We start from the raw sequence: 288,358 nt of genomic DNA, 5'->3' as shown, positions 1-288,358 counted from the left end.
TGTGCAGGGGCCACTATGGGGGATAATACTGTGTGCAGGGGCCGCTATGGGGGATAATACTGTGTGCAGGGGCCACTATGGGGGATAATACTGTGTGCAGGGCCCACTATGGGGGATAATAGAACGCGCAGGAATGTGTAGGAGGGGGTCGGTGTCGGTCGGGAAGGGGGGGGGGGGCATGTCAAAAGTTTGCCATGGGGCCCCGCCATTCCTAGTTACGCCACTGAGTATACATGGACGGTACAAGTGAGGAGGCTGTGGAACGCACAGCTACAGAATGTTACCATGGCTGTTAACTTGTAATCATTCAAGAGAAGATTAGATGGCTTTCTAGAAAGTAAAAATATGGGAACTATTATTTTAGGATGGAATGTTGATTTATTGTGTTTGCTATTTTTTCAGTTGGGAAGGAATTTTTCCTATAAATTGGGGACATTGTTGTCCATGTCAGAATAAAATCAAAGAAATATTCAAGGTAAATGTCAAGTGCATTTTAAGTTCCTTTTATGAGAGTTAAATGCTGTGAAAGATAATTATAAAACATCCATTGACTGTAAAAGGGCACATACAACTATGCTTCACCTGGAGCCATTGAGGCATCACTTTGTGTGTAGTGTAGTTGAAATAAAAAATAAATGCGAGTGAACAGGGGAATATTATATTTTCTCTAGAAGTGGCAAACCAGTGTCATACATGAGAATATTCTGTTCATGTGGTTGCTCGTCTCTGAGCCTTCCACAAGGGATGCTAGGCATACTACATTCACAGTACGATACTCATCTCAACGAGCCTATCTATAAAATAAACTAAATTGATTTTTTACAGATATGTCCTAATTTAATTGATCTCTAGTTAAATTTTCCAATTTGTCTTGAAGCCAATTCAATACAATATTTAAGCACAATAATAAATCCCTTGAATGACTGCAGTTCACCCTCTCAATTGGATGGTTACATATAGGCACAAAAAGGATAGCATATCGCTTTGTTATAATCTATCATAAATTTGTGTTTCATTAAGACAGGATACTTACCATGTGACCGAAGGATACTACTAAACAAAAAAAAAGAGTTCTTGGCTCAGATTTAAAGGGATTCTATCATTAAATTGTTATTTTTTCTCACTAACATGTAGGAATAGCCTTAAGAAAGGCTATTCTTCTCCTACCTTTAGATGTCTTCTCCGCGCCGCCGTTTGGTAGAAATTCCTTTTTTCCTCGGTTTGCAAATGAGTTCTCTCGCAGCACCGTGGTCGTTCCCCAGCGCTCATACAGCACTGGGGGTGTCGCCAATGCTGCGAGAGAAATATGCAGTGCCACCTCCATCTTCGTCTGGAACGGCCTCTCTCCGCATCTTCTTCCGGCGCTGGTTTCAAACTTCTATGCATGCGCAGTCAGCTCTGCCATCGGGCCTCAAACAGAGCCGACTGCACATGCTCCCGGCCATTTTTGTGGCCACGAGTGTAAGAAGACGCGGAGAGAGGCCATTCCAGATGGCGCTCCAGATTTCTCTCTCAGCATTGGGGATGCCCCCAGTGCTGTGAGAGAACTCATTTGCATACCAAGGAAAACCAGGATTTCTACCGAATGGCGGCACGGAGAAGACATCTAAAAGTAGGAGAAGAATAGCCTTTCTTAAGGCTATTCCTAAGTGTTAGTGAGAAACAATAGCAATTTAATGATAGAATCCCTTTAAAGAGGACCTTTCATATCTTCAGGCACATGCGGTTGTTTTGGTCTATCTGTCGGCTGATCTCCAGTTGTGATCTGGCTTGTTCTGATAAAACTTGTATTCTCTGATTCTAGACCTGTTATCTCACATGCAAATGTATTATGCTTGACCTGTGTTTTACATATTCACAACTCACAGTTCATAACTCACAATTATGTACATTAGCACATATAGCAAATAACAATTGCCCCATTTCCTAACCCCATAGAGGCTCCCTGAGTCATTTACTATGTACTATAATGAGTGTGTTTCTTTCTGGGATAAGAGATTCTGATCAGAATGCAGATAGTGAGGGAAATGAGCAATAATACAGTACTTCCTCCCGCCACTATAGAAAGCATATGTTGATTGGTGAAACAGCCATCAGCAGGGGATTCTAGCTGCTGCTCCACTAATCTGCATACAGACAGAGCCAGACACATCACTGAGGAAGTAATTGTTTCCTAACCCAATTCCACTGCAGGGAGCCATCTAACTTTGCAGGTATATTGCAAAAGCCATTTCTTTTGGTTGCTATTTTATCATTAAACGAGTTGTGTGCTCTGAATGTTTAATGCTTAGAAAGCCTTATGGGAACAAGAAAGCAGGTGCTGACAAATGATGGGAATACATTTTTTATGTTGGAATAAAAGGGCAAAGGTCATCACAAATCAGCATTAAATAATAGTAAGACATCTATGTGCACTGAAGGAGACAATGCCCTCTAATATATAAAGGAACGGAACAGCACTCCAATATCATAAGCTCACTGACGTAATGTTCATTTAATTCATGTAACTGCTGGCCTAGAAGAAGACATAAGGAGTTGTGATGCTCAGTGGGAAAGGGGAGGTGGCGAGAACAAGAGACCCCAAGGATCCACAGGACTGTCTACATTGTCACAACCAGATTGTAAATAACAGTCAAAGCAACGTTGCATCCCAAAATTATTCCTGGAATAACAAAGTCTTTGGATTGTCTCAGTAAACCTGTTAGTAAGATAATTCTAAGGTCACTAACCTTTGAGACAACTTAGTTTCATTCCATACACCATATGATTCTGGACTACTTTAATGCACTTTAATTAAAAAATGTTTTTGCCTGAAAAACCTCTCTAAAGTTCCAGTCACTAGATTTCTAATTGCTGTTTTCCTGTGTCATGTCTGTATGGTAGATTCTAGAATGAAGTGCGTACCTGCATATATCTGCCCTATATTTGCACTTCAGTGTTTCTGGATGTCATATATTATGGTCACTTGGGCTTTTCTCAGCTATTTCCTCTAGTACAATTACTCCTGACAGAATTACATACAAGCAAACCAAACTAGTTATAATGGGTATGGTAGGGGGCAGACTGCTCCCTATTGTAGACACCCACGGTCTCAAACACAAATGCAAAATGTGTCACAGCCCTAATATGATTAATAGCAGCAAAAACCGATAGAACTTCATGTATAAAGGCTAATACAGTCATAGAATAGACTGTCCAGCAAGACCCAGAACATTTTTCAACTTTTCATGAAAATTCTAGTATTACAGCTAATGCTGTTTTGCTGCTGTTTACTCAATAATTGTTTTTATTGACTACATACAAGAACACTACAATATCCACTATATCTCCCATATCTCCAGCCTACAGTAGTTGCTGAATTAACAGTTATCCAGTTTAGTTCTAAGGAGAACATGCAGGAATTTGTGTATGTGTAAAAAAACCAGCTTCACCGCGGAGAGGCTGCATACTGACACAGCTGAATGGGTTTTAAAACTGATTGCCGGCAAGCCATCCCCTATGCAGTTTCTCCAGGGCTTAGGACGGAAACCCCATGGGCAGACATGGGCACAAGTGTGAATGCTCCCTTAGCCTGTTCACATCTGTTTGAGAAGCACCAATAGGAGCATCTGTCACAGAGTGTGTGAATTACACAGACAAAAAAGAGCCGTAAATTGATTGTAAGCCCTCGCGGGCAGGGCCCTCTACCCCACCGTGCCAGTTGGTCATTGTTAGTATTATATCTACCTGTATATTTTGTGTACTGTATGTAACCCCCAAATGTAAAGCACCATGGAATTAATGGTGCTATATAAATAAACAATAATAATAAGAATAATAATAAAATAATAAAGACCAGACTCAAAACTGACAGATCTCATTACAGTCAACAGGTCTACAACAAAACCCAGAAAAATCAATGGTGGTGTGAACTCATCCTAAATCTGAAAATCCATTGGGTTGAATGGAGATACTCAATCACTTGCAATCAGAGACATTAGCTAACTTATGGCATTATTTGCCATTGATGGAGCTCTTTCACTCCGAAAGTCACAGATATCATCCCCAATTCCTCTTCCAAATTGGTGCCTTGTTTTCCTTATATAGGCTTAACAATGAGGCATGAGATGGTATGTGCTACTCTTGAGAGCAGTGGTGGTGTTATTTATTTACAGTATGGTGGAGGTCTCTATCCATGCTAAAGTAGAGAGATTCAGTTATGGCACAGTGTTCTTATACAGTCATTGTACTCTAGTTATCTAGTCACTGTAAGGTGTTATTATATACTATGTAAATGCAGTATTGTGTTGTTGTCCAGTCTGGGTATGATGGTTTTAACCAATTATAGTATTGTGATTATCTAGTCATAGTATGGTGGGGCAATACAGTAACTGTATTGTAGTGTAAGGGGGCTTTCACACTTTGCGCTCATTCCTGGTTTGTGCATTCCGTTTCTGTCTTCAGCCCCGGCGAAACTGGACAGGGGATGAAACCTGGCGGTCAGTTTTAAAACCCATTCACTTGAATGGGTTTGTAAAGGTGACCGCCTGTGTGCGCCTGCGGCCTTACCGCGGGGAAACTGTTTTTTTTAGCCAGACGCAAAGTCGGACAAGCCATCTTACACATTTATAGTACTGTGCTATTATTAAGTCACTGGTATTTTTTCTTTACTGTATATATTACAGTGAGTGGGTTTTTGGTATGACACAGTAATTTGGCCCCTCTTTTAATTTTGCTCAGGCCACACTTTGCCTAAAACCAGCTCTGATGTATAATGTCTCATTAATAGTCCACCAACTACATAGACTATATGGAAAAGTGCCAATATTTGGAATTATTAACTGTATCTAAAAATCACAGTCTCAAAGCAGGAATAGTTTGCAAAATCTTAATAAAAAGTGATTTGAGAAAAAAAAGGTAATTAGGGAAAAATGATGCAGTAAAATGCTGTGAAGTTATACTTTCTAGATGTATCTACAACATGATACCATTTGTAAATTGGTCTAAAATGAGAATAAACAGCTTGGTATATGCTTGATGCGCAATTCTTTTAACACTCAATATGACTACTAGGTAAACAGACATTTATATATTAAAAGTAGCAGAAGCACATGAAATGTAATTACACAGAATGATGAGATGATATAAAAAGAAACAACAAACAAATAATTGCTTTCATTAACTAAAAGGAGTCAGAGATTTAAAGGAAATGTCCCAAGATTAATGTCCTATAAAAATCCACCTTGACTTTGGCTAAACAAATGAGGCAACAAAAAGCACAGTTTTTCCTCAGTGTTGCCTATGTCTAAACATGACATATTTATTACAAACCACATAATGTATATTAATATTTTAATATTTATCACAAACCAAAAAATAGATCCTATTAAACATAGTTTTGAACTATTGGATGGGAAGTAGCTATGTTTGAAGTTATTGGAGGGTAGGAGAGCTGAGTCAACCGTGGGGACTATAGGAGTTCCATGGGTGCCTAACTAGTGACAGGAATCTAAACATGAAAAGCTGCATGTGAGTTAGATACCAGAGCCTGGCAGATCCTATGGAGGGGCTGTAACTGACAGTGAGTGCAAATGCCACTACACTTTGCAGACCATAAAAAGGCACTGGGCAGAAAGATAGACTCGTGCTGGCTGATTTTTATAGCTATAAAAAAAGATAATTGTCTTAGCATTTTAGAATTGTTTTGTGACTACAAAGTGTCCATGACATATCTCTGGAGCAAATATCAGAAATTGCAGGAACTGGCTGACAATATATAGCAGTAGAACTAGTTGTTTAAATTACCAGGAAGGCAGACCAAAACTTGGAGAATGAGAGTGGATGTGTCCCAGACTAAAATCAGTCTGAGAGGTAATGTCAGAGTCGGAATCAGGAGACAAACAAATTTCCAGTAACAAACCAGAGGTAAGTCTGAGCTCATATCAGAGTCAAAATCCGAAAACAAGTGGATTTTCAGTAGAAAGTCAATGATCAATATAGAGCAGTATAGCACAAATGATTACGATATGGAAGCCACACCAGGTACAACCAAATAGCTGGTAGTTGGATAAGCAGGAGAAGGGATAAAATATTCCTCCTGAGCTGCAGGGGAGACCTGAAGACTGTAGAAGCTTCACAAGTTGGCACGATAACCTTAAAGCAACAGCAGCTAAACTGAGATACCTGGCACAAAAGTACATTTTTACTCCTATTAAAGAATCATACATGGTTCTATAATTGATTTCAGAAGTATTTTGGACCTGACAGAGTACCTTTAAATGTATATCTTCCTGACTAAAATTGGCTAAACTTGTTGCTTTAAAATGCCATGCCATGATTTTATTGACCTTTCTGAATAATAGTCAACTGAACATGTTTAAACTTGAAACCACAAGATCATTGTGGTACCTTGTGTATCTAAAACCTTAGAACTACAGTAACTTAGTGTTTTTATTCTAAGTCTGTTCTACCTATGTATATTTAATCTGTCTATCAATTTATAGTGTCTATAATTTAGCAATTCATAGTATATACACTCACCGGCCACTTTATTAGGTACACCTGTCCAACTGCTTGTTAACACTTAATTTCTAATCAGCCAATCACATGGCGGCAACTCAGTGCATTTAGGCATGTAGACATGGTCAAGACAATCTCCTGCAGTTCAAACCGAGCATCAGTATGGGGAAGAAAGGTGATTTGAGTGCCTTTGAACGTGGCATGGTTGTTGGTGCCAGAAGGGCTGGTCTGAGTATTTCAGAAACTGCTGATCTACTGGGATTTTCACGCACAACCATCTCTAGGGTTTACAGAGAATGGTCCGAAAAAGAAAAAACATCCAGTGAGCGGCAGTTCTGTGGGCGGAAATGCGTTGTTGATGCCAGAGGTCAGAGGAGAATGGCCAGACTGGTTCGAGCTGATAGAAAGGCAACAGTGACTCAAATAGCCACCCGTTACAACCAAGGTAGCCAGAAGAGCATCTCTGAACGCACAGTACATCGAACTTTGAGGCAGATGGGCTACAACAGCAGAAGACCACACCGGGTGCCACTCCTTTCAGCTAAGAACAGGAAACTGAGGCTACAATTTGCACAAGCTCATCGAAATTGGACAATTGAAGATTGGAAAAACGTTGCCTGGTCTGATGAGTCTCGATTTCTGCTGCGACATTCGGATGGTAGGGTCAGAACTTGGCGTCAACAACATGAAAGCATGGATCCATCCTGCCTTGTATCAACGGTTCAGGCTGGTGGTGGTGGTGTCATGGTGTGGGGAATATTTTCTTGGCACTCTTTGGGCCCCTTGGTACCAATTGAGCATCGTTGCAACGTCAAAGCCTACCTGAGTATTGTTGCTGATCATGTCCATCCCTTTATGACCACAATGTACCCAACATCTGATGGCTACTTTCAGCAGGATAATGCGCCATGTCATAAAGCTGGAATCATCTCAGACTGGTTTCTTGAACATGACAATGAGTTCACTGTACTCCAATGGCCTCCACAGTCACCAGATTTCAATCCAATAGAGCATCTTTGGGATGTGGTGGAACGGGAGATTCGCATCATGGATGTGCAGCCGACAAATCTGCGGCAACTGTGTGATGCCATCATGTCAATATGGACCAAAATCTCTGAGGAATGCTTCCAGCACCTTGTTGAATCTATGCCACAAAGAATTGAGGCAGTTCTGAAGGCAAAAGGGGGTCCAACCCGTTACTAGCATGGTGTACCTAATAAAGTGGCCGGTGAGTGTATATATATATATATATATATATATATATATATATGTATATATATTGAAGGTGACAGGCAGGGTGCTGGAGGGTTGTTACATATCCCCCTGGTTTCTCGCATATGTAGGGTCCCCACCTCCCCATACAGCAGTCACCAACTAAGAGGCAGATGAGACTCTACGGACTGTTATACCCCAAACCACCTGCCCCACCCCACCCCACCTCCCCATATAGCAGTCACCAACTAAGAGGAAGTTGAGACTCCATGGACTGTTATACCCCAGATCAGCCCCACCCCCCACCCCTCATACTCTCCTCCTCGACTCCAACTCCTCCCCCACTTTACTAGCTTTGGCAATGCCAAATATCCATTCGGATGTGCCAATAAAGCCTATTTGATTTGATTTGATTTGGGTCCAGGATGGCTTTTGGCAATGCCTCAGCACAGCTGGGAGTGCTTGAGCATATCACAGGCCCATAAGAGACTGCAGTGCATATACGTTAGGGCAGATCCTGGAAGAGAGTGGAGGTGCCTAGATCTGTCTGGAGTACTGTATTCTGGAGAGACGTTGATATATTTTTATTGCTGTCTATTTTTGTTCATGAGGCTGGAAGTAAGCCACACGTATAGTTAGTTGTGTTTTGCTTAGTTAGAGCTCAGATGAGCAGGATTTTGTTTTTCTTTTGTACCACAAGTAAGGTTTATTTTATTATGCTTTTTTTCTTAATAAACGGAATAGGCTAAAACCTGGTTTCACCATACTTTGTGTCCTTGTCTCTGACTGTTTAGGGCCACACTGCTGCTCCTACCAAGCTATTCTCCCACAGAATATATTATACTTATATTGTAGGCATACATAGAAGATAGATATAGATAGATAGATATTATACTTATATTGTAGGCATACATAGAAGATAGATAGATAGATAGATAGATAGGTAGATAGATAGATAATATACTTATATTGTAGGCATACATTCTTTTTAATTTGACTTGTATTTGACACTATGTAATTCCAATGATGTGGATATGTGCTTAGGTTTTGAGATAAAAGATTTCCCTATATGTGTGAAAAGATGCAGCAGACAGCAGGTTTTTAATATTGGCATGCTGCCTTTTCTGCAATTTTCGAAGTTATGTCTGTGTATTTATGGCTCACACACAAAAGTAATGGTAGGAAAAAAAAGAAGACGCTTGCAGTTTTATGACAGAAACACTGACAAAAGTAATTTCTGATGTGTTCTATATGTATACTGTAATTGTCTACCTATGCTGAAGTGACACAGTTTGTACCCTACTATTCTATACAAAACATCAGTTTGTTTTAGACATATCTATAAAGCATTAAAAATAATGTAAGAAAACCTCGTAAGGGCATCATCTGTACAAGTATGTACAGAAATGTTATTTATTTTCCAATTATCTATTAAATTGTTCCTATATCAAAAATTCTAGAGCATATACAAATGTATATTATGTGTTTTTTGTTTCTTCTCATTATTTTTTTATTATATTTCCATATTAATATTTTCATTAATGTGAAAAACTTTTCTTTTGAAAAAACAAAACAGCAATCAAGAAAATACAAACAAACTCAGCATTAAATAAAATGTATCACCAATTATCAGACTGAGCTGCTTTTTCTATAGAAATCTATGAAGAGAGGAGATGGAAAAGAGTCGGCTGAAAACAACACACATATAACTGCAACTTCTTCACTCTGCTACACTGTGGCCAGGGAGCTCTTTTTAAATTGCTCTGTTTTATGATAAGGTCATTGAACAAAGTGATATAATAAGTCAATTACCAGTCTTCTCCTTACCTCTCCATAGGCTTGTGTAAAATATTGATGAGATATCGCAGTAATCAAATGTTTTACAAATGACACATGGGAGCTAAAAACTAATCCAACAAAAAATGCTTTAGGGGGGGTTCACATGCCTATGTGAAGTGAAGCAAGGTATACTATCCGGCTCTGGTGCCCAACTCTGGAAAATGAAAGCCTAAAAATTTGGAATGATTAACATCACCAGGTTTGGGGATGTAAACCATAGCATCATATGGACATGCTGCAGGTTTAGTAGGTTACCTAGCTTAGTAAAAGATCCCTATAGGTAAATGACAATGTCTACTTAAATTCAGGTTACTCATATAACACAATGCCCTTTTATATAGATTTGTATACTTTACATGTTTAACATACTTTACACTGAAATTACCAGCCATTCACAAACATGATATTTACAAGGTGGGACTATTAAAGGATTATTTTATTTTATCTTATCTTATTTAGCAATGTGTACTTCTATTTTAATTTAAGACAGACAGCCACTTCAGTATATATAAAGTACTATCTTGAATTCACCCAAGCCAGAGCCCTCTCCTCCAACATCATTCAATTTTGTCATCTTCATATGACCAGGGCTTATTTTTAGTGCCTAAAATAAAAAAATAGAGGCATCATAAATTTTCATTATACAATGAATAACCTTTATTAGGTGAAACAGGAACCCCTTTGACACTGTAGGCGTGAGCCTTAAATTCTGTATTAACTTTCACTGAAATCAATAATTTAAGACTTATTTTTCCTTCAAAAAAGAAAAACTTTTTCTTATTGTATAAAAAAATGAGAAGTCCTTTGAATGCAAAAAAAAAAATGAAGTCCAGTATAATACAACCAAAATGAGTGCCTGTGACCCTTATGTCTTGGTGCAGCTGCTTTAGTGTAGTACTTGAATAAGATAAACAAATTCTATAAATGTATTGAACATGTCATTTTTTTCTTTGAAGAACACAAGGAACAATTGCTTTTCTGTTGTATTTTTACAGAAAAATTATGTTACAAGAACAAACTAACATCTACAATCCCTTTTTAGATGTGCTCTTGATACAAGTCAAATAGTTTATATATTACCAATAGAGTTTCTTTAAATGTTTTTGATGATAATAAAGTTACCAACAAGTTATAACTAGAGATGAGCGAACAGTGTTCTATCGAACTCATGTTCGATCGGATATTAGGCTGTTCGGCATGTTCGAATCGAATCGAACACCGCGTGGTAAAGTGCGCCATTACTCGATTCCCCTCCCACCTTCCCTGGCGCCTTTTTTGCTCCAATAACAGCGCAGGGTAGGTGGGACAGGAACTACGACACCGGTGACGTTGAAAAAAGTAGGCAAAACCCATTGGCTGCCGAAAACATGTGACCTCTAATTTAAAAGAACAGCGACGCCCAGCTTCGCGTCATTCTGAGCTTGCAATTCACCGGGGACGGAGGTTTCCGTCCAGCTAGCTAGGGCTTAGATTCTGGGTAGGCAGGGACAGGCTAGGATAGGAAGGAGAAGACAACCAACAGCTCTTATAAGAGCTAAATTCCAGGGAGAAGCTTGTCAGTGTAACGTGGCACTGACGGCCTCAATCGCCGCAACCCAGCTTTCCGCGGATCCTGAATGGAATACACTGACAGTGTATTCCCGTATACCCGATATATACCCCCGATACCCGTTCCAACGGTGTGCCCCCCCACCTTCACCCCAGAAATACCCTGCAAGTCCCCTAGCAATAGAATTGGGGCTATATACACCCACTATTTTTGCTACTGCTATATAGTGCCATTGTCTGACTGGGAATTCAAAGAATATATTGGGCTTACATATAACTTCAATTCCAGGGAGAAGCTTGTCAGTGTAACGTGGCACTGACGGGCTCAATCGCCGCAACCCAGCTTTCCCAGGATCCTGAATGGAACACACTGACAGTGTATTCCCGTATACCCCATATATACACCCCAAATCCCCGTTCCAACGGTGTGCCCCCCTACCTTCACCTCAGAAATAACCTGCAAGTCCCCTAGCAATAGAATTGGGGCTATATACACCCACTATTTTTGCTACTGGTATATAGTGCCATTGTCTGACTGGGAATTCAAAGAATATATTGGGGTTACGTGCACCCACAATTTTTGCTACTGGTATATAGTGCCATTGTCTGACTGGGAATTCAAAGAATATATTGGGGTTACAAAAACCCTCATTTCTTGCTACTGGTATATAGTGCCATTGTCTGACTGGTAATTCAAAGAATATATTGGGGTTACAAATACCCTCATTTCTTGCTACTGCCATATAGTGCCAGTTTCTGACTGGGAATTCAAAGAATATATTGGGGTTACATGCACCCACAATTTTTGCTACTGGTATATAGTGCCATTGTCTGACTGGGAATTCAAAGAATATATTGGGGTTACAAATACCCTCATTTCTTGCTACTGCCATATAGTGCCAGTTTCTGACTGGTAATTCAAAGAATATATTGGGGTTATAAATACCCTCATTTCTTGCTACTGGTATATAGTGCCATTGTCTGACTGGGAATTCAAAGAATATATTGGGGTTACAAATACCCTCATTTCTTGCTACTGCCATATAGTGCCAGTTTCTGACTGGTAATTCAAAGAATATATTGGGGTTACGTGCACCCACAATTTTTGCTACTGGTATATAGTGCCATTGTCTGACTGGGAATTCAAAGAATATATTGGGGTTACAAATACCCTCATTTCTTGCTACTACCATATAGTGCCAGTTTCTGACTGGTAATTCAAAGAATATATTGGGGTTACGTGCACCCACAATTTTTGCTACTGGTATATAGTGCCATTGTCTGACTGGGAATTCAAAGAATATATTGGGGTTACAAATACCCTCATTTCTTGCTACTGCCATATAGTGCCAGTTTCTGACTGGTAATTCAAAGAATATATTGGGGTTACGTGCACCCACAATTTTTGCTACTGGTATATAGTGCCATTGTCTGACTGGGAATTCAAAGAATATATTGGGGTTACAAATACCCTCATTTCTTGCTACTGCCATATAGTGCCAGTTTCTGACTGGTAATTCAAAGAATATATTGGGGTTATAAATACCCTCATTTCTTGCTACTGGTATATAGTGCCATTGTCCGACTGGGAATTCAAAGAATATATTGGGGTTATAAATACCCTCATTTCTTGCTACTGGTATATAGTGCCATTGTCTGACTGGGAATTCAAAGAATATATTGGGGTTATAAATACCCTCATTTCTTGCTACTGGTATATAGTGCCATTGTCTGATTGGGAATTCAAAGAATATATTGGGGTTACAAAGACCCTCATTTCTTGCTACTGGTATATAGTGCCATTGTCTGACTGGGAATTCAAAGAATATATTGGGGTTATAAATACCCTCATTTCTTGCTACTGGTATATAGTGCCATTGTCTGACTGGGAATTCAAAGAATATATTGGGGTTACAAATACCCTCATTTCTTGCTACTGCCATATAGTGCCAGTTTCTGACTGGTAATTCAAAGAATATATTGGGGTTACGTGCACCCACAATTTTTGCTACTGGTATATAGTGCCATTGTCTGACTGGGAATTCAAAGAATATATTGGGGTTACAAATACCCTCATTTCTTGCTACTGGTATATAGTGCCATTGTCTGACTGGGAATTCAAAGAATATATTGGGGTTATAAATACCCTCATTTCTTGCTACTGGTATATAGTGCCATTGTCTGACTGGGAATTCAAAGAATATATTGGGGTTACAAATACCCTCATTTCTTGCTACTGCCATATAGTGCCAGTTTCTGACTGGTAATTCAAAGAATATTTTGGGGTTACGTGCACCCACAATTTTTGCTACTGGTATATAGTGCCATTGTCTGACTGGGAATTCAAAGAATATATTGGGGTTACAAATACCCTCATTTCTTGCTACTGGTATATAGTGCCATTGTCTGACTGGGAATTCAAAGAATATATTGGGGTTATAAATACCCTCATTTCTTGCTACTGGTATATAGTGCCATTGTCTGACTGGGAATTCAAAGAATATATTGGGGTTACAAATACCCTCATTTCTTGCTACTGCCATATAGTGCCAGTTTCTGACTGGTAATTCAAAGAATATATTGGGGTTACGTGCACCCACAATTTTTGCTACTGGTATATAGTGCCATTGTCTGACTGGGAATTCAAAGAATATATTGGGGTTACAAATACCCTCATTTCTTGCTACTGCCATATAGTGCCAGTTTCTGACTGGTAATTCAAAGAATATATTGGGGTTACGTGCACCCACAATTTTTGCTACTGGTATATAGTGCCATTGTCTGACTGGTAATTCAAAGAATATATTGGGGTTACAAATACCCTCATTTCTTGCTACTGCCATATAAAGCCAGTTTCTGACTGGTAATTCAAAGAATATATTGGGGTTATAAATACCCTCATTTCTTGCTACTGGTATATAGTGCCATTGTCTGACTGGGAATTCAAAGAATATATTGGGATTATAAATACCCTCATTTCTTGCTACTGGTATATAGTGCCATTGTCTGACTGGGAATTCAAAGAATATATTGGGGTTACAAATACCCTCATTTCTTGCTACTGCCATATAGTGCCAGTTTCTGACTGGTAATTCAAAGAATATATTGGGGTTACGTGCACCCACAATTTTTGCTACTGGTATATAGTGCCATTGTCTGACTGGGAATTCAAAGAATATATTGGGGTTACAAATACCCTCATTTCTTGCTACTGGTATATAGTGCCATTGTCTGACTGGGAATTCAAAGAATATATTGGGGTTACAAATACCCTCATTTCTTGCTACTGCCATATAGTGCCAGTTTCTGACTGGTAATTCAAAGAATATATTGGGGTTACGTGCACCCACAATTTTTTCTACTGGTATATAGTGCCATTGTCTGACTGGGAATTCAAAGAATATACTGGGGTTACAAATACCCTCATTTCTTGCTACTGCGATATAGTGCCAGTTTCTGACTGGTAATTCAAAGAATATATTGGGGTTACGTGCACCGACAATTTTTGCTACTGGTATATAGTGCCATTGTTTGACTGGGAATTCAAAGAATATATTGGGGTTACAAATACCCTCATTTCTTGCTACTGCCATATAGTGCCAGTTTCTGACTGGTAATTCAAAGAATATATTGGGGTTACGTGCACCCACAATTTTTGCTACTGGTATATAGTGCCATTGTCTGACTGGGAATTCAAAGAATATATTGGGGTTACAAATACCCTCATTTCTTGCTACTGCCATATAGTGCCAGTGTCTGACTGGGAATTCAAAGAATATATTGGGGTTATAAATACCCTCATTTCTTGCTACTGGTATATAGTGCCATTGTCTGACTGGGAATTCAAAGAATATATTGGGGTTACAAATACCCTCATTTCTTGCTACTGCCATATAGTGCCAGTTTCTGACTGGTAATTCAAAGAATATATTGGGGTTACGTGCACCCACAATTTTTGCTACTGGTATATAGTGCCATTGTCTGACTGGGAATTCAAAGAATATATTGTGGTTAAAAATACCCTCATTTCTTGCTACTGCCATATAGTGCCAGTTTCTGACTGCTAATTCAAAGAATATATTGGGGTTACGTGCACCCACAATTTTTGCTACTGGTATATAGTGCCATTGTCTGACTGGGAATTCAAAGAATATATTGGGGTTACAAATACCCTCATTTCTTGCTACTGCCATATAGTGCCAGTTTCTGACTGGTAATTCAAAGAATATATTGGGGTTATAAATACCCTCATTTCTTGCTACTGGTATATAGTGCCATTGTCTGACTGGGAATTCAAAGAATATATTGGGGTTATAAATACCCTCATTTCTTGCTACTGGTATATAGTGCCATTGTCTGACTGGGAATTCAAAGAATATATTGGGGTTACGTGCACCCACAATTTTTGCTACTGGTATATAGTGCCATTGTCTGACTGGGAATTCAAAGAATATATTGGGGTTACAAATACCCTCATTTCTTGCTACTGCCATATAGTGCCAGTTTCTGACTGGTAATTCAAAGAATATATTGGGGTTATAAATACCCTCATTTCTTGCTACTGGTATATAGTGCCATTGTCTGACTGGGAATTCAAAGAATATATTGGGGTTACAAATACCCTCATTTCTTGCTACTGCCATATAGTGCCAGTTTCTGACTGGTAATTCAAAGAATATATTGGGGTTACGTGCACCCACAATTTTTGCTACTGGTATATAGTGCCATTGTCTGACTGGGAATTCAAAGAATATATTGGGGTTTCAAATACCCTCATTTCTTGCTACTGCCATATAGTGCCAGTTTCTGACTGGTAATTCAAAGAATATATTGGGGTTATAAATACCCTCATTTCTTGCTACTGGTATATAGTGCCATTGTCTGACTGGGAATTCAAAGAATATATTGGGGTTATAAATACCCTCATTTCTTGCTACTGGTATATAGTGCCATTGTCTGACTGGGAATTCAAAGAATATATTGGGGTTACGTGCACCCACAATTTTTGCTACTGGTATATAGTGCCAATTTCTAACTGGGAATTCAAAATGCGCAAGGCTCCCGGAAAGGGACGTGGACGAGGCCGTGGGCGAGGTCGGGGGAATGGTTCTGGGGAGCAAGGTAGCAGTGAAGCCACAGGGCGTCCCGTGCCTACTCCTGTGGGGCAGCAAGCATTGCGCCACTCCACAGTGCCAGGGTTGCTTGCCACATTAACTAAACTGCAGGGTACAAACCTTAGTAGGCCCGAGAACCAGGAACAGGTCTTGCAATGGCTGTCAGAGAACGCTTACAGCACATTGTCCAGCAGCCAGTCAGACTCTGCCTCCTCTCCTCCTATTACCCAACAGTCTTGTCCTCCTTCCTCCCAAAATTCCCAAGCTTCACAGAACAATAACCCCAACTGTCCCTGCTCCCCAGAGCTGTTCTCCGCTCCTTTCATTGTCCCTCAACCTGCCTCTCCACGTCACGATTCCACGAACCTAACAGAGGAGCATCTGTGTCCAGATGCTCAAACACTAGAGTCTCCTCCATCTCCGTTCGATTTGGTGGTGGATGACCAGCAACCCACCCTCATCGACGATGATGTGACGCAGTTGCCGTCAGGGCATCCAGTTGACCGGCGCATTGTGCGGGAGGAGGAGATGAGACAGGAGTTGGAAGAGGAAGTGGTGGATGATGAGGACACTGACCCGACCTGGACAGGGGGGATGTCAAGCGGGGAAAGTAGTGTGGATGTTGAGGCAGGTGCAGCACCAAAAAGGGTAGCTAGAGGCAGAGGTTAGCAGCTTAGGCGAAGCCAGGCCACACCCGGAATCTCCCAAGATGTTCCAGTTCGTACCCAGCCCCGAAAAACTCCCACCTCGAGGGCATGTTTCTCGAAGGTGTGGAGTTTTTTCAAGGAATGCGCCGAGGACAGATATAGTGTTGTCTGCACAATTTGCCTCTCGAAATTGATTAGGGGCTCTGAGAAGAGCAACCTGTCCACCACTTCAATGCGCCGTCAATTGGAATCCAAGCACTGGAATCAGTGGCAGGCAGCAACGGCAGGACAAAGGCCGCCTGCCGTTCACGCCACTGCCACTGCCTCTGCCACTGCCTCTGCCTCTGCCACTGCCACTGCTGACTGTGCTGGCGATGCACTCCAGAGGACGAGCCAGGACACCACTTCATCTGCCTCCGCCACTTTGTTGACTTCTCCCTCATCCTCCCCTGTTCCTGTCTTATCTCCTTCTCCTGCACCATCAAAGGCACCATCAGGCGCTTCTTTACAACAACCCACCATCTCTCAGACATTGGAGCGGCGGCAGAAATACACTGCTAACCACCCACACGCGCAAGCCTTGAACGCCAACATCGCTAAACTGCTGGCCCAGGAGATGTTGGCGTTCCGGCTTGTTGAAACTCCCGCCTTCCTGGACCTGATGGCAACTGCGGCACCTCGCTATGCCGTCCCTAGCCGTCACTACTTCTCCCGGTGTGCCGTCCCCGCCTTGCACCAGCACGTGTCACTCAACATCAGGCGGGCCCTTAGTTCCGCGCTTTGCACAAAGGTCCACTTGACCACCGACGCGTGGACAAGTGCATGCGGACAGGGACGCTACATTTCACTGACGGCACACTGGGTGAATGTAGTTGAGGCTGGGACTGCTTCCCAAACTGGCCCGGTGTACCTCGTCTCCCCGCCTAACATTCCTGGCAGGGACACGAGAAGAACACCCCCCTCCTCCTCCTCCTCTACCGCCTCCTCCTCCGCCACCGCCTCCTCCTCCGCCACCGCCTCCTCCTCCGCTGTTAGATTGACCCCAGCTACGAGTTGGAAACGTTGCAGCACTGGCGTTGGTAGACGTCAGCAGGCTGTGCTGAAGCTGATCAGCTTGGGGGACAGACAGCACACTGCCTCCGAGGTGAGGGATGCCCTCCTCAATGAGACGGCAATATGGTTTGAGCCGCTGCACCTGGGCCCAGGCATGGTCGTTTGTGATAACGGCCGGAACCTGGTAGCAGCTCTGGAGCTTGCCGGACTCCAACATGTTCCATGCCTGGCCCACGTCTTCAACCTAGTGGTGCAACGTTTCCTAAAGAGCTACCCCAATGTTCCAGAGCTACTGGTGAAAGTGCGGTGCATGTGCGCCCACTTTCGCAAGTCGACAGTAGCCGCTGCTAGCTTAAAATCTCTCCAGCAACGCCTGCATGTGCCACAACACCGGCTTTTGTGCGACGTCCCCACACGCTGGAACTCAACGTTTCAGATGTTGAATAGAGTGGTTGAGCAGCAGAGACCTTTGATGGAATACCAGCTACAAAACCCTAGGGTGCCACAAAGTCAGCTGCCTCAGTTTCACATCCATGAGTGGCCATGGATGAGAGACCTTTGTGACATCCTACGGGTCTTTGAGGAGTCCACAAGGAGGGTGAGCTCTGAGGATGCGATGGTGAGCCTTACAATCCCTCTCTTGTGTGTTCTGAGAGAATCCCTGATTGACATCAGGGATAACTCAGATCACACAGAGGAGTTTGGGATAGCATCCGATCCGTCACAGCTGGAGAGTAGGTCCACACATCTGTCCGCTTCACTGCGTTTAATGGAGGAGGAGGAGGAGGAAGAAGAGTTGTCCGATGATGTGATGGTGATACAGGAGGCTTCCGGGCAACTTCGAATCATCCCATTGTTGCAGCGCGGATGGGTAGACATGGAGGATGAGGAGGAAATGGAGATTGAACTTTCCGGTGGGGCCAGAGGAGTCATGCCAACTAACACTGTGGCAGACATGGCTGAGTTCATGTTGGGGTGCTTTACAACCGACAAGCGTATTGTCAAAATCATGGAGGACAACCAGTACTGGATCTTTGCTATCCTTGACCCCCGGTATAAAAACAACATCTCGTCTTTTATTCCGGTAGAGGGGAGGGCCAATCGCATCAATGCTTGCCACAGGCAATTGGTGCAGAATATGATGGAGATGTTTCCAGCATGTGACGTTGGCGGCAGGGAGGGCAGTTCCTCCAGTAGGCAACCAAGTTCTCACCGGTCCACACAAACGAGGGGCACACTGTCTAAGGTCTGGGACACCTTGATGGCACCCCCTCGCCAAAGTGCCGCCACGGAGGGTCCTAGTGTCACCAGGCGTGAGAAGTATAGGCGCATGTTGCGGGAATACCTTTCCGACCACAGCCCTGTCCTCTCCGACCCCTCTGCGCCCTACACGTATTGGGTGTCGAAGTTGGACCTGTGGCTTGAACTTGCCCTATATGCCTTGGAGGTGCTGTCCTGTCCTGCCGCCAGCGTCCTATCTGAGAGGGTGTTCAGTGCAGCCGGTGGCATCATCACTGACAAGCGCACCCGTCTGTCAGCTGAGAGTGCCGACCGGCTCACTTTGATAAAAATGAACCACCACTGGATAGAGCCTTCATTTTTGTGCCCACCTGTGTAAAGCACCCCAACATGAAACTCCATGTCTGTACTCAACCTCTCCAATTCCTCCGCATCCTCATACTCATCCACCATAAGCGTTGCACAATTCTGCTAATACTAGGCTCCCTCCACCCTGATTTCCATCAACTCTGCTGGTTAGAGGCTCCCTCCACCCTGATTTCCACCAACTCTGCTGGTTAGAGGCTCCCTCCACCATGAATTGGTCCAAACTGGGCTGTTTAGAGGCTCCCTCCACCATGAATTGGTCCAAACTGGGGTTTTTAGAGGCTCCCTCCACCATGAATTGGTCCAAACTGGGCTGTTTAGAGGCTCCCTCCACCATGAATTGGTCCAAACTGGGGTTTTTAGAGGCTCCCTCCACCATGAATTTGCCCAAACTGGGCTGTTTAGAGGCTCCCTCCACCATGAATTGGTCCAAACTGGGGTTTTTAGAGGCTCCCTCCACCATGAATTGGTCCAAACTGGGCTGTTTAGAGGCTCCCTCCACCATGAATTGGTCCAAACTGGGGGTTTTTAGAGGCTCCCTCCACCATGAATTGGTCCAAACTGGGGTTTTTAGAGGCTCCCTCCACCATGAATTTGCCCAAACTGGGCTGTTTAGAGGCTCCCTCCACCATGAATTTGCCCAAACTGAGCTGTTTAGAGGCTCCCTCCACCATGAATTGGTCCAAACTGGGGTTTTTAGAGGCTCCCTCCACCATGAATTGGTCCAAACTGTGGGTTTTTAGAGGCTCCCTCCACCATGAATTTGCCCAAACTGGGCTGTTTAGAGGCTCCCTCCACCATGAATTTGCCCAAACTGGACTGTTTAGAGGCTCCCTCCACCATGAATTGGTCCAAACTGGGGTTTTTAGAGGCTCCCTCCACCATGAATTGGTCCAAACTGGGGTTTTTTAGAGGCTCCCTCCACCATGAATTTGCCCAAACTGGGCTGTTTAGAGGCTCCCTCCACCATGAATTGGTCCAAACTGGGGTTTTTAGAGGCTCCCTCCACCATGAATTGGTCCAAACTGGGCTGTTTAGAGGCTCCCTCCACCATGAATCGGTCCAAACTGGGGTTTTTAGAGGCTCCCTCCACCATGAATTGGTCCAAACTGGGCTGTTTAGAGGCTCCCTCCACCATGAATTGGTCCAAACTGGGGTTTTTAGAGGCTCCCTCCACCATGAATTTGCCCAATCTGGGCTGTTTAGAGGCTCCTTCCACCATGAATTTGCCCAAACTGAGCTGTTTAGAGGCTCCCTCCACCATGAATTGGTCCAAACTGGGGTTTTTAGAGGCTCCCTCCACCATGAAATGGTCCAAACTGGGGGTTTTTAGAGGCTCCCTCCACCATGAATTTGCCCAAACTGGGCTGTTTAGAGGCTCCCTCCACCATGAATTGGTCCAAACTGGGGTTTTTAGAGGCTCCCTCCACCATGAATTGGTCCAAACTGGGCTGTTTAGAGGCTCCCTCCACCATGAATTGGTCCAAACTGGGGGTTTTTAGAGGCTCCCTCCACCATGAATTGGTCCAAACTGGGGTTTTTAGAGGCTCCCTCCACCATGAATTTGCCCAAACTGGGCTGTTTAGAGGCTCCCTCCACCATGAATTTGCCCAAACTGAGCTGTTTAGAGGCTCCCTCCACCATGAATTGGTCCAAACTGGGGTTTTTAGAGGCTCCCTCCACCATGAATTGGTCCAAACTGTGGGTTTTTAGAGGCTCCCTCCACCATGAATTTGCCCAAACTGGGCTGTTTAGAGGCTCCCTCCACCATGAATTTGCCCAAACTGGACTGTTTAGAGGCTCCCTCCACCATGAATTGGTCCAAACTGGGGTTTTTAGAGGCTCCCTCCACCATGAATTGGTCCAAACTGGGGTTTTTTCGAGTCTCCCTCCACCATGAATTTGCCCAAACTGGGCTGTTTAGAGGCTCCCTCCACCATGAATTGGTCCAAACTGGGGTTTTTAGAGGCTCCCTCCACCATGAATTGGTCCAAACTGGGCTGTTTAGAGGCTCCCTCCACCATGAATTGGTCCAAACTGGGGTTTTTAGAGGCTCCCTCCACCATGAATTGGTCCAAACTGGGCTGTTTAGAGGCTCCCTCCACCATGAATTGGTCCAAACTGGGGTTTTTAGAGGCTCCCTCCACCATGAATTTGCCCAATCTGGGCTGTTTAGAGGCTCCTTCCACCATGAATTTGCCCAAACTGAGCTGTTTAGAGGCTCCCTCCACCATGAATTGGTCCAAACTGGGGTTTTTAGAGGCTCCCTCCACCATGAAATGGTCCAAACTGGGGGTTTTTAGAGGCTCCCTCCACCATGAATTTGCCCAAACTGGGCTGTTTAGAGGCTCCCTCCACCATGAATTTGGCCAAACTGGGCTGTTTAGAGGCTCCCTCCACCATGAATTGGTCCAAACTAGGGTTTTTAGAGGCTCCCTCCACCATGAATTGGTCCAAACTGGGGGTTTTTAGAGGCTCCCTCCACCATGAATTTGCCCAAACTGGGCTGTTTAGAGGCTCCCTCCACCATGAATTTGCCCAAACTGGGCTGTTTAGAGGCTCCCTCCACCATGAATTGGTCCAAACTGGGGTTTTTAGAGGCTCCCTCCACCATGAATTGGTCCAAACTGGGCTGGTTAGAGGCTCCCTCCACCATGAATTTGCCCAAACTGGGCTGTTTAGAGGATCCCTTCACCATGAATTTGCCCAAACTGGGCTGTTTAGAGGCTCCCTCCACCATGAATTGGTCCAAACTGGGGTTTTTAGAGGCTCCCTCCACCATGAATTGGTCCAAACTGGGGTTTTTAGAGGCTCCCTCCACCATGAATTGGTCCAAACTGGGCTGGTTAGAGGCTCCCTCCACCATGAATTTGCCCAAACTGGGCTGTTTAGAGGCTCCCTCCACCATGAATTTGCCCAAACTGGGCTGTTTAGAGGCTCCCCCCACCATGAATTGGTCCAAACTGGGGGTTTTTAGAGGCTCCCTCCACCATGAATTTGCCCAAACTGGGCTGTTTAGAGGCTCCCTCCACCATGAATTTGCCCAAACTGGGCTGTTTAGAGGCTCCCTCCACCATGAATTGGTCCAAACTGGGGTTTTTAGAGGCTCCCTCCACCATGAATTTGCCCAAACTGGGCTGTTTAGAGGCTCCCTCCACCATGAATTTGCCCAAACTGAGCTGTTTAGAGGCTCCCTCCACCATGAATTGGTCCAAACTGGGGTTTTTAGAGGCTCCCTCCACCATGAATTGGTCCAAACTGTGGGTTTTTAGAGGCTCCCTCCACCATGAATTTGCCCAAACTGGGCTGTTTAGAGGCTCCCTCCACCATGAATTTGCCCAAACTGGACTGTTTAGAGGCTCCCTCCACCATGAATTGGTCCAAACTGGGGTTTTTAGAGGCTCCATCCACCATGAATTTGCCCAAACTGGGCTGTTTAGAGGCTCCCTCCACCATGAATTTGCCCAAACTGAGCTGTTTAGAGGCTCCCTCCACCATGAATTGGTCCAAACTGGGGTTTTTAGAGGCTCCCTCCACCATGAATTGGTCCAAACTGTGGGTTTTTAGAGGCTCCCTCCACCATGAATTTGCCCAAACTGGGCTGTTTAGAGGCTCCCTCCACCATGAATTTGCCCAAACTGGACTGTTTAGAGGCTCCCTCCACCATGAATTGGTCCAAACTGGGGTTTTTAGAGGCTCCCTCCACCATGAATTGGTCCAAACTGGGGTTTTTTAGAGGCTCCCTCCACCATGAATTTGCCCAAACTGGGCTGTTTAGAGGCTCCCTCCATCATGAATTGGTCCAAACTGGGGTTTTTAGAGGCTCCCTCCACCATGAATTGGTCCAAACTGAGGTTTTTAGAGGCTCCCTCCACCATGAATTGGTCCAAACTGGGGTTTTTAGAGGCTCCCTCCACCATGAATTTGCCCAAACTGGGCTGTTTAGAGGCTCCCTCCACCATGAATTTGCCCAAACTGGGGTTTTTAGAGGCTCCCTCCACCATGAATTGGTCCAAACTGGGGTTTTTAGAGGCTCCCTCCACCATGAATTGGTCCAAACTGGGGGGTTTTAGAGGCTCCCTCCACCATGAATTTGCCCAAACTGGACTGTTTAGAGGCTCCCTCCACCATGAATTTGCCCAAACTGGACTGTTTAGAGGCTCCCTCCACCATGAATTTGCCCAAACTGGGCTGTTTAGAGGCTCCCTCCACCATGAATTGGTCCAAACTGGGGGTTTTTAGAGGCTCCCTTCACCATGAATTTGCCCAAACTGGGCTGTTTAGAGGCTCCCTCCACCATGAATTTGCCCAAACTGGGCTGTTTAGAGGCTCCCTCCACCATGAATTGGTCCAAACTGGGGTTTTTAGAGGCTCCCTCCACCATGAATTGGTCCAAACTGGGGGGTTTTAGAGGCTCCCTCCACCATGAATTTGCCCAAACTGGGCTGTTTAGAGGCTCCCTCCACCATGAATTTGCCCAAACTGGGCTGTTTAGAGGCTCCCTCCACCATGAATTGGTCCAAACTGGGGTTTTTAGAGGCTCCCTCCACCATGAATTGGTCCAAACTGGGGTTTTTAGAGGCTCCCTCCACCATGAATTTGCCCAAACTGGGCTGTTTAGAGGCTCCCTCCACCATGAATTTGCCCAAACTGGGCTGTTTAGAGGCTCCCTCCACCATGAATTGGTCCAAACTGGGGTTTTTAGAGGCTCCCTCCACCATGAATTGGTCCAAACTGGGGGTTTTTAGAGGCTCCCTCCACCATGAATTTCCCCAAACTGGACTGTTTAGAGGCTCCCTCCACCATGAATTTGCCCAAACTGGACTGTTTAGAGGCTCCCTCCACCATGAATTGGTCCAAACTGGGGTTTTTAGAGGCTCCCTCCACCATGAATTGGCTGGGGTTTTTTAGAGGCTCCCTCCACCATGAATTTGCCCAAACTGGGCTGTTTAGAGGCTCCCTCCACCATGAATTGGTCCAAACTGGGGTTTTTAGAGGCTCCCTCCACCATGAATTGGTCCAAACTGGGCTGTTTAGAGGCTCCCTCCACCATGAATTTGCCCAAACTGGACTGTTTAGAGGCTCCCTCCACCATGAATTGGTCCAAACTGGGGTTTTTAGAGGCTCCCTCCACCATGAATTTGCCCAAACTGGGCTGTTTAGAGGCTCCCTCCACCATGAATTTGCCCAAACTGAGCTGTTTAGAGGCTCCCTCCACCATGAATTGGTCCAAACTGGGGTTTTTTAGAGGCTCCCTGCACCATGAATTTGCCCAAACTCTGCTGGTTAGAGGCTCAATCCACCCTGATTTTCAAAACAAATGTTGGTGCCAACCTCAACTTACTACAAGGGCCAAATTCACTGCTGGTGACAAGCTCTCCTCACTGCAAGTGCCAAATACACATGTTTCAAGGTGTTTTCCTACTGTCAGAGAGGTGGTATTGAGTGTGTAAAGTGTGTAGTTGTTAGGCTGTGATGTTGGGGTAATAGAGGGTCTTTGGTGTGTTAGATGCCCCCAGACATGCTTCCCCTGCTGTCCCAGTGTCATTCCAGAGGTGTTGGCATCATTTCCTGGGGTGTCATAGTGGACTTGGTGACCCTCCAGACACGGATTTGGGTTTCCCCCTTAACGAGTATCTGTTCCCCATAGACTATAATGGGGTTCGAAACCCGTTCGAACACACGAACATTGAGCGGCTGTTCGAATCGAATTTCGAACCTCGAACATTTTAGTGTTCGCTCATCTCTAGTTATAACTAAACACTGCAAATGGATAGGAAAAGGAAGAGTGAAGATTGGGGGTGGCGCTCAAATAAGGGTCATTTTGTGATGGTATAGTAAGTCAAAGATCCAGACAGTTCCTGCACTCAGTTTTTGAGATTCTGAGTCCTTACGAGAGCCACATCACACGGTGTGGTCATGATTGGCCAAGAGATAGAAAGTCCAATTTTATTTTTAAGTCTACAAAACAGTATTATACTTTGAGATTGGCCACAATATATCTTCACTTCTCCTGCTGTGTTATACAGAGTTTTTTTGCAGGTGGATTTTTAAGGCAGAATCTGCTTCCTCACATAGAATATGGTCCCTAATAGTCCCCCAATAGATAATATTGCCCTATTATATACTCCCTATATAGTAAATAGTGCAGTAATTGCATCCCCTCATAAGTAATAATCCACCTATGGTTATTAATGTTCTAATAGTGCTCCCCCACAAGCAATAGCTGCCCACCCCCCATGTATTGTCCAGGCCATACTAATGAATTAAATACTTGCCTTCTCTTCCTACACAATACTGATGCACCCCCTGAATGTGCATTTCTTTCATTGTTCTCCTGGCTACCCAACTTTTGATCTTTGATACTGCTGAGAGCAAGAGATAGGCAGCAGGGAGGACAATAGAAAATACACACCCAATAACGTTATAGTGTGGTGAGCCTGAGAGGTAACCAATGTAAACCCTATAACTACACCATTGCTCCAGACACCTGTCTTATTAAAGATCTAACTTCATTAGTTACACTCCATGGCAGCCAGGAGAGGGGACAAAGAGTCAAAAAAGACTACTAGATAGAATCTATATTAAAGCATTATATCTCACTTTATTCAATAAATCATTCAAGATTTCAACTTGTGTATTGATCTGAGGAGGAGGATTATTCATCCCCAAATAAATAGTAAACATAAATAAATAAATAAATAAATAAATAAATAAATAAATAAATAAAGGGAGCTACAAGCTGATATATATTCCTAATATTCATGTCTGCATATAAATTCCTTGGAGCCATACGCTTTCAATATCACTGGATGGTTATCCACATCAGACGACTGGAAACCCTAACAGAAACCATCAAAGAACCTTCCATTAAACACATTATTGAGTTGTACCAACCAATACCATAACCATACAATGTAGGGAGGTCCCTACCTATAAGAGAGCAGTGTTAGCATTCATTGCTCACATCAGATTTTACCATAGTACTCTATGGGAGTACCATCTCATTGTGTTCCTCTGCCCTTGCCTAGTAAGACACTTAACTCCATTAGCCATACCACTGCATAGAAATCAGGACAAGGTAGAGAGGGACTACGACTATTATTAGATAAAATACATATTAAAGCAATATATCCCACATTATTCCATAAAACTTATAAGGTTTTCACATTGCACATAAGTAAAACAACCATATCTGACCAGGTATCACTTTTATGACTTCATCAGGAACTGAACTCCAAGGCACTCCTTACAACCTGTACTGATTCACTCAGATAAGTACAGAACATGAAAATCCAAACATCCATTCCCCAATTTCAATAAAACAATTCATATAAAACAAGATGAGATTGAGGTCCAAATTTAACCCCTAGGTGCCATGTTGCCTAGGCTACATATAACTTTTTATATGAAAGGTCTATCAAAATCTCCTCTCCTATGTTTCTGAACCATATATATCCCAAACATATATAACCACTTATGAACATCAGAAAAGTTTGCTGTTAAATTCTGCTTCATAAAGTTTGTTTTAATATACTTGATCCTAAAATGCTTTACCCCATGCATCTTTAACCCCTTGATGGCATGTTCTATAACAGTATGGGGTTGTCAGCAAGGGTTTAGCCCAGTCCACCATACTATTACAGCACCCACTAAGCGGACACTATGAAGAACAGGTTTCTACTGTAATGTACAGCTGACACTCTGCTATATCCCTTTATGCTTTAAAATATTAAAAAGTAGGGCCTTAATTGATATATCCCATAGAAAAGTTAATAAAATTTAGTCAATATAAACACCTCAAAATGGTGTAGTACAACTCACCCTGCAAAAAACAAGCACTCATGTTGGTACATCAAGAGAGAAAATAAATTATAGCTTGTATAATGTGACAGGAAGGGAATGTATACATTGTGCTAACATATATCAGCTTTACAAGGCAAATTACATCAAAATTTGCCCCCCCGAATACCCCTCATCCTAGGATTTAATAGGAAAATAGTGGGGAATTTGGTATACCCAATGCTCTTCACAGATCTTACATATTCACTTTTCACCACCTGATGTGCATACATCGGAAAAATTATTCCTCCCATTTTCCCTTAATAAACTTTAGGAGATTTAGTTTCAAAAGGGGTCACCACTCAGGGAATTCCACCTCAGTGGCACCTTAGCGACTCTGCAAATGGGACATGAAGTCCTAAAATCCATCCTAATGTCAAATCTAAATTTTTGCTGCAGAAGCCAAATAGTGCTGCTCCCCTTCTGCACCCTGTTGTGTACCAAAACAGCAGTTTACGTCCATATCCAGAATACCCCACTTAATGTGATATAAGAGGGTAAGAATTACTGTTTGGGCACAAAGTAGAACAGAAAAACTGCTACGTGGCATTTGGAGCAAACATTTATACAATCAGGGTTTTCAATGTCATACCTCTTTTGCAGAGCTCCTGAAGTGCCAGTAAAGTGCAGCCCTCTGACATGTGACCCCATTTTAGAGACTACACTTTTCAAGGATTTTATCAACAAGCATTGCAATTATGCTGCAAAATAAATGCAGGGTCTTTTCCAAAATGGGTAACTGACTTTTCGTGGTGCTATAAGTAGGGCATGACACATTGAGCACGAAATGGCATATGCCTGAAAAAAATAATAATTTTCATTTCGCGCAGTCCTCTGCACATTTATTTTTGGAAAACCTCTTTGTGGTCAAAATGCTCACAACACCTCTTAATAAATTTCTTTAGGGTGTAGTTTCTAAAGTGAGTTCACTCTTGGTAATTTCCACTGCACTGGCACTGTAGAGGCTCCGTAAATGCGCCATTGCTGCTAAAATAGAACCCAACAATATCTGCCTTACAAAAGCCTAATAGCACTTCTCTCCTTCTGTGCCCTGTCATGTACCCAAACAGCAAACTGACCTAACTGACCTTCAAAAGCCAAATTGTGCTAGTCCCTTCCAAGCCCTACCATGTGCCCTTACAGTAGTTTACAACTACATATGGTGAGATGTGGAAATTAAACATTTGTGACTAAAGTAACATTTTATTGCAAAAAATACACATTTTCATTTCCATTGCCAAATATTAATAAAATCTCTCAAACAACTGAGAATTCAAAATGCTTTTCAGAGCCCTTGATAAATTCATTGAGAGGTGTAGTTTCCAGGAGCTCTGCAGAATAGACATGGCTCCTGAAAACTATTCCTTCCCTTCCAAGCCCGACTATGCGCCAATGCAGCAGTTTACAACCACATATTTCATATTTTTGTATTCAGGAGAGATTGCATAACAGATTTTCTCCATTAACCCACTATGAAAATTAAAAATTGGGAGCTAAAGTAACATTTTATTACAAAAAAGTTAATCTTTCATTTTTTCTTGTTAATTAATGTGCACAATATTCCTTGATAAGTTTCTTCAGGGGTGCAGTTTCCACTCTTCGGGTAACTCAGGTACTCTGAAAAATGTGGCAGGCACAAAACAATTCAAAAATGTCCTACCTATGGGTCATCCTCAATTGAATTTGTAGCTATGCATGTTTGCTATAATGCTGTCTTGGTTGGTGATCAAACACTGGGTCTCTAACTTACATTGTTTTGTTCCCATTGTTCTATCTCAGTCACCCTGCGATTTTGGGTGTGTTCCTTGGAACACTTATTTACATTTCCTTGTGTATTTCCCCTTGATTTAGAAGACAGAGTTTGTGAGTGTTTGTACTCATTCAACATGTTTTAACTAGCTTTTTCTTTACAGTTTTTCTCTTATGTCCTCTTTCTCCCCCTTTTTTCTCTTCTCCACTACCCCCTTTTCTCTCCCCACCTCTTCTTTCTCACTCCCACCTCTCAGGTGGCCACAGGTTGATATTGTACCTCCAGTACCTTTTCTACCTGCCAATATGCCCACCTTTAAGTGCTTCTCCCTGAGCGTGAGGGGCTTCAACAAACCTGAGACGCAGTCCCAGATCCTGGTCATGCATAAGCAGAGTCCACCTGCTTCTACCGCAACAGATGTACTTTAAAACCGACCATGTGTGACAGGTACTTTACTTTGGTTTCATAGCTCCAACCCATCAGCACGCTCCAAGGGGTAAGCATAGCGATACTAAAATCTATGGCATCTACATTGTTAGACTCTAAGGTTACCCTTGGGTAGTTACATGTTTCTCACACTTTGTATTATGAGCAATGTGTTGAATATTGCCAACCTTTACTTTCCCAGTCAGGACCAGGTCCACGTCTGTGACAGGTACTTAACTATCCTCTCTGGTTTTGCCGATGTGATGGTTACTGTAGGCAGAAATTTTAACCTGGATTCCTCGCCTGGAAAATTGACCCTCTCAGACTCCCAAACCTCTGCTCTTCAGTGTGACTTTTTGATATGTGTCTGGTGGTTGTGTGGAAGCTTCAACACCCATGCTGGCTGAACCTTTCTTTTTACTCCTCAATTCATGACAAATACAGTTGACTGGATTTCTTTTTTCTTTCCTACTCACTCTTGCAATGGGAAGCAGTAAGTGATATTTGCAGGATGACTTGGTCTGATCATACCCCTATCTTTGTTTCCCTTGCCCTACTGCAAACTGATAGGGGTGAGTGGAACTGAAAACTGAACCCTAACTTGCTTAATGATGTGGGCTACAGGAGGAGGCGGAGTCTAAGATCGGACCACAGCAGTCTCCATTGTGGTCCAGTTTTAGACTCTGGCCAATCAACGCTGGTCAATTCATTCCTATAAGAAAGAGAGTCAGCTGCCTCATAACAGCAAGCTGCCAGCTCTCTTGACTAGCAAGGACGAGCCTGCAGCAAATTAACGCTGGTTCTGCAGCAGGCTCGTCCTTGCTAGTCAGGAGAGCTGGCAGCTTGCTGTTACGAGGGAGCTGACTTTTTATCAGTGCAACTGCAAGCGCTGTGCATTTAAAGCACACGGTCCCCATAGACTATAATGGGGTCTGTGCACTTTAACTGCACAGCGCTCCTCCTAAACACTCTCTTCCTGCTATTCGTAGACTTGGTGACTCTCCTTTAGTCCAATAGTGGTTTCCCCTGAAATGAGCATTTTTTCCCATAGACTATAATGGGATTTGATATTCGATCGAGTAATCGAATATTGAGGCTCTACTCGAAATGAATCTCGAATCTCGAATAGTTCACTGTTCGCTCATCTCTAGTCATTAGGGGTACATTTATTCAATCAGGGACTAGATTGAAAAAGGATAAGGCTTTCTTAGTGGTAAAACTCTTATGAGAACTTCATGACCTAGAACAGACTCATATATCGAACACAGGCCTTTGCTCGTGTACAAGCTGTTATACTATAGATACTCTTATTGACTAAAACCATAAGCAGTTCCACAAGTCGGTAATTCAAACACGGTCAAGCACTGATGTTTCAGTAAGCTCCCCATTCATCTGACACAACTGTGGATCGTGGAGCAATGTACCACTGAATAATTGGGCTCAACGTAGCTTCATTGCGGCGAAAAATGTGGAACATACTGGCCGAACTTTATTGATAGATTAATGTGGATACATTTTGTCAAGGTGGAGACATGCTAGAGTAAAGGGGCTTCACTTTTGCCAAGGTAGATACATGCTAGAGTAATACCCTTTTGTGTGCAGATCTGGGATTGTGACTTGGGCTATTCGCTCTCTGAAAAGTATTGGCAAAAAATATTTACTGTCTCTCATAAGCTGCCTGTGGCATGCTCAACGTAGGAGAAAAACTCCAAAATCTTGTCATGGTGGTATGGCTACCATGACTAGCTCTACAAAATCTGAAACTGGCAAAAGTACAATGCCCAACACTGCAGACCTTCTGGTATGCTGTTTTCGACTTATATGCCCATGTCACTGGCTCGTGAAAAAGCTGGACTATTTTCCAAAACAAAAACTGGTCATCATGTTTCATGACTAAACGTAGAAATTCTTCTTCTTTTTTCTCCTCCTTCTTCTTCATCTTCTTCTTCTTCATCTTCCCTGATGTTGAAACTGTGCCTGCCCTGCACCCATGAGGTGATGTCAGTAAGTAGTACTAGAAAACACCAGGCCTCTGACTCTCAAAACATTGACTGAGCGGGTCTTCACAGCTAATGTATTCTCCCTACTCAATTACCCATAAGTGCTGCTCCTCATCTTGACAATGGCATGCATCTTTCCCCACATGGATATATACAATGAGATATCAAATCAAAGACAAGTTTCCTTTAGAAATAATGGTGGCTACTAATGGTATTGTCCATTGAGACTTGCATCAGTTGGATTCCATTAAGTAGCATGACAGCGACTATACCACTTGTAACTTGGACAGTTGAGAGTTAAAGTTGCAAACCAGTTGAATGCAGACTGCTGTTTACTTGAACAAACATTCTTTTATGGATGATGACGGATGTTGGCATAGAGGAGTAGGAGGAAAAGCATATGGAAGTGATGATACATGATAATGATGATGACCATGCACTAGATGTGGACATTGTCTGCCAAAAAAACAATCATGGGAAGAAGGAATAAAACAGTCTTGGTAACTTGGTGCCACTGGCATTTCCATTTTACCAAATGAGCTAGTGATACCATGTCATGTGAGTATGGAGAGGCTTAGTTCCTACATGTGTGCCTGCACACCAATGGCTAATGTGCTTGCAGATCTTACACCTTGCCACTGAGTTTTAATTTGGTAGTGTACAAAAAAATTTTCATACGGAGATGACCACAGGTAGCCAGCAGCAGTGAAAATGTACCAGTGCCACCACCATCTAAGCTTACATAGTTACATAGTTGATGAGGTTGGATAAAGACATCAGTCCATCAAGTCCACCCTATAACCCTACAATCCCTACAGTGTTGATCCAGGGGAAGGCAAAAAACCCTATGAGGCTCATGCCAATTGCCCTATTTCAGGGGAAAAAATTCCTTCCCGACTCCAAATCTGGCAGTCAGTATAAAAACCCTGGATCAACGTGTCTTTAAAATCTAGAGTCCATAACCTGTTATATTTTTCTCTTCAAGAAAGGCATCCAGGCCCTCTTTGAACTTGTTTAATGAATCCACCATCACCACATCCTGGGGCAGAGAGTTCCAGAGCCTCGCTGTTCTTACTGTGACATTACATCTTCCCAAGAAAAGTCTTTTGAATGTTGTGACTGCATGTTGGGTGGAATTCTTACTATTGCAGCAGCCACCTTCATCTTCCTGTGATGTCATGCAGTTACCCTGACCCAGTTATCTGTAATAGAAACATCATCAGATTCAATAATGTCATCATCTTCCCCATTTTTTTGTGACTCCTCATGGCAATGGGATTCCTCTATGCCCTAACAATTCATATCAGATTTGCCCCTAGTGCCCTTACCAGCACTACCTCCAGTAGCACACCCCCTTATTCCACCAATATTTACATCTTCTACCTTAACATCCTCTACTCAAAACACATGGCATTTCTCATCCAGCTCATCAAAAATAGGAGGAAGAAAAGGAAGTCTTGGCCTATGAGGAATATCTCTCTCAGCAAATGCCACATGACCACTGACCACATGACCAATGTTTGACAGTCTATAAAGACAGCATGGTACATTATATGTTGAGGAGGAACACACAAAATCCTCATTCCTTTATTTTCATTAAGTATGACAACACTGGTTGGGCAGTCATGACCTGAAGAAGTAGTGTTGACGTGTCTACTACCATCCACATTCTTATTGTTAGTACATGCCTGTCCCCTGCTTTATTTAACTGTGAACTTGGTGGTGGTTGAGCAAAGTAGAAAAAAACATTAAATAAGCAGAGTGTTTTTTTATGATTAGCACAGACTATACTGTATATTAGGTGAACTGAACACAACAACCATAAAATTAGATTAGTGGAGGCTATAATATTATATGTATGCTCATGTAAACTGCTTCCCAAAAAAATCAGTTTCACTAGTAATAGTACAGCGAATGACAGGTATTTAAAGATGGTGGCCGTTCTACCACAGTGCAGCCACCATAGCAATTGAAGAATACAGCGGAGACCTGGAACTAATGCCCACAATCAGAGTTAACTCTAATCTCAGGCTTTAAAGGCCAAGACCCCCCAAGGTTAAAAAATGGCCTCCGGATACCTTTAAGGTTGCAGGCCAGCTCCTTCATGGCGAGATCGCAGAAGCTGGCCTGTTCTCCAACACCAGGGAGTGTTATGAAGTCTCCCAGGCTTGTCATAGCATTATAGCTACTGAGGCTACAGATATGACCAGCTTCAATAGCTATATTGTGAAATCTCCCTTAAGGGAGCCTTCACACGGAGTAAACGCTCGCTCATTTTGGCAAAATACACATGCAAAAAATACACGTGTAAAAATAAGACTCCCATTGACTTCAATGACATTTTACATGTGTATTGTACATGTGTATTTTACACGTATAAAATACATGTGTAAAATGTCATTGAAGTCAATGGGAGTCTTATTTTTGCACGTGTATTTTTTACATGTGTATTTTGCCAAAATGAGCGAGAGTTTACTCCATGTGAAGGCTCCCACCGACTGAATATGTTGTATCTGAATTTTTTTTCAGCTTCCCAGAAAATTGTACAAAATAATGAATGGTAGCATCCTGAAGAACAATTTTCCCTGCAAGCATTGAGCCCCATATAGCTCGGAAAACAAAATAATAAAAAAGTTGTCATGTTTGGAAGGTGGAGAGTCAAAAAAGAAAATCTTAAAATTGAAAAATGCCACCAAGGGGAAGGGGTTAAAGACTGTGTGTACAGATAAAAGTACTCTGTTGTACAACAGACTTAGACAAAATTAGATAATCGGCAATGCCAAGGTTAACAGTCCTGTCGGTGTGTCTGTAATTCTGTATTAGAGTAGGAATGCAGCAGACTCAAACTAAAATAACAGTTTATTCCTCCATTTTGAATGTGGTGGTTGGGATGGATGTGCACTCTTCCATTCATTTTAATGGCTAACTCCAGTGCTCTCATTAAAATGTTCTGAATAGAGGACAGATGTGTACAGCTCTATGCACTACAGATCTATGTTCTTCTGATTGGTGGGAGGGGCCAGCTCTTAAGGATAGGGGCTCATTTTTTAAGTTAAGACCCTAGTAAGTTGCAATTCTAAGGTGAACAGACTACCTGTGCTAAAGAGTTGATTGGAGAACATTAAAAAAAAATGGCATGTAACCTTTAGTCGTTTTCTGTATAAACAAAGAACAAATGCAGTAAGCAGGTGAGGATTAAGACAAATAGCAACATGATTAATCCTTAGCAAAGGAAATTAGAAGAATCAATGACTAAATATCTTTCACTTGTTTTGTCTTAAAAGCAGGCGTCAGGTGACAGATGTATTTATTCAGCTTGATGTACAGCTTTCCCTTTCTTTTCAAAAAGTGCAAAAGGTGCAGAGGAGCAACACATTGTAAATCGTAACTATAAATTATAGTGTGGATGTCTCTAAACCTTATTTTATTTAATTTTAGGTTTTTGTCTAGAAAAAAAGATCTTCTATATTAGTGTTCGAGATTAGAAAGTTCCAAATCTCTGTATAGTCAGAGAGTTAAAGGGGCTTTCTAACACCCCATGTGGTGTGCAAAGGCAAAATTCAAAATGTTCTAAGTATTCTTTAAATTTCTGAACTTCCCTGATGGCCCCATTTCTGTCACTGTCGCATGGTCCCCAGAGTGGATCATTTGTTATAAATGATGATGATATTTCAACACAGGAAGAGAGCTTTCTTTCTTTCCTCTATGTTCACTTGATGAAGTGGCTGGTTGTTGGACTCAGTTTGTAAGTTAAACCAGCACACAAATCTGCTATGAGGAAAAGGGGGCTTATTAGAGATGAGCGAACACTAAAATGTTCGAGGTTCGAAATTCGATTCGAACAGCCGCTCAATGTTCGTGTGTTCGAACGGGTTTCGAACCCCATTATAGTCTATGGGGAACAGATACTCGTTAAGGGGGAAACCCAAATCCGTGTCTGGAGGGTCACCAAGTCCACTATGACACCCCAGGAAATGATGCCAACACCTCTGGAATGACACTGGGACAGCAGGGGAAGCATGTCTGGGGGCATCTAACACACCAAAGACCCTCTATTACCCCAACATCACAGCCTAACAACTACACACTTTACACACTCAATACCACCTCTCTGACAGTAGGAAAACACCTTGAAACATGTGTATTTGGCACTTGCAGTGAGGAGAGCTTGTCACCAGCAGTGAATTTGGCCCTTGTAGTAAGTTGAGGTTGGCACCAACATTTGTTTTGAAAATCAGGGTGGATTGAGCCTCTAACCAGCAGAGTTTGGGCAAATTCATGGTGGAGGGAGCCTCTAAAAACCCCAGTTTGGACCAATTCATGGTGGAGGGAGACTCTAAAAACCCCAGTTTGGACCAATTCATGGTGGAGGGAGACTCTAAAAACCCCAGTTTGGACCAATTCATGGTGGAGGGAGCCTCTAAAAACCCCAGTTTGGACCAATTCATGGTGGAGGGAGCCTCTAACCAGCCCAGTTTGGACCAATTAATGGTGGAGGGAGCCTCTAAACAGCCAAGTTTTGGGAAATTCATGGTGGAGGGAGCCTCTAACCAGCCCAGTTTGGACCAATTCATGGTGGAGGGAGCCTCTAACCAGCCCAGTTTGGACCAATTCATGGTGGAGGGAGCCTCTAAACAGCCCAGTTTGGGCAAATTCATGGTGGAGGGAGCCTCTAAAAAACCCAGTTTGGACCAATTCATGGTGGAGGGAGCCTCTAATTAGCCCAGTTTGGACCAATTAATGGTGGAGGGAGCCTCTAACCAGCCCAGTTTGGACCAATTAATGGTGGAGGGAGCCTCTAACCACCCCAGTTTGGGCAAATTCATGGTGGAGGGAGCCTCTAACCAGCCCAGTTTGGACCAATTAATGGTGGAGGGAGCCTCTAAACAGCCAAGTTTTGGGAAATTCATGGTGGAGGGAGCCTCTAACCAGCCCAGTTTGGACCAATTCATGGTGGAGGGAGCCTCTAAACAGCCCAGTTTGGGCAAATTCATGGTGGAGGGAGCCTCTAAACAGCCCAGTTTGGGCAAATTCATGGTGGAGGGAGCCTCTAACCAGCCCAGTTTGGACCAATTAATGGTGGAGGGAGCCTCTAAACAGCCAAGTTTTGGGAAATTCAAGGTGGAGGGAGCCTCTAACCAGCCCAGTTTGGACCAATTAATGGTGGAGGGAGCCTCTAACCACCCCAGTTTGGACCAATTCATGGTGGAGGGAGCCTCTAACCACCCCAGTTTGGACCAATTCATGGTGGAGGGAGCCTCTAAACAGCCCAGTTTGGGCAAATTCATGGTGGAGGGAGCCTCTAACCAGCCCAGTTTGGACCAATTAATGGTGGAGGGAGCCTCTAAACAGCCCAGTTTGGGCAAATTCATGGTGGAGGGAGCCTCTAACCAGCCCAGTTTGGACCAATTAATGGTGGAGGGAGCCTCTAAACAGCCAAGTTTTGGGAAATTCATGGTGGAGGGAGCCTCTAACCAGCCCAGTTTGGACCAATTAATGGTGGAGGGAGCCTCTAACCACCCCAGTTTGGGCAAATTCATGGTGGAGGGAGCCTCTAACCAGCCCAGTTTGGACCAATTAATGGTGGAGGGAGCCTCTAAACAGCCCAGTTTGGGCAAATTCATGGTGGAGGGAGCCTCTAAACAGCCAAGTTTTGGGAAATTCATGGTGGAGGGAGCCTCTAACCAGCCCAGTTTGGACCAATTCATGGTGGAGGGAGCCTCTAAACAGCCCAGTTTGGGCAAATTCATGGTGGAGGGAGCCTCTAAAAAACCCAGTTTGGACCAATTCATGGTGGAGGGAGCCTCTAATTAGCCCAGTTTGGACCAATTAATTGTGGAGGGAGCCTCTAACCAGCCCAGTTTGGACCAATTAATGGTGGAGGGAGCCTCTAACCACCCCAGTTTGGGCAAATTCATGGTGGAGGGAGCCTCTAACCAGCCCAGTTTGGACCAATTAATGGTGGAGGGAGCCTCTAACCAGCCCAGTTTGGACCAATTAATGGTGGAGGGAGCCTCTAACCACCCCAGTTTGGACCAATTCATGGTGGAGGGAGCCTCTAACCAGCCCAGTTTGGACCAATTCATGGTGGAGGGAGCCTCTAAACAGCCCAGTTTGGGCAAATTCATGGTGGAGGGAGCCTCTAAAAAACCCAGTTTGGACCAATTCATGGTGGAGGGAGCCTCTAATTAGCCCAGTTTGGACCAATTAATTGTGGAGGGAGCCTCTAACCAGCCCAGTTTGGACCAATTAATGGTGGAGGGAGCCTCTAAAAAACCCAGTTTGGACCAATTCATGGTGGAGGGAGCCTCTAAACAGCCCAGTTTGGGCAAATTCATGGTGGAGGGAGCCTCTAACCAGCCCAGTTTGGACCAATTAATGGTGGAGGGAACCTCTAAACAGCCAAGTTTTGGGAAATTCATGGTGGAGGGAGCCTCTAACCAGCCCAGTTTGGACCAATTAATGGTGGAGGGAGCCTCTAACCAGCCCAGTTTGGACCAATTAATGGTGGAGGGAGCCTCTAACCAGCCCAGTTTGGACCAATTAATGGTGGAGGGAGCCTCTAAACAGCCAAGTTTTGGGAAATTCATGGTGGAGGGAGCCTCTAACCAGCCCAGTTTGGACCAATTCATGGTGGAGGGAGCCTCTAAACAGCCCAGTTTGGGCAAATTCATGGTGGAGGGAGCCTCTAAAAAACCCAGTTTGGACCAATTCATGGTGGAGGGAGCCTCTAATTAGCCCAGTTTGGACCAATTAATTGTGGAGGGAGCCTCTAACCAGCCCAGTTTGGACCAATTAATGGTGGAGGGAGCCTCTAACCACCCCAGTTTGGGCAAATTCATGGTGGAGGGAGCCTCTAACCAGCCCAGTTTGGACCAATTCATGGTGGAGGGAGCCTCTAACCAGCCCAGTTTGGACCAATTCATGGTGGAGGGAGCCTCTAAACAGCCCAGTTTGGGCAAATTCATGGTGGAGGGAGCCTCTAAAAAACCCAGTTTGGACCAATTCATGGTGGAGGGAGCCTCTAATTAGCCCAGTTTGGACCAATTAATTGTGGAGGGAGCCTCTAACCAGCCCAGTTTGGACCAATTAATGGTGGAGGGAGCCTCTAACCACCCCAGTTTGGGCAAATTCATGGTGGAGGGAGCCTCTAACCAGCCCAGTTTGGACCAATTAATGGTGGAGGGAGCCTCTAACCAGCCCAGTTTGGACCAATTAATGGTGGAGGGAGCCTCTAACCACCCCAGTTTGGACCAATTCATGGTGGAGGGAGCCTCTAACCACCCCAGTTTGGACCAATTCATGGTGGAGGGAGCCTCTAAACAGCCCAGTTTGGGCAAATTCATGGTGGAGGGAGCCTCTAACCAGCCCAGTTTGGACCAATTAATGGTGGAGGGAGCCTCTAAACAGCCCAGTTTGGGCAAATTCATGGTGGAGGGAGCCTCTAACCAGCCCAGTTTGGACCAATTAATGGTGGAGGGAGCCTCTAACCACCCCAGTTTGGACCAATTCATGGTGGAGGGAGCCTCTAACCACCCCAGTTTGGACCAATTCATGGTGGAGGGAGCCTCTAAACAGCCCAGTTTGGGCAAATTCATGGTGGAGGGAGCCTCTAACCAGCCCAGTTTGGACCAATTAATGGTGGAGGGAGCCTCTAAACAGCCCAGTTTGGGCAAATTCATGGTGGAGGGAGCCTCTAACCAGCCCAGTTTGGACCAATTAATGGTGGAGGGAGCCTCTAAACAGCCAAGTTTTGGGAAATTCATGGTGGAGGGAGCCTCTAACCAGCCCAGTTTGGACCAATTCATGGTGGAGGGAGCCTCTAATAAACCCAGTTTGGACCAATTCATGGTGGAGGGAGCCTCTAACCAGCCCAGTTTGGACCAATTAATGGTGGAGGGAGCCTCTAACCAGCCCAGTTTGGACCAATTAATGGTGGAGGGAGCCTCTAACCACCCCAGTTTGGACCAATTCATGGTGGAGGGAGCCTCTAACCACCCCAGTTTGGACCAATTCATGGTGGAGGGAGCCTCTAAACAGCCCAGTTTGGGCAAATTCATGGTGGAGGGAGCCTCTAACCAGCCCAGTTTGGACCAATTAATGGTGGAGGGAGCCTCTAAACAGCCCAGTTTGGGCAAATTCATGGTGGAGGGAGCCTCTAACCAGCCCAGTTTGGACCAATTAATGGTGGAGGGAGCCTCTAACCACCCCAGTTTGGACCAATTCATGGTGGAGGGAGCCTCTAACCACCCCAGTTTGGACCAATTCATGGTGGAGGGAGCCTCTAAACAGCCCAGTTTGGGCAAATTCATGGTGGAGGGAGCCTCTAACCAGCCCAGTTTGGACCAATTAATGGTGGAGGGAGCCTCTAAACAGCCCAGTTTGGGCAAATTCATGGTGGAGGGAGCCTCTAACCAGCCCAGTTTGGACCAATTAATGGTGGAGGGAGCCTCTAAACAGCCAAGTTTTGGGAAATTCATGGTGGAGGGAGCCTCTAACCAGCCCAGTTTGGACCAATTAATGGTGGAGGGAGCCTCTAACCACCCCAGTTTGGGCAAATTCATGGTGGAGGGAGCCTCTAACCAGCCCAGTTTGGACCAATTAATGGTGGAGGGAGCCTCTAAACAGCCCAGTTTGGGCAAATTCATGGTGGAGGGAGCCTCTAAACAGCCAAGTTTTGGGAAATTCATGGTGGAGGGAGCCTCTAACCAGCCCAGTTTGGACCAATTCATGGTGGAGGGAGCCTCTAAACAGCCCAGTTTGGGCAAATTCATGGTGGAGGGAGCCTCTAAAAAACCCAGTTTGGACCAATTCATGGTGGAGGGAGCCTCTAAACAGCCCAGTTTGGGCAAATTCATGGTGGAGGGAGCCTCTAACCAGCAGAGTTGGGGGAAATCAGGGTGGAGGGAGCCTAGTATTAGCAGAATTGTGCAACGCTTATGGTGGATGAGTATGAGGATGCGGAGGAATTGGAGAGGTTGAGTACAGACATGGAGTTTCATGTTGGGGTGCTTTACACAGGTGGGCACAAAAATGACGGCTCTACCCAGTGGTGGTTCATTTTTATCAAAGTGAGCCGGTCGGCACTCTCAGCTGACAGACGGGTGCGCTTGTCAGTGATGATGCCACCGGCTGCACTGAACACCCTCTCAGATAGGACGCTGGCGGCAGGACAGGACAGCACCTCCAAGGCATATAGGGCAAGTTCAAGCCACAGGTCCAACTTCGACACCCAATACGTGTAGGGCGCAGAGGGGTCGGAGAGGACAGGGCTGTGGTCGGAAAGGTATTCCCGCAACATGCGCCTATACTTCTCACGCCTGGTGACACTAGGACCCTCCGTGGCGGCACTTTGGCGAGGGGGTGCCATCAAGGTGTCCCAGACCTTAGACAGTGTGCCCCTCGTTTGTGTGGACCGGTGAGAACTTGGTTGCCTACTGGAGGAACTGCCCTCCCTGCCGCCAACGTCACATGCTGGAAACATCTCCATCATATTCTGCACCAATTGCCTGTGGCAAGCATTGATGCGATTGGCCCTCCCCTCTACCGGAATAAAAGACGAGATGTTGTTTTTATACCGGGGGTCAAGGATAGCAAAGATCCAGTACTGGTTGTCCTCCATGATTTTGACAATACGCTTGTCGGTTGTAAAGCACCCCAACATGAACTCAGCCATGTCTGCCACAGTGTTAGTTGGCATGACTCCTCTGGCCCCACCGGAAAGTTCAATCTCCATTTCCTCCTCATCCTCCATGTCTACCCATCCGCGCTGCAACAATGGGACGATTCGAAGTTGCCCGGAAGCCTCCTGTATCACCATCACATCATCGGACAACTCTTCTTCCTCCTCCTCCTCCTCCTCCTCCTCCATTAAACGCAGTGAAGCGGACAGATGTGTGGACCTACTCTCCAGCTGTGACGGATCGGATGCTATCCCTAACTCCTCTGTGTGATCTGAGTTATCCCTGATGTCAATCAGGGATTCTCTCAGAACACACAAGAGCGGGATTGTAAGGCTCACCATCGCATCCTCAGAGCTCACCCTCCTTGTGGACTCCTCAAAGACCCGTAGGATGTCACAAAGGTCTCTCATCCATGGCCACTCATGGATGTGAAACTGAGGCAGCTGACTTTGTGGCACCCTAGGGTTTTGTAGCTGGTATTCCATCAAAGGTCTCTGCTGCTCAACCACTCTATTCAACATCTGAAACGTTGAGTTCCAGCGTGTGGGGACGTCGCACAAAAGCCGGTGTTGTGGCACATGCAGGCGTTGCTGGAGAGATTTTAAGCTAGCAGCGGCTACTGTCGACTTGCGAAAGTGGGCGCACATGCGCCGCACTTTCACCAGTAGCTCTGGAACATTGGGGTAGCTCTTTAGGAAACGTTGCACCACTAGGTTGAAGACGTGGGCCAGGCATGGAACATGTTGGAGTCCGGCAAGCTCCAGAGCTGCTACCAGGTTCCGGCCGTTATCACAAACGACCATGCCTGGGCCCAGGTGCAGCGGCTCAAACCATATTGCCGTCTCATCGAGGAGGGCATCCCTCACCTCGGAGGCAGTGTGCTGTCTGTCCCCCAAGCTGATCAGCTTCAGCACAGCCTGCTGACGTCTACCAACGCCAGTGCTGCAACGTTTCCAACTCGTAGCTGGGGTCAATCTAACAGCGGAGGAGGAGGCGGTGGCGGAGGAGGAGGCGGTGGCGGAGGAGGAGGCGGTAGAGGAGGAGGAGGAGGAGGGGGGTGTTCTTCTCGTGTCCCTGCCAGGAATGTTAGGCGGGGAGACGAGGTACACCGGGCCAGTTTGGGAAGCAGTCCCAGCCTCAACTACATTCACCCAGTGTGCCGTCAGTGAAATGTAGCGTCCCTGTCCGCATGCACTTGTCCACGCGTCGGTGGTCAAGTGGACCTTTGTGCAAAGCGCGGAACTAAGGGCCCGCCTGATGTTGAGTGACACGTGCTGGTGCAAGGCGGGGACGGCACACCGGGAGAAGTAGTGACGGCTAGGGACGGCATAGCGAGGTGCCGCAGTTGCCATCAGGTCCAGGAAGGCGGGAGTTTCAACAAGCCGGAACGCCAACATCTCCTGGGCCAGCAGTTTAGCGATGTTGGCGTTCAAGGCTTGCGCGTGTGGGTGGTTAGCAGTGTATTTCTGCCGCCGCTCCAATGTCTGAGAGATGGTGGGTTGTTGTAAAGAAACGCCTGATGGTGCCTTTGATGGTGCAGGAGAAGGAGATAAGACAGGACCAGGGGAGGATGAGGTAGAAGTCAACAAAGTGGCGGAGGCAGATGAAGTGGTGTCCTGGCTCGTCCTCTGGAGTGCATCGCCAGCACAGTCAGCAGTGGCAGTGGCAGAGGCAGAGGCAGAGGCAGTGGCAGTGGCGTGAACGGCAGTCGGCCTTTGTCCTGCCGTTGCTGCCTGCCACTGATTCCAGTGCTTGGATTCCAAATGACGGCGCATTGAAGTGGTGGACAGGTTGCTCTTCTCAGAGCCCCTAATCAATTTCGAGAGGCAAATTGTGCAGACAACACTATATCTGTCCTCGGCGCATTCCTTGAAAAAACTCCACACCTTCGAGAAACGTGCCCTCGAGGTGGGAGTTTTTCGGGGCTGGGTACGAACTGGAACATCTTGGGAGATTCCGGGTGTGGCCTGGCTTCGCCTAAGCTGCTGACCTCTGCCTCTGCCTCTAGCTACCCTTTTTGGTGCTGCACCTGCCTCAACATCCACACTACTTTCCCCGCTTGACATCCCCCCTGTCCAGGTCGGGTCAGTGTCCTCATCATCCACCACTTCCTCTTCCAACTCCTGTCTCATCTCCTCCTCCCGCACAATGCGCCGGTCAACTGGATGCCCTGACGGCAACTGCGTCACATCATCGTCGATGAGGGTGGGTTGCTGGTCATCCACCACCAAATCGAACGGAGATGGAGGAGACTCTAGTGTTTGAGCATCTGGATACAGATGCTCCTCTGTTAGGTTCGTGGAATCGTGACGTGGAGAGGCAGGTTGAGGGACAATGAAAGGAGCGGAGAACAGCTCTGGGGAGCAGGGACAGTTTGGGTTATTGTTCTGTAAAGCTTCGGAATTTTGGGAGGAAGGAAGACAAGACTGTTGGGTAATAGGAGGAGAGGAGGCAGAGTCTGACTGGCTGCTGGACAATGTGCTGTAAGCGTTCTCTGACAGCCATTGCAAGACCTGTTCCTGGTTCTCGGGCCTACTAAGGTTTGTACCCTGCAGTTTAGTTAATGTGGCAAGCAACCCTGGCACTGTGGAGTGGCGCAATGCTTGCTGCCCCACAGGAGTAGGCACGGGACGCCCTGTGGCTTCACTGCTACCTTGCTCCCCAGAACCATTCCCCCGACCTCGCCCACGGCCTCGTCCACGTCCCTTTCCGGGAGCCTTGCGCATTTTGAATTCCTAGTTAGAAATTGGCACTGTATACCAGTAGTAAAAATTGTGGGTGCACGTAACCCCAATATATTCTTTGAATTCCCAGTCAGACACTGGCACTATATGGCAGTAGCAAGAAATGAGGGTATTTGTATTCCCAATATACTCTTTGAATTCCCAGTCAGACAATGGCACTGTATACCAGTAGTAAAAATTGTGGGTGCACGTAACCCCAATATATTCTTTGAATTCCCAGTCAGAAACTGGCACTATATGGCAGTAGCAAGAAATGAGGGTATTTGTATTCCCAATATACTCTTTGAATTCCCAGTCAGACAATGGCACTGTATACCAGTAGTAAAAATTGTGGGTGCACGTAACCCCAATATATTCTTTGAATTCCCAGTCAGACACTGGCACTATATGGCAGTAGCAAGAAATGAGGGTATTTGTATTCCCAATATACTCTTTGAATTCCCAGTCAGACAATGGCACTGTATACCAGTAGTAAAAATTGTGGGTGCACGTAACCCCAATATATTCTTTGAATTCCCAGTCAGAAACTGGCACTATATGGCAGTAGCAAGAAATGAGGGTATTTGTATTCCCAATATACTCTTTGAATTCCCAGTCAGACAATGGCACTGTATACCAGTAGTAAAAATTGTGGGTGCACGTAACCCCAATATATTCTTTGAATTCCCAGTCAGACACTGGCACTATATGGCAGTAGCAAGAAATGAGGGTATTTGTATTCCCAATATACTCTTTGAATTCCCAGTCAGACAATGGCACTGTATACCAGTAGTAAAAATTGTGGGTGCACGTAACCCCAATATATTCTTTGAATTCCCAGTCAGAAACTGGCACTATATGGCAGTAGCAAGAAATGAGGGTATTTGTATTCCCAATATACTCTTTGAATTCCCAGTCAGACAATGGCACTGTATACCAGTAGTAAAAATTGTGGGTGCACGTAACCCCAATATATTCTTTGAATTCCCAGTCAGACACTGGCACTATATGGCAGTAGCAAGAAATGAGGGTATTTGTATTCCCAATATACTCTTTGAATTCCCAGTCAGACAATGGCACTGTATACCAGTAGTAAAAATTGTGGGTGCACGTAACCCCAATATATTCTTTGAATTCCCAGTCAGAAACTGGCACTATATGGCAGTAGCAAGAAATGAGGGTATTTGTATTCCCAATATACTCTTTGAATTCCCAGTCAGACAATGGCACTGTATACCAGTAGTAAAAATTGTGGGTGCACGTAACCCCAATATATTCTTTGAATTCCCAGTCAGACACTGGCACTATATGGCAGTAGCAAGAAATGAGGGTATTTGTATTCCCAATATACTCTTTGAATTCCCAGTCAGACAATGGCACTGTATACCAGTAGTAAAAATTGTGGGTGCACGTAACCCCAATATATTCTTTGAATTACCAGTCAGAAACTGGCACTATATGGCAGTAGCAAGAAATGAGGGTATTTATAACCCCAATATATTCTTTGAATTCCCAGTCAGACAATGGCACTGTATACCAGTAGTAAAAATTGTGGGTGCACGTAACCCCAATATATTCTTTGAATTACCAGTCAGAAACTGGCACTATATGGCAGTAGCAAGAAATGAGGGTATTTATAACCCCAATATATTCTTTGAATTCCCAGTCAGACAATGGCACTGTATACCAGTAGTAAAAATTGTGGGTGCACGTAACCCCAATATATTCTTTGAATTCCCAGTCAGAAACTGGCACTATATGGCAGTAGCAAGAAATGAGGGTATTTATAACCCCAATATATTCTTTGAATTCCCAGTCAGACAATGGCACTGTATACCAGTAGTAAAAATTGTGGGTGCACGTAACCCCAATATATTCTTTGAATTCCCAGTCAGAAACTGGCACTATATGGCAGTAGCAAGAAATGAGGGTATTTGTATTCCCAATATACTCTTTGAATTCCCAGTCAGACAATGGCACTGTATACCAGTAGTAAAAATTGTGGGTGCACGTAACCCCAATATATTCTTTGAATTCCCAGTCAGAAACTGGCACTATATGGCAGTAGCAAGAAATGAGGGTATTTGTATTCCCAATATACTCTTTGAATTCCCAGTCAGACAATGGCACTGTATACCAGTAGTAAAAATTGTGGGTGCACGTAACCCCAATATATTCTTTGAATTCCCAGTCAGACACTGGCACTATATGGCAGTAGCAAGAAATGAGGGTATTTGTATTCCCAATATACTCTTTGAATTCCCAGTCAGACAATGGCACTGTATACCAGTAGTAAAAATTGTGGGTGCACGTAACCCCAATATATTCTTTGAATTCCCAGTCAGAAACTGGCACTATATGGCAGTAGCAAGAAATGAGGGTATTTGTATTCCCAATATACTCTTTGAATTCCCAGTCAGACAATGGCACTGTATACCAGTAGTAAAAATTGTGGGTGCACGTAACCCCAATATATTCTTTGAATTCCCAGTCAGACACTGGCACTATATGGCAGTAGCAAGAAATGAGGGTATTTGTATTCCCAATATACTCTTTGAATTCCCAGTCAGACAATGGCACTGTATACCAGTAGTAAAAATTGTGGGTGCACGTAACCCCAATATATTCTTTGAATTCCCAGTCAGAAACTGGCACTATATGGCAGTAGCAAGAAATGAGGGTATTTGTATTCCCAATATACTCTTTGAATTCCCAGTCAGACAATGGCACTGTATACCAGTAGTAAAAATTGTGGGTGCACGTAACCCCAATATATTCTTTGAATTCCCAGTCAGACACTGGCACTATATGGCAGTAGCAAGAAATGAGGGTATTTGTATTCCCAATATACTCTTTGAATTCCCAGTCAGACAATGGCACTGTATACCAGTAGTAAAAATTGTGGGTGCACGTAACCCCAATATATTCTTTGAATTCCCAGTCAGAAACTGGCACTATATGGCAGTAGCAAGAAATGAGGGTATTTGTATTCCCAATATACTCTTTGAATTCCCAGTCAGACAATGGCACTGTATACCAGTAGTAAAAATTGTGGGTGCACGTAACCCCAATATATTCTTTGAATTCCCAGTCAGACACTGGCACTATATGGCAGTAGCAAGAAATGAGGGTATTTGTATTCCCAATATACTCTTTGAATTCCCAGTCAGACAATGGCACTGTATACCAGTAGTAAAAATTGTGGGTGCACGTAACCCCAATATATTCTTTGAATTACCAGTCAGAAACTGGCACTATATGGCAGTAGCAAGAAATGAGGGTATTTATAACCCCAATATATTCTTTGAATTCCCAGTCAGACAATGGCACTGTATACCAGTAGTAAAAATTGTGGGTGCACGTAACCTCAATATATTCTTTGAATTACCAGTCAGAAACTGGCACTATATGGCAGTAGCAAGAAATGAGGGTATTTATAACCCCAATATATTCTTTGAATTCCCAGTCAGACAATGGCACTGTATACCAGTAGTAAAAATTGTGGGTGCACGTAACCCCAATATATTCTTTGAATTCCCAGTCAGAAACTGGCACTATATGGCAGTAGCAAGAAATGAGGGTATTTATAACCCCAATATATTCTTTGAATTCCCAGTCAGACAATGGCACTGTATACCAGTAGTAAAAATTGTGGGTGCACGTAACCCCAATATATTCTTTGAATTCCCAGTCAGAAACTGGCACTATATGGCAGTAGCAAGAAATGAGGGTATTTGTATTCCCAATATACTCTTTGAATTCCCAGTCAGACAATGGCACTGTATACCAGTAGTAAAAATTGTGGGTGCACGTAACCCCAATATATTCTTTGAATTCCCAGTCAGACACTGGCACTATATGGCAGTAGCAAGAAATGAGGGTATTTGTATTCCCAATATACTCTTTGAATTCCCAGTCAGACAATGGCACTGTATACCAGTAGTAAAAATTGTGGGTGCACGTAACCCCAATATATTCTTTGAATTCCCAGTCAGAAACTGGCACTATATGGCAGTAGCAAGAAATGAGGGTATTTGTATTCCCAATATACTCTTTGAATTCCCAGTCAGACAATGGCACTGTATACCAGTAGAAAAAATTGTGGGTGCACGTAACCCCAATATATTCTTTGAATTCCCAGTCAGACACTGGCACTATATGGCAGTAGCAAGAAATGAGGGTATTTGTATTCCCAATATACTCTTTGAATTCCCAGTCAGACAATGGCACTGTATACCAGTAGTAAAAATTGTGGGTGCACGTAACCCCAATATATTCTTTGAATTACCAGTCAGAAACTGGCACTATATGGCAGTAGCAAGAAATGAGGGTATTTATAACCCCAATATATTCTTTGAATTCCCAGTCAGACAATGGCACTGTATACCAGTAGTAAAAATTGTGGGTGCACGTAACCCCAATATATTCTTTGAATTCCCAGTCAGAAACTGGCACTATATGGCAGTAGCAAGAAATGAGGGTATTTATAACCCCAATATATTCTTTGAATTCCCAGTCAGACAATGGCACTGTATACCAGTAGTAAAAATTGTGGGTGCACGTAACCCCAATATATTCTTTGAATTCCCAGTCAGAAACTGGCACTATATGGCAGTAGCAAGAAATGAGGGTATTTGTATTCCCAATATACTCTTTGAATTCCCAGTCAGACAATGGCACTGTATACCAGTAGTAAAAATTGTGGGTGCACGTAACCCCAATATATTCTTTGAATTCCCAGTCAGACACTGGCACTATATGGCAGTAGCAAGAAATGAGGGTATTTGTATTCCCAATATACTCTTTGAATTCCCAGTCAGACAATGGCACTGTATACCAGTAGTAAAAATTGTGGGTGCACGTAACCCCAATATATTCTTTGAATTCCCAGTCAGAAACTGGCACTATATGGCAGTAGCAAGAAATGAGGGTATTTGTATTCCCAATATACTCTTTGAATTCCCAGTCAGACAATGGCACTGTATACCAGTAGTAAAAATTGTGGGTGCACGTAACCCCAATATATTCTTTGAATTCCCAGTCAGACACTGGCACTATATGGCAGTAGCAAGAAATGAGGGTATTTGTATTCCCAATATATTCTTTGAATTCCCAGTCAGACAATGGCACTGTATACCAGTAGTAAAAATTGTGGGTGCACGTAACCCCAATATATTCTTTGAATTACCAGTCAGAAACTGGCACTATATGGCAGTAGCAAGAAATGAGGGTATTTGTATTCCCAATATATTCTTTGAATTCCCAGTCAGACAATGGCACTGTATACCAGTAGTAAAAATTGTGGGTGTATATAGCCCCAATTCTATTGCTAGGGGACTTGCAGGGTATTTCTGGGGTGAAGGTGGGGGGGCACACCGTTGGAACGGGTATCGGGGTATATATCGGGTATACGGGAATACACTGACAGTGTATTCCATTCAGGATCCTGGGAAAGCTGGGTTGCGGCGATTGAGCCCGTCAGTGCCACGTTACACTGACAAGCTTCTCCCTGGAATTTAGCTCTTACAAGAGCTGTTGGTTGTCTTCTCCTTCCTATCCTAGCCTGTCCCTGCCTACCCAGAATCTAAGCCCTAGCTAGCTGGACGGAAACCTCCGTCCTCGGTGAATTGCAAGCTCAGAATGACGCGAAGCTGGGCGTCGCTGTTCTTTTAAATTAGAGGTCACATGTTTTCGGCAGCCAATGGGTTTTGCCTACTTTTTTCAACGTCACCGGTGTCGTAGTTCCTGTCCCACCTACCCAGCGCTGTTATTGGAGCAAAAAAGGCGCCAGGGAAGGTGGGAGGGGAATCGAGTAATGGCGCACTTTACCACGCGGTGTTCGATTCGATTCGAACATGCCGAACAGCCTAATATCCGATCGAACATGAGTTCGATAGAACACTGTTCGCTCATCTCTAGGGCTTATCTAATGAAATATGGCCATGTCTGAAATTCATTTATCAACATTCAGTAGGTTTCAAGGCCAGAGCTATGCTTAGATTTAGTAGGTTTGCCAGATCAGAACATATGTTTAGATTTTTTCTGAAACAATGGTATACTGTGTATATTCAAGGGTAGACCAATGTTAACAATTACAGAAAATATTAATATATCCCACTATTAATTATATGTTTAAGACAACAGTCAAATATGGTAGAGATTCAGAGATGTTTTGGGGTTGTTTTGCTGCCTCTGGCTCTGGGTGCCTTGACTGTGTGAACGTCATCATGAAATCTGAAGATTACCAAAGGATTTTGGGTGCCAATGCAGAGCCCAGTGTAGAAAGCTGGGTTTGCTTCTTAGATCATGGGTCTTCCAGTAGGACAATGACCCCAAACACACTTCAAAAAGCACCCAGAAATGTATGGGAAAAAAAGTGCTGGAGAGTTCTGAAGTGGTCAGCAATGAGTCTGGATCTAAATCCCATTGAACACCTGTAGAGAAATCTTAAAATTGCTATTGGGAGAAGGTATTCTTAAAATATGAGAGACCTGGAGCAGTTTGCAGAAGAAGTGGTCCAAAATTTAATTTGAGAGATGTAAGAATCTTGATGATGGTTATAAGAAGTGATTGATTTCAATTATTTTTTTCCAAAGAGTGCAAAAACAAATATTAAATTGAGGGTAATAGTAATTTTGCCCATCCATTTTTGGATTGCTTATGTAAAAAAAGTATGTCCAATTTGCTTTTTTCTCAGTTTTTTTGTATTCCTCCAATACAAACAAAGGAGATAAACGTGTATAACAACGTGTAATTGCAATAATTTTCTGGGAGAAATAATTCATTTTCTGGAAAAAATTTCACAGTACCAACACTTACAACCATGACTGTATAGAGATCAGTTTTATTTTATTAATATTACTAATATTTGAGACTGAGCTTATTCACCAGAATATCACTTTTTGTACAAAAATTACAATTGTGTTTCCCCTATCTATCATATAATATCCTAAGACCCTATGGTAGCCAGTTTTAGCCAAGTATCCACAGAAGGCAGAAATCCCACCATAAGCAGAACTCACTTGAAGCAGCGATTGTATGCACATGAATGCATTCAATAACATCTCAGATGACATTTAGGAGGCAGTCGCCAGTACCCTTAAGCTGTTTCTAGGTGGTTATCCTTTCCCTAGAGAAAATGTAGTTTTTAGATCATATATTCTTCCAAACTCTGTTATAGTGTCTATGACATCAACAGAGACCTCTCCACCCTTAGTTTCTCATGATTGGCTGAGAAGCTGATGCAAGGGATTATGGGAACGTGTACTTAGGTCACATATTATGTTTCTCATGATGGCAGCCATTGTTGTCGATTCACCCAAAGCAAAGTGTATAAGTTTTGGTTTGTTAGAAACTGAAATGTTTGAGAAATCCAGGTCAAGTCCTGTTCCACCAACTGGCTTGGTGAACAAACAATACATCCATCTCTACATCAGACTAGACCAGACTGTTAAATGAATTCAGACCCCAAACCAGGTAGGAAATGACTGAAACAGACCATACCACAGGCATAGTATCGGGTTAGCAAATGTGCTTCTACATGGTTAGGTACAACACTAAGGAAATAAAGATGAGAAGTTCGGTTTGACAAATCTAAAATAATTGGAGACAGATCTGATAGAGAGAGAAAATGTTTTCTCAGCAGTATAAGTTATGATGTATAATAAACTCAATTCTCCATTTGTCTTTATCTATACTCTGTTAGTTCTATATTAATAACTTACCTAAAGAAACCTTGTTCAGCATGACTTTACAGACAATGTTGGTCCATGTCCCAGTGGAACAGACAGACAAGTATATGCAATTAAAGAGAAGAAATGAAGAGCTGCTCTTGCAAAATGCAGTCACCTTAGTAGCACCATTACCATGGCAACTCCATCTTGCAGAATATGACGGCTATCCAGGTTTGTGTAGAATGATGAAAATAGTAATGTTTTAATATGTATTTTTGAAAAGCTGCCAGATGAAAATTTCTTTTGACTTCCAAACTACATGTAAAGGTCTAATTCACAAGCCACATATATACTTCTTAATTACAAAAACAGGAAAAGTTCTATATGTATGTGCATTGGTTTTTCATACAAGACTGTACATGCAAAGTTCCTCAGAAACTCCACATGGATGGATACATATGACTTTTTTGTTCTATTGTAACATATTTTCATATTTATTTTTGAAACATTGTTTACTATGGAGGAGACAAATAAACATAAGAGGATAAAGGGACGTCACTTACATATGTCACCAGTGTCTTACCAGAGACCCCCTGAGACCTCTGATTGGTCTCGGCAGTCATGTCAGCCTCTTGACTTCCAGCACAGCAAGTTCAAGCTCTGCAGAGAAAGGAGACTGAGACTAGATAAGATACAACCCATGGCACTGTAGCTAATCTTCCTGGACATGGACGGAAGAGAAAAATTGATGAAAGGTTGCAACGGAGGATAGTCCAGATGGTGGCTAAACTGCCTGATCAAGTTCCGAAGAATTTCAAGCTGTCCTGCAGGCTCAGGGTGTATTAGTGTCAGCGTGAACTATCCGTTCACTGATGTGAATGCGATGACCGTGCGACATGCATTACTCAAGTCTGGAATGGTTGCCAGAAAAAGGTGAAGAAGCCTCGACTTAGGCTCCATTCCCATGGAGTAACGCGTCGCTCATTCTGACACGTGTTACGCTTCAAAACAGATCCCAGTGATTTCAATGGGCGCCGGCTTACGTGCGCTACATATTGAAATCAATGGGAGGCTTTTTTATCTATTGCTTTCAATTTGATACGTGCGTAACACATTGAAAGCAATAGGTAAAAAAGCCTCCCGTTGATTTCAATGGGTAGCGCGCGTAAGCCGGCACCCATTGAAATCAATGTGTTCTGTTTTGAAGCGCCTCACTCTGACACGTAACACGTGTCAGAATGAGTGGTGCGTTACTCCGTGGGAACAGAGCCTTAAATAGCATCATAAGAAGAATCTGATACTAAATCATAAACATTTGAAATTATAATTGAGAAGGTATAAGCTGCAGCTGGCAAATTAGTGGGAGTTCACACTACTGTTATAAATGTTTGTTGGTGTCTTCTGTCATGCACAACTTTATCTTCCACTACTAAGGAAAACAAACATGATGGAAGATAGCTTTGTTATTTACATTAGTGTCAATGGGAACAGACACAGAATACATCTGTCATCCTATGATAGAAAACAGCAACAGACATTAGCAATGGTGTGAATGCCCCCCCTTACAGAAATTATGAAGATGAGAAACCTTCAATAAGATGTTTGGGACTGAGACTTTCAAGAATAGGGAGTGGGGAGAGTAGAGATGGGAGACTCGTACTGAGCCTGGTTCAACATGAATATTCCAAATTGTTTCATTTTTAACAATAACAAACAATTTGGATTTTGTCTCAGACAAACCAAATAATAATAATATTTTATGGTGGTAAAGTAGTATGATCTGGGGTCTATTCAGAGACCCCTGGTAATCTGGCTGCTGACTCGTGTGCACTAGGTATAGGCATGCTTTGATATGCTTCCAGATTAGGTGTGTGCTGGCTGCCTTTTCTTTGACCAGAGTCATGTGTGCACTCTGTGGATGGTTACAACTCGGCAGTTATTACTCATAATATTGGCATCTCATGGGATAAATATGTATATAGGTAGGTTTCTCCTTACATTTGTATCATTTGACTATGTATAAATTTTTCAATTGGTGGCATTATCAGTTAAACATGTGTAGTTATCCTGAGAATTATACTCCCTTGACAAAGCCATGGTAACGTCTCTGCCTGTTTGGGTCTCTGTGCCACCCTCCACTTGCACGCTTTGCCGCAGGAGGCGTGTTCAGTTATGATTCTTTGCTTTTGGTTCTTGTTGCTATATCCATCACACATATCTCCTTCTCCTTGGTTTCCCTCTGCTCCTGTAAAACTCTGGGGCGGGTTCTGGACTTCCTATAAACAAGTGATCAGCCCACACAGGTTTCCTGGCTATTGTGACTCTGTCCTGTCACTTTGTCCTTGCTAAGCTGTTCTCTTGTTATTGTATTTTATTACTGAATTCTGACCTTTGGCTCCCCTTATGACTTCTCTTTTGGATTGCAATTTGGTACTGCTTTGACCCTTGGCTTGCTGACTCCTCTTTTGTGCTGTTTGTCGTGTCCCATTCTTAGTAACATTTATGAAGAGAAGGGACTGTTGCCCACTTCCCTGCCACCGCCTAGGGAAGCTGAGGAATGTAGGTAGGGACAGGGGCTAAGTCAAGTTTAGGACTCACTGTCTCTGTCTTTCCCTTCCTCCCTGGTTTCAGCAGCAGCACTAGGCTAAACGCGCGTCGGGTGTGATTTCCTGCTGTGGTCTGTATGGATCCCCTTTGTACTTTTGCTTGGTTATGATATATTTTTGCTACTGATACTATTACTAGGTGAGTCCTAATTACTCCATCGTGTATTTTACATAATACTTATCTAATCAGCAGCTGTAGTATTATCTTGTTTGAAATTATGACATCTATAATGTGTATATAGGATTTCTAGTTTTTCACACTTCAGGTTTTGCCCCTTTTGTTGTTCATGGTTTTGATTTTTTTTTTTAATAAAGATGGTATATATTTTTATATCATTCTTGTGAATGCTTCTTTGATCAGTATATTGCTTAAAACATATTGTAGAAGACTCTCAGGGCTATTTCGAGCTTTCTAAGGCAAACATAAATGAAGTTATGTCAAAGGGAAAGTGACATTATTATACTTTGGGGTCTCTTGTGCTTGCTCATGTTTTCTTTTTATACACACATGATAGTTATATTGCAAAAAGCAATGGTTTTATATCTTAAAAATAGCATTGTAATAGGCTTGCTAGTCAACAGGGTTGTTATTTTACAGAAATATTTGTGGCTGTGCGCCTAGTTGAAAAATGATGAAAAAGAAGTGGCTTTCCAAAACTAAAGCCTGAAATGTAAAATGAAAATGGCATGTTTTTCAATATGATTTTTTTTAAAAATCTACCCCATTTTAATGTACTCCTCCAGCTGCTCCCAGTTTAATGCTCCCATTCATCTTCCCCAAGTTTAATGTCCCGGACCCCATTATAGGCTATGTGGTCTGCGTGTTTTCTTAGGTAACCACTTTTTTAATACGGACTCTCCAAACGGAAACCTGAATTGAGATGTGAATCAGGCCTGAACATCTTATTATAAATACATATAAATTACAATTCTAATATGTATAATGGTACACATGTATAGAAGAAAACATAGATAGACATTGATATGCTGTATAGACTTACACATATACCCATCTATTCACAAATAAATAGTTGCAATTTAAATTTATGTGTGAGATAGCCAAGATGATTGTTTATAAAATGATGGCAGTCTTGAAGCTGTAGTATGGTGAGATATGGAGCATGAAAGTCACAAGTTCAAAACATTATTATCCTTTAGCTCATCATTGTATTTTTGTAAATATTTTGTAGTCTTGATCTAATAGAGAAATTGGCCTATGTGATTTGATACTTCTCCAATCGATTTGGTTTTAGAAATAGAGTGACCCTTGATTCATTGTAACAGTGATGCCCTGAATGGATAACCTTGCCGTGAATGGTGGTGAAGTATTGATCAACACCTTGGACCATGGAGGAAGCATCTGTCATGTTCTTTTTTGTATACCTTTCTAGGATTTATCCCCAGGCAGCATAACATTTGACATAGTGGCAACTGATGAATTTTGACTTTTTTTAAAAATATTTTGCTGAACAATGTATGTCCACCTTATTAGAATAGTTTCCTATTAGCCAGAGGACCTTTCACCATTTTGCCCACAGGCAGGTCTATATACTGCCGGAAAGCTGACAGTGCGCTGAGTTCAGCACACTGTCGGCTTTCCCAATGTGGGCCCAGTGTGAAGAGCTTACGGTCCCGGTACAGTAGCTCTTCTATGGTCAGAAGGGCGTTTCTGACACTCAGTCAGAGACGTCCTTCTTCACAGCACAGCCAATCGCGCTGAACTCAGAGCACTGTCAGCTTTCCGGCAGTATATAGAACTGCCTGTGGGCAAAATGGTGAAAGGTCCTCTTTAAGCAAACACGTACTTGGCAGTTAGGTCATCACAACATTGTCCTCACCCAGTTAGTCCATCCTGGCAAAGATAACATACTGGTGTACTGATCAATATCTTGGAGATAGCAGGGTATAGTTGGCAGAGTTCTGTTTAAATAACGGCAGAAGAAACGCCAGTGTCAGATGGCTTAGAACAAAAGAGTAGCTAATGCCATTTTACCCTTTCGTTTAGGGCTTATGGAATTTACATACAAACAAGGCATCTATGAAATAAACAGGCCCTCAACAAAGGAGGCGCTCAGGTTAAATGAGAAAGCAAAAAAAAAAGAAACATTAATATGAAGGGATGGAAGACACAAGACAAGAATAAAAGGCAAGGGTAGGGAAGGGAGAGAGGATCCTGTATCCAAGTCACAGTTATTTCAAAGACAGACCTAAAAAAAAAGTAGACACAGGGCCCCACTCCTTGGTCATGAAGTGCCCAAATCATATCCCATGGCATCCTAATATTCTCCTCATTATGAAGAAGTACACAGTACACTTGTGTAAGTGGCCACAAGAAAATAGCCACAGACATGCAAAGCCGACTGTGCATGCGTGACATTTAAATCCAGAAGAAACCATCGGAAGAAGACATCACTTGCCAGAAGAAGACAGAGGCCATTGCTGGAGAGTTCTCTTGCAGCACAGGGGATGCCCCCAGTGTGTTTGAGTGCTGGGGACTGTCCCCAGTGCAGCGAGAAAACTCATTTGCATACTGAAGTAAACCAGGATATCTACTGAATGGCGGCACGGAGATGACATCTAAGGTGGGAGAAGATTAGCCTTTCTTAAGGCTATTCCTACATGTTAGTCTTATTAAATGCAATTTTAATGATAGAATCCCTTTAAGTGATTGGGAGCAGGGCTGCAGCTACAGGCGCCACCGCTACAGTGTATGGAGGGCCACACACTGAATACAGATTTGTACACTGTAGCGGTGACACCTGGAGCTGCAGCTCCGATCCCAGTCCCTTAAATAGGAGCAGGGCTGCTTTCGGCAGCCACATCAGCTGATCAATGTCGTGTTTAGTTTAGGAGCTGTCACCTGACCTATCTCATGATTATGACCTATCCTGTGGACAGTGGATCCTATAAAATATCAGCAGATCTTTACAATCCCCTTAATAAAAGGGGTTATAGAGTTGATAAAGTATTTAACCCCTTCCTGTTTTGTGGCATACATGTATGGTACAGAGAAAGTCTTTAAAGGGGTTGTGCCACTATACATGCTTGTCCCCCTATTCTGTTGATATGGGATAAGTGTCATATGGCAGTAAGACCGACCATTGAGACCCCAGTAATCAGGAGAAGGGGAGGCAGAAAGTCCCCCTGAGTTTCCTTGTGAATGGAGTTCTAATGCGCTTATGTGGTTGACACTCCATTCACTTCTATGGGGATGCTGGAGATTGCATTTTTGGCAAGTCCCATAGAAATACATGGAACGTCAGCCAAACAAGCGCATCAGTACTCTAATCACAAGGAAGATTCAGGGGGACTTTCTGCTAGAAGATAAAATCAGCACTTCATAAATGAGGTGTAGGGTCTCATCCCGATGCTAATTAATGACTTTTATTAGATGTTTGACATGTGATGTTTTGGTCCTGAACCTTTTTTTAAGAGGTTAAAACATAATTAAAACTATATCAACTTTGTATTCCCAGAATTGTACTGACCCATAGAATACGAGTGACATGTCATTTTGGCTGCACATTGAAGGTATGTGAGAAAGTTGCACAAATGCAGTTAAACTCCAATTCCCCATTCTGATTTTTTTTCCAGCTTCTCACTTCATTGTACAGAATAATAAATGGTGCCATTACAAAGTACAATTTGTCCATTAAACCGTCATGTGGCTCTGTGAATGGAAAAATAAAAAAGTCTATGAGCAATAAACTGTCAAAAACAACAGTCTATGTTCACATCTATACAAGACTTCCATTGTTCTGCACCATTACAGGAGCAGAGTAAGAGAAGTGGTAGATGATAGATGCCAACAGAGCCCAAAAAAACATTGAAAATAACAGTCCATTATTTTGCTAGCCAAAAAAGACCTGCGTGTAGATGTGAACATTACCTAAAGTTATGCTCAACTTTTATATGTCCATATCCTCAAGCACCGCCAGTCCAGACCCAACCATCCAGAAGTGATGTCTTCCTATATGTCTTCATGTGACCTCAGCAGTGACGTGTGTATAAAGGGTACATTAATAGTTTTCGTCACTTATGGAAGGTGAGGACTGGAAACAATGGGTACTGGACCACTGGTGCTGGAGTGGCAGGAAATTTAAGAGGTGAATGTAGTTTAGCTTTTTTTCAGAAGGTTTCCTGCTCATTAATTCTATTTAAAAATATCTCAATCTCAGACAATAAGGACAGAATAGATGTGCTTAGATTATTATTACGTGGGTTAATGGGGTTGTCCAGACAGAGTAGAACAATTGCCGAAGCAACAGTCTAATGCCCCTTAAATTTTGTGGACAAGTTATATTCTAATCAATAGAATTCATGGATTTAATTTGTTGCAGGACTTTAAGGTGAAGGCCTCACGGGCCATAAACGCAGCGCTAAAGCGCTGCAGGAAGAACCGTGGCGTTAGTGCATTGTAGTTCTTCCCGCAGCGCTTTCAACAGAAAGCTCACAGAGTTTTCCTCCGCGGACTTTCTGTTACAATTATATCTACGGGGAAGTCGCCGGCGTTTCCGTAGATATAATTGACATGCTGCGATCTTCAAAACTGCAATGATTTTGGAAATCGCAGCGTGTCCGCGCTGCTATTTTTTCCACAAAGTGGAGATGGAATTCGCATGAATCACATCCACTTTGCAAGTACTGTAAAACGCCGCATTTTTTCCCCCGGTGTTTCCACCACGGGCAAATTGCGGCGTTTCCAGCCCGTAGGACCCCAGCCTAAAGGGGTTTTCCAGGAATTTGTACAAATTACAGAGGACACTGGGGAAGGTGTAACAAAAAAATTCATACTCACCTGTCCCCAGCACTCAGGTGTTCACCACTGCTGTCTGTTCAAGCGTGTGCCGTGCTGAAAGTTCTTCATTGCACCTGTTCCTAACTGCTGAGGCAAATCAGTGGCTGCAGGTGAGGACCCAGTGACATATCATGAGGTCCTTTCCAGCCACCACTATTTGTCCTCAGTAGTCATGTGTGGCAGTTACACCTTCCCTGGCCTCCTCTGTGATTTCTCTAATTCCTGGACAACCCCTTTAAATGGTTTCACCTGCAGCCTCCCTATTCAGCATGTACTAGTGTCTCTGTACATCTCATATTAGTATAGGTGGTAGAAACGGCCTGGACATCTAATAAACATAACATTTTTGTTTACAATGTGTTCATAATTCAAGCCTAATTGTGAAAGCTATTATAACATGCTTTACTCCAGAGTTTGGTAGACTTTGCTAAGGTCTATGTCATAGGTTAGAGACCATGTTTTCCCTTCCTCGTGTTTGACTAGTCTACTGCTGTGAAATATCAAATTATTTTGGATTAGGAGTGGCTGGAGCGACGGGGACAGCATTCCCTGAGCAGAAGCCAGCTGGCTATTGTAAGCATGTGCAGGGCGGAGGGAAAGTACTTTATTTTCCTTCCCTGGCTCTGGAGCGGCGTCATCCATGACGGCGTGTCCCAGCGGTGGAAGTTGGTGGGGCTTAGTAAGACTTCTGGCAGTTGCGTCGGAGAGCCTCACTTCATGGGCAGATGGCCACGTGGAAGGTCGCTGCCACTACACTCCCCCCCACTATGCATGTGTTACTGGCCAGCAGGCAGCTTTTCCAACATGGCCAGCATAGAGGACCTCCTGGGGCAGTTGCACGTTGCTGCCGGAGATAGAGGGGTGCATGGCTGTAGTCCCAAGCTTAGCCCAGACTCAGCCCCTACCACGTCACCATAGGAGCACCACAAGGGACCCTCCAGGTCATGACCTTCATCCCTCAGCCTTGGGGCGCAGGTCCAGGTCTGAGAGGAATCTACCCAGGTGGCCACGTTCAGTGGAGTGCCTGGCTCCACACCAGAAATCTTTTTTCATCAACGATTGTGGCAGCGTGTCCCCCTGGCGATGATCGATTCAGGGAGCTCCCCAGACTTCATCCTTCTGCGGATATGGTGGTTCAAGGGCGCAGACGAGCACTGAAGAGGTCACTCTCCCGATGTACCCATCTGCGGCCTCTTCTTCTGTGGTTCAATGATGCTCTTCATGCTGTAGCTGCAGTGGGAACTTGACATCGCCTTCTGACAGGGACTTGGACCAGGATCAGTTGGTTCCTATTTGTCAAGATTCTGGAATTCTGGCTGGTGGGCTCACAGCACCTGTGCAGCCTGGTGAGTATGTCTTTTTGTCTTGTTCACTCCCCCTCATCCTGATGTCATAGGCGCTAGAAGAGGTAGATGTTAGGCCCCCATCTGGGGAATAGGGGAGGATCTCATGGGGGGAGGAGGCAGAGAATTATTTGGTAGCATCAGGGAGCTGTTGGCGCATTGTGTTCAAGAGCCCCTTGGGGTGGGTTCCCCATTGCCTGGGTGTTTCCCAGGATTCACATCAGGGATTCCTGGTAATGTAATGAGTTTGGTGGGAGGGGGTAATCCTGGGAGTAAGGAGACCGGCGTCATGGTCTCGGTCCAGACCAAGTCAGAGTCGGGGGATGGTATTAGGTTGGACGATACGGCGCACTGGGAGGTCTATGTGTGTTTTGAGAGCCCCTTGGGTGCGCACTTGAAGAAAGAAGTCAAAGAGAAGATCTGGAAGGACGAATACGTTGAGATCTTCTCCTTGCTTCCTCTGGAGAAGATTCATTTAGATGAAGGGAAGCGCGATGACAGTAAAAAAGAAGAAAAGAATTTAGTTTGGGCAGGATTGGACCTTTTCTGGTCCCTCCTTTTGGGGGTCTGGTTGATTATCCTCTTGGGGTGGTATCAAAGAAGAAGCACTCCAAATTTAGGTTAATCCACCATCTATCTCATCCCAAGGATCTTTCTGTAAATGATGGCATATATGCAGACAACTATGTGGTTGTTCACAAGTTTTTTGTACTTATTTACTGCATTTATACTTGGCTATAGATACTTTATGTTATGCAGATGTCTTTTTATGCTGCTCTAAAACACATATTTATTACAAATAATTTACAAACATACGCAGCACTATAATTCATTTAGAATGCATTATAACTACTGTGGTTAAGATGTGCCTCTGAAGTTGTCAACATGCACTGGATTGGGGGCCTATTCCATCCGCCTGCAAAAATGTCTCACATTCATTTCAATGGGAGTCTCTCACTTTTTTTTTTCTCCACTAGCGATTTTTTTCAACTAGCAAAAAAAGAAGCAACATTCCCTATCTTCCCACGGATACCATGGCTGAGTCAGCCACGTCATCTGAGGTTCAAGACTCTCTCTTGATTAGACCCATTCATTTGGGCCTAATTAGAAGTGAGATGCCACCATGGGATGCCGATGCCGATCACATTGCGGTTAGCTGTGCTGAAAAGTCACACGGCGTATCACATTGAAAGCAATAGTTAAAAAAAGCCTCCCATTGATTTCAATGGGTAGCGGGCGTAAGCCGGCACCCATTGAAGTCAATGGATCTGTTTTTTACGCCACTCACTCTGAACGAGTTTACGTTCAGAATGAGCGGAGCGTAAACTCTGTGTGAAGGAAGCCTAAGGCAAGGGCCCACGGGCCATAAATGCCACGCTAAAGCGCTGTGGGAACAACCGCGGCGAGAACGCATTGCGGTACTTTCCACAGTGCTTTGAACACAAAGTTCACTGAGTTTTCCTCTGCAGACTTTCTGTTACCATTATATCTATGGGAATGCCGCTGGCGTTTCCGTAGATATAATTGACATGCTGCGATTTTCAAAACCGCAACAGTTTTGGAAATCGCAGCGTGTCTGTGCTGCAATTTTTTCTGCAAAATGGGCATGGCATTCGCATGAATCCCATCCACTTTGAAAGTACTATATAACACCGTCATTTCAGCGGCGGCCAAATAGGCGGCGTTTCTGGCCCGTGGGGCCCAGGCCTAAATCTCATATAGCGCTAAGAGATAGATCCTGGACACATAAAAGTCTTCACCAGCGCCAGTCGTGAAGCCAGATGGACTTGTGCTGAATTAGGGCCCAAGTTATCAGCACAGAAACTGGAATAAAAAATAAATGTTCCACAAACTGAAGTCTAACCTGAACCTGTGATAAACTCACAAGGCAGATCAACACTATGGGGATTAAACAAAAGAGTGAATGTTTCCAAGTGAAAAGTCATTCTAAGAGGTAAAGTACAACCAATTAAAAGGGACTTTGTATGTCTTCACCTGATGTGAAGGAACAGGGTTTAAATATCGGTGGTGCTAATTGGATCAGTATAGAAGAGCCTTGAAAACTGCAGAAGCTTCACAGATTGGCACGGTAACCTTAAAGCAACAAAAGCTAAACTTAGATTCCTAACATTCGGCATTACTACCGGATGCGGAGAATGGAACCTACTGCTATTTTGCAAGCCAGTGGCGTAACGATCACAGGGGGCCATGACCTGGAGGGACCCGGACCTTCATGATAGTGGTTGGAGAAAGCCTGGGGAAAGCTCCAGACTGGGGCCACTCCACTGCTGGGGCCTCCAAAGCAGAGGGACGAACATCATATATATTTGTTGAATTTTGTGGGGTTCACCTGCAGTGACTCTAAAGGGGCTCTTGGGAGTGTATTATACTGTGCTGTGGCCACTATGGAGCATACCACTATGGAGCTGGTACCCGCGACTTCGTCTGCGGTGATTGTAGAAGTGGGTAAATACAGACGCGAGTAAGGTTTTCGTACTGTGTATAAGGTATGGGATATGAAATGTAACTTTGTATCTTGTTGTTGCCGTAATTCTGAGAATACGTGAGACTTTTGTGTTGAATGTAATTTGTATTTCAGCTGGTACCCGCTGGAGCTGGTACCCGCGACTTCGTCTGCGGTGATTGTAGAAGTGGGTAAATACAGACGCGAGTAAGGTTTTCGTACTGTGTATAAGGTATGGGATATGAAATGTAACTTTGTATCTTGTTGTTGCTGTAATTCTGAGAATACGTGAGACTTTTCTGTTGAATGTAATTTGTATTTGAGCTGCTATACGGTGTTCTGAGAAACTGTACATAGTGTCTTTGGGACAGAGGTATTTCAAGTTAATATACTTCGATATACGACATTGTATGATTTGTTATTTTCCGCCACTACATGTAAGTTTTGGGCACAGGATACTCTTGAGCAAGCAGCATAAAGTCTGGCCCTGTACATGACAGTTTAGTAACTCCATGTGCCTCTTATTAATAGCAATTAACCCCATCATGTCCCTCACATTAACACCCCTGTGTAAGAGTTACTGATATGTGAGAGACTTGGAGGTAATAATTAAGTATCTTCATTATTGAGGTCTTTTATTAGTACCTCCATGTCTCGCATATTAGTAACCTTTATATGAGGCACACAGGGGTTAATATGAGGGACATGATGGGGTTTATTCCTATTAATGTGAGGCACATGGAGTTACTAACACTAAACTAATAACCCCAAATGCCTGACATTAATGAGAATAGTAATCCTATGTACCTGTGTGTTTTTCAGTTTCATTTTGCTAGCAGCTTCCTCTGCTCCTCGGGGAATGTTTGCAGGATGCAGACCACTATAGCAGGCACAGACCTGAGCGATGAAGCTCCACCCCCTGGGTTTCCTGCACCCCTCTCAAAGGGTAGTGTCCTTATGCCTCAGCTGTAGCAGAGCACTGAAGGGACGCTTGGACTTCATTTAACTCTTGCAGGTCCTGTGCTGCTGGTGTGCCAGTGAAATATGGCAGGAGTGCCACTCTTGGCACATGTGGCAGGGGTTGCTGACCTCTGCTGTAGAGGGTAATATGAATTTTGTGGCTTGCTATGGTCCAAAGTGTGTGAGATTGCAGAGATAGAGATGTGAGTTTGGGTTTTGTGGGGGTCCTGGGAAAAACGTATGTGCGTTATTGTGACAAAAAGTAGCCTATTGCGCAATCGAGTGTAGGGACTATGTTTGTGGAAACAAATCGGTGGAGCGGGTTTTGCGTGATCGAGGAACAAACATCCAAACATCCAAACACACAAACCCACAAACATCCAAACTCACAAACTTTCACCTTTATAATATAATATTAATAGGATTATACTGTGCAATGTACATAGTGAAGGAGTCATGATGCCCACAAAAGAACTACAGTTCCTTCAAACAGTTGATCAGCAAGGGCCTGGGTGTTATACCCCCACTGATATCTTACATCCCTTAGATTGCTAGGACACTGATAACTTCATTTGTGGGTATTAAAGGTGTATCCCTTTCAAGTATTTGAGATTCTGCTGCAACATTAGTAACCATCACTATGAAGAATATGCTCTAGGGAGGATGTAGGGGGCCCTAGACAAAAGTTTGTACCAAGGCCCACAAGACTTTGTTTATGCATCTTCTGAAAGTCCATGATTCTTAAGCCATATTGTGGATCTGTAACATCTTGCCAACAACTTAGTGATTTTCTTGCAATTTAACAGAGGTAGAGGCACCAAAGGAGCTGGAGAGGACAGTTCTTGATCAGTTAAAATGATGCTCTTTTTCCTTACTTGTTATGTTAAAAGGATTGCTTGCTGTTTTAGGCAGATAAAAGTTCTTTAAAAAGGAAAGGTTGTCCTGGCTGATAGGTGCCTAATTGTAATTAGTTCTTTATATTCAGAGTAAGGCCTGTCCCAGTGGTATAATGAGGAGAAGAGCATTTGGCAGTTATCATAGTGCGTAAAGTGTAAAAATTTATGGCTGAGAGTCTGTGCAGTAGGCAAGGCCTGATCAATTTGCCCTGGGATCCACAAGTCTCTTATAAGGTTAGGCCCATGAGTTGCCATTGCTAATTGCTGTTTTATGGAGCTGTGAGGTGAAGCCACAGTTGAAGTTGTACAGCTTTATAGTATCTCTGGTTCTCAGGTAAGTTAATACTGCCTGCCATCTTGGGTGGAGACCAGAGATTTGAAAAATGATGTAATGAAAAAAAAACAAAAAAAAAAACATGTGTAGTTTTTATAAAATGTTGTGATTTGGGAGGTGATTAGAAGTGGTGTCTAATAGGTGGTTAAGGACTACGTTAAGAGAAAGATCAAGAAAAAGGTCTCCCTCTTCAAAAAAGTAAAGTTCTTCAAGTGTTTTAAGAGATCAAGATTAGAGATGAGCGAACAGTGTTCTATCGAACACATGTTCGATCGGATATCAGGCTGTTCGATGTGTTCGATTCGAATCGAACATCACGTGGCAAACTCCAAAAAAATTCGATTCCCCTCCCACCTTCCCTGGCGCTTTTTTTGCACCAATAACAGCGCAGGGGAGGTGGGACAGGAACTACGACAACAGGGGCATTGAAAACAATCGGAAAAAGTCATTGGCTGCCGAAATCAGGTGACCTCCATTTTAGACGAATAGTGGATTTCAAATCCGGGTCATATGAGAATGTGAACTTTGTGACTATGAGACAGGGACAGCTGTAGAGGCAGGGATAGCTAGGGATAACCTTTATTTAGGTAGGAATGTTATTAAAAATAACTTTTTGGGGCTCTATCGGGTGTGTAATTGTGATTTTTGTGAGATAAACTTTTTCCCATAGGAATGCATTGGACAGCGCTGATTGGCCAGAGTACGGAATTCGACCAATCAGCGCTGGCTCTGCTGGAGGAGGCGGAGTCTAAGATTGCTCCACACCAGTCTCCATTCTGGTCCGACCTTAGACTCCGCCTCCTCCAGCAGAGCCAGCGCTGATTGGTCGAATTCTGTACTCTGGCCAATCAGCGCTGGCCAATGCATTCTATTAGCATGATGAAGTAGAGCTGAATGTGTGTGCTTAGCTCAACTACGCCGGTGGAGTAGTTGAGCTAAGCACACACATTCAGCTCTGCTTCATTCAGCAGAGCCGAGTGTGCACAAGGGTTCTAGCGCACCCTCGGCTCTGCTACATCTGATGTAGCAGAGCCGAGTGTGCACAAGGGTTCTAGTGCACCCTCGGCTCTGATGTAGCAGAGCCGAGTGTGCACAAGGGTTCTAGCGCACCCTTGGCTCAGATGTAGCAGAGCCGAGGGTGCACAAGGGTTCTGCTGATTCTGTATACTGATTCTGTATGCTGGCCAATCAATGCTGGCCAATGCCAGCGGTGATGCAGAGCTGAGTGTGTGCCGAGCTCGCACAGCAGGGCTGACCGGCACACGGTGTTGTTGAGCAGAACTGGCTCAACACTGCTGAGTCTCTGCATACCCATAGGAATGCATTGGCCAGCCTTCATCCAATTAGCGCAGGCTCTGCCGGAGGAGGCGGAGTCTAAGGTCGGACCTGAATGGAGACTGGTGTGGAACTATCTTAGACCCCGCCTCCTCCAGCAGAGCCAGCGCTGATTGGTCAAATTCCGTACTCTGGCCAATCAGCGCTGTCCAATGCATTCCTATGGGAAAAAGTTAGCTTGCGAAAATCGCAAGCTGACAGGGATTTCCATGAAATAAAGTGACTTTTATGCCCCCAGACATGCTTCCCCTGCTGTCTCAGTGTCATTTCAGGGTGTTGGCATCATTTCCTGGGGTGTCATAGTGGACTTGGTGACCCTCCTGAGACGGATTTGGGTTTCCCCCTTAACGAGTATATGTTCCCCATAGACTATAATGAGGTTCGAAACCCGTTCGAACACTCGAACAGTGAGCGGCTGTTCGAATCGGATTTCGAACCTCGAACATTTTAGTGTTCGCTCATCTCTAATCAAGATATTTGTCTAGATGTATGCGCATACAGGTTGGCAGGTTTAGTACTGGCAATTTTGCCCTTTAAGAATAAGGTTCTAACCTCAGCATTTCTATACTGCTGTTCTGAAATGGAATAGAATGATGAATGGCGGAAGATTGTCTCTAGGAAGCTGAGGATTTGCTAGTGCTATGAAACCACTGGCAGAAGTAGTTAGGCAATTTATGAATCTTGTGCTTCATGAAGTGGATTTCATGGAGAAAAAGGATCTTAGTTTGTGGATTTCTCAAAAACAAAAGAACACTATTGCTTCTGTGGTGAGGTGAAATCATGTGCATTGAAGGAGGTTTCTACTACAGACGACATTTCAAAGGCCTAGACAAGGCTCAAGATTAGAAAATACAAGAATAAAACATGCTATAATGGAAGGCAAGGACTGTGAGGGAAGGAAAGGTATTGGAGGGGTATGAAGTAGAAGAGGAACTATTATCAGCTAACTGAAACTTATTGAATGTGAGCAAATTTAAGCTAATGTAACCTCCTAGCTTACCCTGCCTGTGGGTGAACCCGCTCCATATATAAGGAAACCCCTAGTATAAAGGTAGCTGGAACACCAGAGGGAATCAAGACTCCAGACCAACCTCTGAGTCGGAAAGTATATCCATAGTGTCATTGTTAAATATACTTGTGGAAAAGAAAAAATGGGGTAGAGAGAAGGGTAAGCAGAATAAAAGTCCTCTAAACAGTACTAGCATATAAACTGTAACAAAATGTTATCACATAATACAACAAAGCAATCTCCAATACCACAGATCAGAAACTGGAAACACAGAAACACAGATCACCCAGGATATATCCCAGGCTACACCATTGGAGATTGCCAGTAGCAATAACAGTAAAGATATACACCGCTAATCCAAGAATGTCACATATGAACCAATAACTTGTATTAAACAGTCACATAGCCTACTTAAAGAGGACCTTTCATCAGATTGGGCACAGGCAGTACTATATACTGCTGGAAAGTTGACAGTGCACTGAATTCAGCACACTGTCGGCTTTCCCGATCTGTGATCCGGGTAAAGCGCTATCGGTCCCGGTACCGTAGCGCTTTACAGTCAGAAGGGCGCTTCTGACACTTAGCCAGGGACGTCCTTCTGCCCAGCAGCGCCTATCGCGCTGTACAGTGTGAGCGGGGAGGAACGCCCCCTCCCTCTGCTCACAGTGCTCGTCTATAGAAGAGTGTTATCCGGAGAGGGAGAGGGCGTTCCTCCCTGCTCCACAGTACAGCGCGATAGGTGCTGCTGGGCAGAAGGACGTCCCTGGCTAAGTGTCAGAAGCGCCCTTCTGACTGTAAAGCGCTACGGTACCGGGACCGATAGCGCTTTACCCGGGGCACAGATCAGGAAAGCAGACAGTGCACTGAGTTCAGCACACTGTCAACTTTCCAGCAGTATATAGAACTGCCTGTGCCCAATCTGATGAAAGGTCCTCTTTAGGTAGAACAGCCAAATAAAACATTAGATGAAGGGGATTGAGATTTCCTGCATTATCCTAGAACATTATCTAAGGGCTGGTGGTCATTTGCAACATCTTTTCTTAGAAAATATTTTGAAATATCTACCAGACTTGTAGAACCACCTCAAGAAGTGCTCCTTGTAGTTGCAAATGGAAGTCTCCCAAAATCAGTTAAACATGCATGTGGATAGAAAATTGTCAAGCACAGAGATTTACAGAGCAGTAGAGCTTAGTTCAGATGACCATGTCCTAGGAAACCTACTGTGACAAAGCAGCCATCTTTTCAAGGGAGTGCTTCATTTTAGGAGATTTGAAGCACTGCTGTGACTTTCTTGGGATCGGTGGTTGTGGTGGTTGTTTCAACCCTGGTGTACACAGCCTGGACAAGAACTCTAAGGGGGATGATATTAGTAGGTCCCACACATTATATAGATTAGCGGGACTATGAGCAGTGACTGCCCTTATTCAGCATGGATAACCCAAAGGGATAGAGCCAGGGATATTGAGACTGATATGAATGAAATTTAGAATGAATTATGGGTGTGAAACTTTGTAACTAAATACCAGGAACAGGAGTTAGAGAAACTGGGCGCACAATGGTCGAGCAAGTTCTCTAGTGAGGCAGAGGGTGAGAGGAAAATAAACCAGAAACATGAGACCAGTGCATATCATACACCAACAGTAAGGCAATTCTAAGTGGGTAGTACAAACTGTCATTGATGTGTGGTGGCTGAGAAGAACATTAATGTTTGCCAATGTAATTATTTCTGACCTGAGAGCTACATAAGGGTAAGTTCAGATGGAGTATTTTGGACCGGAACCTGAAGCGGAGGCGCATGCAGTCGCACACTCCTCTCCGGGTGAATAGGCCTAGTCAGGAGGAGGGAGTGTCTTCAGGCCGAATCGCGAGGCAAAACAGCCTGAAGAATGAGCATCTCGCTTCTTTTTCCGGGAGCCGGAACAAACCAGCTCCTGGAAAATAGAACTGACCGGCTCCCATTGATTTCAATGGGAGCCATCTTTTTCGTCAGGATTTTGAGGTGGATATGGCCTTAAAATCCTGACCAAAAAACTCTGACTGAACTTACCCTTAGTCAGGAACTGGCATAGATCTGTAGTATAATGCACGTCAATTTTCCGGCACATGTTATAGTAAATCCTGTAAGCCTAGCCTGCCTAGATTCCATGGTGGCTCATGGATTAGCATCTGCAAGAGATTTGTACTGATATGGGCAGTGAATGTCTGTAAAGCACTAATATGTTGGTCCTATACAAGTAAAAGAAATAACCAAGCAGGAGATAAGATGTGCCAAGGTGCAACGGAAATGCACCAAGTGGAGGTGCAATTTTTGCCTTCTGTTAAGGCACATCTCAAATCGTAAATCTGGGCCAATGTCTACTATACTGTTAGCCAAGTCTCTGTATTCCCTTCTGTTTAACCCACACACATACACACAAGCAGCACCTCTCCAACATACGCAAGCTTCAAACTCATTTAAATGGTCTTCATTGCAAACATAAAGATTAACATGTTGCTTGGTAACACTGTAGCAGTGCCAGATATCTAAAGCTAAAGTCATAAAAACAAATCATTATACTTGTGGAGTCATTTGTGAGTATATCTGTATCCATTAGCTTCAATATGTGCTGAGGACAGAATACATTGACTTGTCTGCTTTTAAGTGATAATTATCAATAAAAAAGAAACATCATTGAAATAACAATATGTATATAGAAAGAGGTAGAATATTCTTACATAACAAAATTTTATTCCATAAATGTATCTGGCCCATCATACAATTTACATGTTTTTGTGCAATGACAGATGCATAATGTTATTTTAGATTAGGGTAGTCCCCCAGCAATAGTCCATACATCAAATATATTCTGGCCTAGACACCACCTGCATTTCTACCCCTTCAGTTTTATCTCTGAGGGTGCCGGCATATCTTCCTGAACTTCGATCCCTGTTAAAAAAAACAAAAAAAAAAACAATAAGTGTAAATTCTGAATAAATTGAAATTTTAATCTTTTTGTTCAGTAATATGTGCATATAAGCAATACAGTATCATATATTTAATAACCATTCAACAGGTTGTGCAGGATTAGAAAACTCGTCTGATTTTCATTTTTCAGGAAGTGACATCACGTTACTTTTGGTCCCTTCAGCTATCTGACACTTAGGGGGTGTTCACACTACAGCCGCTGTCTGCCCTAAGGTTTTTAAAGGTAGTCGGCGGTGTCCGTAAGCGGCCTCTCTGCCTGGAATCAGTTTTTTTTGCACAAACACAAAGTTATACATGTAGGACTGGGAAAGACAAACAAACAGACGGTTTCCAGGCAGAGAGGCTGCATACGGACACCGGCGGTTACTAGAGATGAGCGAACACTAAAATGTTCGGAGTTCGAAATCCGATTTGAACAGCCGCACACTGTTCGACTGTTCGAACGGGTTTCGAACCCCATTATAGTCTATGGGGGGAAATGCTCGTTTCAGGGGTAGGCAAAATTCGATCAAATTCTACTTACCAAGTTCATGAGTAAGGGTCGGGCTGGATTCTTCTCCCTGCGCAGCGTCCCCGCGTCCTCTTCTGGCCTTGAATTCACTCTGCTAGGCATTGGGCCTGGGCAGAACCGACTGTGCATGCCCGCACTACAAGTGGACATGCGAAGTCGGCTCTTCCCAGGCCTGATGCCTGGCAGAGTGAATACAGAGCTGGAAGAGGACGCGGGAGCGCTGTGCAGAGAGAAGACTTCTAAAGGTAAGAGAAGAACCAGCGTTGATTGGCAATGTATAGCATTCTGCCAATCAACGCTGGTTCTGCATCGAATCTTAACTTCGAACAGCTAGTAGTGTTCGATCGAGTACAAGTATTTCGAATACCGTAGTATTCGATCGAACACATACTCGATCGAGTACTACTCGCTCATCTCTAGCGGTTACCTTTAAAAGCCCATTCAAATGAATGGGTTTTAAAACTGACCACCAGGAAACTGTCCCTTGTCCAGTTTCTCCGGGGTTTAGGACAGAAACCCCAGGGAGGACAGCAGCAATAGTGTGAACACCCCCTTATTCCCTATCCTGAAAGGAATATACAGTCCTATGAAAAAGTTTGGGCACCCCTATTAATCTTAATCATTTTTAGTTCTAAATATTTTGGTGTTTGCAGCAGCCATTTCAGTTTTATATATCTAATAACTGATGGACACAGTAATATTTCAGGATTGAAATGAGGTTTATTGTATTAACAGAAAATGTGCAATATGCATTAAACCAAAATTTGACCAGTGCAAAAGTATGGACACCTCAACAGAAAAGTGACATTAATATTTAGTAGATCCTCCTTTTGCAAAGATAACAGCCTCTAGTCGCTTCCTGTAGCTTTTAATCAGTTCCTGGATCCTGGATGAAGGTATTTTGGACCATTCCTCTTTACAAAACAATTCAAGTTCAGTTAAGTTAGATGGTCGCCGAGCATAGACAGCCCGCTTCAAATCATCCCACAGATGTTCAATGATATTCAGGTCTGGGGACTGGGATGGCCATTCCAGAACATTGTAATTGTTCCTCTGCATGAATGCCTGAGTCGATTTGGAGCGGTGTTTTGGATCATTGTCTTGCTGAAATATCTATCCCCGGCGTAACTTCAACTTCGTCACTGATTCTTGAACATTATTCTCAAGAATCTGCTGATACTGAGTGGAATCCATGCAGCCCTCAACTTTAACAAGATTCCCGGTGCCGGCATTGGCCACACAGCCCCAAAGCATGATGGAACTTCCACCAAATTTTACAGTGGGTAGCAAGTGTTTTTCTTGGAATGCTGGTTTTTTTTGGACGCCATGCATAACGCCTTTTTGTATGACCAAACAACTCAGTCTTTGTTTCAACATTCCACAGGCTTGTCCAAATGTGCTTTTACATACCTAAGGGGGCTCTGTTTGTGGCGTGGTTGCAGAAACAGCTTCTTTCTCATCAATCTCCCATACAGCTTCTCCTTGTGCAAAGTGTGCTGTATTGTTGACTGATGCACAGTGACACCATCTGCAGCAAGATGATGCTGCAGCTCTTTGGAGGTGGTCTGTGGATTGTCCTTGACTGTTCTCACCATTCTTCTTCTCTGCCTTTCTGATATTTTTCTTGGGCTGCCACTTCTGGGCTTAACAAGAACTGTCCCTGTGGTCTTCCATTTCCTTACTATGTTCCTCACAGTTGAAACTGACAGGTTAAATCTCTGAGACAACTTTTTGTATCCTTCCCCTGAACAACTATGTTGAACAATCTTTGTTTTCAGATCATTTGAGAGCGGGCTGCCCATGCTCGGTGACCATCAAAATTAACTGAACTTGAATTGTTTTGTAAAGAGGAATGGTCCAAAATAACTTCATCCAGGATCCAGGAACTGATTAAAAGCTACAGGAAGCGACTAGAGGCTGTTATCTCTGCAAAAGGAGGCTGTACTAAATATTAATGTCACTTTTCTGTTGAGGTGCCCATACTTTTGCACCGGTCAAATTTTGGTTTAATGCATATTGCACATTTTCTGTTAGTACAATAAACCTCATTTCAATCCTGAAATATTACTGTGTCCATCAGTTATTAGATATATCAAACTGAAATGGCTGCTGCAAACACCAAAATATTTAGAACTAAAAATGATTAAAATGAATAGAGGTGCCCAAACTTTTTCATAGGACTGTATACTCTTAACAGCACAATTCCTTTAACTTTATCCAAATTAGTAAGACATGTGGATTATGAAAGTTAATAAATAGAGAAATACTGACAGTATTGGCATACAGATGTAGTGAACCATAACTTACTAATTGACAGTGAAAATATGCTGCATTGTGATATCTTATCACAGAAAACAACAAGAGCCCTTGAAAAGCCATCTGTTACGTCTGTTCTGTGAATGTTGAAGTTCTACATATTTTCACACTACAATTTCTACAGTATTCTTAGAAACATATAAAAATAATGGAAGGGCATTATAATAATTAACAAGACACAAAAACGCGCTGCTCCTAATTCAACAAGGTAGTTCCCATTAATAATACGCACCTGGATAATCGACAATGTCTGTTACTGAACACGCAGTAAATGATTGGATTCACAGCACTGTTCAGAACTGGCAAATTCTGAATGATCACAGATGCATAGATGCGTTCTTTGGTCATTGGTAACATTTCATAATTGTCCAAAATGTCAAAAAGAAAGTATGGACTCCAACATAATATAAATGCTGCGGAACAAAAGACACTTTATTAGGTAAATAACATTGGCATAAAATATGGACGTATCATAAGTTATTCTTGATGAAGCAAAGTCTAAGGGATTATATAACATTTTCATCCTCTGTCATGCATGGATAACTCATATAACCATATAAACATTCATGATTTGCTACCTCCGAATGATATTTCTAAATCTAATGTCAGGGGACTGTCAGATTGTCTCCCATACCTAAGTGTATTGAAACTGATGGATTCTGTCAATTCTGTCGATGTGTATAGCTAGCGTGAATAATGAAGGTTTGTATTTCATTCAATCTTATTTTTAGACGTCTTAATAAATCTGACACGCCTGTCCTAAAATGTTACCCCACTTTTTACTCCATCTACTGGGGTGCTTTTATTAAGCAACTTGGGCCATTATTTGTTGTAAATTGTTCCTTTTTGGGGGTTTGAACTTAATTTATGATACATTTGCACCTTTTTTTTTAAAGAAATTGGTGAGGAAAACGGGGAAGAAAATATCCACTCCTTTCCCAGGTTGGTTGCCATTTGACTTTAGACTTCCTTGAAAGGTTGGCACATTTTTCTCCCTTTATGGGGGCGTACAGCTTATCTTCCCTGTTTCAGGGCTGTAGCTGGACTGCTGTGCAAGTTGGATTCTTTCTTTCATAGGCTGCAGTGAATACACTGAACAGGTGATGACCTCTTAGCTACTTGCACACTACCACTAACTATCTCTGGAGACTTCCAGTCTCCTTCATATTGTCATAGTACAGGTATAAATCATAGTGGGACCACTGCTGCTATTCAGAGGAACCGCTGTCGCTTTGAAATTCAGTAGCGGCTATGCTATACATGGTCCATTTAAATTTAGTGCCAGAGCTCCTGCTTTGGCCCATGGGAATTTCGTGACAATCACAGATGAGGCGTCGGCTGTTATTGATTTCAAGATCCTGCTTTGGCGCTCAATTCAAATAGCCAAAGTGCCAATTCATAGCACGGCCATTGCCAGTAGTAGCGAAGGTAGCTCTGCTATCATTTGCTTTTATTTTTTCAACCACTGACAGTGCCACCAATGTTATTATCCTTTTAGACAGATTCAACTTGAAGTCTGAATTTAAATCAAAGGGAGAACACAGAAAGAATTCTACACCAAAGCTTCAATGGCAGGTCCCACGACATAATCTGCTATATGATTTTTCCTTTTGGCTTTCAGCAGTCATAATAAGACCATGTTTTCCTAACTGTATTGAGATTACAAATTCCAGTTCAGACCTTGGGTTTTATTACTCAAACTTAAAGGGTTTTTCTAGTCCCTTTTTATTGATGATCACAAATTTGCAATTAGTTCTGAATTAAAATATCCAATTGATTTTTGTTAATGTGCAAACCTATGCATCACCATAACAGACTGCAAATAAACTATCTGTTTACTCTTTTTCATCTGCTCCTTTGTTTTTGCTAACTTAGGACTTCTTTACACGTCTCCAGGTCCAGAAAATGAAGATTGTATAGAAAGTAGAGATGAGCGAACACTAAAATGTTCGAGGTTCGAAATTCGATTAGAACAGCCGCTCAATGTTCGTGTGTTCGAATGGGTTTCGAACCCCATTATAGTCTATGGGGAACAGATACTCGTTAAGGGGGAAACCCAAATCCGTGTCTGGAGGGTCACCAAGTCCACTATGACACCCCAGGAAATGATGCCAACACCTCTGGAATGACACTGGGACAGCAGGGGAAGCATGTCTGGGGGCATCTAACACACCAAAGACCCTCTATTACCCCAACATCACAGCCTAACAACTACACACTTTACACACTCAATACCACCTCTCTGACAGTAGGAAAACACCTTGAAACATGTGTATTTGGCACTTGCAGTGAGGAGAGCTTGTCACCAGCAGTGAATTTGGCCCTTGTAGTAAGTTGAGGTTGGCACCAACATTTGTTTTGAAAATCAGGGTGGATTGAGCCTCTAACCAGCAGAGTTTGGGCAAATTCATGGTGGAGGGAGCCTCTAAACACCCCAGTTTGGGCAAATTCATGGTGGAGGGAGCCTCTAAAAACCCCAGTTTGGACCAATTCATGGTGGAGGGAGCCTCTAACCAGCCCAGTGTGGGCAAATTCATGGTGGAGGGAGCCTCTAAACAGCCCAGTTTGGACCAATTCATGGTGGAGGGAGCCTCTAACCAGCCCAGTTTGGGCAAATTCATGGTGGAGGGAGCCTCTAAAAAACCCAGTTTGGACCAATTCATGGTGGAGGGAGCCTCTAACCAGCCCAGTTTGGGCAAATTCATGGTGGAGGGAGCCTCTAAACAGCCCAGTTTGGGCAAATTCATGGTGGAGGGAGCCTCTAAACAGCCCAGTTTGGGCAAATTCATGGTGGAGGGAGCCTCTAACCAGTCCAGTTTGGACCAATTAATGGTGGAGGGAGCCTCTAACCAGCCCAGTTTGGGCAAATTCATGGTGGAGGGAGCCTCTAAACAGCCCAGTTTGGACCAATTCATGGTGGAGGGAGCCTCTAAAAAACCCAGTTTGGACCAATTCATGGTGGAGGGAGCCTCTAAACAGCCCAGTTTGGGCAAATTCATGGTGGAGGGAGCCTCTAACCAGCCCAGTTTGGACCAATTCATGGTGGAGGGAGCCTCTAACCAGCCCAGTTTGGGCAAAATCATGGTGGAGGGAGACTCTAAACAGCCCAGTTTGGACCAATTCATGGTGGAGGGAGCCTCTAAAAAACCCAGTTTGGACCAATTCATGGTGGAGGGAGCCTCTAAACAGCCCAGTTTGGGCAAATTCATGGTGGAGGGAGCCTCTAACCAGCCCAGTTTGGACCAATTCATGGTGGAGGGAGCCTCTAAACAGCCAAGTTTTGGGAAATTCATGGTGGAGGGAGCCTCTAACCAGCCCAGTTTGGACCAATTCATGGTGGAGGGAGCCTCTAAACAGCCCAGTTTGGGCAAATTCATGGTGGAGGGAGCCTCTAAAAAACCCAGTTTGGACCAATTCATGGTGGAGGGAGCCTCTAACCAGCCCAGTTTGGACCAATTAATGGTGGAGGGAGCCTCTAAACAGCCAAGTTTGGACCAATTCATGGTGGAGGGAGCCTCTAAAAACCCCAGTTTGGACCAATTCATGGTGGAGGGAGCCTCTAACCAGCCCAGTTTGGGCAAATTCATGGTGGAGGGAGCCTCTAAACAGCCCAGTTTGGGCACATTCATGGTGGAGGGAGCCTCTAACCAGCCCAGTTTGGACCAATTAATGGTGGAGGGAGCCGCTAAACAGCCCAGTTTGGACCAATTCATGGTGGAGGGAGCCTCTAAAAACCCCAGTTTGGACCAATTCATGGTGGAGGGAGCCTCTAAAAAACCCAGTTTGGACCAATTCATGGTGGAGGGAGCCTCTAACCAGCCCAGTTTGGACCAATTAATGGTGGAGGGAGCCTCTAAACAGCCAAGTTTGGACCAATTCATGGTGGAGGGAGCCTCTAAAAACCCCAGTTTGGACCAATTCATGGTGGAAGGAGCCTCTAACCAGCCCAGTTTGGGCAAATTCATGGTGGAGGGAGCCTCTAAACAGCCCAGTTTGGGCAAATTCATGGTGGAGGGAGCCTCTAAACAGCCCAGTTTGGACCAATTCATGGTGGAGGGAGCCTCTAACCAGCCCAGTTTGGGCAAATTCATGGTGGAGGGAGCCTCTAAAAAACCCAGTTTGGACCAATTCATGGTGGAGGGAGCCTCTACCCAGCCCAGTTTGGGCAAATTCATGGTGGAGGGAGCCTCTAAACAGCCCAGTTTGGGCAAATTCATGGTGGAGGGAGCCTCTAACCAGCCCAGTTTGGACCAATTAATGGTGGAGGGAGCCTCTAACCAGCCCAGTTTGGGCAAATTCATGGTGGAGGGAGCCTCTAAACAGCCCAGTTTGGACCAATTCATGGTGGAGGGAGCCTCTAAAAAACCCAGTTTGGACCAATTCATGGTGGAGGGAGCCTCTAAACAGCCCAGTTTGGGCAAATTCATGGTGGAGGGAGCCTCTAACCAGCCCAGTTTGGACCAATTCATGGTGGAGGGAGCCTCTAACCAGCCCAGTTTGGGCAAATTCATGGTGGAGGGAGCCTCTAAACAGCCCAGTTTGGACCAATTCATGGTGGAGGGAGCCTCTAAAAAACCCAGTTTGGACCAATTCATGGTGGAGGGAGCCTCTAAACAGCCCAGTTTGGGCAAATTCATGGTGGAGGGAGCCTCTAAACAGCCCAGTTTGGGCAAATTCATGGTGGAGGGAGCCTCTAAACAGCCCAGTTTGGGCAAATTCATGGTGGAGGGAGCCTCTAACCAGCCCAGTTTGGACCAATTAATGGTGGAGGGAGCCTCTAACCAGCCCAGTTTGGGCAAATTCATGGTGGAGGGAGCCTCTAAACAGCCCAGTTTGGACCAATTCATGGTGGAGGGAGCCTCTAAAAAACCCAGTTTGGACCAATTCATGGTGGAGGGAGCCTCTAAACAGCCCAGTTTGGACCAATTCATGGTGGAGGGAGCCTCTAAAAAACCCAGTTTGGACCAATTCATGGTGGAGGGAGCCTCTAAACAGCCCAGTTTGGGCAAATTCATGGTGGAGGGAGCCTCTAACCAGCCCAGTTTGGACCAATTCATGGTGGAGGGAGCCTCTAAACAGCCAAGTTTTGGGAAATTCATGGTGGAGGGAGCCTCTAACCAGCCCAGTTTGGACCAATTCATGGTGGAGGGAGCCTCTAAACAGCCCAGTTTGGGCAAATTCATGGTGGAGGGAGCCTCTAAAAAACCCAGTTTGGACCAATTCATGGTGGAGGGAGCCTCTAACCAGCCCAGTTTGGACCAATTAATGGTGGAGGGAGCCTCTAAACAGCCAAGTTTGGACCAATTCATGGTGGAGGGAGCCTCTAAAAACCCCAGTTTGGACCAATTCATGGTGGAGGGAGCCTCTAACCAGCCCAGTTTGGGCAAATTCATGGTGGAGGGAGCCTCTAACCAGCCCAGTTTGGACCAATTAATGGTGGAGGGAGCCTCTAAACAGCCAAGTTTGGACCAATTCATGGTGGAGGGAGCCTCTAAAAACCCCAGTTTGGACCAATTCATGGTGGAGGGAGCCTCTAACCAGCCCAGTTTGGGCAAATTCATGGTGGAGGGAGCCTCTAAACAGCCCAGTTTGGGCACATTCATGGTGGAGGGAGCCTCTAACCAGCCCAGTTTGGACCAATTAATGGTGGAGGGAGCCGCTAAACAGCCCAGTTTGGACCAATTCATGGTGGAGGGAGCCTCTAAAAACCCCAGTTTGGACCAATTCATGGTGGAGGGAGCCTCTAAAAAACCCAGTTTGGACCAATTCATGGTGGAGGGAGCCTCTAACCAGCCCAGTTTGGACCAATTAATGGTGGAGGGAGCCTCTAAACAGCCAAGTTTGGACCAATTCATGGTGGAGGGAGCCTCTAAAAACCCCAGTTTGGACCAATTCATGGTGGAGGGAGCCTCTAAACAGCCCAGTTTGGGCAAATTCCTGGTGGAGGGAGCCTCTAAACAGCCCAGTTTGGGCAAATTCATGGTGGAGGGAGCCTCTAAACAGCCCAGTTTGGACCAATTAATGGTGGAGGGAGCCTCTAACCAGCCCAGTTTGGGCAAATTCATGGTGGAGGGAGCCTCTAAACAGCCCAGTTTGGACCAATTCATGGTGGAGGGAGCCTCTAAAAAACCCAGTTTGGACCAATTCATGGTGGAGGGAGCCTCTAAACAGCCCAGTTTGGGCAAATTCATGGTGGAGGGAGCCTCTAACCAGCCCAGTTTGGACCAATTCATGGTGGAGGGAGCCTCTAAACAGCCAAGTTTTGGGAAATTCATGGTGGAGGGAGCCTCTAACCAGCCCAGTTTGGACCAATTCATGGTGGAGGGAGCCTCTAAACAGCCCAGTTTGGGCAAATTCATGGTGGAGGGAGCCTCTAAAAAACCCAGTTTGGACCAATTCATGGTGGAGGGAGCCTCTAACCAGCCCAGTTTGGACCAATTAATGGTGGAGGGAGCCTCTAAACAGCCAAGTTTGGACCAATTCATGGTGGAGGGAGCCTCTAAAATCCCCAGTTTGGACCAATTCATGGTGGAGGGAGCCTCTAACCAGCCCAGTTTGGGCAAATTCATGGTGGAGGGAGCCTCTAACCAGCCCAGTTTGGACCAATTAATGGTGGAGGGAGCCTCTAAACAGCCAAGTTTGGACCAATTCATGGTGGAGGGAGCCTCTAAACAGCCAAGTTTGGACCAATTCATGGTGGAGGGAGCCTCTAAAAACCCCAGTTTGGACCAATTCATGGTGGAGGGAGCCTCTAACCAGCCCAGTTTGGGCAAATTCATGGTGGAGGGAGCCTCTAAACAGCCCAGTTTGGGCACATTCATGGTGGAGGGAGCCTCTAACCAGCCCAGTTTGGACCAATTAATGGTGGAGGGAGCCGCTAAACAGCCCAGTTTGGACCAATTCATGGTGGAGGGAGCCTCTAAAAACCCCAGTTTGGACCAATTCATGGTGGAGGGAGCCTCTAAAAAACCCAGTTTGGACCAATTCATGGTGGAGGGAGCCTCTAACCAGCCCAGTTTGGACCAATTAATGGTGGAGGGAGCCTCTAAACAGCCAAGTTTGGACCAATTCATGGTGGAGGGAGCCTCTAAAAACCCCAGTTTGGACCAATTCATGGTGGAGGGAGCCTCTAACCAGCCCAGTTTGGGCAAATTCATGGTGGAGGGAGCCTCTAAACAGCCCAGTTTGGGCAAATTCATGGTGGAGGGAGCCTCTAACCAGCCCAGTTTGGACCAATTAATGGTGGAGGGAGCCGCTAAACAGCCCAGTTTGGACCAATTCATGGTGGAGGGAGCCTCTAAAAACCCCAGTTTGGACCAATTCATGGTGGAGGGAGCCTCTAAAAAACCCAGTTTGGACCAATTCATGGTGGAGGGAGCCTCTAACCAGCCCAGTTTGGACCAATTAATGGTGGAGGAAGCCTCTAAACAGCCAAGTTTGGACCAATTCATGGTGGAGGGAGCCTCTAAAAACCCCAGTTTGGACCAATTCATGGTGGAGGGAGCCTCTAACCAGCCCAGTTTGGGCAAATTCATGGTGGAGGGAGCCTCTAAACAGCCCAGTTTGGGCAAATTCATGGTGGAGGGAGCCTCTAACCAGCCCAGTTTGGACCAATTAATGGTGGAGAGAGCCGCTAAACAGCCCAGTTTGGACCAATTCATGGTGGAGGGAGCCTCTAAAAACCCCAGTTTGGACCAATTCATGGTGGAGGGAGCCTCTAAACAGCCCAGTTTGGGCAAATTCATGGTGGAGGGAGCCTCTAAACAGCCCAGTTTGGGCAAATTCATGGTGGAGGGAGCCTCTAAACAGCCCAGTTTGGGCAAATTCATGGTGGAGGAAGCCTCTAACCAGCAGAGTTGGTGGAAATCATGGTGGAGGGAGCCTCTAACCAGCAGAGTTGGGGGAAATCAGGGTGAAGGGAGCCTAGTATTAGCAGAATTGTGCAACGCTTATGGTGGATGAGTATGAGGATGCGGAGGAATTGGAGAGGTTTGGTACAGACATGGAGTTTCATGTTGGGGTGCTTTACACAGGTGGGCACAAAAATGACGGCTCTACCCAGTGGTGGTTCATTTTTATCAAAGTGAGCCGGTCGGCACTCTCAGCTGACAGACGGGTGCGCTTGTCAGTGATGATGCCACCGGCTGCACTGAACACCCTCTCAGATAGGACGCTGGCGGCAGGACAGGACAGCACCTCCAAGGCATATAGGGCAAGTTCAAGCCACAGGTCCAACTTCGACACCCAATACGTGTAAGGCGCAGAGGGGTCGGAGAGGACAGGGCTGTGGTCGGAAAGGTATTCCCGCAACATGCGCCTATACTTCTCACGCCTGGTGACACTAGGACCCTCCGTGGCGGCACTTTGGCGAGGGGGTGCCATCAAGGTGTCCCAGACCTTAGACAGTGTGCCCCTCGTTTGTGTGGACCGGTGAGAACTTGGTTGCCTACTGGAGGAACTGCCCTCCCTGCCGCCAACGTCACATGCTGGAAACATCTCCATCATATTCTGCACCAATTGCCTGTGGCAAGCATTGATGCGATTGGCCCTCCCCTCTACCGGAATAAAAGACGAGATGTTGTTTTTATACCGGGGGTCAAGGATAGCAAAGATCCAGTACTGGTTGTCCTCCATGATTTTGACAATACGCTTGTCGGTTGTAAAGCACCCCAACATGAACTCAGCCATGTCTGCCACAGTGTTAGTTGGCATGACTCCTCTGGCCCCACCGGAAAGTTCAATCTCCATTTCCTCCTCATCCTCCATGTCTACCCATCCGCGCTGCAACAATGGGACGATTCGAAGTTGCCCGGAAGCCTCCTGTATCACCATCACATCATCGGACAACTCTTCTTCCTCCTCCTCCTCCTCCTCCTCCTCCTCCATTAAACGCAGTGAAGCGGACAAATGTGTGGACCTACTCTCCAGCTGTGACGGATCGGATGCTATCCCTAACTCCTCTGTGTGATCTGAGTTATCCCTGATGTCAATCAGGGATTCTCTCAGAACACACAAGAGCGGGATTGTAAGGCTCACCATCGCATCCTCAGAGCTCACCCTCCTTGTGGACTCCTCAAAGACCCGTAGGATGTCACAAAGGTCTCTCATCCATGGCCACTCATGGATGTGAAACTGAGGCAGCTGACTTTGTGGCACCCTAGGGTTTTGTAGCTGGTATTCCATCAAAGGTCTCTGCTGCTCAACCACTCTATTCAACATCTGAAACGTTGAGTTCCAGCGTGTGGGGACGTCGCACAAAAGCCGGTGTTGTGGCACATGCAGGCGTTGCTGGAGAGATTTTAAGCTAGCAGCGGCTACTGTCGACTTGCGAAAGTGGGCGCACATGCGCCGCACTTTCACCAGTAGCTCTGGAACATTGGGGTAGCTCTTTAGGAAACGTTGCACCACTAGGTTGAAGACGTGGGCCAGGCATGGAACATGTTGGAGTCCGGCAAGCTCCAGAGCTGCTACCAGGTTCCGGCCGTTATCACAAACGACCATGCCTGGGCCCAGGTGCAGCGGCTCAAACCATATTGCCGTCTCATCGAGGAGGGCATCCCTCACCTCGGAGGCAGTGTGCTGTCTGTCCCCCAAGCTGATCAGCTTCAGCACAGCCTGCTGACGTCTACCAACGCCAGTGCTGCAACGTTTCCAACTCGTAGCTGGGGTCAATCTAACAGCGGAGGAGGAGGCGGTGGCGGAGGAGGAGGCGGTGGCGGAGGAGGAGGCGGTAGAGGAGGAGGAGGAGGGGGGTGTTCTTCTCGTGTCCCTGCCAGGAATGTTAGGCGGGGAGACGAGGTACACCGGGCCAGTTTGGGAAGCAGTCCCAGCCTCAACTACATTCACCCAGTGTGCCATCAGTGAAATGTAGCGTCCCTGTCCGCATGCACTTGTCCACGCGTCGGTGGTCAAGTGGACCTTTGTGCAAAGCGCGGAACTAAGGGCCCGCCTGATGTTGAGTGACACGTGCTGGTGCAAGGCGGGGACGGCACACCGGGAGAAGTAGTGACGGCTAGGGACGGCATAGCGAGGTGCCGCAGTTGCCATCAGGTCCAGGAAGGCGGGAGTTTCAACAAGCCGGAACGCCAACATCTCCTGGGCCAGCAGTTTAGCGATGTTGGCGTTCAAGGCTTGCGCGTGTGGGTGGTTAGCAGTGTATTTCTGCCGCCGCTCCAATGTCTGAGAGATGGTGGGTTGTTGTAAAGAAACACCTGATGGTGCCTTTGATGGTGCAGGAGAAGGAGATAAGACAGGACCAGGGGAGGATGAGGTAGAAGTCAACAAAGTGGCGGAGGCAGATGAAGTGGTGTCCTGGCTCGTCCTCTGGAGTGCATCGCCAGCACAGTCAGCAGTGGCAGAGGCAGTGGCAGAGGCAGTGGCAGTGGCGTGAACGGCAGGCGGCCTTTGTCCTGCCGTTGCTGCCTGCCACTGATTCCAGTGCTTGGATTCCAAATGACGGCGCATTGAAGTGGTGGAAAGGTTGCTCTTCTCAGAGCCCCTAATCAATTTCGAGAGGCAAATTGTGCAGACAACACTATATCTGTCCTCGGCGCATTCCTTGAAAAAACTCCACACCTTCGAGAAACGTGCCCTCGAGGTGGGAGTTTTTCGGGGCTGGGTACGAACTGGAACATCTTGGGAGATTCCGGGTGTGGCCTGGCTTCGCCTAAGCTGCTGACCTCTGCCTCTGCCTCTAGCTACCCTTTTTGGTGCTGCACCTGCCTCAACATCCACACTACTTTCCCCGCTTGACATCCCCCCTGTCCAGGTCGGGTCAGTGTCCTCATCATCCACCACTTCCTCTTCCAACTCCTGTCTCATCTCCTCCTCCCGCACAATAAGCCGGTCAACTGGATGCCCTGACGGCAACTGTGTCACATCATCGTCGATGAGGGTGGGTTGCTGGTCATCCACCACCAAATCGAACGGAGATGGAGGAGACTCTAGTGTTTGAGCATATGGACACAGATGCTCCTCTGTTAGGTTCGTGGAATCGTGACGTGGAGAGGCAGGTTGAGGGACAATGAAAGGAGTGGAGAACAGCTCTGGGGAGCAGGGACAGTTTGGGTTATTGTTCTGTAAAGCTTCGGAATTTTGGGAGGAAGGAAGACAAGACTGTTGGGTAATAGGAGGAGAGGAGGCAGAGTCTGACTGGCTGCTGGACAATGTGCTGTAAGCGTTCTCTGACAGCCATTGCAAGACCTGTTCCTGGTTCTCGGGCCTACTAAGGTTTGTACCCTGCAGTTCAGTTAATGTGGCAAGCAACCCTGGCACTGTGGAGTGGCGCAATGCTTGCTGCCCCACAGGAGTAGGCACGGGACGCCCTGTGGCTTCACTGCTACCTTGCTCCCCAGAACCATTCCCCCGACCTCGCCCACGGCCTCGTCCACGTCCCTTTCCGGGAGCCTTGCGCATTTTGAATTCCTAGTTAGAAATTGGCACTGTATACCAGTAGTAAAAATTGTGGGTGCACGTAACCCCAATATATTCTTTGAATTACTTGTCAGAAACTGGCACTATATGGCAGTAGCAAGAAATGAGGGTATTTGTATTCCCAATATATTCTTTGAATTCCCAGTCAGACAATGGCACTGTATACCAGTAGTAAAAATTGTGGGTGCACGTAACCCCAATATATTCTTTGAATTCCCAGTCAGACACTGGCACTATATGGCAGTAGCAAGAAATGAGGGTATTTGTATTCCCAATATATTCTTTGAATTCCCAGTCAGACAATGGCACTGTATACCAGTAGTAAAAATTGTGGGTGCACGTAACCCCAATATATTCTTTGAATTACCAGTCAGAAACTGGCACTATATGGCAGTAGCAAGAAATGAGGGTATTTGTATTCCCAATATATTCTTTGAATTCCCAGTCAGACAATGGCACTGTATACCAGTAGTAAAAATTGTGGGTGCACGTAACCACAATATATTCTTTGAATTACCAGTCAGAAACTGGCACTATATGGCAGTAGCAAGAAATGAGGGTATTTATAACCCCAATATATTCTTTGAATTCCCAGTCAGACAATGGCACTGTATACCAGTAGTAAAAATTGTGGGTGCACGTAACCCCAATATATTCTTTGAATTCCCAGTCAGACACTGGCACTATATGGCAGTAGCAAGAAATGAGGGTATTTGTATTCCCAATATATTCTTTGAATTCCCAGTCAGACAATGGCACTGTATACCAGTAGTAAAAATTGTGGGTGCACGTAACCCCAATATATTCTTTGAATTACCAGTCAGAAACTGGCACTATATGGCAGTAGCAAGAAATGAGGGTATTTGTATTCCCAATATATTCTTTGAATTCCCAGTCAGACAATGGCACTGTATACCAGTAGTAAAAATTGTGGGTGCACGTAACCCCAATATATTCTTTGAATTCCCAGTCAGACACTGGCACTATATGGCAGTAGCAAGAAATGAGGGTATTTGTATTCCCAATATATTCTTTGAATTCCCAGTCAGACAATGGCACTGTATACCAGTAGTAAAAATTGTGGGTGCACGTAACCCCAATATATTCTTTGAATTCCCAGTCAGACACTGGCACTATATGGCAGTAGCAAGAAATGAGGGTATTTGTATTCCCAATATATTCTTTGAATTCCCAGTCAGACAATGGCACTGTATACCAGTAGTAAAAATTGTGGGTGCACGTAACCCCAATATATTCTTTGAATTACCAGTCAGAAACTGGCACTATATGGCAGTAGCAAGAAATGAGGGTATTTGTATTCCCAATATATTCTTTGAATTCCCAGTCAGACAATGGCACTGTATACCAGTAGTAAAAATTGTGGGTGCACGTAACCACAATATATTCTTTGAATTACCAGTCAGAAACTGGCACTATATGGCAGTAGCAAGAAATGAGGGTATTTATAACCCCAATATATTCTTTGAATTCCCAGTCAGACAATGGCACTGTATACCAGTAGTAAAAATTGTGGGTGCACGTAACCCCAATATATTCTTTGAATTCCCAGTCAGACACTGGCACTATATGGCAGTAGCAAGAAATGAGGGTATTTGTATTCCCAATATATTCTTTGAATTCCCAGTCAGACAATGGCACTGTATACCAGTAGTAAAAATTGTGGGTGCACGTAACCCCAATATATTCTTTGAATTACCAGTCAGAAACTGGCACTATATGGCAGTAGCAAGAAATGAGGGTATTTGTATTCCCAATATATTCTTTGAATTCCCAGTCAGACAATGGCACTGTATACCAGTAGTAAAAATTGTGGGTGCACGTAACCACAATATATTCTTTGAATTACCAGTCAGAAACTGGCACTATATGGCAGTAGCAAGAAATGAGGGTATTTATAACCCCAATATATTCTTTGAATTCCCAGTCAGACAATGGCACTGTATACCAGTAGTAAAAATTGTGGGTGCACGTAACCCCAATATATTCTTTGAATTCCCAGTCAGACACTGGCACTATATGGCAGTAGCAAGAAATGAGGGTATTTGTATTCCCAATATATTCTTTGAATTCCCAGTCAGACAATGGCACTGTATACCAGTAGTAAAAATTGTGGGTGCACGTAACCCCAATATATTCTTTGAATTACCAGTCAGAAACCGGCACTATATGGCAGTAGCAAGAAATGAGGGTATTTGTATTCCCAATATATTCTTTGAATTCCCAGTCAGACAATGGCACTGTATACCAGTAGTAAAAATTGTGGGTGCACGTAACCCCAATATATTCTTTGAATTCCCAGTCAGACACTGGCACTATATGGCAGTAGCAAGAAATGAGGGTATTTGTATTCCCAATATATTCTTTGAATTCCCAGTCAGACAATGGCACTGTATACCAGTAGTAAAAATTGTGGGTGCACGTAACCCCAATATATTCTTTGAATTACCAGTCAGAAACTGGCACTATATGGCAGTAGCAAGAAATGAGGGTATTTGTATTCCCAATATATTCTTTGAATTGCCAGTCAGACAATGGCACTGTATACCAGTAGTAAAAATTGTGGGTGCACGTAACCACAATATATTCTTTGAATTACCAGTCAGAAACTGGCACTATATGGCAGTAGCAAGAAATGAGGGTATTTATAACCCCAATATATTCTTTGAATTCCCAGTCAGACAATGGCACTGTATACCAGTAGTAAAAATTGTGGGTGCACGTAACCCCAATATATTCTTTGAATTCCCAGTCAGACACTGGCACTTTATGGCAGTAGCAAGAAATGAGGGTATTTGTATTCCCAATATATTCTTTGAATTTCCAGTCAGACAATGGCACTGTATACCAGTAGTAAAAATTGTGGGTGCACGTAACCCCAATATATTCTTTGAATTACCAGTCAGAAACTGGCACTATATGGCAGTAGCAAGAAATGAGGGTATTTGTATTCCCAATATATTCTTTGAATTCCCAGTCAGACAATGGCACTGTATACCAGTAGTAAAAATTGTGGGTGCACGTAACCCCAATATATTCTTTGAATTCCCAGTCAGACACTGGCACTATATGGCAGTAGCAAGAAATGAGGGTATTTGTATTCCCAATATATTCTTTGAATTCCCAGTCAGACAATGGCACTGTATACCAGTAGTAAAAATTGTGGGTGCACGTAACCCCAATATATTCTTTGAATTCCCAGTCAGACACTGGCACTATATGGCAGTAGCAAGAAATGAGGGTATTTGTATTCCCAATATATTCTTTGAATTCCCAGTCAGACAATGGCACTGTATACCAGTAGTAAAAATTGTGGGTGCACGTAACCCCAATATATTCTTTGAATTCCCAGTCAGACACTGGCACTATATGGCAGTAGCAAGAAATGAGGGTATTTGTATTCCCAATATATTCTTTGAATTCCCAGTCAGACAATGGCACTGTATACCAGTAGTAAAAATTGTGGGTGCACGTAACCACAATATATTCTTTGAATTACCAGTCAGAAACTGGCACTATATGGCAGTAGCAAGAAATGAGGGTATTTGTATTCCCAATATATTCTTTGAATTCCCAGTCAGACAATGGCACTGTATACCAGTAGTAAAAATTGTGGGTGCACGTAACCACAATATATTCTTTGAATTACCAGTCAGAAACTGGCACTATATGGCAGTAGCAAGAAATGAGGGTATTTATAACCCCAATATATTCTTTGAATTCCCAGTCAGACAATGGCACTGTATACCAGTAGTAAAAATTGTGGGTGCACGTAACCCCAATATATTCTTTGAATTCCCAGTCAGACACTGGCACTATATGGCAGTAGCAAGAAATGAGGGTATTTGTATTCCCAATATATTCTTTGAATTCCCAGTCAGACAATGGCACTGTATACCAGTAGTAAAAATTGTGGGTGCACGTAACCCCAATATATTCTTTGAATTACCAGTCAGAAACTGGCACTATATGGCAGTAGCAAGAAATGAGGGTATTTGTATTCCCAATATATTCTTTGAATTCCCAGTCAGACAATGGCACTGTATACCAGTAGTAAAAATTGTGGGTGCACGTAACCCCAATATATTCTTTGAATTACCAGTCAGAAACTGGCACTATATGGCAGTAGCAAGAAATGAGGGTATTTGTATTCCCAATATATTCTTTGAATTCCCAGTCAGACAATGACACTGTATACCAGTAGTAAAAATTGTGGGTGCACGTAACCACAATATATTCTTTGAATTACCAGTCAGAAACTGGCACTATATGGCAGTAGCAAGAAATGGGGGTATTTGTATTCCCAATATATTCTTTGAATTCCCAGTCAGACAATGGCACTGTATACCAGTAGTAAAAATTGTGGGTGCACGTAACCCCAATATATTCTTTGAATTACCAGTCAGAAACTGGCACTATATGGCAGTAGCAAGAAATGAGGGTATTTGTATTCCCAATATATTCTTTGAATTCCCAGTCAGACAATGGCACTGTATACCAGTAGTAAAAATTGTGGGTGCACGTAACCACAATATATTCTTTGAATTACCAGTCAGAAACTGGCACTATATGGCAGTAGCAAGAAATGAGGGTATTTATAACCCCAATATATTCTTTGAATTCCCAGTCAGACAATGGCACTGTATACCAGTAGTAAAAATTGTGGGTGCACGTAACCCCAATATATTCTTTGAATTACCAGTCAGAAACTGGCACTATATGGCAGTAGCAAGAAATGAGGGTATTTGTATTCCCAATATATTCTTTGAATTCCCAGTCAGACAATGGCACTGTATACCAGTAGTAAAAATTGTGGGTGCACGTAACCACAATATATTCTTTGAATTACCAGTCAGAAACTGGCACTATATGGCAGTAGCAAGAAATGAGGGTATTTATAACCCCAATATATTCTTTGAATTCCCAGTCAGACAATGGCACTGTATACCAGTAGTAAAAATTGTGGGTGTATATAGCCCCAATTCTATTGCTAGGGGACTTGCAGGGTATTTCTGGGGTGAAGGTGGGGGGGCACACCGTTGGAATGGGTATCGGGGTATATATCGGGTATACGGGAATACACTGACAGTGTATTCCATTCAGGATCCTGGGAAAGCTGGGTTGCGGCGATTGAGCCCGTCAGTGCCACGTTACACTGACAAGCTTCTCCCTGGAATTTAGCTCTTACAAGAGCTGTTGTGGTTGTCTTCTCCTTCCTATCCTAGCCTGTCCCTGCCTACCCAGAATCTAAGCCCTAGCTAGCTGGACGGAAACCTCCGTCCTCGGTGAATTGCAAGCTCAGAATGACGCGAACCTGGGCGGCGCTGTTCTTTTAAATTAGAGGTCACATGTTTTCGGCAGCCAATGGGTTTTGCCTACTTTTCTCAACGTCACCGGTGTCGTAGTTCCTGTCCCACCTACCCTGCGCTGTTATTGGAGCAAAAAAGGCGCCAGGGAAGGTGGGAGGGGAATCGAGTAATGGCGCACTTTACCACGCGGTGTTCGATTCGATTCGAACATGCCGAACAGCCTAATATCCGATCGAACATGAGTTCGATAGAACACTGTTCGCTCATCTCTAATAGAAAGCAAACTGTACAGTGTTTAGATCCTTAACTTATTACTTAAGTACCTGTGATTTCCAGATATCCCCTATCCACAAGTTATTGAGATTGGTGGAGGTACCAGTGATCAAACCCGCACAAGTTATCCCCTGTGGATAGAGGATAACTTGTACTTACCAAATTAATCCTTTAATATACTTATAAAATTATGCATTTCTAGCTTGTTTCATTTATATGAGAAATAAGTGGTACAGTTCTGAGGCAGCTTTTCTTTCAGTAGAGTGAGTCATGATCTTGTCAAAAACTTGTCAGTCTTGATTTCAAACAAGACATTTTAATATAACAAATGTTATGTTGTCTCAAAGCACAACTGCACTGGAAGCCATATGGTGCATAGCAGTATCTTGTTGAAGACAAAAAAAGTTACATCATTTCATACCAAGAAATACCAAGAAGATTGACAGCTACTGGCTATTTTTCAGTTTGTAAAGCAGCCAATTTTTCTGCAAAGTCAAGTTCCCTGTTTTGAAAACTATAGTTCTTCTTGACTGATGGCATCTGCCATCATTGAGCCGCACTGCTATTACATGCCATGGATGCTGTGCTTCAGTACGTTCCTGTCGGATGCTCTCGCCCTTAAAGAAGCTGTAATCCTTGCTGTCTAATCCCAGCCAGTCTTCTGCACCTATGGCCTACTTAAGGTAGCTTCAAAAAGTTACTCAGCTAACAATGCTTTAACCTGGGCTGACAAATCCACCTCCTGCACTTCACACTGGGAGCAATATCACAAAATTCTCTTTCAGTGATATTACACTCCATTAAAACTCTCAAAGTTTTATCCAACTGCGTTTCCTCTTTGCTAGAGGGGTTGTGGACAAATTGGATCGCTATATCATATATTTTGGAGTTGCCCTCACATTGTTCCACTGTGGCATGCAACCTTTAACACTCTCAACTAGTATAGTCAACGCACGATACCTCCATCTGCCCCTTTAGCTCTCCTCCTGCTGGGAATCCACAAAATTTCTTCACACCGTCAGACTCTTATCTGCCACTTTCTCCACGCCACGTGTCTACTAATAGCCAGACATTGGAAGTCCCTACAAATTCCATATCTAGCCGAAAACCCTTTCAATTATCTCAAACAATTGCACACAGGAACATATGTTGGCCTGCCATGAGGGAAGACTTAAAAAATTCTCCTCACAGTGGTCGATATGGTTGTTGCGACGCCCTCTTCTTTTTGACTAGTAAAGTCTCTCTTAAGATCTCCCATCGTCCTCTTCAATATAAGCACAACCTTTAGACAAACCGCGAACAACCGCTTCTGGTAGCCATCAATGAGTTTCTTACAATGCTCTGCTGGAATTTTAGACCATTCTTCTTTGGCAAATTGCTCCAGGTCCCTGAGATTTGAAGGATGCCTTCTCCAAACTGCCATTTTGAGATCTCTCCACAGGTGTTCTATGGGATTCAGTTCTGGACTCATTGCTGGCCACTTTAGAGGTCTCCAGTGCTTTCTCTCAAACCATGTTCTAGTGCTGACCTGAATGTTCCCGTGTCTATCGTGCGCAGTGTCATCAAGAAGTTTAAAGCCCATGGCACTGTGGCTAACCTCCCTAGATGTGGACGGAAAAGAAAAATTGATGAGAGATTTCAATGCAAGATTGTGCGGATGGTGGATAAAGAACCTTGACTAACATCCACACAAGTTCCAGCTGCCCTGCAGTCCGAGGGTACAACAGTGTCAACCCGTACTATCCGTCGGCGTCTGAATGAAAAGGGACTGTATGGTAGGATACCCAGGAAGACCCCACTTCTTACCCAGAGACATAAAAAAGTCAGGCTGGAGTTTGCCAAAACTTACCTGAGAAAGCCAAAAATGTTTTGGAAGAATGTTCTCTGGTCAGATGAGACAAAATTAGAGCTTTTTGGGAAAAGGCATCAACATAGAGTTTACAGGAAAAAAAAGAGGCCTTCATAGAAAAGAACACGGTCCCTACAGTCAAACATGGTGGAGGTTCCCTGATGTTTTGGAGTTGCTTTGCTGCCTCTGGCACTGGACTGCTTGACCGTGTGCATGGTATTATGAAGTCTGAAGACTACCAACAAATTTTGCAGGATAATGTAGGGCCCAGAGTGAGAAAGCTGGGTCTCCCTCAGAGGTCATGGGTCTTCCAACAGAACAATGACCCAAAACACACTTCAAAAAGCAATAGAAAATGGTTTGAGAGAAAGCACTGGAGACTTCTAAAGTGGCCAGCAATGAGTCCAGACCTGAATCCCATAGAACACCTGTGGAGAGATCTCTTGATGGCAGTTTGGAGAAGGCACCCTTCAAATCTCAGGGACCTGGAGCAGTTTGTCAAAGAACGGTCTAAAATTCCAGCAGAGCATTGTAAGAAACTCATTGACGGTTACCGGAAGCGGTTGTTCGCAGTTATTTTGTCTAAAGGTTGTGCTACCAAGTATTAGACTGAGGGTGCCAATACTTTTGTCTGGCCCATTTTTGGAGTTTTGTGTAAAATGATCAATGATTTGACTTTGTTTCATTCTCTTTTGTGTTTTTTCATTGGAAGCAAAATAAATGAAGATATTAATACCAAAGGGTTTGTGCTTGCAATCATTTTCTGGAAGAACACGAGTATTATCTGACAGAATTGCAGGGGTGCCAATACTTTTGGCCAACACTGTATAGTTGTGATTGTGCTATGGCATTGAATTTATGGAAGTTCTAAAGTTTATATATCCTTCAATAACTAGATGAGAGAAATTGATATTTGAAATGTATCATACTGTAGCCATCATAGGCATAAACATAAATATTTTTCTAATGTAAAGTACATCAACCAGGTGCGGTCACATCTATTGTATTCATTTATTTAAGTGACATGTATTCATGCAAATAGATAAAAGTTAAAGAACACACTGTAGATATTCTAAAATTACCTCGTCAAGAATACAAGTTGGCAATTTCCATGGTAACAATCACAGTATGGTGCCAAAATTATACATGCTTGAAAGAAAGGTTATATAAGTATATAGCTCTTACCATGAAATGTGGTGATAAGACAAATATATTATTAAGGCTGCAAATTACATGTGTGGAGTATCACTGGCACCTGTCTCTTTGCCATCTAGCAGCCACTATAAGGGGAAAAAAACTTCAAAAATTTACACATAACCTGAGTCTATGCACAAATAGCTACCATACAGTTCAGTAAAATATGTTGTGGAAATGTTGGAACGTGTGCCTTTTCTGGTCTACATTTTTCAGAGAATTCAATAACCTGTTTTATGCCGTTCCAGTATCTATACAAGGGAACTATCCAAATTTAAATCTACTGGCTGATGTTACAAGAGTAGCTTTGATGACATTTATATACACTCACCGGCCACTTTATTAGGTACACCATGCTAGTAACGGGTTGGACCCCCTTTTGCCTTCAGAACTGCCTCAATTCTTCGTGGCATAGATTCAACAAGGTGCTGGAAGCATTCCTCAGAGATTTTGGTCCATATTGACATGATGGCATCACACAGTTGCCGCAGATTTGTCGGCTGCACATCCATGATGCGAATCTCCCGTTCCACCACATCCCAAAGATGCTCTATTGGATTGAGATCTGGTGACTGTGGAGGCCATTGGAGTACAGTGAACTCATTGTCATGTTCAAGAAACCAGTCTGAGATGATTCCAGCTTTATGACATGGCGCATTATCCTGCTGAAAGTAGCCATCAGATGTTGGGTACATTGTGGTCATAAAGGGATGGACATGGTCAGCAACAATACTCAGGTAGGCTTTGGCATTGCAACGATGCTCAATTGGTAGCAAGGGGCCCAAAGAGTGCCAAGAAAATATTCCCCACACCATGACACCACCACCACCAGCCTGAACAGTTGATACAAGGCAGGATGGATCCATGCTTTCATGTTGTTGACGCCAAATTCTGACCCTACCATCCGAATGTCGCAGCAGAAATTGAGACTCATCAGACTAGGCAATGTTTTTCCAATCTTCAATTGTCCAATTTCGATGAGCTTGTGCAAATTGTAGCCTCAGTTTCCTGTTCTTAGCTGAAAGGAGTGGCACCCGGTGTGGTCTTCTGCTGCTGTAGCCCATCTGCCTCAAAGTTCGACGTACTGTGCGTTCAGAGATGCTCTTCTGGCTACCTTGGTTGTAACGGGTGGCTATTTGAGTCACTGTTGCCTTTCTATCAGCTCGAACCAGTCTGGCCATTCTCCTCTGACCTCTGGCATCAACAACGCATTTCCGCCCACAGAACTGCCGCTCACTGGATGTTTTTTCTTTTTCGGACCATTCTCTGTAAACCCTAGAGATGGTTGTGCGTGAAAATCCCAGTAGATCAGCAGTTTCTGAAATACTCAGACCAGCCCTTCTGGCACCAACAACCATGCCACGTTCAAAGGCACTCAAATCACCTTTCTTCCCCATACTGATGCTCGGTTTGAACTGCAGGAGATTGTCTTGACCATGTCTACATGCCTAAATGCACTGAGTTGCCGCCATGTGATTGGCTGATTAGAAATTAAGTGTTAACGAGCAGTTGGACAGGTGTACCTAATAAAGTGGCCAGTGAGTGTACATTCATATGCTATTTAGATGCTACTTATTGGCCAGTACATTAGTGCTTGACGTAATGCATTAGGGATGTTAAATTGTAGCTAGATGCTATTCTGAGGCATTGGGCTGAAAAGGCTGTGCGTTGGACACAGGCGTGCTTTTACAGTAGGGCAAAAAAGTATTTAGTCAGTCACCAATAGTGCAAGTTCCACCACTTAAAAAGATGAGAGGCGTCTGTAATTTACATCATAGGTAGACCTCAACTATGAGAGACAAAATGAGAAAACAAATCCAGAAAATCACATTGTCTGATTTTGTAAGAATTTATTTGTAAATTATGGTGGAAAATAAGTATTTGGTCAGTAACAAAATTTCTTTCTTTCTTTCAAATTCTTATTTTATTGAAAGTTTGTACAGGTGAACAAATGCACAAAAATACAAGCAGAATCATGCATCAGCACATTGCACATAAATATGAGCATAGAACAAAAACAATAAAATAAGTTAACCATATAGTGAATTGGGTTGGAGGGGGGGGGGGGGGGGAGGGAAGGGAAGGGGGGGGGAGGGGAAGGGGGTCGGAGCGGAAGGATAGAGGTGGTAAGGGAGGGATAGGTCCATAGCGACTAAGTCAGTGCTAAAAACAAAAAAGAGCATGAGAGACAAGGCTGGATGCACATGTAGCTACTGGATAGAAACGGTTGGGTAATATTAAATATCAAATATCAGCTGATGCTAACAGAAGTATGTGGCCTGGTACAGTTTCGGTACTTGAACCATGGTTTCCAAAGGTTGACAAAGGACTGGTGTTTCCTCAACTCCCAGCTATACAGTTCTTCTAGCCTAGCTACTTCATCTATTCTACTCAACCATTCAGACACTTGAGGTGACTCTTTTTCCAACCAATGTAATGGAATTAGTATTTTGGCCGACTGAACTAAGATTGTGGCTAAATCATTCTTGGAAGGTGACCAAGAGTTGGCCGGTAACCAAAGTAAAACCGAAACTGGTGAGAGCCTGATCCTACATTTTGTTATTTGATGTATAATAGATTCGACTTGTAACCAGAAAGGCTGGATTTTATTACAAAACCAAAACATGTGGGCTAACGATCCACCTCGCTCCCCACATCTCCAACAAGTGTCATCCTGTCTCAACTTCATAAGTTGTAGGTCAGCGGGTGCCTTATACCATCTTGTAAGGATCTTAAAGGAATTCTCTTGGATCCTAATACATGGGGAAAACCCATGGGATTTACTGTGAATATGAGAGATTTCTGGCTCTGAAAATGTGCGACCAAGATCTTTTTCCCACTTACTAATATAGGCTGGTTTCGGAGAGAGGGGATGCGTTAACAGGTAGGTATAGAGCAAAGAGATCATACCCTTAGAAGTGTCAGAACGAGAAAGTAAGGATTCAAACCACGGCGTGTGGGGGGGATGCGGAAAGGATTTTTTAAGGAGAGCATGTGTATTCTGGAGGTCGGATAATTGGAGGAAAGTGTGAGCTCTCTCCAGAAGTGGACTAGGCAATACATCCCATTCTAACAGGTCTTTGAGTTTGTATACACTCAGGAGTTTCCAAGCCTCTGAAATGTCTGTTGCTTTCGGGCGAAGTAGGAAGGGAGTTAAATCACCCGGTACAGAGGGAGGTGGATGGCCAATAAGGGGGACGTCTGCATGGGTTTCCTTAAAAATCTTCACCACAGCAGCAGATATTTTAAAAGGAATTTCATTACAAGGGGTAAGACCCCATAAACTAGCCCTGAGGCGAGGGCCAAGAGAGCTGAGTTCTAGGGAGACATCTAGCGCGTTAACACCGATGGAGTGTAAGCGGATCCATCTTTTTAGCAGAATCGCCCTATAGTAGGTCAATACGTCCGGCATGCCAAACCCACCAAATTTTTTCGGACGGATGAGTCGATCATAAGATAGCCTAACCGGTTTAGAACCCCAGAGGAAGGAGGAAAACAAAGATCTAATTTTCCTGAAGTATGAGCGTGGGACGTGGATGGGTATCATATTCATAAGGTATATGAATTTAGGGAGGACATAGGTGCGAAGCAGATTCTTCCGCCCCATCCAAGATATGTACGGGGTTGAAAGGGCTGAAAGGTAATTTTGTACAGATTTCAATAGCATAACATAATTAGCCTGATATAAAGAGTTGGGATCCTTAGTGATATAGACACCTAGATACTTTAGTTTAGATGGTTGCCAGGTAAATGGCGATTGTCGTTGAATTACTCTAAGTTCTGAAATAGATAATGAAATATTCATTGCTTCGGATTTTGAGTAGTTAATCTTAAAGTTGGATAATTGTCCAAAAGTGTCTAACAATTCTATTATGTGCGGGAAAGAGCGAACAGGGTCTGATACAAAAAGCAAGAGATCGTCAGCAAAAGCCGCACTATAGTGGGTTTCGGCACCAACTGTGTAGCCTCTGATATCTGGATGGTCTCTAATGGCTTGTAACAAGGTTTCCATAATTAATATAAAAAGGGTAGGGGATAAAGGGCAACCCTGCCTTGTGCCGTTTTTGATAGTGAACGGGTCCGACAGAGTGCCATTGATTCTAATCCTAGCGCTAGGGGTAGAATATAAAGAAAACACAGCTGTAATAAAATCCTGAGGTATGTCAAATCTAGCTAATACTTGGCGCAGGAAGAGCCAGTTAATTCTATCAAATGCCTTCTCGGCATCCGTGCCGAGAAGGACTAATGGCAGTTTGTCACGCTGAGCACATTGGACAATTTGTATTACCCTACAAGAGTTATGGTTACCCTCTCTGCCAGGTATGAACCCACACTGTTCGGGATTTATAAGTTTTGGAAGAAGAGACTGCAAACGGGAGGACAAAATTTTTGCCCAAAGTTTCAAATCTACATTTAACAAAGAGATAGGGCGATAGTTTCCGCACTTCGTAGAGTCTCTACCTTCCTTGGGTATAATCGTAATGGTTGCCATTAGTGCTTGAGGTGGTAACCTACCCCCCTGTCTAATCTCTTCACACCAAAGAGACAGATAGGGCAACAAAATACAGTCAAATTTTTTATAGTACCCTACTGGGATTCCGTCTGGGCCTGGGGATTTACCTAGCGGTAAGGAAGCTAAGGTTTTTTGGACTTCTTGTCGGGAGATGGGTTGCGACAGCGCAGACTTCTGATCCTCAGATAGTGAAGGCAGATGCAGTTTCTTCAGGAAACTATCTATCTTATGAACTGTCTCCGGGTTTTCTGGGTCTAATGGAGGGGATAAATTGTACAGGGATTGATAGAACTCCTGAAATTGTGAAGCTATATCTTCCGTGGAAGAGACAGTCTGACCTCGGCCTAACAAAATTTCATCTCAATACTTTGTTATATATCCTTTGTTGGCAATGACAGAGGTCAAACGTTTTCTGTAAGTCTTCACAAGGTTGGCACACACTGTTGTTGGTATGTTGGCCCATTCCTCCATGCAGATCTCTTCTAGAGCAGTGATGTTTTGGGGCTGTCGCTTGGCAACACGGACTTTCAACTCCCTCCAAAGGTTTTCTATAGGGTTGAGATCTGGAGACTGGCTAGGCCACTCCAGGACCTTGAAATGCTTCTTACAAAGCCACTCCTTCGTTGCCCTGGCGGTGTGCTTTGGATCATTGTCATGTTGAAAGACCCAGCCACGTTTCATCTTCAATGCCCTTGCTGATGGAAGGAGGTTTGCACTCAAAATCTCACGATACATGGCCCCATTCATTCTTTCATGTACCCGGATCAGTCGTCCTGGCCCCTTTGCAGAGAAACAGCCCCAAAGCATGATGTTTCCACCCCCATGCTTTACAGTAGGTATGGTGTTTGATGGATGCAACTCAGTATTCTTTTTCCCCCAAACACATAAAGTGGTGTTTCTACCAAACAGTTCCAGTTTGGTTTCATCAGACCATAGGACATTCTCCCAATACTCTTCTGGATCATCCAAATGCTCTCTAGCAAACTTCAGACGGGCCTGGACATGTACTGGCTTAAGCAGTGGGACACGTCTGGCACTGCAGGATCTGAGTCCCTGGCGGCGTAGTGTGTTACTGATGGTAGGCTTTGTTACATTGGTCCCAGCTCTCTGCAGTTCATTCACTAGGTCCCCCCGCGTTGTTCTGGGATTTTTGCTCACCGCTCTTGTGATCATTTTGACCCCACGGGGTGAGATTTTGCGTGGAGCCCCAGATCAAGGGAGATTATCAGTGGTCTTGTATGTCTTCCATTTTCTAATTATTGCTCCCACAGTTGATTTCTTCAATCCAAGCTGGTTGTCTATTGAAGATTCAGTCTTCCCAGCCTGCTGCAGGGCTACAATTTTGTTTCTGGTGTCCTTTGACAGCTCTTTGGTCTTCACCATAGTGGAGTTTGGAGTCTGACTGTTTGAGGGTGTGCACAGGTGTCTTTTTATAGTGATAAGAAGTTTAAACAGGTGCCATTACTACAGGTAATGAGTGGAGGAAAGAGGAGACTCTTAAAGAAGAAGTTACAGATCTGTGAGAGCCAGAAATCTTGATTGCTTGTAGGTGACCAAATACTTATTTTCCACCATAATTTGCAAATAAATTCTTACAAAATCAAACAATGTGATTTTCAGGATTTGTTTTCTCATTTTGTCTCTCATAGTTGAGGTCTACCTATGATGTAAATTACAGACGCCTCTCATCTTTTTAAGTGGTGGAACTTGCACTATTGGTGACTGACTAAATACTTTTTTGCCCCACTGTATATATGTGATAATAAACCTGACAAGCTACTGGCCTCTAATCTGAGGGCTTGTCTGAGACATAACATCATCTACCAGATACAGGAGCCAGGAGGTACTCTGACCTCTAACCCAAATTTAATTTATGTTCAATTCTACCAGTTTTATGAGAAACTTTACCCTGCCCCAACTGCAGCTCTTTTTTTGGAGACCGCTTCCTTTCACCACTTCCTCAACTCTTCTTCAATTTCCCCCTCTCAGGCTTCTTTCCTGAATGGCCCCAAAACTAAGGAGAAATTTGATACTGCTATCAATGCCCTGAAAAATAAGAAGGCCTCGGAACCTAATGACTTCTCCCTACACCTGCTCCTAATGTTCAACCATATCCTCCAGGGTGGGAAATTCCCCCGAGATATTATTAGAGCGTCTATTACACTTATCCCCAAACCTGAGAAAGATGCTACCAGCCCTGCTAATTGTAGATTGATCTCACTTTTAGATGTAAAATTTATCTCCTCTATCCTCACCACGTGTCTAAATAGAGTTCTACCATCCTTTATATACAGTACTCTGACCAGGAAAGGTTTATCTCAGGCAGATAGGCCTCTGATAATGTTAGAAAACTCTGTAATATTACCCACTGGGCCATCATAACCCTATCTCATTACTGTCTTTAGACTATCAAAGGCCTTCTTGATCTCTGTCCTGGACCTACCTTGCCCAAGTTTGAATTTTATGGGAATCACTGGTTACTTTAAGAGAGCCTATTGTTACCCCATTGTAAATCTAAAACTCCCTGTAGATTCCCCTATGCCCATTTGAATATGTGGTGGCTTCTGGCAATGTTGCCCCTTTTCTCCTGCTTTATTTGACCTCTCCATAGAGACATTGGTGGTCACTCTTACCCTGATAATAAGGGTATGTGAATCAGAGATTACGAATACAAATCTAACCTCTTTGCAGAAGATATGCTGTTAACTATCAGAAATCCTTTAGTTTCACTCCCAAACTTGAGTAATACCCTCTGCCGTTTTACGCAACTGTCAAGCCTTAAGCTTAATACATCCAAATTTAAAGTTTTTCCACTGTAATGTCTCTTCGGCTACTGCTAAGTTGATTGTCATAAAGTTTGGCTTCAAGTCTAGAGATAACCTTTGTAACTCATTAGAAACTCATTTCAAATAGAACCACGCCATGTTAATCCCAAAACTCTTAAAGTATCTGTTTGCATGGCATTGCCCCACCTTTTTCTGGATAGGAAGAGTCCATATGATTTAGAAGTTTACCCTACCCCACATTCTCTACTTTTTCTTCACCCTCCCAACTCTGGGTATCCTCTTTAGCCTCCCTTCAAAAAGAAGTCTTTAACTTCATTTGGGCTTACAAATGGATTGGGAAGGTTATTGGTCCTTCACCTTCATAAATATTATGTTGCCGCAGAGCTCTCCAAAGTTAGCACTATCCATAATAAGGACAACTGTTCCCAATTGTTAACATTGGAATCAACACTGGTGGCCTTGGCCTCTTTGCAGGCCTTGCTTTGGGCCCTGAGGTCAGTGGCCCACCCTCTTTCGGCTGATGCCAAAGTGACTGATTATATTTTGCAATTGTGGCAGAGTGTTTGTTTTCAGTATGGATTGCAAAACCCGATTTCACCTTTAATACCAATATACTTTAATCTCCTCTTCACTCCTGGAATATCCCCTGGTGCGTTGGTGGAGGCATGCTTGGTTTTTCTGCCTCAATTTCTTCTACAACCGGCAGATCTTCACCAAAGAGTATTTTGCTACTATATACTCTGTCACCCTCAGGCATTCTGGACTGCACAGGTCTTCTATTTTCTCCATTATCTTACCCCACAATCCAGAGATTTCCTCTACTAGTTTGTTTAGAGCTGCGGACAGGGTTCTCTCTCTTTCACATATAGTTTGCTTAATGCCCCATCTCCTGACAACAAGCTTGACTTTGGGAGTCAGACCTTATTACTACCCTGAGCTCAGTGGATTGACTGTTGTACATCTATCAGGAAAGGCAGTTGACAGGTCAAGCTTATGGAAACTTCTTTAACAGTCCTTCATAGGACCTATCTGGTCCCTCATTGACTGCTTAGCTTTTTCATTACAGTCTCACCCTCTTTTTTAGGGGTTGCTATGTCTAGGGCATTACTTTCCATTTATGGTGGTCCTGACCTCATTCCCATCGCTTCTGGCTCGCTATTCATAGAATGGCAATGTCTTTTTAGACACTCTTCCTCATTATTGGCCCAATATTTCTTTCTTAACCCTAAGCCCGCCAGCTTTAAATACATGCAATTTAAATTATTTTAATACATTTTGATGGCTGCCTGGATCCACATCGCCTTCAACTGGAAAAGAACTGTTCTGTACAAGACTGATGTTGTTCGATGGGTTGACACCATTATGGTGCACAAATAGATTAATGCCACTATCGCTGGGTTCACACCAGCGTCTGGTCTCTGTTCTGAAATTTCCGTCTTCTGCAGGCAGAAGATGGAAACCTGTCAGACTGTGTCCAGCTGTGAGCGCCGGTGAGCATTTATGCTCTCCGTGGCTAAACTGTTTTTTTTTTAAAACAGACACAAAGTCCTGCATGTCCAACTTTGTGTCCGGTTAAAAAAAAAAATCGGTTTTGCCGTGGAGAGCACAAAACGCTCACCGGCACTCACGGCCGGACTCTTTTCAAACTTATTCATTTGAATGGGTTTGAAAAATGCCTGCAGGTTTCCGTGTCCTGCCCAGTTTCGGGCAGGATAGGGAAACATGAAAGCGGAGACCCTGGATGCAGATGTGAACGAGCCCTATCTCTGACGCTCTCCCATTCTTTGATAAGGTCTGGGCAGCTTGGGTCCACAGGTCTAGCTTCCCAGGTCTGCCATACTGTCTTCAGCTCTGATTGCAAAGTTGGATTTAGTATCTCTCTTTTACATCTTCTCTCAGATGAGATTTTATGTTGCCCTCTTCCTATCCATATGCTACGTCCACCTTCCATGTCCTTCCCTAGGTTAGTTTTAGGTTTTTAATGCCTCTTTTCCCCCCTCCCTTGTTTTTCTGTTTACGCTAAAAATGAATATATAGCAGCTTATGCTGGGTTCACACCAGCGTTCAGGTCTCCGTATCAGGTCCTGTCAGACAGTGTCCGGCCGTGAGCGCCGGTGAGCATTTTATGCTCTCCGTGGTGAAACCATTTTTATTAAACCGGACACAAAGTCCTGCATGTCGACTCTGTGTCCGGTTAAAAAAAAAAAAACAGTTTCGCCACGGAGAGCATAAAACGCTCACCGGCGCTCACGGCCGAACACTTTTCAAACCCATTCAAATGAATGGTTTTGAAACATGACTGCAGGTTTCCTTCTCCTGCTAAGTTTCGTGTAGGAAATGGAAATCCGCAGAATGGAGATCCCAGGCGCAGATGTGAACGAGCCCTTCTCTGTTTTGTACTATGTTTTGTACTGTAATAATAATAATAATACATTTTATTTGTATAGCACCAACATATTCCGCCGCACTGTACAAATTGTAGGGTTCAAGTACAGACAAAAAAGATAGATTACAAAGGAATAGTCAATTCACATAATGGAGCTGAGGGCCCTGTTCGCAAGAGCTTACAATCTATGAGGTAGAGGTGACACAAGAAGTAGCAGGGACAGCAGTGGAGGTAGAATTGCTTATACAGTGGGTCAGACATTGTTGTGATAGAGGTTTCTTAATAATTTTGTACCTGTATTAAAATTGCCTTGAGGTTTACTTTGTTTTCTATTACTGCAGTATTTCAATAAATACTTTTGAAGTTAAAAAAAATATATAGAGAGAGCAATGAGCAAATTAATGTGGTTTGACCACCTCCCCTCTCCTCCAAAAAGCAATTAAAAGTTGTCATAAGCCTTAGAAACTAGAAAATGGTACCAATAAAAACTATTAGTAAAAACGCTTTGGGAAAAAAAAAGCTACCACTATATGTTGACCCCTAGCACATCTTTTGCTTTTTTAACAAAATGTTGCTTTGTCAATATTTAATGCAAAAAATTAAACTAAAAATAATGACAGAACTGTACACTTTTCCTCATGGATCCCCCAAAAACTTTAATAAAAGTGAATCAAAACATTACAGTATATGTACCCCTAAATGGTGGCACCAAAAATTATAGTCGTGCAGTTTTGTTGTACAAAGAATAAGCCTTTATTATGGTTACATTTTTGTCATCCTGATGTCTGTCTTATCTTACTACCTTATTATTTATTTTGTTAGACATTGGGGTGGTGCAGTGCGGTTGACTTAATTGCAGGCATCAACGCATATCCTTATGTCAAGTTAAGACATCAATCTCCTCTTCTGTACCACCTGTTTTCGATGTCCCTTGCCCTATTTTATCAATGAACTGTATTACAGTTCTATAGTTGTAGATGACTCTATTTAAAGGAATCCTACCATTAAAACTAAATTTTTTGCCATTGACATGTGCACTCACCGGCCACTTTATTAGGTACACCTGTCCAACTGCTCGTTAACACTTAATTTCTAATCAGCCAATCACATGGCGGCAACTCAGTGCATTTAGGCATGTAGACATGGTCAAGACAATCTCCTGCAGTTCAAACCGAGCATCAGTATGGGGAAGAAAGGTGATTTGAGTGCCTTTGAACGTGGCATGGTTGTTGGTGCCAGAAGGGCTGGTCTGAGTATTTCAGAAACTGCTGATCTACTGGGATTTTCACGCACAACCATCTCTAGGGTTTACAGAGAATGGTCCGAAAAAGAAAAAACATCCAGTGAGCGGCAGTTCTGTGGGCGGAAATGCGTTGTTGATGCCAGAGGTCAGAGGAGAATGGCCAGACTGGTTCGAGCTGATAGAAAGGCAACAGTGACTCAAATAGCCACCCGTTACAACCAAGGTAGCCAGAAGAGCATCTCTGAACGCACAGTACGTCGAACTTTGAGGCAGATGGGCTACTCCTTTCAGCTAAGAACAGGAAACTGAGGCTACAATTTGCACAAGCTCATCGAAATTGGACAATTGAAGATTGGAAAAACGTTGCCTGGTCTGATGAGTCTCGATTTCTGCTGCGACATTCGGATGGTAGGGTCAGAATTTGGCGTCAACAACATGAAAGCATGGATCCATCCTGCCTTGTATCAACAGTTCAGGCTGGTGGTGGTGGTGTCATGGTGTGGGGAATATTTTCTTGGCACTCTTTGGGCCCCTTGGTACCAATTGAGCATCATTGCAACGCCAAAGCCTACCTGAGTATTGTTGCTGACCATGTCCATCCCTTTATGACCACAATGTACCCAACATCTGATGGCTACTTTCAGCAGGATAATGCGCCAAGTCATAAAGCTGGAATCATCTCAGACTGGTTTCTTGAACATGACAATGAGTTCACTGTACTCCAATGGCCTCCACAGTCACCAGATCTCAATCCAATAGAGCATCTTTGGGATGTGGTGGAACGGGAGTTTCGCATCATGGATGTGCAGCCGACAAATCTGCGGCAACTGTGTGATGCCATCATGTCAATATGGACCAAAATCTCTGAGGAATGCTTCCAGCACCTTGTTGAATCTATGCCACGAAGAATTAAGGCAGTTCTGAAGACAAAAGGGGGTCCAACCCGTTACTAGAATGGTGTACCTAATAAAGTGGTCGGTGAGTGTAGGAATAGCCTTAAGAAAGGCTATTCTCCTACCTTTAGACGTCTTCTCCGCACCGCTGTTCTGTAGAAATCCCGGTTTTCGTTGGTGTTCAAATTAGTTCTCTCGCAGCACTGGGGGCGTCCCCAATGCTGCGAGAGAACTCTCCAGCGCCGCATCCATCTTCTTCAGGAACAGGCTCTCTTCGCGTCAAACTTCTAGGCCTCGGGCAGCCGACTGCACATGCCCGCCAGCTACAAGAAAATGGCCACTTACAATACTGTGTAAGCGCCCATTTTCTTGTGGCTGGTGGGCATGCGCAGTCGGCTTTGCCCTAAGCCCGAGGCCTAGAAATTTAAACCACCTCCGGAAGAAGATGCGAAGAGAGCTCATTCCTGAAGAAGATGGAGGCGGCGCTGGAGAGCTCTCTCGCAGCATTGGGGACACCCCCAGTGCTGTTTCAGCGCTGGGGCCCACCCCCAGTGCTGCGAGAGAACTCATTTACATACTGACGAAATCCAGAACGGCGGCGTGGAGAAGACATCTAAAGGTAGGAGAAGAATAGCCTTTCTTAAGGCTATTCCTACGTGTCAACGACAAAAAAATTGAGTTTTAATGATAGGATCCATTTAGGATCCACTTAGAAAAGAGGAAAGGAGCACTAAAGTAATGCTGTCCCCACCAACAGTTAAACCCACCTGTCCTACTTTTTTTTCATACCCTCATAAGAGTAAATAGAAGTTACCCAAACAGGCTAATCCAGTAAACTGGGCTGTTTCGTGAATCGGGAAATAGCACAGTACACTGTGCTCACTATTAATCTCTATAGGACATCCGGAAACAGTATACCGATTGTTAGTCATGAAAAGCAGAGATAAGAATATCCCTTTAAAATGGAAAATAAGAGCTTACCTCTTATTAAAATTAAAATTAGGTATTTATGTTGCTTAATAATACACAGAAATAGTTTTTGACAAAATAAATAGTAGGATGTTTTGGTAAATTTCCTTTTTTACAGTATATGGACCTATCTAAACTTGCAACTGCTGTGTTCTGTTGACTTCCCATCATCTACTGCTAATGACATTTGCTAAGATTTCCCGGATACCCTGTGTGAAGTTGAAGAATATCTGTAGTTCTTTGTATAAAAAATAACATAAAATAACCTCCTGACTAGGAACATCAATTGTTTGCCTGCTCAGCTGCTGTAAATGCTTGCAGTGCAGATCCCAGTTTATACAGTACATGGAGTGAGACACACTAAGAAAACCACATGGGAACACCACACACTAGTTATAGGCTATTTCTAATAACATCCCCCAAAGAGAACATGACAGTAATGAAAACATTAGGGCTCCTCTCCATATTCAAAGGACCCCTATAGCACTTCTTTAGATTTTAGCTTATGTACTTTGTATTAAAGACATTGTCCAGGATAATTTTTTATTTATTTATTTTTTTAAATCAGGCCAGGGAAGGTGAAGAAAAAAAATAAACATATATACTCATCTTTCACCTGTGCTCTGGTTTCCTCCCAGTCTGGTCCTGATACGTCTTCTTGTCCTTGCCAGCTGGGATGTTACGGATTCCTTCGAGTTACGGGTCACGTGTTGTTGGGATGTCCGTTAGAAGAAAACATCACAGCAGAAAGACTATGATGTGAGGACCGGAGCAGGACGGGTTGAATTTTTTTTTTTTCACCTCCACTGCCTAATTTTTAAATAAAATTTTATTCTGGACAACCCCTTTAACTCTTTGCATACTAAGAACAGTTGAGATTCAACTAGACAGGCCAAGTGCAGTTTCTTCAGAGCTTTTCCTTTGTCATATTGGTATACTCAACTACTATTTAAGTAATCTGCCTCCTTGAAGGTGTTTATGTCATAAAAATGAGATTGTTATTTACTTACCAAGAATGACTACAAGACTATATTTTATCGCTTTCATTTTGGCTTTTGATATGAGACCTCGATGACTGTAATTGGCACAAAAATTCCCATCTAGGAGAAAGACAAAGAAGCATTAAAATGAAGGATGAGTTGAAACAGTTACATGAATAATTGGTATATTTTTGATTCTATAACGGTAATATAAATTACAACATCTGTGGCAGGTTGACCTGAGAAAATGGGACCAATGTTATATGCTGATTAACCCTTTAAGGATGCATGGTAATGCACTAATGCTCAACGCTTTTTTTCATATTTTGCTTCCACACCTTCATAAGTTTATTAATTTTTCTGTCAACTTAGCTATGTGAGGGCTTATTTTTTGTGTGTTGAGTTGTACTGGTCCCATATTAGGGTATAATTTTGGGGGGAGTGAACAAACCACAATTCTATCATAATTTTTGCATTTTGAACAGCGCTGTAATATTACGGTAAGCGTATGCTGAAGAGCATTGTCTTCATGCATGCACTCAGAGAAAAGGCTGCTAATCACTATGAGACCACCCTCTAGACTTCTAAGCCCAAAATGAACAGATATGAGCGGTGTTCAATAAATTATCTACCTCCCTATGGAAACAAAATTTGCTGAGAAAATTGATATTTCTACTTTTAAATGTCTTTCATTTGACTTTACCACATTCATTCCACTTCGCCTCTAGTGACTGAATGCCTTCACAATCCAATCAAACGAGACTTCTTGCTGCTGCAGGAGCCATGTTACTGTCTCTTTAACAGCATTATTATCAGGAAATCTTTGTCCATCATAAATTTGTTCAGGTTGAATAAGAAAGTAATCACTAGGGCTCAGGTCTGACTGTAGACCATTGATTGGAGGAAGGATCTTTAATCTCCATGAAGCCGCATTCCCTGACAGCCGCTTGTAATTTGTGAGACTTGTGAGCCAGTGCATTGTCATGTAGCAGCAACACTCGCCGACAACTTCCCATTGGCATTTCTCTATGATTTCCTCATGTAATGCCTTCGTAGTTAACACATAGGTGTCTCCAGTAATTCTTGTATAGTGTGGCAAGAATTCCAGTAAAAAAAACCAAAACTGTTGCCATGACCTTTTAGGGCCCGTTCACACGGGGATTACTGGCGCAAAATCTGGCACGTATAGACGTATATATTAGATTCCATTCATTTCAATGTTGGGTTACGGCGTATAACGTGGGTGCAAAACTACGCGCGCAAAATTACACGCGTTACACGCCCATAACCCGACATTGAAATGAATGGAATCTGATTTCAGCGCGCAAACTCTGACATGTGTATACGTGCCAGATTGTGCACCCATAATCTCCATATGAACAGGCCCTAAAGGTGACTGCTGCGCACAAAATTTCTTTGGAGTTGGTGACCCCATCATAGAGATGGACCCAAGTTTTATCACTTGTAACACCCCAACAATAGAAGTCTCCTGAATTTTCGCTTAGCATGTCTAAATTGCTGAAAAATGTTTTTTTTTGCTCAGACGTCAACATTTGTGGCAGCTGAACTTTGATGTCAACAATGCATCATTAGCGATACTTGAAACCATGCCAGCTCATGCCAGCCTGTCTGAAAAGATGTGTCTTTAGTTTGCGCTTGGAGCTGTAGAAATTGGGAGTTAATCTGATTGCTCTGGATAGAGCATTCCAGAGAAGTGGTGCAACTCGGAAGAAGTCTTGTATACGAGCATGGGAAGTTCTGATAATAGAGGATGTAAGTGTTAGGTCATTGAGTGAACAGAGAGCACGGGCAATAGACAGAGATGAGGTAGCAAATGTAGGGAGGGGCAGCATTATAGAGAGCCTTGTGAATGAGAGATACATATATATTATATTCTGTATTGAATAGGCAGCCAATGTAGTGACTGGCACAGACTGGAGGCATCGCTGTAGCGTCTAGACTGATGGATGAGCCTGGCCGCTGCATTCAGAATAGATTGTAGAGGGGAGAGTTTAGTAAGGGGAAGACCAATTAGTAAGAAGTTACAGTGGTAAAGGTGAGTGTGAATTAGAGCAACAATAAGTGTCTTTAATGTATCTTTGGTAAGGAAAGGATGTATTCTGGAGATGTTTTGGAGGTGGAGGTGACATGAAAGCTACAATAAAAACAGTATTTTTTGCTTTAAAACATGATCAAAATCATATCTTTACTAGAGATGAGCGAACACTAAAATGTTCGAGGTTCGAAATCCGATTCGAACAGCCGCACACTGTTTGACTGTTGGAATGGGTTTCGAACCCCATTATAGTCTATGGGGGGAAATGCTCGTTTCAGGGGTACGCAACATTCGATCAAATTCTACTTACCAAGTCCATGAGTGAGGGTCGGGCTGGATTCTTCTCCCTGCGCAGCGTCCCCGCGTCCTCTTCCGGCCTTGAATTCACTCTACTAGCCCGATGCCTAAGCAGAGTAAATGCAGAACCGGAAGAGGACGCGGGGACGCTGCGCAGGGAGAAGACTTCTAAAGGTAAGAGAAGAACCAACGTTGATTGGCAATGTATAGCATTCTGCCAATCAACGTTGGCTCTGCATCGAATCTTAACTTCGAACAGCTAGTAGTATTTGATCAAGTACGAGTATTTCGAATACCGTAGTATTCGATCGAACACCTACTCGATCGAGTACTACTCGCTCTTCTCTAATCTTTACCTAATTGTAATGTGCACCTCCCCCCGCAGTAACAAACCCTGCAGAGCTGGGGGGAAACTAATCTTATTAAATCCTACAAAACTGTACATAAATCTGAATAGAGATTTAAAAAGTCTGCAGCACTCACTGAAAAAAAAACACATGTTCTTTATTGTGTGATATGAATGGCTACTGCTGTTTCATTTGTCCTCATGCTTTTTCCACATCATATATATTAATCTGTGCACTTACTTCTTTTCTACATCATGTTCAGCCTGGATCAGACTGCATGTACAATGTGGTAGGTTCACTTTGAAATTGACTCTATTCACACATAATAGTATGTTTACAGTGCATTTATTTAAAAAAAAAAATCTCAAAATATTATTTAATCCATGAATAACCATATTCTTGTCAGTTTTACTAATTAGTATTACTTTATGACAATCAACTGTTTATGATGTGTATTAGAAGCTTAGTTATACAGTATTTGATGACCTTCAGTTGTTACTGTAATGGTGTAATGGATACAGATGCACTGAAATAGATCTCTGTGTTCTATGCACTATTATATAGCATAATAATTATCCCAATGAGTTCACAGAGACAGTTCTCAAGAAAATTATTTAGTGGTTAAATGTCACTTTTTAATAGCACAGCCTTAACTCACAAGGTTGACTGACAGCAACTCCTTTGTGTGATATTCTTTTCATACTTTTTTCCTCAACCTCAATGCAAAATAAGGTAACAAAAGTACTTTCTTTTCTGTGCTAGTTTATATTATATATATATATATTAGCATAGAATCCCCAAAAGGGGTCATATACTGAGTTTATGAAAAGAGTTAGTAACAAGTGAACTAAGATAAACTTCCAGTGTACATACAGTATATGTAACCACTTTTCACTTACAATGGCACAGAATTACCATTGTTGCTACGACTGTAAATTTTTGGGCCATCTTGGCCTAACTTGGAGCATCTTGGTAATGTTTGGTTTAAAGGGGCTTTATCATCGGTGAAATGTGATTTGAGCTAGTGATATGCCCGAATAACCTTTAAAAAGGCTATTCAGGTGCTGTTACTCGTTTTTTGGAAAAAAAAAAAAGTTTTTATTACATATCGGTAAAATCGATTAAAACCATTTTCTTGTGGACAATGGAAGAAAGCGCACAAGAAAATGGTGCTCGGGCTCAGAAGGGAGCATTAATGTGCATGCCCAAGATTTCAATGCGCAGGGATCGAGGCTACAAGAATGGAGGTGGTTACAACAATTGAGGAGGAGGGCAATTATGGAGCAAAAGCAAAGGAGGGGGCGTTATCAAGGTATGATGCAGGGGGGTGCACGGTGGCTTGGGGGAATGCCCAGGGTGCACAGAGAGGCTCATTTATATATCAGTTTTACCAATATGTAATAAAAACGAGGGGGGGGGGGGGTCTTTTCAAAAATGATTAGCAGCTCCTGAATAGCCTTTTTAAAGGCTATTCAGGCATATCACTAGCTCAAATCACGTTTCACCAAACATAGAGCCCCTTTAAGGGTGAAGCCCCACATTGTGGAAACGCAGCTTCTTTTGTTGCAGATTTTGTTGTGGTTTTTTGAGCCAAAGCTAGGAGTGGATTGAGCTGAAGGTAGAAGTAGAAGAGCTTTATATATACTTCACATTCTTTTTGTAGCCATTCTTGGCTTTGTCTCAAAAAAAATACTCAGCAAAATCTGTAACAAAAAAACCTGCGTTTCTGCAACGTGGGGCCTTAGTCTCAGTTTAATTTTTTTTCTGACAAATGGGTTTGGCTTCTCAAGAAAAGGTGGCATGTCTTAAATGTATCAAAGTGCAAAAGAATGTACCAAAATGCTGGCTCCACTAAAAGGTGGTATAAGCTTAGGCATCCTAAAGATATGCCACATTTATTATCCAGAATCCACTATGATAAATCTGGCACATTTCCAGACTGTCTGAAGGATCAGAATGGCCCACCAGAGAACCAGTGAGTTCTCCGGTGGGCCCCAAGTCCCGACAGTTAATGCGCATTTTGAAAATGGAGATGCATTGGTCAAGGGCCCCAATCGGGATGGTCAGGGGCCCTGCCCCTGGAATGATAAAAGTATACTCACCTGTCCCCAACACCCCATTTTCCCTTGCCTGTGTCTATTCGGTCTCATAGCTTTGCCTCATTTCTGGACATCCTGTACCTAATTGTTTTTTACAGTTACACGAGGTGCAGGACTACCAGCAAGAAGGTGCTGGCACAAGACTGAATGAGCACTGGCAGCGGACAACAGTGTGCCGGGGACAGATGAGTATGTCCTCCCACGTGGCACATGGGTTACTCTGCAGATCAGCTTTTCCAGGACAGAGCAGCTACAGGTAATGGTAACATTTCTAGGAGCCATGTTGTTCATCCAGTGTGTAGCAGTAGGTTTAGGTAGTGCTTTTTTGCCCATGGTATAATGGCTGAGCAGCATGGCTCCCAACATGTTATTACCTTTAACTGCCCTGTCTCGGTACCGCTGTGAGGCAGTCATTCGAAAGCAGGAGGAGGGACTTGCATAGAAGAACCACAGAGGAGGGCGTGAACAGAGCATGACATGAGGGGTGCATGGGAACGCCCATGATGCACAGAAGGGCTCATTTACATATACGTTTAAAAGGTAATTCATTAAAATGGGGGGTCTTTTAACAAACGATTAGCAGGACTTGAATAGCCTTTTTAAAGGCTATTCAGGCATATGTTTATCTAAAATACCGTAGTGAAAATCCAGTGATAGAGCCCCTTTAACATCTACTTGAATAAAGAAAACATTTTACATGATTTTACTGTTCTGGAATGCATTTTTGATAGGAGGGATTTTATGTTTAAGGCACCAGGAAATCTTATTTGCTTGTTCCAAGTCATGCTATATTGGAGTAAATTTTTAGAGTTTGGTATAACATAACAAAATGTAGCAAAAAGGAAAGGCTCTAAAAAGCATTTAAGTGTTAAGTTATAGGACATTAGAAAAACATGGCTGCTGTCGTCCAAGTTCAGCACCGCAGTTATCCATTATTCGTGTCTGATACTGCTGCTCAGTCCTTTTGGTGCTGAGCTGTAATAAAGAACACAGCCTGTTAACTAAAGGATCTGTTTCTGGAGGAAAGAATTAGAGTTTTCCTAATATTACACAGCCCCTATTATCAGGGCTAAGCTGAGCTTTCAGTTATGTAACACAAATGTAATGACAGGGATTTGTGTATTAAAACCATTTAAAGAAAGGAAATGTAAGATTTTAGACAGAGAACTTACCAGTACAGTTGGAAATGATAACTGAGTGTGCCTTGCTCTTTGTCCATATCGTTCTTATCACAATGAAATAAATTACACTGTTAAAAAATAATGTGAAAAAGTTAAAATGAAAGCCCAAAGAGCTGCAATAACATAGCTTGAACTTTTAAGCACTACCTTTTGTAGTATAAATCCTTTAATACAAAGTCTGTATGGGAAGAACTCACCAGACATCCATGAACTGAATTCAATTACCAAAGATATCACACAGCGATTTTCTCCTATGTTTTATATGGATTTTTTACATGTAACAAAATTCTAAATATCAAGAATTGATCCCAAGTTCATACTTAATCAGCCTAATAACAAAAGAATGTCCCACCAGAGTAATACCTCCCTCCTTCCAATGTATTCTACAATACTAATGAACAAGTACCCCCCATTCCTGTGTCTTAGAATACCCTTTGCTGACACTTCCTGACACATTTGAAACATACATTTTCATTTGTGGGGAGATTAAAATCACACACACTTTGGTGGCAGATTAAATGAATTCTATTATATCGAAAATAATGCAAATATAAACTGGAGACATACAGCATAGAGTGGATTTCCGCCTAAACATACAAATTACAATATCTTAATAAATAAGAAGTTAGAGAAGCAATCACAGTTTGATAGTTATGTTTCTTTCACCTACAGTATATAATTTCCCTTCTTATGCCTGCCATTTTTGCAGGTACGGCTATATTGGTTATTAACTTTGAATTACTTTCGCAACAACTTCCACTAAATGTGTCATTTTGCTACTGACCAAATTGACAAAATTAAAATGAACTATTCAATCACATTTTGATCAATAGTTTAACTGATCAGATTCAAAAAATGTACAGAAACTGATTCATTTAGATTTAATAATGACCAGTGCATAACTAGGAATGGCGGGGCCCCGTGGCGAACTTTTGACATGCCCCCCCCCCCCCCCGACCGACACCCTCGACCGACCCCCTCCTACGCATTCCTGCGCGTTCTATTATGCCCAGTAGTGGCCCCTTCACACAGTATTATCCCCCATAGTGGCCCCTGCACACAGTATTAACCCCCATAGTTGCCCCTGCACACAGTATTATCCCCCATAGTGGCCCCTGCACACAGTATTATCCCCCATAGTAGCCCCTGCACACAGTATTATAGCCCATAGTGGCCCCTGCACATAGTATTATCCCCCACAGTGGCCCCTGCACACAGTATTATCCCCCATAGTGGCCCCTGCACACAGTATTATCCCCAATAGTGGTCCCTGCACACAGTATTATCCCCAATAGTGGTCCCTGCACACAGTATTATCCCCAATAGTGGCTCCTGCACACAGTATTATCCCCAATAGTGGTCCCTGTACACAGTATTATCCCCAATAGTGGTCCCTGCACACAGTATTATCCCCCATAGTGGCCCCTGCACACAGTATTATCCCCAATAGTGGTCCCTGCACACAGTATTATCCCCAATAGTGGCTCCTGCACACAGTATTATCCCCCATAGTGGCTCCTGCACACAGTATTATCCCCCATAGTCACCCCTGCACACAGTATTATGTCCCACTGTGGACACCCATCAACAATTATCATACTCTGGGGTCTTTTCAGACCCCAGAGTGTAATAATCGGAGACCCAGGGGAATAAAAACATAAAAAACTACTGTTTCTTACCTGTCCACGGCTCCTACGCTGTCTTCTCCGCTGCCGTCCTTCTTCAATGACATCGGACGTCACATGACCCGGGATGCAGGCCGGGTTCATGTGACGTCAGAGACGTCAGTCAACTAGGAAGGAGGCCTGGCAGGATCGTGGAGAGGTAAGTAACAGTGTTTTTTATGTTTCTTACCTCTCCCAGTCTGGCAATCATTATACTCGGGGGTTCCGAAAAGACCCCTGAGTATAATGATAGCAGCGGTAGCGGCTGTCACGGGGCCCCTAATATCCCGGGCCCTGTGGCAGCTGCCTCTGCTGCTATGGCAGTAGTTACGCCACTGATAATGACTCTCTTTAAGCAAATGAGAATCAGTTTCTGTATGTTTTCATAACGATTTTGGTATCAGCTTTCTGTATCCATAAATCCTTACTCATATTATGATGGATGATTGATCATTTTTTGCAAAGTCCACCACACATCTGTTTTGAGAAGACACTGAATGTGTCTATTCACATGCCTGTTTTTGATGGACTGTGTCTCATGGCCCGCAACTGACATGCACTTTGCTCATCAAAATGGACATAGATAGTGCCATGTTAATAGACCCATTCACATATATAGGTTCTATAATGACCATGTAATGGCCATTTCAAGACAGGGCCCCACGTAGCATAAATGCCATGATTTTATAGTACCTTCAAAGTGGATGGGATTCTGGTTAATCCCATACGCACATTGCAGAAAAAGTGGAAATGCTGGCGTTTTCTGTAAAGGTGTCATTGAAGCAGTAAGCGTTACGGGAATACCTTTTGGCTGTGAGTCAATACGTGGGGCTTTAGTCTCAAGAACAGCCATCACATGGCCATTACTCACTATTCACTTACTTGAATAGACAGACATGGCCATTTTTTATGGACATTAGATCCATGAAAAACAACATGGCGATGTTCATAAGGCCTAAAACTGATCAGAGAGGCCTCATTCACATGACAGTGAACAATAGCCATGATGTCCTTGTTCAATGTCCACAAATGGGGGCTATTCATATGAACGTTATTCTGATTGTCACGGACTGTCAAAATATAGGTCATGTCTTATTTTTGCCTGTTTTCATGGATCTCTGCATATACTGTATTGTATGGGGATGTGTGAAAACAAGTGCCCCTCAGGTGCAAGATGACTGTGAAAAATGGACATTTTTCATGGCCATTTTGCTCATCTATCGTTTGAATGTAGCCTTAAACTGGTGAACAAAGCTTGATGTGCATAGCCCCCTAAGTGATGGACAGAATGTCAAAACCACATAATGTAAGATACATTTATCATATAACTTTATAATCAAAAGAAAGAAATTATTGCTCCAAAGACAGAAAAACAGCATGGCACATGGTATACTAAGTTATTTGGTCCAGGGTGGCCATTGTAAATTTAAGATATTGTAACTTGGTGCCATAAATATATGAAAAACTATCAAATGATTCTGAAGTCCACCAAATTTCAACCTGAATGACACTTTCTATGCTGAGGATAGGAACTTATACTATGTGTCTTGTTCAGAACACGGTAGAAGAGAAAATAAAATACAGCTGTCTTTGCCTGGTGCCCAAAGAACCTGGTCCAGGTAGATCGTAGTACAGACTATCTAGTACTATAGTGTGTTCTAGAGAGGCCCAACTAGACAAGCTGCATATACTTTACTACACAAATTTACTAGTAAAATTCCCAATTCCCAAATTCCCCATTGATAAAAGGTCATGGAGAGAGCTTATGACTTGGGACCCTGCACAGTGGTTTCTGCATGGGTCACAAAGAATCCCCCTAACATTCTCTTATCGATGTCAATAGGTGTTTATGACAGAGGTTTTTTAATTCTATATGGCTGTTGTTCAGCAGATCTTTGAAATGATCTTCACTGATCAGAGCGCCATCTCATGCAAAATTTCTTCCTCAAAATAAAATACCGTATAAAAAATAATATGTACAATCATAAAGTAAAACAGGCTAGAATAAAATAATATGTTTAAGTCATTTTCAGTAGTAAAAAAATGAAGACAAATCATTTTCTTAAAAGACTAGAGCTCAGTAGAAAAACATTGCTGCATGTTTACAGGGAAAAAAGTTACTAAAAATGAAGCTTCATTTTAGGAGGAACCATAAATAGAACATAAACCAATATAGTGTGTCATTACTGCAGGGTTATATATTTATAGATACGGTAAATTAATTTCATCTCTGAAAACATACAACCCTTTACCATCACTCTTATTTCAGGCAGATACAAATTGGAATCTTGCAATTCAGAAAATGTTGTTACCATGGATAAAAATGTAGAAAATCACATCACATAAATTGTATCTAAGCAACATTTGTTAATGCCATTCCTCCCCAAGATAAATGATTTTTGAAGAACTAAGCATGTAATGTTTAGTAAAAAGAACATTCAGTTTTGGTTATAATTAACATCATTGCTTATTTAATGAGTAGGTTAGAAAATAAGTCCATGTTCATATTTAGTAACTATATGTAGCAACCATTGCATACATTTTAATTCCATGTTTTTGCAAAAAAATACTATTCCTTCAAATCTGATAGAAATTAAAGTAATACTTTAAATATAAGGTGAATATTCAGCCTTGGATCTAAAGCCGTTTTGTACTTATTCGAATATTATACGAATATTCAATGCGTTTAACCGCTTGGTGTTCGGCCGCTTACACGCATACCTATGGCGGCGAGGTATTCGATCGAATACTACTTGCTCATCTCTAGTACTTATAAATGGGTTTAGAATTGTGCACTCATTTTTTTCTTAATATAGATGTTTTCTTCCTTACCTTATCTCTTAGACAAGCCGCATAATTGCCAGGCTTCAGCTTGTGCCACACATCTCAGGATATTGCAAGCTAAGAAGAGTAAGGAAGCATACATCTATCTATATTCATAGGGGTTGGAGCTCTATAGGGGTTGGAGCTCACTAATTCAATAAAGGAAGAATGAACATAGTGAAGTCACATTACATGGATAATACAGGGATTTGGAGATATTGCTCCTTGAGGAGAGAGCACTTTTGCAGGCGTATGGAGACTTACAAGCCATTTTCGGTCCACTTGGGAATTATGGGAAATATGCAAATCTGTTTTCCAGGATGTAATTAGGAAAACAATGCCTCTACTTGCTGCCCTCTAGGGACAGCCCCCTTAAACATCATGCATGACTTTTTCCACAAGCCTTATGCTATGATGCGGTATTTAGCCAAACCAGTAAATCTATTCCACAGCTGAATAAAACACTCCACGTTGTGGAAATGCAATTTCTTTGTGTAGATTTTGCTGTATTTCTTTAAGCAAAAGCCAGGAGAGGATTGCACACTAGCGAAAAAGTATAAGAACTTCCTATATATTTCCCATTCCTTTGGTAGCCACTCTTGGCTTTGGCTCAAAAATCTTCAATATGGGGCCGCAGCCTAAGGCCGGGGCCCATGGGTCGGAAACGCTGCGATGAAAAGTCCCGGCGTTTCACAGTACAGGCAAAGTGGATGGGATTCTAGCAAATCCACGCCCACTTTGCGGTAAAAACAGAGGTGTGGACATGCCAAAATTTAAAAAACAATTATATCTATGAGGAAACCGCTGTTTTGGAAATCTCAGTATGACAATTATTTCTACGGAAACGCCGGCAGTTTCTGCATAGATATAATTGTAACAAAGTCTGCGGAGGAAAACTCCGCAATCTTTCTGTTTAAAGTGCTGCGGGAAGAACTGTGATGCATTGCCGCCATGTTTTTTTCCGCAGAGCTTTTTGCTGCGTGATGTCCAGTGGGGCCTTAGACTAAAGGGGTTTTCCAGGATAACAGATAGTAGCCCAGATTAGCATTATAGCAGCTGGAAAAAATAACAGAGATCTAAGTGGAAGGAGCTGCTGTTCTCTGTGGAGTGGATGTAGCAGCTCAGCTTTCATTCAAGTATTGCAAGGAGCTATTAGTCATGGTACTAGTGCTACTATAAACAGTTGATCAGTGGGGGTGCTAGGTATGGGACGCCTGCATATCTGATATTGATTACTTATTTTACACATAAGCCATCAATATTTGTAAAACTCAGATATTAAGCCTCAGAACGCCTCCAGGAAAAAGTTTGAAAATACTTAAGCAAAAACTACATTCCTGCAATTAATTACTACTATTAGTAACAATACAGAAGTTGATAGGTCTGATGAATTCTACCTTTTTAATGACTTTGTGGTCAATCACAATACTGCCACCAGGTTGTATGAAAGTCTTCTGATTGTCCCTCATTTGTCCATTTCAGGACTCACACTAATAATAGTAATATAATAAATCAACTGATTGTTCTATTCATCTGTGTGATTGTACAGAGCGACAAAGTACAATGTTCTGATCCATTAACTGAAGTGAGGATAATTTTTACCAAAGGATATTTAATCTTCTATATATATGTAACTACCCGGCCTTTGTAAAGACTTGCCCTTTTCAATTAATGTAATTTAATCACGTTCATTAAAGATGAATAATGAAGCTAATTTATAGAAATTATAGTAGACTATCTTTGCGTGAAGATAAGACTATGATGTTAATACATCCCATGGACTCTGAGAATTTAGAGGCTGAATATATTTTACTTGTCATATGATTTCAGCAGATAATGGTTACAAAATAAAATTGGAATCAGAAAATGGCTGCAAGGGAACTCCTAGGATTTACATATAATAATAAAGATTATTTTAGCTTGATGCTTTTTCTCTAGTAGAGGTTCAATAATCTGATGGAAATGAGCAGCAAGTTTTATTGGGTTGGCGGTTTAGGAAGAAATCCCCCTTGGGTAGTGGACTCAGGTGGGAAGGGGTATGTAAACTATTGTAAGCTGTATGATGATTTCTACATTAAATTAGGGATCAAATGGTGAAATTATTGAGTATAGAAATAGATTAAAGAAAAAAAAAAATCTTTGGAAATCATGCCACTGTAAAATTTAGGTAACATTCTTTGATGCATGACATAGACCTAACATATAGAGTAAGGGCCCCTTCACACGGAGGATACGCTGGCTGATTTTAAACGTGTAAATGTTCCGAATCAGCAGCGTTTAAAACAGGTCCCATTGCTTTCTATGAGAGCTGGCATACGCACGCTCCCCATAGAAATGATTGGGTAAAAGCAGCCCATTCATTTCTATGGGGAGCGCACGTATGCCGGCTCCCATAGAAAGCAATGGGACCTGTTTTAAACGCTGCTGATTCAGAACGTTTACACGTTCAAAATCAGCCAGCGTATCCTAAGCCCTAAGTGCATTACTATATTAGGTTCAGTATGTACTGCACCGAAAAAGAACGTGGCTAGAGTATTTAGTGCATGCAAAACACAGCCCACCTACACTACTATCATTGTGTATTATGCTGGTCTGAATTTTCACCATGCTCTTGAAGGCAATAGAATATGCAAAGAAGTTCTCCTTGATGGAAAAGAAGGGATAATTTGCTCTGAAACCTTTTAGAAGATTGATCTCTACAGATCAACACTCTACATGCCACAAGGTATCGTATGGTATGGCCTGTAAAACTGTAATCACCCAAAGGTGGCTTGCAAAGGCCCTAAGGAGACTTAGTATTGCTTCTGACCAATATCTATGATTTCTAATCTAACCAAACAAGTACCCTGACCCTCAATGATAAGGGGCAACAGGCTTGGTTTGGCCCACTGAGGTATTGAGGAATCCCCAGCTGGGACACATCCCTTCACTGGGCCCTAAAAAGCTGAAATAACAGAGATTCTTTTTTTTTTTTTTTTTTTTTTTTTTTAGATTGGTGGGGGATGCACTACTGTGTGTTTCACTTATAGAGAAATGCTTAAGTAATGAAGATTTTGTTCAGATTAACAACAATGCTCTGTCACACTGTGTATGGTCAGTCATTAGAGCAGAGAAAAACACAATGAAATTACAATTTCTATTTTAGGATTAATGCAGGCTGGACTATATGTTGGTTGAAAAACAAGAAACTGTACAAAATCTGTTCTTTGCTGTTAAAACAGCATTATGTATTTAATTTATAAAAAAAATTAACTTTTGCCTGAAAAGTCTTTAATAAAGCATTTTTCACTAACAGGATTGCCAATAAAAAAAACGTACATTTATAGAATGTGTATACAAATGAAAAATGCTCTATTGCACAAGTGTCAGACACAATTAGCTTATTGGCAATGAAAAGTTAACTGTCTGTGTAAGCCTCAGAAGCACCTAGCTACTATGTTTATGAACCTTTCCTCTTTCTCTATTGAATTCTAGCACTAATCTACAATGCATAATTGCTTGATTCTCCTAGTCCTCCAACAAAAGCACGAACTCCTACAGCTTTTTCTGAACTTTGTTATAGAATATGATACAGTGAGATGGATCACAGCTCTATTTGCCTGTCCACCTTTACAGGAACTAAAGGCTGTTCACAAGTGTCCAAGCTTTTATACTTCATATGACATCAGCATTGTAAGGGCCACCTACCACTGTCTATTAGCTGAGAGGCTGCCAGATGTTGCTACAACATACCAGTGACTGACAGACAGTATCTGAGTCACTGCAAATGTCTCTGCTCTGTATTTCCTGGTCAAAGACGTGGCAGCGACCAATTTCTGATAGCACAGCCATTTTTGTTCATCCAAATTGCCAATTATTTAGTTTCATTCAAAAGAAAACAATTTGGAATCAGATAAATTTGCCCATTTCCATTTGTGACATCATTTGTCATCACATCAATATATGGAAGCATAATGCAGCAGGGCTGGAGATAGATGGCAGTGGTACTGCCCTGTAAATATATATCATCTTATGACTATTGTTGTGAGAGTGGTTTCTCACTCTTTTGTTGGAACCTAGGGAAACACAGATGTAACTGAAAAACTGTATAACTTTACTCACAAAGAGGCAACAAAATTGACTATTAGGGTCCATTAACTCAGAGTTTCTTGGCAAGGATTTTGGAGCTGAATCCATGTCAGAATCCACGTGGAAAAAAAGCCTCCCCATAGAGTTCTATGGGTTCTGCTAGCTTTTTTTGTCCTCTAGCGGATTTTTTTTCTGCTAGCAGAAAAAAAGCTTCCTTCAGGGATTCTGCCAACAAAAACCAACACAGTCAATGGGAGGCAGAAAATCCACATGGGATTGGCAAAAATCCTAATTCCTGAAGTAGATTTTTTCCTCGCCAAAAAACTCCAAGTGGATGGACCCTTACAGAGCTCACAAAATAGGCAAAAAGTGTAGTGGTTTCATAACAGTCTTACAAGAGGCAACCGATTCAGTTGGACTTTTGAAACTTGCAATATTTGCTTGGTATGTTTAAAACTTTATAGACACTTGTGAAACATTGCTGGCATTTGCTCCACTTTAAGTCATTGTCCACCTCTCTGGGTCATCTTTACTTGCACTTGCACATGCACGCAGCAATGTTTGACTGAAGTTCCAGATAAAATGATTCTAGGAACCCACTCTCCAACAAACCCTAGGTAATATATACTAAAATGCTACAATACATAATACCCTTCCAATTTGTATTTTCTTTTGGACCATTATTGTGATAGAGTCTGTGCCCTCTGCAGGATCCTCTGGTACTGTAATGGGTCAATCCCACAATGACTGGCAGCTACTAGTCTGCACTACACATTCTTGCAATGTTAAGAAACTTCACGGTATATCTTTCTCAACCACCAAGGGACAGTCCTTCACACGATTGTCACTCTACAAGTCTTCACTAGTGTGCCACTTCTCTTCACACTTGTTGACTGTTGGATACATTTTGCTCACTGGCCCAGCATACTTGGGCTGGTGTGCAGGACAGACTATGACTACAGCTCAGAGTAGAACTAGGCCCCAGCAGGGACGTAACTACCGGGGTAGCAGAGGTAGCGACTGTTACATGGCCCCAAAAAAAGGGGGCCTGGCGGACCACTGTTTTTTTTTTTTTTTAATAGGCTGTCACCTGCTGGAGTAACTCCATCAGGTAATGGGCCCTATTTTCTTACTGGTCCTTACTGGTACTTTCTGGTACTTAGTGCTCCTGTTCACAGCCGCTGGCGCTTCCCCTTTTGCTAAGGTGTCTGTGATCAGGAATGGAGATCTGTAAATAAGGCCGCAGGCCGTGAACACCACAAATGCCACTATCTTTTAAGACACCCCCTAAGTATATTAATCGGAGGGCTAGGAGGGGTAAGGGAACATAAAAAAAACCCTGTTACTTACCTCTCCTCCACTCCAGAAGGCATTGGGCCTATTTGGTGACATTCCAAATACCTTTTTGCATATGTGGTAAGATCACTATTATTTTACTATGCTACATTTTGGGTTGTCTATGTGTATTGTTGATTAACTATGCACCTGGTATCCAGGTATAGCATAGCCTTTTTTATGTTCAAATACATATTTGTGTATCACATTGTATATTATCATTTATCTAATGTTATTGTATGTCTCTGCTCTATGTGCTCCATTTGAGATTAAACTCTCCCTAGTCTCTCTGTTACTATGCATGTGCATACTACTTTCTTACCATATGGTATGATTTAATTGGTCACGACTGTTTTTCCCGATATGTATGTGTTTGTTTATTTTATTTTATTTATTCCAATAAATTAGTCATTTTATTTACTGTATTGTGTGGTAATTTCTACCTAGTGGCAACGTTATTTTTGGTTACATTGAATTCCACGTTTTTCATGTTTGCATTAGCCCTACATTTGTTTTTGTTATATTTTCAATAATATGTATAAATAATATATAAGTAAAAACTTACCTTATAATGATTAGAGGAATGAAATATACCAAAAGGGACACAATTGTCATATATGGTTTCCAGTACGACTCATCTGGCCAAAGGGCCCAACACTGAATTTCTCCATTGGCAAGTTTATATTTTCCAAATATAATTAAGGTTGGAATTGAAAATAAGAAAGAAAGAGTCCATGCCACTACGATCAGAACTTTAGCTTGTCTCTCTGTGTGAAAAGTAAGACAAATATTTCAACCATCAGGAGAGTTTAAGGTTATATACACCTTTATAGCTTTTCATTAATACTTACATGTATTTTGTGATAAAAACTAGAGATGAGCGAGTAGGTATTCGATCGAATACTACGGTATTTGAAATACTCGTACTCGATCGAGTACCACTCGCTATTCGAATGGAAAAGTTCGATGCAGAACCAGCATTGATTGGCCGAATGCTATACAGTCGGCCAATCAACGCTGGTTCTTCTCCTACCTTTAGAAGTCTTCTCCGTGCAGCTTCCCCGCGGCGTCTTCCTGCTCTTCATTCACTCTGCTAGGCATCAGGCCTGGGCAGAGCCGACTGCGCATGTCCGCTTGTAGCATGTGCAGTCGGCTCTGCCCAGGCCCAGTTATATCTGAAGAAGAAGCTCAGAGGAAGCTTCAAAACGTCATATTCTGTCATCATTATGAGTTAGCCATTAAAAAAGGTATCACCTACTGAAGACTTAAAAAGTTTTTTTGTTTTTTTTCATATTTCATAACCACTGGCTAACACGGTACCAAAACAAACATTTTCCTTTTACTATTTTCAGTGAGTTATTTTTGTATGTCTTCCTGTGACTTTAACTATTTGGTTATCAATAAATATTTTTCATACTTTTTATATATATTTTTGCATTTGTCTCATGTTTCCTTTGGCTGTTTGGGTCTGCACCATTGCGCCTACCGAGCTACCTACCGCACACTCATTATAAACAGTATTTCAGAGACTAAATCAATTGCAGTTCATAGCCAGAAAAGTCTCTGCACATGCCAGCTGTTCTTATGTTGCCATAAACAACCTGCTCAACTGCAGTGACAAAACTGTTTGTCTTTCCAATGTTAGCTGCAATATTCCAACTCAGTGGAACTCCACGTTAAACATGCTGGAGGGTCTGTGTGAGGAATAGAAAGTGAATGATTACTACATTCTGCAAACCAGGTACAATGTGTTTTTTTAGGATCCATCATTGGAGGCTCATAAGGGAAGTGTGCTGGCTTCTCAAGCCCTTTGAAGAGGCCACCAAATTTGTCAGCAGGGACAACTGCACCTTCTAGCAAACTCAGTAACTAGGTTGATTTTAAGGGAAACTGGAGGAGAATGAAGATCTTAGTCGGGGTCATTATGCTGGAGGAATTTGGACTTCTAGCCTGCAAGAGGAGAAGCAGAAGGAAAACTCTGCTTTGAAGACAGAGATACCCTTGATATGTCACAGGCCCTGACAGGGGAGTATGATGACCCTTATATCTTACAAGATGATGATGATAAGCAGGCTGGCCGGGAAAACTAACCATGGCAGGCCCCAGGATTTGTGCACAGACATGTAAGACTGGCAGGCTATATACTTCACTGTTTACACAACAAAAAGTGTATTAGAATCAAGCAAGAATAGTGGAAAAACAACAGCAAATTGGTGTACTACTACAGAATTATAGGAGAGTCATCTGGAACATAGATTAGATAGATTTATTTAATTTAGATAGGTAGAAAGTAGGCAGAGAAATCATAGGAATGGGGATAAGCTCTGAACTTTCTTAAACCACAGAATCAATGGAATAAACTCTTATTTAAAACAGCATTTATAATAAAGTTTAGCATGGTGTCTGCACAGTTATATTTCATGTAGTTACACCACCCACAAGTCAATCAATGTAGGCTACATTAAACATAAAATTTTGGTAGCTTTCCACACTTACCAATGAGTGCGTAGGAACTATTTAAAACAAAATTTATAATAAGCTTCCACACAAGAACCTTTTGTATTTGGCTGTGAAGTACCAGTTGTGAATGCAACAAAGTTACATTTATAAGAAAATTTATTATAGCTCCACATTGTAATTTCTTTTCTTCTTGAAGTTAAGAGCAAGTTGTTTAGGCAGCAGAGCCGGCTTTGTCAGAAAATTTAGTATAGTGGTCAGTCACGGATTTGTTTATATCTTGCAGTGAAGTGCCAGTTGTGAGGCAGCAAAGCTACATTTATCATAAAATAGTGGTGATGTGGCACCAGCTAAGTATGATATTCTTCCTTATCCTAATCTTATTTTTTTCGACAAGTTGGATAAAAGCAGTCAGTGTTTTGATGTGGAGGAGGCAGAGGTGGAAGACCGTACTGGCGGTGGTGGAAGTAGTGTCAGGGGGTGGCATTCTGGTAGTGGCGCTGTTTGGGGCACTTTAGGGAAATGCATATTATGTGAGATCAATGGGGGAGATTTAGCATGAGAAGAATGCTGAAGTTTTCCTGAAGTCTGTAGTGAAATAACTTGTACCAAATTTATGAAAATGTCATGCAATGTTTGATAAATGTGGTTCATTTAAAAGTGTTACACTTCTGTCCTAAAACTTTACTCCACTTTCTATGCCACTCACTCACTGAAATTACACCAATATTTGCTACTTTGAGGCTAAGGCCCCATGTTGCGGAATAGCAGGGGCTTTTTTTGCAGATTTTGCTGTGTTTTTTTGAGCCAAAGCCAAGGGTGAATAATCTAGAGGAAAAAATCTCAGTCCCATTGAAATGAATGGGAGAGCTGGGAGGTGTATTTTGAGGAAAATTACTCAAAAAAAAAACTCCATATGAACTCAGTTATAATACAATACAAACTACTATATATATAATTTTACATACACTATTAGACCCAATTACTGTTATAGTTAAGAGAATACTATGGCACCTTTTTAGAATGCTTGATCAAATTTACACTGTTTACTATTAATAAATCTGACATGTTATTTTTAAATGTCTTTTTTGCAGGAACAAACACATTGAAAATATTGTTAATGATGCCCATAAATAATAGTACAATAAATGCTTCTGTTAATTACTTTTAGGGCCCTTTCACATGCCCGTGTCCCATCTGTGAAAGACGGTTCGTGTGTGGGCTGTATATCTGGGACTGAACTGGGCCGTGTACACAGGAGTCACTGCATCATAGACAGTTATGATATAGTAATCTCCCAAACAGCCCTGATCACTTCTGTCATGAACTAATAGCGTCATGTCAATTTATCATTGTAACAATTGAGTCATTTGGGAGCTCCTACATGATAACTAACTATGATGCACGCGGCCCAGTTTAGTCCAGAAAATACAACCTGCACATGGACTGTGTCCACAGATGGTATTCAGTCATGTTAAAGGGCCCTTAAACAGAGTCTTTAGTGAAACACAGAAGAGGAATATGCTTTAACTCTCATTTAAAAATGTAAAATGCACACACTGCAAATTTATTGTAAAATGCTTCAGAAGATTTTCTGAAAATAGAGAAAACAACATTTATACCTGGTATGAAAATGTAGAATCTTGATGAATAAGTATATGAATGCAGAAAAAAACATTCAATTGAGGATGAATAATCAACTAAGCTAAGTAGAAATATCTATAACAATAAAGTTAAAAGCTACTATACCTCCTTGAAGGAATTTCATTGGATGAACAATAGCATGATATCTGTCTATACTGAGTGAAACCAGCACATAAGTCGATGCATACAGAAGGACGACCTTAGAAATAAAGCAAAAGAATACAATATGACATATATTAGTGTAAACTAATAAAATATGATTCCAATGTATGATATATATCACAGAGAGATAAAATAGATCTTTTAGTTTTCATTAAACTGTTAAATTGGTTAAATAAAAAATATTTATCACCTATCCACAAGATAGCTGATAAATGTCTGATCGCTGGGAGTCTCCAGAGATTACAAGACCTGAGTTCGTTGTATAAATGAGGTGGTACGGTGCAGTGGCATAACTAAAGTCTTGTGGGTCCCAGTGCAATCTTTTGGCCGGGGGCCCCTACATTGTCCCTACAGTGAATTCTTGATAGTGATGGTTACAGATGCTAAGGAGTTTCATCAACCTTAGTGTGGTTAGGGTAATCTGTGGGTCTCCTTGGTTTATGGGCCAGATGGAAGCTGCAATCTCAATACTGATGCCAGTCCTTATGGACCCCCTTAGTTTCCTGGGCCTGGATGCAACTGCATTCTGCAACCCCTCAACTTACGTCCCTGGTAGTGTATATGTACTTCTAGAGGACCACCAGTGATCAGACATTTATCAGCTATCCTGTGGATAAATCTGAATTATACTGCAGCACAACAGCTCTGTTTCCTTTCTTAGATTGTAGTAGACCGTAAAGTCTCTTTTCAATTACTCAAATATGGGAACATCTTATCTGTAAAGTTACCACCATAACCAGATCTAGTTAGGGTAGATTTACTAATAAAATTACTAATTAAGGCACTTCTTGGCCATCATGGAAGTGTGGATTAGCAGGATGTGAGTTATAAGAAAAAAGGAGTGGTTTAAGTGAATCAAGTGTAGAAATGACCTTTCAAGTTATAATCTTTTAAAACCATAGATTGCAAATACAAATTTACTTTAACCCCTTAAGGACACAACCAAACACTCCCTTAAGGACCATGACACATTTTTCAAAATTGACGTGTCATTTTATATGGCTATAACTTTGAGATGCTTTAACTTACTGAAGTGATTTTGAGATTGTGTTTTGATGACACACTGCACTACGTTAGTTGCACACTGATCAATATTTTTGTATATATATATTTATTTATTTATTTAAAAAAAAAACAAAAAAACCCAGGAAATTTGGAAAAATTTGTAATTGTTAAAAGGTGAAATGCTCTTCTCGTCAGATACTCATACCGCCCGAATACATTAATAAATGTTATCTGCCATTTCTCTCCGTTATATTGGCAACATCTTTTAATTGTATAAGTTTATTTTGGATGTTTGAAGGTTTACAAGTATAATAGAGATTTCTTTCTTTATTTTTACTAGAAAATTTGCTAGCAGCACGGACTCTCAACCTCCCAGGCATCTGATATCCCCATTACCAACTTTTTTCTCCCCCTAGGGAATACAAGGGAGTCCTCAAAGAGTGACTACAGTGTGAGTTGCCATCTTCCATGCCAGGTCCGGGCAGCACTGTTTCACCATGATCACAGTGCAGCTCTTCCCTTCAGTGTCAGTGCCAGCCTCCTGAGTTGGAAGTCGTTGATCCGAGGCCCTGAAACCCCACACTTGTCCGTCTGGTAAGGGATATATCTCCTGCCATAATATCCTCCTCTTCTCTGAGAGATCTAGCCTCCCAGGAGCCATCTTTCCCACCAGATGACATAATCATGGTGCCCGTAACTGCATCAGTCTCAGCACACAAGGATTTCTCACCAGTGCCTGTTCGGCACAACACGACCCCCACTACTCCACAGCATAAGAGTCACCATTAGTCCCCTAAGCCTCTACAGGCAAGGACTTAGAATGAGGTACCAGCCCTCCAACTAAAAATCCTTATTCTAGACCACCAAGCATAATGGGTGCTCTGCAGACACCCACACCTCCTCCACAATCAAGACCTCTGCTCTGATTAAACTAGAGAAGCACAACTGGAGGGCATACCAGAGTTATCCGCAACCTGATCTCACTTGCACCCCTGGCTTGCTGTCTTCGGACGAAGCTGTCCATGACATCCATGAACTGCAGGCCCACTTAGACCTTTTGCCTAGTAAGCAGAATATGAACAATTTTGCTTCTAACCTAAAAACAGCCTGGCACCAAGACTTCACAGCAGTCAAGACTATTCTACAGCAATGAGTGGAGTAGCTCCTCTGTGTTGATTTCATTACAATCTCGACCTGGAGATTGTAATGTGATGTGATCTGCCAAGAGCACTACTATGCACTGGAGGAAGAAATTATGCTGAGAGGCAGAGATCAGAAATATAAAAAAAAAACAAAAACAAAAAAAAAACTTGATAGTCTTCAGTAGTTGATACCTTTTTAATGGCTAACTCATAATGATGACAGATTTATGATGTTTCGGAACGCTTCGGCTCCTTTCTCAAATAAATTTAAAACATTTCTGAAGGATGCATATTTATATACAAACAGGGCACATAGGAATAGAATTCCAGGAGGAAGGGGGGGGGGGTGTTGTTAGTGTCATCATTATGAGTTAGCCATTAAAAAGGTATCAACTACTGAAGACTATCAAGTTTTTTTTGTTTTTTGTTTTTTTTTATATTTCCAACCCACTGGCTAACACGGTACAAGAACCAACATTTTCCTTAGAGATCAGAAAGTCATAGACTTTGGCAGTGCCAAACTCACTCTCTTTCCAGACCTCTGTCGCCACACTTAAAGTCAGGCATCTGCAATAAGACTACTACTACAACTTCTCCAGGAGTGTGGAGTTCCTTACTGCTGGGGCTTCCCATTCCCCCTCCAAGCGCACCTTAAAGAAATTATGTTGACTCTCTCCTCTCCCAAGGATCTTCCCTCATCCCTTCAAGCTTTGGACCTTCAAACTCTTCTCCCTAACTGGGAGCTACTGCTGGCCAACCCTGAAGCATCCATCTTCCGCCCTGACTCTAGAGACTCTGGCAATGGTCGTACCAGAGTTTCACCTCGACTCAATCATCTACACCACAGGCAGTGACCTCTCCCTGACTAGGATCTTCAAACTTAAGAAGTCTCAAACCAGGTGAATCTTATTCACTTATCTGACTTAGCCTTCTCAACATGGACTGTTATATTGTTAGTGTTATGATGTTTTGCCCTCACTAGAAAGACAAAGTTGCACTCCAATAAGGTTATGCTTCTTAATAGTTTAATTGTGTTATAAATACTACATTATGGGTTGGACACCCTTTGTCAGGTAATTGCATGTACACTAGTAGAAATTAAAGATCAGATGAGTAGCAAAACTATTATCTCGGTATATCCATTGCATTGACTAAAATTTTGCATGTACACATCTCATTGTTTTGTCCTTACATTAAAGTTAAAGGAAAGTAGATATGATGGTTTCAAATGACAAATTTGAAACCAAATATGTAAGATGCTGAATTTCTTTGTTCTCTGTTGAGATCTCTATCGTGCTTCTCGCTGTGTATGATATAGAGCTTGTTTGTAATGAAGAGAAAATGAGGCTAGGGAGGTCAGTTCAAACAATTACAGGCATTACAAAATTTAGAAACTTGTTTCTGGTGTCTTTTGAAAGATAAGATTTTCATCTTTTAATTCTACCTGCAGTGTTGTGAAAAAGTAATTGCTCCCCAAACCTAATAACTGTTTGTCTCACCCTCGGCAGCAACAACTACAATCAAGCATTTGTGATAACTGGCAATAAGCCTTTTACATTTCTGTGGAGAAATTTTGGTCCAGTCTTCTTTGTAGAATTGTTTTAATTCAGCCACATTGAAGGGTTTTCTAGCAGGAATGACTTTTTTAAGGTCATGTCACAGGATCCAAATCGGATTTAAGTTCGAACTTTGACTATGTCACTTCAAAACCTTCATTTAGGTTTTTTTTCAGCCTTTCAAAGTTGGACTTGCTGTTCTGCTTAAGACCATTGTCTTGCTTCAGAACCCAAGTGCTCTTGAGCTTAAGATGGCCGGGCATTTTCCTTCAGGATTTTCTGGTAGAAAATTACAGCACTTTCTGGTAGAAATTACATCAATTACAGCAAGTCGTTCAGGTACAGAAGCAGTACACAATACCCCTACCATGTTTGTCAGTTGGTATGATGTTCTTTTGCACACCTTCCAAAAAGTTCCACTTTTCTCTTGTTAGTCCACAAAATAGTTTCCCAAAAGATTTAGAGATTATCAGGATCTTTTTTGGCAAATGTGAGACAGGTTTTCTTTTTGGTCAGCAGTGGTTTTCGAGTTCGAACCCTCCCATGAATACCATTTTTGCCCAGTCTCCTTCTTATTGCTGAATCATGAACACCGACCTTAACTGAGGCAAGTGAGACCTGCAGTGCTTTAGACATTGTTTTGGGTTCTTTTTGTTACCTCCTGTTTCTTTTGTGACTTCTTGTCATCCACAGTGCCCTGCCCCTTTAAAGCTGACCTACAGCAGTGAAGAAAAATGGTTTGTTTGTTTTTTTTTGCAAACCTGAAGTAAAATTGTGTGTATGTCACCTTGTGTAACAGTGTCATCCACAGCACCCTGCACCTTTAAAACTGACCTACAGCAGTGAAGAAAAATGGCTGGGTTGTCATGGAAATCTGGAGTAAAGCTGTGTGTATGTGGAGACTAAGCGCCTGCGAGCTTCTGTGACTCAGGATGTTGATAAGGGACATGTGACCGCATGTATGACAGTTGGAATATGAGTAAAAGACTTGCAGGCTTCTGTTGGCTAATGCAGGTCATTTTTTTGGGAGTACTGTATCTCAGGAATGGTACGTCCTAACCAGTCTAAAACCTTCCCGGACAACTGATGTACCTGTGTGCCAAATTGGTGAAGATCGGACCAGTCATTTGGTCGCACCTAAAGAACAGACAGAAACTCAAGTTTGTATGTTTGTGTTTTTGGATGTTTGTTCCTCAATCACGCAAAAACGGCTGAACGGATTTTAATGAAATTTGTCACATAGATAGATTGTAATCTCGATTAACATATAGGCTACTTTTTATCCCAGTAAATGACATGGCTTCATGACTGTTATGAATTTTTGTTCACATACTATATATTACACTGCTCTTATCTCACCTTCTGAGAAAGCCAGGGCTGTTATCTCTCTGTGTAAACACACACTAACCCTCAGTGTACATACATTTGCATATTATCTGATCTGCTCCAGTGCAAACAAAGTGACATGGGTAAACACCTTTAATCCAAATTGGCAGTTTGCCAATTTTCAACATGCCTGGAAAAAGAGAATCTAATTTGTCGCAAAAAACGACAACTATGAAGGAAGCCAGAAGTCAACAGAGTTCTCCTCAAGCGCAGCTGAGGAGGATCATCAACACCAACAACACATGCATTATATGGCATCGCAGCAAGCTGCTGAGATGCCGGAACAATCACGGGCACAACATGAGGAATATGTTAAGCGGCAGGCCAGCTTGAGAGCTGCCAAAACGCCGGAGCATGGGGATCATCCACGCCAACAACACACTCATTATATGGTGTCCCAGTGAGCTGCTGAGATACTGGAACAATCACGGGCACAGCGCGAGGAACAAGTTCAGCAGCAGGACAGCTTGTGAGCTGCCAAAATGCCGAAGCAGGAAAACCATCAAAGGCAGCAATCTGCTGAATATAGGCAGATCATCAATGACAACAACCCGCAGACGAAGTCGCCGGCAGAAGCTAATATATATATATATATATATATATATATATATATGAGATATTTATATGTTTTAATACTTTTACAAAAATCCAAGACTTTGAAAAGTGCTAAACTTCTTTGAGTTACCATACTAGGATACCTGAAGGCATTTTTGCTTTACTACAAGTTGATTTCATTTAGACTATTTTGGCAATGTCTGATGGTTTTAGCAATTTTTATCACTGGAAAATGGAGAGCACTCTAAACGTTTGTTATTAGTGCTTGTGGAGGACTGATTGGAGGCGATGCAAGAAGACAAGAAAATACAAAGCACACACAAAGTGAGGGTGCTAGAAAAGTATATTTATTTAAGATATCATTATTGTGTTATGGCTTGGAGTATATCAAATACATAAATGGCTAGTCACTTTTAGAAAGTTTCAGTCAATAAGATCTATAGCCATTGGTAGTTCAGTGGTCTGGTTCCAGAATTTACACTGAACTACCAATGGCTCTAAGCTATTGGCACATGAATGTCCTCCAAGTAACTAGCCATTTTCATATTCTATACATTTCAAGCCAATGCATTAATCATATCTGAAGTAAATAATTTTTTGGGAAGGTAAACCAGTGAGAAAGAAGTGAATTAGCCATTTTGATTTTTTCCTGCTACAATGATCCCCGTGCAGGATAATTATTTTTGTATTGCGGGCATTTTTGGATGCAGGGATTTCTAATATGTTTATTTATTTTATTTATTTTTATATTTTATGTGGAGAAAGGGAGAGGGGGTAATGAAAACTCTTATTTATTTATCTTTTTAGATTTTTTAAAAATGTTTTTAATTTTTTTAACCTTAATTGTTAGACCCCAGAGGAGGTTTGAACCTTACAAAGTCCAATCGCTCAGACGATATACTATAATACTGATGACAAATTTTAGTTGGCCAAAAATAATTTGGACGTGTTAGATATTTTTTCATCAATGGCCTGCCAAAAATAGTGTTAATTAATAATTAATTAATTAATTAATTAATAGTAGAGATGAGCGAACACTAAAATGTTCGAGGTTCGAAATTCGATTCGAACAGCCGCTCACTGTTCGAGTGTTCGAATGGGTTTCGAACCCCATTATAGTCTATGGGGAACATAAACTCGTTAAGGGGGAAACCCAAATTCGTGTCTGGAGGGTCACCAAGTCCACTATGACACCCCAGGAAATGATACCAACACCCTGGAATGACACTGGGACAGCAGGGGAAGCATGTCTGGGGGCATAAAAGTCACTTTATTTCATGGAAATCCCTGTCAGTTTGCGATTTTCGCAAGCTAACTTTTCCCCATAGAAATGCATTGGCCAGTGCTGATTGGCCAGAGTACGGAACTCGACCAATCAGCGCTGGCTCTGCTGGAGGAGGCGGAGTCTAAGATAGCTCCACACCAGTCTCCATTCAGGTCCGACCTTAGACTCCGCCTCCTCCGGCAGAGCCAGCGCTGATTGGCCGAAGGCTGGCCAATGCATTCCTATGCGAATGCAGACTTAGCAGTGCTGAGTCAGTTTTGCTCAACTACACATCTGATGCACACTCGGCACTGCTACATCAGATGTAGCAATCTGATGTAGCAGAGCCGAGGGTGCACTAGAACCCCTGTGCAAACTCAGTTCACGCTAATAGAATGCATTGGCCAGCGCTGATTGGCCAATGCATTCTATTAGCCCGATGAAGTAGAGCTGAATGTGTGTGCTAAGCACACACATTCAGCACTGCTTCATCAAGCCAATACAATGCATTAGCCAGTGCTGATTGGCCAGAGTACGGAATTCGGCCAATCAGCGCTGGCCAATGCATTCTATTAGCCCGATGAAGTAGAGCTGAATGTGTGTGCTAAGCACACACATTCAGCACTGCTTCATCAAGCCAATACAATGCATTAGCCAGTGCTGATTGGCCAGAGTACGGAATTCGGCCAATCAGCGCTGGCTCTGCTGGAGGAGGCGGAGTCTAAGGTCGCTCCACACCAGTCTCCATTCAGGTCCGACCTTAGACTCCGCCTCCTCCGGCAGAGCCAGCGCTGATTGGCCGAAGGCTGGCCAATGCATTCCTATGCGAATGCAGACTTAGCAGTGCTGAGTCAGTTTTGCTCAACTACACATCTGATGCACACTCGGCACTGCTACATCAGATGTAGCAATCTGATGTAGCAGAGCCGAGGGTGCACTAGAACCCCTGTGCAAACTCAGTTCACGCTAATAGAATGCATTGGCCAGCGCTGATTGGCCAATGCATTCTATTAGCCCGATGAAGTAGAGCTGAATGTGTGTGCTAAGCACACACATTCAGCACTGCTTCATCAAGCCAATACAATGCATTAGCCAGTGCTGATTGGCCAGAGTACGGAATTCGGCCAATCAGCGCTGGCCAATGCATTCTATTAGCCCGATGAAGTAGAGCTGAATGTGTGTGCTAAGCACACACATTCAGCACTGCTTCATCAAGCCAATACAATGCATTAGCCAGTGCTGATTGGCCAGAGTACGGAATTCGGCCAATCAGCGCTGGCTCTGCTGGAGGAGGCGGAGTCTAAGGTCGCTCCACACCAGTCTCCATTCAGGTCCGACCTTAGACTCCGCCTCCTCCGGCAGAGCCAGCGCTGATTGGCCGAAGGCTGGCCAATGCATTCCTATGCGAATGCAGACTTAGCAGTGCTGAGTCAGTTTTGCTCAACTACACATCTGATGCACACTCGGCACTGCTACATCAGATTTAGCAATCTGATGTAGCAGAGCCGAGGGTGCACTAGAACCCCTGTGCAAACTCAGTTCACGCTAATAGAATGCATTGGCCAGCGCTGATTGGCCAATGCATTCTATTAGCCCGATGAAGTAGAGCTGAATGTGTGTGCTAAGCACACACATTCAGCACTGCTTCATCAAGCCAATACAATGCATTAGCCAGTGCTGATTGGCCAGAGTACGGAATTCGGCCAATCAGCGCTGGCCAATGCATTCTATTAGCCCGATGAAGTAGAGCTGAATGTGTGTGCTAAGCACACACATTCAGCTCTACTTCATCGGGCTAATAGAATGCATTGGCCAGCGCTGATTGGCCAGAGTACGGAACTCGACCAATCAGCGCTGGCTCTGCTGGAGGAGGCGGAGTCTAAGGTCGGACCTGAATGGAGACTGGTGTGGAGCGATCTTAGACTCCGCCTCCTCCAGCAGAGCCAGCGCTGATTGGCCGAATTCCGTACTCTGGCCAATCAGCACTGGCTAATGCATTGTATTGGCGTGATGAAGCAGTGCTGAATGTGTGTGCTTAGCACACACATTCAGCTCTACTTCATCGGGCTAATAGAATGCATTGGCCAGCGCTGATTGGCCGAATTCCGTACTCTGGCCAATCAGTGCTGGCCAATGCATTCTATTAGCTTGATGAAGCAGAGTGTGCACAAGGGTTCAAGCGCACCCTCGGCTCTGATGTAGGAGAGCCGAGGGTGCACTTGAACCCTTGTGCACCCTCAGCTCTGCTACATCAGAGCCGAGGGTGCGCTTGAACCCTTGTGCACACTCTGCTTCATCAAGCTAATAGAATGCATTGGCCAGCGCTGATTGGCCAATGTATTCTATTAGCCTGATGAAGTAGAGCTGAATGTGTGTGCTAAGCACACACATTCAGCTCTACTTCATCGGGCTAATAGAATGCATTGGCCAGCGCTGATTGGCCAGAGTACGGAACTCGACCAATCAGCGCTGGCTCTGCTGGAGGAGGCGGAGTCTAAGATCGCTCCACACCAGTCTCCATTCAGGTCCGACCTTAGACTCCGCCTCCTCCAGCAGAGCCAGCGCTGATTGGCCGAATTCCGTACTCTGGCCAATCAGCACTGGCTAATGCATTGTATTGGCTTGATGAAGCAGTGCTGAATGTGTGTGCTTAGCACACACATTCAGCTCTACTTCATCGGGCTAATAGAATGCATTGGCCAATCAGCGCTGGCCAATGCATTCTATTAGCGTGAACTGAGTTTGCACAGGGGTTCTAGTGCACCCTCGGCTCTGCTACATCAGATTGCTACATCTGATGTAGCAGTGCCGAGTGTGCATCAGATGTGTAGTTGAGCAAAACTGACTCAGCACTGCTAAGTCTCTGCATTCGCATAGGAATGCATTGGCCAGCCTTCGGCCAATCAGCGCTGGCTCTGCCGGAGGAGGCGGAGTCTAAGGTCGGACCTGAATGGAGACTGGTGTGGAGCGATCTTAGACTCCGCCTCCTCCAGCAGAGCCAGCGCTGATTGGTCGAGTTCCGTACTCTGGCCAATCAGCGCTGGCCAATGCATTCTATTAGCCCGATGAAGTAGAGCTGAATGTGTGTGCTTAGCACACACATTCAGCTCTACTTCATCAGGCTAATAGAATACATTGGCCAATCAGCGCTGGCCAATGCATTCTATTAGCTTGATGAAGCAGAGTGTGCACAAGGGTTCAAGCGCACCCTCGGCTCTGATGTAGCAGAGCTGAGGGTGCACAAGGGTTCAAGTGCACCCTCGGCTCTCCTACATCAGAGCCGAGGGTGCGCTTGAACCCTTGTGCAGCCTCGGCTCTGCTACATCAGAGCCGAGGGTGCGCTTGAACCCTTGTGCACACTCTGCTTCATCAAGCTAATAGAATGCATTGGCCAGCACTGATTGGCCAGAGTACGGAATTCGGCCAATCAGCGCTGGCCAATGCATCCCTATGGGAAAAAGTTTATCTCACAAAAATCACAATTACACACCCGATAGAGCCCCAAAAAGTTATTTTTAATAACATTCCCCCCTAAATAAAGGTTATCCCTAGCTATCCCTGCCTGTACAGCTATCCCTGTCTCATAGTCACAAAGTTCACATTCTCATATGACCCGGATTTGAAATCCACTATTCGTCTAAAATGGAGGTCACCTGATTTCGGCAGCCAATGACTTTTTCCAATTTTTTTCAATGCCCCCAGTGTCGTAGTTCCTGTCCCACCTCCCCTGCGCTGTTATTGGTGCAAAAAAGGCGCCAGGGAAGGTGGGAGGGGAATCGAATTTTGGCGCACTTTACCACGTGGTGTTCGATTCGATTCGAACATGGCGAACACCCTGATATCCGATCGAACATGTGTTCGATAGAACACTGTTCGCTCATCTCTAATTAATAGTATTTAAGCATGATTAGTCGCTTTTGGCCAAACAGCCAACTTGTGCAGACTCACTGCTTTTTTGTATTTCACAACTAAACTTTCACCTGCTAATTGGGTAATTTAAAGCACCAACTAAGTACCAATGTATAAATAACACAAAAAATTCTTTTGATTTTAAGTCTAAATTTATTGTTACAAAAATGTTTTTAATTGTAAAAAATATTGGTATCAGGAAAACAAACACATAAAAACATTTAAAAACACACAACAAGAGTGGAGGTCGCACTGGACTGAGCAGCTCCAGCAGGTGTATAATCTGCTACTGGTGTAGGGGATGAGAACAGCCACAATAAATGTGTGTATAGAGAGGCCCAGTATTTTGTATATATAAATGTAAATAGGCTCCTATTGCCCACAATATCACAAGATCAGGGCACTTAATTGAAAAAATATATTTGTAGCATTGCAAAGATCATACCCACATCACCACTATATAGTAAGAGCATATAAGGTAACAGAACCAATGTAAAGTTACACACACATGCCAGTATTACATAAGCCAACCTACATAGGACATATCTTTGTTTTTTATCTAGTATTGAGATTGCTTTGGGTTTGATTTTAATTGGGTAATTTAGTTGATAATGTTGATGAAGGGATAATTAGTATGAACAATCACCTAATTAATTACAGGTTGCATGAGGACTGTCTGAAGCCTAATTTTGTATGGCCAGATCAGAGCAACATAGATAAAGAGAAATTGCAGCCGAAAAGTGGAGAATATATGTGCTAGATTCTCTTTGACAGTAGAAAAATGTACATTAGAAGATTCTGTTTTAAACCGAGCTCATAGTTTGGAGAGGCCTGTATATTATCAGACTGATTCCGTACCTTTCATCCATTCAGTGTTCTAACTTTGGATGGATGAAATGTCCTGATTTTGCTCAAGTTTTGATCTAGAAAATAATTAAACTGTACAATAGAAAAATCAAACATCATTTTCCCAAGTTCATTTCACCTCAGAAATCTTTGTATTGTGGCAACAAAGCAAATGTAATTGCAATGTTCATTTTCTCTTTTGTATGTTATAAAGGGCTTTCTATGAAGCTGGGTTTACTCTGTGTGTTTGAGATGGTGAGATTAGATTGTAAACCCCAGTAGAGATGAAGACTTATCTGAGAGTTGACAACCCCTGTATAGAGCTGCAGAACATATTGCCTCTATAATGTATGAACATACTCTTTGTTAGCTCTCGACAATCTTCTTTTTTCTATCATGCCTGTATTATTAATTTAGATTGATGGATATATCTGTACAAAACATATAAGGCCCTTTCATACAATCGGTCCCATCCATGGAAAATGGTCCTTGTGTGGGCCACAGTACCCGGACTGAACTTTGCCGTGTGCATAGGAGTCAGTGCAACAAAATTAGTTATCATGCAGTTAGATCCTAAACTGGGTCCCCGGTGTACAGCAGAGATCCAGCGTTATTATTATTATTGCAGGGCAGGATCTCCACCAAAGTCAAAAAATGGCCTTGGGTGCCAGTCCCCATATCTTTACTGATACAGGCCAGCTCCTGAGCAGTGAGATCACAGGAGCCAACCTGTTTTGCTGCTTATGAAGGTTCCCGGGCTTGTCATAGAATTATAGCTATAGAGGCTGGTCTATGATCAGCCTCAATAGCTATGTAGCGAATATCCCATAGCCTGCAATACAGTTGTATTGTAGTCTATGGAACTTGTAATCAAATGATTGAAGGTTCAAGTCCCCTACGAGGGCTAATAAAAAAAAAGTTTTAAAAAAACATTTTTTAAAAAAATCACCCCCTTTCCTTAGAATACATATAAGAGTAAAATATTACTGTGAAACACATGTGCATTAGGTATCACTATATCTGAAAATACCCATTCTATTAATTTATAAAAATATTTTGCCCAAATAGTAAACGCTGTAGCAGAAAAAAAAGATCAAAAGTGCCAAACCGCCATTTTTTTTTACTGTTTCGCTTCTGATAAAAATTGGAATAAAAAGTAATCAGAGCAATAGGCATTCCCCAAATTGGTATAACTAAAAAACACATCGGACCCCACAAGGAAAAAAGCCCTATCCATCCCTGCACACAGAAATATAAAATAAAGTTACGGGTGTCAGAAGATGGCGACTTTTAGAAAATAATTTTTTTTTGCAAAGTTTAAAATTTTTGTTAAGGGGTTAAAGTGTAAATAAAACCCTATAAATTTGGTATCCCAGGAATTATATTGAATCACAGAATACAGATTATGATTACACGCCATTTTGGCTGCAGTGTGAACGCCGCAAAAACAAAGCTCTGAAGAAAGTCACACAAATGCACTTTTTCTTTAACTCCACTCCATTCTGAATTTTTTCCAGCTTCCCAGTACATTGCACAAAATAATAAATGGTAGCATCATGAAGAACATTTTTTCCTGCGAGCATTCAGCCCTTATATGGCTCTGAGAATGGAAAAATAAAAAAGTTATTTAAGGTGGGGAGCCAAAAATGAAAATTTAAAAATGTCATTGGTGGGAAGGGATTAAAGGTGTTGACCACTTTCTACAAACAATATGCAAGTTTTTTGCTGTAACATGTTGTTTGAAGGTTATCTGATTGTGTCACTCCATTTAAAGTATACTGTATGATCACTATGGACAGAAATTAGACTATTAACACCTATCCATAGTGTCCCCTGCCTGTACATGTGAAACATTTACATACTATTACTAGTATGGCCATGTATATGTCTATGCACCAAATTCAACAATGTGTGGCTATAATGTACAAAGCACTCTATCCTGCAGTAGACCTGTTCAGGTGTACATATGCTATTATCTGTAAGACCTTTGATTACTCCTGAGTATGTACAGGCAGGTGACACTATTAACTTGTGAAATCATGTCTGCCAAATCTAGCAATGCAGTGCTATAATCAGGAAAGGGGTGCTTTATTTCTGCAGACATCGCATGTGTAAGTGGCCAATACCTTTCAGTTTTGCCATCAGTATTCAAGTATTTGTGTTATTTGCAGTTTCTAAGACTCAGTACACAACAATACCTGGTCACTATCAATGATTCCCACAAATAAATTACCAAGTATAGTTGTATATATCTGTTTTGCTATATTGTACCAGATCCTGTGAAGACAAAAATGGGTTTGCATACACACAATAAAAGAAAATATACCAGCTATATCATGCTGCTCTACCAGGCCTTGGGACCACACATTTATTAAATTAGTGGTTGAATATGTAAACAATATTTTAAAAGGTTTGCCATGGCCCCTGCACCTTGAGTCTATCCCAATATATTAGCTAGTAGACGTATTCATAAGCCTAGTAGAAGAAGAGGATTAACCTGGATAACCCATTATTAAATAGCCTACTATAATATTATAAATCAGAGAGTATCTATTTTTTTTCATGGAGGATTGTCCTAACACAATCTGATTTTAATGAACACAATATAATGCTTCATAATCCCGTGCAGCAGGAGGATTGAACACTTGCATATAACAGCTAATAGCTTATTTAGGGGGGACCTTCTAACAGACATGTCCATTAATAAGGGTAGCATACTAGGAATGACAGATGTTCTTGAAGTTCAAACCGTTTATAGATATTTGGATATCACCTACCTGCAAATATCGAATTACTCTGCAAACAATATCTGGTGCCAAGAAATTGCCAGTAAACCTCCATATAATGTCAGTCAAGATGCTTATCACACCTGTTAGAGCATCTGAAATATATAAAAAAAAGTAAAATAAGTCACCATGATTGTGAATCATATCTTTTACAAAAAGCAATTAAATGACAACCAAAATAGCTTTGATTAGTATTAGTCAGTGCTTTTCATGGATCCCACCACTGCCACTACTCAGCCAAACATGTCCTGTGACCAAATCTATCATATTATACCCTGCCGCACTGCCATATATGTTGCCACCGCTACCACCACTGCCACTACTCATGTCCTGTAGCCTGGTCCATAACATAATGTGATGCCGCATTTCCACTTAACTTGTCACAGCCAGCACCACACAGTCAGATGTGTCTTGCGGCCTGGTTCTGTCAGGACACGAAGTCACCGCGGTCTCCTTGCTGCGCGATGCCTCCCCTGGAGACGTGTTAAGAGTTCTGTTGGTTGCGCTTAGGTGATTAAGGGTTAAATCTTTTCCCTGCTCTCAGTACTCTATGCCATTAGCCATCATAGGTTTTGGGTGTGTTTTTCTCTGCTGTTATTTAAACCCCACCCAGGCTTGTATCCTTGCCAGCCATTCACTTTGTGTTCCCTGGTCTCCTGCTCGGTCAGATATCCTGTCTGTATCTCTTCCAGTCTGTGTATTAGTTACTGTGTACCCAGCTTGTATTTGACTATCCTTCATCTTCTGATTTGGCACTTCATTCTGATATCCTGGTTTAACCCTCTGCTTGTCCGACCTCACCTTCTCTATTGTGTTCTCACTGGGACTTGTTGTCCTCCCTTGTTCCATGCTATTTATTCTTTTGTTTTGCATTGCATGTTACACTGTGCTTTCTGCTTAGGCGTGACCCTCGTGACTCCAGTCCCTAGCACTTTCAGGGCTTCCTCTTCCTTCACCCTAGCCGCCTGGACAGTAGCGTAGGAGTCACGGCAGGAGCACTTCAATTAGGGTGTGCATTGGTCTGCCTCACCTCAGATATAACAGCATAGTTCTAGCCACAGGGCCTACAACCCCTTTTGTCATTAGTTGCACAGTTTTGCATCCTAGCTGTGTCATCTCGCACCGCTTGACCCTGACTCCAATCCTTACAGGTTCATAATCACATTCTGCACTAGTACACTGTTGGTGCCGCAATATTTGCATAAAGAAATAAAACCATTTTGACATTTCACATTTGCTCCTGTTGTACGGATAATTTTTGTTGCCTTTTGTATTCTCTATCACTTTTCAAGTGGCTAAAAGCCACAAATTTGTTTCCCAAATAACAAATCTGTAGCACTTACAAATAATTAAGATAGACTTATTTCTCTACAATGCATTGTTTTTTCTTTTATTACCACCATGTGTGTCTAAAAATACACGGGTGAGCACTTTTCCAAAGTAAAAGGGTCAGTTTTGGAGCATTTTAAATGTTAAAATGTGTAAAAGCAAGTGTCATTACAGTTCATGGTTTAACTGGTAGTTTGTATCCACTGCTTACCATTCATTTTCCATAGACATACATGTCTCATTCACTTTGACATAACTACAGTTGTGTTTGACTTAGAGAGCTACAAATTAGATTGACAAGTTCCTAGGAGCACTCAGGGTGATATACCGTACACTATGATTTAAGCCATGAAACATAAAAAGATTTCTAGTGCAAATGGCATAAATGGATGACAATAAATGACAATATGTAAAATATATGTTTTATTACAAATGATTAAAAGTAGACACAATATATACACAAAAACAGCAAAAGGTATCATACAGATAACAGAGGTATAGTTAGTTAATAGATACAAAAATGAGAGGACATAAAGTAGAATGTGTATGCATATAAATAACATATATGTATATGCATGGTCAATGTAATACAAACAAATGCATAGTATAAATAAATGTCCTATGACCTAAATCACACATGTAGCTGTTTGGATTAAAGATGAATAAAGCACAATTATGCGCACATACCCATGAGGAAATCTACCTATAGCTCCAGGGAACAGCGATGGGGAGGCCTTTGCCCCTTCATATGCCAATCTGTTCCTGGGGCTGTGGAAGAGGGGTCTATCCCTGGATGATTGAGATATCTCGATATGTTGCATCCATACGTGGATGCAGTAAATCGATGATGTTCTGATCATCTTGGGGGGAGGGTGTGGAGGAACAACTTCTTTCCTTAATCATTATTAATCATAATGATTTGAATATACACTTAACAGTTAAATATGACATATTTAGGATAGATTTTTTTCTTTACAGGTACACCCAAGATATTCTTCAAACAGAGATATTCAGAAAGGAGACTGCAGTAAATTTGGTGCTGTCAGCATTTTCATCTCATCCAATACAAACTATTAATGCAGTTACCACTGGCCAATTTTTACATCTTAGACACACTTGCTCATCCGATGAGAGTTTTGAACACCACGGACATGATCTTAAACAGTGTTTCTTGGATTGAGGCCATAGCCATAAACAAATCAAACGTGCATACTGGAAAGCAAAGAATACAGCCTGTCCTGAAGTGATACATTCGTCAACATCCAAGAAATCCAATCATGGTATGGTTTGTTTCATTACTATATAACTCCCATCAGCATGAAATTTACAAAGCTTTACACAAATTCTGGCCCATCCTACAGGGGAATTTGGTGTAAAGACAATTTATCACACCATTTCCAAGTACAGTGGCTCGCAGAGCCAAGATTTTATGTGATTCCCTGGCTAGAAGCCACTATGAGGTAAGATCTAAGGGCATTTTAGATACTACGGGCCCTAAATGGGGATGTGTGCCATGCAGGCACTGTATGGCTTGCCCCAATGTGGAATGTGCACACATTTCAGCAATGCTAAAGGAGACAAAACCTACCGTATAGTATATCACATTACATGTGGTACAAGAGACATTATTTACTGTTCTTCATTTATTTATTTTTCATTTTTCCACTTTTTTAGTGCAACATATGAGTTTTTTCACTGTCCAGTTTTATTTATTCATTCTTTTGGGGTACATACTTCATGTTAATCTAGGGTTACTCACATATACATTATTTATGGTATTAATAAATAGGGCGTCCTATTACCTATTTTTATTGACATTTTTCTTGATAGAGTCATTTCTCACACCCTAATATACTTAACACTGTATAAGGCATTCATCTTTATCATTATTATACTTGTTCAAATTCTCATTATTATTAATATTTTCGTATCACACTTGGGTATGTGTTTAAATTCTTCTCCATAAATGTATTAATGTATGTTTTTTATGTTATTTGATTTTTGTGGCATTTCCAAATTATTTCATATGCGCTGACTCTCTGTATATGCTAGGTGCAATATATAGGCTCTTACACAGTCCCCTTTACCTTTAATGGTTTCCCCACCCCCTCATGTAGCTCCAGTACGCATGTCCATCCCGATTCATCGTTTAGGTGATTGGCAGCTCCCGCTTTAGCGAACAAACAGCTCAGTTGTAGCAAGGATCAGCAGCCGCAGATAGACAATGAGTATAATCTGTTACTCTTTAACGTGAGAGTTGGGGTCCTGGGGCAACACAGAGTGATTGACCAGAGATCCACAGGGGTTTGTGCTTAGCTACTTCCCAGACACACGATAGGTTTGCTATGTTAGCCTTTGATAATAGTATAGCTCTGTTTTGGTAATTGCAGTGCAGAGATGGGTAGCTGCAAGAAAACTCCATTTGAATGACTACCTGTAGACATGGTAAAGCTTCCCTTTTATTAGCTCGACAGCAAGGCATCATACCTACAGTGTTCGCAAGTTGTACCACAGATGGCGTGAAAAGAACACTGCCTGGGGTACATCCAATAGAAGCAACTGAATTCAATCTGTTTGGTTAGAATGATAGCACCACTCTCTTCCAGAAAGTTCCAGACCAAAGAAGACTCGATGACTCGGCAGCAAACACAAATAAAGTGTCAGTCTTACATCATACAGTAAAAAGTCGATGAGGTTGATGAGACATCTACAGCATACACTAATAAACAGCATATTGTCTATTATAATACATAATAAGATGAACAAAGCACAGAACATCACATAAAACTACATAAAAAAGCATTGTCCCCAGAGGCTTGAGAATTAATATCTGTCCTGCTGAGCATATCAGAAATACTAGTCTAATGTGAAGATGGAAAAGAGACAACATTGAACTCAAATAACTTTAGGCAAATACTCATTGAAGAAGAAGAAAAAATAGCATGGCAATCCAAAACAAAGAAACTGAGCAAGATTAGGGAACAAATATTAACATTGAAAAATAACCTTCACTGTCAACAAAAGGAACTGATACTTCAAGGGATAATGGGACATTTTCATAATATCATCAGCGATAGAAAACACCAGCATTTTATAAGGGACTTGCAGAAATTCAAAGAAAATCGAGCCTATAGCTTCATGAATAAATCATCCACATTGCACATAGGGATCATGAATTATCATCCTATGAAGCTGAACTCTCTGAACCTGAGAGGGATTTGGCTTATCAGGAGAGAGGACGCATTCGATATAGAGGAGTTATGAGTAGGGGAAGGAGCAATAGGAGGAGAGGAACTGCCACACTGGGATCATATAATGTATCCTCACAATCCAGTTCAGGCCCCTGTTTTTTAGCACAAGGGTAACTCCTGAACCAATACCCCCTAAGGAACATACTACAGAATTGATCAACATAGCTGACTCCAAATGAGTTGTCAATTTACATTAAGCAGAAGGATAAAAATTTTTTGAGTTTTTGACTTTCAGGCTCCATATCTCACCATCTACTACAACTTCAAATGTGAGACTACCATCGTTTTATAGACAGTCATCTGGGATATATCATACATAAATTTGACTTTTTTTGACAACTATTTAGCATATGAATAGTTATGCAGATTCTTGTCATGTAACTGCGTTGTTATTATTTTGCTGCTAAAAAAAAAATGTTATTTTTAAATATTTTGTAAATCCACTTTTGGCTTTCAACACTGCCTGAATCCTTCTGGACATGCTTTTGATCAGATTCAAGCATGTCTGGACCAAAATTTCATCCCAGATTCTTCAACTCTACCCACTCAACACTTCTATACCATTGTCATTGAACCATTTCTTCACAAACTTGATATATGCTTTGGGTCATTGTCCTGCTGGAACGCTATGTCACCCTTTTCATAACCATAGTACTTGAGTACAGGAAGTAACACGTCTTGTATGATACTCACATATAACTAAGCTTTATAACCACATCGATGTTCATCAAGAATCCAACACCTTTGGCTGTGAAACAACCCATATTATTAGGATTTCTCTACCAAATTTGACAGTTCCTTCAATTTCTCGATCTGTTAGTCCCCTTTTCCCTTGTTTCTTCAGACTCATTTGCCACCATCAGAGCCTAGTCTATTATTGCCTTTTCATCCCATCAATCCAAATCACCCGTTTCCAATCTTCTACTGTTCATTTTGCGCACTTTTTTGAAAACTCAAGCCAATGCTTCTTATGACAATATTGAAACCGAGGCTTCTTCAGCATTTGTCAGGCCACTTTTCCAGACTTGTGTAACGGGCATCGCATGGACATGTGTTATCTCCTTATTATGAAGCATATGAGCCACCTCCACTGCTGTGTTTGTTGTGCCAGAACTGATAGACTTTGTGATGAGCCAACTCCGTTATTTTGCCTGGATGTTCACAGCCTGAATTTAATTTTATAATCCTGCACAACTACTCTAGAGGGAGTCAGTAAGCAAAAATATTAGTATCACATTAATGATAGTGCCTTATAAGGAGGCTTCTACACTTTCCAAAGATGCAGGTCTTATTCTGCATTGCAGGTTGATTTTTCATGAAAATTAACTTTTTATTATGCAAATTAGCTAAAAAGAGTTTCAATGTTTCTTCTCCTGTTAAGGGTTTGCTTTTTGCTCTAGATAACCATTTCCAACTGCAGATAAAAAAAAAGTGTGACAAAGTGGAAGATGTCACTCAAACAATAGAAGTGAGGCTGGGCACAGTTAGGAGGTAGAGGAAAAGAAATGCCCCTAAAACTCCTGATTTTCATGAGAAAATGGAGCTGCAAGGCAGAATAAGAAAGGTATTTTTGGAAAGTGTAGGTGCAGTCCTACAAAATACTGTCACTAATTTGATACCAAATTTCCTGCTGATAGATTTCCTTTAAGTATAAACCAAAATGATTCACATTCCACTGGAAATACACTTCAGGTTGTAGCTACAGTACTTCAATAAAATTGGTCAGGACCATAGTGTGCTGTACTTTGATGAAACTACATATCTGGTAATTAAACCAGCATCAAACAGCTCACCTCAAAACTGTAAGGTCATGAAAGGACAGGCAGTAAGATAATACCGTATTTTTCGGACTATAAGACGCACTTTTTTCCCCCCAAATTTCGGAGGAAAATGAGGGTGCGTCTTATAGTCCGAATGTGGGGGGGAGGAGCGGATTTACAGCATGGCCACGCTACTGCCACCGCTGGTTTTCTGCAGCGGCAGGAGCGTGACAATCTGCAGGCCCCGGCAGCTAAGACACTCCCCGGCATCCGCCGGTCTATTACAGCAGATGCCGGGGACTGTCTTAGCTGCCGGGGCCTGCACATTGCCACGCTCCTGCCGCTGAAGAAAACCAGCGGTGGCAGTAGCGCGGCCATGCTGTAAATCCGCTCCTCCTCCGCAGGTCCCAGCAGTCAGTTAGCCCCGGGGCTGGTCCCGACCGGCCCCATACCTTTAGTGACGCAGGACTCGACCTGTTCCGATGACAGCTGGGAGCCTAATGAAGGCTCCCAGGCCTGTCATAGCTATATATTACTATCGCGGCTGGTCTATGACACTCCGCGATAGTAATGTATAGAATCTCCCATAGACGGCAATACACTTGTATTGCCGTCTATGGGACTTGCAATCAAATGATTGCAGGTTCAAGCCCCCTAGGCGGGGGATAATAAAATAGTTAAAAAAAAAAAAAACCACTTAAAAAAAAAATATAATAAAAAATAAAATAAATAAAAGTTCACCTCCTTTCCCTAGAATACATATAAAAGTATAACATAGGGTTTTTCTCTCTGTTTTGCCTCTGAATTAAATAATAGGTGATCTAAGCAATAAACATTTCCCAAAATGGTATAACTAAAAAGTACACCTGGCCCCACAAAAAAAACGCCCTATACATCCCCGTACAGCTGCAGGGTCACCTGTCAATGTGGCCTTGCAGCTGTTCCAAAACTACAACTCCCATACATTAAATATTTTACCATTTATTGCCTGAAAAATTTTTTTTTCCCTATTTTTCTCCTCTAAAACCTGGGTGCGTCTTATAGTCCGAAAAATACGGTATATGATGTAGAATGATTCCCATAGAAGTGAAGAACATATACTATGGTGCTATCAATAATAAAACAAAAAACGCAGAAGGAAGGAAATATTAGGAAAGAATTGGGATAAGGGTATATGTAAATTAAAGGGGTTTTCCCATCTCAGTCAGTCTGGCTGGAATGGAAAATGCAGCTAGACGTCCTGACCACTAGACCTGCATACAGTAGTGCTACTTAGTTTTCATAGAACTGATTGTGTGCTACATAAGCTGCATAGTACAGCAGCTTATGCTCTTTCCATAATTTAAGTGTTAAAAAACCCCATTGTGTTGTATTGTTGCACACTGTTTTTGTATCTTCTGTTTATTTATATACGAAATATGGAAGCAGCTTAGAACAACCTCCTTTACCATAATGTCCAGAGTTAAATCCCTACCTTCTCCACATATCTCCATAAAATTATAAGAATTTAGAGATAAAAAATCTGCTTGAGGCTAAGGCCTTACGGGCCATAAATGCAGTGATAAAGCGCTGTGGGAAGAACCGCTGTGTGATCACATTGCTGTTTTCACATTGCTCCGCGGACTTTCTCTTCCCATTATATCTACGGGAATGCCGCCGGCGTTTCCGTAGATATAATTGACATGCTGCGATTTGCAAAACCGCAACAGCTTTGCAAATCACAGCGAGTCCGCGCTGTGATCTTTTCTACAAAGTGGGGATGGGATTCGCATGAATCCCATATCCACTTTGCCTGCACTGTACAACGCCGTGATTTTTCCAAATTGCGGCGTTTACGTCCCGTGGGGCCCCGGCCTTAGGCAAAATGCAGCTAAAAAAATCAGTAAAAACTGCATTTGACTGAGATTCACATATTTGTAAAAAATAAAAGAACTTCAGAAAAGCTGCGTTCTTAAAAACGCACCCCGTTATTTTTAGCTGTGGAAATGCAAACATTGAATAAATCAGTATGGAAAGAGGAAGAAAAGAAAAAGGACTAAAATGTAACATATAATATAATATAATATAATGTAATAAAACTGGATCCAAATCCAGATGATAAGTGATAAAGTGCCTTATTAAAATTATCTTGGGCCTTGTACCACGATTAAGCATTATGATATAAATAATGGGAAGGTAGCATTAGAGAGACACCCATACAAATGTAAGTCCCAATCACCTACACGGAGGAATTTGCCACCGATTTAGGGGCGGATTTTACCCCGAATCCAGATGAGAACCCTCCCGGAATCCACCTCCCGTTGTTTTCAATGATCACAGCAAGATGTGGAAAAAAGAAGCATTCTGCTCAATCTTGCGAAGGATTCCGTGGCTCGAGACTCCCTCCTGATTAGGCACATTCATCCGGGCCTAAATAAGAAGCGGGATGCCGTGACGGAATGCTGATGCACTGCATCAGCATCGCGTCACAGTTAGATAGTGGCAAAAATGCCGGCGACGGAAAGTGAAGAGAAATTCCTCTTCATTTTCCACCATGTGAACACACCCTTATAATGTGAGTTGATCAGATGTATAGATGGGGACCAAGTGTGTATATTCCCGGCCTACTTTAAAGGTATACTGACATCTTGCTGAACTTGCAAGCAGTTGTATGCAGACAAATAAAAATCTGGGGGAGCCCATGGGAAACATTATGGGCTGTCAGGTATACCTAGGCATCTGTTCTCCGTTTGCATGTCAAGCTCCAGAGTGTTTGCATGCTCTAGAACCGAAACCCTATTTCTAATGCACTCCCATTAGAAATTTTTCATCAGGTGAAGGAATGGGAAAAAAATGGACAGGGAGCATGAGCATCTAGTGTTATTGTTCTATAGAACGCTCTGCGGCCCTGGCTCTCAGTTGGCCGTATGCATCTGGCATGAAGCTGATCTTTAAATAGATAGCCCTCAACTCCTCCCACCTCAGGAAGAGTGACATGACAGCCAGTTATATACCATCTAGAATTGTGATTTTGGGGTCATATTAATACTGAGATTTTCAAGGTTACGATCACAGTTCTTGCAATGACACAGCTGCATATACAGCTCTTGACTGCGTTTACAAATGACTATATTGCCATTTCTATGGTATACAACCTGAGATGGAGCTGTTAGTAACAAGGACATATGCCATAAACCTGGTACCTAAATTGACTATTTGATAACTGTATGCTCCCACTGACAACGTCCTCTTGGCCTGTTTTGTTCCTTCTCTGGTGTCCATTCATTATCACTTTTTTCCTCGCGCAATCCGATCAAAATGGTACACTTTATTTAGATTGCTACCTTATCATCCAAAAAAAATCCGCAAGCTAAATAAATACCTGTTTGAGTGCTTTAAATATATTTCTAAATAGGTGTCCTATTTTTTTTTTTTTTTTTTTAAATTCTACGTCTCATTGTAAATGACCAAACTTCCTGCAGTAGTCCCAATCCCAACATGCACAGTATGTTTCCACAGACCATTAGGGCACTACACCATGTCAAGACGCAAGATCTTGCGAGTTATCACAAGATCTTTTGTCTTTGACTAAAACACTGCCATCTACTGCACTGACACTGCAGTTTTGATATATCTACATACATCTACATCTACATCAAACTGGACAGCAGGCGGCTTCCCGGCGGTCAGGTTTAACACCCATTCATTTGAATGTTTTTTTAAAGGTGACCGTCGGTGTCCACCTGTGGCCTCTTCGCCAGGAAACCGTTTTTTTTTTTTTTGGCCGGACACAAAGTCGGACATGCAGGACTTTGTGTCCGGCCGAAAAAAAACTGGTTTCTCCGCAGAGAGGACACAGGCAGACATCAGCAGTTGCCTTTAAAAAGCCATTCAAATGAATGGGTTTTAAACCTGACCGCCAGGAAGCCGTCCCCTGTCTAGTTTCTCGGGGCTGAGGACAGAAACCTGGTGGACTGACACAGGGCAGGCACTGGATGCAAGTGTGAACACCCCCTTAGGGTGAAAACAGTCAAGAAAACTGTCCATGTATGTTTTACGCTACACTCGATACTTTTGCAGTAAGTGGTTGGAACTTAGCTGGAAAAGACATGGCGACCACCACCCAAAAAATGACTATAATCTTTGCAAAAGTCTGGCAACAATTGTAGCTCAACTTTGATTTTAAGTGCAAGGGAGCTAGAATTGTGTCAAATTTAGTAAGGTAGAGTAAAGTAGATCAAATAGATCCCCCAAAATATTTCATGAGCTATTATTTTTTAATGAATGGACAGAAAGCCTTTACTGCAATAATGTCAAGTTCTAAAGCCACATATGCAGTATATACATACATAACTGTCTTTTATTAAAATTGTTGCTTCAGATGGGAAAGTGGTTTTAAATGGGATGAAATTGTATTTATGGGTATTAATGTATGAACTTACAATGTGCTGTTCACTTAAATAAATAAATAAGCTGGGTACAAATAATAATTCAGAAAAATATAAACATTGTGACATTCAATTATTTTCTGCTATCATTGAACTATAAAGCATGGAAAAAAAATCATAAAGGAAAATATATAATTTTTATTTCATTGAAGTCTTTGATGCTTTCTGCTGTGCTCAAAGCATTAATTGATGTACAGTATAAAAAATAAAATCTTTAAAAAAAATGAATAATGTTGGATGTACAGAAATATGCTCAATAATAAAAAAAATATATCAAACTGCCCACTTCAAAGAAACATTGTGTCAAAGGCAATAAACATGTAGACTTGTATACTTAGTAATGCTTTACCAAACTGCACATAAAAATAAGTAAAAGCAGTGGATAAATATCAACACAAAAGTGCAAGAAATAATATGTTGTTACTCTTTTGAAAAAAATAACAATAACAATAATAATAGTAAAAACAGTACATGGCATTCTTAAAAGGTTTTTTTTACTTTATTAAACTGAAATGTGCCATCAATGTTAGATCAGTGGGGGTCTAGCTGTTTAATCCCCAGCAGATCAGCTGTTTATTAGAACACGTAGCGTGTTAACATTCCAGTTCAGCATCAAATATCCAAACAAAAGTCACAAGTTAAATGATCGGTGTAAATATATTATACCAATATTTGTTAATCCCTTCTCGCTGGTGTAATTTTTTGATTTTCAATTTTGATTTTTGCCCCCTCCTCCCCTCCAAGCACCATAGTGCCATATGAGGGCTTAATGTTTGCGGGACAAATCCTTCTTCATTACGCTACCATTTATTATTCTGTACAAAGTACTGGGTAGTTGGTAAAAAGTTATAAGTTAAAAGTTTATAGACTGGGTGGCTTCTGATACAGGGATGCTTAATATGTTTATGTTTCACAGTAATTTTTTTGTTTTATATGTATTCTTTTTTTTTAAACGTAGATTGTGAGACCCACATAGAGCTCACAATGTACATTTTTCCCCCTATCAGTATATCTTTGGAATATGGGATGTAAATCCATGCAAACACATGGAGGACATACAAACCCCTTGCAGATGGTTTTTTGCCCTTGGCAGGATTTGAACACCAGGACTCCAGTGCTTCAAGGCTGCAGTGATAACCAGTGAGCCACTGTGTGACCCCCGCTGTTTTAAATGTATTCTAGGGAAAGGAGGGTAATTTGAACTTTTAGGTTTTTTTTAATTTTTTTTTTTTTTTTTTATTACTCCCCCATCCACCCAGGGGTCTTGAACCAGCAATAGTTTGATTGCAAGTCCCATAGACTGCAATACAACTATATTGCAGTCTATGGGACTTTTGGTATGTTACTATTGTGACTGCTCATAGACCAGCTGCAATAATAATATTGTAGGCCTGGAAATCTTCAGAAGGCTACAGGTTGCCAAGGAAACAGATCAGCCCCTGTGATCTTGCCACTCGGGAGCTGGTCTGCAACGAAAGAGGTACAGGACTGGTGGAGAATGGCCCTGTGGGCAATTTTTTTTTTTACTTTGAGGGGGGATCCTGGTCTCCAATGACCACAATCAGAGTTGACTCTGATCGCAGGCAATAGCTCCGGATCTTCGCCTTACATTACAGCAGAGACCCGTAGCTATGGAAGGCACTTTGCAGAGGTATAACTATATGACTGAGGGGTCACAAAAATTGTCCTTATGTTGCCTATAATCTCAATATGGTGAATTACAGTAAACTCATATATCTATTATTATCTAATAATACTGTGCACTGATGAGAGGCAGTAAGCTTGAAATAGCTGTTTATGGATAGATTTTCTTCCGTTTAGAGGAGGGTTTTTTTTTGGTTTGGCTATTGTTATAGATTATTGTTATAGTTTATGTGGGCTACCTTCCCAAAGGGAGCAAGTTTCTTTTTTTATACCAAGGAAGTCTTACTGTGCAAATTCAACATTTTTTCTCAAAACGGCGCCCAGACAATTTTGATGTTTATGTTGATGGTGAGACCATTTGTACAAATAATCCCTCAATCAATCGATTGGCAGCATGGCGGGCAACTTTTAACTGTGTGCCATGTGTATGGCCTAGTTTAGTCTGTACATATGTTTAGAAACTGTTTTTATAGGGGAAGTGAGGCTTATGCCTTGGCCCCTAATCTTTTAAGACCCTAGCTAAGCCCCATAAGTGCAATATAAGAACATTTCGGGACTCAATTTTATCCTTGCCCTGGGCCAGACTTCGTCTAAAACCAGCCACATGTGGCAACATCTTCTGTAGTTGTAAAGGTGGGAATGTGCTATGATTAACCTGTAACGCTTTCAGCTCCATCTTTCTCCATAGCCACCCTTACTTGACTACTGGGCTTATGGGCCCAGTTGTAACTGTAAACACTCAGACCCTATAGCTATAACACACAAGACCAAACAATTTTAGATGAAAAATACAAAGCTGTCTTTATTTAGAAATGCCCCCAAAAAACCCCAAAAAACATTTTGTAATCCTACATAGACTAGTTTGGTGATTATTGTTCAGCCCAATTTATACACATTATATTCTTCCAATAGTAAGCAATACTGCACCAATCCACTGCCTTTATGTGCTTTAGGCGGAAGCCCCATGTTGTAAAAACCTTTGCGTTTTTGGCCAGGGCCCCAAGTAGCAGAAATGCTGGGAGGCAGAGAAAAACTAAACCAAGAAATGTTGTACCATCGAGACAGGAATTTTGTATTGGTATTTATGGGCAATAAAGGATGGAGCAAATTCTAGTGTTCTACTATGCTGGGGGGCAGAGAAAAACCAAGATCTTCCTCCCATTTAGACAGGAATGTTGGGGAGTAGTTGTGAGTTTGTGAAATTAAGAGATTAAGAAGTAGCATCAGGTTGGGGTCACTCAAGAACTGTGGAAGTCTGCTGGGGTAGGAGGAAGATGCTGAGGAGCCCAGGGATGTCTCAGGTGCTGGCTGAATGGGGGCATAGTATGGTCTTATGGGGGAGGGAGTGGGTGCCATGACAGCAGCCAAGACTAGGGGAGAGACCTGTGATGCAGAGCCTGGGGAGGCCCCTTAGCCACCGGACAAGAGGTGTCAACATTGGTGTATGGCGGAGCAATGGGCGCCAGGACAAACAGGGTAGCCATGGTTGGAGGAATACGATCCCGTATACAATCCCGTATACGATCGTATACGATCCCGGCTCCCATTGAAATCAATGGGAACGTATACGGCCCGCAAAAGCTCACGCGGCGTATACGTGCCACATCACGCGGCACGTTACTCTGTGTGAACTCTCCCATACAGCTTTTTCATAAACTTTTGCAGCATGTCAATTATACCTAGCAGGTATTTTATACAACACTTTTTGGCTGCGGCTCGTAAATTTTGTAATTCCCATTAGAATCAATATTTCTTTTCTATTGTCAGTTAAATTTAATTCTCATATTTCTTCAATGTTGACAAGCTGCAAATACTTGTATCATAGGGTCTACTGTTGTGTTATTTTGCAATTTTTACATATATGTAATTGTGTCTCCTTTATGAGTTCAATAAACTCATTTATTTTTTAGATATTCATGGTGTCACTCTTTTTACATGCAATCTTTTTTCTTGTTTATCTCAAGCTGTCATACCAGGCAAAGCCCTTACACAAGAATGGTGTTTTTTCAAAAAAATATTTTCTATTTGAGGATGACCTTTTTAAATAAACTTCATGAAAATCTAACCTTTTTTTATGGTACCTTCTACAAGTGCAATTAAACTACTCAACCAAAGGAAGATTTTTTGTTTGTGGGAGTATAACATCATAAAAATTCTTGAAATAGCGCATTTTTCCTTTATGTGTTTAGTTCAATGAAAAACACTTTGAGGCTGCAGCATAATGAACCTCTAATACAGAAGTAGACTAAACAAACACTCCGTAGAGTAAAATAATAACCAGCAAAGTAAAAGAAGACCTTTTTATAATACAGCCTGTATAAGACATTGTATTGCCACTAAATAGGGAATGAGGTGTAGTTTTACATAGTTAGTACAGTTGGAAAAAGACCTATGTCCATTAAGTGCAATTAGGGGATGGGAAAGAACATGACATTCTATGCATTTCGATAAGCATCAATGCTATTTTTTATTTATTTATAAATTCTGTATTTAAGAAAGCTCAGTGTGCAAGAACCCAAGAAAAATGTATAATAAAAACACACAAAGTAAACAGGAAGCGGTGGGTGGCACCAATAAAAATTACTTATCACCTAGGTGTACAAGCCTAGGTGATAAGTTGTAAAAGGCAAACAGAAAGGGATTCCAAGGCCAATTGAAATAATCCCAATAGAAGAAGACATATGAAAAAGAGGAATGGGAAAGGGAAGTTGCATGAGAAGAGGGGAGAATGAGGGGCCTAATAAATCAAGGAAAAATGAAGAAGAGAAAGAATATAAAAAAGTGAGGGAGTAGGGGGACCAGCATTTCTCTTCACTAGCCCTCCACAGTCCTTCAGATCTGCATAAGGTGTCGTTAGTCCTGCTTGCACCGGCACACAGTCCAGGGGGTCCAGATGGCAATGAAAGAGCCATATGTATTTTTGAGGTATGCAGTGAGGTCTTCCATTGCGGATCCATTGATCCAGTATGGAAGGGGCTGTAGATTTCCAGAGGGCAGGTATGCAGGATCTAGCAGCATCAACAGAGAGGATTTTTGTTAAGCTCATAGGGAACGGTCTGAGACATATAGCAGAAAAAAGGCTGAGGTCACTGATATGCAGATCTGGAAAATTTTCATGAGTACTCGGTGTACACTATCTGGATCGTATTAGTGGGCATGTCCAGTAAATGTAAACAGAGCTCTCTGCAGATCCGCATCTCCAACAAAGGGGAGAGGAGGCAGGAAATCTTATGTAGTGTGATTGAAATGTTGTACCATCGAGACAGGAATTTGTATTGGTATTTACGGGCAATAAAGAATGGAGCAAATTCTAGTGTTCTACTATGCTGGGGGACAGAGAAAAACAAACCAAGGTCTTCCTCCCATTTAGACAGGAATGGTGGGGAGTAGTTGTGAGTGTGTGAAATTAAGAGATTAAGAGGTGGCAGCAGGTTGGGGGTCACTCAGGAGCTGTGGAAGTTTGCTGGGGTAGGAGGAAGATGCTGAGGAGCCCAGGGATGTCTCAGGTGCTGGCTGAATGGGGGCATATTATGGTCTTATGGGGGAGGGAGTGGGTGCCATGACAGCAGCCAAGACTAGGGGAGAGACCTGTGATGCAGAGCGGGGGGAGGCCCCTTAGCCACCGGAGAAGAGATGTCAGCATTGGTATATGGTGTAGAGATGGGCGCCAGGACAGACAGGGTAGCCATGGTTGGAGGAAATGTGTGACCAGCAGGATCAGATACGCTGTGTGCCTGTAAAATAGTGATGCCGTGACTGTTTATCTGCCTGCCATGGCTAATTACATAAGTCGGCAAGAACAGTGAAGAAGCCTTGTCGCCTCGAGATTAAACTTTTCTCCAGAAAGAGGGAATGTCCCACAGTCTTTCGAGGGGATTTTACATGGAACAGATTTTCCCCATATTTCTTGTATAGGTTATTAATAGATTAATACATTTAAACACCTCTTTGCCAGACTAAACAAATTTAACTCCTTTAGTATCTCCACATAACTGAGGTCCTCCATGCCCCTTATCAGTTTTATGGCTCTCTGTTGAACCTTTTTCAACTCTAGGAGATCCTTTCTATAAACTGATGCCCAGAACTGAACTGCATATTCCAGGTGGGGCCACACCAATGACTTATATTGTGATAATATTACCTCCCTGTCCTGTGAATCCATACCCCTTTTAAAACATTACTATATCCTGCTGGCCTTAGAAGCAGCTGATTGACATTGCATGCTGTAATTTAGTATATGAGCTACAAGTACACCCAAGTCCTTCTCCACCAGTGACTGTCCCCCTAGGACATATACTGATTATGTTTACCCAGATGCATAACTTTACATTTCTTCGCACTGAAACTCATTTGCCATGTGGATGCCCACACAAGTCTGCTTGTAACCTACATACTCCATAGACTGTACTGTACTACATATTTTGGAATGTTTAAAAATAGAGACAGTGCTATTAATACCATGTTCTAGTTCATTAACCCTTTGGGGGCACATTCTAAAAGTATCTTAAGGACCAGGGAGCATTTTTCAAAACTGATGTATCACTTTATATGACAAAAACTTTGAGATGCTTTAACTTACAAAATTGATTTTAATCAGTTGATAAATATTTTAGTATTTAATTAAAAAATAAATAAATTGGAAATTTTATGGAAATTTTGAAAAAAAAAAAAAAAAATCACTCTGCTTTTCAGACAGTCATACCACCCAAATAAATTAATAATTAGTATCTATAATATCTTTGCATTATATTGACATCTCAGCACCGACAAAAATGGCAAGGACTAAAACTTAACTTTTATTATATTGTAAACGTTAACAGGACTTCACACATAAAAAGTATTGTGTACACCAACTAGGGGTAACCAAGAGCAACCACGGAACAAACACCCATACTAACAGTGTATTAACTCCAACTATATTGTCACTCCTATTCCCTCAAGGAACTGGATAGACATAAAGAGTTAAAGACGGGTCGGTTCATCTGCTTATATTGCTACTTAGTATCCACCTATAGCACACATATTGCCAGGCCAAAATATATAACACCTATGCCTGAATGTAGCCTTTTTAATTACTAGGCAGCTATAATTTGCTTTATCGGCAGATCTGTGAGGGTTTGAGGGTTATGGGGTATATACAACCTTCCTTATAATTTCTAAAAGGCTGCACCAGTGGGTCTATTATATTGTAAGCGACCCAAACTGATATGCCCACTAAAAACACCAGTGAATGTGCATGCTCGCTCCATACATATCATACGCTGCAGTATCAACAAGATAGGTCCACTATGCACTCCACTCTATTGTTCTGTATATACCATGAAGGCGAGATAGATACCCTGATCAATACCAGCAAAAGAAAACCCTCCAGTAACTCCGTGCAGTCTCCTGCCTAGCTATTTCCTTTCCCTGCCTACGCATTTGGACCAGGATTCTCTCATCAGGGGATGTTTTCTAGGCTCAATTCTATTTCAGATTGGGGAGCCCGAGCTGCTGCCGTCTAACAGCAAGGCACCAGCGTCTCCGCCTCGGCACTATGATGGTCGCAAGGCCACCGCAGCCCCTTCATTTACGCGTGTTGGCTCCTCCCCACCCTGACGTCAGCAAATCAGCACCCAATGGGAAACCGCTCCATCATAATGCGATTTAGACCCATATATACATAAGGGGATACATTCCCCTCCATAAAGAAACCTATTAAGCAGAGAAAAATCCCTCACGCCAACTCAACAGATTTTTCAGCATTCCGGATACATTCTGTAGCCCTCTCACTAGATCCATACCTTGGCCATCATTATATCAATACATGGAGTTCCTCACAATCACGTACTACTGTAAATACCAATATATCAATTAATCCATTGACCCACAATTGGTTACCTGATCACTCGGGATGCTCTATAAATCTATTCATTACTCCCGGCCCTTCCATCCCATTGACATCAATTTTTAATTGTCCTTTAATTTACTTTAAACGTTAGATGTGTAATTTTCCAGATTTACAAGATTTGCAGAGGGTGCAATTCCATATCTACATGCAGAAAAAAAAACACTATATCTGAAAAAAAAATTTCAATAATTTTTTAACACTCTGTTTAACACTGTTCGAAACGGCCGTTTCGAATAGCACGCACCCATAGGAATGAATGGACGTAGCCGGCACACAGGGGGTTAAGCGGCCAGCCGCCGACAAGGTTTGCGTGCCGGCCAGCTCCATTCATTCCTATGGGTGCGTGCTATTCGAAACGGCCGTTTCGAACAGTGTTCGCTCATCTCTATTGTTAAGCATTTTTTCACTTAATGTCATAATCATCTACACCTCAAATGCCTTCTTTTCTCTCCTTTCTTCAAAAAACCCCTGCTTTAATATCAGTTACCCAACACCTCCACAAGAACTGTACCGCTAAAGCTTCCACTCACTCCTCCCAGATGCTGACAAGCTCTTGTTCCTTCAAAAGCTCCACTTGGAAGGAGTAGTTAAATGCACGTCCTCGTTAGGGACAATCAGGACATCCCTGACCAACTTCGAACGTTCCACCATCGAAAAACACAAATGACTCTCTAAAACCTTGTTTTTCCTCTTGTCACACATATCTCCCCTTGTGATTCAGAGACCTGCCTTCCTCATCGCATGGGAACAAGAATTAAACATCACTCTGTCAGAAGAACAAATTCACTGATGGGTAATTTACTCAATTATTAACTATGTCACAGAAAGAGTAAATTTAAAACATAACTTTTAATTTTATAAGATAAAACAAAACAAAACAAAAAGCCCCAATGTGCGCTAAAAATTGAGAAATGATACACACTATACGGAATGATGGTGTCCGTGTGCGTTAATAAATTCCTCAATACATAACTGTAGTCACTGTATAGAAGGATAGTGACCCAATTAGGAGAATGTAGATAGGAGAGCCATGAGCAACTGCCCCTCAGTCATCCACCTGTACTGGTTATAACAGTCACTCTAAACCCCTGTGATTAATTAAACACTTGGGGAAGGAAAGGGTATATGGATTTGGCATAAAATGGATATTACTGCTCTCCTATTCTGACCTAATGTGGGCTATACACTCACCGGCCACTTTATTAGGTACACCTGTCCAACTGCTCGTTAACACTTAATTTATAATCAGCCAATCACATGGCAGCAACTCAGTGCATTTAGGCATGTAGACATGGTCAAGACAATCTCCTGCAGTTCAAACCGAGCATCAGTATGGGGAAGAAAGGTGATTTGAGTGCCTTTGAACGTGGCATGGTTGTTGGTGCCAGAAGGGCTGGTCTGAGTATTTCAGAAACTGCTGATCTACTGGGATTTTCACGCACAACCATCTCTAGGGTTTACAGAGAATGGTCCGAAAAAGAAAAAACATCCAGTGAGCGGCAGTTCTGTGGGCGGAAATGCGTTGTTGATGCCAGAGGTCAGAGGAGAATGGCCAGACTGGTTCGAGCTGATAGAAAGGCACCAGTGACTCAAATAGCCACCCGTTACAACCAAGGTAGCCAGAAGAGCATCTCTGAACGCACAGTACGTCAAACTTTGAGGCAGATGGGCTACAGCAGCAGAAGACCACACCGGGTGCCACTCCTTTCAGCTAAGAACAGGAAACTGAGGCTACAATTTGCACAAGCTCATCGAAATTGGACAATTGAAGATTGGAAAAACGTTGCCTGGTCTGATGAGTCTCGATTTCTGCTGCGACATTCGGATGGTAGGGTCAGAATTTGGCGTCAACAACATGAAAGCATGGATCCATCCTGCCTTGTATCAACGGTTCAGGCTGGTGGTGGTGGTGTCATGGTGTGGGGAATATTTTCTTGGCACTCTTTGGGCCCCTTGGTACCAATTGAGCATCGTTGCAACGCCAAAGCCTACCTGAGTATTGTTGCTGACCATGTCCATCCCTTTATGACCACAATGTACCCAACATCTGATGGCTACTTTCAGCAGGATAATGCGCCATGTCATAAAGCTGGAATCATCTCAGACTGGTTTCCTGAACATGACAATGAGTTCACTGTACTCCAATGGCCTCCACAGTCACCAGATCTCAATCCAATAGAGCATCTTTGGGATGTGGTGGAACGGGAGATTCGCATCATGGATGTGCAGCCGACAAAACTGTGTGATGCCATCATGTCAATATGGACCAAAATCTCTGAGGAATGCTTCCAGCACCTTGTTGAATCTATGCCACGAAGAATTGAGGCAGTTCTGAAGGCAAAAGGGGGTCCAACCCGTTACTAGCATGGTGTACCTAATAAAGTGGCCGGTGAGTGTATACTCCTCATAGCTCCTCTACGCGTTTTGCCAATGCATATCGCATGGCTCCTCAGGAGGACGATATTAAATATATACAACCGCTATTGTTTGCAGTTAAAACTTCAGTTCCTGCATCCTTGATGGTAGGAAGCAGTAATGTGCTATGCTAGGTATATATTTAATATCGTCCTCCTGAGGAGCCATGCGATATGCATTGGCGAAACGCGTTGAGGAGCTATGAGGAGTACATAGCCCACATTAGGTCAGACACTCTAATACCGACAAAATGACTATCTCTAGACCCTCCTACGAAACGAGAGTGGATCGAGAAAGTCAATCAGATTTCCAGTTTTGAGGAAATTTCCAGTTCTAAGAATCGAAACCATGAGAAGTTTGAAAAAATGTGGTCACCTTGGAGAAAGCTTTGGCCGTGAGCCTGGTCATCTACACCCCCCCCCCCTTCCTGCCTCCCTACTTTCTTACCCTCCCCTCACCCGCATAATTGTTTCCCTCCTCCCCCCTCACCCCATTACTCACTTATCCGCTCTCACTCACATCTCCCCCCCCTTTCCACCTAACTTGCCAAATGTACCTGATCACATGACAGTCATTATTCCCTCTTCACATCTATCTCACCAGTATACTGAAAATAGTGTTCGCCCCATATGGAATGTTGTATCATCTAGAATTGATGTCGCATCATCCTCCCAACCCAACTTTCATATGTTTTATTGTTTACCACGTTTTTATTACAAGTTTACAAATTGATTATTCCTTGTTACTTATGTATAAGCTCTTGTTCTGCAAAATGTTGCCAAACCCTTTTTTTTTCTCTTCTGTTCAACTTCTATATTCTTCAATAAAAAAAATATGAATAATAATAAAAAAAACTGCAAGTGCCCCAGGTAGTGAAAGGTCCTCTTTAAATAACAAGAGGTTTTTTTTTTTGTTTTTTTTTTTTCAGATTAACACAGGCTAGATTGTATATTGGATACAGACCAAAAAAAAACAGTTAAATAACTGAGTTTTATTTTCAGATTTGCGCAGTCAGAATCAGCACTCTGCTGTTAGAACAGCAGCTGCTATGCAGTTTATGAAAAAACAAACAAAAAAAAAACAGGATTGTTTTATCAGTAAATCTCTACTCCACCTCTACTTATAACCCTCTCTAGATGAGCAGCAGCTACTACTTCTTTGAGGTCATTGCTGTTGTCTTTCTTTCCCAAAATTTAGACACACACGAGTGCTCCAAAACACCAAACTGGCAAGTTGTACCTTAGATTGCTTGTACACATAGATTTGACCATAAATTGCTGAGTTTTAGAAGGCAGTTTTTAACATTGTGGCTTATACATATGAAGCACACATTTTCATAGTGGACAATGGGTGGATGATTAGGTACCGTAATATCTCCTGGTTTTAGCTTAGGCCTCGTTCACATCTGCTTTGGTATTCCATCTGGGGGAGTTTGCATGAGGACCCCCCGAACAGAATTCTGAACGCAACCACAAGCAGTGTGCCAGTGAAAGCACATGGACCCCATAGACTATAATAGGGTCCGTGTGCTTCCGACCAGATCTCCGCAGGGATCATGCAGACTGGAAAGTAGTTCACAATCTACTTTCCTGTCTGCATGATTTGTATGGGCAGCGTGCAGCAAGCACACAGACCCCATTATAGTTTATGGGGTTTGTGTGCTTTCACTGGCACACCACTTGCAGTTGCATTCAGTATTCCGTTCAGGAGGTCCTCATGCAGACTCCCCCAGACGGAATACCAACGCAGATGTGAACGAGGGGTTACAAGTACCGATGCACATCACTGACCAAAGTGCTGATCTTTGAATAAGGTGGTGTTAGCATGGTGGCTTTTCCCATAAAAACGCAAATGCAAACACCTGCTTTCATTTAAAAGGCAAAAAACACAGCGAAAACCTACTGTTATTGACTGCCAAAGTAGAAAAGGTGTACTTATCATTTTCCAACTGAAATTCTAGTCATTCTTTTGAAAACATATCCATTAAAGGGTGCCTTCACACGGCGTAGCGCGCCGCTCCTTTAGACACGTATACACGTGTCCGAGCATGGCGCTTCAAAACAGAGCCCATTGATTTCAATGGGTGCCGATAAACGCACGCTACCCATTGAAATCAATATGTAAAAAAGTCTCCGATTGATTTCAATGGGTAGCGCACATATATCGGCACCCATTGAAATCAATGGGCTCTGTTTTGTAGTGCTGCGTACCCAAAGGTACCCAAAATCTGTACTTTTCTTTTGTTGTTGCTGTCACCAACGGTTGCTTGTTAATTGAAATTGGCATGCGGCTGTTATTAAGACCCTGATAAATAAAGACATGGGATTAAAATAGGGCATACTTTCCCATAAAAAGGATGCTGTTGTTTTTTTTATGTATTTTCAGAGCCACGGTTTATTCTTTTGTAGTACATTTATATTATAGAAATGTCTTTTTTTATCTTTGTTTAAATGGATTACATAAAGCTAATAATAGACTAACTGCATGTATTAAGTGATTCTTCTCTTACAAAAGACATATATTTAGAGATTAGAATGCTGTGAAACTGAGAATCTGTACTGAACATATTGAATATGAAATGGATAAAAGCTTTTATCCATTTGCTTAATGTAATAAAATATGTAATGGTCTTGTTTGACTTATATGTAGCATGCGGTATGGTCTGATGTGTGGTTATATTGGTAGCCACAAGGTTACTTTCCCTATAAAAAGCTACATTAATTGCAACAGTATATATGTGGTATGTATTATACACTTCATGTGTTGCAATATTAAGTACATAGAATGTACAAGCTCAAGGCCTGTATAGCGGAGCATGTTTTGGGAGCCACTGCCTCCTCTAATAGCCAAGGACTTCCAGGGCCCTTAAAGGGGCTCTATCAGCAAAATCATGCTGATAGAGCCCCACATATGCATGAATAGCCTTTAAAAAGGCTATTCAGGCACCGTAAAAGTTATATTAAACTACCCCCCGTTTTAAAATAATAAACTAAAAAAGAATGTTATCTACTTACGCATCGTGCACGCTGGGCGGGCATTCAGGGTGTGTCTTCATCTTCATCCACGCCTCTTCTTCCTCCAATGTCCTCGGGTCCCGTCCTCCTCCGGCACTCGCGAACGGACATTGATAAAAAAAAATAGCCTGGGCGCATGCGCAGTAGCCGTAGTAGAAGCTGCATGCTACTGCGCATGCACCCAGGCCATTTTTTATTTATCAATGTCCGCTTGCGAGCGCCGGAGGAAGACGGGACCCGAGGACATCGGAGGAAGAAGAGGCGTGGATGAAGATGAAGACACACCCTGAATGCCCACCCAGCGTGCACAATGCGTAAATAGATAACATTCTTTTTTAGGTTATTATTTTAAAATGGGGGGGGGGGGGGTAGTTTAATATAACTTTTACGGTGCCTGAATAGCCTTTTTAAAGGCTATTCACGCATATGTGGGGCCCTATCATCATGATTTCGCTGATAGAGCCCCTTTAAGCAGTTTAAGATCGAAATGGTGAGTCAGTAAATAATATGCAAGTGTATGCTATAGAAAGGGATTCTTGTCCTAAAAGGGAAGGAGACTGGGAAAGAATGTGTTACGATACTGGTATACATGGCTGAAATCCGGTAGCCAGATGGAAAAATCCAGGCACAATTAGGAGTTGTAGAGGTGTAGTCCAGGGTGAGTCTTGAACTTGATCATAAGGATAAATCAGCAAAGAGTAGAAACAATCTAGGAAAGACAGTTCTGAGGATCAGGAGACTGGAACAAGTCACAATACTTGAGCTATGATTGAATTGACTCATGGGTATAAATAAGTCTAAACGGTAAACAAGATGGCTTCATATCATCACACATTGTCCATCTTTGTTAAGTGCAGATCTTAAGACAAACACAGCAGCCTCCAGTGGTGTGGAGTGGAATTGCAATTGTTCAGAGTGAGTGAAACAGCGGCCACTGGTGGTAGATTAGAAAAATACATCAGGATTCTGACAGAATGCTTCTCATTAGCGAAGCTTTCTGCATACTCACTCCGGACACTTGAGCACCTAAGGGGTTAAATTTGAGATCAGATCTTATGTATTATTACTAAAATCTTTGTATAATAGTATATGACAAGGTTATCTTCATTTGTTTATCATATATATCTGTATGAAAACATAAGATAAGATAATCCTTTAATAGTCCCACAGTGGGGAAATTTCAGTATGTTACAGCTGCATAGTAATACAGATACATGATAATACACAGTAATATATTACAGAAGTAGACACACATATGCTGAGAAAGATATATTAGGAGTCCATAGCAGCTAAGGAACAGAGAAGAAAGAAGGAGGACATTCAAAGTCATTAATAGTCATTTTCAGTTGTCTGTGCGGAGTGTCTTCGCTTGGTCTGATGTAGATTGTACAGCCTGATTGCGGTCGGAAGGAAAGACTTGCGATAGCGTTCCTTCTCACACTTGGGGTGAAGCAGACGGTCACTTACAGTGCTGCCAAGGGCCATCAAGGTCTCATACATGGGGTGAGATTTGTTCTCCCGCATGGAGGTCACCTCAGACAGTATCCTTCTGTCACCCGCCACCTGTACTGGGTCCAAGGGGCTCCCCAGGACAGAGCTGGCCCTCCTGATCAGCCTGTCAAGTCTATTTCTGTCCCTGGTTGATATACTGCTCCCCCAGCAGGCTACACCAAAAAAGATAGCTGAAGCAACCACCGAGTTGAAAAAGGCCCCAAGAAGTGTCCCCTGGACTCCGAAGGCCCTCAGCCTCCTGAGCAGGTAGAGTCTGCTGTGGCCCTTTCTGTGCAGCGCCTCCAGGTGATCAGCCCGGTCTAGTTTATTATTGAGGAGCACACCCAGATACTTATAGGTCCTGACTATCTCAATGCATGTCCCCTGGATCTCCACCGAGGTCGGAGCACTCCTCCGTTTCCCAAAGTCCACCACCATCTCCTTGGTCTTCCCAGCATTAATCCTGAGATGGTTCTGCTGGCACCATTCAACAAAATCCCAGTTTAAGTCTCTGTATTCCCTATCGTTGCCATCATTGATAAGGCCTACTATAGCAGAGTCATTGGAGTACTTCTGTAAGTAACAGCTGGAGGAGTTGTGCCTAAAGTCAGCAGTGTACAGTATGAAGAGGAATGGGGCAAGAACTGTACCTTGTGGTGCCCCCGTACTACAGATCACAGTGTCAGACACACAGTCCTCGGCTCTCACATACTGAGGGCGGTTTGTCAGGTAGTCTAGGATCCAGTTGGACAGGTGATGGTCCACTCCACCAAGGTTCAGCTTCTCCCTCAGTAGCTCTGGCTGAATGGTGTTGAAAGCACTGGAGAAATCAAAGAACATTATTCTCACAGTGTTCCCGGGTTTCTCCAGGTGAGAGAGAGCTTTGTGAAGAAGGTGGATGATGGCGTCATTTAACCCCAATGCCCGGCCGATAGGCAAACTGGAGGGGGTCCAGCGCGGAGCACACTAGAGGGCGTAGGTGTGTCAGGACCAGTCTCTCTAGGACCTTCATCAGGTGGGATGTCTGTGCTACAGGTCAGTAGTCATTGTAGCCCATCGGGTTGGGTTTCTTTGGGACTGGTACCACGCAAGATGTTTTCCACAGTTGAGGTACCACTCCCAGCTTTAGACTCATATTGTACATGTGCGTAATAATACCACACAGCTGGTCACTGCACATTCTAAGAACTCTTGCGTTTATCCCATTGGGTCCTCCGGCCTTGTCTGCTTTAATCCTCTTGATTTCCCTACCCACTTGAGACCCCTTGAGGATCAGACATTCGGATTGCAATTTACTACCAGTCAGTGGTGATTTGTATCCAAATTAGATGTACCAAGTGAGCTTGTGTATATAAGCCCATTTTCGTTCCTCCAAGATGAATCCCAAATTGTTCAGTTTCTGTAAAAATCAAACAATCTGTAATATTTGGGACAATTTTTTTTTCTTAAAAAGTGACAAAAATTATTCTTTGATGGAAGCAGATATAATATCTAAATTGTTCTTTCTTTTATTTTTTTGAATACCAGCACTATGGCACCAACAGTGTGGTATAGTGGAATGGAAAGGACCAGGCCACAGGACATATCTGAAAACAATCAGTGGTCAAGTCCAAAGAAAGCTTCTGACCTTTGGCCATTCTGTGCAGCAGTGGGTATAAATGGCTTTGATGTGGTGGCAGTGATGGTGGTAGGAAGCTGGGAAGCACTAGGAAGCTGTGGCAACATGTGTGGTAGTGTGGAAGGGCATAATGTGATGGACCAGGCTGCAGGACATGTTTACCTGAGTGGTGGCAGTGGTGGTAGCCATTTAGGAGTAGCAGCCAGTATCAGCAGCAGTACAGTAAATGGAAGATGATAAATGGAGACGGTAACATCACTATTCTGTGGCATCAGCCGGAGGTGTTTTAAAGTTAATTTTTTCATGCTACCTTTGGACAGTTTTGTCCTTTCAGGTTTACAACACCAGCACTGAACACCTTCGCGTAATACTTGAGGCCAGACAAGATAAAATTGTCATGGCAAGCTAGGCCAGCTGTTTCCACTGCTCTAACCTATTGTCCCAGAATTGCAAGTGGTCAAAGTTATCTGCTGGACTATAGATGCACTACAGGTATGACTGTACCTGCTGGTGCAGCAATGGGGATTTCAGTTGCCTGTTGTGGCTCGGCTGGTGCTGTGAGCCGAAAAATGTCTGCTTCATCATCTTCCAGATACTATACTGAGCATGGCTGCTGCTTTTGCTTTTTCTAGATGAATTTAATGTTTGGCAATGTATGAAAAAAAAATTCTACACCTTATTATTCTCAAGTTTGTTAAGATTTTTCTTTTTAAAGCATATAAGGTACTGGCATATAAAATATCTTTCTATACTAGTACATTATACATGGAATCATAAATTTTATTTAACCTTGGTCAGATGAATTCTTCTGTTTAGGATTGATGAGTTTCTGGCTCAGTCATTAAGTTGTCTTCCTTATATACACAAGGTTTATGATTTGAGTCTCAACAGACCCAGTGGTAAAATGAAATTTTATATTATGAGTCAAATTTCCTCCTTAATTTTAATTTAGTGAATAGTAATGAAGCTGGTTACAAGTGTATATTGACCAGGTGGCAGGGTCCTGACTGATGTGTCTAAAAACACAACATTTTTAATGAACTTGAGACACTTGTTATCAGTTGTTAAAGAACCTTCAAGATATGGTCACATAACTACATCATATGAAGGAGCTATCCATAGGACAGAGCCCGGGGCTCCGGCATTTCCAAGTAGACATCATGGTCAGTCATATGACCACTGTCTTCCTCAAAGCATTGTCCATGTCATCTATATGCTGCTTTAAATCTGTGATGTCCCGAACAATGTGTTGGATCCCCTCCAGTTGCTGACTACCCTGTATTTTGACCATGCAAACATTCTGCTAGCCTGTCTCTGATCACGCTCTGTTTGAACCCTGGTGCTCTTCATCAGTGTCTTGTGGTCCTTGGTCACCAACATCAGAACCACTCCAAAAGGTAGAAACCTGGTGGTTTCCACAAAGTGAAGGACAGATCCCCATTCACGAGTTAAAGGGGTTGTCCCATCTCAAGGATCCTATCTATACTGCTAGTTTATTTGGGTTCAAGTGTTTTCCTAAATACATTGCTTCAGAAAAACTGCTTTGTATAGCTATTATCTGAGATTATTCACTTCATTGTTTACACTGCATATCCATAACCATGGACCTGGGGATGATCTTATCTCTCCGCCCAGGACAAGTGAGGTAGCTCACTGCTCTCAGGAGGGAGAGGGAGCTGAGTGCTTGGGAGCAGCTTGTATTTCTGAGCTGTTTATCTTCCTCTTCCAGTTATCAGGTCTGCTAATTGAATTTTGCTGATAAGGGCTGAGACAGAGAGTATGTTAGCTCTGTATGTAAAAAGACCTAAAAAGTCCTAAAACTGAGTTGCAAACTGACTCTTGGTCCTGTAGCATGTAAACTTGGGATTCTCATCACTAGAGATGAGCGAACACTAAAATGTTCGAGGTTCGAAATTCGATTCAAACAGCCGCTCAATGTTCGTGTGTTCGAACGGGTTTCGAACCCCATTATAGTCTATGGGGAACAGATACTCGTTAAGGGGGAAACCCAAATCCGTGTCTGGAGGGTCACCAAGTCCACTATGACACCCCAGGAAATGATGCCAACACCTCTGGAATGACACTGGGACAGCAGGGGAAGCATGTCTGGGGGCATCTAACACACCAAAGACCCTCTATTACCCCAACATCACAGCCTAACAACTACACACTTTACACACTCAATACCACCTCTCTGACAGTAGGAAAACACCTTGAAACATGTGTATTTGGCACTTGCAGTGAGGAGAGCTTGTCACCAGCAGTGAATTTGGCCCTTGTAGTAAGTTGAGGTTGGCACCAACATTTGTTTTGAAAATCAGGGTGGATTGAGCCTCTAACCAGCAGAGTTTGGGCAAATTCATGGTGGAGGGAGCCTCTAAAAACCCCAGTTTGGACCAATTCATGGTGGAGGGAGCCTCTAAAACCCCCAGTTTGGACCAATTCATGGTGGAGGGAGCCTCTAAAAACCCCAGTTTGGACCAATTCATGATGGAGGGAGCCTCTAAACAGCCCAGTTTGGGCAAATTCATGGTGGAGGGAGCCTCTAAAAAACCCCAGTTTGGACCAATTCATGGTGGAGGGAGCCTCTAAAAACCCCAGTTTGGACCAATTCATGGTGGAGGGAGCCTCTAAACAGCCCAGTTTGGGCAAATTCATGGTGGAGGGAGCCTCTAAACAGCCCAGTTTGGGTAAATTCATGGTGGAGGGAGCCTCTAAAAACCCCAGTTTGGACCAATTCATGGTGGAGGGAGCCTCTAAAAACCCCAGTTTGGACCAATTCATGGTGGAGGGAGCCTCTAAAAACCCCAGTTTGGACCAATTCATGGTGGAGGGAGCCTCTAAACAGCCCAGTTTGGACCAATTCATGGTGGAGGGAGCCTCTAAACAGCCCAGTTTGGGCAAATTCATGGTGGAGGGAGCCTCTAAACAGCCCAGTTTGGGCAAATTCATGGTGGAGGGAGCCTCTAACCAGCCCAGTTTGGACCAATTCATGGTGGAGGGAGCCTCTAAAAACCCCAGTTTGGACCAATTCATGGTGGAGGGAGCCTATAAACAGCCCAGTTTGGACCAATTCATGGTGGAGGGAGCCTCTAAAAACCCCAGTTTGGACCAATTCATGGTGGAGGGAGCCTCTAAACAGCCCAGTTTGGGCAAATTCATGGTGGAGGGAGCCTCTAAACAGGCCAGTTTGGGCAAATTCATGGTGGAGGGAGCCTCTAAAAACCCCAGTTTGGACCAATTCATGGTGGAGGGAGACTCTAAACAGCCCAGTTTGGGCAAATTCATGGTGGAGGGAGCCTCTAAAAAACCCCAGTTTGGACCAATTCATGGTGGAGGGAGCCTCTAAAAACCCCAGTTTGGACCAATTCATGGTGGAGGGAGCCTCTAAACAGCCCAGTTTGGGCAAATTCATGGTGGAGGGAGCCTCTAAACAGCCCAGTTTGGGTAAATTCATGGTGGAGGGAGCCTCTAAAAACCCCAGTTTGGACCAATTCATGGTGGAGGGAGCCTCTAAAAACCCCAGTTTGGACCAATTCATGGTGGAGGGAGCCTCTAAAAACCCCAGTTTGGACCAATTCATGGTGGAGGGAGCCTCTAAACAGCCCAGTTTGGACCAATTCATGGTGGAGGGAGCCTCTAAACAGCCCAGTTTGGGCAAATTCATGGTGGAGGGAGCCTCTAAACAGCCCAGTTTGGGCAAATTCATGGTGGAGGGAGCCTCTAACCAGCCCAGTTTGGACCAATTCATGGTGGAGGGAGCCTCTAAAAACCCCAGTTTGGACCAATTCATGGTGGAGGGAGCCTATAAACAGCCCAGTTTGGACCAATTCATGGTGGAGGGAGCCTCTAAAAACCCCAGTTTGGACCAATTCATGGTGGAGGGAGCCTCTAAACAGCCCAGTTTGGGCAAATTCATGGTGGAGGGAGCCTCTAAACAGGCCAGTTTGGGCAAATTCATGGTGGAGGGAGCCTCTAAAAACCCCAGTTTGGACCAATTCATGGTGGAGGGAGCCTCTAAAAACCCCAGTTTGGACCAATTCATGATGGAGGGAGCCTCTAACTAGCCCAGTTTGGGCAAATTCATGGTGGAGGGAGTCTCTAAAAACCCCAGTTTGGACCAATTCATGGTGGAGGGAGCCTCTAAAAACCCCAGTTTGGACCAATTCATGGTGGAGGGAGCCTCTAAACAGCCCAGTTTGGGCAAATTCATGGTGGAGGGAGCCTCTAAACAGCACAGTTTGGGCACATTCATGGTGGAGGGAGCCTCTAAAAACCCCAGTTTGGACCAATTCATGGTGGAGGGAGCCTCTAACTAGCCCAGTTTGGGCAAATTCATGGTGGAGGGAGCCTCTAAAAACCCCAGTTTGGACCAATTCATGGTGGAGGGAGCCTCTAAAAACCCCAGTTTGGACCAATTCATGGTGGAGGGAGCCTCTAAAAACCCCAGTTTGGGCAAATTCATGGTGGAGGGAGCCTCTAACCAGCCCAGTTTGGACCAATTCATGGTGGAGGGAGCCTCTAAAAACCCCAGTTTGGACCAATTCATGGTGGAGGGAGCCTCTAAACAGCCCAGTTTGGACCAATTCATGGTGGAGGGAGCCTCTAAAAACTCCAGTTTGGACCAATTCATGGTGGAGGGAGCCTCTAAACAGCCCAGTTTGGACCAATTCATGGTGGAGGGAGCCTCTAACCAGCAGAGTTGGTGGAAATCAGGGTGGAGGGAGCCTCTAACCAGCAGAGTTGTGGGAAAGCAGGGTGGAGGGAGCCTCTAACCAGCAGAGTTGTGGGAAAGCAGGGTGGAGGGAGCCTCTAACCAGCAGAGTTGGTGGAAATCAGGGTGGAGGGAGCCTCTAACCAGCAGAGTTGGGGGAAATCAGGGTGGAGGGAGCCTAGTTTTAGCAGAATTGTGCAACGCTTATGGTGGATGAGTATGAGGATGCGGAGGAATTGGAGAGGTTGAGTACAGACATGGAGTTTCATGTTGGGGTGCTTTACACAGGTGGGCACAAAAATGAAGGCTCTATCCAGTGGTGGTTCATTTTTATCAAAGTGAGCCGGTCGGCACTCTCAGCTGACAGACGGGTGCGCTTGTCAGTGATGATGCCACCGGCTGCACTGAACACCCTCTCAGATAGGACGCTGGCGGCAGGACAGGACAGCACCTCCAAGGCATATAGGGCAAGTTCAAGCCACAGGTCCAACTTTGACACCCAATACGTGTAGGGCGCAGAGGGGTCGGAGAGGACAGGGCTGTGGTCGGAAAGGTATTCCCGCAACATGCGCCTATACTTCTCACGCCTGGTGACACTAGGACCCTCCGTGGCGGCACTTTGGCGAGGGGGTGCCATCAAGGTGTCCCAGACCTTAGACAGTGTGCCCCTCGTTTGTGTGGACCGGTGAGAACTTGGTTGCCTACTGGAGGAACTGCCCTCCCTTCCGCCAACGTCACATGCTGGAAACATCTCCATCATATTCTGCACCAATTGCCTGTGGCAAGCATTGATGCGATTGGCCCTCCCCTCTACCGGAATAAAAGACAAGATGTTGTTTTTATACCTGGGGTCAAGGATAGCAAAGATCCAGTACTGGTTGTCCTCCATGATTTTGACAATACGCTTGTCGGTTGTAAAGCACCCCAACATGAACTCAGCCATGTCTGCCACAGTGTTAGTTGGCATGACTCCTCTGGCCCCACCGGAAAGTTCAATCTCCATTTCCTCCTCCTCCTCCATGTCTACCCATCCGCGCTGCAACAATGGGACGATTCGAAGTTGCCCGGAAGCCTCCTGTATCACCATCACATCATCGGACAACTCTTCTTCCTCCTCCTCCTCCTCCTCCTCCTCCATTAAACGCGATGAAGCGGACAGATGTGTGGACCTACTCTCCAGCTGTGATGGATCGGATGCTATCCCTAACTTCTCTGTGTGATCTGAGTTATCCCTGATGTCAATCAGGGATTCTCTCAGAACACACAAGAGCGGGATTGTAAGGCTCACCATCGCATCCTCAGAGCTCACCCTCCTTGTGGACTCCTCAAAGACCCATAGGATGTCACAAAGGTCTCTCATCCATGGCCACTCATGGATGTGAAACTGAGGCAGCTGACTTTGTGGCACCCTAGGGTTTTGTAGCTGGTATTCCATCAAAGGTCTCTGCTGCTCAACCACTCTATTCAACATCTGAAACGTTGAGTTCCAGCGTGTGGGGACGTCGCACAAAAGCCGGTGTTGTGGCACATGCAGGCGTTGCTGGAGAGATTTTAAGCTAGCAGCGGCTACTGTCGACTTGCGAAAGTGGGCGCACATGCGCCGCACTTTCACCAGTAGCTCTGGAACATTGGGGTAGCTCTTTAGGAAACGTTGCACCACTAGGTTGAAGACGTGAGCCAGGCATGGAACATGTTGGAGTCCGGCAAGCTCCAGAGCTGCTACCAGGTTCCGGCCGTTATCACAAACGACCATGCCTGGGCCCAGGTGCAGCGGCTCAAACCATGCCGTCTCATCGAGGAGGGCATCCCTCACCTCGGAGGCAGTGTGCTGTCTGTCCCCCAAGCTGATCAGCTTCAGCACAGCCCGCTGACGTCTACCAACGCCAGTGCTGCAACGTTTCCAACTCGTAGCTGGGGTCAATCCAACAGCGGAGGAGGAGGTGGTGGCGGAGGAGGAGGCGGTGGCGGAGGAGGAGGCGGTAGAAGAGGAGGAGGAGGGGGGTGTTCTTCTCGTGTCCCTGCCAGGAATGTTAGGCGGGGAGACGAGGTACACCGGGCCAGTTTGCGAAGCAGTCCCAGCCTCAACTACATTCACCCAGTGTGCCGTCAGTGAAATGTAGCATCCCTGTCCGCATGCACTTGTCCACGCGTTGGTGGTCAAGTGGACCTTTGTGCAAAGCGCGGAACTAAGGGCCCGCCTGATGTTGAGTGACACGTGCTGGTGCAAGGCGGGGACGGCACACCGGGAGAAGTAGTGACGGCTAGGGACGGCATAGCGAGGTGCCGCAGTTGCCATCAGGTCCAGGAAGGCGGGAGTTTCAACAAGCCGGAATGCCAACATCTCCTGGGCCAGCAGTTTAACGATGTTGGCGTTCAAGGCTTGCGCGTGTGGGTGGTTAGCAGTGTATTTCTGCCGCCGCTCCAATGTCTGAGAGATGGTGGGTTGTTGTAAAGAAGCGCCTGATGGTGCCTTTGATGGTGCAGGAGAAGGAGATAAGACAGGAACAGGGAAGGATGAGGGCGAAGTCAACAAAGTGGCGGAGGCAGATGAAGTGGTGTCCTGGCTCGTCCTCTGGAGTGCATCGCCAGCACAGTCAGCAGTGGCAGTGGCAGAGGCAGAGGCAGTGGCAGAGGCAGTAGCAGTGGCGTGAACGGCAGGCGGCCTTTGTCCTGCCGTTGCTGCCTGCCACTGATTCCAGTGCTTGGATTCCAAATGACGGCGCATTGAAGTGGTGGACAGGTTGCTCTTCTCAGAGCCCCTAATCAATTTCGAGAGGCAAATTGTGCAGACAACACTATATCTGTCCTCGGCGCATTCCTTGAAAAAACTCCACACCTTCGAGAAACGTGCCCTCGAGGTGGGAGTTTTTCGGGGCTGGGTACGAACTGGAACATCTTGGGAGATTCCGGGTGTGGCCTGGCTTCGCCTAAGCTGCTGACCTCTGCCTCTGCCTCTAGCTACCCTTTTTGGTGCTGCACCTGCCTCAACATCCACACTACTTTCCCCGCTTGACATCCCCCCTGTCCAGGTCGGGTCAGTGTCCTCATCATCCACCACTTCCTCTTCCGACTCCTGTCTCATCTCCTCCTCCCGCACAATGCGCCGGTCAACTGGATGCCCTGACGGCAACTGCGTCACATCATCGTCGATGAGGGTGGGTTGCTGGTCATCCACCACCAAATCGAACGGAGATGGAGGAGACTCTAGTGTTTGAGCATCTGGACACAGATGCTCCTCTGTTAGGTTCGTGGAATCGTGACGTGGAGAGGCAGGTTGAGGGACAATGAAAGGAGCGGAGAACAGCTCTGGGGAGCAGGGACAGTTGGGGTTATTGTTCTGTGAAGCTTGGGAATTTTGGGAGGAAGGAGGACAAGACTGTTGGCTAATAGGAGGAGAGGAGGCAGAGTCTGACTGGCTGCTGGACAATGTGCTGTAAGCGTTCTCTGACAGCCATTGCTAGACCTGTTCCTGGTTCTCGGGCCTACTAAGGTTTGTACCCTGCAGTTTAGTTAATGTGGCAAGCAACCCTGGCACTGTGGAGTGGCGCAATGCTTGCTGCCCCACAGGAGTAGGCACGGGACGCCCTGTGGCTTCACTGCTACCTTGCTCCCCAGAACCATTCCCCCGACCTCGCCCACGGCCTCGTCCACGTCCCTTTCCGGGAGCCTTGCGCATTTTGAATTCCCAGTTAGAAATTGGCACTATATACCAGTAGCAAAAATTGTGGGTGCACGTAACCCCAATATATTCTTTGAATTCCCAGTCAGACAATGGCACTATATACCAGTAGCAAAAATTGTGGGTGCACGTAACCCCAATATATTCTTTGAATTACCAGTCAGAAACTGGCACTATATGGCAGTAGCAAGAAATGAGGGTATTTGTAACCCCAATATATTCTTTGAATTCCCAGTCAGACAATGGCACTATATACCAGTAGCAAGAAATGAGGGTACTTGTAACCCCAATATATTCTTTGAATTCCCAGTCAGACAATGGCACTATATACCAGTAGCAAGAAATGAGGGTATTTGTAACCCCAATATATTCTTTGAATTCCCAGTCAGACAATGGCACTATATACCAGTAGCAAGAAATGAGGGTATTTGTAACCCCAATATATTCTTTGAATTCCCAGTCAGACAATGGCACTATATACCAGTAGCAAGAAATGAGGGTATTTATAACCCCAATATATTCTTTGAATTACCAGTCAGAAACTGGCACTATATACCAGTAGCAAGAAATGAGGGTATTTGTAACCCCAATATATTCTTTGAATTCCCAGTCAGACAATGGCACTATATACCAGTAGCAAGAAATGAGGGTATTTGTAACCCCAATATATTCTTTGAATTCCCAGTCAGACAATGGCACTATATACCAGTAGCAAGAAATGAGGGTATTTATAACCCGAATATATTCTTTGAATTCCCAGTCAGACAATGGCACTATATACCAGTAGCAAGAAATGAGGGTATTTGTAACCCCAATATATTCTTTGAATTCCCAGTCAGACAATGGCACTATATACCAGTAGCAAGAAATGAGGGTATTTATAACCCCAATATATTCTTTGAATTCCCAGTCAGACAATGGCACTATATACCAGTAGCAAGAAATGAGGATATTTATAACCCCAATATATTCTTTGAATTACCAGTCAGAAACTGGCACTATATGGCAGTAGCAAGAAATGAGGGTATTTGTAACCCCAATATATTCTTTGAATTCCCAGTCAGACAATGGCACTATATACCAGTAGCAAGAAATGAGGGTATTTGTAACCCCAATATATTCTTTGAATTCCCAGTCAGACAATGGCACTATATACCAGTAGCAAGAAATGAGGGTATTTATAACCCCAATATATTCTTTGAATTACCAGTCAGAAACTGGCACTATATGGCAGTAGCAAGAAATGAGGGTATTTGTAACCCCAATATATTCTTTGAATTCCCAGTCAGACAATGGCACTATATACCAGTAGCAAGAAATGAGGGTATTTATAACCCCAATATATTCTTTGAATTCCCAGTCAGACAATGGCACTATATACCAGTAGCAAGAAATGAGGGTATTTATAACCCCAATATATTCTTTGAATTACCAGTCAGAAACTGGCACTATATGGCAGTAGCAAGAAATGAGGGTATTTGTAACCCCAATATATTCTTTGAATTCCCAGTCAGACAATGGCACTATATACCAGTAGCAAGAAATGAGGGTATTTGTAACCCCAATATATTCTTTGAATTCCCAGTCAGACAATGGCACTATATACCAGTAGCAAGAAATGAGGGTATTTGTAACCCCAATATATTCTTTGAATTCCCAGTCAGACAATGGCACTATATACCAGTAGCAAGAAATGAGGGTATTTGTAACCCCAATATATTCTTTGAATTCCCAGTCAGACAATGGCACTATATACCAGTAGCAAAAATTGTGGGTGCACGTAACCCCAATATATTCTTTGAATTACCAGTCAGAAACTGGCACTATATGGCAGTAGCAAGAAATGAGGGTATTTGTAACCCCAATATATTCTTTGAATTCCCAGTCAGACAATGGCACTATATACCAGTAGCAAGAAATGAGGGTATTTATAACCCCAATATATTCTTTGAATTCCCAGTCAGACAATGGCACTATATACCAGTAGCAAGAAATGAGGGTATTTATAACCCCAATATATTCTTTGAATTACCAGTCAGAAACTGGCACTATATGGCAGTAGCAAGAAATGAGGGTATTTGTAACCCCAATATATTCTTTGAATTCCCAGTCAGACAATGGCACTATATACCAGTAGCAAGAAATGAGGGTATTTGTAACCCCAATATATTCTTTGAATTCCCAGTCAGACAATGGCACTATATACCAGTAGCAAAAATTGTGGGTGCACGTAACCCCAATATATTCTTTGAATTACCAGTCAGAAACTGGCACTATATGGCAGTAGCAAGAAATGAGGGTATTTGTAACCCCAATATATTCTTTGAATTCCCAGTCAGACAATGGCACTATATACCAGTAGCAAAAATTGTGGGTGCACGTAACCCCAATATATTCTTTGAATTCCCAGTGAGACAATGGCACTATATACCAGTAGCAAAAATTGTGGGTGCACGTAACCCCAATATATTCTTTGAATTCCCAGTCAGACAATGGCACTATATACCAGTAGCAAAAATAGTGGGTGTATATAGCCCCAATTCTATTGCTAGGGGACTTGCAGGGTATTTCTGAGGTGAAGGTGGGGGGGCACACCGTTGGAACGGGGATTTGGGGTGTATATATGGGGTATACGGGAATACACTGTCAGTGTGTTCCATTCAGGATCCTGGGAAAGCTGGGTTGCGGCGATTGAGCCCGTCAGTGCCACGTTACACTGACAAGCTTCTCCCTGGAATTGAAGTTATATGTAAGCCCAATATATTCTTTGAATTCCCAGTGAGACAATGGCACTATATGGCAGTAGCAAAAATAGTGGGTGTATATAGCCCCAATTCTATTGCTAGGGGACTTGCAGGGTATTTCTGGGGTGAAGGTGGGGGGCACACCGTTGGAACGGGTATCGGGGGTATATATCGGGTATACGGGAATACACTGTCAGTGTATTCCATTCAGGATCCGCGGAAAGCTGGGTTGCGGCGATTGAGCCCGTCAGTGCCACGTTACACTGACAAGCTTCTCCCTGGAATTTAGCTCTTATAAGAGCTGTTGGTTGTCTTCTCCTTCCTATCCTAGCCTGTCCCTGCCTACCCAGAATCTAACCCCTAGCTAACTGGACAGAAACCTCCGTCCCCGGTGAATTGCAAGCTCAGAATGACGCGAAGCTGGGCGTCGCTGTTCTTTTAAATTAGAGGCCACATGTTTTCGGCAGCCAATGGGTTTTGCCTACTTTTTTCAACGTCACCGGTGTCGTAGTTCCTGTCCCACCTACCCTGCGCTGTTATTGGAGCAAAAAAGGCGCCAGGGAAGGTGGGAGGGGAATCGAGTAATGGCGCACTTTACCACGCGGTGTTCGATTCGATTCGAACATGCCGAACAGCCTAATATCCGATCGAACATGAGTTCGATAGAACACTGTTCGCTCATCTCTACTCATCACCTATCAAATCCAGCTCTGCTACATCAGCTTCATATTGTGAATCTTCCAGTGATACTGTGCTAATTTATTTACAACCATCCCTCATTACTAACTGCAAACATGTACTGCTATGAAGAGAACTAGAAGATCTGGCTTTGCCTGTGAGACAGCAAGTGAAACCCCGCCCACCAATTTACCGAGAAAACCAGGAAGTGAAATGAGCATACAGCCTGCAAGTTGGTAAGCAGGCAAGTTGGGAAAACCCCTTTAAAGAGGGAAAACAGGGGAGCAAACTTAGATAACACAGTTAGGAGTGGGCCAAAGTCAAACCAGTTAGGATAAATTGAATCCACATCTGTTAAGAGTTACATGAAATGTGTGCACAATGATAAATCATAGTTTCAAAAGTACTAGTTGGAACAATGACCCAGGTAGGTTCTAGTAATCAAGTGAATGTAGATGTTTGCAAAGGGTTATTCAATATATAGATTAGCGAAGCAAATGAAATATAATATAATGTTTACACATGTGATCTAAAACATAACTTTTCTTCCACGTATTAATAACTAGGAACAAGATAACACTCTAACCACTGCTGTCACAATGGTAATCACATTTCTACTACACTGACATAAGAGACAGTCAATTGGCTTTCAGTGAAAAGTGCAGGAATCTCAACATACCACACTGTGTCAAGACAGCCAGATTCAGCAAGGATTCATATAAAAAAAAGTTAAGGTCAAAACTTCAATGACACCTTTCGCAGTGCCTGGCATCTTTTGGGTGGGAGGAGGGCATTAATAGTAAAAATGCCTTTTAAAATCTTGTATGACATCATAAACGGGAAGGGTCATCACTGTAAAACCATAGGGGATACCAACTTCACCAAGTGACTACCTAACACATGATGGACAGATGGAACATTAATATAAGGCACCAAAAGTATTCTAGCACTACCTATTAATATATAGGATGCCCACAGCTATCTGGCAGTCAATCCAGAATGGGAAGGAATTTACAATATTCCTCAATAGCAGCACATTACAAAGACATTGATCTATATTAGTTTATCTGATCTGTATTAATGTTCATTTTAGATATTCACTAAAGAAGGTCAAGGTTGACCGAAATGTATGAATGTAATATCTATATAACCTGTATTGCCTTAATGGACCCTGATAGATTACCTGGTGTTATAGATCAATAAAGTCATATCACCTTACAGTGCAACTAATGAGGGATGTAGTGCACAATAGAAGGTGATGGCAGGGACAAATCAAAAAGAAGGCCAATGGCATGTGAGGTGGACAGATCTCCGCAGTGATGTCAAACATGTCAACAGTACTGGATAAATACTGCCATGTAAGCTGATGTAATAGAAATAAAAGAATTAGTTAAGTATATGACATAAGATAGTGAATTATAAACTAAGTATGTGACATACAGTTTAGTGCTAAAAGACAATAGGCAAGATTAAATGATAAATGGCAATACAGAACGCAAAGACCATAGAGAATACATAGGTATAATAGAAAGATAAGAAATATAAACAAGAAACATATCCATATGCATTATGTAAATGTGCTTGATTTGAGAACACCACATGTGAGCAAGAATAAAAATAAGAATACAGTCTGGCTTCAATACAGTTAAAGGATATAGAAATCGCTAAGAAAGGAAATGTTCCCCAAGGGAATGTATAATTAATTTAGCTCTCAGTATGGTGCTGTAAATATTAACATATGTGTATTTGGATACATACTTGATATAAAAAGAGAAACTTGAGAAAAATATATACACATAGCTCACTGGAACAATAAAGTGTTGAAGAAACAAAAGGTATCAATTGACTCTATCAATAATACCCAATTCTCAAGAATTGCCAAGGGCAGATTTAAGATACACTTAATAGTCCAGTGCCAGAAAAAAGGAACAATACAAACTTAAGAATAAGAAGAAAGCAAAGAGCAACATAATCCCTATCTATAGTACTGAAATACATAGATACTAACAGCTTACATATAACTGATATTTATTACATTTTTTAAATTTATTGATATTCATGAGCTTATTATTGTAGGAGTGATTCAGTACTTACAGAAAAGGTACCGATTAGTATTCGTATGTAGACATAGTACTGCTTATGATGAACAAGTCTCTCAAAATAACGTATATAGGAAAAGATAATATAAAAGTTAACTTTTATTAAAATTTTCTAAAAAATAAAATCTCCCATGCGAGATTAGAAGCCATTAAAATGTGAGTCAGTCAAAAAAGTATTGGAGTGCTGGAAATGTCTAAATTCTATGAGATACGTTTGTATACTGGTGGTAATAGCTGACAAGAACCCCATTGATGGGAATTTATTATTAATCGGTACCCTCATAGGTACTGTGCCAACTAAACCTACAATGAGAAAAAAAAACAACACATTTTTCAGGTTATGTAAAGGATAGGCTATATGAGAGTGTACGCTAGAAAAATACCAATGCTTATTGTTGCTGTTATACACTATAACTGCATGAAAAATGTGAGGAGGAGAGGGTGGAGAAGACCCCAAAGTGTCATGAGGAGATCTCCCACTTTAATTCCGACCCTCATTCTTAAAATACAGCGTATGGGTGGTGTTTATAGTGAATCTGGCAATCTGTAAAATCCAGGCAACATCTAAACAAGTGTATCACAAAGATGGTAATAAGACATTACATACCGTCCTATGAAAAAGTTTGGGCACCCCTATTAATCTTAATCATTTTTAGTTCTAAATATTTTGGTGTTTACAGTAGCCATTTCAGTTTGATATATCTAATAACTGATGGACACAGTAATATTTCAGGATTGAAATGAGGTTTATTGTACTAACAGAAAATGTGCAATATGCATTAAACCAAGATTTGACCGGTGCAAAAGTATGGGCACCTCAACAGAAAAGTGACATTAATATTAAGTAGATCCTCCTTTTGAAAAGATAACAGCCTCTAGTCGCTTCCTGTAGCTTTTAATCAGTTCCTGGATCCTGGATGAAGGTATTTTGGACCATTCCTCTTTACAAAACAATTCAAGTTCAGTTAAGTTTGATGGTCGCCGAGCATGGACAGCCCGCTCTCAAATGATCTGAAAACAAAGATTGTTCAACATAGTTGTTCAGAGGAAGTATGCAAAAAGTTGTCTCAGAGATTTAACCTGTCAGTTTCCACTGTGAGGAACATAGTAAGGAAATGGAAGACCACAGGGACAGTTCTTGTTAAGCCCAGAAGTGGAAGGCCAAGAAGAATATCAGAAAGGCAGAGAAGAAGAATGGTGAGAACAGTCAAGGACAATCCACAAACCACCTCCAAAGAGCTGCAGCATCATCTTGCTGCAGATGGTGTCACTGTGCATCGGTCAACTATACAGCGCACTTTGCACAAGGAGAAGCTGTATGGGAGAGTGATGAGAAAGAAGCCGTTAGCACGCCACAAACAGAGTCGCCTGAGGTATGCAAAAGCACATTTGGACAAGCCAGCTTAATTTTGGAAGAAGGTCCTGTGGACTGATGAAACAAAGATTGAGTTGTTTGGTCATACAAAAAAGCGTTATGTATGGTGTCCAAAAAAATCAGCATTCCAAGAAAAACACTTGCTACCCACTGTAAAATTTGGTGGAGGTTCCATCATGCTTTGGGGCTGTGTGGCCAATGCCGGCATCGGGAATCTTGTTAAAGTTGAGAGTCGCATGGATTCCACTCAGTATCAGCAGATTCTTGAGAATAATGTTCAAGAATCAGTGACGAGGTTGAAGTTACGCCGGGGATGGATATTTCAGCAAGACAATTATCCAAAACAACGCTTCAAATCCACTCAGGCATTCATGCAGAGGAACAATTACAATGTTCTGGAATGGCCATCCCAGTCTCCAGACCTGAATATCATTGAACATCTGTGGGATGATTTGAAGTGGGCTGTCCATGCTCGGCAACCATCTAACTTAACTGAACTTGAATTGTTTTGTAAAGAGGAATGGTCCAAAATACCTTCATCTAGGATCCAGGAACTGATTAAAAGCTACAGGAAGCGACTAGAGGCTGTTACCTTTGCAAAAGGAGGATCTACTAAATATTAATGTCACTTTTCTGTTGAGGTGCCCATACTTTTGCACCGGTCAAATTTTGGTTTAATGCATATTGCACATTTTCTATTAGTACAATTAACCTCATTTCAATCCTGAAATATTACTGTGTCCATCAGTTATTAGATATATCAAAGTGAAATGGCTGCTGCAAACACCAAAATATTTAGAACTAAAAATGATTAAGATTAATAGGGGTGCCCAAACTTTTTCATAGGACTGTAGTAATACATTAATTCACATAATGAGACTAAGGGCCCTGCTTAGGAAATGTAATAGGCCTACCTGAAGAAATGTGTCTTTAGGATGCTCTTAGGATGCTCTCTATAGAGCGTGTAATGTCTTGGTTATATTTTAAGAATGTTTTGAGCAGATCTGTATGAAAAAAACATACAATTCTGTCATAATTTTCTGCATCATGTTTTTATAATGCTCACTCTGCATTAAAGATGACATAGCAACTTTTTGATCATGTTTTATTGGTTTTGGGGAGGGGCAAATAATTTGCAAATTTCAGTATTTTTTTTATGGCTTTTACCAAATAGGATAAATAACATTTGTATTGGATAGTCTGGACTTCTTATATCATACCTAATATGATTTCCATTTTTTTGTTAACAATATTTATTTTTGATAAGGGAAAGTTTCTTAAACTTTCTATTACTTATTTTCATACTGCCTTGTAATGTTTTACACTTAAAAAAGCAAAATCTTACTGATCTTTCTTTTTTTTTATTTATGTGGATTGTGAGCCTCACATAGAGCTCACAATGTACATTTTTTTTCCCTATCAGTATGTCTTTGGAATATGGGATGGAAGTCCATGCAAACAGGGGGAGAGCATACAAACTCCTTGCAGATGGTTTTTTGCCCTTGGTGGGATTTGAGCACCAGGACCCAGCGTTGCAGGGCTGCAGTGCTAACCAGTGAGTCACTGTGTGGCCCCCACTGATCCTTTCTTCTGTATATTAGTATATGGTATATAGATTGCCTAAGTGTGATAGTGAAAAGGCAGCCGGAAGCCATTGACCCCAATATAACTGAAGGGCTGAAGGGGAGTAAGACGGGTTTCTCACAATCCTTAAAATATGTGATCAAGTCAGAGTATTTTGCGAGTACTGCAGCTAGCCCTGAGTCCCAGCTATATAATAAAGCTGTAGCGGGGAAGTGATGTAGCATGCACAGCTCCTACGCCTGCTTCTGTGCCATACCATAACAGCTTTAATCATTAACCCTTTAAGGACACAGGGTAGTTTGTTCATTAATGCTCTGCAACTTTTTTCATACTGTCCCTCCCCGTCTTCAAAATTCATAACATTTCATTTATCTGTGCACATAGCTATGTGAGGGCTTATTCTTTGTGTGACAAGTTGTACTTTCATACGGCACCATTTTGTGGTACATATAATGTTTTGATTAACTTTTAGTTATGATTTTTGGATTCAATGTGAAATAACACACAATTCTATTTTTTTTTACGTTCACTCTGCATTAAATGATAAGGCAGATTTGTCCGTTGTGTCAGTCTAATTACACCAATGCCATATTTATATTGTTTTTTTATTTTTACAAATAAAACATCACTTTTGAAAATGTACGATTTTCCTGCTATCCTGCTATAACTTTTTTTTACTGTACTGTCGACAGAGATATGTCAGGGCTCTTTATTTGCAGGACAAATTGTAATTTTTATTGGTACCAATGTTTGGTATGTATGACTGACTTTTTTATGTGTAACTGATTTTATTGTTATTATTTTGGGAAAGAAAAGTAACCAAAATTCTTTAATCTGCACATTGCGGTAGAATTGCAGAAAATCAATGCTATTTTTGGATAGTGGGGACTTATATGCATGTGGGGATACCTTAAACGTTTGTTTTTTTTTTGCTTGAATGATATATTTTTTAAGTATAAAGGTGGTGGTGGTCAGGGCCACCGATAGGCCAGTCCTACTGCTACTGGCGTCAGGAGCCCGGCCAAATTTAAAAATGTGGGGGGGGCCCGGGCCCCCTGGCGCCGGCAGCAGTCATTATATGTCCTGTTTGTTTCAACTCAGATCTGCGTCCAGAGAACGCAGATCTCAGTTGAACACATACACGGCTGAAGCAAGGAGCTGACACAGGTCAGCTCCTCGCTTCGCCGCTGCGCGCCTCTGTCGCTGACACATATGTGGCTGAAGCGAGGAGCTGACCTGTGTCAGCTCCTCGCTTCGCCGCTGCCACATCTCTCACTGACATCGCGTCTACACTGCCGGGTAGCCGGCGGCAGCGGTGAAGCGAGGAGCTGACCTGTGTCAGCTCCTCGCTTCAGCCGCATATGTGTCAGCTCCTTGCTTCGCTGCTGCGGCCTCTCTCGCTGACACATATGCGGCTGAAGCGAGGAGCTGACACAGGTCAGCTCCTCGCTTCGCCGCTGCCGCCGGCTACCCGGTAGTGTAGATGCGATGTGATGACGTCACATCGCGTCTACAACTGTGCGCCAGTAAGAGAGAGAGGCACGCAGAGAGCAGCGGGGGAACGAAGGAGAAGGTAAGTCTAATGTGGAACGTGAAACTGGGGGCAGATGAAGGAGAGGACGGCATGACACTGGGGGCAGAGATGGAGGGACATGAATCTGGGGGCAGAGATGGAGAGGACGGCATGACACTTGGGGCAGAGATGTAGGGACATGAATCTGGGAGCAGAGATGGAGGGGACATGAATCTGGGGGCAGAGATGTGGGGACATGAATCTGTGGGCAGAAATGAAGGGGACATGAATCTGGGGGCAGAGATGGAGGAGACATGAATCTGGGGGCAGAGATGGAGGGGACATGAATCTGGGGGCAGAGATGGGGGGACATGAATCTGGGGGCAGAGATGGAGGGGACATTAATCTAGGGGCAGAGATGGGGGGACATGAATCTGGGGGCAGAGATGGAGGGACATGAATCTGGGGGAAGAGATGTGGGGACATGAATCTGTGGGCAGACATGGAGGGGACATGAATCTGGGGGCAGAGATGGGGGGACATGAATCTGGGGGCAGAGATGGAGGGGACATGAATCTGGGGGCAGATGAAGGGTGTATATGAAGCTGGGGGAGAGACGGAGGGGGGACATATAATTTACGGGTGACTGTAGGAGGATTAGGATTATACAGTGTGCGGGCACATGAAAAATTAATGAGTGGGCGGAGTCAACATAACAGTGGGTGGGGCTAAATTTCCCGCGGCGCACATTTTGTCCCTCTTTTGGTTCTTCAAAAGTTGGGAGGTATGGGTACAGGGGGCAATGGAAAGATGTTAGAGGGTGGACGGGGGGGGAATTGTTGGGACATCAGGTGTGTAGCACTGCGGAGAGGGAACTGGGGCAATAATATATAATATATAAGTTTTTAGCTGGAGAATAATAATGATGTAGGCTATGCTACTACATACCTCCCAACTTTTGAAGAACTGAAAGAGGGACAAAATGTGCGACGCGCGTAGTGCGGCATGGAAAATTTAGCCCCGCCCACTTTTGTGTTGACTCCGCCCGCTCGTTAATTTTTCATGTGCCAGCACACAGTATAATCCTCCTACAGTCACCCGTAAATTATATGTCCCCCCTCTATCTCTCCCCCAGTTTCATATACACCCTTCATCTGCCCCCAGTTTCATGTCCCCCCTCCATCTCTGCCCCCAGATTCATGTCCCCTCCATCTCTGCCGCAGATTCATGTCCCCCTTCCATCTCTGCCCCCAGATTCATGTCCCCCTTCCATCTCTGCCCCCAGATTCATGTCCCCCATCTCTGCCCCCAGATTCATGTCTCCCTTCCATCTCTGCCCCCAGATTCATGTCCCCTCCATCTCTGCCCCCAAATTCATGTCCCCCCCATCTCTGCCCCCAGTGTCATGCCGTCCTCTCCATCTCTGCCCAGTGTCATGCGTCCTCTGCTTCATCTGCCCCCAGTTTCACGTTCCACCTCCACATTAAACTTACCTTTTCCTCCGCTCCCTCACCGCTCTCTGCGCGCCTCTCTCGCTGACACATATGCGGCTGAAGCGAGGAGCTGACCTGTGTCAGCTCCTCGCTTCGCCGCTGGTCTCGCTGACACATATGTGGCTGAAGCGAGGCTGTCAGCTCCTCGCTTCAGCCGCATATGTGTCACAGGTCAGCTCCTCGCTTCAGCCGAATATGTGTCAGGGAGAGAGGCGCGCAGCGGCGAAGCGAGGAGCTGACCTGTGTCAGCTCCTTGCTTCAGCCGCAAATGTGTTCAGCTCAGATCTGCGTCCTCTGGACGCAGATCTTAGTTGAAATTGGGACATACCTCCCTCCAACCGGGACCGCGGGACATGTCACCCAAATCGTGACTGTCCCACGGAAATCGGGACGGTTGGGAGGTATGCTACTAGCATAGCAGCCTGTTTGGGGGTGGGACTTTAACTTTAAAGGAGTATTCACGTTGCGTTTTTGGCCTCCCTTGCCAGGATACGTTGGTAACCAGTCACAATCAGCTCCCCCCTTATCCCTGCATGGAGAACTGCAGGCCCCCCTTTTTTTTTAATGGCCAGTTCTTCGTGCAGGGATAAGTTGACAGCTGATTCTGACTGGTTACCAACGTATCCCGGCAAGGGAGGCCAAAAACGCAACGTGAAAAAGCCCTGAGGATTTATTAGGAGGGCTCTTATAAATGGTGTTGGCTCTCTATAGGCGCTTTCACACGTAGCAGATTTTACCTGCAAATAGAATCTGATTAAAGGGGTTGTCCCATCACAAGGATCCTATCTATACGGCTTGTTAATGTGGATGTAAGACTTTTCCTAAATACATTGCTTCAGCAAAACTGCTGTGTTTATCCACTATCTTACTTTATTCAATTCTTTGTGGCCACAGCCCTGACCTAGCTGCTCCTGAGTCAAATGATGTATCTGCTGCTCTCAGGGGGGGAGGGAGGAGGGGCTAAGTGCAGGGAGCCAGCCTGTGTATCTAGCTATTCCTGTGTCTACACCACGTGACCTAGCTTCCTGCACTCAGATAGAGGAGAGGAGCTGCTTTCATTTCTTCTGTTCTCCCAGCTATCAGGCTAGCTAATTCAGTTGAGTTCATTATGGCAGAGACAGGCAGTCTCTGTATGTAACACAGAATGGAGTTGCTGCTGCCTGTACTTCATAGTCCAAAATGGGTGGGTGGAGCTACACGCGAATTTGGGGGCGGAGCTAAACGGCAGGTTGCCTGTGAAACCCCGCCCACCAAATGATGCAAGAAAACAGGAAGAAAGAAGATTTTACAAGAGTGAAGACTGCTGAGTATGTGAGGTGGGAATACCCCTTTAAGCCTTGTAATGCTGCTAAATAAAGGGAAATGTAATACATAATTGGTATGATGCAAAATAAGGTGGGGGGGCAGACATTTAGGCTGTATGGGCCCCCAAAATTCCTGATGGAGGCCCTGGTGGTGGTGGTGGTGGTGGTGGTTATAACCTTTTATTATTTGTTTATTTTTTTGTGTTTTGACTATGTTTGTGTGTTTTTGTTTTGTTTTTTACTTTTTACATACCCTGTGCAATATACTGCAGGACATTGCATAGTAGTTCCTTTTGGAACGATGCATAGGCAGTCAAGAGGTCATGGCACAGCCTCCTGTCTACCATGGCAACCCCAATTGATAGTGTGGATCTATACACATATACTGGAGGCTACAATGGAGGTCTATCATCTTCAGCCATGAGTTCCTGCTTTTATCTTGAACCTAATGATAGTTCAGGACTAGTCTTAAGTCTGATTTGAGTGCCCAAATGCATTCAACATGGCATAATATTCTTCAGGTAACAATTAATAACCTCACTGATACTCTGCCAAAGCATCTAAGTGTGCATATTTCTGTGTGTGGGGCTCATACTCAAAACTGAGTAGATTGGGATGTTTTAATGATTTGTTTTTTCATTTGCATATCATTAACATATCTACAATCCTGTGTTTCCAAGTCTTTTCTTTCTTGGTGTTGCAATTTCAATTTTGAGATGCATATTTTTATTCTTGTCATACAATGTATTGTGGTTGCGATTCAAGTATTGTTATCAAATCAAACACAGTCAAATAATGTATATATATATATATATATATATATATATATATATATATATATATATATATATATATCCTATTAATATATCTATCCTATAATATAACATCTCTGGACCAGACATTACCTCCCTGCTGGCCAGAGTTCCAGATTGTCTAGCGGCCGTAGCCTCCTTCCTCTCCTCCCGCTTTCTCACACTCAACATGGAGAAAACAGAGTTTATCATCTTCAGCCCATCCTGTATGGCCCCTCCACCTGACCCATCTATCAAAGTTAATGGAACCCCACTTACCCCTGTCCCACAGGCCCGATGCCTTGGGGTTACCCTGGACTCTGACCTATCCTTCAAACCACATATTCAAACCCTCAACACCTCTTGTCGCCTCCAGCTCAAGAACATCCACCGAATCCGCTCCTTCCTCACCCCAGAAACTACCAAGATGCTCGTCCAGGCCCTCATAATCTCCCGCTTAGACTACTGCAGCACCCTTCTGCATGGACTCCCGGCAAACACCCTCGCCCCCCTCCAGTCCACCTTAAACTGTGCTGCTCGCTTAATCCACCTCACCCCCCGATCTTCATCGGCTGCTCCCCTCTGCCAGTCCCTCCACTGGTTACCCATAGCCCAGCGAATTGAGTTCAAGCTACTAACGCTAACATACAAAGCCATCCACAACCTGTCCCCTCCATATATCTCTGACCTCATCTCCCGCTACCTGCCCACACGTAACCTCAGATCCTCCAACGACCTCCTACTCCGCTCTGCCCTCATCCGCTCCTCACACAACCGTCTCCAAGACTTCTCCCGTGCATCCCCCATACTCTGGAACTCCTTACCACGACACATAAGACTGACCCCCACAATCACAGGATTCAAGAAGGCCCTGAAGACTCACCTATTCAGGAAGGCCTACAACCTCCAATAACACTATCACCGCACCGCCATCTGTACAGTCTCCCCCTCTCCTTCTGTCTCTACCCCCTTCCCTCATAGATTGTAAGCCCTCGCGGGCAGGGCCCTCTACCCCACTGTGCCAGCCGATCACTGTTAGTATGATATGTACCTGTATATTTTGTGAATTGTATGTAACCCCCAAATGTAAAGCACCATGGAATTAATGGTGCTATATAAATAAACAATAATAATATTATAAATGTGAAAGTTTGTGAGTTTGGATGTTTGTGGGTTTGTGTGTTCGGATGTTTGTTAGTCAATCATGCAAAAACCGCTCCACCGATTTGGCTGAAATTTTCCACAAACATAGTTAATACACCCCATTGCGCAATAGGCTACTTTTCGTCACAATAGCGCACATACGTTTTTCCCAGGACTCCCACAAACCCCAAACTCACACCACCATCTCTGCAATCTCACACACTTTGGACCATAGCAAGCCACAAAATTCATATTGCCCTCTACAGCCTCACCCCTAACCCCACACAATCACATATACATAGACTTTACCACTTTGCCCCTCACCTTACCGATACTCCAGGAGGTTCTCTTTAACGCTCCAGAGCAGCCATGTTTGCCAACCCCCACCGCTCTGACAATCCGCGACACCGCCCACCCATGTCAATACCCCTAGGCGGTCTAATAAATGCAAAAAAAAAAGTTTAAAAAAAAGTAAAAAAATATTAAAAACAAAAAAAAGTATTAAAAATTCAAATCACCCCCCTTTCCCTAGAACACATATAAAAGTAGTTAAAAACTGTGAAACACATACATGTTAGGTATCCCCGCGTCCAAAATCGCCCGCTCTACAAAGCTATACAAATATTTTTCCTGTTCGGTAAACGCTGTAGCGGGAAAAATGGTCAAAAGTGCCAAACCGCCGTTTTTTCACTCTTTTGATTCTGATAAAAATTTGAATAAAAAGTGATCAAAGCAATAACATTTCCCGAAAATGGTAGAACTACAAAGTACACCCAGTCCCGCAAAAAAAGACGCCATATACATCCCCGTACATGCACGTATAAAAAAGTTACGGCTGTCGGAATATGGCGACTTTTCAAAAAAAAATTTTTTAACAGTTTTGGATTTGTTTTTAAGGGGTCAAAATGTAATTAAAACCATATAATCGTAACGAAACAAATAATACAGGGGAAATGTCATTTTGGTTGTACAGTGAACGCCGTAAAACCAAAGCCCGTAAGAAAGTCGCAGAAATGCATTTTTTCTTGAAATCCACCCCATTTTGAATTTTTTCCCTGCTTCCCAGTACATTATATAGAATAATTAATGGTGGCATCATGAAGAAAAAATTGTCCCGCAAAAATTAAGACCTCATATGGCTCTGGGAGCGGAGAAATAAAAAAGTTATGGGGTTTAGAAGGAGGGGAGTCAAAAACGAAAATCAAAAAATGCCATCGGCGGGAAAGGGTTAACTTCAAATACTTCTGTCCCAAAGTCATTATGTAAAGTTTCTCACAACACCATATATATAGCAGCTCAAATACAAAGTAACTGCAACACAAAAGTCTCATGTATTCTCTGAATTACAGAAAAAACAAGATACAAACTTACATTACATATCCCATACCTTATACACAGTACGAAAACCTTACCCACACCTGTATATACCCACTTCTACAATCACCGCAGACGAAGTCGCGGGTACCAGCTAGTATATATATATATATATATATATATATATATATATATATATATATATATATATTTATTTAACTATATTTGTGTTTGCTCTCTCATTCTTGAGCTCTGTATTGCCATTTGTTATTTAATTTCTTCTTATATGTCACCTACTTACTTCTGTTTTTCACTATGATATATGTAATTTACTTACCTCATTCCTTTATATCTATTCCAGCAACTTACATTGCAGTATTTTCCATTAAAATTTTCTGTTGGTATACACAGTATGAAGAGCATTGTGCCTATTTGTACACTGTGCATACTGCTGTTTTGCTTCTATTTGGTCCCATCGTTGACTTCTATTGGACTATACATCTTTCCACTGTCTGTTGTGTATCCTCTTGGTGACATTTGTGTCAGCTATTGACTCACAGCAACAGCGACTCTGTTTTGTGATGTCATGCGAGGTTTTAAATATTTCTGGCATGATATATTTAGTGTTATTATGTCTAAATCCCTGAAGATGTCAGGAATGGTATTATTATTATTATTATTATTATTATTATTATTAATAATAGTAATAGTAATAATAATAATAGTAATAATAATAATAAGTCAGAAAAGTGGGACTTTAGTTAAATTTTTTAATGATTAACCAGTGCTAAGTGTCAAGTTAAACTTTGCTACCTCTGTACACCAATATTTTTTTTCCTGACGCACAAAATGCACAGACAGTTGTCACATACCTCCTATCTATAGTTAAGTAAAATTAACCCCAAGGCAAAGATTATACATGGTGCCATATCTATTATGAGAATAGTTTGAACATTTAGATTTTTTCTTTCATAAAAGTAGTTACAAAAAAAGATTTGCTGTCAGCTCCGTCACAGCAGGGCTTACAGAACACCTAGCTCAGATGCCACACAGCACAAATGGTGTAGGTGAAGAAGGACAGAGATGGGGATATATATCCTCTGCACTATGAAAAAATCAAAGCAACAAATAGATTTGCAGCGGTTCCTTCAAAAACATAGCCCTCATTCTCATGCTTCCTTCTTAGAATGGCACCGGAGAGTGTAGGTACTAAAGACGCTGTGATCTTGGAGGTGAGAGCTGTACAGATGAGGATTACCAGGAACAAGTATAAGATAAGATAATCCTTTAATAGTCCCACTCCTATATCAAAAAAATTCTTGAAAAAGGCCATGATCCAGGATATGAACCAGTCCTCTACCAACTTGTGGAAATTAAGAATGAACTTACTGAGCCACAGAATAGATGCTGAGGAGACTGCGTGTTTGGACATTACTATGTTTTCCTCAGCCCTTGCAGCTCTGACGGAGCAACACATAGCTCACATAGACAGAGCTCACTTGCCCATGGAGGACCTGGAGATTAGAAGCCACAGACGGAACATTTGTATAAAAATGTCTCTCCAAGTCATAGGCACCAGACACCTTACAGGTTATTACAGGTGAGATCTTTCTTAACCTTCTAGGGCCGGACCTGGCAAAGACTGTGGTTATTGAATGTATCCATAAAGCCCTGAGGCTCAAACTGAGACAGGCGAGAGATATTGTGTGTGTCCTGCTCTCTTTTAATGATATGACTTCTATTCTTGCTGCAGAAAATGACAAGAATCCGTTACCTAAAGGGAAGATTCCCCAGTTTTAACCAGGACCTTGCCCCTTCCACCCTCGCTAAGAGGAGGCTGCTCAAGCCCTTACTAGAAATTTTGAGGGAGAAGAACCTGCCCTTTGCCTGTCTCTACCCATTCGGATTGTCCTTTGCCCATAAATGGCCAGCGCGTTACGATTCATACCTAAAGGGACCTGGGGGCTATATGGGACTTACTTGATGTTACTCCTGTTGAGATACCTTTGTGGCTCACTACTTCTGGTTTGGAACCAATGCCATCCTTGCCACACTTGGAGGCCTGGAGGCCCCAGTCGCACTTTAAGTCTCCTAAAATGAAATGAGCCCTCCAGAAGCCCACTTGGCTCATTGACTGCTGATACAACTGTCTCCCGTTTCTTCCTTTTTTACTGGCTTGGTCCCTAGTTACTAACTTGCAGATGTTTGAGATCCTCTACTACCAACTACTTTGGCAAAACGTTTTGATGGGCCAACCTTACCTATCTGGATGAACAACTCTGAGTACTTACAGCAACATTAGACTAATGTTAAATTTCAGTTATTCTCCCCCATGGCATCTCTGGCGGTCAAAGTCTTACCCGCTGAACCTGCGGCTATGCCACATCCTTGTATAGCTTTATTTTTTGATTATTGGAGGTTCTATCTAGTATTGATATCTGCTGACTTGCCTTAATATGGTTACTTTCCTTCTCCTGAAGCTATTCAAATACAACTTTGGCTGGAATTAGTTGCTCCTCTGAAATGCAGTGTCTTACATCATTTTGTTTTTGCTGCCTATGGCCCCACCCTCTTGAGAGATCTGTGGATGCCCACTTACTCCTCCGTGGTTGGCTACTCAGGACTACAACTGTTATGGTTTGTTTTTGAGATATGGAAGTTGTTTCGGCCTACACTAGTTCCTTTTTCCTCCTTGTGTCTGCGGGATTGATCCTTCATGCCTTTACGAATCTTCAATATTTCTTCAGAGACGTTTGAGATCCTCTACTACCAATTACTTTGGCAAAACGTTTTGATGGGCCAACCTTACCATTCTTCTCAATGATTCAATTGAGATGCCCTCCTAAAGGTGTCACATTTTTGCATGCAGCCCATTATGAGAACTGTTCAACCTTATTCTCTACTTGTTTCTGCTGGAATAGACCCTTTTCTGATTTTGAACAAGTGATTGTTGCCAAGTCTGCTTCCTCCAGGTTCACTTCCAACCTACTGAAAACCTTTGTCAGACCAACATGGTCGTCATTTCTATACCTTCAGCTGGGAAAAGGAGTTGAATATTACACTCACTAACCCTGAAGTCAAGCATATCTTATCACACTCTTCTGGCATATCTCCTTGTGTGCCTCCAAGAGAACCATTCTAAATTGCTGTCCAAATGGTCCCTTCCCATTCGCGCCCCCACCCCTTTGTGTACTAAAATTCACCATACCTTTATTTGAAAAATTATTGATCTCATTACCACTTGGTACTATATGCCATGCTGGACTCACACTGTCACGGTTTATAAGCTGTTTCTATTGACTGTCTGTACCTTTATTTTCTGAATTTTCTTAATCAACTCAGAATTAATAAAAAAAGAACAATAATATAGAATAAATAATAATTACATTGTAAGGAGAGTGAGTACACGGTTATGGTTACACAAGTAATGTACTGTTATAGTAACATTTCTACGACAAAGTAATATCAAACCAATATTATTCCAAGAATTCCAGAGATGATGCCTTAAGTGGGGAAAAGAATTAAATTGTCACTTTGATGAAGGTCAATAGTATTCAGTCTTGAACTTGAGTGCAAAAACCTCTAGTTGTGTCAATCACTTAGAGATCACCAGAAAACTGCTTTGTAGATAGTACTACACACCATATAAACTATCTATAATATACAGTAGCTGCAATCCTCTAATATAGCGTGCTGGGGGTGATATAAAGGAATGGGAGCACTTTTACATATATAGTGTAACTGTAGTGTAATCCACCTATTCTGGGAACAAGTATTTCAGTCTATTATAAACATTATTGCATACACCATTTCATGATGCTAAAGGTAGCTCTATTTTTATTAAAATAAAAAGTAGCTATAGCTCCACTATAGCTAAGACCTAGAAATCTATCACCCTTGCCACATGCCATTGCACAATGGAATATCTTATTGCAGGAAGAACCTGAAATCTAAACTTTAAGATCTGAGAGACTGAGTACATAAAGCCATTAGCCATTATGCTAAAATAACAACTGTGGTAAGCATAGTATTAAATGCATATCCGATTAAGCATTCATCTAATATAATTGAGTGAAGGAAAGAACATTCAGAAGTACAGATTCTACAAAATCAAAAAACATCTGAGCCTTTGGTGTCCTTAAACTAAATTGAGAAATCCTAATGTGATATTATGCATAAAGCTGGACATGTTACGTAACATCTGTTACTTCTAGTGTTACTATTGCATAAGACCATGACCCTTCATCATAAGTAGTTTTTTTTTTGCCAAGATAATTATATATCTTGAATCAGAACATGTTTACTTTATATGGCCATCTTTGTTTCTCCTTCTGCCCTCCAGGGCACCCCATGCATCCTGCACGGCCGCAGTAAGGCCATGAGCCCATGGTAAGAGTACACACATACTGCTATTATTACATTCTGGGGGCTTTTCAGAATTTCTGCCAAACCCAAAATTTTTGCAATATTTTCAGCGAACACCGTAGGGTATGTGAAGGGTCCGCTATGTGACATTACACTGTAAGGAGGGGCCATTATGGGATATTATACTGTCTGGAGGTCACGTTGGAACATTACAGAGTGAGTAAATGGGGCATTTTACTGTGCGGAGGCTAGGAAAAGGGGCACAATGCCATAGGGGCCCAAGTCAAAAGTTTGCTATGGGGCCCAGTCTTTGCTAGTTATGTCCATAGTACAAATTAAATAAACCAAAAAGGTGATACAAACTTAGACAAAAATGGCTTAAGAGGCACCAAATTTATCATCCAACAAAAATCGCTTTAATAAATATTAACATCACTATACGCTTTAGATTACATTGGCTAAATATTAGAGGGTTAGTAAATTTGCCCTATTACAGTGCAGTACAGTATTTGCAAATCTAAATACAGTACTTACAGTATTGATAAACAGTTTTGGTCAGCACCAGCTACCTGACATATCTGGATCCTCGTCTACAAAGGACTCTGATCTGCCACCAACATACTGCGGAGTTCAATGTGCTCTTTCCCTCCATAACTCACACATGCCATCTCCTATCACAGCACAGTTAACGCCACCCAAAGAAGCGGTACACACCTTTAAAAGTTATCTTGAGCTGAGATCCCTGCTAGTACTGCTCCCCAGCAAGAGGGACATCGATGACGTGGCCTCTGATCTCAAAAAGCACCAAGACCTTCAGATATTAAAGTCTGATATAACAACCCTGGGATTGGAAGCTCATCTGAATATTTCTGGTGCATGCTGGGAAGAGGAGAAGAGTCGCCTTAATCTCATCGATTGCTGGGAATTGCTGGGTCTCGCTGGTTAGAGGACATCGCAAAACCTGGGATTGGAAGCTCATCTGAATTTCTACACTTCGTAGCCGGCATCAGACGAGGAAAAAAACAAAAAAAAAACATATACAAGATCATTCATCCAAATTTATTGAGCAAGATGGAAGAGGAGAAAACCCACATGGTGAGCTGCAACACTTGCTATATGTTTACAGATCTGCCGGACCATAAAGCCAACTTCACCTGTATGAAATGTAAACTAGTGGCCCTTTTAGAAGAAAAAGTGCAGAGGTTGGAAGAAAGAATAGTGACGTTGAGAAGCATCAAAGAAAGTGAGGTCTTCATTGATGAAGCTGAAGCAAGCCTCCAGAACACAGTAGGGGATGAAAGTGCTAGAGAGCCTACAGTTGCAGAGACTGATGCAAGTCCCCCGAATACAGTAAGGGAAGAATACTTGAGAGAACTTACAGAGGCAGAAAACTGGACACATGTGACCAAGAGATGCAAATGGATCACAAGGCCATCACCACTCACACAGCTAAGTAACCGATATGAAACTCTCATGCAGGCGGATGAAAATGACAAAAATAACCTATCAGCAAAAGAAGAAACAAAAGTCACCCAGAGACAATCAGGAGCAACAAGAAATGGTGTTGCAAGGAAGAAAAGAAGAGTAGTGGTTATGGGTGACTCACTGCTAAGAGGCACAGAGGCAGCTGTCTGCAGGCCAGACTTAACCGCACGAGAAGTATGCTGCCTCCCAGGAGCAAAAATCAAGGATGTGGCCGATAGGATACCAAGCCTCCTCAGCTCCAAGGACAACTACCCATTCCTACTGATACATGTGGGTACAAACGACACGGCAAAAAATGATTTACCAACTATCTATAAAGACTTTGAAAATTTGGGGAAGACAGTGAAGGAACTGGATGCGCAGGTAGTATTCTCATCAATCCTCCCAGTTGATGGTCATGGCATCAGGAGATGGAATAGAATACTAGAGGTAAACACCTGGCTTCGACGGTGGTGCCGAGAGCAAGGATTTGGATTTTTGGACCATGGCGTGAATTACCTCTACGATGGACTCCTTGCTAGAGACGGGATACATCTCACAAAACCTGGGAAAAACATATTTGCCAGAAGACTTGCCACACTCATCAGAAGGGCTTTAAACTAGAAGAAGAGGGGATGGGAAGAAAAAAGAAAGACAAGAACATGCAGCTAAAAGACATACTAAACAAGGTTACTAGTTGTGGTAAAGAGGACCCAAGACAAGATACTCAGAAGGAAATTACGATAAAGGATACAACAGAGCACAATCTGAAATGTTTTTACACAAACGCACAAAGCATGGGAAACAAACAAGGAGAACTAGAGCTGATGATACACAAGGAAAACTATGACGTCATCGGCATCACAGAAACCTGGTGGAACGACATGCATGATTGGAACATACAGATGGAAGGATACAACTTATTCAAAAAGAATAGAACTAATAAAAGAGGGGGTGGAGTTGCATTGTATGTTAAAAAAGAACACATCTCCACAGAAATTACAGTTTTACAGAATGATAATCTACTGGAAATTATTTGGGTAGTAATTCAAGGGAAAAACAATGATAAGGACATCATACTAGGCGTTTATTACAGACCACCAGGACAGACAGAAGACATGGATGAGATTTTTTCACAGCAAATGACCACGCTCTCAAAGAAACATGAAATAGTGATCATGGGAGACTTCAATTACCCTGACATTCATTGGGAAACCCATACAGCCAAGAGTAAAGGCTCCATCAAATTTTTATCCTCTCTAGCAGACAACTTCATTGCCCAGCTAGTAGAAGAAAACACGAGAGGAACATCCATTTTGGACCTAGTCCTAACCAACAAAGAGCACATGGTTAAGGGACTACGGGTAGCAGGGACACTGGGATTCAGCGATCATGCTATACTTGAGTTTGGGGTTGCAAGAAGAAGAAGACCTGAGAAGACACAGACTTCAAGGCTCGACTTTAGCAGGGTAGACTTCAAGAGCCTAAAGGCAAGGGTTAGCAGAATTCCATGGTGCAAAATTCTTAAGCACAAAAATGCACATGAAGGGTGGGAAATCTTCCGTAGGGAAATCATTAAAGCACAGGAACTAACAATACCTAGAAGGAAGAAAAATGGGAAGCACCTAAAAATATCAGGATGGATGACCAAAAAATTACATAACCTGCTAAAAAGGAAAAAGGAAACATACAAAAAGTGGAAGATGGGAACTATAACTAAGGAAGAGTACACAGCAGTCTGCAGACTCTGCAAGACAAGCATCAAAGGAGCTAAGGCTGAACACGAATTGAAGCTTGCAAAAGAGGCAAAGAGTAAGGTAAAAGGATTTTGGGGATATGTTAAAAGCAAAAGAAAAGTGAAGGAGACCATTGGAGTCCTGAAGAATGACAAAGGAGAAACAGTTAACATGGTGGAACAGCAGGTGGAGCTACTAAATTCATATTTTGTATCCGTCTTCTCCCAAGAAACTAATGGAAATATCGACATTAATGGTGATGGAGATGAGGGGAAGGAGGACTCCAAGCTGACTATAAGCGAAGGTCTGGTAAGAGAGCACTTAGCCAAGTTACAGGAAACCAAGTCCCCAGGACCAGATGATTTACACCCTAGAGTCCTGAAAGAGATAGCAGAGGAAATAACAGAACCCCTTGCTATAATCTTTGGTAAGTCATGGGAAACAGGAGTGGTCCCTTTAAATTGGAAAAGGGCAAATGTTGTCCCCATCTACAAAAAGGGGAAAAGGGACGATCCAGGAAATTACAGGCCGGTAAGTCTGACCTCGATAGCAGGAAAAATCTTTGAGCAAATTGTCAAGGAACATTTACTTCGGTACCTGGATGGGAAGGCATTAATTAACCAGAGCCAGCACGGCTTTATGACCAATAAATCTTGTCAGACTCACCTGATTTCCTTCTACAACAAAATCACTGAATGGTTGGACCAAGGGAATGCCGTGGACATAGTATATCTTGACTTCAGTAAGGCATTTGATAAAGTATCACATAATCTTCTTATTGAAAAAATGATTAAGTATGGCTTTGACAAAAAATCAGTTAGGTGGATTCACAACTGGCTTAATGATCGGGCACAACGAGTAATACTAAATGGCTACACATCGAACTGGAAGAAAGTCAAAAGCGGGGTGCCGCAGGGCTCTGTTCTGGGCCCAGTACTTTTTAATATCTTTATAAATGATCTGGACGATGGAATTATTGGGGAACTCATAAAATTTGCAGATGATACGAAGATAGGAGGAATAGCCAACACTAGAGAGGAGAGAGAGTGTATTCAAAAGGACTTAGACACACTGGAACAATGGGCTGAGGCGAACAAAATGGTATTTAACAGGGACAAATGCAAAGTTCTACATCTGGGTAACAGAAATGTAAAAAACATATATAGTATGGGAGGAATAGAACTAAGTGATAGCATAGGGGAAAAGGACTTGGGCATAATAGTAGATCACAAATTCAACATGAGCCAACAGTGTGGTGCTGCTGCAAAAAAGGCTAATAAAATTCTGGGATGTATTAAGACAAGCATTGAATCTAGATCAAGAGAGGTCATTATTCCGCTGTACTCTTCCCTGGTCAGACCACACCTGGAATACTGTTTACAGTTCTGGGCGCCTCAATTCCAGAAAGACATCGATATATTGGAGCAAGTCCAGAGAAGAGCAACCAAAATGGTGGAAGGTCTGCAAACCATGTCCTATGAGGAGCGGCTAAAAGAACTGGGATTGTTTAGTTTGCAGAAGAGAAGGCTGAGGGGAGATTTAATAGCAGTCTACAAATATCTGAAAGGTAGTCACAGTGCAGAGGGATCTACCCTATTCTCATTAGCACAAGGAAGTACAAGAAGCAATGGGATGAAACTAAAGGGAAAGAGATACAGATTAGACATTAGGAAAAACTTTCTGACAGTGAGGGTAGTGAGAGAGTGGAATAGGCTGCCACGGGAGGTGGTGGGCGCTCCATCAATGGAAATCTTCAAGCGGAATCTGGATAAACATATGTAACCCCCTCACAGGAGTTCCTAATGGTTATTTGGCCATATAAGTGCCTTACATGTTATGATTGTTTGTATGTGTTGTCATGTTTATTCTGTATTCATTTGTGTAATGTTGTTAAGCTATTGTTCTCTGGTTTCACTTGTCCTAGTGAGCTGTGGTCTCCATAGCAACACACACTATAGTGAGTGGATCTGTAGCTGGAACAGGAAATAGTCATAGCAGGGACAGGAAGTAGTATTCTGTAAGCAACCAGGGAAGGAGAAGCAAGGAGAAGGGTGGCAGTGGCCATCTTGTGTTTCAGACACTGTGTTGTGAGGATTGCCACAGCAACAGCAGGACAGAGAAGCTGTGTGACAGCGCCCCCATCACTATCAGTAAGAGGACAGGAATTACATCAGGCTGAGCAGAGCTATAACCCTGGCAGCCTGCACCGACCTCTACAAGGTAACTGAGCCCCTGCAGTATACCAGAAGCTGGATCTGCAGACATCTTAGACTCTCTGCTAATACATGGGAAGGGGTCAGCCAGCTACAAGCCCCTGTGCCACAGCTCACTGCTACAGGACAAGTGACCAGCAGATGCCTGTTACAATAAAGCAGTGAGCACTTCTACTGATCCTGGCCTGGACATTGCCTTCCCTGTAGCTAAGCCCTGGGCAAATGCTCTTTGTTGGAGTAGAGCACTGGCACCCACATCACCATCTCAGCCCAGGGACCAGCGGGTGTCTCAATACTCCAACTGGCGTCACATCTAACTGACTCTGCCTATTTCCCTGTGCACCTCTCCTGGGAGTTCTGGTGCCTATAAGGTCACCGTGACAGTCCAGCCTCCTGCACGGTTCTCCCAGGGTGGTCGCACATATAGCTGGGATGATTTAGGAAAACCTGCACTCGCAGGGGGTTGGACCCGATGGCCCTTGAGGTCCCTTCCAACTCTACCATAAGAAAGAAATATTTATTAAGAAAGAAACCCTACAACAGCATGTAGATGAACTGGAACAGTTCCAATCCTCAGTCTCAGGTTCTATACAATGTCTGCGACAATCTTCCATGACCAATTGTGTTCAATATCACATGTTGACGACATTGAGAACCAGAATCGCTGCAACAAACACTTTCATGGGCATCTTCAATACCCTCTTTGGACATCCAGTGAAAACTCATATTGAACTTGATTGTGCACATTGTGGCCTCAGAACCTTCAGTTCAGACCCATGTAAACCTTGTATACTATACACTAAAGGAGGAAATTATGATGAAATCCAGGGAAAACAGGGTTTATTGACTTTGATGGAGCTCAACTCTCTCTCTTTCTTGAGCTGTGATCACAGGTGTGCCAAAGTGGCTTTGGTGAGGGGAGATCCTTCACACTACCTATACACCTTTCTCAGAATAAAACACAAAACCTCTTCCCCTTTGAATACCTCTGTACATCACAGTCCATGACACCCCACTTCATTTCCCTATTATATCACTTACAGTCTTCAAAGACAACTCTTTGACAGCATATACTGTGAATTGGGAGAGGGATCAAGGGTACGCTTTTCTTCCAGATCTGTGGCATTCAGCAATTCAACTCTGCTATAAGTACTTGATTTCTTGGAAAGCACAACTACAACATCCTATCTGATTGGTACAGAGTCTCTGCTTTCTGCATGAAATCTTTCTGACACCCCGGATAGATGCTGGAGATGTAACTCTGAAAGGCGAACCATGCTACACATATGGTGGAAATGGCCTCTCCTTCACCCATTTTGGACTGACATCTGCAGAATCCTTAAAACTGTCAACAGCCTGGAACTGAACAATGGCCCAGCTTCCCTCCTTCTCTCAATCTTCCCCAGAAAGACTCGTAATCCCGTACGCAAATTGATAGTCTAATGTATGCTGCAGGAACTTCCTTGGTGCATGTGTTTAATGAAAAGTAGAGATGAGCAAGTAATGTTCGATCGAGTAGGTGTTTGATCGAATACTACGGTATTCGAAATACTCGTACTTGATCGAACACTACTAGCTGTTCGAAGTTTAAGGTTTGATGCAGAACCAGCGTTGATTGGCAGGATGCTATACATTCTGCCAATCAACGCTGGTTCTTCTCTTACCTTTAGAAGTCTTCTCCGTGCAGCGACCCCATGGCGTCTTCCGGCTGGAATTCACTCTGCCTAGGCATCCGGCCTAGGCAGAGCCGACTGCGCCTGTGCGGGCATGCCCTCGCATGCGCAGTCGGCTCTGCTCAGGCGTCGAGCCGGGCAGAGCCAACCGCGCATGCGCAGTCAGCTCTGCCTAGGCACCGATGCCTAGGCAGAGTGAATTCCAGCCGGAAGACGCCGCGGGGGCGCTGCGCCGGGAGAAGACTTCAAGAAGAATCCAGCCTGACTGTCACTTGTGGACTCGGTAAGTATAATTTTATCGAATTTTGCGTACCCCTGAAACGAGCATTTCCCCCCATAGACTATAATGGGGTTCGAAATCCGTTCGAACAGTCGAACAGTGTGCGGCTGTTCGAATCGGATTTCGAACCTCGGACATTTTAGTGTTCGCTCATCTCTAATCAAAAGCAATGTATGAAGCTTAAGTTTACTTTCCAAATTTCATAGGAGTAATTTATCATATGGTCATATTTTTAACAGGGGCACCTTTTTGTAAACTAGTTTTACTGTGGTGTCTATTTATGATATAGACTGAATTTTTTGCTGACAAAAAGCAAATGTGGAGAGGCCACACGGTGGCTCAGTGGTTAGCACTGCAGCCTTGCACTGCTGGAGTCCTGGTGTTCAAATCCCGCCAAGGGCAAAAAAACATCTGCAAGGAGTTTGTATGTTCTCCCTGTGTTTGCATGGATTTCCATCCCATATTCCAAAAAAGACATAATGATAGGGAAAAATGTACATTGAGAGCTCTATGTGGGGCTCACAATCTACATTAAAAAAAAAAAAAAGCAAACGTGGTAAGAGCAGCACAACATCTAGAAAAATAGGCATAAATGCTTTATAAATAGACTGCAGGGCATAAAATGCCACAAAGTGGAGCAATTTACTCCCACAAAGGCTTAAAAAGTAGCTTGATAGATGTAGCCCAATGCCATTTCTTTTTTGGCAGTCAGTTGGGTCCCCTGTTGCTTCATGAGCAAAGGGAAAGGAACAAGTGACCCAATGCAAGCTAATATTTTTAGATTAAATTTTTTTCCTATGTTTTAAGTGGGACACCTTATTTTGTGATAGGTATGTGTCATTTTCATATTCCTGATCCCTGGTGGTCCTACGTGAATAGAATTTTTCAGCGTTTTTTTTTTTTTCAGTCAAAGCCAGGAGTGGATTGAGCAGAAGGGAGAATTATAAGTTCTTTCATTATATTTCCGATTTCCTTTGTAGCCACTACTCAGTATTACTAGAAAAAAAACGCAGCAAAATCTGCAACAGAAAAAAGCAGATTTTCCACAATATTGTGCCTCAGCTTTAATGAGTTTATAAAAAACTTTCTGGGCAAGTAATATGCCTCTGCATAAGTAAATTCTGTACTAGATGTACTCAAATTCATTAGTATGAAATGAAAATTACATTTTATCTCCCAAAGGAATATTATTTTTGAAGGCTATAAAATGAATATATCTACATACTTGGACTGATCATAACATCCATTTAGTAATCCAGACAATGCAATTTATATCAGCCATGCAGTATTTTATGTGGCTTTTTAAAGATCTTGTTTTTTTTACCTGTAATTGCAAGTTGTGTAACAAAAAATGTCATGCGAGACTTTCTCTTTCGTATCTTCTCTTTGCATGTTAGGTACAAGACTATTGAATTTCCAACCATGATAATGACAAAGAGAATCCAAAGTGTAATCAGCTGTTCTGTCTAAAAAAAAAAAAAAAAAAAAAAAAAAAATCACATTTACTTAGTGAAGTAGTACAGTGATTAAAATAAAAATATACAAACGGTTAACAAATTGTCCTAATAATTACAGAATTGTTATGTCCAAAAATACTATATAAATCTGATGTCACAATGTCACCTATTTTCAAACATTGTAAACAATAGACACTGCAATGGATTTAAAAAGCATTCTACAACATCTGGTCATATAATATGGTATATGTCTGCTTACGGCTGGGGCATCTGGAAAAGCTGCTTTTTTCTTTGTAGATTTTGCTGCGGCTTCTTGAGCCATAGCAGTCGATTGAGCAGAAGGAAGAATTACAAGTGCTTCCTTTATGTTTTACATTCACTTTGTAGCCACTCCTGGGTTTGGCTCATAAAAATGCAACAAAAACAGCTTTTCTGCAATGCAAATCCCTTGCCTTTGGCTGGGAGCCCAACGTGGTGTACATGCCACAGTTGGGGCAAAAACCGCTGTTTTACAGTTCCTGCAAAATGAATGGGATTCTAGTGAATCCCATCCACACATTGCAGAAGAATACGTGCAGCAGAAATGCTGCGATTACCATAACCATTGCAATTTTGGAAATGTTAATAATACCTGCAGAAACCTGTGATTTCTCTATAGGTATAATTGATGCAGAAAGTCCACAGAGAAAGCTTCTGCAGACTTTCTGTGAAAAGTGGTGCGGGAAAAACTGTGATGTGTTTCAGCCGTGGTTTTTCCCATAGCATTTTTTTGCTATAACCTGCTTCTTGAGGCCTTAGCCTAAGACTAAGGACCCATGTGCCATCCCACAACAAAAAAGCGCTGCAGAAAAAAGCTGTGGCAACAATGCATTGCGGTTCTTCCCTTATGGCTTTGCACAGAACGTTTGCAGAGGTTTCTTTCTGCTTCACTTATATCTATAGGGATTGAAATGCTGCGGTTTTGGAAATCGCCGCGTTTCTGCACCGTGTATTTTACCACAAAGTGAGCATGGGATTTTCTAGAATCCATTGGTCACAATACAAGTTCCCCGGCTAACATCACCATTAACGTTCCATGACATCTTCACAAACAGCTCATGATTGCTGTCATATGCCATTTGTGAAGAGGTGACCGCTAAGGCCTGTCATTTGTCAGTCCCCTCATACAAACAGCAAGGGACCTGTACACAAACCAATGGGGCTACTGCCAGTGGAAACGGATGCCTGGGGATGAGTACTTCTTTGTTATGTGTATATCCCTATTAAACCATATGAACTGAACAATCCCATAATGTCACAGAGATGGGCTATTATAAATATAAGTAGTATATTACTTTAGCAGGTCTCTGACTATGAATCAGACTGTAGGTCACAGTTACATTAAAGTTTCATAAAAGTCCAACAAAATGAAAGTCATTTCTAGCTAGGTCACTGTTAAAATCCAATATCAAAAAATTGTACTTGTAATAATGGCATTTAATGGCATTCTAAATATGGTGTGTATGTTTAAATTTTGTCTATTCAACAGTATTTGTGAGGTCAGATGCTGATGGTGGTTAAGAGGAACTGTCTCAAAGCGAGTTCATACCAAACATGCTTGGTGGGGTTGAAACTAAAGGGTCTTTTTGGGCTAGTCAAGTTTTTCCACATCAAATTCACCCAACCCAACCTTTGTGGACTATGTTTGTGTGCAAGAGTACAGTCATGCTGGAAGGGTAAATAGGCCTAAGACATTCCATAATGATCAACCCCAAAGCCTTAGCCCTCCATAACCAAACTTTGCAGTTGGCAAATTGCAGCCAGACAAGTAATGTTCTCCTGGTATTCTCCAAAGCTAGAATCATCCATCAGAAAGCTAGATAGAGAAGCATGATTGGTCACTTAGTTAAATATAGAAAGTAAAGTCCAGCCAAAATGAATTAAAATGAGTTACACTCTTCGAATGATATTTCCTTGATGCATGAGATCGCTCAGTTTATCTATGAAACCTGTAAAGTATATGCCTGCATGATTATATTTGTTAGGATTCAGTCGGAACTGCATGTTTACTGCATTTGTGGATAAAACCTAAGTTTTTATTTTATCCAGACTTCAATAAAGCAAATTATTATCACAAAAATGGGATAGTGGAATATCCCCTACAAAGTCCAGGGTGACTGAAGAAAATTAAAAAGTTCCAGTAGTATATTCACATGGACATTATGCATGAATTTACTGTGTATTCCAGAATCTGTGGCGCAAGACACTCCTATTATGGGCCTCTTTCATCTGGCGCTGATCAGTGAGTGAAAGACCTCGTTTTGCCTTTAGTGGTGTGATTCTGAAAAAATGGGCATCGCTGCTCTTCTGTATGTAAGTCTCATTTTGGACAGGTTCCCTTTTGGGAAGTTGAGTGGGTGGAGTCCAGGTGGATCACTGTTTTTTTTTTTTTACTCATGTGGTTTTTCCACAGTGGCTTTTTTGCTTCAATTATTCCTACAGGAAAACTGCTGACATTTCCGTAAGTATAATTGACATACTGCGATTTCCAAAACTGCAACAGCATGTCCGCTTGCTTGTATTTTTCCGCAATGTGTGGATGGGATTTGCTAGAAACTTTGCGGCAACTGTAAAATGCTGTGGGGTTTTTTTGTGGCATTTCCTTGGCGGACCTGCTCCATTTACATCATGTGGGGTCCCAGCCTTAAAAGGGCTAAAAATACTTATGACCTTATGACTTAACCCAGGAATAGGGTATCAACACTAACACCAGTCAGCTGTTCTGAGGGGCTTAGGGTCAGTTCACACGTGAACTGCCCGCGCGGGTTTTGACACGGAAAGAGATGCGGTGAGCCGCGTGTCTCTCTTGTCAAAACCCGCCTGAAATGAATGGGCCGACATAGGAGGGAGCTGCCGGGGGTGGAAGCCGCGTAAAGGGGCGGATCTTGAAGCGAAATCCGCTGTCAAAATCCGCCCCTTTGTTCACGTGTGAACTAGCCCTTATTCACAGAGAATGGAGAAGGAAACAGATGGCTCTGTTCCCTGTGTTGTGACCAGAACATGTTACTGCAGTTCAAAACCCATTCACTTGTGCAGCATCCCAGAGTGCTACTGCTTTAAGTGCTTATGTTTAGTGCCCCTAGGTTGTGTTATTATGTGTCGTCCTCTATGTTCTATGTATTGTATGTATTGTTTTGCAGCTATCCCTTGTTGTTTTTCCCCTGTGGTTTCCCCAGTGTTCAAAATTTAACATTGGTAAAGCCCTGGCTTAAGAAGACTTTTGTCTCCCGGACGACCATTCAGTTCAATTCAGTCAGTTCCTGTGTAGTGTGGGGTGTAGTGGGCAGAGGTGCAAGCCTGAGACTGGAATTCAGTGACCATCCATACAGCCTCTAGGAGGAGAGAATACTTCCCAAGGCTCATCCAGAGACACCCCTGAGAAAGGAAGTTTTTGCTGTAAGAACCTTGGACTCTGTTCCAGGAGAAGCAGTAGAGTATGCTGACAGATGAGTTAACTCTGGACCTTAGCAAAAGGTAACAGATCCCTGTCAGGTCTACCCTGCACTACAGTCCTCAGTATCCATAGATGGGGACAACATATAAGAGGAGTTGTAGTTGGAGAGAAGTCAGCCTTATCAGCCTTTATCACCCCTGGGAACCCTCCTAAGGTCAAGGCTGTACAGTCATGGCCAAAAGTTTTGAGAATGATACAAATATTAATTTTTACAAAGTCTACTGCTTCAGTTTTTCTAATGGCAATTTGCATATACTCCAGAAGACCAGCAAGCGCCAGAACCGTCTCTTAAAAGTGTTTCAGCTGCGGGATCGGGCTACCAGCAGTGCAGAGCTTGCTCAGGAATGGCAGCAGGCAGGTGTGAGTGCATCTGCACGCACTGTGAGGCGGAGACTCTTGGAGCAAGGCCTGGTCTCAAGGAGGGCAGCGAAGAAGCCACTTCTCTCCAGAAAAAACATCAGAGACAGATTGATTTTCTGCAAAAGGTACAGGAAGTGGACTGCTGAGGACTGGGGTAAAGTCATTTTCTCTGATGAATCCCCTTTTCGATTGTTTGGGACATCTGGAAAACAGCTTATTCGGAGAAGACGAGGTAAGCGCTACCACCAGTCTTGTCTCATGCCAACTGTAAAGCATCCTGAAACCATTCATGTGTGGGGTTGTTTCTCAGCCAAGGGAATCGGCTCTCTCACAGTCTTGCCTAAAAACACAGCCATGAATAAAGAATGGTACCAGAATGTCCTCCAAGATCAACTTCTTCCAACCGTCCAAGAGCAGTTTGGCAATCAACAATGCCTTTTCCCGCATGATGGAGCACCTTGCCATAAAGCAAAGGTGATAACTAAATGGCTCAGGGAACAAGACATAGAGATTGTGGGTCCATGGCCTGGAAACTCCCCAGATCTTAATCCCATTGAGAACTTGTGGTCAATCATCAAGAGATGGGTGGACAAACAAAAACCTACAAATTCTGACAAAATGCAAGCATTGATTGTGCAAGAATGGACTTCTATCAGTCAGGATTTGGTCCAGAAGTTGATTGAGAGCATGCCAGGGAGAATTGCAGAGGTCCTGAAGAAGAATGGTCAACACTGCAAATATTGATTTGCTGCATTAACTCATTCTAACTGTCAATATAAGCTTTTGTTACTCATAATATGATTGCAATTATATTTCTGTATGTGATAAAAACATCTGACAAACACACATAATAACCAGAGGGCAGAAGATCATGTGAAAATATAATATTTGTGTCATTCTCAAAACTTTTGGCCATGACTGTACAAAGTTGTACACTGAGAGACTAATACCCCACATTCGGGAAGCTGCTTGTTGTACCTTCTACAGCTGCTGAAGTAAAGCGTTACACTGTTTCACTGCACTAGTGGCTGCCTGAGTAGTTCCTGTTTTAACATCAGGGCCCTTCCAAATACCATCACACCTGCTCAGAGTAGAGAGGTCCCCTCTCCAAATGGAAGCTCCCCGGGAGAATCTACTACCACCACCATCAGGTAGTAGTGCAGGTTCCCTCTCAGCAGTGTCCAGCCCAGGAGTGGGGCTGGGGTGCATAGTTGAGTGTGCTTGGCCTAGCTGGTGGCATCTCATCCGCCGCTACTACTCCCATTTTCCGGTTCCCTCCATCTGGGTTATGGCACTTGTAGCAACTCAATTCAGCAGTTCAGGCACTACACAAGAGAGCTGTCTGCTTCTGAGCATGCCAGTTTTTGAACCTTCAACAATTTGATATCTTTAGCCTAGAAAACCTTTTAATTGTTTTTACTTTTGGTGCCTGCTCGGCAGCTGAGCAGAGTCCTCTCTGTTTTTAGGAATTAACCCTCCTGGTGCCGCTATCAAATGTGATCAAAGCATCTAATCACCAGCAGTAAATGAGCACTGCCATCTTCTTCTAGATCGCTGTTCCACAGAGTAAGATATGAGGACAGCGATTCATCTCTAAAACAGCTACGAGCCTACTGAAATCTCTCTGACCTTCACTATACTTCTTTTAAAGGCTGTCTATTGATGTATATTATATGGATAATCAGACCCAATAGGGCTCAAGTTCCCTGTGTGGACTAAATGCATGTATAATAAAAAAAATTATAAAATTTTGAATCAACAATCTTTCCCCATATCTACACGTAAAAATATTTACGCAAAATAGTGATTTTATTCCCCATCATTTTGCATTCCCTCCAAAAAAGTTTGACCATAATAATCGAAGCGTCAGACAACACACAAAATGGTAAAAGTAAAAAGTACAATTTGGCTCACAAAAACACAACCTACAAAGCTCCATACATGGAAAGATGAAAACTTTACAGGTGTCAGAATATTGTGACTTAAATATATTTTTTGTTTTTCACAGTTTTGGATTTTTGATACAAACAAAATCCATAAGAAAATGGCACAACCAAAGTTTTTTTTTCAAATTCCACCCCATTATGAATTTTTTGCCACCTTCACAGTACATCATACAGAATATTACATGGTATTATCTTGAAGTGCTGCTTGTCCCCAAAAAGATAATCTCTCATGAAGTTCTGTCAGCAGAAAAATAAAAAAGTTCTGAATTTTGGAATTTGGTGAGAATAAAACAAAAATGGAAAAAAAAAAAAAAAAAAGGAAGTTATTAAAGTCTGGTTATGGACAAATTGTTCTTTTCAAAAAATAATTGTTTGTGTGAATGATGCCTTGAGGCAAACTGTTTTCAGAAGATGTGCTACAGAGATATCTGAAGCTGGAAAAGGCTACATACAGTAAGCACTGCTAAAGACCTGGGTCTGCATCATTCCACAGTTGAGTGCACACAGGTTTTTTTTGCTCCAGAAACTGAGGCGGAGGCCGCCTCCGTGTCCGGACAAAAAAACGGGTGGCCGTTTGCATTGCACCGGCAACCAGTCACGCACTCTGCTCCAGATTATGCCCAATGAATGGGCCTAGTTGGGAGGAGGGAGTATCTTCAGGCGGATTCGTGAGGGGAATCGGCCTGAAGAATGAACATGTACGTTCTTTTTTCCGGGAGCTGGAACAAACAAAAAGACCTGACTGGTGATTTCAATAGGAGCTGTTTTTTTGGTCAGTATTTGCCTCAAAATCCTGACCAAAATACCCCGTGTGAACTCAGTCTAAGCCTACATTCACTTGAACCTTGTTACAAAGTGGACGTTTTTTTAACATCTGTCACATGGTCACATTAATTTCAATGTCTGTGAATCGGGCTATTCACATGACCGTTGTTTTTGGACACAGAGATAATGTTTTTGTTTCATAATAATTTTTTAGTTTTATATTTTTTTTAGTTTTATATATATCCTAGGAAAATGAGGGTTATTTGAACTTTTAGTTTTTATATATTTATTTTTTAAACTTTTTAAAATATTTTTTTACTATTTTATTAGTAAATCATTAATCATTTGATTGCAAGTCCCATAGACTGAAACACAACTGTATTGCAGTCTATATAAGATTCGCTACATTACTATTGAGGTTGATCATAGACCAATCTCAATAGTAATATTCCTATGACAAGCCTGGGAGCCTTCATAAGGCTCCAGGCTGCCAAAGGAACAGGTTGGCTCCAGCGATCTCATCGAAATAATAGGTAATAGTATGGTGGATGTCAGAAAAGGGTTACCGAATATGTTAAATTGATTAAAAAATGTGACCTGAATAAAGCCCTAATTGCACAAAAACACCAACAAATAGGGTTGATCGATCGTGTTCGGAAAAGATCGGACTCCGATCGGCGATCAAGAAAATTTCACGATCGCGATCAGAATTCCGAACACAATCTTTCACAGTGGGATAGAGATCGGTACGATTTCCCACAATGCTTTGCTTAGCCTTCACACTGAGTATATAGTGTATACTCAGTATGAAGGCTCCGCTGCGGTTCCATAGGAATGAATGGAGGCAGCCGGCACACAGCCTTAACCCCCTGCGCGCTGGCTTCCTCCATTCATTCTAATGGGAGACTAAACTAACATCTCTAGTAGCTACTTACCTCCAGAGATGGCTGCTCCGATGCTCCGGTGTTCTTCTTCGCCTCGCTGCCGCTCCACACTGCAGTCTTCTCGCCTCACATGTTAGTGTTTAAAGAGCTAGGAAGGCGGGGCTTGTGGCTTAGGAGAGTGTGGGCGGGTACAGGGCGGGGAGACATGACGTCTCCACTCCCAGTACCCGCCCACACTCTCCTAATCCACCTACAGTCTCCTAACCTGGGAGGCAGGGGGCAGCGAGGCAAGAAGACTGCAGTGTGGAGCGGCAGCGAGGCCAAGAAGAACACCGGAGCAGTAGAGCAGCCATCTCTGGAGGTAAGTGGACACCAGGGGGGACTAAGTAGCAAGAGGATTAAAAAAAAAAAATCCTCTGGCTACTTAGTGATTCACTACACAGCGTGGATTCTAACAATTAACCCCTTCCCGCCGATGGCATTTTTTGATTTTCGTTTTTCTTTTTTGACTCCCCTCCTTCTAAACCCCATAACTTTTTTATTTCTCCGCTCCCAGAGACATATGAGGTCTTAATTTTTGCGGGACAAATTTTTCTTCCTGATGCCACCATTAATTATTCTATATAATGTACTGGGAAGCAGGAAAAAAATTCAGAATGGGGTGGATTTGAAGAAAAAATGCATTTCTGCGACTTTCTTACGGGCTTTGGTTTTACGACGTTCACTGTGCAGCCAAAATTACATGTCCCCTATATTCTGTGTTTCGGTACGGTTCCAGGGATACCAAATTTATATGGTTTTACTTACATTTTGACCCCTAAAAAAAATTCCAAAACTGTGTTAAAAATTTTTTTTTCTAAAAGTCGCCATATTCCGACGGCCGTAACTTTTTTATACGTAAGTGTACGGGGATGCATAGGGCGTCCTTTTTTGCGGGGCTGGGTGTACTTTTTAGTTCTAACATTTTCAGGAAATGTTATTGCTTTGATCACTTTTTATTCAAATTTTTATCAGAATCAAAACAGTGAAAAAACGGCGGTTTGGCACTTTCGACTATTTTTCCCGCTACGGCGTTTACCGAACAGGAAAAATATTTTTATAGATTTGTAGAGCGGGCGATTTCGGACGCGGGGATACCTAACATTTATATGTTTCACAGTTTTTAACTACTTTTATATGTGTTCTAGGGAAAGGGGGGTGATTTGAACTTTTAATTCTTTTTATATTTTTTTTAACTTTTTTTTTTTTTGCATTTATTAGACCCCCTAGGGGTGTTGAACCCCAGGGGGTCTGATCACTAATGCAATGCATTACAATGCTAATGCATTGCAATGCATTGCAAAAAAGCATCCTTTCTTTTGCAGGCTGCATAGACTAGCCTGCAAAAGAGAGGCTTTGCAGACAAGCCTGGGAGCCTGTACAAGGCTCCTGGCTGTCATGGCAATGGGACGTCAGCCCTGGAGCATGCTCCAGGAGTCGGCGATCCCGGCCAAAATGGCGGCGCCCATGCGCCGCCGGGAAAATGTCGCCTCCGGGGACTGATCGGAGGCATTAGAGCTGGTTGTCTACTGCTTAAAGCAGTAGACACCCGGCGGCTATGGCGGTCGCCATAGTTACAGACCCGACATGCGCCATACTATTACGGCGCATGTCGGGAAGGGGTTAAAGCTTTCAATTGTTAGATTCCATGCTGTATAGTGAATAGGATTGCTTTTAAAATCCGATCTCCGATTAATAAAAAAATTCCATTGACTTGCATTGGGATCGAGATCGGGTTCGAATGAAAAATGATCGGAAATCGGATTTTAAAATCGATCCTGAAAAGTCAAGATCGGCTCAACCCTCCTGTCCCCCTTCAACAGCAATGCTGTCATAGTCAGAGCTAATTTTTTTCCTTCTACTGAGTATAATGATCGGCGGCCTGAAAGAGGTAAGAAACATAAAAAACACTGTTACTTACCTCTCCACGATCCGGGCAGGCTTCGGCCTGGTCATCTGATGTCTCATACCCCGGCCAGCGTCCCGGGTCATGTAATTTCTGACGTAATTGAAGATGGACTATTTTGGAGGCCGACAGCGTAGAAGCCGGGAGATGGGTGAATAACAGAGGTTTTATTATGTTTTTTTTTCCCCCTGGGTCTCTGATTATTATACTCTGGGGTCTGAAAAGAGCCCAGAGTATAATAATTGTTTATGGGTGTCCACAGTGGGACATAATACTGTGTGTAGGGGCCACTATGGGGGATAATACTGTGTGGAGGGGCCACTATGGGGGATAATACTGTGTGGAGGGGCCACTGAGGGACATAACACTGTGTGCAGGTGCCAGTAAGGGACATAATACTGTGTGCAGGGGCCACTATGGGGCATAATAGAGCGCGTAGGACTGCGTAGGAGGGGGTCGGTCGAGGTCTTCGGTGTCTCTCGGAGGGGGGGGCCCATGTCAAAAGTTTGCCACGGGGCCCCGCCATTCCTAGTTACGCCACTGTGCTGAACTATATTTTGAAGCACTACATTAGAGGATTTTCCATCATGAATGGTCTGTTTAAGGTCAAGCCACATTTTCTAAATGGGATTTAAGTTCAGACTTTGACTAGGCCACTCCTACATCTTTTTGTTTATTTCATCCAATCAGAGGTGGACTTTCTGGTATGCTTCAGATCTTTGTTCTGCTGCAGAACCCACCCCACGCTGTTGAACAACACTTACCTTTACTGAGAGGCTCCTGCTCTTGACTCCTGAACGGGTATATTGTGTATTTCAGTTATACACTTGAAAAAGGGGTAATCCCCGAAACGCTGTGTATAGCGTCGTGTGTTTTAAGGAAACGAAATAAAGTGCGTGTGATGTTAACTTCAGTGGAGTAGCGCAGTGTTCTTCCTATCCATCGGTCTTCTTCCAATACTGTGTGGAGGGGCCACTATGGGGGATAATACTGTGTGGAGGGGCCACTGAGGGACATAACACTGTGTGCAGGGGCCAGTAAGGGACATAATACTGTGTGCAGGGGCCACTATGGGGCATAATAGAGCGCGTAGGACTGCATAGGAGGGGGTCGGTCGAGGTCTTCGGTGTCTGTCGGAGGGGGGGCCCATGTCAAAAGTTTGTCACGGGGCCCCGCCATTCCTAGTTACGCCACTGTGCTGAACTATATTTTGAAGCACTACATTAGAGGATTTTCCATCATGAATGGTCTGTTTAAGGTCAAGCCACATTTTCTAAATGGGATTTAAGTTCAGACTTTGACTAGGCCACTCCTAAATCTTTTTGTTTTTTTCATCCAATCAGAGGTGGACTTTCTGGTATGCTTCAGATCTTTGTTCTGCTGCAGAACCCAAATACCCTTGAGCTTAAGGTCATGAACTGATGGCTGGAAATTCTCCTTTACGATCTATTAGAGAGCATAATTCATGGTTTCATCAATTATAGCAAGTAATAAGTCATTCAGGTCCTGAAGCAGCAAAGCAGTCCCAAACCATCACACTACCACCACTATATTTCACTGTTCGTACAATGTTCTTTTTATGAAATGCTATGTTAGTTTTATGTCAGATGTAACATGACACACACCTTCTAAAAAGTTCCACTTTGTCTTGTCAGTCCACAGAATATTTTCCCAAAAGTCTTGGGGATTATCAAGATGTTTTTTGACAAATTGGGCTGTATGTTCTTTTTAGTCAGCAGTCATTTTTGCCTTGGGACTTTCAATACCATTTTTGTCCAGTCTCTTTCTTATTGTTGAATCATGAACCCTGACCTTAACTGAGGTAAGTGAGGCCTGCAGTGCTTTAGATGTTGTTCTGGGTTCTTTTGTGACCTCTTAGATGAGTGGTCGATGTGCTCTTAAAGTAATTTTGTTAGGTCGGCCACTCCTGGGAAAGTTTACCACTATTTCATGTTTTCTACATTTGTGGAAAATGGTTCTCATTGTTGTTTGCTTGTGTGCCAAAGTGTTAGAAATGGCTTTGTATCCATTTCCAGACTAATAAATGTCAATGACTGTGTTTCTCATCTCTTCTTGAATTGAATTTCAAGGACACCTATGGATCGGATGTTCATCAGGTTTCCACTAGATTTATACTGAAACCTTCAGAGAGAAAAGACCTCTTTGCAGGACTTTTCTCTATGCCAATTTTAGGTGGAATTTGCAGCATAGTCTCCTGCAGAGACTCCAATGCAGATACACTGTCTACCAATAAGTATTTGGACACCTGTGGTCTGAACGGCATGAGCGGCAATTACAGCCTCAACCCTCCGGGGCATGCTTTTCGCAAGTCCTTGTATGACGGCTAGTGGTATTTTATTCCATTCAGCTTGGAGAAGACAGGTAAGTCCTTTCACCGATTGTGGTTGGCTGCTGCACCCCTTAGTTCGGCAATCCAACTCGTCCCAGAGGTGCTCGATAGGATTCAAGTTTGAGCTCTGGGAAGGCCAGTTCAGTTGGTTAACCTGATTGTCACTGTACCAAGCTATGGTATACCTCACTACATGACAGCTGACGTTGACACCCTTGAAGTATTTCCATACATTGGTCTGACCCATAGAAGCGCTATAATGTAGGAAGCACACTTTTATCTAAAATAGTTCAATAGGTGTGGGCGTTGAGTTTACCATGCACTGGAGTAGTGATACAGACCCACTTCTCGTCAAACCAGAAAGTGACAGGTGCCCCACCCCTTTTCTGACGTCACCATGCCCCCTTTTATTATGAGACCACGGCCCCTTTATGTGAGTTTTCTTATGTAACCATGTCCCCTCTTATTATGTGACCAAGCCGTTTTTATGCGATTTCCCCCCTTCCCCCCTCCTGATTCATGTTCTATCAGGAGTGTATTAATAGCAGTTCTTTAGCTGGTGTAATACAGGGGTAACTGGATTTATTTTTAATATAGGGGTACCTGGGTTTAACTGTTTTTGCGCTGGCATGAATGATATTTCTTTGATAATAAGGAATATAATTTATTTCAGCAAAAAGTGTCTATAGGTTATTTAAGATAAAATAATACACCTTTTTTAATGAGGTTTTATTGATGGTGTAATCAATCCAGGTTCCTCCACGCCTCAGTATGTGCGAGGGACATGTCCGTACATAGCCCAAGACAAACACGTGTGTTTCCTCTGCGCCTGCGTATGGGCAAAACATGTCTCAACATGTATATACCATAGGTGATGCTGCAGCCCTCTGTTTCCAGAGTGAGATAGCATCCTGTCAGCTCTCTCTGGTCTGTGTCTGTATGGATATAACACAATGCATTGGCTCGTTTCACTGAAAGGTATTCATTAGAATAAGATCACTGATTAATAAGATCAGTTTTTTCTTGGCAGAACTATTAGTATTCACTTCTGTCACAGAGTCAAGTCACAGCTGGAAGAAATGGTCACGGCGGTCCAAAGGGAAGAGATGGGAAATGTGGGAAGATGTCTCCTGTGAGTATTACTGCACAAAATATTATTGAATTGTATTAATTGTAATGTTACCGCTAGCATCCCCAACCCCCCAGCTGTCTGCGGTGGACGATCAAAAGACGAACAACACCCCCTCCCCTGTCCCGGACTCAATACCGGGGTGGGTGGGCATCTTTTGATCATCCGCCTCAGGCAGCAGAGAGGCTAGGTTCACCACTGGGCTGCAGATATACAATAGTTTAGAATTCTTAGAAAACAGGATCACTTATATCATATAAACATTGTAATATAGTTGTTTGCTGAATAAATTACAGTCCATTTACTCCGCTCTGATTACACAGATACAAACAGTTTTGATACATTTTTTCTACTAGAAACTTAAACTTTTATTCATCATATGTTTTTTATAACATCTGTTCCTATTAAACTCTATTCTCAATACTAAGGTTATTTTCACTGAATGTGGCTGCAGCTATACAATAGTTTATACTTAGAAAATGGGATCACATATCATATACAGTCATGGCCAAAAGTTTTGAGAATGACACAAATATTATATTTTCACATGATCTGCTGCCCTCTGGTTTTTATGTGTGTTTGTCAGATGTTTTTATCACATACAGAAATATAATTGCAATCATATTATGAGTAACAAAAGCTTATATTGACAGTTAGAATGAGTTAATGCAGCAAGTCAATATTTGCAGTGTTGACCCTTCTTCTTCAGGACCTCTGCAATTCTCCCTGGCATGCTCTCAATCAACTTCTGGACCAAATCCTGACTGATAGCAGTCCATTCTTGCACAATCAATGCTTGCATTTTGTCAGAATTTGTAGGTTTTTGTTTTTCCACCCGTCTCTTGATGATTGACCACAAGTTCTCAATGGGATTAAGATCTGGGGAGTTTCCAGGCCATGGACCCAAAATCTCTATGTTTTGTTCCCTGAGCCATTTAGTTATCACCTTTGCTTTATGGCAAGGTGCTCCATCATGCTTGAAAAGGCATTGTTGATCACCAAACTGCTCTTGGACGGTTGGGAGAAGTTGATCTTGGAGGACATTCTGGTACCATTCTTTCCCTGTCGTCCTCAACAGCGGCACAATGTGGGGTATTTCTGCCCCTGTGTGCTGGTAGGACAGGCGGATATTTAATTAGCCAATCAAATGCGTGGCAGGCCCTATAAGAGGGCACAAGAACCTCCCCTCTGCGTGTTTTTTTCTGTCCTGTGTGGACAGAGGACAGGTGGGAGGACTTGTGTCCTCTTAGAGAAGCTCAGCAGGATCACTCACCTCCTGAGCGGTTGTTTTCTTCTTGTCACCTTCTGTGCCCTGCGGGGAGAAGGTGCTTGTTAGCCATGTGTGGCTACCCCCCTCTATCCCCCCTGCCCCCCCTCTCCTCCGCTTCCCCTGCTCCTTGTGACTTACCTGACATTTTGGTGAGAGTCCGGGGACTCCGCATGCCGCCTCTGGTGGCCGCGTGGACTGCCGGCGGGTGGAACCACACTGTTGTGTATCCTGTTCCCCGCCGGCCGCTGTAAGCGCGCACTTCCGGTTTCGCCGGAAGTATCATAGCGCCATGGCAACGGCCTGGCGCTGGCGGCTGCTCACTCAGGGAAGATTCAGGCCTTATTAAAGGCCGGAAAAGACGGGGAGATGTGGGGGTAAGTGCCCGTGTTAAGGGCCTCTTGGTGGGGGGGAATGTATATCTTTGCAGACCCCTGATTACAGGGTTAGTTGTCTGGGCAGGTTGCCTCACCTGCTTTGATTGTGGCTCCGCCCACTTCCAGCCGGCCAGAATTAAGAGGCTGGCTGGCCTGGTGTCAGAGACCTTCCTGCAGTATCTGCTGAAGGCGTGCGATTGTGGTGTTCATTGATCTTGAACTCTTTTCCAGTTTGCAAACTTTATTGGGATCCGTGACCTCGCTGTTCGGTCTACAGGACCTGGTAAGATTTACCCTTTTTTTAAAAGCTGGTATGATGTCATGGTGACAGTGTTGCATGGTCTATTATCTCTCTCTGTAGGATATGTCATCCTCTACTACCCCTCCTGGGGATGGTAGGAGGAAAATCTCTTCCAAGAGGAAACATCTTTCCTGCTTCGATTGCGACACACCGCTCCCTGATGGTAGGTAGCGGCTTGAAAGGTTGTGCCCTGCGGGGTACTACTGGTCCTATAACTTGCCTATTTTCAGGCTATGAGTGGGCCCGTTGTCGCGGGTGCAGAGGTCCTCCACCTGTGGAGCCCTCTCCCAGAGATATGATGGCATGGGTCAAGGAGATGGTGAGTTTGGGCATCGCTTGGGTAAATAGTTTTTCCCTTGCTTGTACTCTCCTTTTTGTTTTGCAGGATGATTCCCTCAAAGGGATCCATTGCACCTTGTCTCAGCTCACCAGGAGACCATGCTCTGAGCTCCTTTCCTCGTCTCTCCCCCCCCCCTTGTAACACCTGCGGGTGGCAGAGGATGATTCCTCCGAGGACGACTCAGTTATTGCAGCAGAACTGCGTTCCATTATGAACAAACGGGCAGGCTGCTGAAGTCCATCCGGTCTACAGTGGGCCGAGATGTTGACGGGGAAGCCTCCACGTCTGCCTCTGGGGGACATATTGCCTTCCATGCGGACGCCACGCTGACCGACCTTATGGCGCAGCAGTGGAAACAGCCAGAGAAAGGACATTCGCTTTCCAGGATCTTCAAGAGTTTGTTTCCTGTTAACACTACCCAGTGGGATTCCTGGGGGCCTCCCCCGAAGGTGGATTTGGCCGTAGCAAAGCTGTCCCGCAGAACCCTGGTGCCCTTGGAAGATGGTTCAAATCTTCAGGACCCTCTGGATCGTAGGGCGGACTCCGTTCTGAAGAAGGTCTACTCAGCTTCCTCCGCGCAAGCCTCTGTGGCCATAGCCCCTGTATGGTTGGTGACTTTTTGCGCAACCGCTTAGCCGCCTTGGAGCGGGATATAGACTTGGGCGTAGACAGAGATGAGATTCTGGCCTCTATGAAAAGAGTTCATAGGGCTGCAGATTATTTGGCGGAATCCTCCTGCCATCAATTAAAAATCTCCGCCAAATCTATGGCGTTGTCTACTGCGGCCCGTAGACCCCTTTGGCTAAAGCCTTGGCGGGCAGATTTTGCGTCTAAAGCAGCACTCTGTGCTCTCCCCTTTGAGCCGGGAAGGGTGTCTGGCCAAAGCTTAGACGCCATTATGGAGGGATTAGCTGAAGGTAGCGGAAGGTCCCTACCTCAAGCATCCAGGGGCAGACGTGCTCCCTCTAGAGGCAGAGGTTCTTCCTCTAATTATAGACGCCCTTCCCAACAACGGCGTTTTAGATATCGCCCTAGGGGAGCTGGTCGTGGCACTTCCAAGGAGGACACCAAGAGGAAGCCTGAGTTTTGACGTGGGGCAGCTCCCTGTGGCCCCCCTTCCTGTGGGAGGACGTCTTTCCTCCTTTTCCAGAGCATGTTTCACCGATATCCAAGACCCATGGGTGTTGAAGATCATACAACACGGGTATCACATCGACTTTCATCTTCCACCTCCAGATCGGTTCGTTTCCACCCAAACTCTTCCACCTTCTCAGCAGGCCAGTCTAGAAGCCTTGGTTGCCGAATATGTTACCAAGGGCGCCCTGGAGAAGGTACCAGCCTCAGACCTCGGTCTGGGAGTCTACTCCCCCGTCTTTCTGGTCCCCAAGTTCACCGGGGGCTGGAGGATGATAATAGATCTGAGGTACCTCAATCGGTTTATCAGGAAGAGGTCATTTCGAATGGAAACCGTGGATTCCGTGGCTGTGTTTCTTCAGCCAGGAGAGGTGATGGTTACCCACGATTTGAAGGACGCCTATCTACATGTCCCCATTGCTCATTTCCACAGGAAGTTCCTCAGGATTGCCGTCGCTATGGCCGGCCACAGGGAGCACTATCAATTCACAGCTCTGCCATTCGGCATCACATCCGCCCCACTGGTATTCACCAAGGTGATTTCTCCGGTCGCCGCGGCCCTCAGACTTCAGGGTCTTTTCATCGTCCCTTATCTAGACGACTGGCTACTGAAAGCTCAGTCTCCTGCTGCCCTCCTCCAGCAGCTCAACCTTGCCATCAACTTCCTACAGGAGTTAGGATTATCAATTGGGAGAAGTCCGAAATCGTTCCATCCACCTGAAGAAAATTCCTCGGATTTATAGTGGATTCAGAAGCGATGCAGATCTTCCTCTCCAGTCCAAGGAAGGAAAGAATCCAAGCCAGTGCACGATTCCTATTGCGCACTCGGCAGGTAACCATCCGGACCGCCATGAGAGTCCTGGGCCTGATGTCATCCTCGGCCAGGGCGGTGCCTTGGGCTTTATGGCATTTGCATCCCCTGAAGATGGAAGTGTTGAGAACCTGGAACAGGTCTCCACGGGGATTGCACAAGAAGATCTGCCTTTCTCCCGCTACCCGTCTTTCCCTCAGATGGTGGATACACCTGAAAGACGGAAGGTCCACGGTCCCGACAGTGTGGACCCTGTTGACAACAGATGCATCCCAGTGGGGATGGGGAGCCCATTGTCAAGACAAAACTGTACAAGGACGATGGAGATGTCCGGAGCTGGGGTCATCCAATCTCAAGGAACTCAGAGCAGTGTACCTGGCCCTAGTACACTTTGCCCCAGAATTGAAAGGCAAGTCTGTCAAAAACCGGTCAGACAATATGACGGTGGTAGTCTATATAAACAAACAAGGGGGCACCAGGTCACCAACCTTGCTGAGAGAGACGAATCTCATATTTGCCTAGGCGGAGAAGAATCTGGTCCAGTTATCCGCTGTTCACATAAAGGGCTCCCTGAACATAGTAGCGGATCAGCTGAGTCAGGGTATTACCGTATCAGGAGAATGGTCTCTCAATCCAGACGTATTTCAACAGATCGTCCAGAGATGGGGTCTCCCGGAGGTCGATCTTATGGCTACCCGACTCAACGCCAAGGTGGGGACCTTCTGCTCTCTGTACCAGGAGGACAATCCCTTGGCGGTGGATGCCCTGTCCATCCCATGGAGGTTCAGGCTGTTTTACATATTCCCTCCAATTCCAATCATACCGAAGGTATTGATAAAAATAAGACAGGACCAAGCCTCGGGAATAGCCATAATCCCGTTCTGGCCAAAAAGGGCTTGGTTTGCTCAGCTCATACAAATGAGTCAGGGCATATATTGGAGGCTTCCCCCACTCCCAGACCTGGTAACCCAAGGAGAGCTGAGATGCCAGGATCTGAGGAGACTCAACCTGACAGCCTGGAGGTTGACCAGTCCCTATTGAGAAATAGAGGACTGTCACAAGCCGTCTTGAAGACCCTATCCAGCGCCAGAGCAGATTCGACTAACAGGAACTACCGTCGAATAGGTAACATCTTTAATGCCTGGTGTCTGCAGCATCAAGTGGACTCCACCGATCCCCCTACAGAGGCGATCCTGGACTTCCTTCAAGACGGACTAGACAGAGGTCTTGCTGCGGCCACACTCAAGGTACACGTAGCGGCCCTGTCCGCCTATCTGGGGAGGCGTTTGTCTCAGGATCCTTTAGTGAGCACCTTTATTAAAGGGGCAACTAGGCTGAGACCGGTGGTAAACACCCCTGTCCACCAATGGGACCTTATTCCGGTCCTGAACGCCCTATGTGGCCAGCCATTTGAACCTCTGGAAGAGGTCTCCCTCAAGTCGCTAACCGGCAAAATGGCGCTGCTATTGGCAGTCACACCTGCCAAACGCGTTAGTGAACTACAAGCTTTGTCCGCTGAGGAGCCATATACCACCTTTTTCTCTGACCATGTACAGCTTAGGTTCCTCCCTGGGTTTCGTCCCAAGGTGCCATCTGCTGTAAACAGGAACCAACTGATTTCCCTTCCAGTATTTTTTCCGTTCCCTTCTTCTGCTGAAGAAGAAAGATGGCACAAGCTGGATGTGGTTAGATGCCTGCAGATCTACTTGCAGCGCACTCGCCCCTTTAGGTGGACTGAAAACCTGTTGGTCAGCTACACGGAGAAAAACAAGGGCGCCAAAGCCGCCAAAGCTACAATATCCCGGTGGGTTACCGAGACTATTAGAGTCGCCTATACCGCCCAAGGGCTGTCGGCTCCATCTTTCCTTCATGCCCATTCAACCAGGGCAGTGTCCACTTCACGGGCAGAAAGAAGTGCTTTATCTGTGGACCAAATATATGCAGCTGCCTCTTGGGCATCTGAATCCACCTTCATTCGGCATTACCGCCTGAAGGACCAAGTGGCAGATTCCACTGCCTTTGCCCAGACCAGTTTAAGTTCGGTCATGGGTTTGTCCCACCCATCTTGGGGACCTGCTTGCTATATCCCCACATTGTGCCGCTGTTGAGGACGACAGGGAACGAGTGATTATGAAGATAATCTTGTTTCCCTTAGTCCTAACAGCGGCACAAGATTTCCCACCCTGGGAATCATATCTTATGTATAAAACTGTATATAAATGTAATGGAGGTACTTTTGTATTTACACGCAGAGGGGAGGTTCTTGTGCCCTCTTATAGGGCCTGCCACGCATTTGATTGGCTAATTAAATATCCGCCTGTCCTACCAGCACACAGGGGCAGAAATACCCCACATTGTGCCGCTGTTAGGACTAAGGGAAACAAGATTATCTTCATAATCACTCGTTATTCATGGCTGTGTTTTTAGGCAAGACTGTGAGAGAGCCGATTCTCTTGGCTGAGAAGCAACCCCACACATGAATGGTTTCAGGATGCTTTACAGTTGGCATGAGACAAGACTGGTGGTAGTGCTCACCTCGTCTTCTCCGAATAAGCTGTTTTCCAGATGTCCCAAACAATCGAAAAGGGGATTCATCAAAGAAAATGACTTTACCCCAGTCCTCAGCAGTCCACTCCCTGTACCTTTTGCAGAATATCAGTCTGTCCCTGATGTTTTTTCTGGAGAGAAGTGGCTTCTTTGCTGCCCGCCTTGAGACCAGGCCTTGCTCCAAGAGTCTCCGCCTCACAGTGCATGCAGATGCGCTCACACCTGCCTGCTGCCATTCCTGAGCAAGCTCTGCACTGCTAGTAGCCCGATCCCGCAGCTGAAACACTTTTAAGAGACGGTCCTGGTCTTTCTTGGGCGCCCTGGAGCCTTTTTTCCAACAATGGAACCTCTCTCCTTGAAGTTCTTGATGATGCAATAGATTGTTGACTGAGGTGCAATCTTTCTAGCTGCAATACTCTTCCCTGTTAGGCCATTTTTGTGCAGTACAATGATGACTGCACGTGTTTCTTTAGAGATAACCATGGTTAACAGAAGAGAAACAATGATGCCAAGCACCAGCCTCCTTTTAAAGTGTCCAGTGGTGTCATTCTTACTTAATCATGACAGATTGATCTCCAGCTCTGTCCTCATCAACACCCACACCTGTGTTAATGGAGCAATCACTGAAACAATGTTAGCTGGTCCTTTTAAGGCAGGGCTGCAATGATGTTGAAATGTGTTTTGGGGGATAAAGTTCATTTTCTAGGCAAATATTGACTTTGCAAGTAATTGCTGTTAAGCTGATCACTCTTTATAACATTCTGGAGTATATGCAAATAGCCATTAGAAAAACTGAAGCAGTAGACTTTGTAGAAATTAATATTTCTATTATTCTCAAAACTTTTGGCCATGACTGTACACATTGTAATATAGTCCTTTATTTGTTCTGTTTGTAAATTTGACTTTCTAGCTCTTTTATCAGTAAACCAGTAAACTTGTCAGTTCAGCAGTCCGGGCAGTATGCAATGCTACACCACAAAGGGTTGCTTGTCACATTGTGACTACCGTGAGTGATACAATGGATATAACACAATGCATTGGCTCATTTCACTGAAAGGTATTCATTAGAATAAGATCACTGATTAATAATATAATTTTTTTTGTTAGAACTATTAGTATTCGCTTCTGTCACATACAAAAAAAACTATGAGGTTTCTAGGGGTTGTCCCACCTGTCACTTTCAGAAGCGGGTTCTTATGCACACTACAGCACATGCCTGCAAAACCAAATCATGGCTAGTCATGTTAGGGGTCGATGCAAAAAAGGCATTCAATAAAGTCAAATGGTGGTTTATGCACGAAACACTGCCAACTTCCTGACTGCCTTTATTGATACCATCTTCTCCCTATATGCCACTTTTTATGCCAGACTGAAAATCAATGATACTCCCTCATCCAACTTCGACATACTCAATGGGACCAGACAGGGCTGTCCTTTATCCCCTTCCCTCTTCATACTGGTCCTAGAAACCTTACTCCAAGTGGTTTGTCTGCATCCAGAGATCAAGGGCTACCAAGTTGGAAAGAAAACACTCCACTCTGCAGCCTTTGCCGATGATGCCCGGTTCCTGATCTCCAATCCACAAATTGGCCTTCCTACTATCACCAACTTGTTGACCTCAGATGGAGCTCTATCAGGTTATAAGGCAAATTTATCCAAATCTGAGGTTCTCAACATGTCCTTTCCTAAATGGGACATGGATTTGCTCTGCACCTCTACCCTGTTTTTATGGACTACTAAGTTACTGAAGTACCTACGGGTTTATATCACAGCTGATCCTCAGCAACTCTTTCAAGAAAGCTTTCTCAACCTACTTACTGACATCCAGACTCTCTAAGCCTCCTACAATATGCTCCCTCTCTCTTGGTTTGGGTGGAGAAACCTCTTACAAGTTTATAATATACCAAAAGATCCTGTACAGGCTCTGCATGATTCATATTCATTTACCTTCCCACTTCTTCAAAACTATTCGCTGTGTGTTCTCTACCTTTCTGAAAAGAGGGAAAAAGTTGACACTATTGAGGTCCCTATTGCTCCTGAGGAAATCCTGATGTTCTCCTATATTATAGATCAATCCAATTAATTAGGTGGATAGAACTCACTGGTCAGGGGTGCAACCAGCTAATCTATGATCTTGCCTTGGAAACTTATGGCTCGCCACTCCACCCTCTACTATGGCTTTACGGAACCAAAAACCACAAGCCTAAACAAGTGGACTGCCTTCTGTTTGGAGCCTGTGAACTGTGGAGAGAGCTAAAGGAATCCTTAGCCCCTTCTTTGTCTCCTAGTATGCCTATACAACTTTTTCCCAACCTGGTTGAAGTCTCATCCTCAACATATACTGATTTTTGGGACAAATTTGGCTCTTACACCTTCTGGGATGCTCTCACCCAAAATGATCCAGACCTTTGTGCTCAAGTGCTATACCTCCTCCAAGATATACCACTCTTCTTCCTTCACAGGACTCATCTTTCTCACTTCCTCTCAGTACTTACCCAGCAGGACGGCCTCCGTAACCACCTTACACCATTTGAGCGGTCTCTCTCATCTCGTAGCTCGCTTTTGGCCAAGGTTTCCTTTGTCATAGATAAATTTGTCAACCCAATGAAATTCTAAAAGTCAGCCTTTTTCACCTCTTTGTAATCTGAGTTGGGCATCGTCCTCTTTGACTTTGATGTAAAAGTAGTTCTCCAAGCAGTTTATGGATTCTCCAGCTATATAGATGCATACAAGAAAATCACTACAAATTACTAGTTTGTTGGTACCACACCCCCTCCTTCTTGTATCATCACAGTTTACAGTCGTCCAACCTCTGCTGATACTACCATTTTCAAGAAGGCACTCTATCTCATATATGGTGGTCATGTCCTAGTCTGCAGCCATTCTGGAATGAGGTTCAACTAGCTAGTCAATCGGTTATCAAACGACCCCTCTCTGACTCCTGAAATGGTCATTCTGTCCCTGCCCTCTTCTGATTACAAACTGTTTAAATCTAATTTAATCACACACTTAATAGCGGCAGCTAAGACATGCATACCCCATTTTTGGCTTCAGACTGAGATTCCCAGGGAGGTAATCAAGAAGATGGGTCAGTGTGAGAATCATATCATCTGCAAATAAGTTCAATTTATGAAAATGCTGGCCATTATAGAAAGATTCTTCAAGAGCGATCAAATCAATCGTCTTGTGCCATCAGGTGCCTGATGACCCTTAATAAAACCTACTTTGTCACTACCGATAATAATAGAGAGAATTGAGAGAAGTCTATTAACCAGTACCTTTGCATAAAGTTTACATCAGTATTAAGAAGGGAGATAGGGCGGGAGATACCTGGACAGGTGGGATCTTTCCATGGTTTAGGTAAAGTAACTATAGTTGATTTGAGCATTTCAGAAGTGAACTGACCAGAGGACATAGCTAGGTTACACATGTTGACAAGATCTGGGAGTAATTTGGATTTAAATAAACAGAAATATTCAATAAGCAGGAATTTGCACAGTCATGTTGATGGGGACGTGGTCAGACCATGTAAAGTTTCCTATGGTACACTGGGAGATGTCAGGGAAGATCTTTCAGAAGTCAAAAACACGTCAATCCTGGTGTAAGTTTGGTGGCTAGCGGAATAAAATGTAAAGTCAGATCCATATAAGCATCACCAGACATCGTGAAGAACTTCCTGGAAAATCGAGGAGTCTAGTTGAGGGGGGGGGGGGGGGGTTCTCTGAGCTTTGTAAGTAGTATCAATAGAGGAGTCATAAATTATATTGAATTCTCCACACAGTATACATTTACCTTGCATATTGTTTCTGAGTTTTCTAGACAAAAGGTTCAGGGAGGCCACCTGAGATAAATTTGGGCAATATACATTAGATATTCTATTCTGAAAGTGACATTATTAAGAGAGCAGATTAGAACTATAAATCTTCCTTTGTGATCAATAATCGAGTTAATGAGGTGGAATGTGACTGTTTCTAATAGATTTCTTTTTGATGGCATTAGAGAAATACATTTGAGGGTAGGCTTTATGTGAGAATTTGGGGGAGACTGTTTCTTAAAATGAGATTCTTGTATGTATAACACATCAGCATTAGAATTAGACGCTTCCTTCCAAATCAGTGATCATCTATAGGGACTGTTAAGACCCTTGACATTCATGGAAAGAAAGTTAATGACCATGGATAAGCCAAGAGGAATTCTGAGATGTGACGGGCATACAAGAACTGGGAGGATTACACAACACTAAAGCAAAATTTACATTCCAAGTAAAGTTGGACCAGAGGAGGAACAAGGGGTGATAATATAATATAAAAATCGGCAAAAACATATCAGTAGAGGATAAACAAAGTAAGAACATACTGGAGAAGTTTCGCCCCCTGATCTAGGGAAGAGAAAATATGAGATATTCCATTATATACCATCTAATAGATCTGTCCCTGATATATCCGTTGCAGTCTCAGGCCTTACTATAACTCCTAGGCAGCAGGCCCGCTGCCTCGGGGTTATGTTTGACGCAAACCTTTCCTTCACCCCTCATGTTGAATCACTTGCACGTTCATGTCACCTCCACCTCAAAAACATCTCCAGAATATGCCCTTTTCTTACCAGAGATACACTAAAGACACTTACTGTCTCTCTGATTCATTCTCGCCTTGACTACTGTAACTCCTTACTAATCGGTCTTCCCCTTACTAAACTCTCCCCTCTACAATCTATTCTGAATGCAGCGGCCAGGCTCATCTATCAGGCTAGACGCTACAGTGATGCCTCTGGTCTGTGCCAGTCGCTACATTGGCTGCCTATTCAATATAGAATAAAATATAAAGTTATCACACTCATCCACAAGGCTCTCCATAATGCCGCACCTCCATACATTTCCTCCCTCATTTCTGTCTACCGCCCAACTCGTGCTCTCCGCTCACTCAATGACCTAACACTTACATCCTCTATTATCAGAACCTCCCACGCTTGTATACAAGACTTCTCCTGAGCTGCACCACTTCTCTGGAATGCTCTACCCCGGACAATCAGATTAACTCCCAATTTCTACAGTTTCAAACGCAAACTAAAGACGCATCTTTTCAGACAAGCCTATCACAATGTCTAACGTAAACCCTTAATCGTCCTCTGTCCCCGCTCCCACATTACCCCACATGATATGATGTCATCTCAGGATAACTTTATAGGTCCAAGCTCCATCCACATGTTACAGGACACGACTGGTGACGGCTCATAAAGTTTTATGTTTGTGTAATGACAGTCACCTCTATTACAGAAGTGTCTGACCCCTGTATAAGTAATGCCGCCCCTGCTACCTCTTGTGTCACCCCCTCTACCTCATAGATTGTAAGCTCTTGCGAGCAGGGCCCTCAGTCCCATTGTGTGAAATGATTCTCTTTGTAATGTATCTGTCTGTATTTTAACCCTACAAATTGTACAGCGCTGCGGAATATGTTGTCGCTATATAAATAAAATGTATTATTATTATTATTATTATTATTATTATTATTATTATTCAGAAACACGATCACTTTCACTCGAAAGCCCCATTTGTAAGATATGGAATGATGACGTAGAGCTTGAGTAATGGGAGCTAACTTCTTCCTTGCTTCTATGGTCACTTGAGACAGGTCAGTGAACAGTTTGATATTCTGCAATGGATTAGGGAACATAGGTATTCTCCTGGAAGCTGACATAAGTTGATCTTTCACATGGTAGAAGTGATTGCAAATAATGGTATCTCTCAGGATAGAACAGGGAAGATATTTTAGTTTGAGAAGCCTGTGGGCTTGGTCTAAAATTAAATCTTGATCAGTACAGTGAGGTAAGATTGCTTTGATGAGTGTTTACAGAAATTGAGGCAGGTCAGTCAGTAAAACAGATTCAAGGATGCCTCAGAAATTCACATTGTTTCTACGATTTCTATCCTCAATATCCGCTAGTTTCAGTTTTATGTCTTCTACGTCTTCTTCTAGGTCACTATGGGCATCAACCAGGAAGTTGTGGGCGTCGGCAAATTCACCCATCTTTGATTCAACGTTATCTATGCATTCTCCAAGAGAGTCGATTGTAGAAGACATATTGGAAATAGCTTTTGTAATATCTTTTGAACAGTGCTATAAAGAGCTAGCATAATGTCTTTCAAAAAGGATTCTGAGACTGCTTGGTTTCCAGCAGGAAAGGTCTTAACAGTGTCCGGAGTGTAAGGGGAAGGCCCTTGAGCCTGTGGTTGGGATTTAGAGGAGAAATCAAATGTCGTATCCCACTTTATGTGCTTTTTAGCTGGGCTATGAGATGGGGAGTTAGTGGGAGTTTGGTGTACTGCCGCCTTCACAGGCTGTTGATGAGGAAGGTCAACAAATTAATGTTGAGGACATGCCCCTTTTATTTGCCAATTCCAGCTGAGAAGGCGGTGTAGATGATGACGAGGCTTTGGAGCAGGAGCCTTCCAAGCCAGAAGGGTCAGATCATGATAGAATGGAGGAGGCTAGCATTGTGGAGAGAGTAGTAATGCTAGAGGGAGTCAGCAATTTGAATACAGCAACTGAAGAATGGGATTCGTCATTAACTTGTATAGTGGGCAGAGTGTTGAAGAAATCTGTAAGTTTCTTCCCCCTGTGAGCCATAGTTCCAAAATTTACAAGAGATGAATAGTAGAAGGAACCAGATCCGAAATTGAGGATTGCAGGGTGCCACTTATAGCAGGACCTACATTTAGTTAAATGGAGGACATCAGGACACTAAGCCAGGCATCTCCCAGCTCAGGGAAGTGCATCGCTCACTGTTGATGGAGCCAAGTGAGGAACTTGGGAGGCTATCACCCTCAGGAAGACGTCTGGTGCACTGTGTAGATATATAATAGACTTAGAGGAGTAGCTTGTAGGAAATCAGAAAAAAAAAATCAAGGGGAGGGTGAGATTCCCCCCTGATGGATGTGTAGGGGGTTACCACCCTTCTCAAGACAGAGTCCAGGACACGTGCAGACCAGAGGAGCTAAGAGGGAAGTAAGGCCAAGGGGAAAGCGAGGTTGTTTTACTTTTTTTTCCCTGACACTAAGGCTATATTCTACTTTGCTTACTTTTCTCAAAAAGTAAAAGCACAAGAGGCAAACCTTGTTTTCATCAGACTTTTGGGTCCCTGTCTCTGACTGTTTGAGTCTACACTGCTGCTGTTACTGAGCTATTGTCCCACTATATATATATTTCCCAAAACGTGTATCATCCTTTCTCTGATATTTTTTTTAGCAACTTTTACTCATATTATCCTCAGGCAGACAATCCACTCACAAGGAGAAGAGTTACATATCAAATGAGAAGATATTTAAATGAGACATTTCAACAAGGTATTTATGTGAATATATCTGGTAGAAGCTTTGGGCAGGTTGTTTTAATAAATAAATACATTAAATTGCTGCATACTGAAATAAAATCAAAGTATTGAGAACTATAAAAAAATTCCTTTAAGGTTTATTAAGTAGGTAATTTAAGTTTGTGCAAGAGGAATTATTGTTGCTTGAAATGTTGTATTAGCTCCCTGCTGTTATAACATATATTATATAACTTTGAAATTGGGGATCTGTTCTGAGGTTTTTTATTTTAATATATGTGAATCGATATTTTATTGTTATACAAGACTCTACTATGTAGCAATCATGAAAAAAAACTCATATGATTATGTTAATATAAAAATGAATATACACCTGACACAATTATTGGTGTTAAAGGGGCTCTATCAGCAAAACCATGCTGATAGAGCCCCACATATGCGTGAATAGCCTTTAAAAAGGCTATTCAGGCACCATAAAAGTTATATCAAACTACCCCCCATTTTTAAAATAATAACCTAAAAAAGAATGTGCTCTACTTACGGATCGTGCACAGTGGGCGGGCATTCAGGGTGTGTCTTCATCTTCATCCACGCCTCTTCTTCCTCTGATGTCCTCGGGTCCCGTCCTCCTCCGGCGCTCGCGAACGGACATTGATAAAAAAAAAAAATGGCATGGGCGCATGCGCAATAGCATGCGGCTTCTACTACGACTACTGCGCATGCGCCCAGGCCATTTTTTTTTATCAATGTCCGTTCGCGAGCACCGGAGGACGGGACCTGAGGACATCGGAGGAAGAAGAGGCGTGGATGAAGAAGACGGCGCACCCTGAATGCTCGCCCAGCGTGCACGATTCGTAAGTAGATAACAGGTTATATTCCAAATGCTACCAGTTTCAGGACATTGCTAGCCCCTTCCTCGTGGCATGAAACCAGTAGCCTTTGGAATGTAACCAGTCTACTCCATTAGTTACTTTGTAACTTTTTATGATGAAGCAAATAAAAGCTATATTTTATATTTACTCTTGAATCATTATGGATCCTTCCTGGTAGATGCTGGATTTTATCTATTATTATTTTATTTACTTTTCTATATGATTTTCATATTGCCCACATTCATTACTTGCCACAGGTGAGTTTGACTGAGCATCATATGCTTGATACAAGGTTATTTACCCACAATTTTGAAAAGGTGCCAAAAATATTGTCCGGACCATTTTTTGAGTTTTGTATGTAATTATGTCCAATTTGCCTTTTTTTCTCATTTTTTTTTTGTTTTGTTACAATACACACAAAGGAAATAAACACATGTATAACAAAAGATTTGTACTGCAATAATTTACCGGGAGAAATACTTGATTTTCTAGAAATATTTCAGGGGTGCCAACATTTATAGCCATGACTATAGGTCTCTGGTTGTGGTAGCAGTGGTGACAGCAGCAGAAGTAAAGTATTTAACATGATAGACAAGACAGGAGATGTCCAGCTGTTTGGTAGTAGTAGTTGCAGTAAAGGGTGAAATATGACGAACAAGGTAAGAGTTGTTCCATCATACGGGAGTAGCAGTAATGGCAGCAGTTGTAGTATACTATGCAACATGATAAACAAAGTAGGAGATATCCAGTTATGTAGGGGTAGAAGTGGTGGAAGCAGTGGCAGGACACTATGAAAGATGATGATGACATCATCAAAGGTCCTTTAGCCAACTTGTCATTCAGCATCTACATTTATTCTACACCCTATGTGGGCCGGTCAGAGACAGAGGGCTGTATGTGGCCTGCAGGCCTGTTAAAGATCCACACCACCCCACCTGGCCGCACATGCGGTGACCCTTCTCACCTTTACTGACTCAACTTGCGCTGAGAGAGTCCGGGTTTCATAAGATAATATGAAATGAGCTTTATAAATTTAATATACTGTATTTATTAACCCCAGGTGGGTCGGTACTAGCCACAAACATGCATAGAGACATATATTAGCGATATACAAGCAAATATGGTTACAACAGCATGGTACAGTACAATAAAAGAAAAGGAGAATGAAAGGTTTTGAAACAGAGAAATACTATAAGACACACTGGACTATAAGATGCACCTAGGTTTTAGAGAAGGAAAATAGGGGAAAAAAATTTGAAGCAAAAAATGGTAAAATATTTAATATATGGGAATTGTAGTTTTGCAACAGCTGCAAGGCCACATTGACAGGTGACCCTGCAGCTGTACGGGGATGCATAGAGTGTTTTTTTTTTGCGGGGCCAGATGTACTTTTTAGTTATACCATTTTGGGGAATATCTATTGCTTAGATCACCTTTTATTGAAAAAAAAAACCCGGCGGTTTAGCACTTGTGATATTGACGTTCACCGTACAGGAAAACTATTAGTAGACCGGGCATTTTCAGACACAGGGATACCTAATGTGTATGTATTTGACATATGATTTTCTACTGTTATATGTATTCTAGGGAAAGGAGGTGATTTAGAACTTTTACTTATTTCATTTTTTTATTGTATATTTTTAAAGCTTTTTTTTTTTTTTTTCTACTATTTTATTCCCCCCGGGGGCTTGAACCTGCAGTCATTTGATTGCAAGTCCCATAGACGGCAATACAACTGTATTGCCGTCTATGGGACAGTCTGTATATTACTATTACGGCTGGTCATAGACCCAGGCTCCCGGCTGTCACCCGAACAGGTCAGCTCCTGCGATATTGCCACTCAGGAGCCGGCCTGCAACTTTACAGGTATGGGGCCGGTGGGGACCGGCCCCGGGGGAGAAGGGGCCGCCAATACAGACCCGGCATCCGCTGAACTAGAGAGGCGGATGCAGGCGAGGGATAGACACTGGCACAGGTGCCGGGGCCTGAGACATCGCTGCCCTGCCCTGCATGCCAGCGGCAGGGGGACGGAGGAGCGGAATAGCAGCATCGCTCCTCCAGCTGCTGGCTTCATGCAGGGCAGGGCAGCGATGTCTCAGGCCCCGGCACCTGTGCCGGCGTCTATCCCTCGCCGGCATCCGCCTCTCTATTACAGCGGATGCCGTGCGGTCACATTCGGACTATAAGACGCACCCTTCTTTTCCCCACGAATTTTTGGGAAAAAAAGTGCGTCTTATAGTCCGAAAAATACGGTAATACCCTGTTGGGTCGCTGGAGATTCTTCTCATAAAATCCAGGACACATTGCTTAGAGTCCTTAAAGAGGACCTTTCACCATATCCGGGCACAGGCAGTGTTATATACTGCCAGAAAGCTGACAGTGCGCTGAATTCAGCGCACTGTCGGCTTTCCCGATCTGTGCCCGGTGTAAAGCGCTATCGGTCCCGGTACCGTAGCGCTTTACAGTCAGAAGGGCGTTTCTGACCATTAGCCAGAGACGTCCTTCTGCCTCGCGGCGCCAATCGCGCTGTGCTGTGGAGCCGGGAGGAACGCCCCCTCCCTCTCCTGATAATGCTCGTCTATGGACAAGCTGTGTGAGCAGAGGGAGGGGGGCGTTCCTCCCCGCTCCACAGCACAGCGCGATAGGCGCCGCGAGGCAGAAGGACGTCTCTGGCTAACAGTCAGAAACGCCCTTCTGACCATAGAAGAGCTACGGTACCGGACCGTAAGCTCTTCACACCGGGCACAGATCGGGAAAGCCGACAGTGCGCTGAATTCAGCGCACTGTCAGCTTTCTGGCAGTATATAACACTGCATGTGCCCAGATATGGTGAAAGGTCCTCTTTAAGTAATCATCAGGCTTTTGGGGTTGCATGCCCCATCAGTAGAAAAGTCCATAAAGAATGTCTTTACAATCTTAGCACATTGTACAGTATATCCATATCCAGTAGAGTATCACAGTCCAGGTCCCTCTATAGTATCTAAGGTAACAGCCCACCCAGCAACATCACAGAACACAGAGAGAGAACCCAGGGTCCCCTCAGGGGAAACAATATATCTCTCCTCAGCCCCATCCTACAATGAGGTCACCGGGAAGAAAAGCTCAGCCACCCATCCTGTAACAAAATAACTATAAAAGGCCATAATTATTTATTAGGTGAACATACTGTTAAGCCAGGGGCATGACGGGGTTCATAGCGAGGTCCCCATCAGGTAGACACCAAGGATGACACCCTAATCCCTTTCGGGTAATGAGTTCAGTGTTTGGGCCTCTCCCTCGCCCCTAACCGGGCAGTGTTTTGGCTTGGAACATGCGCCTTTGCACAGCGCACCGGAGGAATTTATTGGGGTAACTTTAACATATTTTCCTGGGGCAATATCATCATAAAACCATATTCCTTTGAAACAGGGACTGGCACCGCATAGTCTGAGAGGGTTCGTTTCAAGCCCTTGTCCCACAGGAAAACCACCTGCGGAGTAGAGAACGACCTTGCATGGGCATGGTAATGAAGGGACTAGGATGTAACAACAGGACTTTGATCAAACTTCGGCCACTTCCAGCAGTTAATTAGACTTGGCCATTTGACACCTACCCCCACATCTTGTGATCAGGAAGGGTAGATTGATATGGCATGTGGTAATATACAGAAGACAGATACTGAAAATCTATAACTGTTGGGCTGTTCATCACAGGGCTGTACAATGCCCAGGTCTGGTATTAAATATACAGAATAGGCAGACAGTGGCAGTGGCATTTTGGGCCAGTTATAAGAAGTCTTTAAAGGGGCTCTATCACTGGGAAAAGTCATTTTTAACTAATCACATGCTTGCATAGCCTTTAGAAATGCTACTTCACATCTACCTTTAGTATGTAGATTACCTCAGTGGTGTCTGAATAAGTCCATTTTTATTCATATGCTAATGAGCCTCCAGCCAGCTCAGGAAGTTCCCAGCAGCCTCCTCTCTTCTATTATCTTCTATGTGTGTGAGGCAAACAGGAAGCTGAGTCATCATCATCATCAGTAGCCTGTGCATAGGAAACAACAGGGAGAGGTGTGCACGATGTATCGTGCACCAGTCTAATTAGCATATGAATAAAACAGACTTATTCAGAAACCACTGAGGCAATCTACATACTAAAGGTAGGTGTGGAATAGACTTTCTAAAAGCTATGCAAAGGTGACTTTTCCTAGTGATAGAGCCCCTTTAAGATACATTAATTGACATCAATCAGAGGTGCATAAAGATTCTCAGCAATCCATGCTCAAGATGGTTTTTCCACCCTTGTGGAGTACAATTTTGTCCACCTTCAGTGTGATATTTAACACACGGAAACTCGGCCACTTTCTGCCAGTGTTCCAATCTGTTTCGATCTCCTTTCTCCTTACAGAGCTTATCCTGATTATGTACCAATTTGACTTCTTTTCAAAAGCATGAAAAATTCCTTCATTTATTTTATAGCAAAAATCTAATAGCATGGCTAGCCAATTGTCATTCTTTTACCTGATACTAATGATACACATGTCATTATGAACACCATTTAGGTGTGTGGAGTCTTATTAAGCCACTTGTGCTCCATTGTGAAGAGGATCATGGGAAGAATATGCAAATCTGTCTTCCATGATGTAAATAGGAAGACAGTGCCTCAGTCATGGAAGACAGATTTGCATATTCTTCCCATGATCCTCTTCACAGTGGAGCGCAAATAGCTTAATAAGACTCCGCACACCTAAATGGTCTCTCCCTAATCCCCTTAACCCTGTTGAGAAGCCTCTCACCTCTGTCAAGTCAGTCTTCTCTGTGTCGGGCTGAAGAGATCCAATCAGATCGAAACAGCTGTCTTTGGCTGAGAAGACTGGCTTGGTAAAATCCCACATAATTTGCAGCAAAGGCCTCTGGGAAGGTCGGGCATGATTTTAAAGGGAGCGTCCTCTATTGGGCTGCATGACTGAGGCACTGTCTTCCTATTTACATCATGGAAGACAGATTTGCATATTCTTCCCATCATGAAAGCAACCAAGCATGTACTGTACCTTGCAATGCACCCTAGAATGTTTGAGAACCCAGTTGATCTTTAAGATGGTTGCTCTAAGATGGCTAATCATCCAGATTTGTCATATCTTCATCACCATCAGGATGACCACCAAAATGAGTGTCAGTCTTATCTCCTAGATGTACCTGGGACATTTCCCCCTCAAAATAAACTCATGTGCTTGCACACTGCAATGGTTTAATATGACAATGTAGAGACATATTCTTACATAGAAAACTCCCAACAAAATCAATACCAACAATACTTGCAACATTTCCATCTGCTCTTTATAGACGCTGCCACAACCCTTTACTTCTGATGCCTACATCACCTCCACCCTGATTCAGTTTCCAGGACTTATCGTCATCATTTCCACCACTTTCTCAGTTTATGATTTGTCTTGGGTTCACTTTTTCACAAGTGCCAGTATCAACCTTGGCTGCCACTGCCCAACCCGCTACCATTACCACAGCCATAAGTGCCACTACCACCACAAATTATACCCTCTAGCCAGGTTGGGTTTTAGTTAATAAGTGGTTCTAGGAAAAGTTGAAAGCGGGGCCCCAAATACGGAATTATTATACCAAAACCAGAGTTACATTTATTACATTAAGAAGGTGGTGTGCAGTAAGTGGTATACAACCTGCTACAATGTTAAGCTGATGAATGTAAAAGGCTAATGAATATACTACTCCTTGTCTGTGACCCCTTTGCACTTGCTAATTATCATCAAGGTTCCCTTGTTTCTGAGCAATTGCAATAGTAATTGGTTAGTGTCAGGGTGTCTATGCATGGTGCACAGGAACCATGGTAATCGGACGCAGAATAACACTATATGCCAGGCTACGACTCTAATAGATATTTGAAAAGATACATTTAATAATACAATAACAAAATGTAATGCGACCAATACCACCATACACTGACTGAATAATAACACCATACCATGACAGGATAATACTACCAAACCATTCATAATCACACCATATCATACAGTGACTGAATATCACCAACATACAGTGACTGCATAATGACACCATAGAGTGACTAAGTAATACACCGACTGAATAATAACACTATACTTTGACTAGATTTTACCACCAAATCATAACTAAATAACACAAACTGGAAAAGGGGAAAAGGGAAGGATTATACTCAGCTCTCCTGCAGAAATCTCCAAGTGTATGTCATCCGATTTAAATGCGTATCCTTGGACTTGCCCGGATGCCTGTCTCCCTTGGCTGGGAGTAAAATCCAAAAATAGTACGAGAAATCATCCAGCAACAAAACGAAAGTTCCTCCAATAAAAAACTTTGCTTTATTTCATGTCCACAGGATAAAATATAAACACGCAGTCACAGGAAAAGACAAAAAGGCTAACGTCAGACGACGCGTTTCGGATCTTATATCCTTCTTCAAGGTCTGACCTTGAAGAAGGATATAAGATCCGAAACGCGTCGTCTGACGTTAGCCTTTTTGTCTTTTCCTGTGACTGCGTGTTTATATTTTATCCTGTGGACATGAAATAAAGCAAAGTTTTTTATTGGAGGAACTTTCGTTTCGTTGCTGGATGATTTCTCGTACTATTCATAACTAAATAATACCACCATAAAGTGACCCCTGTAGCTTTCATCATTTTTACTGCAAAGGGTTGAAAGCCATGGTATAACCTGCAGCAATAATTGGCATGTTGCAGTTTCAAAACCTTCATGCAGGGCACTTTGTATTGCTGCTTTGAAGCACAACATGTGGAGGAGCAAATCTCTCCCACATGCTACTGCTGTAGATTGTAATGGGCTAGCCACAGGCCTGATGGCTTGAATCCTGGGAGCTCCACAGCTGTACCTGAGTACTGTACTGTGCACGCCGATACAGTTTAATCCTATGATAGAACAGGGAGTCACGGTGGCGTGATGACCTGTGCCACTACTAGAGGGAGAAACTTCGGCTTTTCTGCTCATCATGGGAACGTGGTAAGGTGTAAAAGATTTATTGTTTTCTGGTAAGGGAAAGGGAATACCTGTTAAGGAAGCAAACTATTTATGGGGGGGGGGGGGGGTAATATTTATAGGATGGGAATTATTAAATATAAGGGGGCTAGTATTTATAATGGAGGAATTTTTATACATAAGGGGCACCATTATAAGGGAGGAATTATGATAAACAAGGGGGCTATTGTAAGGGTGAAGTATTATATATGTGCTACTATTATATATAAGGGAGCTGCTATATATACTGTAAGGTGTAACTGTTATATATAAGGGTCTACTAAATATAAGGGAGCTACTATATGTAAGGTGTAACTGTCATATATAAGGGAGCTGCTGTATAGAGATGAGCAAGTAGTGAAATAGTCGATATTCGTTTTGAGTAGACCCTCAATATTTGACTATTCGACCGAATATCGAATCCCATTATAGTCTATGGGGAAAAAATGCTCGTTTCAGGGGAAACCACAATTCGATTAAGGAGATGCATGGGTGAAAGCAAAGCAGTTCCATTGGGTTTTTGAGAGCAGATTTTACTGGAATCATTTGTAGGTGCCATGTTTCATTTGCAGGCCCCTGAGGTGTCAAAACAGTGAAAACTCCTAAAAAGTAACTCCTATTTAGAAAATAGACCCCTCAATTAATCTTTCAAGGGGTATAGTGATTATTTTGATCCCACAGGTGTAGAGATGAGCGAGTAGTGAAATATTCAATATTCAATATTCGTTTCGAGTAGACCCTCAATATTCAACTATTCGAACGAATATCGAATAGCATTATAGTCTATTAGGGAAAAAAGGCTCATTTCAGGGGAAACCACTATTTGACTAAGGAGAGTCACCAAGTCCACAATGACACCCCAGGAAATGATGTCAACACCTCTGGAATGCAAGTGGGACAGCAGGGGAAGCATGCCTACAGTAGATGCATCTAACACGCCCAAGTCCCAGTATTACCCCACTATCACAGCCTATCAACCAGACACTCCAAACTCAATAGAATCTCTATAGAAAGTGGAAAAATACTTGGAAACCTTCTGTCCTCTACATTAATATTGACAGAAAGACAAACTTTAAGCTAAAGAAACATTATCATGCACCCCTTTAAATAACGTTGCACATGACAACCACATATGGCATAGGCAATGGGAAATCCAACAGCCCCACCCTTAGATTGTTTATGTGTGTGTGATGTGGTGAGACCTCCAAAAATTACTTTTCTGGTCCTTCACGTGAGCCCTTCCAATTTAAGTTAGAGGCCCTTAAGCTGAGCCATACAAAAATTTACTTTTCAGGCCCTTGGGGTGAGCCCTTCCAAACTTAGCTTCAGGCCCTTGGGGTGAGTTGAGCCTTGTACCAGCAGAATATTAGGCCCTTGAAGTCAGTTGAGCTTTGTACCAGCAGAGTATTAGGCCCATAAAGTGAGTTGAGCCTTGGTGGAGCGGTCATATAGTGCTTGTATCATCAAAAAAGTGAGTTGAGCCTTGCACCAGCAGAATTTTAGGCCCTTGGGGTGAATTGAGCCTTTAACCAGCACAGTTTTTGGCCCTTGAAGTGAGTTGTGCCTTTAACCAGCAGTGTTTTTGGCCCTTTGGGTGAGTTGAGCCTTTAAACAGCAGAGTTTTAGTTATTGGCCCTTTGGGTGAATTGAGCCTTGTAGCAGCAGTGTTTTTGGTCCTTGAGGTGAATTGAGCCTTGTACCAGCAGTGTTTTAGTTTTTGGCCCTTGGGGTGAGTTGAGCCTTGTAGCAGCAGTTTTTTTTAGCCCTTGAGGTGAATTCAGCCTTTAACCAGCAGTGTTTTTGGCCCTTGGGGTGAGTTGAGCCTTGTACCAGCAGTGTTTTAGTTTTTGGCCCTTTGGGAAGTTGAGCCTTTAACTAGCAGTGTTTTAGTTTTTGGCATTTGGGGTGAGTTGAGCCTTTGACAGCAGTGTTTTAGTTTTTGGCCCTTGGGGTGAGTTGAGCCTTGTACCAGCAGTGTTTTAGTTTTTGGCCCTTGGGGTGAGTTGAGCCTTGTACCAGCAGTGTTTTAGTTTTTGGCCCTTGGGGTGAGTTGAGCCTTTAACCAGCAGTGTTTTTGGCCCTTGGGGTGAATTGAGCCTTGTACCAGCAGTGTTTTAGTTTTTGGCCCTTGGGGTGAGTTGAGCCTTGTAGCAGCAGTTTTTTTTTAGCCCTTGAGGTGAATTGAGCCTTTAACCAGCAGTGTTTTTGGCCCTTGGGGTGAGTTGAGGCTTTTACCAGCAGTGTTTTCATTTTTGGCCGTTGGGGTGAGTTGAGCCTTGTAGCAGCAGTGTTTTTGGCCCTTGCGGTGAGTTGAGCCTTTTACCAGCAGTGTTTTAGTTTTTGGTCCTTGAGGTGAGTTGAGCCTTGTACCAGCAAGTGATTTAATTTTTGGCCCTTGGGGTGAGTTGAGCCTTTAACCAACAGTGTTTTAGTTTTTGGCCCTTGGGGTGAGTTGAGCCTTTGACCAGCAGTGTATTAGTTTTGGGCCCTTGGGGTGAGTTGAGCCTTTAACCAGCAGTGTTTTTGGCCCTTGGGGTGAGTTGAGCCTTGCACCAGCAGTGTTTTAGTTTTTGGCCCTTGGGGTGAGTTGAGCCTTTAACCAGCAGTGTTTTTGGCCCTTGGGGTGAGTTGAGCCTTGCACCAGCAGTGTTTTAGTTTTTGGCCCTTGGGGTGAGTTGAACCTTTAACTAGCAGAGTTTTAGTTTTTGGCCCTTGCGGTGAGCCATCAAAAATTATTTTTTCAGGCCCTTGGGGTGAGCCATAAAAAAAATATTTTTCAGGCCCTTGGGGTGAGCCATAAAAAAATTAGTTCTCAGGCCCTTGGGGTGAGCCCTAAAAAATTATTTTTCAGGCCCTTGGGGTGAGCCATAAAAAATTATTTTTCTGGCTCTTGGGGTGAGCCCTAAAAAATTATTTTTCAGGCCCTTGGGGTAAGCCATAAAAAAATAAAATAACCCCATTAAGGCTCTTTGGTGTGAGCCTTAATGGGGTTATTTTAATTGGTTTTCAACGGTGATGATGGTGCTGGAGGAGGAGCAGGACGAGGAGGAGGACGAGGAACTTGTGAGCTGGCACAGAAACATGGAACTGTGTCTCATCATTAGCACTGAGAATGGGACATGCTGGTTGCGGATCCACAACCACTACATCGCCAGGAGAGGCAGACTCTTGTGTTAGTACATGCCTGGAGGTAGTGGCTGACTGGCTGGTGCAAATGCCGTTGGAAGCAATATCTGCTATCCACTGCTTGACTGCAACCTGGAACCCCAGCTGAATTTCCACGTCCCCGTCCTCGTCCCCGTCCCTTTGTGCTACCCTGACACATTTTTAGAGATGTACAGGTGATGACAGTATACAGGTTTCTTCTCACCCCTATGGGACAGTTAGAATGTATACCACTTGTAATGAATTTGAGCCCTAAAAAGGGCTTTTGTGAAATTTTGGCAGGTTGAGTGTATATACTGGAGGTGTATACAGGTAGTCCTCGGGTTCCGACGGTCTCGGGTTACGACGTTTTGTGGTTACGACAGCTCCCTTGTAACAGAAAACTGCCAGCACTCCCAGCTAGCAAGGACTAGCCTGCGGCAAATCAATGCTGGTTCTGCAGCAGGCTCGTCCTTGCTCATCGGAAGAGAGCTGGCAGCTTGCTGTTACAAGTGAGCTTGTAAAATAAAACCCTGAAACAGAATGTGAAACTTACCGAACGGTGCAGGGTGGGCGGGCGGGCATTCAGGCCTCCTCTTCCTCCGATGTCCTGACCACTTCCTCCGGCGCTCGCGAACTGATAATGGCCTGGGCGCATGCGCAGTATCATAATGCTTCTATTACGGCTACTGCGCATGCGCCCAGGCCATTATCAGTTTGCGAGCGCCGGAGGAGGAGGACGGAACATCGGAGGAAGAGGTACCCTGCACCGTACGGTAAGTTTCACATTCTGTTTCAGGGTTTTATTTTAAAGGGGGGGGGTAGTTCTGAGCCGCTGCACACTAAATCACGTTGATCCGTTCCTACGCGGCGTCAGTATGGTAGGTTTCCGACTTACGTCGAAATTCGGTTAAGACGCCGCTTAAGAACGGATCAACGCCGTAAGTCGAGGACTACCTGTATACAATCTTCCTGCAGTTTAGCTCTGAAAAGAGCTGTTCATTTTCAATTTTCCTGCCTAGCAGAAGCTAAAATCGCTATCTGACCCTCACAATGATGTCTCTCCCTATCTCACCAAACCGCATCTGATACACGATCTGACACACACAAATATGGCTGCCACTATTCTTATAAATCCAAGGTCACCTGATTTAGCCAGCCAATGACTTTTTCCAATTTTTTTTCGATGCCTACATTTTCCTGCTTCCTGTCCCACCTCCCCTGCGCAGTTATTGGTGCAAAAAAAGCGCCAGGGAAGGTGGGAGGGGATACAAATTTTTACTGTGTTTACCGCGTGGTATTCGATCGAAATCGAATATTTCGAATACCTCAATATTCGATCGAATACCTACTCGATCGAACGGTATTCGCTCATCTCTACTGCTATATATAAAGAGTAACTGTTATATATAAGGGGCTACTATATATAAGGTGTAACTACTATATATAAGGGGGGTAATATATATAAGGTGTAACTAATATATATATAGAAAATTATTAGAAATTATTGTATATAAGGGGGCTGTAATAAGGGGAAACATTAAGATGGGCCTTTATTTATAAGGGTGGAACTATTTATAATAGGAGTGTAATAAGGGAGAACAATATATATATATACAGTCCTATGAAAAAGTTTGGGCACCCCTATTAATCTTAATCATTTTTAGTTCTAAATATTTTGGTGTTTATAACAGCCATTTCAGTTTGATATATCTAATAACTGATGGACACAGTAATATTTCAGGATTGAAATGAGGTTTATTGTACTAACAGAAAATGTGCAATATGCATTAAACCAAAATTTGACCGGTGCAAAAGTATGGGCACCTCAACAGAAAAGTGACATTAATATTTAGTAGATCCTCCTTTTGCAAAGATAACAGCCTCTAGTCGCTTCCTGTAGATTTTAATCAGTTCCTGGATCCTGGATAAAGGTATTTTGGACAAACAATTCAAGTTCAGTTAAGTTAGATGGTCGCCGAGCATGGACAGCCCGCTTCAAATCATCCCACAGATGTTCAATGATATTCAGGTCTGGGGACTGGGATGGCCATTCCAGAACATTGTAATTGTTCTTCTGCATGAATGCCTGAGGATTTGGAGCGGTGTTTTGGATCATTGTCTTGCTGAAATATTCATCCCCGGCGTAACTTCAACTTCGTCACTGATTCTTGAACATTATTCTCAAGAATCTGCTGATACTGAGTGGAATCCATGCGACTCTCAACTTTAACAAGATTCCCGATGCCGGCATTGGCCACACAGCCCCAAAGCATGATGGAACCTCCACCAAATTTTACAGTGGGTAGCATGTGTTTTTCTTGGAATGCTGTTTCTTTTTGGACGCCATGCATAACGCCTTTTTTTATAACCAAACAACTCAATTTTTGTTTCCAAAATGAAGCTGCCTTGTCCAAATGTGCTTTTTCATACCTCAGGCAACTCTATTTGTGGCGTACGTGCAGAAACGGCTTCTTTCTCATCACTCTCCCATACAGCTTCTATTTGTGCAAAGTGCGCTGTATAGTTGACCGATGCACAGTGACACCATCTGCAGCAAGATGATGCTGCAGCTCTTTGGAGGTGGTCTGTGGATTGTCCTTGACTGTTCTCACCATTCTTCTTCTCTGCCTTTCTGATATTTTTCTTGGCCTGCCACTTCTGGGCTTAACAAGAACTGTCCCTGTGGTCTTCCATTTCCTTACTATGTTCCTCACAGTGGAAACTGACAGGTTAAATCTCTGAGACAACTTTTTGTATCCTTCCCCTGAACAACTATGTTGAACAATCTTTGTTTTCAGATCATTTGAGAGTTGTTTTGAGTAGCCCATGATGCCACTCTTCAGAGGAGATTCAAATAGGAGATCAACTTGCAATTGGCCACCTTAAATACCTTTTCTTATGATTGGATACATCTGGCTATGAAGTTCAAAGCTCACTGAGGTTACAAAACCAATTTTGTGCTTCAGTAAGTCAGTAAAAAGTAGTTAGGGGAATTCAAATCAATAAAATGATAAGGGTGCCCATACTTTTGCACCGGTCAAATTTTGGTTTAATGCATATTGCACATTTTCTGTTAGTACAATAAACCTCATTTCAATCCTGAAATATTACTGTGTCCATCAGTTATTAGATATATCAAACTGAAATGGCTGTTGCAAACACCAAAATATTTAGAACAAAAAATGATTAAGATTAATAGGGGTGCCCAAACTTTTTCATAGGGCTGTATATATATATAATTTATATGGAAGTGGCTATTAGAATGTGTCCGCTTTAATTTATAAGAGGTAAACTTTGTAAGGAGGGTGTTGTTAGAGGGTCTATTATTTGTAATGTATTGTTAAGAGGGCTAACATTGATAATGTAGACTATTATTTATAAGGTGAACTATTATTTATGAGAGGGCTATTATTAATAAGGGGGACTGGTTATTTGAATTGTGTTTGGACATAAGGGGGGTGGTTGTTACTGTTTTGGGGTCAGAAAGAGGGAGCTATTAAAAGGGCTGCCACTGGAAACATGATGGAATTGATGGTGTATCAGCATTTGGGGTCCCGCTTTTAATTTTGTGCAAAGCCACATTTGTGTAAAACAGGCCCAGTCCTGACCCTAAAACCAGGTTGAGTTACATGCTAGTTCTGCAATTAGTATAAACTCAGGTGGACATCAACACAATGTACCCTTCTAGTCTTTTAGCGTATTAGTTATGAAAGGAATTACCAGTTAAGCAATGTGTAATGTGATCGCTATTGCCAAAAAGGAACATTATCTTGTCGGATATCTTACTTAGCAGTCAGAGTCCTGTCTGGTGAAAAGAAGGAGCCTTAGGGAATTTACATGTCACACTAATTTGAACAGTCAATCATATTTAGCAATCATGTAAGTATAATATAAGTATAATATAATGCAGCAGTTTGATGAATAAAATACACAAACTGGCACTTTATGCAACAAAAAAATGAGTGCTGTGCGTCAGTAATTTATTTGTCACAGACATAGGGAAGTGATTGCTATTTAACAGCTAAGAGAGTTTAATAAAATAAATCTCAGCACAAAATATGTAATTTAGCATTGTGCTTTCTGTGTGTTGCAGCATCACTAACTTATTTGTTACAGACTAGATAAAGACACATTGTAACTTTGTTGTATGGTGATGATGTTGCCTGATGGTTCCTACTAGAGAAGAGTGAATCGGTACATAACAAACCGTATTTGACCCGAATATTCCAATTTGTTCAGTTTGTAACAAAACCAAATAAGGCTAAGGCTCCACATTGCAGAAATGCAGCTTTTTTTTGTTGCAGATTTTGTTGCGTTATTTTGAGCCAAAACTAAGAATGGCTACAAAGGGAATGGGAAATATATAGGAAGTTCTTATACTTTTCCCTTCTGCTCCATCCACTCCTGGCTTTGGCTCAAAAAACTGCAGCAAAATCTGCAATAAAAAAACAGCATTTCTGAAACCTGGGGCCTCAGCCTAATTTGGGATTTGTCTCACAGGAGCACCATGTTTTAATTCAATTTTATGGTGAGGTTGGTACCAACGCAAAATGAATCCTAAGGACTGACAATATCTCCATAATCTGTATTTATATTCACTTATCCTCTCTATCTATTCCTCTTTGGTTTCTCTGTCTGTCTGCGCTCCTCTTTTTCTTCCTATCCCTGAAGTTGCTTACTTTCTTGGCTGATGATTGGCTGAGGGCTGCTGCAAGGCGCTATGTTGTAGCCACCTAAGGTCATGTTATTCTAGTTTTCTGCTTTCAGACTGCTGCCTTTCAGCAATCTGTCAAAATGAATCACAAAAGTTTTGCATTCACTGGATTCTAAACTTTTTGCAAAATTTAAACTGAATTGATTCTCTTAAAAACTAGAAATATATAAAGAAATCTCCATGGTTAGATTATATGGGTCAGATAAAATTGGGCTAAATAGCTCGTATCGAGCTGGGTTTCAACCTGAATATTCCAAATTTGTTAAAAATGAAATAGAGATTTGTCTAGGATGAAATAAAATAATTGCTGCATTATACTCTAGAGTCTCTTCAGACACTAGAGAATAATAGCTGAAGGCCCAGGTATGTGAACAAAAAAAAAATCACAATCATCTTCATTTACTCCTTGTAGATCTCCTTGTAGCATGTGGTGCTTTCCTGGTGATATCTGGCACTCTTCTGTGACCTGGACACGCTGAGTGCCATGACACCCGATGTGCCCATATGATCTCTGGTTGCCCAATCACAGACCATAGCCATGACCTCCGTACCAATGACGTCACATTTCATAGTGTTTGCCTTAGAGAGCTAGAAATTGGATAGATAGGTTCCTAGGAGCTCTAGGAGTATTCTATACTATGCTTTAAGCCAATTTAAGGTGTGGTTCATACCAAAATTGTTCGACCCAATACAAATCGGGGACCCAATTCGCCTAACCCAAAACAAATCTTGAGAAATTGGCTAGTTATAGTTGGAGCTCATGGACATATGTCTTCATCTATCCTCATCTACTATGTTACTATGTTTTCCTGGACCTCAGTGATGTTCTCCTTCGTCATCCTCACAGTCCAGTGACAAGCTACAAGACGAGTGGCTGAAGCAAGAGTGAGCTGTCTGCAGAAAGACAAAAGACTTTTAAACCTGAACCTGAGCCCTCAAGACAGTCACCAGCCAAAGAAACTAATCTACTGATCAACTCTTGTGTTCTTTGATGGATTTCTACAAGACTGTTTATATCAGATTATGAAAATCCTGCAGAATTTCAAGAAGCAACAGCAGATGTATTTCTTGCTTACTTTTTTCATTTATTTCTAAGTTTAGTGTTCCGTTAAGGGCTCTAGAAGTTGGAAGGTAAAGAAGTGGAACAAAGAATGTTTTTTTAGCCTTGGTGATGAGAAGGATTTTGAGAAAACATTTGAAAAAATCCTTGACCAAACAAGTCTATTCTCTCAAAATAAATTGTATGAAATCCACTAGAATAAAACATGTGAAAGTGAGTGGAAAAAGCCCCCTCCCTTGTAAGAAACATATACTAGCTCTTTGAACAGCCATCTGATGACTTTATGGACTATTCTCCTTTATAATTGAATATCCTATTATTATGCTGCTGGTTTGGTAAGAGAAAAACTTCCTATTTAGAGTTGAGCGAATCAAAGCTGCCAAAGTGGAATTCGATCCGAATTTCAGGAAATATTTAATTCAAATCAAATCCGGATTTCCTCATGTTTAGTGGTAATGAATTGCATTTTTTCTAAAAATGGCTGCTGCACATTAGAACATGGGGCAAGGAACTCTGTGAACTTGAGATCACCCATGCCATGCCATGCGTGCAGCAAATCAGCAGCCAGCCAGACCTGTGATGTCACAACCCTTTAATCCCATTGCGACAGCCCACTGTATCACACCCTGCTTCATAACCCCCAGTGACAGCACAGCGCCGATTGAGAGTTTTAACCCCTTGGATGCCGCGGTCAAACATGACCATGGCATCCACGGAGTTCTGCCATGCTACATGATCCCTACAGCACCCCCACAGCGAGATTGGGGTTGTCAATATGCATCTTCTGCAACCCGGGCACTAACCAGTGACCCCGGGCTGCTAGTAGTCCCAGTACCTGGTTGATCCTGCCCAGAAGTACATAAGCTGACATCCTCTATAGACTGCAATACAAGTGATCAGTGCATTGCTGGTTCAAGTCCCCTAGAGGGACATCACTAAAAACCACTGCAAGGCACAGTATTCTACACCACTATACAAGCTTTCAGCAGCAGAAACAGCTGTTTTTTAAAGTGTTTTGCCGCAAATTAATTCGGATCAAATCATATCGGAAAATTCAGCGAAGCTGCCATATTGAATCTTTGAAACATTTGCTCATCTCTACTCCTATTCATAACAACGGTTGCAGTGGCTAGAGCAGTATACAGCCTTTCTTGTATACATCGCCATTAGGTATGACCCTGTGTTTAATGGCACCTAATGAAAAACTAGACAGAATTAGACATTAAATAGATTGGAGGATGTCCTCTGTAAAATCCTATATGTTTTAATGATGCAATTGTTTATTTTATTTATCCAGAAACAATCTGGGGTCCAATATGTTTGTATAGGTTTGAAGCAATTTTTGCTGTGTCCTTTTATAAAACCACATTCCTTAATAAACCACTTCTACTTTTACCATGAAATGTGATTTGTCATTCACCTTGTAAACAGCTCTCTTCCAGGATGACTGGTGGAAACAGGAAGCCAACTGGGTGAAGAATTATAAGGTGCAGATGGGATCCAAGAGCTAAAGTGTCCATTAGATTCTATGGGGTAGAGTTGCTACGGTTCTCCCTATGAGCATAAGAGGGGATTAGAAACCCAAAATAAAACCTTAGTTTCACGGGCCAATGTAATAAAATATATCCTCTTTTATTGAAAAGGGAGTCTGTTGCAGAAATGCACTGGAGTATCATAGGAGATTATAAAAAGTATCCAGCAAAGGAACGTCAATAAAACACCAGCAAGATATCTATGGTAGAAATAAATAATACAAACCAGCAACAACAAAATGTATAAAATAAAAATAAATAAATAAATAAATAATCAAAGTAACACTTTTTGTATTTCTTATTGGCATGTGATGCATTGTGGTACATATAAGAAGTTTATCATTAGCTGAGGATTTCTGATTATTGAATATACATCTGTTTCCAAATGCCTATTTTTGATGCCTTTCTTTGGATTATATAAGAGGGGCTTAGTAGCATGTGAGTGTCCCCAGCTGAAAGTCAGAGGTGAGGAGGGTCCCCATGTGCAATGAGTGGTTGTATGAGGGACCAAGGAAAGTGATGGTCAGAGAGAAAGGCCACAAATATACCTGCCTTGTACCAGGTCATGCTTCACATCATCACTATATCGGATCAGTCCTGCACGTGTTCCATTTGTATATATGTCTCTATATGAGGCGTGCAGATGTACAGAAGCCCCATGCATTTCTTCAGGGTCTCTGTTACTGCTCTGTACAAAATAGAGCCCTAGTGCAACTGTATACTCTCTCTATATATGTGTGTGTGTGAAAATCCGGTGTTACTATTACTCAGCACTGCAGCACTGACAAACATAGCTAATGTACTAGTTAGATGAGTCAGTGCTTTTCAACCCGTTAGAAAAGCAATCTCATTCCTATATTGAAAGTTAATTCAGAATTTTTAAAGGTCATGTAAATCTCTTGGGCAAATCCAAGATCCACTAAAACTAATATAATTTTACTCTTAAGATCTCAGAGGGATACAAAATCAGAAACTGCTATCATACTTAACTATTTACTACTTCTTCCTAATTAAACTAGGAGAGAAACATCCCTTAAGAGAAATAAATCCATAAAATTTTTAAAAAACTGAATAAAAAATGATTTTTCAAGCAAAATACAGCCCATTCCTCCCACATAGTAATGACAAAAAAAAAAAATTAACCTATACATCCAGGTTCCGGACCAAAAAACGGGTAGCCACTAGAGATGAGCGAACACTAAAATGTTCGAGGTTCGAAATTCGATTCGAACAGCCGCTCAATGTTCGTGTGTTCGAACGGGTTTCGAACCCCATTATAGTCTATGGGGAACAGATACTCGTTAAGGGGGAAACCCAAATCCGTGTCTGGAGGGTCACCAAGTCCACTATGACACCCCAGGAAATGATGCCAACACCTCTGGAATGACACTGGGACAGCAGGGGAAGCATGTCTGGGGGCATCTAACACACCAAAGACCCTCTATTACCCCAACATCACAGCCTAACAACTACACACTTTACACACTCAATACCACCTCTCTGACAGTAGGAAAACACCTTGAAACATGTGTATTTGGCACTTGCAGTGAGGAGAGCTTGTCACCAGCAGTGAATTTGGCCCTTGTAGTAAGTTGAGGTTGGCACCAACATTTGTTTTGAAAATCAGGGTGGATTGAGCCTCTAACCAGCAGAGTTTGGGCAAATTCATGGTGGAGGGAGCCTCTAAAAACCCCAGTTTGGACCAATTCATGGTGGAGGGAGCCTCTAACCAGCCCAGTTTGGGCAAATTCATGGTGGAGGGAGCCTCTAAAAAACCCAGTTTGGACCAATTCATGGTGGAGGGAGCCTCTAACCAGCCCAGTTTGGGCAAATTCATGGTGGAGGGAGCCTCTAACCAGCCCAGTTTGGACCAATTAATGGTGGAGGGAGCCTCTAACCAGCCCAGTTTGGACCAATTAATGGTGGAGGGAGCCTCTAACCACCCCAGTTTGGACCAATTCATGGTGGAGGGAGCCTCTAAACAGCCCAGTTTGGGCAAATTCATGGTGGAGGGAGCCTCTAAAAAACCCAGTTTGGACCAATTCATGGTGGAGGGAGCCTCTAACCAGCCCAGTTTGGACCAATTAATGGTGGAGGGAGCCTCTAAACAGCCAAGTTTGGACCAATTCATGGTGGAGGGAGCCTCTAAAAACCCCAGTTTGGACCAATTCATGGTGGAGGGAGCCTCTAACCAGCCCAGTTTGGGCAAATTCATGGTGGAGGGAGCCTCTAAACAGCCCAGTTTGGGCAAATTCATGGTGGAGGGAGCCTCTAACCAGCCCAGTTTGGACCAATTAATGGTGGAGGGAGCCTCTAACCAGCCCAGTTTGGACCAATTAATGGTGGAGGGAGCCTCTAACCACCCCAGTTTGGACCAATTCATGGTGGAGGGAGCCTCTAACCAGCCCAGTTTGGACCAATTCATGGTGGAGGGAGCCTCTAAAAAACCCAGTTTGGACCAATTCATGGTGGAGGGAGCCTCTAAACAGCCCAGTTTGGGCAAATTCATGGTGGAGGGAGCCTCTAAAAACCCCAGTTTGGACCAATTCATGGTGGAGGGAGCCTCTAACCAGCCCAGTTTGGGCAAATTCATGGTGGAGGGAGCCTCTAAAAAACCCAGTTTGGACCAATTCATGGTGGAGGGAGCCTCTAACCAGCCCAGTTTGGGCAAATTCATGGTGGAGGGAGCCTCTAACCAGCCCAGTTTGGACCAATTAATGGTGGAGGGAGCCTCTAACCAGCCCAGTTTGGACCAATTAATGGTGGAGGGAGCCTCTAACCACCCCAGTTTGGACCAATTCATGGTGGAGGGAGCCTCTAAACAGCCCAGTTTGGGCAAATTCATGGTGGAGGGAGCCTCTAAAAAACCCAGTTTGGACCAATTCATGGTGGAGGGAGCCTCTAACCAGCCCAGTTTGGACCAATTAATGGTGGAGGGAGCCTCTAAACAGCCAAGTTTGGACCAATTCATGGTGGAGGGAGCCTCTAACCAGCCCAGTTTGGGCAAATTCATGGTGGAGGGAGCCTCTAAACAGCCCAGTTTGGGCAAATTCATGGTGGAGGGAGCCTCTAACCAGCCCAGTTTGGACCAATTAATGGTGGAGGGAGCCTCTAACCAGCCCAGTTTGGACCAATTAATGGTGGAGGGAGCCTCTAACCAGCCCAGTTTGGACCAATTAATGGTGGAGGGAGCCTCTAACCACCCCAGTTTGGACCAATTCATGGTGGAGGGAGCCTCTAACCAGCCCAGTTTGGACCAATTCATGGTGGAGGGAGCCTCTAAAAAACCCAGTTTGGACCAATTCATGGTGGAGGGAGCCTCTAAACAGCCCAGTTTGGGCAAATTCATGGTGGAGGGAGCCTCTAAAAAACCCAGTTTGGACCAATTCATGGTGGAGGGAGCCTCTAACCAGCCCAGTTTGGACCAATTAATGGTGGAGGGAGCCTCTAAACAGCCAAGTTTGGACCAATTCATGGTGGAGGGAGCCTCTAAAAACCCCAGTTTGGACCAATTCATGGTGGAGGGAGCCTCTAACCAGCCCAGTTTGGACCAATTAATGGTGGAGGGAGCCTCTAACCAGCCCAGTTTGGACCAATTAATGGTGGAGGGAGCCTCTAACCACCCCAGTTTGGACCAATTCATGGTGGAGGGAGCCTCTAAACAGCCCAGTTTGGGCAAATTCATGGTGGAGGGAGCCTCTAAAAAACCCAGTTTGGACCAATTCATGGTGGAGGGAGCCTCTAACCAGCCCAGTTTGGACCAATTAATGGTGGAGGGAGCCTCTAAACAGCCAAGTTTGGACCAATTCATGGTGGAGGGAGCCTCTAAAAACCACAGTTTGGACCAATTCATGGTGGAGGGAGCCTCTAACCAGCCCAGTTTGGACCAATTAATGGTGGAGGGAGCCTCTAACCAGCCCAGTTTGGACCAATTAATGGTGGAGGGAGCCTCTAACCACCCCAGTTTGGACCAATTCATGGTGGAGGGAGCCTCTAAACAGCCCAGTTTGGGCAAATTCATGGTGGATGGAGCCTCTAAAAAACCCAGTTTGGACCAATTCATGGTGGAGGGAGCCTCTAACCAGCCCAGTTTGGACCAATTAATGGTGGAGGGAGCCTCTAAACAGCCAAGTTTGGACCAATTCATGGTGGAGGGAGCCTCTAAAAACCCCAGTTTGGACCAATTCATGGTGGAGGGAGCCTCTAACCAGCCCAGTTTGGGCAAATTCATGGTGGAGGGAGCCTCTAAACAGCCCAGTTTGGGCAAATTCATGGTGGAGGGAGCCTCTAACCAGCCCAGTTTGGACCAATTAATGGTGGAGGGAGCCTCTAACCAGCCCAGTTTGGACCAATTCATGGTGGAGGGAGCCTCTAACCAGCCCAGTTTGGACCAATTAATGGTGGAGGGAGCCTCTAACCACCCCAGTTTGGACCAATTCATGGTGGAGGGAGCCTCTAACCAGCCCAGTTTGGACCAATTCATGGTGGAGGGAGCCTCTAAAAAACCCAGTTTGGACCAATTCATGGTGGAGGGAGCCTCTAAACAGCCCAGTTTGGGCAAATTCATGGAGGAGGGAGCCTCTAAAAAACCCAGTTTGGACCAATTCATGGTGGAGGGAGCCTCTAACCAGCCCAGTTTGGACCAATTAATGGTGGAGGGAGCCTCTAAACAGCCAAGTTTGGACCAATTCATGGTGGAGGGAGCCTCTAAAAACCCCAGTTTGGACCAATTCATGGTGGAGGGAGCCTCTAACCAGCCCAGTTTGGACCAATTAATGGTGGAGGGAGCCTCTAACCAGCCCAGTTTGGACCAATTAATGGTGGAGGGAGCCTCTAACCACCCCAGTTTGGACCAATTCATGGTGGAGGGAGCCTCTAAACAGCCAAGTTTGGACCAATTCATGGTGAAGGGAGCCTCTAAAAACCCGTTTGGACCAATTCATGGTGGAGGGAGCCTCTAACCAGCCCAGTTTGGGCAAATTCATGGTGGAGGGAGCCTCTAAACAGCCAAGTTTGGGCAAATTCATGGTGGAGGGAGCCTCTAACCAGCCCAGTTTGGACCAATTAATGGTGGAGGGAGCCTCTAACCAGCCCAGTTTGGACCAATTAATGGTGGAGGGAGCCTCTAACCACCCCAGTTTGGACCAATTCATGGTGGAGGGAGCCTCTAAACAGCCAAGTTTGGACCAATTCATGGTGGAGGGAGCCTCTAAAAACCCCAGTTTGGACCAATTCATGGTGGAGGGAGCCTCTAACCAGCCCAGTTTGGACCAATTAATGGTGGAGGGAGCCTCTAAACAGCCAAGTTTTGGGAAATTCATGGTGGAGGGAGCCTCTAACCAGCCCAGTTTGGACCAATTCATGGTGGAGGGAGCCTCTAAACAGCCCAGTTTGGGCAAATTCATGGTGGAGGGAGCCTCTAAAAAACCCAGTTTGGACCAATTCATGGTGGAGGGAGCCTCTAACCAGCCCAGTTTGGACCAATTAATGGTGGAGGGAGCCTCTAACCAGCCCAGTTTGGACCAATTAATGGTGGAGGGAGCCTCTAACCACCCCAGTTTGGACCAATTCATGGTGGAGGGAGCCTCTAAACAGCCAAGTTTGGACCAATTCATGGTGGAGGGAGCCTCTAAAAACCCCAGTTTGGACCAATTCATGGTGGAGGGAGCCTCTAACCAGCCCAGTTTGGGCAAATTCATGGTGGAGGGAGCCTCTAAACAGCCCAGTTTGGGCAAATTCATGGTGGAGGGAGCCTCTAAAAAACCCAGTTTGGACCAATTCATGGTGGAGGGAGCCTCTAAACAGCCAAGTTTGGACCAATTCATGGTGAAGGGAGCCTCTAAAAACCCGTTTGGACCAATTCATGGTGGAGGGAGCCTCTAACCAGCCCAGTTTGGGCAAATTCATGGTGGAGGGAGCCTCTAAACAGCCCAGTTTGGGCAAATTCATGGTGGAGGGAGCCTCTAACCAGCCCAGTTTGGACCAATTAATGGTGGAGGGAGCCTCTAACCAGCCCAGTTTGGACCAATTAATGGTGGAGGGAGCCTCTAACCACCCCAGTTTGGACCAATTCATGGTGGAGGGAGCTTCTAAACAGCCAAGTTTGGACCAATTCATGGTGGAGGGAGCCTCTAAAAACCCCAGTTTGGACCAATTCATGGTGGAGGGAGCCTCTAACCAGCCCAGTTTGGACCAATTAATGGTGGAGGGAGCCTCTAAACAGCCAAGTTTTGGGAAATTCATGGTGGAGGGAGCCTCTAACCAGCCCAGTTTGGACCAATTCATGGTGGAGGGAGCCTCTAAACAGCCCAGTTTGGGCAAATTCATGGTGGAGGGAGCCTCTAAAAAACCCAGTTTGGACCAATTCATGGTGGAGGGAGCCTCTAACCAGCCCAGTTTGGACCAATTAATGGTGGAGGGAGCCTCTAACCAGCCCAGTTTGGACCAATTAATGGTGGAGGGAGCCTCTAACCACCCCAGTTTGGACCAATTCATGGTGGAGGGAGCCTCTAAACAGCCAAGTTTGGACCAATTCATGGTGGAGGGAGCCTCTAAAAACCCCAGTTTGGACCAATTCATGGTGGAGGGAGCCTCTAACCAGCCCAGTTTGGGCAAATTCATGGTGGAGGGAGCCTCTAAACAGCCCAGTTTGGGCAAATTCATGGTGGAGGGAGCCTCTAAAAACCCCAGTTTGGACCAATTCATGGTGGAGGGAGCCTCTAACCAGCCCAGTTTGGACCAATTAATGGTGGAGGGAGCCTCTAAACAGCCAAGTTTGGACCAATTCATGGTGGAGGGAGCCTCTAAAAACCCCAGTTTGGACCAATTCATGGTGGAGGGAGCCTCTAAACAGCCCAGTTTGGGCAAATTCATGGTGGAGGGAGCCTCTAACCAGCCCAGTTTGGACCAATTAATGGTGGAGGGAGCCTCTAACCAGCCCAGTTTGGACCAATTCATGGTGGAGGGAGCCTCTAAAAAACCCAGTTTGGACCAATTCATGGTGGAGGGAGCCTCTAAACAGCCCAGTTTGGGCAAATTCATGGTGGAGGGAGCCTCTAAACAGCCCAGTTTGGGCAAATTCATGGTGGAGGGAGCCTCTAAAAACCCCAGTTTGGACCAATTCATGGTGGAGGGAGCCTCTAACCAGCCCAGTTTGGACCAATTCATGGTGGAGGGAGCCTCTAAACAGCCCAGTTTTGGCAAATTCATGGTGGAAGGAGCCTCTAACCAGCAGAGTTGTGGGAAAGCAGGGTGGAGGGAGCCTCTAACCAGCAGAGTTGGTGGAAATCAGGGTGGAGGGAGCCTCTAACCAGCAGAGTTGGGGGAAATCATGTTGGAGGGAGCCTAGTATTAGCAGAATTGTGCAACGCTTATGGTGGATGAGTATGAGGATGCGGAGGAATTGGAGAGGTTGAGTACAGACATGGAGTTTCATGTTGGGGTGCTTTACACAGGTGGGCACAAAAATGAAGGCTCTATCCAGTGGTGGTTCATTTTTATCAAAGTGAGCCGGTCGGCACTCTCAGCTGACAGACGGGTGCGCTTGTCAGTGATGATGCCACCGGCTGCACTGAACACCCTCTCAGATAGGACGCTGGCGGCAGGACAGGACAGCACCTCCAAGGCATATAGGGCAAGTTCAAGCCACAGGTCCAACTTCGACACCCAATACGTGTAGGGCGCAGAGGGGTCGGAGAGGACAGGGCTGTGGTCGGAAAGGTATTCCCGCAACATGCGCCTATACTTCTCACGCCTGGTGACACTAGGACCCTCCGTGGCGGCACTTTGGCGAGGGGGTGCCATCAAGGTGTCCCAGACCTTAGACAGTGTGCCCCTCGTTTGTGTGGACCGGTGAGAACTTGGTTGCCTACTGGAGGAACTGCCCTCCCTGCCGCCAACGTCACATGCTGGAAACATCTCCATCATATTCTGCACCAATTGCCTGTGGCAAGCATTGATGCGATTGGCCCTCCCCTCTACCGGAATAAAAGACGAGATGTTGTTTTTATACCGGGGGTCAAGGATAGCAAAGATCCAGTACTGGTTGTCCTCCATGATTTTGACAATACGCTTGTCGGTTGTAAAGCACCCCAACATGAACTCAGCCATGTCTGCCACAGTGTTAGTTGGCATGACTCCTCTGGCCCCACCGGAAAGTTCAATCTCCATTTCCTCCTCATCCTCCATGTCTACCCATCCGCGCTGCAACAATGGGACGATTCGAAGTTGCCCGGAAGCCTCCTGTATCACCATCACATCATCGGACAACTCTTCTTCCTCCTCCTCCTCCTCCTCCTCCTCCATTAAATGCAGTGAAGCGGACAGATGTGTGGACCTACTCTCCAGCTGTGACGGATCGGATGCTATCCCTAACTCCTCTGTGTGATCTGAGTTATCCCTGATGTCAATCAGGGATTCTCTCAGAACACACAAGAGCGGGATTGTAAGGCTCACCATCGCATCCTCAGAGCTCACCCTCCTTGTGGACTCCTCAAAGACCCGTAGGATGTCACAAAGGTCTCTCATCCATGGCCACTCATGGATGTGAAACTGAGGCAGCTGACTTTGTGGCACCCTAGGGTTTTGTAGCTGGTATTCCATCAAAGGTCTCTGCTGCTCAACCACTCTATTCAACATCTGAAACGTTGAGTTCCAGCGTGTGGGGACGTCGCACAAAAGCCGGTGTTGTGGCACATGCAGGCGTTGCTGGAGAGATTTTAAGCTAGCAGCGGCTACTGTCGACTTGCGAAAGTGGGCGCACATGCGCCGCACTTTCACCAGTAGCTCTGGAACATTGGGGTAGCTCTTTAGGAAACGTTGCACCACTAGGTTGAAGACGTGGGCCAGGCATGGAACATGTTGGAGTCCGGCAAGCTCCAGAGCTGCTACCAGGTTCCGGCCGTTATCACAAACGACCATGCCTGGGCCCAGGTGCAGCGGCTCAAACCATATTGCCGTCTCATCGAGGAGGGCATCCCTCACCTCGGAGGCAGGGTGCTGTCTGTCCCCCAAGCTGATCAGCTTCAGCACAGCCTGCTGACGTCTACCAACGCCAGTGCTGCAACGTTTCCAACTCGTAGCTGGGGTCAATCTAACAGCGGAGGAGGAGGCGGTGGCGGAGGAGGAGGCGGTGGCGGAGGAGGAGGCGGTAGAGGAGGAGGAGGAGGGGGGTGTTCTTCTCGTGTCCCTGCCAGGAATGTTAGGCGGGGAGACGAGGTACACCGGGCCAGTTTGGGAAGCAGTCCCAGCCTCAACTACATTCACCCAGTGTGCCGTCAGTGAAATGTAGCGTCCCTGTCCGCATGCACTTGTCCACGCGTTGGTGGTCAAGTGGACCTTTGTGCAAAGCGCGGAACTAAGGGCCCGCCTGATGTTGAGTGACACGTGCTGGTGCAAGGCGGGGACGGCACACCGGGAGAAGTAGTGACGGCTAGGGACGGCATAGCGAGGTGCCGCAGTTGCCATCAGGTCCAGGAAGGCGGGAGTTTCAACAAGCCGGAACGCCAACATCTCCTGGGCCAGCAGTTTAGCGATGTTGGCGTTCAAGGCTTGCGCGTGTGGGTGGTTAGCAGTGTATTTCTGCCGCCGCTCCAATGTCTGAGAGATGGTGGGTTGTTGTAAAGAAACGCCTGATGGTGCCTTTGATGGTGCAGGAGAAGGAGATAAGACAGGACCAGGGGAGGATGAGGTAGAAGTCAACAAAGTGGCGGAGGCAGATGAAGTGGTGTCCTGGCTCGTCCTCTGGAGTGCATCGCCAGCACAGTCAGCAGTGGCAGTGGCAGAGGCAGAGGCAGTGGCAGAGGCAGTGGCAGTGGCGTGAACGGCAGGCGGCCTTTGTCCTGCCGTTGCTGCCTGCCACTGATTCCAGTGCTTGGATTCCAAATGACGGCGCATTGAAGTGGTGGACAGGTTGCTCTTCTCAGAGCCCCTAATCAATTTCGAGAGGCAAATTGTGCAGACAACACTATATCTGTCCTCGGCGCATTCCTTGAAAAAACTCCACACCTTCGAGAAACGTGCCCTCGAGGTGGGAGTTTTTCGGGGCTGGGTACGAACTGGAACATCTTGGGAGATTCCGGGTGTGGCCTGGCTTCGCCTAAGCTGCTGACCTCTGCCTCTGCCTCTAGCTACCCTTTTTGGTGCTGCACCTGCCTCAACATCCACACTACTTTCCCCGCTTGACATCCCCCCTGTCCAGGTCGGGTCAGTGTCCTCATCATCCACCACTTCCTCTTCCAACTCCTGTCTCATCTCCTCCTCCCGCACAATGCGCCGGTCAACTGGATGCCCTGACGGCAACTGCGTCACATCATCGTCGATGAGGGTGGGTTGCTGGTCATCCACCACCAAATCGAACGGAGATGGAGGAGACTCTAGTGTTTGAGCATCTGGACACAGATGCTCCTCTGTTAGGTTCGTGGAATCGTGACGTGGAGAGGCAGGTTGAGGGACAATGAAAGGAGCGGAGAACAGCTCTGGGGAGCAGGGACAGTTTGGGTTATTGTTCTGTAAAGCTTCGGAATTTTGGGAGGAAGGAAGACAAGACTGTTGGGTAATAGGAGGAGAGGAGGCAGAGTCTGACTGGCTGCTGGACAATGTGCTGTAAGCGTTCTCTGACAGCCATTGCAAGACCTGTTCCTGGTTCTCGGGCCTACTAAGGTTTGTACCCTGCAGTTTAGTTAATGTGGCAAGCAACCCTGGCACTGTGGAGTGGCGCAATGCTTGCTGCCCCACAGGAGTAGGCACGGGACGCCCTGTGGCTTCACTGCTACCTTGCTCCCCAGAACCATTCCCCCGACCTCGCCCACGGCCTCGTCCACGTCCCTTTCCGGGAGCCTTGCGCATTTTGAATTCCTAGTTAGAAATTGGCACTGTATACCAGTAGTAAAAATTGTGGGTGCACGTAACCCCAATATATTCTTTGAATTCCCAGTCAGACACTGGCACTATATGGCAGTAGCAAGAAATGAGGGTATTTGTATTCCCAATATACTCTTTAAATTCCCAGTCAGACAATGGCACTGTATACCAGTAGTAAAAATTGTGGGTGCACGTAACCCCAATATATTCTTTGAATTCCCAGTCAGAAACTGGCACTATATGGCAGTAGCAAGAAATGAGGGTATTTGTATTCCCAATATACTCTTTGAATTCCCAGTCAGACAATGGCACTGTATACCAGTAGTAAAAATTGTGGGTGCACGTAACCCCAATATATTCTTTGAATTACCAGTCAGAAACTGGCACTATATGGCAGTAGCAAGAAATGAGGGTATTTATAACCCCAATATATTCTTTGAATTCCCAGTCAGACAATGGCACTGTATACCAGTAGTAAAAATTGTGGGTGCACGTAACCCCAATATATTCTTTGAATTCCCAGTCAGAAACTGGCACTATATGGCAGTAGCAAGAAATGAGGGTATTTATAACCCCAATATATTCTTTGAATTCCCAGTCAGACAATGGCACTGTATACCAGTAGTAAAAATTGTGGGTGCACGTAACCCCAATATATTCTTTGAATTCCCAGTCAGACAATGGCACTGTATACCAGTAGTAAAAATTGTGGGTGCACGTAACCCCAATATATTCTTTGAATTCCCAGTCAGAAACTGGCACTATATGGCAGTAGCAAGAAATGAGGGTATTTGTATTCCCAATATACTCTTTGAATTCCCAGTCAGACAATGGCACTGTATACCAGTAGTAAAAATTGTGGGTGCACGTAACCCCAATATATTCTTTGAATTACCAGTCAGAAACTGGCACTATATGGCAGTAGCAAGAAATGAGGGTATTTATAACCCCAATATATTCTTTGAATTCCCAGTCAGACAATGGCACTGTATACCAGTAGTAAAAATTGTGGGTGCACGTAACCCCAATATATTCTTTGAATTCCCAGTCAGAAACTGGCACTATATGGCAGTAGCAAGAAATGAGGGTATTTGTATTCCCAATATACTCTTTGAATTCCCAGTCAGACAATGGCACTGTATACCAGTAGTAAAAATTGTGGGTGCACGTAACCCCAATATATTCTTTGAATTACCAGTCAGAAACTGGCACTATATGGCAGTAGCAAGAAATGAGGGTATTTATAACCCCAATATATTCTTTGAATTCCCAGTCAGACAATGGCACTGTATACCAGTAGTAAAAATTGTGGGTGCACGTAACCCCAATATATTCTTTGAATTCCCAGTCAGAAACTGGCACTATATGGCAGTAGCAAGAAATGAGGGTATTTGTATTCCCAATATACTCTTTGAATTCCCAGTCAGACAATGGCACTGTATACCAGTAGTAAAAATTGTGGGTGCACGTAACCCCAATATATTCTTTGAATTACCAGTCAGAAACTGGCACTATATGGCAGTAGCAAGAAATGAGGGTATTTATAACCCCAATATATTCTTTGAATTCCCAGTCAGACAATGGCACTGTATACCAGTAGTAAAAATTGTGGGTGCACGTAACCCCAATATATTCTTTGAATTCCCAGTCAGAAACTGGCACTATATGGCAGTAGCAAGAAATGAGGGTATTTATAACCCCAATATATTCTTTGAATTCCCAGTCAGACAATGGCACTGTATACCAGTAGTAAAAATTGTGGGTGCACGTAACCCCAATATATTCTTTGAATTCCCAGTCAGAAACTGGCACTATATGGCAGTAGCAAGAAATGAGGGTATTTGTATTCCCAATATACTCTTTGAATTCCCAGTCAGACAATGGCACTGTATACCAGTAGTAAAAATTGTGGGTGCACGTAACCCCAATATATTCTTTGAATTCCCAGTCAGAAACTGGCACTATATGGCAGTAGCAAGAAATGAGGGTATTTGTATTCCCAATATACTCTTTGAATTCCCAGTCAGACAATGGCACTGTATACCAGTAGTAAAAATTGTGGGTGCACGTAACCCCAATATATTCTTTGAATTCCCAGTCAGAAACTGGCACTATATGGCAGTAGCAAGAAATGAGGGTATTTGTATTCCCAATATACTCTTTGAATTCCCAGTCAGACAATGGCACTGTATACCAGTAGTAAAAATTGTGGGTGCACGTAACCCCAATATATTCTTTGAATTACCAGTCAGAAACTGGCACTATATGGCAGTAGCAAGAAATGAGGGTATTTGTATTCCCAATATACTCTTTGAATTCCCAGTCAAACAATGGCACTGTATACCAGTAGTAAAAATTGTGGGTGCACGTAACCCCAATATATTCTTTGAATTACCAGTCAGAAACTGGCACTATATGGCAGTAGCAAGAAATGAGGGTATTTGTATTCCCAATATACTCTTTGAATTCCCAGTCAGACAATGGCACTGTATACCAGTAGTAAAAATTGTGGGTGCACGTAACCCCAATATATTCTTTGAATTACCAGTCAGAAACTGGCACTATATGGCAGTAGCAAGAAATGAGGGTATTTGTATTCCCAATATACTCTTTGAATTCCCAGTCAAACAATGGCACTGTATACCAGTAGTAAAAATTGTGGGTGCACGTAACCCCAATATATTCTTTAAATTCCCAGTCAGACACTGGCACTATATGGCAGTAGCAAGAAATGAGGGTATTTGTATTCCCAATATATTCTTTGAATTCCCAGTCAGACAATGGCACTGTATACCAGTAGTAAAAATTGTGGGTGCACGTAACCCCAATATATTCTTTGAATTCCCAGTCAGACACTGGCACTATATGGCAGTAGCAAGAAATGAGGGTATTTGTATTCCCAATATATTCTTTGAATTCCCAGTCAGACAATGGCACTGTATACCAGTAGTAAAAATTGTGGGTGCACGTAACCCCAATATATTCTTTGAATTACCAGTCAGAAACTGGCACTATATGGCAGTAGCAAGAAATGAGGGTATTTGTATTCCCAATATATTCTTTGAATTCCCAGTCAGACAATGGCACTGTATACCAGTAGTAAAAATTGTGGGTGCACGTAACCCCAATATATTCTTTGAATTCCCAGTCAGACACTGGCACTATATGGCAGTAGCAAGAAATGAGGGTATTTGTATTCCCAATATATTCTTTGAATTCCCAGTCAGACAATGGCACTGTATACCAGTAGTAAAAATTGTGGGTGCACGTAACCCCAATATATTCTTTGAATTACCAGTCAGAAACTGGCACTATATGGCAGTAGCAAGAAATGAGGGTATTTGTATTCCCAATATATTCTTTGAATTCCCAGTCAGACAATGGCACTGTATACCAGTAGTAAAAATTGTGGGTGCACGTAACCCCAATATATTCTTTGAATTCCCAGTCAGACACTGGCACTATATGGCAGTAGCAAGAAATGAGGGTATTTGTATTCCCAATATATTCTTTGAATTCCCAGTCAGACACTGGCACTATATGGCAGTAGCAAGAAATGAGGGTATTTATAACCCCAATATATTCTTTGCATTCCCAGTCAGACAATGGCACTATATGGCAGTAGTAAAAATAGTGGGTGTATATAGCCCCAATTCTATTGCTAGGGGACTTGCAGGGTATTTCTGGGGTGAAGGTGGGGGGGCACACCGTTGGAACGGGTATCGGGGTATATATCGGGTATACGGGAATACACTGACAGTGTATTCCATTCAGGATCCTGGGAAAGCTGGGTTGCGGCGATTGAGCCCGTCAGTGCCACGTTACACTGACAAGCTTCTCCCTGGAATTTAGCTCTTACAAGAGCTGTTGGTTGTCTTCTCCTTCCTATCCTAGCCTGTCCCTGCCTACCCAGAATCTAAGCCCTAGCTAGCTGGACGGAAACCTCCGTCCTCGGTGAATTGCAAGCTCAGAATGACGCGAACCTGGGCGGCGCTGTTCTTTTAAATTAGAGGTCACATGTATTCGGCAGCCAATGGGTTTTGCCTACTTTTTTCAACGTCACCGGTGTCGTAGTTCCTGTCCCACCTACCCTGCGCTGTTATTGGAGCAAAAAAGGCGCCAGGGAAGGTGGGAGGGGAATCGAGTAATGGCGCACTTTACCACGCGGTGTTCGATTCGATTCGAACATGCCGAACAGCCTAATATCCGATCGAACATGAGTTCGATAGAACACTGTTCGCTCATCTCTAGTAGCCACGACTGAATACCGGTACACTGCACCGGCATCCAGTCGCACACTCCACTCCGGATTAGGCCCAATGAATGGGCCTAGTCGGGAGTATCTTCAGGCAGTGTCGCGAGGTGAAACAGCCTGAAGAATGAGCATGTCCATTTGTTCCGGCTCCAAGAAAAAAGACCCGACCGGCTCTCGTTGATTTAAATGGGAGCCGTCTTTTTGGTCAGGATTTTGAGGTGAATACAGCCTCAAAAACCTGACCAAAAAACCCAGTGTGAACTTACCCTAAAGGGCTACCTCTCTGCTGTGACTGACTGGGTCAAGTAGTGTGCATGTGTATCAAAGCAGGCAGGGAGGGATAGGAGGATTGGGCTTTGTTGCACCAGACAGCTTATTAGAATATCAGGGAAAAACTGAAGTTTTTTCAGACACCGATGAGGAAGAAGAAGAAAAAACTCATTTTATTGACATGAAAGCTGGCTATCCAACTTATAGTTCAATAGGGACTTTTCTGGTGACAGATTCCCTTTAACTGCACTATACTTTGCATGTAGTTAATAAGATGGCTACATATATGGGCCAAAGGTATATTGAAAGGACACTCTTTTGACAGTTTTTTCTATAGATACTTATAGTTCATTTTCTGCAGCCTACTTGCTCCTATTACATCATGTTATACAGGTCCATCTGACTCATACATTTTTATAGCAGACCCTTTTTTTAAATTTGTGCTGTAACTTGCAGTGTATGGGGACAGCTCTTTTGCTACCCCAACATGTGCTTCACCATAATACCATCAGGGGTAGCACATGAGGGGGTAGACATTAGGGATTGATTGCCCCCACCAACGTGCCACCCCTCCACATGTGCTACTCCTGATGCTATTAGGTGCATCCTCACGTCTGCTCTTCCCCCACACATGAAATACCCCTAATGTTATTAGGTGACGCACATGTGGGGAGTGATTCAACACAAAAAATTGTGCTGTGACTTGTATTACGTGGAGGACAGCTTCTCTACTACCCCATACATGTGCTTCAACTAATACCATCATGGGTAGCACACATGCTGGGGCAGTGATTAGGGATTGATTGCTGACCCCACATGTGCTACCCCTGGTGGTATTATGTGAAGCACATGTGGGGGGTGGAAGAGGTAAACATAAAAAACAGATCCTTTTTTGTAGCAAAAAACTGATGTAAACGGATGCACATTTGTTAATGGATCAGTTTTTTTGATGCATGAATTGAAATCAGTTTGTGCCAGTTTTTGGATTAAAATAACGGATTCATTAAACTAATCAGTTAAGCAGCGTTCACACTACCGCTGTTATCCGCCCTGGGGTTTCTGACGTAAACCCTGGGGAAACTGGACAGGGGACAGCTTGCCGGCGGACAGCTTTAAAACCCATTCATTTGTATTTTTTTTTTAAAGGTGACCTGCAGGACTTTGTGTCAGAGCAAAAAAAAAAAAAAAAATGTTTCCAGGCGGAGAGGCCACACACGGACACTGGCAGTCACCTTCAAGTAAATAGGTTTTAAAGCTGACTGCAGGCAAGCCATCCCCTGTCCATTTTCCCCCGGGGTTTAGGATGGAAACCCTGGGGTGGACAGTGGTGGTAGTGTGAACCCAGCCTTAAACTGACATGGAAAACATGATGTATAGTTTTGTTCTTCTCTAGTACCTTCATTTAGGATTACATTACTTAGCTGTGCTTTTTCCTAGAACTGCAGTTTAGGGTCAATGTACACAGAGTTTTTTGGCGAGGATTTTGACGCTGAAACTGCTCAGCTGTGTGAGTAACATTCCCACCGAAATAAAGGTAATCCCTAGCTAACCCTGTACATCTATCCCTGTCTCGCAGTCACATAGTTCTCAGTCTCATATGAACCGTATATTAAATCCACTATTTGTATAAATAGGAGGTCACCTGATTTAGCCAGCCAATTACTTTTTCTGATTTTTTTTCGATGCCCCTGTTGTCGTAGCTCCTGTCCCACCTCCCCTGCGCAGTTATTGGTGCAAAAAAAAGCACCAGGGAAGGTGGGAGGGGAATCGGATTTTTAGTGAGTTTGCCACCTGGTGTTCGACTCGAATCGAACATCTCAAACAGCCTGATATCCGATCAAACATGTACTCGATTGAACACTGTTCGCTAATCTCTAATGATGATAAATGTAAAGTACTGAACAAACATTAAAGTTGTATTCCCAGGCAGCTTCGCTATTTCTGTAATGCCAGTACAAGTGAATCGAGAGCTATGCATGTGTGTGCCCTCTCCCTTCATATTCAAGAACAGACAGGACCCTATTTTCAAGATGTGGGTCCCAAAGGTGGATCCTGCATCTGTCAGGTATTTGTATCATATCCTATGTATATAGCCATAAATACTGAGAGTTGAATATACAATATGTACCACACTATGACATGTAGTATGAAGGTATTCTCCCATACACGCAATTCTCAGAGGAGAGACTACTGTAGTTATGTGATATGGCACCCTGTTGGAAATAGTACACTCATTTTTTTCTCATGGATTTCCTATGGTTCTGAGATTAAGAACCTTTGAATGCCTCTTCATGAAATTGGATTATAATAAGTTGCTAAATGTTATGGGTTCAGTCATATGTGATATGGCCATATGCATGAGGCCTTTATGAAGCAAACTTAAGACCTCCACAACTTCAGACACACTGTATGCCCTTAAAAGCAAAGATAGCAAAACAAGGTTTTTAGCGGTTCTCCCAGCTGAAGATATGTGGGATATAGTAGTAGTCGCTGGGGACAGTCATCTAGATTTCCTAACAATAATCATATTGTAGACATTGCAGTTAGCCACACCATAGCCTGAAATAGCTGCATGCAGATAGGCATACTTGAGACATTCTGCAAACATATGCCCCAAGTACATATACATCTGTGTATTATTTGTATACATTTCTATTGAAAAATGGTGTTGGTCCATTTTTCATTGAGGCACATCAATATGGACATATACTGATATATGTCATGTACTTTCCTGGAGTACAGGCTGAATGGAAAGCTGAAATGCAATGTCAACCTTTCCATTGGCTGCTTACAAATGGGCATATTTCTAGTATTTTTCTTCTGTATTTATAAGCCAATGCCAGGAGCGGGTCCAAAATATGACAGAAATACCAATCTTTAGATTAGCTTTTTTTTCTGCTTAAGTCCCACCAAGAAACGAGTGGCCTTTCAGCAGCTTACATTTAGTTGTATAGCAAAGTAAAGGTTCCTGTATAATGTATTCCAGTTACTGCAAATGCAAACTTTTCAAAGAAAAAGATCCATCAATTGTTTTAATATCTAAATGTAACATGACTAGAGATGAGATAAAAGTTCCACTTGCTACTTTTTCCATTTAGAAATAATCTTAGATTGCATATCCATGTATAGTTCATGCTTGTGTTATGTGTGTTGTTTCCCTTTAATGCTAGTTTAACTTTCTATGTATTTTTGTTTTTTGAGTTCCTAGTTTACATTAATTACTAATCTCATTCAATAATTGCTATCTTATCTTAACTCCTCTGTTATATCAATACACATGTTCTAGATATTATTGTGTTTTTTTTTAACAATTTGTTTCAAATTCTCAATATTAAATTATATCTGAAAATCTAAAGATGGACAATGTGTTTGGATAAAAATGTAAAATATCTAATAAGGAATCATCAAAAAAAAAAATCACTCAAGTTAAATTATCAAGCGAAAATAAATGAAATCTATAGATATGTTACCTTAAATGAGGTGTAGAAGGATTGCCAATCATCTTCCCCCGCATCTGTAGAAGAAATTGTTGATGAGCAAGTTGCAGTAATTAAATCCAGTCTTCCTGAGCTGCCATTGGAATTGACACTTGGTTCAGTGAAACTAACTTGCATTGCTGGATCTGTCTGCGCAACGCCTAACCACAGCTTGTCTTTGGAGTGAATCAGATGCAGAAAACTGAAAAGCACAAACGTGAACACAGCCTCTGTGCTCCACTACTGGCTAACTGAAGCACAGAGCTAGAGAACAGCTTCATTTGTGCTGCAACAGAAGCCCCTCTTCAAGCTGTACTCATCAGTATTGACAGACAGTGCTCTGTAATGGGAAAGAAAGATAGCCACATGTTCCTACAGTGCAGCTGATACCTGGAAGACACAAAATGCATCATAGCAGCTGACACATTGCACTGTGCTGCAACATAAGACATATAATATGTACATATCATTACTACAGTATTATCAATTAAAAGACATTGATATGATTCTATTCCCTGCCTGATGTGCTAGTGTCTATCATAACATTAGTCTGTACAGGAGTTTTGTGAAAACGGATGTTCCCAGGTAAAATAACTGTTTTTCATGGCCCTTTTGTACCTCATTCATGTGAATCTAGTCTTAGGATTTATTCACTTAATCTTTTTACCATTTTTCCACTGCTACACTGCCTTTTCACACCTTAGTTGCTACAGCGGTGTAAATGCCCCCCTGGCAAATGAGATTCCCCCGAAGCTTTTCTTCTCTCCCCCTCATACCCACCACAAGTCCAGACAAAAGTAGAACAATCCAGTGGTGATAACGGTTTAGATATCATGGCCAATACCGACCATAACATCTAACTGGTTTTGGACAGAGGGGCTCCCACTATCAGACATCAGCACAATTGAAATGTGCCATTGCCAGAATATAGTAGCTGGGAACTTAATGAAAGACCCCAGGACTACCTTCAGTGTATGACTTTTAGGATGTAGCAGAGGACCAGCCTAATTCTATATTCACACGATAATGACAACTGGCTGTGTGAGGAACATTTTGTTAATGGCTGTCACATAGCTGCATTAAATTCACTAAATTCACATATGAATTCTCTTAAATTTAATTGTAAATAGGAACTATTCACCTGACTGATTTTTTGATAGTCAGGAGCAAAATTTCCATTTTTCATGGCTTTTGTGTATCACAATCATTTGAATATAGGTTAATAGAATGTCAGGTTTACACTGATAGTGTAAAATATAGAAAACAAAATTCCCTTATGTCCTACAGCAGCACAATATGGGGTATTTCTGCCCCTATGTGTTGGTAGGACAGGTAGAATTTTTAATTAGCATAATTTATTGCAGGACAACACCCCTATAAGGGTCCATGCACACGGAGCAAAATGGCGCTGTTTATGGTGCCAAATTTTCCGTGTGTAAACAAAGTGTACCATTGATTTCAATGGGCGCCGCTCGCTTTTTGCTACACGTGGAATTTACCACACGTAGAAAAAAGCTAGCGGCAACCACTGAAATCAATGGGATGCTTTTTTACATGCGGAAATTTTGGCTCCATAAACAGCGCCACTTTACTCCATGTGCATGGACCCTAAGAGGGCAAAAGAGACCCCCTTGTGTTTTTTTTCTGTCCTGTGTGGTGGGAAAATTGGAGGGAGGCTCTTTTATCCACTCATTTTTTCATAAAAGGATTTTGAGAATTAACTACTTTTTAGTAGGTGTCTCCTCTTCATCTGTTCATCTCTTTTCCTTGGGAGCTTTTTACTCCTGAGGCTTTCTTGTGCTCTGTGTCAGTCCCGTTCTGGTCAGGGTGTGCCTGCCCTTGTTGGATCACAGCCGCTGTACAGCTTTTGGCTTTGCTGAGAATTTCAGCAGAGCTTTTACTTCGGAGTCAATGGAAGTGATGTGGTCACTTCAGGCTCTGGAACCTTTTTACAGGTCCTGTTTCCACAGAGACCCATTTTTCCGCTCACTTTGGCGGCCATGTTACGCTTAGTTTTAAGGCCATTCTCTTTAGTGCTGTAGCGGTATTAAAAACTCCATTATTAAGGGTCTCTAAAAGAGTTTGTGTATATATGGTAGAGACAAAGGTCTCAAGGCTTCCACGTTCTCTTTATCAAGATGGATAAAGAAAGCAATTAAAACTTTTTTTGCTCAGGTTAACACCACCGAGTTCATCAGAGCCCAATCAACCAGGGCTGTTCATCTGGCTTTTGAGCAAATTTGTGCAGCTGCTTTTTGGTCATCCCAACTAATCTTATACTATCGGTTAGGTGTCCGTAGTTCAGAAGCTACTGCCTATGGACATTCATACTCTCTTAAGCACTGTAGTGCGAGAGAACCCTCTCTAGTGGATCTACTTGCTACTTCTCTATATTGTGCTGCTGTAGGACGTAAGGGAATCGTTGATTACGCTGTTAATCTGTTTTCCCTTAGTCCTAACAGTAGCACAAACTTCTCTCCTCAGGTAATATTGCTTTCTTTATAATTTACACAAGGGGTGGAGGTCTCTTTTGCCCTCTTATACGGGTGTTGTCCTGCAATTAATTATACTAATTAAAAATTCTGCCTGTCCTACTAGCACACAGGGGCAGAAATACCCCATAATGTGCTAATGTTAGGACTAAGGGAAAACAAATTAACATCATAATCAACAATTATTTATTTGGTCTGGTAAATAATGGCAGAATTGCTGGTTTATAAAAAGTGACAAAAAAGTCTTATGCTCTCTGAAATGGCACTAATAAAAAAAGCCAGGTCTTCCAAGAAAAAAATCCTCACACAAGGAAAGAAAGAAACACAAATATATAGGTTTGTATAAAATTATAGGTATATATAAAATTATAAAAATTGTATAAGAAAATTTTTTATTGCTCAAAAGTAATAAAACTTAAAGCTATATGAATTTAGTATTGCTGTAATGTTATCTACACAAAAAATAAATCTATCATGTTAAGTTGCTCGGTGAGCGGCACAAAAGTTATAGTGTTATGCAATGATGGAGGAATTGCTGGTGTTCGATATACAATATACAATAATATAGTAGCTAAATAGAAAAAATTTACCCTTCTTTATGACTCAAGGACTATGAGTGAGGAAAAATATAGTAAGGTACCGTATATACTAGAGCATAAGCTGACCCAAATATAAGTCGAGACCCCTAATTTTACCACGAAAAACTGGGAAAACTTATTGACTCGAGTATAAGCCGGAGAAGGGGGGGGGGGTGGATCCACCAATGCAGATAAAAAGTCTGGTCATGTGCATTACAGCTTAGTAACTCCATGGGGGATCATAGTAATAGCAGTTAACCCCATCATGTCCCTCACATTAACCCCCTGTTTGCCTCACATAAGAGTTACTGATATGTGGGACATATGGAGGTAATAATTAGGTATCTTCATAAATAATGAAGGTCCTTCATTAGTACCCTCATGTGTCTCACATATTAGTAACCCTTATATGGGGCACACAGGGGTTAATAGGAGGGACATGATGGGGTTAACTGTTATTAATGTGAGGCACATGGAGTTACTGAAACTAAATTAATAACCCCAAATGCCTGACATTAATAGGCAGAGTAACTAAAGGAAGGTCCCTGTGTGTGTCACTTTACTGTAGCTTCCTCTCCTCCATATAACAGACATCTTCCATAAGACACAATGAATCCTGGCCACTCATCTGCAGGGGAGATGCTAAATCCTAGTGTGCTAAAGGACCTCTGATGACGTCATGACCATGTGATCGGACTCTGGTGTGGGCGGAGCTACTAGGATTTAGACTCAACCTTATCTGCAGATGTTACCTACCAGTGGCTACAGGACCTTTGATGACATCACAGTCACGTGACCTCATGACAAGCCAATCACAGAGCAGTAGCACTAAAGGACCTCCCCCTTCCAGGTCCTTTCAGTTTTCTGTGCTCTGTGGACCCTGACTCGTGTATAAGCCAAGGAAAGCTTTTTCAGCATGAAAAATGTGCTGAAAAAGTCGGCTTATACTCGAGTATATACAGTATATTTTTCTACAACAAATAGTCAGAATTACAAGGACATCAAAAGAATTGTACAGAAAAAATCTCCCTACTCTATAACAGGATTATACTCACCATCAGTCCTAGAGAGGGACTGCCAGTTTGTGGCCAGATGGGTAAAACATTGGGTTCCTACTTGACTCCTAGACTTTATTCTGACTATTTTAATATCAAACATTGTACATGGTTTGACATCTAGTGCTTCTTTAAATGTGGAGCACCTAGATGTGAAGTTTGTAGATATGCTCAGAAAATCACAGAATTTGCTAATACTGAGGGCACAAAAACCTACAGGATAAAAAACCTCATGAACGGCAGATCCAAATTTGTGGTTTCTAGGATTTCGTGCAGTTCATGTAACTTTCATTATGTGGGTTGCACTATTCGCCCTCTGAAGATACAAATTTCAGTGTATATTTCTAATTCAGACAGTGAGAAGCCATCCAAATCTTTGGGGGCTTCAAAACATGGTTTCACATGCCATGTAGGCAATTTGGCGACTTTTTAGTTTAGTGCGATAGAACCATTGCAAGGAGGTAACTGGAGACACAAATTGCTTAAGAGAGCAGCATACTGGATTTTTGAGTTAGCTACATGATATCCTATGGGTTTAAACCAGAGATCGGATTTATCATATTTTTATTGAATTAATTATTTTATTTATCTTAGAGTTGCTTGGAGTTATAAGGTACATAGGTACAGTGAGATCATATACGCTTCCTATTGTACGGGAATTGATGTGCAATCTATATTCAATTTATTTATCCTTTGGTACAGTGTATATACATACATGGGCATTGAATTTGTAGTTACGAGATTTTTCTTTTCTTACATTTGGGTCTTGTTAATTTAATTTTTTCTTTTCATTTTTCTTATTTATTTACTGTTTTATGTTAGTGGCTCCATTATTCATATATTAAATGATGAAAGTACATTATTCTTATACAGTAATGCAATTGCCTTTTCTAATTCTTGTTTGGGTTTCCTTCTTTAACTGCTTTTGGTATGTAATTCTACTGCTCACGAGAGTCACATTACTCAGTGATCACGGGACCTTACCGTACAGCACATTACATACAAGGAGAGAAATGTTCATTGGTTCAGTACAGGCACATGACTCCCTTGGAAGTTGATTGGGTTGGTATCATTCTTTTGTGTAGTTTTTTGATCATATCACTAAATGTATTAGTCATATGATCCAACGTTCAGGTGATGATGTATCTGTTCCACATTGCAGCATGCACAATTCTATTGAACGTGGCTTCAATATCTCATGAATTCTTTAGCAGGATTTCTCCATATGTGATCCACAGAAATCCATTTTTTTTGTCCAACGGGTAGAATATTGTTCTATACTGATATCCAGAGATACATTTTTGAGTCCTTTGGGTCAATAATATTATATACAAATATTTATTTTTTAATTAAATATTTTAGGACTATTAAAAGTGATTTTGGGTCGTTTAGAGTTGTATAGGAAGGGGGGCCCAAAAATATCACCTTATATGTATGTCTTTATTATATGGATTTATGGGTATTGTTGATTTTTTTTATCTATCTCTGTCAGAGGCGTAACTAGCAGGGGGGCAGAGGGGGCAGCTGTGGGGCCTACCCCGGGGGTGCCATTAATGCTTTACTTTTAACTAGATCAGTGTCTGCAGACACCAATCTAGTTGAAACACATTCCTGTCTTGTAACCAGCAAGCCACTTGAGGCCTGTGGTTTACAAGAAACTGAGAGCAGACAAAACACTGCTCTCGGGCACAGGCCGGCGCAATGACGTCATCAAGCCTCATGCATCAGGACGCAGGCGTCCTACAGTATGTGTGGACTGCGCATGGAGAGGAGGAGGTGGTTTCCTCTGCAGACTTCCTGCTTCCATTATACCTATAGGGAAACCACTAGCATTTCTGTAGATATAATTGACATGCTGCGATTTTCAAAACTAAAACAGTTTTGGAAATTGCAGCATGTCCACTGCCCGTATTTTTCCGCAAAGTGTGGATAGAATTCGCTAAAATCCCATCCACTTTGTGGGAACTGTAAAACGCTGCATTTTCTCTGCGGCATTTACACTGTGGCCATACCACAACAATTACGCCACATGAGGCCCAGCCTTAGGTAAAGGCTCCACATTGCAGAAACGCAGCTTTTTTTGGTTGCAGATTTTGGTGTGGTTTTTTAAGCCTCAGCCAAGAGTGACTACAAATGGAATCAGAAATTAATAGAAAGCTCTTATAATCCTAACTTCTGTTCAATCCAGTCCTGGCTTTGGCTCAAAAAACCACAACAAAAACTGCAACAAAAAAAGCTGCGTTTCCGCAACATGGGGCCTCAGCCTTAAGGCATTTTCCAGCTAAATCAATTTTATTGATGTTCTATCCTCAGAATAGATCATCAATAAGAGATCAGTGACTTCCCACTGATTAACTGTATGAAGGGGCCATGGCGCCTGTTTATATCACATACTGTTTGTTTATAGTGAGTATGTGATGTAATTCCAGTCTTGTCACAGAGAAGTGTATAGGATGAGGCTGTAGTTACATGACATGGCTGCTATGAGATGTATGATACTACGGTCCATTTGAGCAGCTGATCCTGGAGGTCCCGGGTATTGGAACCCCACTAATTTTTTAAAACTTTTTAATTAGGAAAAACCTGTGGCATTATTAGTATGAGGCTCTATTTAAAGGGGGTACACAGGGAAGTTATTAATATAAAGAAGCATTTGGGGGTAATATTCATTATGGGGGGTTATATTATATATTTTATAATTGAGGGTAGCATTAGATTGGGTGTGCAGGTGAGGACAAAGTGGGTCAAGTGCCTAAAAAAGTAAGGAGCAAAATATGTCAGTGTTGAAAACTTTACAGAGATTAAAAGAAGTTGTCATGGATGTCTAGACAGAAGAGAAATGGAATAGACAACAATTAGACGAGCCGTCACCTGTAAGTCACTAAATGTAACGGTACTGTATACACCTAAATGGTCTGCAGAGCCCTGTGCAGAGCTCATATATACTTCTTTACGGTCACCGTATAGAAGCGGTCACCGTGATAATATTGGTATACCTAAGTTGGGGGCCTACTTGGACATGTTCGCCTTCCCCTGCTCTCAATCCCTAGCTACACCTCTGATCTCTGTCTATTTAGATGTATGCTTATTTATTTATTATTTACCATTGTGATATATGTACTTTTTAATGTTATGTACATACTATTTATATTCTCTAGAGATCAGAGATGAAATATATAAACCAAAGTTAAACAATAAGTTATATGTACCCTAAAATGGTTCCATTAGTCACTTCAGCTCGTCTTCAAGCCCTTATACTGTTGCAATGACTTAAAAAAGGTATATTTCTTGGTATACAATGACTGAAAAACTAAGAAAAAGTGCTTGGTGACTAAGGGGTTAAAATATAGTGATGCTATGGCCAGACAGAGCCTTTTTCAAGCAGACAAAAACAGCATGTGAAAATATATTAACAATCTGCACAGTACAGCTACTTAAACCCCTGCCGGATTAGCGCTTATTCACAGGTCTGTTTTTTATGAATATGTACTGTTCAATTTCAATACATGCAGCAAATGGATACATTTAGTCTCCATTCAGACATTCATTGTTTCCACATGCTGTGGGTTCGTTGAAAAGAAATGAAGACATGCTCTAATTTGGTCAATTTGTAAGACAGTTATCCCCACTGTACTCTATGGGTTAATGCAAATCAGAAACAGCACATGGATGGTATATGTGTGTAGTTTTTATAGATGCAAAGCATTGAAAAACAAAAAAATATGATTTACATTTCACTGACATGATAAACGGATTAGCCGTGAAGAAAGGACATCCATAAAACAATATGTCAATGTGCTGTCAGTGCATTAGACCCATGCTGATCATCCTATGGGTGATTTGTGATCCTTGGCAAATGGTGGCACCCAGACACCACTGACAAAATGGTCCCTAGGTCAGCTTTGACTGGGACGCCAGGGGCCTTAATGCCTGTGATCAGTGTAGGTACTGATCACTGACATTAGCACCGGGTCTCTGTTGTATAATACAGCAGAGATCCAGCGGCTATGGTGGCTGCTCGGCTCCTGAGCGAGCACCATATTTATATGCCCGACTTCCACCATACTATTATGGTGGATATCAGGAAGGGGTTAACATTACATTTGCACAGTATTAAAAGGATTTTCCCATAAAAGAAAGTTATCCTTAGTATAGGGGATAACTTGCAGAACAGTGGGGTTCCAACTGTTTAGACCTTCACTGACCAGGAGAACAGGGGACTCTGGAGCAGTGATTGGCCCGCACAAGCACTGATACGTACAATGGAGTGCCAAAGTACAGTGCTTGGTTAAGACCGTTGACCTACTGATCCACAAAATATCCTCAATTCTGGTGATGGGTGGTAGCCAGTAAAGGGATTGGCAGAGGGGGGATGCACAGTTATGTTTTTGGTGTTAAAATCAGAGCCCATTTGCAGAAGCAAAGAGAAGTAACCTCCTGTTCTAGTTCTGCATGCAGAATGTATTGGCATTGTTACTTGTATGAGGCACATTGTGGAACACTATCATATTCAGAGTTGTCGCATGTGATATTTCTATATTTAGGGGGCACCGTGTGTGATACAATAAGGAGCTTTTGTTAGTTTTGGAAAAATGAGATTTTCTGGTTGAGAGAAAGAGTTATGATGGTCTAGGTCGGTCTGAATAAAGAGAAGAAAACAGACAACTACAATGCATCACCTGTCAGTCATTGGATTTAATTGTTATGTATTCTGCCTATGACTGTATCAGATCAGTATGGTATTCACAGGAACCTACTGCTGAAATATGTAGAAAAATTCTTATTTAAAATCCTCACATAACATGTGTATGGAATATTGTAATATATGTACCTATTACAGAAGGAATAATTTAACCCCTTCCCGACATGCGCTGTAATAATATGGCGCATGTCGGGTCTGTAACTATGGCAACCGCCCTGGAGCCGGGCAGCTGCCATAGCCGCCGGGTGTCTACTGCTTTAAGCAGTAGACAACCGGCTCTCATGCCTCCGATCGGTCCCCGGACCGATCGGAGGCATTAACCCCTCCGGCGCCGGAGGAGCCATTTTCCCAGCGGCGCATGGGCGCCGCCATTTTGCCCGGGATCGCCGGCTCCTGGAGCATGCTCCAGGGCTGACGTCCCGTTGCCATGACAGCCGGGAGCCTGTTAAAGGCTCCCAGGCTTGTCTGCAAATCCTCTCTTTTGCAGGCTGGTCTATGCAGCCTGCAAAAGAAAGGATGATTTTTTGCAATGCATTGCAATGCATTAGCATTGTAATGCATTGCATTAGTGATCAGACCCCCTGGGGTTCAACACCCCTAGGGGGTCCAATAAATGCAAAAAAATAAATAAAAAAAAAGTAAAAAAAAATATAAAAAAAATGAAACATATACATGTTAGCTATCCCCGCGTCCGAAATCGCCCGCTCTACAAATCTATAAAAATATTTTTCCTGTTCGGTAAACGCCGTAGCAGGAAAAATAGTCGAAAGTGCCAATCCGCCGTTTTTTCACTGTTTTGATTCTGATAAAAATTTGAATAAAAAGTGATCAAAGCAATAAAATTTCCCGAAAATGGTAGAACTAAAAAGTACACCGGGCCCGCAAAAAAAGACGCCCTATGCATCCCCGTACACTGACGTATAAAAAAGTTACGGCCGTCGGAATATGGCAACTTTTAGAAAAAAATTTTTTAACACAGTTTTGGAATTTTTTTTAGGGGTCAAAATGTAAATAAAACCATATAAATTTGGTATCCCTGGAATCGTACCGAAACACAGAATATAGGGGACATGTAATTTTGGCTGCACAGTGAACGTCGTAAAACCAAAGCCCGTAAGAAAGTCGCAGAAATGCATTTTTTCTTCAAATCCACCCCATTCTGAATTTTTTTCCTGCTTCCCAGTACATTATATAGAATAATTAATGATGGCATCATGAAGAAAAATTTGTCCTGCAAAAATTAAGACCTCATATGGCTCTGGGAGCAGAGAAATAAAAAAGTTATGGGGTTTAGAAGGAGGGGAGTCAAAAACGAAAAACAAAAATCAAAAAATGCCATCAGCGGGAAGGGGTTAACATTTTGCTGTACACCACAGTCCCCCCACCGCCACCACCACCTTTACATTTTTGACATTTAAGTATGGAATCTTGTGGGACCTTGGTCTCTTAACTGCATGGGAGCTTACTTGAGCTCTTCGTCTTGAAAAATCTGGGTAAAATATCAATAAATTATGTTATCAGGTATAGTGCCTTGCAAAAGTAGTCATACTTCATACTTGAACTTATTCACATTTTGTCACCTTACAAACACAAACTTAAACGTATTTTATTGATATTGTAAGTAGAGATGAGCGAACAGTGTTCTATCGAACACATGTTCGATCGGATATCAGGGTGTTCGCCATGTTCGAATCGAATCGAACACCGCGTGGTAAAGTGCGCCAAAATTCGATTCCCCTCCCACCTTCCCTGGCGCCTTTTTTGCACCAATAACAGCGCAGGGTAGGTGGGACAGGAACTACGACACTGGGGGCATTGAAAAAAATTGGAAAAAGTCATTGGCTGCCGAAATCAGGTGACCTCCATTTTAGACGAATAGTGGATTTCAAATCCGGGTCATATGAGAATGTGAACTTTGTGACTATGAGACAGGGATAGCTGTACAGGCAGGGATAGCTAGGGATAACCTTTATTTAGGGGGGAATGTTATTAAAAATAACTGTTTGGGGCTCTATCGGGTGTGTAATTGTGATTTTTGTGAGATAAACTTTTTCCCATAGGGATGCATTGGCCAGCGCTGATTGGCCGAATTCCGTACTCTGGCCAATCAGTGCTGGCCAATGCATTCTATTAGCTTGATGAAGCAGAGTGTGCACAAGGGTTCAAGCGCACCCTCGGCTCTGATGTAGCAGAGCTGAGGCTGCACAAGGGTTCAAGCGCACCCTCGGCTCTGATGTAGGAGAGCCGAGGGTGCACTTGAACCCTTGTGCACCCTCGGCTCTGCTACATCAGAGCCGAGGGTGCGCTTGAACCCTTGTGCACACTCTGCTTCATCAAGCTAATAGAATGCATTGGCCAGCGCTGATTGGCCAATGCATTCTATTAGCCCGATGAAGTAGAGCTGAATGTGTGTGCTAAGCACACACATTCAGCTCTACTTCATCGGGCTAATAGAATGCATTGGCCAGCACTGATTGGCCAGAGTACGGAATTCGGCCAATCAGCGCTGGCTCTGCTGGAGGAGGCGGAGTCTAAGATCGCTCCACACCAGTCTCCATTCAGGTCCGACCTTAGACTCCGCCTCCTCCAGCAGAGCCAGCGCTGATTGGCCGAATTCCGTACTCTGGCCAATCAGCACTGGCTAATGCATTGTATTGGCGTGATGAAGCAGTGCTGAATGTGTGTGCTTAACACACACATTCAGCTCTACTTCATCGGGCTAATAGAATGCATTGGCCAATCAGCGCTGGCCAATGCATTCTATTAGCGTGAACTGAGTTTGCACAGGGGTTCTAGTGCACCCTCGGCTCTGCTACATCAGATTGCTACATCTGATGTAGCAGTGCCGAGTGTGCATCAGATGTGTAGTTGAGCAAAACTGACTCAGCACTGCTAAGTCTCTGCATTCGCATAGGAATGCATTGGCCAGCCTTCGGCCAATCAGCGCTGGCTCTGCCGGAGGAGGCGGAGTCTAAGGTCGGACCTGAATGGAGACTGGTGTGGAGCGATCTTAGACTCCGCCTCCTCCAGCAGAGCCAGCGCTGATTGGTCGAGTTCCGTACTCTGGCCAATCAGCACTGGCCAATGCATTTCTATGGGGAAAAGTTAGCTTGCGAAAATCGCAAACTGACAGGGATTTCCATGAAATAAAGTGACTTTTATGCCCCCAGACATGCTTCCCCTGCTGTCCCAGTGTCATTCCAGGGTGTTGGTATCATTTCCTGGGGTGTCATAGTGGACTTGGTGACCCTCCAGACACGAATTTGGGTTTCCCCCTTAACGAGTTTATGTTCCCCATAGACTATAATGGGGTTCGAAACCCATTCGAACACTAGAACAGTGAGCGGCTGTTCGAATCGAATTTCGAACCTCAAACATTTTAGTGTTCGCTCATCTCTAATTGTAAGTGATAGACCAACACAAAGTAGCAGATACTTGTGATGTGGATCGATAATGATTCATGATTTTCAAAATTTTAATCAAATAAAAATCTGGAAAGTATGACGTGCAAAAGTATTACACGTGTTACGTGCAGAGTACAGGAAGCAGTCATCCTGTGCAGACGCACGGGATGACTGCTTCCATTCCTGGCAGGATCAACCAGGTAAGTGGAGGGGACGGCATGGGGCAGACCTGGGGTCACTGATCAGACCCCGGGCTGCCCACTACCAACACCGGCACCCCCCGAAACCGGCGCGGGGGGTGCCAATCGGCACCATAATGACCCAATCCCCGGAGATGCCGGCGGTCATGTTTAACCACTGGCATCTCAGGGGTTAACACTCGCGATCAGACTCGGTTCCGACCACGGGTGTTACAAGGCATTTTCAGCCGTATGTTACGGCTGACACCCGCAGGGCATGGTGCGCACACAGGTTCTGTGTGCGCACCATGCAGCCGCCATAGTAGTACGGCGGTTTGCGGGAAGTCCTTCCCGGCAACACCGTACTATTACGGCGGATGTCGGGAAGGGGTTAAGGTCACTGTCTTGTTGGAAGCTGAATCTCCTTCCCAGTCTCAAGTGTTTTGCAGTCTCCAATAGGTTTATTTTCCAGTATTGTCCTGTATTTAGCTCCATCCTTCTTCCCATCAAGTGTAACCAGCTTCCCTGTCCTTGCTGAAGAAAAGTATCCCCACAGCATAATGCTGCCATAATGCTACTGATGAGCAGTATTATTTTTCCTCCACACATAGCGCTATTTAGGCCAAAATGTTCAACTTTGGTCTCATCTGACCAGAGCACCTTCTTCCATATGATTGCTGGGTACCCTTCATGGCTTATGTTAAACAACATTTCTTATGACTTTTTTTTCAACAATGGTTTTCTTCTTGCCTCTCTTCCATAAAGGCCAGATTTGTGGAATGCATGACTTATAGTTCTCCTGTGGACAAATTCTCCCACCTGAGCTGTGGATTTCTGCAGCTCCTTCAGAGTGACCATGGGCCTCTTTGCTGCTTCTCTGACAAGTTCATTCCTTTCTCGACCTGTTAGCTGTACGGCCATGTCTTGGTAGGTTTTCATCTGTACAATAGTTTTTCCTTTCTTGAATGATGGGTTGAGCAGTGCTCCTTGGGATGCTTAAATCTTGGGATGTGTTTTTATAATCTAACCCTGCTTTAAGCTTCTCCACAACTTTATCTCTGACCTGTCTGGTGAGTTCCTTGGTCTTCATGATTCTGTTTGTTCACTAGTGTTTACTAACAAACCACTGAGGCCTTCACAGAACAGTTGTATTTATACTGAGACTAAATTACAGACAGTTGGACGCATATTAACTTATTAAATGACTTCTGAAGACAATTGATTGCACTGGATTTTATTTAGGGGTATCAAAGTACAGGGGGCTGAATACTTTTTCACATCACACTTTTCAGATTTTTATTTGATTATAATTTTGAAAACTATGTATCATTTTGTTCCACATCACAATTATCTTCCATAATTGCTACTTTGTGTTGGTCTATCAATTAAAATCTCAATAAAATACATTTAAGTTTTTGGTTGTAAGGTGACAAAATGTGAAAAAAGTATAAATACTTTTGCAAGCCACTGTATGTAGACTGGGTTCATCCTCCCTCCTTACTATTAATTATTAATTGAAGAGGACACCTAGAAATTATAGCCAATCTGAATAGACCTATGAGGGTGTTATTACACATCAGCATAGTAACTCACAATAACCCATATTTTTTAAAAATCACATGTATTTTTCATCTTTGATCAGTCCTAGTCATTTTCTAGGGCTTTCAAGCCGGACATTTTTCATGCCCAGTTCAGAGCACCAAAAAAGTTGTACCAAAAGCAACACATACACAAAATCATTAAAAAGTTTTGATTTGCCGTTGTCCCTATCCTGTCAATACCTGATCTTTATGGAGTAAAATACGCTGATCACCTATCAATGCTACAAGTTACAATAATAGTGATAATGGTTATCATTAGGGATGAGTGTATATAATAGTTATGACAGGCAGAGAACTTACCATTACTTCATTAGCTTCATCCATTGACTGCCACTATAAAAAAAACAACTCAGTATTTGTCAGTTTTCAGATAGACGTAATAGTGGGTGTTTTTTTGCACCCATACTACGGACGAAAAAAACAGACTTCCAGTAGGTCATCAAATCTATAACTTTGGCTCTCTAACTGCAGTAATGAGGAATCGCAGGAATTTTAGAGGTGCGTCTGTAATATGTGAGCACTAAAGCACCCATATTATGTCAATCTGAGACCCGTTATAGTTATTACATTAGTGTAGTGACATAATTTTAATGTATTTGCTTTTTTTTAATAAAAAATAATGCATTTTAAATCAAGGTGCATGATGGTGCCTGTTTGTATACAGTGCCAGGTGGCATTTTGACAATGTAACAAATGTCAGCTTCTCGAAAATATTTATCGTGTTTCTTCGAAAATAAGACAGAATCTCATATTGTTTTTTGCTCTGAAAGATGGGTTAGGGCTTAGTTTCAAGGTTTTTACATGAACAACAATCTGCTCACCACGCCCCCTACAGGGGTGAACCTGCCCCTTTCGCCGCCCGAGGCGAACGACAGAAAGCCGCCCCCCCCCCCCCGGAGGAGGGGGCGGAGTGGAGGGGGTGTAGCGGCGTGAAGGGGGCGGGGAAAAGTGAAGGGGGCGGGGCAAAGCGGCGTTCGCAGGCACGGAGAGGACCTGCTCTCTGCCTGAGCTTCAGGGGAGGCTGCTGGAGCAGCGCTCCAGGGGCCTCCCCAATCCACCGCTCGGAGCTAAGCCAGTCCAGGACAGCTTGTCCTGGACTGGCTTAGGTAAGCAAAAATGCCGCCCTCCCTGGGGCCCTGGCATAGCGCCGCCTGAAGCGGTCGCTTCAGGTCGCCTCATGGGAGGTGCGGCGCTGGCCCCCTAAGGTCCAAAACAATTAGAATCTGCAAGTGCCAATGGTCCATGAGCTCTCAGACAAACAGACCCCACACTGTGTCAAATTTCTGAAGACATTATCTAATTTTAGACACTATTTTGTCATAGAGAATAGCATTTTATTGGCTATTGATCACCATTGTAACAGCAAGGGAGGTCTATCTGCCATCCATTGCATCTCAAGTGCCTTTCTGACCAGAAAGAGTGTTTCCTGAAGGAAGATTCTGGTGTGGTGATGCCATATTTCTTCCTCCAACAAGCCTGATAGACACACCTCTGGAGTGTCAGAGACCAGTACCTCTAATAGATCTATCAAAAAAGAGACCATCTTGCTCCAAAAGGATCTCACTACGGTACATCACTACAATAAATGGATAAAGTTTGCTCCCTTTGTCCTACATCTATGGCACTCAGTACAAGACATCCAGCGCATATTAAACAGATGAGAGGGCTTTAGGTAGCTGTGGTGAATAATATACAGCTGAACAAACATTATGTTTACCGAAGGAGAACTCTGCAAATGAGATTCTAAGGCTTCAGACCAATCCTCTACCATAAAATAGGGATATACGTTCTCTCCATCGGTCTTCTACTGTCGGCTCCTGAGTGTCCACTGTGTTGCATAACAGATTTGTATAGAGAGCAGAGATCATGCCCTGGGGGCCTGTGTCTTAAGGACCCCAGTTAAAAGAAACCTAGCTATGGGTGAATCACTTACAGGAAATTGTGCATTTACTGCATACCGCAGCTGCAGGTACCTATAGAAGCTGGATTGAAGAAGCTCTTATGTAATGTCCCGGTACTGCTAGTCCAATTCCCTTTAATAGTCCTTGCAGACCGAGATAGTATGGACATTTGCATATAACGTAAAGATTTACTTCCCCTTCATTCCTTCATTTCTATTTTTCCAGAACCTGCGCCATCTTGTGGATGTTTTTGTGAACTACACCTGCCTATACTTGCCATTGTAATTTGAGTTGTCAGTGTGAGGGTGTGTCCATTATAATCAGGTGGCCTCCAGGATCAATCAAGCTCCCTTGATTTGGCCTGGAGGAGGGGTCAAGTTACAGCCCCCTCGAGGGGGGGTTGGGAGCTTTACTTTGGGGTCTTTTGGGTAGAAACAGCTAGCAGAGGGAGCACATGGAGAACTGATAATGGCTGCCAACCATCAGGGTACAGCAAGCAGAGATGTCTTTTCCTCTGTTCTCAAGATCCTTCTCAGAGAGTGTTTTCCTCTGGAGCTCCAAGCCTACAAGCACTAAAAGTCGATGGACTTGTTTTATCCATACATCTGGGAAGTCTACACATATCTCTATATTAAAGTAAGTCTTTGGGACAAATCTATATTTAAGAAGCCCATAGCTAGTCTGGCAGAAATCGAGAACCTCCCGCTGCTAAGAAAAATTGTATTTGCTATTCTACATACGTGTACCCAGTTGTTGAGGATTAACCCCCTGTATACAGGCCATCTTTACAAGTATATACAAGTTTACTACCCAAGTAACTATTAATTAAACTATCCAAAGCATTCCTGCTCCAAGCTCCATCACCTGCTAACTGGACACTGCCTACAAAGATTGCTGTATAGTATGTGAAGAATTCCTCCATATGTACATTTGTATTACTTTGTCCTGCTAGTAAAAAGAGCAACGATTACCCCTGAAGCCTGGTTGTCTGTTGTCACTGTCAGATATCAGAGTGGGGGTGGGTAGTCGGGGACATCAAAAAGGAGATTTTGTGCACATTTGGGACCCAGGGACCCCCTGAAATATATTACCCGTGATACCAGCCCTGGCCTTCCTCAGTGTTGCACTAACTTATTAATTTGCAGGAAGGAGAGGAAGACATTATTCTCAAAAATATCCCATAGGGTAATTACTAGAGATGAGCGAACAGTGTTCTATCGAACTCATGTTCGATCGGATATTAGGCTGTTCGGCATGTTCGAATCGAATCGAACACCGCGTGGTAAAGTGCGCCATTACTCGATTCCCCTGGGACAGGAACTACGACACCGGTGACGTTGAGAAAAGTAGGCAAAACCCATTGGCTGCCGAAAACATGTGACCTCTAATTTAAAAGAACAGCGCCGCCCAGGTTCGCGTCATTCTGAGCTTGCAATTCACCGGGGACGGAGGTTTCCAGTTAGCTAGGGCTTAGATTCTGGGTAGGCAGGGACAGTCTAGGATAGGAAGGAGAAGACAACCACAACAGCTGTTGTAAGAGCTAAATTCCAGGGAGAAGCTTGTCAGTGTAACGTGGCACTGACGGGCTCAATCGCCGCAACCCAGCTTTCCCAGGATCCTGAATGGAATACACTGACAGTGTATTCCCGTATACCCCATATATACACCCCAAATCCCCGTTCCAACGGTGTGCCCCCCCCCACCTTCACCTCAGAAATACCCTGCAAGTCCCCTAGCAATAAGATTGGGGACATATACACCCACTATTTTTGCTACTGCCATATAGTGCCATTGTCTGACTGGGAATTCAAAGAATATATTGGGGTTACAAATACCCTCATTTCTTGCTACTGGTATATAGTGCCATTGTCTGACTGGGAATTCAAAGAATATATTGGGGTTACAAATACCCTCATTTCTTGCTACTGGTATATAGTGCCATTGTCTGACTGGGAATTCAAAGAATATATTGGGGTTACAAATACCCTCATTTCTTGCTACTGCCATATAGTGCCAGTTTCTGACTGGTAATTCAAAGAATATATTGGGGTTACGTGCACCCACAATTTTTGCTACTGGTATATAGTGCCATTGTCTGACTGGGAATTCAAAGAATATATTGGGGTTACAAATACCCTCATTTCTTGCTACTGCCATATAGTGCCAGTTTCTGACTGGGAATTCAAAGAATATATTGGGGTTACGTGCACCCACAATTTTTGCTACTGCTACA

General features: G+C 43.1%; 1 protein-coding gene across 1 annotated transcript; it reads right to left on the bottom strand.

Moving 5' to 3' along the window:
- Nucleotides 1-70,139: 70,139 nt before the first annotated feature.
- NPSR1 (neuropeptide S receptor 1) lies at nucleotides 70,140-270,426 on the bottom strand. The gene is made up of 9 exons (XM_075271208.1): nucleotides 270,208-270,426; nucleotides 205,904-206,045; nucleotides 141,570-141,673; nucleotides 127,073-127,166; nucleotides 123,432-123,633; nucleotides 112,968-113,044; nucleotides 107,027-107,116; nucleotides 73,383-73,563; nucleotides 70,140-70,284 (listed from the first exon to the last, which is right to left on the bottom strand). The coding sequence occupies exons 1-9, from the start codon at nucleotides 270,349-270,351 to the stop codon at nucleotides 70,194-70,196; spliced, it is 1,125 nt and encodes a 374-aa protein (XP_075127309.1). The 5' UTR covers nucleotides 270,352-270,426; the 3' UTR covers nucleotides 70,140-70,193.
- Nucleotides 270,427-288,358: the final 17,932 nt, after the last annotated feature.

Source organism: Leptodactylus fuscus, chromosome 4 (assembly GCF_031893055.1).
Source record: "Leptodactylus fuscus isolate aLepFus1 chromosome 4, aLepFus1.hap2, whole genome shotgun sequence".
Lineage (NCBI taxonomy): Eukaryota > Metazoa > Chordata > Amphibia > Anura > Leptodactylidae > Leptodactylus > Leptodactylus fuscus.
The sequence above is the reverse complement of the archived record's forward strand: the minus strand, read 5'-3'. Positions and strand labels throughout refer to the sequence as shown.

Excerpts from the sequence above, each read along its gene's own strand:
- NPSR1 (XM_075271208.1), bottom strand. The coding sequence starts at position 270,351 with ATGCAAGTTAGTTTCACTGAACCAAGTGTCAATTCCAATGGCAGCTCA. Across the intron at positions 113,045-123,431 it reads ATTCCTCTAATCATTATAAG|TGTAATTTATTTCATTGTGA; the intron begins GTAAGTTTTTAC and ends ATTTTTTAACAG. Across the intron at positions 70,285-73,382 it reads AGACATTGTCGATTATCCAG|GGATCGAAGTTCAGGAAGAT; the intron begins GTGCGTATTATT and ends TTTTTTTAACAG.